Here is a 270230-nt window from a genome sequence, read left to right as displayed (position 1 = left end):
GTGAATAAATCAAATTACTCCTCCCTCAGATTTATGCCTCGTCTGTACACACGCATCAATCAAACTAGAATATAAACGTATAGACAATTTATCTGCTTTAATTACATTAACTTCCCGCTGTTTACAAGCCACGCAGGATCCATTCATTATCAGCTCAGAGAGAAACTCGGGGTGAGTCAGGCCTCAGAGCCTCAGGCTGATCAATGCACCGAGAAACCACAGAAATAATCCTCACCTCCAACCCGACAATTATTAACTGGAAACGTGGACTGACACAAACATTGTATTTACTCTTTGTTTGTTTTTTAGTATATGTTTCTACACTTTTTAATCTGTTTAAACCACAGCGCCCTGATAAGCATTAAGAAATAAAATACCTTAGTGAAAACAGAAAGAAGTCTTCTCAAGCTCAAAGGAGAACCCTAGCAAAGCAAAGACATAATGGCTCCCTAAATTGCAGGGCTACATGACTTTGATAGTTCACTCACTTTGATCTTTTAATGAGTGTTTCGAAGCTCTCCATGATGCTTTTTTTTAAAAAGCTCGAATGGGCTCCTTTAATTTGTTTGCTGCACAGCTTTCAAAACCCTGAGTGACCGTGCATGTGCAGCAGCAGCAGAGTTTCTGATGCTTCAGAAACCTACACTTCTTTTTTATAATCTCTTTTTTTGCACACTGTTGGGGTTTTTTTCTGGAGTTTCTGTGAAATCCTGCCTCCTGCTTGAGGGTTTGAGGGCAGATCACTTTCATCGTCCAGTCCGGACTCTGACCGTTCCTGGATCAGCTTATTGAAGGTTTGCACATCGGTCACTTCTGTAATTGAATCTGTCTTTGCTGAGTCTTTGCAGTTTTTCAGCAGCTCAAAAATGTACATTTTTACACTCACATACGAAATAAAGTTTAGTGAGCTGTCATAAAATAACAATAATGAGACATTAGGTTGAGGGCCCCACAGGCCTGAGGGCCCCTGAATGTTAAAATAACAAGTGCTTTGATTTCATTTTTTTTTTCTAAATTTTAATTACAAATTTCTCCCTTTACTTACTTTAATTTGAATATATTTTACATGCATTATTTACATGCAATACATTCCTGCCATACCATTTATTTTATAGATACATAGTCAGCATAATGAGCTAACACACCCTTCTGCACTCAGTCACATTTCTGTTTTTATGTGCCTGAGCGACATGAGCCGTCTTCCTGAGACAGACAAAAAATGATACTGCAAGATAATCCCAACTCCCCTGGGATTAGGCTAAAGTATAATACAGCACTGTCGACCCATGCTGAGATTTGTTTATGTTATGATTTATTGGATTCAGCTTTTTTTCTTTTTTTCTTTCACTGACAAATTTATTGAGTTCCTGACAGATGGTGTGACAGAGTCTGTGTGTGACAGAGCTGACAGACACAACTGAAGAGTGTTTACCTGCAGCTGTGCACTTTGTTAAAACACTGACTGAAACTGAGCCGTGATTAAATAATGAAGACCTCTAACACACCGATGAAAGACTTTATCAAAATACAAGTGAAAATATACTGATAATAAAGCTTGTACTGCTACTATTGTTTTAGCCACACTGACGATTTCTGAACAATGCTTACAATTTATCACAATATTTTATATTTAGAGTTATAAATTATGACTGTAATTGTCAGAGATAGATAGATAGATAGATAGATAGATAGATAGATAGATAGATAGATAGATAGATAGATAGATAGATAGATAGAAAACTTAAAATCATTAAATAATTTAAAACTTAAAATTGACTTGTGTTTCCAACCGCTTATAAGTAGCCTAAATTAAGGGCTACAATCAGGAGTTACATTTGAATTATGATATTGCATGGAAGTTAACACATTGTAGAACCCAAAACACTATGGTCACAGATTTAAATAAAACATCACAAGTCCTCAATCTACATTTTTAAAGCTCTTTGTACATTTATGTTACTTTCCATAACTTTCAGTCTAAAATCAAAGTGGTATAATTGTCCTATGATTCACACAAAAGTAAAATGATCATAATTATTATCATTCAATCAGAGCCCTTTCTAAAGTGAGCCTTTTATGAGTCTTTCTGTTAAATGTATTTCTTCCATAGTGATGTATATCATGTCTCCACGTCAATCAAAGCTGCAGACTTCACGTCCTCACAGAAACTCAGAGCTGTGTTTAAAGTGAAGGCTCATGTGGTGACAGCGATCCAGGATGCAGTCAGAGTTATGCTCCATGTCCCCTGACTCAGACTGAACACACATTATCTCACTGTTGTGTTCTGATACCATCTATTATACAGTCTATGGATACCATGTGAACCCTTTATCTGAATTACAATATCACCCCCTGCTGGACGAAACCAGGCAGTACAACTCACTATGTTCCCTACAAAAAACAATACAAAACAAACCAATGAACAAAAAACCTAATGTGTCATTACTCAGTTATATACCATGGTGATATAAAATTATTGTAAGGAAGCTGCAGGTTATAAAGTAACATGACAAAATAAAAATGTCTAAAACAAACAGAAAGAATATAATTTTTCATGTCACATTAATACTGTGACATTATCGTCTTGCAAACTTGTAGTACTTAAGACTGGATTTGTCTTTAGTTCAATTTTGTTCAAAAGTCTGTTTAATTGTTTTGATATCATACTTCATTAAGTTTTTATTTATTTAATATTTGCAAGTAGAAATACATTCTCTGAACACTTACTATATCTAAAATGTGTTTCAACGCAGTTTTTTTGACTCACTTGTCGAATAATTTTCCCAATTAGTTCGACTGTTAACTCTGCCTGATCAGAATGATGTTGCCTTTAAGTACACTACTTAAAAATATATTCCAATAACTATAAAAGATTGTGATGTTAAAATAATTTGACGTTATTGCGTTAAAAAAGTCCTGTCAAAAAAGTAAAAGAAATGAGAACATTAACCTTACCTGTAAACTGCTATGCAACAAAACAACACTTCTTTACCACAGTGTGTTATATCAAAGTACATTGTACTATTTATATATTCTATAAATATAAACAATATAAAATCCTATCGTTATTATCTTAACTATTTAAAGTGTGAATTAAAGTATTTTATATATATGTTCCTCATCATCAATGCATCTGTGTTTTTACTTCTAAATGTTGCGTCCAGTTAGTGTGTTACACTGGAAATGCTTAGCTATCCCATTCTGTCCAAGGACTATTGCTGTGACGTGTTTTACTAAGTTTTAGTAAAATTGAAAGGAAAATGTTAAAATGTATTAAAGTTTTTCGTTTGCAATCAATAATTTAAAAAAAAGAGCTGCACAGATATATATTTAAAGTTTGTAGTTTAAAAGATATCTTTAAGCGTATTTGATGTTGTTTTGTAGCAGAAATTTGTTTCATGTTTTGTATCTGAAATGGTAAACATCTCAAATAAAGGCTGTAAGATAAACAATCACAAAAAATTTACATTTTTCATTCTTCCCATCACTTACAATTTTTCATGTTGTTGTTATGGTTGATGGCTCTTGATACTTCCTTTTCATTTGACCAAGAACAGAAACACCAATTTATTTTATGGCTATATGATTATTAGTGTATTGTTGTTTCTCCACACAGTTTGTTGTTGTTGTCATTAAAACTACACTGTCAGTCTGATGGAATATTGTTTGTATTTAACCCCACATTAATAATGATGATCAAAAACAAAAAAGAGTTGCAAATTGTTGAAACCAACTTTTCTTCTTCCAAAGGATTATCTTCAAAACATTCAACAAAGTGTTTCAAAGTTGACTCACAGATGGTAACAGATGAAACATTATGAAACGCAGCAATAACTAAATCTCTTTATCCTGTGATGTGGGGATCCCCCCTTCCCTTCTGTTTCACTTCACACACAGGCCACAGCCAAACATCTTCATGTGAGCTTAAGCTGTGCAGACACATGAGGAACAACTTAAACTGCTCGGTCATTTCAAACTAAATTAAACTTTGGGCTCCAAATGTCCCAGAGAGAAACGCACCCACAAGTATCTGTGACCTTCTCTGACTGCTGATGAGCGCCTGAGAAATCTTAAATCTCTCTCCAGTCCAGCACCATTTCATCTCCCACCCAGAGGTGCTGAGTGGAGCAGCGACACAGAAACAAAACAACGCTTTGGCCTTTGAGATCACTTGAAAATCTTTGGCTCATGTGCATACATACTGATACTGATATTGTACAGTCCGTATTGCCTCAGTGGGATACGTGGAATTTGTTGTTACGTGACTGTTTTCATCATTAGCAAAAATCTCGGAGCTCAGGGAAGATTTGCAGCACCTTTCATCAGACGATCATGTTATTCAGTGGATTTGTCTCCGCAGAAATAATGTTTCCTCTGACACAGGAGAGGGGAGGCTGCAGGAGGCCAGGAGCATGAGTTTAGGATGTGTGCCATTAACAGCAAGCGTACCCGCTCCTCGTGGAATGCATAAATTCTGTTTCTGCTAAATATAAAGTGTATGTGCTCACAGACATTGTGGCTCAAGTAGTGAGTGATATTCAAAATAAATCTAGAAAAATTTAAATAAATCAGTTTTACCTTAAAAACATGGTTAAAGCTTCAATCTGCATGCCCTTTGCTCTGCATGAATAAAAAACAGAAAGGACAAATAAGAAAATAATCATTCCAATAGAAGCAAAATATGCAGAAAATGTGACTTTGTAGCCCAACAGCAATAAAAAAATCCTCACAATCACACATCTGCATATGTAAGATTATTTTCTGTCTCCATAAAATACAACTAAATGCGTCTTGTGTGTACTTAAGGTCGTGTATGTCCACATGTTTGATTGCGGGTGTGTCATTAATAGGCTGCACTTCAGAGGAAAAGGTAGAAATCCTCCAGATGTTTTGCAGCTGGGTGGATCTGGTAGTGAAGATCTAGACAGCATCTGTCACAGGCGAACATTTCTAATCTGTCCTGAACATTAGGCAGAGAGCACTAAAAACCCATCACCGGCCGCATGTGCTAACCACGGGCTCTGCAGACAAAGTTCAAAATTAAAGCAGAAAGAAGACATTTTGATCAAGCTGAGCTCTAAAAGAGAGGGATTTTAACCACATTGGTTCATTATAATTTAAATAAAGTCATCTTCTTTGAGCAGAGAGTGGCTGCTTAACTTTTGGAAGGAAAAAAAAAAGGGCTAACTGAAGTTATTAGAGCAGAGCGCCTGAGGCTAAAGACCAGCGCTTTGAACTCAAGGTCCAGCAGAGCTTAGTCAGGTCAAGATCTGTCAAACAGTGAGCAGAGCCAACATCACAATGATCTGGATGAACATTTTCTGAAAGAAAGTTCAGCTGTATTTAAAAGAGAGACAGAATTAAAGCACTGAAGCTAGCGTGCACTGCTGTGTACGTTTTAGTCTGTTAAAATCAATTCAATTAAAAGTGTAGAGGCTTGCTGTGAAGGGATATTTTGAGAAGTTAAACAACAGACAAAACAAATGTCTCTTTTTTACGATCATACGTTTTTTTATCAGATCAAATTGTGCATTTGGGAGCTAACTGTATCTTTAGCTAACATTCTAAGTTTGGGAACTGTGGGAATTGCTTGGAGCTGACCTTGATGGTCTCTAGATATTTCCCTTCCTGGGTTCATGTGCCTAGTTACCAGTTGGTCAACCTTGTGCCCTGTGAACTGACCCTGTCCTCCCTCCGAGGTTTGAAAGAAAAAGAAACCCAATCCTCCGGGGAGCGCTCCGACTAACAAGAAAACTGCTGGCCCGAATCTCTCAGAAGTGCTGTGTTTTCCCACTGGACCACTTTCAGCTTAATAAACATCTTAACTAGCCAGAGGTCCCACGGGGGCTGCTGGGAAATCCTCTGGGCAGCCAGAGCTCAGGAGCTGGCCCTTTATTGCATCCAGGTGGCTGTTAAAAAATGTTGGCTGGCCCTAAATGTCCAATAAAATGCAAGTGGCACCTTCAGGGGTGGACAGGGTCAGTGCACCTGTCTGTGGACGAAAGCTCCACTTAGTTTAAAGTCACACTTCTTAGTTGTGCCACCGCTGTGCCCATCCAAGCATTAGTGAACGGGTGGACCTTAGGCAGGACCAGATACTCAATGGATTAGGGTGCTGAACTGAGAAAGCCGTAATGAACTCAGAGAGACACAAAAAGATTGAAATAAAAAAGCTATTAAGACAAACAAAGAAATATAAAAAGAAACCAAAAAACAACTACAGAGACTAAGCATGACCATGATATCAGAAAGGAAACTACAAGAGAAGCCAACAGTTTTAGAATATATGCAAAAAAATCACAATATAACAGGAGAACAAAAACAAAGAAGTCACAGATTGACTACAAAACCATTAAAATGTGCATGAAGACACTAAAAAGGACTCATTAGGAACATAAAACTACCATTAAGAGATGTAAAAGACAACATTGAGACAGGAGAAGACTGCAAACACTTTCAAAAAGACACTATAAACAAACGCAAACAACTACAAAGATACAAATATTGAGCACTTAAGACACAAAACATAAAAAACAATATGAAAATTCTTCAAAGACAGTAAGTAAATACAGTTATAAGTCAAAAAGACTTTAAAACAATGTAAAATTTAACTACAAAGAAAAAGAAACGCAACAGAAAGAAGAAACAAAATTACTAAGAAAAACATCAAGACTGCAGAGTCAAAAGTCACCCAAAAAAATACAACAAGCAAGTAAAAAAGAAACTAAAAAGAAACAAATTACAACAACAAAACATGGACATGAAGTTGGCAGATGGAAAAGACAAAAACCTTAAACAGAAACAGGAAACTTCAATTAAAAAGAACAATGAGAAACAAACAGACAAAAAAATAAACATTTAAAAAGTGACCACAAAGAAATGAAGAACACCCAGAAAGAAAAACAAACAGCCTGCAACTAATACAAGGACACAACAAAGACACACTTAAAGACAACTTTTGCTCCTTTGTATGTGAGGTAGTCGACATTAACATGTCTATGCTATAAGCTAGCATCAGGCTGGACAGCTATGGATAGATAAAGGGACAAAGGGCAACCTAAAATGAATCATATATATACCCCAGTACCCCGAAGTATAAGTCTCTTTTCCCTTTCCTCAGGATGTCCTGGGTTTCATCCTCCTGAATGAATGGACGAGTAACTGCTAATTTAATAGTGATGCCAGTTGAAGTTCAGTCTGATCAACTCCTGTTTGTTTACGACTACTTCACACATATGTGCACAGTGGTAACAGCCTCCCTTCGTCTGTCCGGTCTGGTCGCTGTCCAGAGGGAGAGCTAATTGTCCCACAGGTTTGTGGACAGACCTGGACGGTGTATTGGGCCTTTGATCTGACTTGAAAGGAGTTAATTGATCTGTGTGTTTCAGGCAGTGTGAGAGGGAAGAGAAAAAAAAAGAGATGCTTGCTGGTCATTCCACAACATGTGCAGGAATATCTGAGAGAGAAAACGAGAGAGAAAACTACAGAGAGAGAGAGAGAGAGAGAGAGAGAGAGAGAGAGAGAGAGAGAGAGAGAGAGAGAGAGAGAGAGAGAGAGAGAGAGAGAGAGAGAGGGGATGAAGAGAGAGAGAGAGAGAGAGAGAGAGGGGATGAAGAGAGAGATCACATCACACCCAGCTCCATCCCTGCTCAATTACAGTAATTTGACTCACATGGGCCGGCTGCCGTGGCAGAGAGAGAGGGAGGAGGGAGGAGAGCCGCTGTGTGGGGGAGGAGAGGGGATCCCTGCTCTGGGAGATCACTCATCCTACCTCAGGCTGAGGTACCCAGAGACAGATTTGATGTGCAGCTCCCCTCGGAGGGCAGCCAGGGGGCTTGTTAAGGTGGCTGTAAGGAGAAGACCACACGTCCGACCTCAGACTTTAAATCTCAGCGGGCTCTTCAAGGTTTCATGACGTCAGTGTGGGAGAGAGAGACGAGAGGCTGCTGGAGGTAACAGGTAAAATATTGAATAAGAGATTTACTGTCTAAATTATATGTGAATAATAAAATATTTCCACTTTCTTTGAAATAATTTTGCTACAAATGCTTGTCTTTTCTCAGGTCATCAAAGGTTTAGCCTGTCCCAGAATGCACGGGGTGAAGGAATCACATTAGGAAACACAATTTCTGTTTCCTGTTTGTACTTCGGGAAAATATAAATCCAGCGAAAATTAGATGCTGCTTTACATCTTCTGTCAGTGTGATTTGCTGCATCACCTGCCTGCGAGTCTGTTTAAGTCCAGGTCTGGTCTGGACCCACTTTGACAGGCTTCCTGCCTTCACTCCCTCACCTCTCTGAGTCTCTGGTCACCCCAGCTCAGGGGGAAACAGGGCTGTCAGGGGGAGAGTGGCAGGCTAAGCCTGTCTTAACACAGCACCTCAAACCACCTCATAAATACAGGCTTCCTTTTCCAATTTCCAAGCAGCCCATCCACCTCTGTCTACATGCTTACACACTGCTCCATGTCATGTGCCGGGGTGTGAGTTTAAAAATGACCACGGGACATCTGGCAGACTCGCAGAGGGTGGGGCTTTGATGTGCTGCTCTGCAGTTCAGCTCAACATAGATGGACAAAAAAAACTCTTCCTAGCAACGCAACAGGGGAGACTGAGGAGTCTCAAGCGGGCCTGATAGGTGAAAGATAACAGAGAAGTCAAATGAAACAGATTTACCACATATGACGAGCTTTGAGAAACACGGCAGCCCCTCAACAACTCCTATAGCCTTCAAACAGCTGCTCACAAGAGGTTGTTTCCCTTTTAATTATAAAATGTGGTTTCTGAAAATCCTCATTATTTTCCATATCATGAAGCAGAGTGAAAGGAAAAGTGAAACCACATGATGCAGTTATTTGATGGGTGCTGCTGGGCGAAATGTGGTTTTGAAAGCTTGATTTCTCCTTACCATCTGAAGTTTTGAAACACTCTATTCTGACCATGAACACAAAAGCACTGATAAACTTACCCAAACTCACACATCTGACACGCAGAGGTCACATCAGCCTCTACCTGCTGTCTATCTCAGATTACAGATAAAGCTTGTATACTGTTTACACTAAGGATAAAGACACTTCAAAATCTGTACCAGTTTTATCAGAAATACTGAAGTTTTATTGTGTCATTTGAAAAAAGGAAGATATTTTAAACGAGTAAGCCTTGAAATACTTGAATACTTTTAAATACTTCATGTGAAAAGACCAAACTCACCAATGAGTATTGTGCTGCTATTTTGATAACATTCAACCCCATCTTAGCAGTGGCACCCAGCCCCAAGCCTATTTATTCCTTCTGACTATGTCAATATTTTTAAACAGACTAATAATAAACACTTTAATTTCTAACTTTCTTAGACTGCTGGGAAATGTAGTTTTAGGCAAAACATACTCAAACAAGATGTGCACATATTTACTTTTAGCTGAAGTTTTGTGCGTTTACAGCAGCAGGGCTAAATTAGTACTTTGAATCAAAACAGACACAGTGTCTATCTTAGGATAAATGAACTTAAAGCAGTATGGTAGTGAGACTCATTGTGATAGTAATACAAGTGTTTGGACTACAAAGAAGCCTATAGCATTGAGGAAAAAGCTAGAATGGACTATAAATAAAGTAGGATTTTGGTCTTTTTATGGGACTTGTATTGTTGTGCATTTCCCCTAAATATTGTTTGCATTTTATAAACTCATAATATTGCTACTTAAAGCATAAAAATACATCCAGTCTAATGATAGGAGATATGAAAACTTTTCCAAAAATTTAAACCAGTCAGCAGATTTATAGTGATATGATTAGTTGTCAAGTTTCTCAAACGTGAGTCTTAAGTTATTACATCTCCTCCTTTCGCTCGTGCAGTGAGTGTGTGTGCATCTACTGTATGTACATATGTCACACTGTACATGCACACTTTCCTCACAGCAGGGAGGAGGGCTGTGAAAGCCTGTCACTGCGCTCCAGGGCAGCACTGACATGAGTGTCACCTTCATGAAGGAGCGTTAAAGCTGCTCCCTCTGCACACCGTGCTTCAGACCGTCGCTCTGATTCCAGCGGCAGAACAGAGGAGTTAGCGCAAACGCTCGCAGAGGGTTGTCATTTGTTGTTCGCTTCATTAAACACCTGTGAACACCAGGAGCCATTAAAGAACTTTGGTTAGGAGAAAAGATAAATACCTGCACTGTTAGCACAATCCACAAGTTCACAAACTTAGCAGGAGGATGGTCTAATTAACAACAGGCACATTAATCCATTAATGAGTTTCTAATACTAATTACACCATAAAAAATGTGCAAATGGATTCTGACAATTTAATTAGCTGCAAATGACACGTGAGCAGGAGTGAGGAGACAGTTGGTATCAAAGTGTAAATTCAGCTTCTGGATTCAGCGAAGTGGCAGCAGAGTGCTGTTTGGTCTGCTAGCGAGAAAATCAACACTTATTCTGCCTTTTTAAAAAAACTATACCACTGTATATGGGAGCAATATATATTTAAAAAGATAAGATACAGCATTGTGCTCTGTTTCTGTGGCCCTGACGTGGGTGGGCGTCTGGGGTAAAGGCCTCCAGAGTCTCTGCTTGTTCTTGCTGCACGCTGCTCATGATGAACTCTGTGATGGAACGATGCTTCTGCAGGAAAATAAATGTCAGAAAAGCATGTTTGTCCTCCCTGACTGCTACTCACTGTCAGCACGGACATGTTGCTCTGATGAGCTCAGTAAGTTCAACTTGTTGAGGGTGACAGCATTTTTAAACGCTACTTATTCGAAGCTCTGAGTAAAATGAAACAAAAAAGAGAAGTTACTTTTAAAAGGTATGATTTAAAAATGTTATGTGCAAAGTTGTACATTGTTAAAAATAGTTAATAAATCATTCAAATAAAATTTGTAAAAGTTAAACATTTTTTCATTTAAATTACATAATTATCTGTATTCATTAAAAATGCTTCAAACATTTCCTCCATTCATTATTTTACAAGAAATCCCTGGAGTCTGTCTGCAGTGTTTCAGGCCTCGTGGTTCTGTGTTTCCTGTCATGGCAGCTGGGTTCAAAGTTAAACAGCAATACTTCGCTCTGTGGTGAAGTTGTAGTAAAACTGCAAGGAGGAAAAAAAAGGGAGCACAGATTAAAATAGAGATTTTTTTTGACACAACAAGTAGAACAAATCTTTACTGATCTAACTTTGAATAAATAAAGTGATAAAATATAAACATGTATAAAATACTGCAGTGGCATACAGACTGTCCCAAACTGAGCACTACTACAGTTATTTAAATACATTTATGAGTGTTTTAAAATATATTTAATTTAATTCAACATCAACATTTTGTTAAGATGTTACTGTCCTGATTCAAAACTTAAGGCCTTTAGTGTCACTGCAGAGCAATTAGATGGTCAACTAGTGTGAGATAAAGTAATACAAAACAAACACCTCCACCTTGTGGAAGGTTAGGGACATGACACCTTAAAAAGCATGATTGCTTCAATGGTTCTTGTTTTGTGTGACATTCAAATAAAATAAAAGTGTGATATACATTAAGGCAGATTACTTATTATTGCTTAGTAGACAATTTAAGTCATAATGTGAGATGTTTACACAGCAGAAAGTCAAAAGTGACCCCAGATTACATTTAGACCTGATGCAGACTTTTAGAGGACATAATGCGAGACTAATATATTTATTATCTCTTATGAAAAAAAGTGATTCCACCCTCAGCTACACTGACAGCAACTTTATCGGTGCACAGCCATCTCAGAAAGTTTCTTTACACAAAGGCGATCCATTCATTCCATTCAGGGAAGTTTCAGATGTGTTATTTTGGAAAAAGAAAGTGCTGACATTGAATTGTGATTTCTGTTTTGGCCAATGCCCCCTGTTGTTAGTTTCTAATCTTCATAAAAAGAAAAAAAGTTGGATCAATAAATCAAAGAAAATTGCAGTTAAAGAGAGCACTGAGATACGAAAGCCCTAAGTGGACATATATGCATTGACATCCATGCATTTTATTCTTCGTCTGTCTTTTTCTCAACTTATCTTTCTCGTTAACTGGCAATAACAATGCTGGTTTTGTAACTATGACAGATTTCCCTAAAATGTTGAATATAAATTGCATTGCTGCATAAAAAAACGCAGTCTGCTTTACGGGTGCCTCACTGAAGGAAAAAAGCTTTCAATTGTGTTCCTACTTGAAGACTTCCTTTGCCTTCATCAATGCACACTTTCTATCCAACGTGTAACTCTTTCTAGTAACAGGTGTTTCTGCCATCAAGAACAATTTGCAGAGACTCTCTGAGCTCTCCGCTGGTCACTTGTTGTCTTAAATTTAAGTATCTTTAGTAAAACAAGCAGTCCACCAGGATTATGTACTTCATAGTGAACCACTGTTTTTTTAAAGTGCATGGTTATGACATAATGAGCTGTTAAAATGTGGCACTGTCAGCCTAGTCCGCCTAGCATTGTATCTGGCATGCTTTTCACACTAAAGCGGTCACTTGCATCTTTCAGCATCATTTTATACCACAACACAACAAAATATCCTCTCTCTGGTGTATGCTCACTTTTATAGATTATAAAACATGGTCTTAAAAGGGCATAATACAATGAATTTTACAGTATTTTATCTCATCATCTCCAGATAAAAAGCTTTCTTTCTCTGACTAAAAAGATTCTCTGACCATCTAGAACACTCAGCGATAGTCTGATCACTGTGATTGGCCACACTGTAACATGTCATGCTGTCTCTGCCCACACTTATGAGGTACTAGAAGTTAAAGCTGTTTCTATGTTTGGTATGAGCTTTTGAAACTCTGTGGACTCCACTTACGATCATCTGACGTTAAGCTGAGGCCTTTTGAAAACTACCGGCATTAACTTGTTGCCACAGGAAAAAAAATCAATAAAATATATGAATGTATGTCCACTTAAGGCTTCCATATTGGGGTCTATAATTTACTCCAATCCATTTCACAAATTCTATTCAATGAATCTGAATGATTAATAAATAAATAAATAACAAAAACAAATATTTTAAAACAGTTAAATCGACAATCACAATCAGCATCAACAGTCATTTGTTTGTTGTTAAAATTGCTTAAATAATGCATTATGTATGATATTTTTTTAGGTCAAGGTTCTGTTGAATGAACAGTGAACTGCGTGTCATTAAGTGGGGCTCATATCATGACATGAGACCGTTGTATTACTTCAGCATGGCACTAGGTGATGCTGTATGATCACTGAAACAAGTTTCCAAATCGCCTCCAGAAGCCACAGAGCCACAATGGCTCCAACCAGCTTCCCTCGATCAAAATACCACCTTCCCTGATTCTCATCTGCTGCTGGGGAAGCTGCAAGTTACCCAAAAACCTGTCACATATCACAAGCCTGTTAGTTGTGAAGAAATCCAGCCCCCCAACACACAAAAATTCACTCTCAACATCTGGCACAGTAAATAAATAATCCTGTGTGTACGTGGGGTGTGTATACGTGAGTGTGTGTGTGTGTGTGTGTGGATGATGGATGGGGGAATGGGGTGTTATCAGGGAGAGCATGTATCAATGTCTGCCAGTTTTACACACAGGCTGACAGGACAGTGACACACTGGAACATGGGCGGCAGTCACCTAGACGAGCCCGGCTTCATTTCCTGTCCCTGCTGCACTGCCAAAAATATGTGACATGTTGTCTTCATTAATTCCACCTCTATTTGGAGCTCTCCCTCTCACACCTCGCACATACGCTACTGTCCTTCCATACATTCCCATAAGCAGGCACAGAAACAGACACACGCACAGATAACTTCCTGCAAACACTGAAAGCCCATCATACATAGGTGCTAATGAAAATCTTGTCATGTGTGCACACACACTTCTCTCCACCCTAACACACTCCCTCTGAAAATCATTAGCCAGCCGCCAACAACATTTCTCAGCAGAGTAAACTACATAAAGACGTCACTTTAAATCGCTTACTAATTAACACTTAAAAAGACACAAATTAGATATGCGTGGCTAAAAGCAATTATAATATCCGCAAGTTTTGTGAGTCATTTGGGAAATGAAAAGAATGCCTAATTGCTGGAACCAACATCATCCCAGACACGGCTTAAGTGATGCCTGTTAGGAAATGGTCTTATCTACAACTGTGGTGGTGATTACAACAGTTTTCCTCAATTACATGTGCATATGTATAATACTGTAAAGTACATCTCTTTCATGAATCTATATTTTTAATGGGTTTAGGAAGGAGGCAATTAGACAGTGAGCAGAAAGAGCCTCGAGTTTTTGAAGAGGAGACATAAAAAAGCTCCACAGAAGAGCACGGACAGTGACCTCTTCTGGACAAAGGAGGAGGGAGTGTAAGAAAATCAGCATTCCAAAAACTGGTGTACTGTTTCATCTTGAGAGAGCTTCTTTTATGAATTTAAATTTCACGACTCTGTTGCAAATCACCAAGAATGAGTTGCAACTCCTGATGAATCCTCAACTGCACACAACAAAGTGGACTCTGTCTGTAAAGTGAAATAGTCACATAAAAAGCAGCTGCTTCTGGGTTTAAACTTTTTGATTTTTCTATGTTTTATACAACCAAGAATGAGCCTCCGCTTCTGGAGAAAGCTTGACTGCAAAAACTGCATTTATAGTGTTCAAGTCACTGTTTAAAAAGGAGCGAAAGTAGACAAATAAAAGAAAAATACAATTCAGACAAGCATCACTTTCTAAAAGAAACACTTCTGCCGTCCAAAGTGTTTGCAAGAACATCTCTAACAATATTTCCCCCTCTTGTTCGGCAGATATCATTGTGCCATAATAATAAGAGGAGAGAAGTAAAAATAACACAATGGTGAGGGATGTTTCCACTTGGAAACTAATTATCAAGCTAAGCTGTGACTTCATCCTCATCAGCCTGGCCCCACCATTAATCTTGTGCTGTCGTCCACTTCACTAAATCCTGTGTGTTACACTATCTCACATTTACTTCATCAGCTCCAGCGCGGCTGTAATTAATGATTTCTCATGCCCCCTCTCCTTCCCTTCCCTTCCCCAGCTCAGCTCACCATGTGTCCTGCTGCTAATCACACTCTCGGAGAAGAAAGGGAAGGAGGAGAGGAGAAAGGAGGAGGAAAAAAAAAAAAAAGACAGGAGCATATAGGATGAGGAGCCCAGCCTGTCTCCCACCCTGGAAAAAACACACACATACACGTACACGCCATTAATACCTGCGCTTGACAATGAGCTTCATTCAGATGACCATATGACAAGATGGCGACTGGGTGTGATTTGGATAGTATGTGACAGAAGACAGAGGCAGAGTGCAGAACAGACACCCGGTTTGATGAGGGAGTGTTTGCTCTGTAACACATCTCAAACCCAACAGCACCTGTTCTTTTACAGTGGTCTGTCACTTCCTGGCAGTTCTGATACCGAGATACCGTGCTAATGAGAGAGAAGGGGGGTTGTCACTCTCTTTAAAGCGCACGCACACACACTCACACACACACACACAGAAACACACTGACTTTTTCTTTCCCTCACAAACACATGGGCTCTGAAGACGGGCTCCACACATGATTTTCTTCCTGCCTGCAGGCTACAGTGTTTCATCAGGAATGAGGATGACTTTGTAGTGCTTTTATTTGCTCTTATGATCTCTTAACTTTTTCCCTACTGAAGATGAAGCTGTTTGAAAAAGTTAAACATGCAGAATGTGACCAGGGAAGCTCTACAGCACGGCCTTGTAGATGCTAGATTGAGCTGTTTGAGAGAAGTATTGGGGAATAAAAGTCAAGTGTTTTGGAACCGGAGACGAAGCTTTTAAAAGAGAATGGCTGCCTCGCCTGGCCATGCTTTTATTCAATTGGGGCTTAGTGGAGCCAACAGGGCCTCGCTGTCTCAGACACTTAATTACAACCCCAAGACCGTTTGCTTTGCATTCTGGGCCAGCGGCGTCAGCGGCAGCCGAGCGTTGCAGCCTCTACTCACTTCCTCCTCGATCTCTGCCAGGGATTTGATCGTAATGCCCATTAAATTGACTTGCTGCATCTGAAATCAAAAGCACGGAGAGGAGGGGGGAGGAGGGAAAGGAGGAAGGAAGGAAAAACACACACAAGAAACATGGCGGTTAGGCTCATGGCTAAGTAAGCATGCTTAAAATCTTTAATCCTCTCCCTCTTGGTGTCAATACAAACGGGGCTATAGTGACAACCGCCGCCAGCCAGCCAAATGGACTGCATTGAGCCAGCTCTGCCTGGCTGCACGCATTCATCACTCAGTCTGGAGGAAAGGAGAGAAAGGAAAGGAAAGAAAAGAGAAGAAAGGAAAGCACAGAAGGAGACAAGGGGAGATGGAAGGAGTGGAAGAAGAAACTAAAGGCTGTACACTTTGAAAAAGAAACCAGTTTGAGGATATGAATGTGGCCTATGTTACACCACAGGTTGCAGACCAGGCAGCCGTACAGTAGCTATCTTAACCTCTCTCATATTATTTGTAATACAGCAATTATTTGGCATTTTGCTGCAAGTCCCTGACAGAGATTTACCTCTTTGAATCGTCTTTCACCAAACTTCTCAGAGATCACAAAGGGCACGTCATCCAGAGCTGAAAAAAGTGAGAAAAAAAACAAAGTTTAAGAGTCACTTTCACACAACAACAAAGACAAATATAAGAAATATTACTCCCTATTCTTGATCCTGGGTATACCCACAAGAATAAACGTGGGTTTATAATACAGCAAAGCTATCAACATCCCCAGCCTCCCTGACACCTCCCCTCCCTCCGTCTATGGAGGGAAGATGAAAGGCTTTTTTATTCTCTGCTGTATTTGAGCACCTCCACTCTCTCCTCCAGCCCAGCCCTTTCCCAACCCTCCCTCCAGTTTAATTACTCTTGATTATTCCCGATTCCGTCTTGTCTGGGAGATGTTCACCTCTGAAACAAAGACACACTCACACTAGGCACAGAAAAGCGGAAAGAAGAGAGACAAAACATTCACCAGATATCAAATTTGCATGAAAATAAGCCACACTGTTCAGCGGGCAAAAAGTGGATTGAAATGAGGACTTGCCAAGAGCGTGGTGGTATAATTAGCATTTGACCAAACAAACGAGCTTCAACAGAGCTATAATTAAGCAGGCCTGTAATTAAGTGTATGCCCTTTATCATAATGATCGTGGTTAAAATGGTGTGATGGCTGCCAGTTGATTATTAATGGTGTAACCCCGTACTGCATGCATCCTGCACTGGAATCAAGGTGTCACGACTGTCAGGCTAGAGAGCAGCCCTTTGTTTATAAAATACATTAGGGCCCAAATTAACACAGGGTGACAAGGGACACAAAGCCTCTCGTTTCCTGACTGAAGGGAAAACTGCAGCTGCTCGGCTTCATTATAAAACTCCCAAATCTGGAGGCACAAAACTTGCCGCCGCTGGCTTCAACAGGAGCACCAAATATCAAGAGGCCAAGCTTCCAACTGGTGTTTTTAACCCACAGTCCATCAGGCCGCTGGCACAGGAAGAGGAACTCATAAACCTAAGCTGAAGCTGTTCATGAGTCATCATTTTGGAGCTGACACCCCTTTTGGTCTTTCCTGTTCACAGCAATATTTAAAAGTATGAAATTCTAAAACATCCCACACTTCGACGCTTCTGTGACTTGCTTTACTCCCTCGGTTATTACACAGATCCATGGTTTGGCTCTTTTCACCCGAGTGCAGAACAATGTGATCTCTGTAACCAAAGCATGACCCTCACCCTCATGGCCACAGGAGAGCAAAGTTGGAATCTTGGCTTTGATTCATCTCCCGCAGTGAAAGACATTACAAGAGTCTAACTATGCTAGCAGCTCTGGGAGGCTTACTATGAATGAGATGCTAAGGTTAGCATGCTGACATGCTCACAACAGGAGGCTCATGTGGTGCAAATGTTAACCATGCCTCCCACATCCATTAAGTGTGTTTGTAGGCCTATTTGGTAAGAAGCACTAAAATTACAGCTGAATTGATGATAGCACTAGCAAAGTATTTAGGTAAGCACTTAAGTGACAAGTCATCCTGACTATTGCTAATCACAGGAAGGCTTACTAAGTATTTGGATTACTTTATCTCCCACCAAAATAAAGCAGACAACAGTTACAGCTACGCAAGCAGTGGCTTTATCCTGAGGTCAATGCTAATGTCAGCTTGCTAACATGCTCAAAATATCAATACTACCAGGATCATGCTAAAATACATAAAGAGCCGCAAATTAGCTCTCAAGTTTTCCCTTGTAAAGGCAAGGCAAGGTAACTTTATTTGTATAGCGCATTTCATACACGAGGGCAACTCAATGGGCTTTGCATTAAAACATTAAAAGCATTGGAAATATTCAGGCAAGCATAAAAGAGAACAAATATAATAAAACAGAAAAGAAAAGGAAAATTAGAAATACATTAAAAGTAAATTTAAAATTTGCATTTAAAGCAAGTTAAAATAAGCTACAACTAGAAGGCAGTGGCAAATAAAAAAGTCTTAGTCTTTGATTTAAAAGAGGTGAGAGTTGGAGCAGACCTACAGCTTTCAGGGAGTGTGTTCCAGACATAGACTGTAAATAAAAATGGACAGCGTTGCTCCGCCTCTTCCCGTTGTACAGTTCTGAAGCCAAAAAATCCCTCTCCTGGGCGCAGCCATTGTGCAGCCAGAGCCTGTGAAGCCTTTGTAATAAGCTCCGCCCTACAGCGTAACGTCACAAGATGCTGTGTGCCCTTTGAAGCTTCTCTCTACAGCGGCTGTGAATCAAAGGAAACCCGGAAGTAAAACCTCGTTTTTTAACCTCTAATAACTAACGAAAAAGAAACTTTTCAGAAAAAAGAGGCCTTGGACACAAAACAGTCAAATACTAACTACATATAACCGCAGCATACGGATGTGAGAAACATTCGTACGACGTGTATTTATTTTTTAAAGTTTGACTGCTCCCCCATTCAAATGAATGGGGGAGACGGATTTTTTTACCTATACTGCAGCCAGCCACCAGGGGGCAGTCACACTGCTGAAAGCCTCACCACCAGGGCCGTATCCGGCACGCTTGGTTCCAGATATGTGGTGCATAACGACTAAACGCTGCTTCACCATGTTTTGTTCTGACTCTCGGGACTTAAAGCAGACCAGTACCTGATGACCTCAGAGGTCCCGATGGTTCATACAGTAGCAGCAGATCAGCAATGTATTTTGGGCTTAAACCATTCAGTGCTTTATAAACCATTAGCATGATTGTAAAGTCTATTCTCTAACAGACAGGAAGCCAGTGTTTAGATCTAAGAACTGGAGTGATGTGATCTTTTTTGGTCCTTGTTAGGACTCGAGCAGCAGCATTCTGTATGAGCTGCAGTCGTCTGATGGACTTTTTAGGGAGTCCTGTAAAACAAAACTTATTGAGTTACTTGGCTTCCCATCATCTCTCACAGTAAAAATGTATCTGTATCTGAGTTTACAGCAACATTACCAGCTCAAAGAGTTCGACTTTTAACTCAGCCATAATGTCAATACGCTTACATGCTCACAGCAGCAATGCTAGCAGGTCCATGCTACACAGAGTTACACTGTTCTTGCTTATTAGCACTTTTTACAAAAATAAAGCAATGCTGATGGGAATGTTATTTGCTTTGACTAGTTTTTAAGTGTGAACAGGGATATTAAGGTAACTGAAAATTAGAGTAGTAATGGTGCTAGAGCCAACCTATGGTGTTGAAAGAAGGGGCAGATGCAGAAGCGCAAAAAACTGCTGTTTCTTGAGAGTCCACTTGAGGCAGGATGCAAAAGCAAGCAAGATCCCATTAATACCCGCCTTCATATGTCCATTTAAACAGCAGCAGCATATTTCTCTATTCATACACTATTTAATTTGGAGGCAATTTATGTATGCATTTGCTCTGAAGATATTCATGTTAAAAGTTTTGCATAATTTGGCATAATTAGAGGTGTGATTGACTTGACTGACAGGTTGGTGCATGGTAGCTAATGTCATACGGGAAGGCTACGGTCTCAACTCCACTACTTTGCCTTTTTCTAGGTTGACCAAATTAGATTGAGTCAGCATTTCCAACCTAACTCATTGTTTTGGTTGTAAATCCACTGGAGGGGACAACTTTTTCGCCAGTCGACATTTGGGTGCTCGAGATCTTCTGGGATACCAATTCCCATTCTGTGTACTGGTCATCTTTATATCCCTGATATTTTGGATTGAAGAGCAGTACTGGAACTGAGAGACAAATTTTACAAACTGATCTCACCTTGCATTCATTTGAAGTAATATGAGTTTAATAGAAAGCTACATTGTTTTCTGATGAAAGCTGACTGCATTACAGCAAATGTGTTCTGCCACTCATGCTCTCCACACAAACATGATTGGACTGCACTATTGAGACTACAAAATACAAATACAAACCAGAATACTTAGACCATCAAAAACCCGGTCCCCATCAATAAGGTTATTTGCAGATATCTGTTAATATAGATGATCCTGAAGGGAACACAAGTGTGTACCAGATCCAATAGGAATCCATCAAATAGTTGTTGAGATATGTTAATCTGAACCACAAACGTCAACCTCATTGTAGGCTGGAAGATAACCAACTTATGCATTACTATCCCCTGGGAACCATGCTTGTGTTATATGGAAATATATACAAAAGCTGTTGGCATAAAGTAATTTATACCCAAGTGTTGGACTCATCAACCAAAAGATAAACTGACCTAAAGACCGCAATATTAATCCCTCAAGCGCTGCCAATGGTTGCGGCTAAAAATGTTCAGGGAGTGAGATGCTAAACCCCAGCTTCTTTTGCAATCATCTAAGAGATGAGTTGCTATCTGGAGCAGCAAGCAAACCAAGGCTACGGGTGGTAACATTGACTTGTGTAAGCTCCTAAAAACAGTGCATAAACATGCACTCCTGTGTCGCTGGGAGCACCAACACCAGGCGGAGATAGGCAGAGAGAATACATTAGAATCACGAGCTGGCTACTGGAAGCTGAGATTGTAGCTGCTGATGGATCTGCGTGGCACGGACAGATGAATGCACAGTGCTGAAGGCCAGAGAGTTTCTTTATTGCTCAAGGATTACATTTAAAACCAGATCTTACTTTGTATTCCACCACCATCTATACTGGAGAGGCTATCTCACATCCAGACAAATGGAGAGGCGCAGGAGATGACTTGGTGGTAAGAAATGGATACCATGGAGAAATACAGAAGGTGTAAAGGGCAGAAATAATGTAAATCCAATCTTCTGACCAGGAATCTCGCAATGAAGCATGTTCTGGCCGCTCAAATGGCCCGGCTTCAGTCCATTAACTCCTGACTCTACTGCAGTGCAGGGAATTGGGTTCTGATTTGGCTTTGGAGTCTGCAAGCGCAGTCAATATGAAAACATCTGGCAGGAATTTTGGTACAGCGACTATGATGCTTATGATGATGATGATGACGGTGAACGCAGAGGTGGCGTTAAGTAAGGAGGACCCTGTGGCTTGAGTGATTGTAGTGTAAAGAACGGAGTCAGCACAGGGCCCGTGTGGATCATTGCCTTATTAATGGCTCCGTCAGGTGCGATGAGCAATGGCTGCATTGTCATCTGCAGCCCCTGGGCACAGATGAATGGCTGTTTCAGGGCGGGAAGGGCTCCCTCGTACGCTGGGCTGAGCACTAATCCCTCACTCTTCCATTGTTGGATGCACTGTCACCCAGGACTTCGGCGGCGCCATACATTGCATTTTCCAGGGTGCTAACAGACGTGGCCGTGCACACAGGCGTACAAACACACACACATAAACTACACCGAGTTTTGCTCCGACACTGACTGATGGAAAAATATGCGTGGGTGATCGAGCATACCACATATTACCTGAACCACAACTCAAGAGTAACACTTTAAAATGTTGATGAACTTTTATTTTACACTTCACTAATTCAGCAGAATTGCATTGATCTCTGTCTGGCACGATTACTCGGTTGAATCTGTCTCGCACCTGAATTAAGTGAGAAAGTCACAGCTGGGCAATAATCTGTAAGTGCAAACGAGAATCTATTACAACTTTTACTCATGATTGAGCGAACTTCTATTGTTATGTACCATAAAATAATAAGAAATAATGAGCAAAGCAGCTAAAAAAAAAACAGGTTAGCGCTCAATCTGAATCCTGCTGTATCTCATATTCCAAACAATTGGATGTTGCCTTTTCCTCTTTGTGTAGCCAGGCTAGACAGTGCAATACCTTTCCTGTCGGAGTGACTCTCAATTTGAGGCGGATTCTTTATGCAGACCATGGAGATGCTATTCTAGTTGCAGACCCCGCTCTCTGTCACCTCTGCAGATAATGGTGAGTAGATGAACAGAGAGCTGGAGGAGGACCCCCTATGCCCACTCAGCCCTTAGCCCCACTCTGACATGAAGAATAGTGCCCAGCCCTGACAGCATCTCGGAGACATATTGTAGTTTATTTTGTCGCCCGGGCATGCCATCTGTGCCATTCCAATAGAGGGTGTGTGTGTTCAGGCGGCTGCAAGAGAGAGGGCGCGAGGCTCTGGGTCCCTCAGTAGCTCTGCAGCCGCGGCAGGTCATTAGTCAAATTGCCTAATGAGAGAGAATACAAATGGCCCCCTACCCTGACAGGAGGAATTTTGGAGGTGTCAGAGCTCCTGACCCGTGCTATGAGAACAGATGATAGCGAGTTGCTATTTTCAGATTCTTTTAATGACTATGGCTCTATGAAACCCATTCTTTTTCTTTTATCTTTTCCCACTTTTTCAAGCCCTCTCGACACGAGCGAAAAAAAGGAAAAACTTTTCAATGTATTAAAAATCTCACTTGCAAAAGTGGAAGTGTAACTTTTGAATTATTTAAATGTTTACTGCAGAGTTAATTAACATTCTGAAAAAACACATAACACTGATACCAAAATATGACTCTCTGAAATGATGCTGAGTATCTCTGATTATCTATTGCTTATTTCCACATCCTCAGTGTACTGTGTTCAACCTTCTGTTGCAATTCTCCCGACAGAGTCAGCTAGTTTACACTTAAATATTAATCATATCCCATCCAAATGTTCAAAAAGTAAACAAATTTAAATGTTTCTTGATGCTTCGAGAAGTATGCAAGACATCCAGTGAATTAATGTGCTTATAGTTACATACTGGAGTCTGGGGCTGCTAAACACTCAGGCTTGTGGAGATGGTTTATGAAAAGAGGCTGTGGAGGGAAAACAGAAGAGAAGCACCCAGGGAGTGGAAAGAAGCGGAATTATTTTACATAAGCTTGCTGCTTGTCCACTTTGATGAATATTTTTAGGAAGAAATATCACCATATTGGCCAGAAATTGTGCTGTTTTTAAATGATTTTAAGATGATCGGTTAAATGTAGTCACTTAACCAACAAACCCAGCTTAACTCTACAGCTGTATTCACAATAAAACTGAGTTCGATCGTTTTTTATTTAGCAAATTTCCAATTTAAAAAACCTACAATGTCAAAAAAAGTGGAAACAGTCATTGGTTTGTGTACAGAAATGATAAAAACGTACCTTTTTTGTTACCAACAGGGTGCAAAACAGCAAGCTTACGCAGAATGACCCACTTACTTTTCCATCTGTGACAAGCACTCCTTGAAATCTGGTTGTGGGTCGGGAGCCAGGAGGCAGTCCCAGTCGGGAGCTGGTCCATCAGTCTTCCAGAAAGTGGGCAGAGCCAGAAACACCAACGGTGAGTTGGCCACAAACACCTCTGCATAACACTGACTGTACATGTGTGGTTACCTCTCCAAACCAGCCACACTGTATATATCACACAATCACAGTATGGATGTAAAAGCTTGTTAGTATGTGTACCACATTTATGATATGGTGTCATTACAAAACCCTGTAACCGTTTTTAAAAGCAGTACTGGAGAATTACTGGGAAAGCCCCATTTTCTGGCTCGCTATTGAGAGCTCTCATGAAATTAAATGGACAATCAGACTTTAATCAGCAGCACAGAGTCTTTTAAGACATTGCCATGGCACTGGCATCGATCCCCAGCTGTGGCTGCTGGTAAATGTGCAGCAGAATGTGTGTATAAATGGGGTACGCCTCTCTGGACAAGTGTAAGAGCTGGCAGAGGGCTGACAGTAAATTGCATGTGCCGGATGGGACACAGCAGAAGGCACAATTACACAAATCCCCTCTTAATTAGCGGTTCTGTGGGCAAACTAACCCGTAATGATGCGAGGGATGTGGCGAGCCCCAGAAATCCTAACAAGAAACACTCACTAGCACTGGAGACCGAGTCGTATGGCCCCGGCTCCCCTAAAGTAATGACTGATACACGATCTGTTTTGATCAGTGCTGCTGCAGAAGACGATTCCCGGGTCGTCATGCTCCCCACAAACCCCTCATCCTGGCTGAGTTGCTTGCCCTTTGGACTGGGGGTGAAGCAGCAAGTCCTGTGTGGTTTTGGGTGGCGTTATTAAGTTCTCCATGCTCACAGTACCAGGCAATGTAAAGTGGCATCTCACACGGTGAGTAATGAACTGTGCCAGAGTGGAAGCAGGAGGGATGACAGCCAAAGAGGCCTCCTTGGCAGCCACTAACCTGGGCATCCACCGATTCATCATCCCCTAGAACCAATCCACCAATGCTGCACTGCCATTCGTCATTAATTATGCTAATAAGGACGCCATTACTCTCCTGATGAAACGGCCCGCTGTTATTAGTATAATGCATTTATAGTTTGATACATATGCATTTGCTCATTAGTTTTACTACATTTATAAATGTGGACTTTGAAAAAAAAATTTCACAACTCTAATAAAACTATTGTATGTTGCACTTTAAAGATTCACAGCTAAAGAGGAGCGCGGGACTTTTCTGTACTCACTAATTGACCATTATAAAATGACAAAGCAACTGCTCCATAATCATGTGCTGTTTCTTGCACCCTAACATTAAAACAAGCCTCATCTGTGTGAAGACGCTGATGTGCTTGAACTTTTTCACAGCAGACTTCATGGCTCTAAGAAAACCAGTCTGAGCAGAACTATTTAATACAGCTTCTGGGAGCCCCAGATGCCCTTTTCCAAAACGACTTCATTCCCAGAATCTCATTGTGCTTTCTAAATCACACCACAGTATGTATTAGAAGATCATTAATTACAAACTTAACAAGTCAGCAGAGCCATTAAAAGATCTTTAAGGCATAATCCACCATAAATCTCCTTAAACTATATTTAATGACTGGATTTTTTGTGAAATATTTTTTATCAAGTTCTAATTAGATGTGTGATAACAAACCCTGCTGTACACGGGGCAAATGAGAGAGCAGTGACAGGCCCATCCATTGAGGCTGTCCACGTCTGGACACTGAAACTAATGGAGCACTGCCTCTATCTCAGGGATGGATAGAAAGCAATGAGGGATGAGACTCCAGAGTCCAGTCTGGCCTGCAAATGCAAAGCCATTTAAAGTCTCTCATTTGACTGTAATAAAGGTCCAAAAATGCCCCAGGGCCTCCAGGCCCCAGTCAAAAATCCCATTACGATTCACTCAGGATTGATCCTCAAATACTTACCGGCACGGCCACAGGATGGATCGTGTTTAGAAAATATCTCACATATTCCAGTAGAATCTTGAAGTATCAGCGTATTGAATGTGGACAGGACTGTCTTTTAAGTGTGTTTAAAGTATTTTTGACAGAGGAGGAGTGCTCCCTATATGCTGATTAAAACCTCAGATTTTTATATGAGGTCTGGCTTGGCCCCAGTTTGAAAGTGCTTCAGTCATAAATTAGAGCACGGCATAACAGCTGTTTTGCTATTGTTGCCCTTTTAGATTAAAAGAAAGACTTTAATCTGCAGAAACCACTTGGGTTAAGATGTTTGTTTCCAATGTTTTGTTTTCTCAAACCACAAACACAAACTCACAAAGTAAGAGTCAAATGTTCCATTAGTCTGAATTAACTCACTCCATGATCTGCAAACAAACAAATGACCAAAATCTAGCTTGTCATGAGATCAAACACTCTTAGTTCTTAGTCAGTTTCTCTTTCTAATCAACTTAAAATTAAACAGCACGAACAACGCTGATGTTCTCAGCTATTTCTGATTAAATGTCACGTGGGGCAGCGAACAATAACTCTCTTAACACTACTCTATCTTTCTTGTTTTTGTCTGTATACCCTACATTTATATGCCAGGCCTGCTGGCATGGTTTTAGCTTGTTGTTTAATTTCACTCTGCAGTCTTCATTACAAAACACTTGTGCAATATCAGTGTAGAAAATGCATGAGCAGCTCTAACTTAAATATAAATAAAGGAGAATTTAAACACTGTGTAATTTGCCAGCCATTAAATTGCAAAGAAGGAATTCAGCCTTCCTTTATATCATTAGATGCTTGGTGCAGTAAACGTTTTGAGGTCTAGTGTGTGTGTGTGTGTGTGTGTGTGTGTGTGTGTGTGTGTGTGTGTGTGTGTGTGTGTGTGTGTGTGTGTGTGTGTGTGTGCGTGTGAGAGAATACATTAGGTGTAAATACTATTCTCCTGCTGAACCCCCCCCCCCCCTCTCCCTCTGTTCGCCTTTTGCTGACCAGGGGAATTAAGAAGCAAAACGTGGGTTTTAAGAGCGCTCCTTTCATGTCTTGATGTAAGCTTTGGCATTACTTCAGACATCAAGATCGGCCTCATAGAAATCCCATTCCATCTAAAGTAAAAGCTCGGCAGTAAATCTGCCCCATACTCCCCCATAACACTTCCATAAATGATTCATTCAGCTCAGTTTAGCTGATGCAAAACAGAATGTTAGTGAGTTGTGGACGGAGACCGAGCTGCAATGGAGGACCAACCCTGCTGCTTAGTAATTTCATCAATCTCTGCGAGAGAAAGAGAGGAGAACAGAGAAAGAGGAGGAGAGCGTACACTAATAATAACTTTTTTTGTGGCAATCCAGAGGTCGTGTTTTTTAATCCCTCAGCCTAAAGAATTGTGTTATTCTAAAATATAACCCCGGCGGTGCAGAAGCGGTTGAGATCCATCACATTTTAAGATAAGAGCGAGCTGATCTCCTCCCTCCGCACAGCCTCGCCCAGAACTACACGGGGAGATAAGATGGAACTTTTGTTTGAAACCTGATGAGAACCCTCTTAATGAAAGTGCTGCGCCAAAAATAATCTTTTTTCTCCATGTTAGTCAATCAAAAAATGGTGTAGTTGGGGGAAAAAGAGGAGAAAGAAAGTAATTTTGCATAATCAGTGAGCACCATCTGGAACAATTAACCAAATTCCACAGAACTCAGAGGATCAGTCATATTGGCTTATTAAAGATCCAGAATTATACAAGTAATAAATCCTTGGAAAAACGAAGCGTACCCCTGCCTGTCACGACTATTTTAACTTCAAATACAGTGGAATACTTGATAAGGCTGAAAAGAGGAGATTAATATATGCAAATTATGTCGAGCATTTAAAAGCCCCCCAACAACTGTCTCGTCTTTTTTTTTCTGTCTCTTATTACGGGGCTTTATGTTTTATTCATACACCAACTCACCTGTCATTTCATAAGCTATAATATTATGAGGGTATTATTAAACAGCATAAAGTGGAGCTTTAATTGGAAAGCTCCATTGCATTTTCCAATTATTTGCAGCAAATTAAAAGCAGATGCACATAGTTTAATAAGAATTCTAATATTGTTTCCTGAAAATCAAAAATCACTGTCATCCTGCCAAGATATTTTGCAAACCCAAGTTAATTTTGAGCCTCCTATTTTTTCCCTCCTCCTCTGAAGGATGAACTGTCTCGCGTCTGTTAATTGAAGTTCGTCTAATGGATAGGGAAATAATTGCTCTCCATATTACGTTAGATCAGGGCCAATGTCAGGATTTATTTTTGATTAATGTGATAGATATGTAAATGTATTACTTTTTATTACGTTTACCTTTTTATCAGGCGGATGTCTGCTGAATACTATATGTTGTTCTGTAGGTAATGAAGGGCGACTGCACTGCACACCACACAGGTCTATTTTAGACCTTTTTTTCCCACAGACTTTTTGCATTTATTTTTATCAAACATATGCTTTTTAGACACATTTCATGCATGCAAACGTAATTACCTTTAAAATACCCTGCTTTCCTGTCAATGCACAAATAACACACCTAATTGGCAAAGGGACTTGGCGTGGATCAAAGAAACGTGGGGAAGAAAAGCAAAAAGGTTTGGAGCTGCGATGAAAACTTGATAACTTTTCCAATGAGCTTGAACTGTCAAGTGAAGGAGGGCTGCAAAATAAATGTGGATTAGTTTTTAATATTCTGGTAATAAATGTCAAAGCGCCTGCACATCACATCTGTACATGATGTGACTGCAGATGACAGATTTCCCAGACATGTTACCTCTCCTCCCCTCAACTCGCACTCTTTTTTTGGTGTGTGTGTGTGTGTGTGTATGTGTGTTGGGGTTTTTGTTTTGTTGGGAAGTGACGGAGGGTTTAATCAAGAAAGCAGGCAATTCATCAATCCTAAAGAAGGCGCCTGTACAACCCTGACAGAGCGCACATGGTTTTAGACCAACTCGAACCTGGCCAGCTGTCAGCCCACACACACATGTGGGCACATGCAACCACCCACGCACCCACACACACACACACACCAGAGCTACCAGCGCTAACAATTAACACAAATAGGCTGTCGGCTACGACCTCACACTTGGTCTGCAGGCTATCACATTGTTAATGAAGGGAAGTTGCGTTCTCTCACATGCACAGCGTGGTGCTGCACAGCTGACAAGTACACAAGAAATAAAGCCAAGAGGCGTCTCAGGCTAACTCCATTATCTCCCTTTTTCTTTAAAACCTCATGAAGGGACACATGAAGGTAAAGGAGAGGAGTCTGTGCGCCTGCAAAGGACAGTTTTCTGCAGATAAATGATGACTGCTGGCAGCGTCCTGTACAGTATGTGCATGTTCTTCACTGTCACTCAAGCACTGTCCCAGCGGAGGAATCGCAAACCCAGTGCCACAAAGCACTCAGCTGTGTGTTAATGTCGGCTCCTTCAGGGCCACACTCTACACAGTTGTCTTGACTAACTTATAACATGACTGTCACACCAACACAGTGATGTATTAATCAGTTTTTTGGCAATTAGGGAAGGAAAAAAATATTTTGCCGGTTCAAGAAAGATGGGGAAAAGCATAAACCTAAAATATTTACTTTTTAGCGATTTATGTTGTTACTTTTTATTCTCTTTGTGTATCAAAAGAACAAAAAAACAGGTTCATATTTCTACTTCATCACTTTCACCTCAGCATTGTTTAAAAGCTCTACTGTACTGAAAAGGCAGGCTGCTGTAACATGGCCATAGCCTGGGTGTGCCTCAGCTTCCAGCAGCAGGAGGAATCCTCACCACATGGTGTCTCTCTCCAGCTGGATAAAAACCTGCCTCCCTCCTTCACCTCATGTGGATCACACACTCTGTAAGACTCGAGCGTCTCAGGCTCGGCTCTGCCTCCGTGTCTCTGAGGCTGTCACTGCTAAGCTCTGCTTCCTAAAGAATTAGCCTTTCTTCTGTTTCAGTCCTGGAGCATTGTGCTATTAGTCGAGTTTCTCCCTGACAAAAGAGAGGGGAATTCGTCCAGTGCATGCAGGGTACATATGTAAGTATGGCATGTGATGGATCATCTTTGGCAGCTGTTAAATGTTCTCTTGAGTGTAATGCGTCGCTCCTCTGGGAAGTCACGTTCGCTCTGATAAGCGAAGCTCTGTACAGTATCCATCAGTGAGGAGATCTAGACGTAGAGCGTTTGGAGATCAAGTACCACAGGAGCTGCCTTTATATACAGACAGAGCTGATGCAAAGACTCCAGTTTACATGGAAGGCACAAGCACTGAACCTTCTCTCTGCACAAACAGAGATCTTCTGTTTCAGCCTTTGAAACCAATCATTTAAATGATCCTGTTAAAATCACTTCAAAATGAAACTATAATCACCACAGCCTGCGGTCTATCTGCAGCCAGACATCAACAACGTGTGTAGCGCCATCACAGTGTTGATGACTGTAAAGTTTCATCGTTTAAAGTCACTTAAAATAAAAAAAATAAGAGTTACAAAACTTATATAACTACTTGTTGGACGGCTTGCAGGAATATGAGGAATTTGTAGATACACCGACAAAATAGAGGCCCCGCAAAAAGCAAAAACTACAATGTATGCAGTGTTTTGTTTTGCATATGAAGTAATCAAAGTCATTTTAACACTATTCATTAAAAAAAGAATTACTTTTTTTTGCAAATGTACAGATTTAAAATGAGTTTTGATAATATTAGAAATTATCTTTAATGTTTCTATTTTTAGATTTTTTTTGGATCAAAATAATCTTAAAAAAATATATATTATAAAGTATAAATATTAAAATCTGATGCGAATACAAGTATGATTTTATATTTTGCTCTCCTTGACACTACTCGTTATGGATGCATTGCTTTCATAATGTATTATGCTTTATTTAAGTCTGTAACCTTTCAGCTTTGGTTTTAGAGATTGGAGGGATTGGAGGATTTGAAGATACTCCAGGAAGTGACATCACAGTAAGTCAAAATCCAAATGTATGCACTGTAGGACTGTTTTCTGAAGCATGGTTCGAAAGGTTGTACATGTTTACGTATCATCTGTTAAGTTACTCAGTTTTCAGATACCATTTACCTGTCATGGTGTAAGTCCCGCTGCCCTGGTGCTCATAGGTCGGCCTGTTTGTCGTCCTCCTGCTGGAAGAAAGAAAGTAAAAAACGATAAATGTGTTTTTTTATTGCACATTCTGTTAAAAACATATACAAATGTTGTTTACTGTGTATTAGACAAGGACCACCATGTTCCAAGGCGCTTTTCTCAGACATGAAAATATTATGCCAGAGATTTTGTTTTAGCGCTAAAGCAAGGAAACTCCCTCAATAAAAGAAGACTTCTTTAATCTGTCCAAAGGCAAAACAGAGAGCTGAAATAACAAGATGAATGTGAAGAGGAGGAATATGGTAAAAGTTAAACCGTGCCTTGGCTGCCCAGGGGCTCGAACAGACCTTTAACAGGGGGTTCAGAGCAGGATCTTGTTAATTCTGGAGGAACTGAGAGATTCCATTATTCAAGGGAAGTCTGTTTTTTTCCCCTCCGTTTCATGGCCTTGTATTACAGAAAACAGCACAGAATGCACTTTGTGGGCAGTTGAAGTTAACAAACCATATAAGATTGAAATCCTCATCAATCAAGCTATCATGAATCACACCCTGTGACTCACCCCTACGGATCGATAAATCCACAGCAAGCAGAGGGAAAAAATGCACGGCTTGGAGAGAGCTGCATAACATGACATGCTCTGGAGGTAAAATGAGCTCCGGGATGGCATTTTAAAATAAATGATCTTATAATGACAATGCAAAGTAGTCAGGGATATCATTAAAAAGAGGACTACTTGATTGGAGGACACGCAGGCGTCAAAGTTTGCAGATAAGACAAAGAAGAAAGAAGAGAAGAAGAAGAAGACAGTGCTGAACTGCAGAAAGACAAGAGAAAGTGGGGGCTGAGCAGATGTAAAGCTGCAAATAATGAAGTGTGTTTTGTGCATCATGTTTTGTATTTTCCTGTTTATGGATCAAATAATAATTCTTCACTTGTTTGAAGGCGTGTTAAATCAAAACTCCTAAAATTTAAGACTAAATGCAGATCTGCATATCCCAGGTTTGCTGCGGTGCATGAGTTGTAGCGTTGGAAGCCTTATCTCTTCGCATGAGATAAATAAAAGCAATAATTTCCATCAAGAGCAATAAAACAAGACTTCTGACAGGCTGTGGTATTTATGAGCTGAAGCCTGCAACTCAGATTTATTTGCAATGAAAGGGTCGACTTTTCCCCTCCTCATTTACATCAGCATTTGGCCATGTTAAATCCAGGCCAATGGTGAATTTTTAAAAGGTTGGCATCAATCTTGTGGGAACGATTGCCATATTCAACGCAGACTTCTTTTACCTTTCAAAGGTTGATTCCACTGCTGAGGAGGACCGCTGCACATCTCTCAGAGCGTGGATACGTCCCAGGGACTGATAAAGTGCAGGAAACGCTTTGAATGTCTTTTTATGGCGTCTGTGTTTGCCTTGTTAAATTAGTACTTACAAGAAACAAAGAAAACAGGGGTATTTATCTATGGATGTGTAAAAGTGAAAGTGCTACTTGGCGCTAAAGGAGGAAAATGTGCTCATGAAATGTTTTTCTACAGGCAACCTCCAGGGCTGTTTTCCCATCTGTTTGAAGCACAAACTGTCTCAATCCAAATTGGTGATTTCTAAATACAATTTTAGCTGCATTGTAGAGGGTAACATATGGCAAATCAATTAGACAACTAATTCTTAAAACAAAAACATGGCAAGTGCATTTGCTAATCAACGGCAGTGTTGGGGGCTTGTATTATGTCGGCCACTGGAGTTTTGACAACAATTAATCCTCATTTCAGGCAAGGAGAGCCATATTGACACATATTCCTAATTTGAATATTCAATTATAGTGCAGTTCCTCATCAAATTATGGTAAAACTGGGAACACGGCCTGGTAGATTTACGCAATTACGACGCAGATCAAGAGTCTTGTGTTCCCAGGAAATCTGGGAAGTTAAAATGATATTAGAGCAGCAAAGCAAACCACGGCTCTGAAGGTTTATTGACAACATAAGTGGAAGTTCAACAGATTTTTTTTTTGTGTGTGTTCTTTTTGTTGGATAGGAAATCCTTGTCTTTGTTTTAAAAAAAGAGAGAGTGGGAAAGACAGTGGGGACAGACGTGCAGTAGTCAGGGAAGAGGTAAAGATGAGAATGAGAGTAATATCGCTGAAGAGCCCGAGCTGCGATACAGAGCGCTGGAAGCTCTTGTTTTGACACACATCTAGCCTTCCCCGTGACAACATCTCCACACCTTCCTCTATGTGCCGCCAGTGCTGCTTTGTGGGAGCTGCTTTCCTCACCCATCATTATCCTCCTTTAAGCTCGGTGTCAGGTATTGAAAAGGAGGATCTTTCTCTCTGAATATGGCGTTGAAATCACTGAGCAGTCGGCGCCCATCAGATCTCGGCTGATCACTCGATCATTCCTGGCAGCGCCGCGCTGCGTCTTTGCTTGATCTCTGCTACTTTTGGCAACTTTTCTGAACACAACAAAGTAATGGGGAAGATTGAGCAGGGAGTGATTGTTCTTCAGCGACACACTGACAGTCATGGTGTCTTTCCCTTTCTCAGGAGTCGTGTGCTACGGGAAGTCTTGGTTAACCAGAGAGCAATGAAAGCTGCTACAATGCTCCTGCAGAGTGTCACAGGTAGAATCCGCAATGTATCTATATGCACGCCAATTCTGACACTGATGACTCTCTAGGCTGCACGTGTTCCTGTAAAAAAGCTAACTATGCTATGCAATGAGGGAAAAAAAGGACACTTGGCGATGACATTTTTATCGCTGCACAGTTTGATTTAAAAAGTGCCAGTGTGTACAATGGCCTATTATTCTAAGAGAAATGTCAAAAACCTTGATTCTGAGTGAAAGCGAAAGAAATTGCAATATTAGGACAAGGCTAATTTATGCTAGCAGTCAGTGTAGAGGTCAGATATCAGCCTCAGCAATGACAGTTTTATCAGGAGAAAAATGGCAGCGTTGGCCTGGAGAAGGAAGGAGGGGGATACTTTACTGGACACATTAAAAGGCTGACCGGATGGCGCATGTTTTCCACATTATGAAGTCAGGGAGCGGCTGATACGGTCCGTCTTGACAGAGAACAAGCCAACGTGGTTGACATCAAGCTGCAGCTATGAATCAAAACAGAACGCTGCGGCTGGTTGAAGCTCTTTAGACAAAGCTGATAAAGAGACATTAAACACACACGGTTGAAATGCATTTGCACGGCAGGCTGCGTAAGAGGTCTGCACCCTAACAGTTTTAGTGGCTCAATATGGTGTGACAGCCTGAGCCAATAAGAAATAACTATCTTACATTCAGTGTTTATCCTTGATCCTGCTTCAACTAAAAGTGAGGAAATAATACTCCCTTACTTAAACCTTTTAACAGAGTTTCTGCAGGGCACACCAAGAATACTAAAAGACTTACTGAGATTTTCTTACACCTCCATAAAGTTTGGAATCTTACACCTGCTTCAAAATCTGGCCTGCTAAAGCATGGAAGTTTGATGGAAGACCAGTGGGGTCAACATTACTCAGAATTCTGTATTGTTAAATAACTGTTTTTCAGCCCTTTCAAGCTGAATGTGGCCATAACTCCTCTATGATTTTAATAAATAGTGCTTGGAACAGGAAAAATTACAGAAAATGGATGGATAGATTTAACAATGGTTTATTTTATTAGAGCTGTTAATAAATCAGCAAATCAAAAGAAAGTGAACTGTCCACTGTGTGGTATTTAGCAAAACAGGCTGGATTTAGCTGCTCAAACTGGAGTATTTACTGTTTCTGTTGATAATTAATACAAAGCATTGAGTTTTTGATTTGTGGAAGTTGCACTGAAAGCAATTTGAAGGCATCACCTTCAGCTATGGGAGGTTTTTGTGGACATTTGTCATACATTTTGGACTTCTAATACACTTAAAAATTACTCAGAGAATCCACAGATGAACGGCAAAACGGAAGAAATTTTGTAGAAATCATAACTCTTTGTTTTTGCTAGAATCATGGTTCGCCGGGCGCTGGATTAGCTGAGCGGTTAAATTGTGTGCTCAGTGGAAAAGCTACAGTTTTTAGCCCTTTTCATACTGCTAGTTAAAGGCGCGATATTTAAGCCCCTGTAATGTCTCAGCTTCAGAAGTGACGGAGGCGGTACAGGGGCGAGATAGCAGCACTGTGAATTGTTGGAGCCAGCCGGGTGGAACAGCTGGTGTGTGTGCATATGTACCTACGGGCTATTGCAAGGCTGTACCCCAACACTGGGAAACCACTACTTGCAACACTGGATCAATATCAATGATTAGATGCTTTAACTTATTTTAATCACACATATTTAATTGTTGTTGTTGAGCATTAGTCTCTATTTTAAAATCCATTTTTTGTTTTTTAATATGTGATGCGTTATTTTATTTCTGCTTCTTTCTTGTTTTCAATCGCTGTAAAGCACTTTGGGTTGCATTTGATTTGTATGAATGTTGCTATATGAATAGAGCTTGATTGATTGATTGATTGATTGATTGATTGATGATTGATTGATTGATTGATTGATTGATTGATTGATTGATTGATTGATTGATTGATTGATTGATTGATTGATTGATTGATTGATTGAATATTAAAGTACTAGGATGTGATGATAGCGGAGCAGCGTTGCAGCACTGCTGTTGATTTGCTATAAGACAAGGGCCAGGGAAGCAGCGGTCACAGGTTGGATTACAACCCTCGGTCCCTTGCAGCATGTCACTCCCCACTCTCTCTATCCACTGTCCTGTCCTCCCAATAAAGGCATTAAAAAGCCAAAACTAATCTTAGAGATGAGCCTCATGGCGACTGTAGGTAGAAGTACTTAGAGTGCTTGTTATACGTCTCATGGTGTGGTGTAAAACTATAAGAAAAAAAGGATTGAGCAGCCTATTAGCTCGTCTGAAGGCTGCAACAATCCAACTTTAAGTTCTTAAGTTTGCACTCTTCAAACTGCAATCACACACACACAAACATTTTATAAGTAACATTACAGCTTAAGGCAGGGAGAAGTCGATATATCTGTCTTTGGTGAATAAAATTGAAGACTTCTTCCATAATACCTACAGGGGGTCTGTTTTTGAGGAAACTGAATTCAGAGTTTGAAAACTTTTTAAGACCTGCAGATGCCCTGTTTTTAGCTGACAAAACAATACACAAACAATTCAAACACAGCACCTCAGCCTTGATGTGGTAACTGTGTGCGTCCCATAATGATGCAACACCCTGCAGTTACTGTGTACTGCAGCTCCACGCTGCTGAGGAGAAAAAAAAAACCTAACTGATTTGCAGTTTAGGTTTGTACACAACTCTAACAAGCTCTCGCTGCCTGAGGCAACTCAACGTTTGAGAGGGATCACTGCAGCTTTCAAAATTATAAGGGTCATTAAAAATTTACACATTATTGACTGTATTTAAAACATCTTTTCCACTGACTGTAAAGAGCACTTAAATTTAAGAGGTGCTATTCTCCAAAGGCCATAAAGTTGTTATAGATAGCCCGAAGGAGGCATGGAGGAGAGGGTTTTCTCTCCTGAATATGAATAAAGTATAGTGAGGTGATACTACACACTCGGTTAGACTGGAGTACTGTGCTTAAGCAATCAGTGAGTTGTTTATATATCACTGTGTCAAACCATCTAATCTGTGACTTTAAATAAATACTTATGAGTGTATGTATGGCTGTCTGCAGCGCGTGTAACTACACAAAAAGGATGCCAGATAAATAGTCAAAGACCTGCCGCTGTCTAAATTGCCCACAGTGTCGTCCTTATGTGTCAGAGCATTATGGATGGAAATACTCTGAAAAGAAGCCTCTCTGACTGTGGAATGAATTTTAATGTTAATACAAAAACAGCAGCCTGTGATCTCAGCAGGCATCAAGAGGGGGTGTGAGTCGCTCCGAGGTGCAATTTATTCCAACCTCTGAGCCTCTCCGACTTGAAAGTGGGCTTCAAAAGAACCGAGGATTACCGGTAAGAGTTTGGAAGGCGTACACATGAGCCCGAGCGCCCACCATCGCTTCAAACCATCAAACATTATTGACCATCGACTGGCAATAATACGGACAATTCACAAAACCCGACCTGGTTTGAACTGCAGTTTGGAATTCAGGCCTTGTCCGTGGTATTGTTCTCGCCCCGCTGAGTGGCCATGAGAACAGAAGCTCTGTTTTGAATCTGCCTGCTGGCTCCATTGCTCTGGCCTGTTGCGGCTTTTAAGTGGCTTTTACTCAGCCCAGCACTGGATGGCAGAGCATAGCACTTCAAGCTGGCAAACACATCAGCACCCAGTGCCAAAGCTCCCCTCTCCACACCTAAGGAGTCTCAGTTGTTTATTTACAATTTGCTGTGGAAATCCCTCAGTTCTTCAGCACGATAAATAATTGAGCTGTTTGATCTGGACACAGTACAAAGGGCTGCTCCGTTCACGCTGAGGCCTGGGGCGGAGGAAGCCCAGGCAGAGGAGGGGGACGTACACACTCTGCAGGATGGCGGAGATCTTGGAGCTCTCCTCCCTTCCTCCGCAGCTGTCGTTCGCTCTCCGGGCTACATCTCCTCCTCTTTGTCTGCAGAGTACAACGCTCCTGTCAGCACACAGTCAGAGCAGAGACCTGCCTGCTTCTGCCTCCTGGGACACACCGCAAATAGCAGGAGTTTAGCCCTCATTGAACTCATGTTCTTGTTCAGGAGATCCTGTCTAGTTAGCCTGTCTCTCCAGTTCAACCTCGCTGCCTCGATGTCCGGCCACAACCTTTACGGCAGAGTGCCCGGGAATGATCAATGGCTGGTGTCTTCATTGGTACATATAGTAAAGAAGCGTACAAAAAACCCAAGAGTATGCAGGGTATAAAGCAAAAATGGACAGGAACGAGAGGAAAGTCAAACTTCAAGAAGTACTTCTAATTATTGTGGAGTGACATGAGACTGTAAAGGAAAGATTTACTCCACGGTGACATCCCCTTTAATATCCTACAGCACGCTGTTTCAACATTCAATAACCAGGCTGTATCTTAATACAAGATACGAGTAATTCAATTCTTCCTCATCAAAATAAGTATGTCAGATACCTACAATGACATTCATACTCACACGTCTGTCATGTCTAATAATTATAAAGACACTTGGCCTCAGTCACAAACATCCTCTTAAGATTTAAAGTTATTCTCAAGAAAAGTTCTAAGAGAAGTCTCAGGCAGATTCCTGAAGCTGTTCTCAAACTGCAGAATGGTTCTCACCTGTGTTCTTAATCGATGAATGCCACATCTTCCTACGTTTGAGGCTCATGCTCGATGTTCCCAATTAGCACAGGTATACGCCCCTTTACTGCCCATATAAGGGCATGAGACAGCAGTGTTATGTGCACACACATAAATTACGCAGGATTAAACTACTTTAGTAGCTATGAAACAGAGGTAGTGCTGCTGGAAGTCAAACACCAACAGGCCGATTTGTTTTTTGGTTGACATAAAAACAGATGCAAGAGGTGATATAATTAATTCAAAAAAGGCTGGCATCAGTAAATGCAGCGCTGTGGTCAGAGAAGGATGCCCACTAGATAAAGTGAAATAAAAATAAGTCTGGTCCAAAATCCAAGGGGACAAGAGCCTAAGACAGGAGAGAGATGCTGACCATAATCAACATTATTTTATAATTTATACAGTTTGATACTACATTTGTTCTAAAAGCTGTTGCTCTGAACACGTGACAGATTGGTCATTAAATACCTGAATGTAAAGTCGGATTATTATTATTTTTTATTTTTTTAATTGTAGACCATATTATTGTTTTTTGTAATTGTGTTCATATTAGTTTAATATTCATTATTTCATGCATGTAGGTCTACATACCTGGCTAATAAAGCTGATTTTGATTACCATAGTTTTAACAGGTCAGTGTTTAGTTTATATTCATAATCTAAAATGTTCCTATTTAGACCAAACCTTTTATGACTGAAATAAAAGCTGAAAATAGTTAAAACATGTATCAATAAATGTTTTTCATAATATCAAAGTGCTAAATGAAACAAAACACAATATCCAATATTTTTGCCTTGGCATATCCAATCTCAAATGTGGTTAACAGCGCTCTTAGATTTTGTTCACAGCTTACAAATCCCAGTTAGGGAAAACTTCAGTGAATGTCAGAATCTTCTTAAAAAGCAGAGTTAGAGGTTGGGTTTTTTTTGAGAGAAGAAGACAGGGACAAGCTCGGGTAATAACCTCTGAGACTTGACTCAGTCAGCAAAGACTTGAATTAAGACTCGATTTGGATTCTCTTTGGTGACTTGAACACTGACTCGAGACTCGACTGGTACTTAAGCCATACTGACTCAACTACAGCACTGAATGTATGGCAAATGTGTCATCAGTTGTCTGAGGGAGAATGACGCTGTGGTTATCTAGAATGCTTTTTTAACTTGAAATAATTGAAGTACACAATCTGTACTGTAAATAAGTCCAGCTATTCAATGTCTCAACAGATAGTTATTCTTTAAAGTGAATTCAAGATAACTTAAACTGAATTTTAAAAAGAAGGAGTAAAGCTTCAGATATCTAATAAAAAACAAGCACCTTTAATTACATTACTTGCCAGTAAGGTGTGATTTGGAAAAATTCCATAATGGATCCTTAATAATAATAATAATAATAATAATAATAATAATAATAATAATAATAATAATAATAATAATAATAATAATAATCCCTGATTGGAGTGGGTTTGGATTAAAATGTTAAAAAGGCTTACCATAACAGTCTTAAGCATTTAAGCTCTCCCGGTCTTAATGTTTTGGGGTCAGAAGAGTCCATATTTGAACAACAGGTTGCATCGTCACATCTTTTACCATGTGGCAGCAGCTTATCAATTAAAGGTGACCAGACCCCTAAGAAATACCAGATTTGTAATTACAAAGTTATCATCCTAATGGTTGAAGAGGACATTAGTGACTAAGGTCAAAAACTCAGTGGGTCAAAGGTTTGTTGAGGTTGCAAATAAGGTGAGAAGTAGGTTCACTTTCTCCTCTGACTAATGGAATCAGACTTCTTATGCAATTGGTTGAGACGCCCCCTGCTGGCTGTATAAATGTAGTTCTAAAGCACTTTCAAATTGGTCTTACTTTCAGAACTTTTAGAACTAGAGTCATACATTTCCTATATACAGACTATAAGCATGTTGTTACCTTATTGTGCCGGGTGGAGCATCACTGTTCGCTCTGCTGGACGTTTGCTGGGTTGATTGTTGTTGGGAAGCCACTCCTACTCCATACCAGAGCCCCATGTTGTTTATATCTCTGGAATAAAACACACAGAGTGTTGAAATTTAACATTTAGTAATCCTTTGTGCAATTAAATGTCTTCTATCCTAATAGAGTAGACTGGCAGAAGATAAAAAAGCATCATGAATTAATTTATTCCAGGTGCCAAAGAGCTCACCCCATGCAGGTGTAGTTAACAAGGTGGTTTTTGGACTTCGCAGTGATCTTGATGTCATTTACAGCCTTCTCTGCAGCAGCACGAGGACTCATTTTCACACACATCCTCCTCTTCCTCATGGCAGTCTCCTCTGATGATTCAGGTTACACATGAGGGTGTCAGGCAGGAATTCTCTGTCGTCTCTCCAATTCTGTCATCCCTGAGTTTGGAGCTAAAAAAATCTATAGAAGCTCCAGGATAAATATATATTCACAGAGCCCTCTTTGCCTTTGCTATTTAGTCATTACTGGACTCAGGATAAGAGATGAGCTAATATCAGTCTCTGCTTGTGCTCAAAGGGAAATAACTGGACAGCAGAAAGCCACAAAATCAACATGCGTTATTATCATTTTTATCATTTTAGTAGGTAAAATGACAGAAGCAAGTGCATCCTCCATCAGCTTTAGTGCACAGCGGGGATTTAAACTGCATATTCTAGATAGGAGCTCATACATAATGTCACATGTATACATTAAACATGGACTCACATAAAGTAATAAAACATTAAATTACACCATAGCCAAACAAAACATAATCTGTTTTCTTTATTCGGGAAAAAAGGAAAAAGCCTTGCCATGCCTTCTTATATTGCATCTGTGCCCCGCTCATTTATTTCCCCTGCAACACTAGAAAGTGCAGTGTAAATGCAATGATAATAAAAATAATAAACAAGCTGTCCTCACTCCCCACACCAAAATATTATTACATTTCCAAGGCATGGATAGTGAGGTGGAAATACATAGCACTCAAAAAGCACTAAAGCATGTGGGAATGCATTTCATTAATATTAGATAACCCCCATCCACTCGTCCTCTCCCCAAATAAATACATAAATAAATAAGCCGCTCATAAAGGAAAGCACAGCTCCAGCTGAGATAAACAATGACTCATGATTCTCTCCTCTTGTACCTCCGGGGCAAAATGTTTATTTTATTCCCAGACTCTGCCATAAATTAAGCTAACCTGCACCCATAAAACATTCACTATCTCAGGCAAAGCTGCCCCCGAGGACCTCCTGCATAAGCTGGTCGGAGAGGGGGGGAAAAAAACAGAGGAGAGAAGTCAGTATTAACTGTTTACTTACTTGTGTCCATTGTTTCCTCCACAGGTGTGAAGCCCTCTGGCAACACGTCCTTAATGTCAATCAGCTTCATGTCCACAACAACCTCAGGCCCCTTAAAGATAAAGCAAAGGCAGGGCGCCTAAAGTCATGTATGCAAATGTGACTCTTAAAAAGGACAGAGTGCAGGAAAAAGAAAAGGTTAGTCATTTTTTTGGAGGGCTCGGGAAAGAAAATGTGGAGATAATAAGAGTCAATGATTTACTAAAAGCTCGGGGAGTCTCTAAAGAGAAGGGTTGACAAAATAGCTGAAGTAATTACTCTCTAATAGCTTTTTTTTTTACAATGAGAGGACGCATCTGTGAACTTGTAATCATTCTCAACCTTTTGGTGAGAAGCTGTGGGATGATGGGAGACAGAGGAGGCAGTCTAATCAACAGAATGGGACTGGTTAAAAACAATCAGGGACTGTGTAGTTGACATTTTCAAGCATGACTCTTCCCTGCCTCCCATTACATTTTCATTTTTTGCCATAATAAATTGCAATAATACATAGCGGCGGTAGAGAGTGGGGCGAGCCAGGCGTGACTCGATGCGTCCGAAGAGCCTGAATTTCACTGCTACTGTTGCCCGACAGTCATTACCATTAGATACATTTTTTATTCATAGTTTTTATACCGACTTAAGGAGGAATATGGATGAATGTTATTACTATGCATGGAACCTTTTTTAGTGTTTTCCCCTTTTTTGCTGGAGAGATTTCTTCCATCAGTGCCTGACAAAAGGGGCTTTCTACCTCCAACCTAGAGTATGATAAATCACAAACTATTTACTTCCCCCCACGTAATTCAGGGGCTAATTTTACAGAATCTGTTTTTGTCATAGACAATTACAGTGGGAGCTCCATTGACTGGCAGACAAAATAGCCTTTGTTGATGGCTCTGTCATGTTTTATTTGTGTCAAAGTCTTTAGAACAATGTGGACACACATTTTAAGATGATATACAGGAACTAGGGGAAGGCTATTTGTATGCGATATACTGAACTGAAGACTAGATTGAGCTTAGGTGCAGAGCAGACACTGCAGGTTGTAAGAGGATATACTGCAAAATACACATAAACATAAATAAAAGCAACTACTTTAGGTATTCAAATTGAGCTGATGCAAAATATTAACAAGAAATGCAGCTTTTGTTTACAACACTGTCTGCATTATGTGCCTGCAGCTGGCACATGGAAACAAATGAAGAGACAGCCACCAGTAAGCTGTGAGCTGAGGTTAGACAGGTTGATAATGCTGGAGATGTAAGCAAGTGTATTTATGGCCACATAGCTGCTGACAGCCATGCAGCTGGAGGCTGGAGGCAGGAGATGAGTTCAAAAATGACCCAACAGCATTGTGGGAAACACTTATTAGAGCCACAGAAGAGTCAATGCTGCACAAATTAGGAGCTTATCAGCTCTGCATATGCAGCAGTGTAACTATACTTGTTCTGATGGAGAGATTCATTACGTAAAGCTAAGTATTTTCATATTCACATTTATATGTGCATCAGCTTTCAGGAATCACTGGTTGGTTACAGCTTTCTCTACAGGGACGCTGTTGATTGAATAAATTGGAATAGTTAAAATACAGCTCATTGTTGTTTCATGAATAAACATAAATAATATCCTCGGGAGGACGTGCTACATGAAAAATATCTCGCGAGGTATTATTCATCTGGAATATGCATGCAAATTCATTATATGTAAAAGTTCAAAACTGAACTGCCAACACCGGCCTGTTTTAAGAGGGACTTTCACTGATCAAAGTGCAAAGTTCACAAAGATATTCTGGCAGCAGAAAAGTGAGTTAATAACAACTGAAAAGCAACAAAAGGTGCTGCAGATGAGGTGCTGGAGAAGAATGCATAGGGAGAGGCAGAAGTTTACGTTCGCACTTACAGTTTTTCTGGTGAAACAGAGGTAGCGGGTGACCTTGGATTTGAATAAGCCGTCCTTCCACAGGTCGGCGTCAGAGCCATCTGTTGTTTGTGCAACCTACGTGTGGAAAAAAAGAGAGGAAAAAAACAAGGGAGGAAAAAAACATGCAGGAGGTGGGATAAAGTTAATGTATGTATGCCATGAGCGTGTTGCTTTTGCCTCTTCCCTTGCATACTAGCCTTAATTAACGCTTGCCAACACTAGCGCTCCATCTCATTAGTGCTCGGCGTGGGTAAAGGAGTCTTAGCCTCCAAAAAGGTGGCTAAAAATATCATCCCTCGGGACCCGGCTGATTAAAGATGCCCTGACAAGGATCTGCTCTAATAAGGAAACCAAACTTGAGTGTGTTTCTGTGGGAAAGCAGGGATTACATTTGGGGAAATTATGGAAGTATCTTTTTTAAAAAACAAACATAGCATCCCATGAGCAAGGCAATCACATGCACCTTAAATCCTTTACTGCTCCACTCTTCCATGTGTGGATCTTTCTATTATTTTGTGCATCAACTTCTCTAAGAATAAATTACTGAAGATTTAAACCTTTCTCATGTGTATGCATAAATAATTCTAAAGCCAAAACCTAAGCAGCTCGTCCTTGTACAATGGGCTCATTCTCAGTTGTAAATGATCAGTGGAGTCTGTAAAAATAATGAAGTGCACCATATTGACAGCATGTAGGCACCACAAGTCATGCTCAAGGTCCAACACTACATTGCTATGTAAATGTAGGTGTGCAGGGCAGAATGATAAAGCAAAACACACCCTGAAGTCTGCATCCCAGAGACTCCTCCATCGTTCCAGCAAATACACTCGGCTGAAGCGTCATGTTCCATTGGCTATCATGTGAGAATCACCTAAATAACTGCCAGAGTTATTTTCTAAAGGGATCCTTTACAAAGAAGAGTCAATCTAATGAGGTTCATTCAAATGAAGAAGTCATAGATCTCTGCACCCACCCACACACATTACCCCCTTGACAATAATGATGAATGACCTCGGTGACTGGGTGGGGGGAGACATGGCATGGGGAGATTCATGAAAAACCACCACTGACTAGATGGGATGAGAGCAGAGAGTAGACTGGGGAACAGAGATAGATAGCAGGATGAGAGAGAGAGAAAGAGCAGGAGATGAGGGGAGAGAGGGATTGTGGGGCGTCTCCAGCAGCAGTTCCATGAAAGGTCCCAGAAGGAGCCTATACATCACCAGCCTCCCTCTTCCTTACAAGACAACCCGTCTTGGCCACTTTTTCCAGGTCAGTAGCCAGCGCATCCTGTCAGCGTAAACAAAGGGCTCGCTTTGTGAAACCCAAAGTCAAGTTGAGGAGTAACGAGGGCACGGTCCTCCTCCGAGGCACCTCAGGCATCATCCTGCCACAGACGCCGGTAGCAAGGCTGCGACGCACCCTGAATGCGAAACGCAGACTGCTGAGCCACAGCAGGAGAGGCATGTGTAAAGTTGCGATGGCTCTTCTCTCATACTTTCAAGTCTGCCTCTGAACGGCTCTGTCATTACGCCGACTTCAATGAGAAGAATGCCACATGTCTGATAAGAGACGTCAGGCTCTGATATTGAAATATGCTTGTATCATTTGATTCAAAATGCAATGACAGATTCAACTGCCACTTCCTAAAATCTGGAGCTTACAGTGATCTGAAGGCCCACCTATGAAACAAGTCTTTAGAGGGTGCTGGATTTTTACTGCGAAGGATCTCCGGAGACAGACGCCACCAGCAAGTTCTCTATGAAGCAACGAGAGGCACAGCTGTGAATAAAACGATCTGAAAGCACACAATCAGAAATCTCAGGGGAGTGAAACCAGGTGGAGAAGACATGAGAGAGGTACAGAGAACAAACCAGTCCCTTCAATGACGAAAAAAGAGACTGAAAATAGAAAAAAGGTTCAGATTATTTCTCTTTAACTGAAATGGCTGCTGACTACAAAGGGCTTCATCAACCACTATGACGGAAAAATGTCTTTGACTTTCAGTTAAAGTTTGACATTGTATTCTTATTGGCTAACATTACTCACAAGTCTGTGTGTAACACTAGTGTTAGTGTAAGAGCTTAAGTTTCTTTAGCTTGGCTTAGCTGAGCTGAAGACAAGACCCAGGAAAAAGCAGCCAGCCTGGCTCTCCTCCAAGTAAAAAATCTACACCAAACAACTAACATTCAGTCATTTGTATACATGTATGCAAAATAAAAGGTGAGTCAGAGCACCTGGAGTGAATCAGGTTGAGACACTAGCTGTTTTCGAAATGGCCTGCGATTGCAGTATGCAGTAAGTACTGCATACTGCATACTGCATACTGCATACTGCATACTGCATACTGCATACTGCATACTGCGTTTGAATTTAGTATGTAATATGACTGTTCTGTTGGATCTGGTCTGCAGGATGCTGAGCTTGATTTCCGGTTTCTGAAAGCAGAAGTGAACAACGGCCAAGCTGATAGCAAAACCGCTTCTTTGGCATCACTTATCACTTAAAAAGTTGAGAAGTGGTTTAAATGGAATTCAATCATTTTCATAGCATCTAAACACAGAGTGCCCCCCTTCGAAAAATAATAAAAAAAGAAGAAGAAGAAGAAGAAGAACGTTAGTGTTTTGCATTGTGGGAAACAGTACATGGTCCGATGCATACTGAGGAGTTTTCCCGAATCAGCACGACATACGGGAAGTTTTGGCATACTGCAGATTTTGCTCTTGTTCACATACTACTTACTACATACTGAATTTTGGCCAAATCAGTATGTACTATTAATATAGTAGGCGGTTCTGAAAACAGCCACTGTGTCCTATGATGCAGTGCACTTGCTGTAGTAGGGTAGTCAATTCACACTCAAACACAGTAGGTGGCGCTACTGCATCTGCATCCTCACCTGTCATGAAATGACAAATTTAATGACAAATTTCAGACTTTCGGTTCTAAATTGTGATTGCTTTTTGTATGAATTAACAAACAAGAGGCCTCATAATATATGTCCGTGTATGGGTGCTATTTCGCATATATTAGATAGAAAGCTAGCTAGTCCCAGACTTAGCCAGTGGATATAGGCTTGTGTCTATATTAACTTCTCACTCTGCTGCAAAGTGAATAAGCTTATTCAGATGTCAAACTATAGCTTTAGCTTATAGTTTTAAATAGCTAAAAAGGTCAGGCAGCTATAGGGACTGTAAGGTATCCTCCTTCATACGTGAGTAAGAAGCTTCTTCAACTAAAGTAATGGGTTTATGAGCAAAAGATTTCAGACTCTCAGGTGAATCTGAAATACACGCCTTTCCACTCTGCAGCCCGTGCACAGAGGCAGCGTGTGCGTGAGTCTACTCTTGGCGTTTGATGTTGGGTGGCTGCTGGTGCTTCAGCAAAGCTCCTGATCCCAGCGGAGCGGTGTTTGATCTGGGCCTGTGCTCTCTAGTGTTGGAACAACCTGCTCAAGTTCAGAGATGTGAGCGCCTTGAATCAGAGAGCAAAAGAGTTAATCAGGCTTTTGATCTGCGGTATAAAAAAGTATGGTAAGTATGGTAAGCAGTCAGTATTAAGGAGGAATTCTTAAAGAAGTCTGGTATGAAAGGAGAAAAAAATCAATACATCGTAATATCCTGAGACTTCCCCTTCTCAGAGCTGCATTAGTGCTCTGGTATTTTTGTTTGTCTGCACATGAAAGATCTGATCGGGATGTTCAAAAGACGTTCTTGAAGATGGAACAAATGCATTTGAAATCGTGTTCTGAGTCTAAGGGCCTCAAATGTTTTCTCGAGGCTAACTTGTACTTGATTTTATTTTTTGTAGACTTGATTCTGATATTTCATTGCTTTGAGGATTTTATATTATTTTTTTTCTACCGAGGAAAACAAACTCAGACTGAAACACTGACTGAAATTCTTTACCATGTTTACTGACTTTGTATAGTATATAACCAAGTTAACATGTGTTAAGTAACACAAACAGGAAGTGCAGCTAACGTTGATAGTTATATATCATTACTCTTTGAGGTTATTAGGCTTCTTTATACATCTATGCACGATCAATATCTGCACCAAAATTCCTGACAATCTGTCCAATGGTTTATCTTATTAAGACATTTTAAAAATAACCTCATGGTAGCACCAAAAGAGAGCTTATGGAAACAATTACGTACAAATTTAGTGCATAATCATATTTCAGTCTGGGCTGAGCAGACACCTCTGGTTTCGACTAGAGGCTTGTTCCAAAAGCCCAGAATCCCCCCTTAAAACCTATATCAAAATGTGAACATTCATGGTTTAAAATGCTGGTTCAAAAAACAGTTTTGGTATGTATAGCTCATTTCATGGGTTAGGGTTGTGGGGTGGGGGTTGTTATAACACATTTATTAAGATGTTATACATGTTGAAAGTTAGCAATAAATCTGCATAATTAGTGGCTCGGCTGAATTGACGAACAGGTGGGTGTATTGTAACTGTTAGCAGCCAGGAGGCTGAAAGCTCACCTCAGGTCCACCTCCATACCTCTTTTTAGGTTAATTGAAAGTTAGGTTGAGACAGCATTTCCAATAAGGCTCCCGCCGTCATTGGGCTTCAAAATATCTTTCCAGAAACCAAAGAGTGATGTCACAGAGACTGCGTCAATGTTTCTATACAGTCTGTGGTCAGGGATAAGGCAATGGACTGGTTTTCAACAGTAAAACTGACATCCTTGAAGCTCACTGCTAGCTTGGGTGTAAAAAAGACAACACAAATTTAGTAGTAAACTACACTGTTTATAACTGTGTTTACTGTATATAGCATAAAAGTATTTCTTGTAATGTTTCTGAGAAAATTTGGATTTATTTACACTTGTTTAAACTAAGTCCTACTTGTTTATGTTGCGGTACCATTTCGGAAATCAGAATTCGTATTCTAAATCGTGATCCCAAAATTGTGTCTGTAGGAACAGTTTCAAGATGTACATTAATACAGCTTAAATTGTCTTAAGTCTGAAGTATTTTTTAATCTAAATAATTGTTGTACTTATTCCAGGTTTCCAAAAATGGGATAGAACAACTTACAGAGTATCTAGAGCTGAGGCAAAATGGTGACGTTACCTTTTAGCCCTACAGGAAACACGCAGTAGTTGCATATCATCTGAAATGTATTGGCACAGAGGAGCAACAGAGGAGGAAGTCTAAAGGGGTTTCTCCCTCTTTGTCACCACCATGTGCTAGACACACAGCTTTCCTGCCAGTGGCTCCATTCTGATGCCAACCCACCATCATCTGCCAGAGATTAGAACAAGCTGGGTGTGCAGGGTGGAGCAGGAAGAGATAAAAAAAAACTCAGGCAACGAGGGGGGTTGGGGGTGTCGGGTGAGAGCGAGAAGAAGAAGTCTGAAAAGGAAGAGAGATGGAGGAAGAGAGATCTGCCCTTGAGCTTGCTTCGTGCTTTGTCTAACTCACACACACTCTTTTCTTTTTAACTCCCTCCAAGCCTTACAACACAAAGAGAGGTTCACATAAATCAACTGATTCCTGCACTACATCCTCACACGTTCACTCTATCCGTGAAGTTGTTGTGACTTAAAAGTAAGAAATACATGGGGGTAAACTTAAAAGACTCTGGTGGGCATCAAGCAAACATCATTAAACCATCGCCTCTGGTCTGTCTGTAATTCTGGTGGCAACCAATAACAATGTCAGGAAGGGAATCTTCCTAATCATCAAAGTAAACTTTATGAATAAGTCATCTAACAGCTTCAACCAAAAAACATCCTGGAAGACTGCCAACATCCTGCCTGTAAATTATGCTACACCGTGAGTTACAACAATTACAAATACCACCAACAGCAGAGGACCAGAGCAAAAAAGTAACCAAAACAGCATCCTATTTCAGATCAGACATTCGCTTTGTGATGTTTTGACTCCGTAATAGTACTCACATTAAATACAAGGATAAATAAATAAGTAAATATATAAATATCTAACACGGGTGTCAGAATTTGTTTTGACTTGTAATTTCAGGGTCACCATTTGATACCAGTTTTGCTTTCTGGTTCAAACTTTTTAAAGTACAATCAGTGATCATTGTGAATAAATGTAATTGCCTCCTTATTTTGCAGTCAGCTCTTTGTGTCGTGAACAAAAACATCCATGTACATGTACAAAGCTGCATTTTAAAGGCAGAATGCACAGCTGCATTAAAAAAAGAAGACTAATGATAAATTAAATGTTTTGTGTTAGGTTAATGCACACTGGACTTGAGTAGTGTCTGTCCATGATGCACACGTCTCTTAATTTTACACTTAGAAATGTTTGCATTCCCAACTGTTCCACTCCTCCATTACCTCCATATCTTTTTATTGTATTGTTCTTTTATATTTTTATTTATAACCTGATTCTGATCTGTGTACAAAGCTTAGTGGGAACTAGGGATGTTTCAAAGCGACTAATTTACTTAATTCCCTTAACATACGTTTTAAGTCTGACTGACTGACTGACTTGTCCAAAGGTATAAAAACACTCAGATAACAGTCAGAAATTAGCACAATTTATGTAACACAGCTTAACACAGGAACACAGACTCTGTGGGTCAACAATGTCAACTTGGTTTGCTGAGAGAGCCTACAGTTAGCAGGGGTAGCACCATCGGCCTTCAGTCCTTTTTGCAGGTTAACATCCACATGCCTGTGCTGGTTAAACACTAGATCACCTTTATCTACTTTCAGGATCAAAAAACTCTCACACAGGATGCAGATTTAGCCTAATGAACAAGTCACGTGGGCATATAGCTGACAGCCTGCCGCCCCTCTCCGACATGTCATCCCCACACTCTCTCTCTCTCTCACGTTATCCTGCTCTATAAGTGTCCACTGTCCACTCCTCTCTACATAAAGGTGTAAAAGACCCAAAATATAACTTAAGAAAATACTCCCAAACAGCGCCAGGCAATGAGGTGCCATCTGTCATCTGTGCTTGGTTATATCCAGGCCTTGCCTTGCCATTTAGTGGTGGGGTGACTGCACTACAGCCCAAACCCAACATATGACCACCATTTCAGGTATACAGTAATACAAATGTGAATAGTTTGTTTAACCAATCAGTAATTCAGCTGCCGTCTTTCAAGGGAGACAACATTAAATCATTTAGTCGACTAAACAGGAACATCCCTTGTAGGCACTTTTTCCATAGCGCAATAAGGGCCCAAAACTGAAATCATTTTTCATGTAAAAGTAATCATTATAAAGTTTTTGTCTCACGGTGAAGTAATTATGTTGGCACACCTGTGACTTCAGGAAAGCAGGATGATTTTAGCACGTCTATTAAACTTGTTGCCGTCACCAACTTTAATTGCGACCATGCTGTCTCCACAAATGAAGCTGCAGGCTACCCAATACTACATTATGTTGTCTAAAACATGTGTTTGTCTTCTTCAGACACATGCAACATTTCTGTTAGAGAATCTGTGATAATGCTTTTGATGTTGGTTGGTGGATACTGAATACTCATTGGTATCAATGTTTTATACATCTACCTTAATGCAAACATATGAAATGAAATATGAAATATGTTTATGAAAATATATTCCCTTACAGTTTGAAATGAATACTCACAACATAGTAGTCATCAGGAGCCTTATTAGGAGAACAGATTACTCCAACTGCAGTGATGGGCTCTGTGAAGTACTGGTCGGTCACCTCAGACATGTTGAAGCTGAGAAAGAGAACAGAATAGCCCCATCACTCTGAGTTTCAACAGAGAAAATATATTATGAGAAAGATCCACATTTTGTTTGCCTCTGAAAATAAACCATTAGTACAAAATTAAGTTCAATATAAAACCTTTAAATACACTGCATCCGCACACAAGAGGGATTATTTTCAATCTGAAAACCTAAAATAAATGCCCCAAAATACACATAATGAAACAAAATAAAGATTACTCCCTTCAGGGTCACTGGATGGAGAATGGACAAGGCTTTTCTTGTCTAAATTGGCCACATTATTGACTTCTTCCTAAGGTTTATTAGGATCAAGAAGAAAAATTGGCCACCTAATCCAAGCTCAAATGACAAGTGAGACCAACCACCAAACAGCATTTGGAGACCACAAAATGACTTCACCAAATCACAAATTAGGGGGGAGTGATCACATATTTTCAAGGAAGTCCCAATCAATTGCTATCTATTCCTGTCTAAGGGAATTTTTCCCTAATGGGTATGCAAGCCTTTTACAGTCTAAGTGGCTTTGCAATGGTTCCCTTACGCAATTTGATTAGATTACTTTTAAAGCATTCTTGTACCAACTGACAAAGTTGCAGCATTCAATCTTGATGTTTAGGAAATCTATTGCAATTAAGCTGATCAAATTAGGGGATTTGCTCCAGAAACAGCTGTCTCCTTAACAAATGTTAGCTAGCTGTACTTATTCAAATGAAACAGGATAGCAAATGACCTAATAGAATGAAGGATCTATTTGTAACATGAATTTGTTAAAAATGAGCGTTGTTTACCAGCAAAACATCAGGGCTTACAGACAGACAGACAGACAGACAGACAGACAGACAGACAGACAGGCAGGCAGGCAGACAGGCAGGCAGGCAGGGAGACAGGCAGACAGGCAGGCAGGCAGGCAGGCAGGCAGGCAGGCAGGCAGTCAGACAGACAGACAGACAGACAGACAGTCAGGCAGGCAGACAGGCAGGCAGCTAGACAGACAGACAGACAGACAGACAGACAGACAGACGGACAGTCAGACAGACAGACAGACAGACAGACAGACAGACAGTCAGGCAGGCAGACAGACAGACAGACAGACAGTTAGATCCATCTAAATTGAGTCACAGCTCTTATATGAAGATGTGTTGCTTGACACACAAACTTAAAAACTATACCCTTATTTACAAAATAAACTGTAGATGACTATGGCATTTTTTTCTAATATGAACAGGGCATACAAATATGAATAGGCCATTCATAGAAGTTTTCTGATATTCTGATGATAACTTGATTTTCATCATATTACGTCACAAAGATACTATTGATACCGTTTTTTGTTTTTTTTCAAAAACCATGAGCACTTTAATGTAACAGATAGCAGCGTACCATTAATGGAACACACTATAAAAAATAGAAAGGGTACCTAAATGCAAATACCACTAACAGCAAATTAAATACAATGTTGATTTCTGTGAACACATTCATTGTTCCTCAAATCCAAAATATTGAAATTATTTGACCTTGTTGATTTTAAAACTGATCAAATTGTGTATAAGGCAAGGAAAAATCTGCTGCCAGGAAATATTCAAAGATTGTTCTTTGAAAGAAAGGAGGGGTTATAACTTAAGAGGGAATTTAAGATTAAAGACGGTGAGTGTTCGGACCACAAGGAAAAGCTTTTGTATTTCAATCTGTGGTGTAAAACTGTGGAACAGACTCAACATGGTGCTACAGCAATGCCATAACATAATTAAGTTCAAGAAGAAGTACAAATAAATGATCTTCATGAGGTACAAGGAGGAAGAAGAGTGTTGAGAATATGAGGGGTTTGCTTTTGATTGTAGGTGTAAGTATGAAGATAGGTTATGAAGATTTGTATTGTGGGAATGCACAAGTATAATGCCAGAAAATAGTGAATAAAGGGGTAGGATAAAATAAGTTTTAACTTCTTCCTACTCCTTTTGACACATGTAAAGTAAAATGTTTCAGTTCTTGCTAATGGAACTGATTGATTTTGGGTTTTTGTATAACTACTTATTTTTTTCTTGTATGGTTCTATTTTTTCTATTTTACTTTTACATGTTCTAAATAAAGAAATCAAATCAAATCAAATCAAATTAAATGGGCTATCAAACAGGACCCACTATGGTCTTGTGGATTTGTTGAACAGGGGTTATAAACCTTTAGAACGACTAACTTAAATGCACGTTGCCTCTTGCTAACCTCCAGGCACGTTTTGTTGACATTAGCTTGAATGGTGACTACCCTATAATTACTAGTCTGCCATTATTACTATCAATAAATCATGCCAATAATGCTTTGTAACAAAAAAAAAACAACATGTCTTTATTATGATACGATAGCAAGATGACGTTCCGATATCACAGAGGTAGATTTATATTATTCATACAGTCTATGAGGTAGACTCACACCAGGTGTAACGAACATAAATGTTACCTTACTTTGACCTGCCGACTAGCAGCGTTATACATTGATTAAAGTGCTACATAAATTATCTGCACAGTCAGAGAGCGAAACTTAAATCCTCCACAGCTGTCATTTCTTTTAGTTTACCTGGTTAAAAGTGTGGGTCTCCGGAGTGATATTATCTTTCCAACTTTGGACTTTACCCCGATGGCGTGCAACGACCTGCCGGTGATAATTACTTCCGGGTACATCCGGGATCAGTATACCTGTGGCTAATGAATAACCAAATCCAAATATTTACAAAACAACGATCTCCCTCTTGTATTCAATTTGCTGATATGTTTTTTTTTCTGTAATACGTATTAAAAAGACAACCACACAAATATCATGGTCATTCAGAATTCTGTTCGATTATTTTATTGCAACCTCCCACTTCACCCTATCACAAGTTATCTTTATTGGAGCAATGCAACATCTGTTAGGGCTACATTTAGGGCTGCACCAGAAAGTGTTAATTATTTCTATCATAAATTATTAAAATCAGGATGCTGTGGATAAGTGCAATACAGTATAATTCAATTCTCCAAAATTAATGCATTATAAAAACACGCTTATAGACAGCACCAACATAGAGCAAGCTTATATGCAGGGGCAGATCTACAGGGCAAGTGCCACCCTAAAACACAGCCTTGCCACCCCTGTTTCCACCCCAGTTGGAAGGATTTAATTCAAAGAAAAGTTACGCCTCATCGGACACTTATGTGAATTACTGACTGCAGTGAATAAGTGATGCGAAGTTGGGCTCTTTTCAGAGGCTCTTTCGACTCCCTAACGGCTCTTAATTAAGGATCTTTTGTAACTGTATATATTTGACCTTAACTTTGCAAAAATTAATGGTTTGTGTGGTGAAAACCCTTTTACGTACACTGTTTTTATGAGAAGCCTTATAATTGCCTAGTTTGTGCATTTATTCTGTTACAAAACCATTCTTACTTTTGTTTTGTATTTTAATCAAACTTTTTTAATTGCACAAATTAACAAAAAACTGCAAAGATATCCACAGAACAGAACCAGAACAGAACTCAAGCAAACAGAACCAGAACCAAGTCAAGCAAACAGAATCAGAACCAAACTCAAGCAAGCAGAACCAAAACCAAACTCAAGCAAGCAGAACCAGAACCAACTCAAGCAACCAGAACCAGAACCAACTCAAGCAAACAGAACCAGAACCAGAATCAAACTCAAGCAAACAGAACCAACTTAAGCAAACAGAACCAGAACCAAACTCAAGCAAGCAGAACCAGAACCGGAGTCAAACAAACAGAACCAAAACCAAACTCAAACAAACAGAACCAGAACCAGAACCAAATCAATAAAACAGAACCAGAACCAAACTCAAGCAAACAGAACCAGAACCAAACTCAAGCAAACAGAACCAAAACCAAACTAAAGCAAACCAAACCAGAACCAACTCAATCAAACACAACCAGAACCAAACTCAAGCAAGCAGAACCAGAACCAACTCAAGCAAGCAGAACCAGAACCAACTCAAGCAAACAGAACCAGAACCAACTCAAGCAAACAGAACCAAACTCAAGCAAACTGAACCAGAACCAAACTCAAATACACAGAACCAGAACCAACACAAGCAAACAGAACCAAAACCAAACTCAAGCAAACCGAACCCGAACCAAACTCAAGCAAACAGAACCAGAACCAACTCAATCAAACAGAACCAGAACCAAACTCAAGCACACAGAACCAGAACCCATATAAAATATAGATGTTTTGGCATTTCTTAAAACTGATAACTAGATTTTGATAACTAGAGTTTTAGGGAGGGGGGGTTGTCCTGTTGAGGGGTTGGAGCGCCCCCTTATCAAAGCAGGAATACACCCTCATTTTATATGTGGACAAATCAACTCAAAAGACATCCAGAAAACAGAACAACCATTGTAAAAAAAAATAGATATCAAGCTTTGACCAAAGTATACGTTTTTAAATTAATTCAGCACATAGACGTCTGCCATGTTGCCACCACTCAAAATGTAATGCCCCCCTCTTGCCACCCCATGAATATTTTTCTAGATCTGCCCCTGCTTATATGGATGTGAGAAGTGCCACTCTTTGTTGTCAGTGTGATTTGAGCATGTGCTAGACAAGACAAAGGGCGATGGCCAGCACTGCCACATTGACTTGTGGGTGTATTTCTTTGCAATAACTTGAGATCCAATTTGGCTTTGGTAACTGAATTAAGGCTGTGCTTCACCAGATGACTATCATTACATGGATGTATCTAAGGGTCAAGACTTCTGCCGGTTGGTTGTCTCTCTAATCATCACATGTCATTACTATAATCAAATAAAAGCAAGATAAAGAGCAATGTACTAGCTCCACGGTAACACTAGGATGTACATCTTTCTCAGTAACCCCAAAGCCTCTTTGTAGACTGTTCAAGACACTACAGGGTGACAGATGCTTTCCTATTCCCAAGTTTATTATATCCTCACACCACATCACACCAATGAAATGAGTAATTTCACTGTGAAACCAAATTTATTCAAATCAAAGACTTGTTGCTCTCTTTTGTGACATGGTGCCATATGCCAGCATGGTGTCTTCATAGGAGCCACACACTGTGAAATGTGTTTATAGGCTTACATGGCTGCACATGGTGAAATCTGTTTTTGCTCCTTTTTTAATTTTCATAATACTTATCATAATTAGATTGTCCAGGAGAAAAATACCACATTGTAGGACCGGTTACTGTCACCACCTCTACCTTTTGAACTGAAGTAGTAAAATTTTGCCTGTGTTTGGTAAAAAGTGTCATGGTTAGTTTCTCTTTTAAAAAAATAAAAAAATATTTTAACCACATGGCACTACCTGCACCCAACTTTTGAATTTATACTGCTAACAGATACTGCATGTCACTGCATTTATATCTTGCAAAGCAGTTCTTCCTTATAAAGTTAGATTAGCAATTTGATCAAATGTTGAATAACCTAATTCTTAATTTCCCCTGAGTTTTTTTTTTTGGATGAAGAATATCGAAAACGTAAAAGGGATAATGTGATACCCATACTGCGAACTGGCGTTTTTTTTTTTTCCAACTGCGGACTGGTAGAACTACAAGTTTTACGTTTACATGTTTTCTTCTCATGCCAAACTGTGAAAACCTTCTGGACTGATATCCATGAATGGTTAAAAGTAAAAATTCAATCTATTCCAATTTCCTTTTCAATAAATGACATAACTTTTGGTTTGATATTAAAAAATAAAAGTGATGAAGTCTGCTGTAACATAATCCTGTGCCTCTCAAAATTCTTTATTCATAAAAACAGGACTATGAAATCTCCCCCCAAATTAGTTGTTTTTCTAAATTAATTCCAAATATACCTAAAATCCTTGAAAATAATGAAAGAAACAAGAGCACTTAAAATATACGACTTCCTAAAAGAATTCCTCACTGAATTGTAAAAGTATCCCCTTTCATTACTCAACTTAATTTATTATTTATTTTCTATTCACCTTAAATTACCAACTGAGGCTGTATTGTTTCTGTATTCTTTAATGATTGTTTATGTATGATGCTCCTTCTGAATGTACCCATTGTTTGTTACGTACATCTATGATAAAGTTGAAAAATAAATAAATAAAAAAAAACAGAAAAAAATAAAGTTTTATTTTCCTGTGACGTCAGTGATGGTAACCCTTGAACTTTCATTCTGGCCTCTGATTGGCTGTTTCGATCAGTCTATGTTAGGAAGCCAAACTAATCTGTGGTGAAACTGTCTCTACCGAAGTTAAGTCTGACAGATGTTCAAAGTCCAGGATTTACTGTCTCGAAGTGATACTGTACAGTACCGGCCTTCTGTTGTATTAACTTCCATACTAGTTCTGCGCTATGATTTTCTTACCATCCCCACCCCCATTAAAAAAAGTGCGCTAACGGCGCTAGCTTGGACTGCTCGGTGATAATTACTGATTCCAGCCAAAGAGTGTTAATGTTAACATGATAAAGAACAAGGCGAGCTGTAACTGTGGAACTGTAAGGAGCTGAAATCATCAGGAGGATTACTGAGACGATTAGGAGGACATCCACCACTATGGTAAGTTTGCTTTGAGCGCTTACACGCATTTATTTCAACTGTTTGGCTAATGTTAGCCACAGCTGGCAGGTAGCAGCTAAACAAATCTGCCTGTATTTGCTACGAAGAGACCTTTTCTGACTGCTTTTTGTGGAGGCTAAGATTTGGATTGCGACTTTCTTACATGCTATGAAGTTGTTCATTCTGTGAACGAAGTTACATTCATGCTGTGATTGTGAATTGCTTTGCATTAAGGACTTGAAATATGGATATCAGTTTACCTTGGTTGGTTGAGTGATTGAGTCTCGTTTTACTGCAGTAATAATACATGCAAATGTTTCTTCCATTGAAATTATTAGCACTGGTTTTATATCCTTGCTCCCATTTTAAGCCTTGCATAGCCCAAAGACTGAAAACAAGGAATATCTGCAAGTCTGTGGGTTACCTGTTTGTAGTTGCTGGTGTATTTAGAATTAAAAGTAAAATTAAGACTTACCTTTTTAACCTAGCTTTTAATTTGGAGTAATTTACTTTTAGCCCTGGACTGCATTATTATTTTTTACTATTTTAATTATTATTTTAATCATTACTATTTGAATCATTGCTTTAACATTTATTTACCTTATTTAATTATTTATTTATCTATGTATTTCTTGTATTCATCTGAACTTGTCAACGCTACCTTATTTTTAACTTTTCTTTCCACTATTATTTTATTAATTTTACTGTATTGATTTTATTTTATTTTTAAGTATTTTATTTATAATCATACCTTTTATAATTTTACCATTGCTGTTGTTTTCTGTCTCTCTGTTATTCTGTGAATAACTCTGCACTTTGGGCTGCATGTTTTTATGTATGAAAGGTGCTATATAGATAAAGTTAAGTTGAGTTGAGAATAAGCCAAGCTAACATGCAGTTGAAGATAGCTGCATGTTTATTGTACAGACCAAGCGGCAAACTCCGGTCTCAAACGATGAAGCCAATGCGGAAGTGATATAAACTGCAATACATCGAAAATCCACTTGAGGCTGGCTGCAGAAACACCGGAAACCACATAGATATGAATGGGAAAAAGACGATCTTTGCAGCATTAATAAACATGTTTACAGCCTGGTTCAAAAAACGTCTTGGCCCTACAAAGCTAATCTCTCTAATGGCACACACTGTACGGGGGGTGAATTTTTTTCTAACATGACGGTTAAGAAGATATTAAGATTATGAGTTTTGCCCAAATAAGGACATGACTGACGTGACTCCCGGTCGGGAACACACAGCCATTGGCTAGGAGGCTCACACTACGTCACACTCTGCCTAGTTGAGTTCCGCATTACCAATATGGCTGCTGCCGTCGATTTGCTTCAAAACAGCTCTCAGGAACAGATGGGTGACGTCACGGATACTACGTCCATATTTTTTACAGTCTATGGTACAGACAAGACAGCAAGGTACTTTCATTAAGAGCTAAAATAAGTAATTTCTTTCTAAAAAAAAAAAAACTACACATTGGGTTAGTCTTGTAGTGTAATTCAAATTTATGTTAAACTTTTCCATTATCTGCAGATGAATTGTGGATACCTTTTTTAGTTTTTATTGAACTAAGTTCTTAAAGTTTTTGCTAGTTTCTTCTTTATTCTTGTGAAACAACTGCTGTAAATCATAAGGGCAGAAATGTATTTGGCATTTAGGTCAATGATAAGTGAAAGAGAGAGTTCATTGAAACTGTGAATAGTTATTTATGATTTCAGAATGACAAATTGGATTTTTGTAGTTTACTATTGTTCGATATCATTGACAAACAGCTGTAGTGAACAAAAGAAATGACACGTGTTAGAGATTTTTTTTCCTTCCTCAGCAACCGGAACAGCTAACATCATCATCACAACCGTCCACTACACACACACACACACACACACACACACACACACACACACACACATATCCACGCTCACACAAAATCTTACTAACACATGCTTCCACATCAAGGTGTTGACAAGCTACTAAAACAGGCATGCTCATTTTATGTTGAATATGTGGCAGCGCTGGAGTTGATAAGATAAAATCTCAGGTGTCAGTGGAAAAAAAAAAGATGAAAAAGAAAAAAAAACAACAACACATGCTCTGGCGGAGAAGAGGTACACCTGCTAAAGTAATGGTCTAATTATGGAGTAGGTGATGAAACACTCGTCAGGAGTCTGGAGATATCAGCAACACATGCTAACTGTGAAAGCCATCAGCTATTACAGTGTTTTAATGTGCGCCACATCGCACGCTGAGGACTGTGCGCGAAGATGAATGATGGCTGTGGCAGGTTTCTGTGGGGGAGCAGTCAGAGTAGGATGCATAGCATTACAGCTGGCATTTTGAAAAGGTTCATTAAAACTGTGATTCCTTTGTTCACGCTTTGTTTCATGTATACTTTATGACACATCTCAGTTCAAGTCGACCCCATAAACCTGGGATCATCCTATCGTGTGCAAAATATCATACCCTGGTATGTCTTAACAATGTTGTAGTAGTGATGGGTAATCAGCGGATGACAGAAGAGCCCCTAGACCAAAATTATACCTCAGTGAGCGACTTTGCACCCAAATGATAAAAAACAGCAAAGGTTTTCTTTTCATGTGTAAAGGTCATTCCCTGTGTTGTGTAATTTGCTGACACTAGTCTGGGGACTGAAGATGGAGATTTCTGTGTTGCCACCCCGAGAGTAATAATATCCCTATCTCAACTTGGGAAATCTACTGCGCCCCAACGTCCCCGTCACCCGAGTGAACCCATTATAGGCCGTGTAGAAATCTGCAGGTCTCATTTCATATATGACCCTCACCCCCTCCTCCTCTGGTTTCTGTCCCTGTGTCTCCTGAATAGCTTATAATAACAAGCTTTAAGAAGCCTACCCTTAGTGCCCCCCATAGGATACCGCCTTGCAAGGCTCTATAATATCATGCTTTTTTTCTAATTAAAGGTCAGTTTGGTGCAGTCTCATTGTTGCTCTGGCTGAAAAATCTCCTGAAGCATCATAGCTTTGCCAAATGTGATTTAATTTTCCATTTATGCCATCTGTTTTCTTGGCTAAGGCACTGAATTGCACAAGTTGAAAATGTTGGAACCGTCAGATTCATTTTGTAATTCTTCATATTTGGAGTTTAGAGTAAATCAGATCCAAAAAAGAAGAGGTTCCTTACATGTTTAACCTCCCAAGATCAAACAGCAGCTTCTCCCCAGACCTGTAGTTGGCATTTTTGATAGTTTTGTCCCTATTGTGCATCTGGAGGTGGTCAGAGTAGCTTAAGTAATTGCTGTGGGTAGTATTCTACATACGCTTATCTTTTACCAGCTTATACTTTATTGCTTAACTTATTAAACACACACCCGTACACCCACATGCATCCGTGCATGCACACCGCACACACACATGCACCCTGCACATGCATACATACACACATATACTTTCCTCCGTCTGGTGGGGAGTCTGGACTGCTCCGACTGACTGCGCCTCACTGCCCTTGTGCAGTGGTGTGCCAGTTGTGCCTTCCCCCATCGCTGTGAATGCCACCATCTGGTGTGCCACGTGGACATCATAATCTCCCCTTAATTACATTAGCAGTGCAATCAGTTACTGCATTACAAGGCCGGGCGAAGAGCTTTTAAATCTTGGAGGAAATCATAAATAATTGCACTAAGTACCCAGCGCCAGATGTGCGTGCCAACTTGGCTGGCATGAGATAAATAGTAACCTCAACAACGGTGTTCAATATCCACTTTGCAAACATTTTTGGGCAGTATGATCCCCTTGTCTTTCACACTTGTCCCTGTCCTTGTCCTTTACCCTCCAGATTCTTTCACTCGGTGTGTTAAAGCACACTGAGGTCGGGGTCCAGTGACTGTGTGGACAGCTACCTGTTGCTGCAGTGCTTCTCAGCTGCAGAGTGACTGATGGCCTCCAGGAAACAGTTTGTAACAAGGTGCTTCACAGCGTCACCATTCAGTCCATTACTACAGCCTTCAATCATGCCTCAGTCGTGTAATTAGATGTTTCTCAGGCTCCTTGTGTTCGAAATTGAAATCCGTGATGGATTCTGAATAGTTGGGTTAAGGTGTGGGAGTGTGTGTTAGCAGGCTAACATGACATTACACATTATGAGTCACCATCACAGCTTTTCTCCTCAGAGGGGATGTTGCATTGTGTTGCATGGTGCTTTTCACTCATCTTCCTGTCATGTTCTTAGTTCCCAGGGCTGCTTGTACTGACACACGTCTCAGTCAGTTCACTGCCAGCTCAGAGCACTTCCTCTTAACCTTCTGGCTACAGAGAACCACTATCTGTTACCAATACACTGTGGTCATTGAAGTTATGGAAAAGCTCCAGTTTGTAATAGGAGACATTAATAGAATAGATTAGGGATGTACATTTTAAGTATTTTCCGTGATCGGTTTTTGGAAATGTTAACGATCAATTATCGATTAATTGATAAAAAAAATATTATAATTTTTACGTCAAAAACAAGGCCATATACGTTGTTTTCCCCCTACATTTTATTTTCTACAGCAACAAAATGCATATAACTGACGGGATTGAATACAGGCACACGTTTGACACGCAGAATATCAACGATCAGGCTCATTAAAATATTCTCAGCGGACATAATCTTATAAAGTGAAGGCTCATAATACTAACAGAAAAGTACTTCAGACTCACAGTGTCCAGTTTTCTGTCTCCTCGTTCTTATTGAGAAAAATAAAACATGTGTATTCGGTCAGGTGTCAGCCAGGAGCGCAACCGGGTCATAATCAGTCCAGCGGCAGAAAAGCCCAGACGGCTCTGATGTTGCTGGTCTGTAAACGTAGCGTACCAGAATTTCCCACCTGTCTGTTGCCTTCGTATCCAAAAGTGGGAAATATCCTGTTTAAAGCTGTCAACCTTTGTGTCCGTGTTGTTGTTGGCAGCAGTTTTGTATTGATCCTCTTTTAAAAAGCGCACGTCGAGACTTGACGCACAGCCGCAGCCGCCAGCTGAGCGTCTCCGCTGTGCGCAACACCTTTAACACCTTTAACATGCTTTAAACTTAAAACACCTCCCTGATAGATGAGTGTAATATGAGACCACATGATGTTTGTTCCACATGACGGAAAATTGATAACAAAAATGTGTGTTTCGAGTAATTTCTTAACAATCAATTAATCGATAATCGATTAATTGTGGTCATCCCTAGAATAGACACATTGAAAATCCTCATAGTTAAAGGAGAGCAGCTATAAATAATGATACTGTCGAAATGATACTACTTAACCTGATGTCTAGGGATGCACCGAAATTAAAATTCTTGGCCGAAAACCGAAACACTGAAATAAATTATTATGCCAATTATTAGTAGGGAGACCGGGGTCAGTTGTAAAACTTGCACTTGCTCCAATCAGGAACAAGTTAGGAATCACCTGATTCACTCTGCACATGCTCAGATTAGTTGCAGCTAGTTTGTATAGCAGTTGCAACACACTTGGTTAAAAGAGCTCAAAGTTATAGACAGAAATGTCAAAAATGTTACAACTGTCCCTGGTCTCCCCTACTATTGCATGACTAACCTCACTAAAATCAAGGATCTCATTGAACATATAAGACAACGAGGCTGCATGCCCCTCATCTGGCACGAGTTCTTTTTTCTGCGCTCTGTTCTACGTCTCCAAGCGGGTTCTCCGCATCCATCGTGGTCTGAATCATTTCTTGTGCGCGCTGCTTTATTCACACATCCAAGTAATGATCTTTTTAACGTGGATCAAGTACAGTCGCGATGAAGTGCAGAGGATCCAAATAGATCTCAGTGAAACGTGTGCTGACAGACTCGTAAGAGTGTACTTTTCATTGTTTCATCACAAAATTATTTTTCGGCCGCGTTGTTTCGGTGATAAAAGTCCGACGAAAATGCACTTTTGGGCCATTTTCGGACGAAAATTTTCTGTGGCCAAATTTTTGTTGCATCCCTACTTTCCATTTATAACCCTATGAAGTAGGGCTCAGGATTTAACTTATACCTCAGAGGTGTCAGTTATATCGTGTGAACATAGTTTCCGCCATGTTGTATGTGAATGAGAAATTCTTGCTTTCACTGAAACATGTCTGGCCTGAACAGAGAAGAAAACATTAAAATTTTCCCAAAATCTTAATAATTAATTATTTTTAAATCCCTTGTAATGTTACGTTTTTCATGATCCATTTGTTTAAGATGCGGGTGTTTGTTTGCTGAAATTCCATTCCATTTCTGTCCTACCTTTACCTTTTATTTCATAGACCCTGACTGTCTTCGTTTTGATACTCATGTGTTCAGATGATTGAACTCGTACAGTTCTATCCCCATCAAGTCTTTTTTAGAACTCCCAGTGAAACAAATTAATGTTCTCTATCACTGGATACCGGAACAAAATGCAAATACTGTCTTTATATAATCTTGTGTTACATTTCACAACTACAAAGAAACATGCAGAGATAATTGGATCCATATTCTTTATTCAGTGATCCTTTAAAGCATTCTTCATAGTGCATAGACATTCTTTAGTGTCTTGATAATTACTGGTTTGGTGTTTTTGTGTTGCATTGCTTAATATATGCACAATGTTAATTGAATGAAATGGTGAAGCTTCTTTCATGTGCTTGAATATCAAACAACAGTTTGGTGTTCCATCTTTGTGCTCTCTTGAGAGCAGGGTTAAAAGACACACCTCCAGATTTATTCCCCTCACTGTTTGAATAAGATATAAAATCACAAAAAGGCCTGTTGACAATCCATCTCCTGGGTGGAGATATTGATATTAACATGTACTATGCCCATTTCAATTTGATCACAATCTGGCCTTCAAAGTGCTATTTAAATGAACGGGTGTCTTTCCAACTACACAATGTGCGGTGAGAAACACGGCAGAGTGAAGAAAGAGAATTACAGATATTGACTAAATACGTCTTATCATTTATCATAATTTCTCCATCCACTTTGTCACGGCTTCAGCGTTTAAGGAAGATAGATGATACAAGATGTTGTCCTCTCTTTCATACTTTCCGTGCTCTGGGAAGTGTGTCCAATATGGACTTACTTTACCTCTTTGCAATTCAGTTGGCATGCGTTTGTCACCGTCCTGACATAGCTTGCATTTCTTGCATGTTTTTTATCCTTGCTGTGTTATTATGGGACATCTGGCATTTACACCTTTAACCTGTTTGATGAAGGATGCATTTCATGAGCAGCAATATATCTTACTGATAGCAAATATTTAGAGGGCAGGGTGTCAAATTACTACACGGGAGTTTTAGTGGACTAAGCGGTGGAGATTTTATTTCAGGGAGTTTTTGAACCACAATGTCAGTGTAGTGTCATTAAGAAAGCAAGGCTCCTAAAAAGATGTAGGGTTTGCTTTCCTTGCGTCCCGGTGGGCTTTATGCTGAGGTGGTCGCCTCGGCAAGGGCGACCATTAATATCTGAGAAGGAATATTCCCAGGGTGAGGTGACTGGATGGAGAAGGTCCTGCTCTGAGCAGACACCTACAACATGAAAGTTCAAAAAAGTGCTGAGCCTGAGCACAGCTAGCACTGCAGCCATCTGCTCCCCTGCTAACTAATGCAAAATATCCACCCTGAGCAAATGTCCAAGAAGGGGAGGGATCCACTGTCTTATTTCCCTTACAATACAAATACATGCAAACTTAACTACTTAACACTATAACTACTCTGCAGCAGAAAACAGTTTGACTATTCATCATATGCAAAAATAGTTGTCTTATTGTATGCAATAACACATTTCTATTTAATGTGCAATAATGCTTTCATATCATATGCAATACTTATTTATATCGTGTCATAATGCTTTATGCTTCATGTACATCTACTTTTAATATAATGGAAAGTACTCATCATACCTTGCGCAGTAATTTTCATATGATGTAGTTCATGTTGATTAATTTAAGTGTGTTTCATAACGGGCTGAAAACTCAACACAGTACAGTAAAAGTAAAGTAAAAGTTAATTAAAACTTATTTAATTTTTTTATTTACATAAATCAATCAGTTTGATAAGTTGTCTTTTAATATCTCTTCAGGAAAAAAACATTATTTGATACATTTTCATAATGCAACACTTTCTGTATCATGTGCAATAATACTTTTAATTACATGTGCAACAAAACATTTCAAATCATGTACATCTACCAAATATATCATGTGCAACAATACAATTTAAATCATGCACATCTACCAATTATATCATGTGCAAAAAAACCCTTTCATCACATGTGCAACTTAACATTTTAAATCAAGTACACCTACCGTTCACATCATGTGCAATAATACTTTTCATCATTTGCAACAAAACATTTAAAGTTGCGTACATTTACTGGTTATACCATGTGCAATACTACTTATTATATAATGTGCAGTAATAGTTTTCATGTCATGTTCAGTAATTATCTCCATTTCATGTGCAGCATTGCCTTTCAGTATTGGGCTGTATTTTCCATATTATTATGTGCAATAATACTTTTTATATTGCTTATTAATATTTCTTAACATTTGACCACACTAGGATCACCATCATGTGCAATACTCGTTTTATTATCAACACCCATTTTATCATCAGGGACATGTGCAATAAATCGATCATCCATTACGCTAGCAGTACCATGTATAATATTACTTTTCTGTCACTGCTATGTGCAACAATAATGTTCATATTATCTTTTACTACTATGTCAAATATCATGTTCTTTACCTTTAACATCATGGTGCAATTAGGTTAACTTTTACAATGAAATAAATGAAACAAATGATCATTATTATATATTTTTTCACAGTTTATTGGCGGTTTAACACCATTCCCTTAATGTTTAATCAAACGCATGATATTTTTATTATTCACCTGTATTTGATGCTCTTTTATGCTAGTCTTCTTTAATATTTGAGCAACATAACAGCAACATTTCTTTGGGGATTAATAAAGTTCCATATTATCTTAACAGATTTCTCCCATTAAACATGTATTATATCAAATGCATTAAGTATCAGATGCAGGTTGAAAAAAAAAACAGGAAACACATGAGTTATAAGTTTAATAAGATGTGGTGATATGCCTAAGCAATCACAAATGTTCCTTTATTTCTTCTTCACACGGTGATTTCTACATCTATTACACTCACAGGACTGTCACTCAACCCTCTCATGGATTTGAATGTGTTGTTTGCCCCGCTGTGATTTAAAGGGAACATTTTATCAAGGCTAGCCAAGCAAGCCCTGTCCACCAGGGAGCAGGGGCATTTTATAAGGGTATAAATAATCAATGACACTGCATCTGTAATGGCCTGTAATGCAGTTTGTTAACTCCTCCACTTCACCCCGCCCCCCCCCCCCCATTCCCCCCCCGCGCAGGAAGATGCTTTTGTTGCTCAGACAATAGAAACGGATTGCTGCAGCTAATTGACAAAGCAGGGGATCTCTCTTTAGCTGTCTTTCTGTTCCTCTGCGTGACTTCAGAGACCTTTTTTTGTTTGTTTTCCATCAGTCTGAAGGCTGTTGTATAAGCCAATAAAAGCAGACGAATAGAAATGACACTCATTGGGTGTAAACATATGCATGCGATGCAGTTTGATTTAGATCATGTGATGTCTTATGCTTCATTTCATCTGTTGTTTTTCACAAGCACCTAACTCAAATGAACTTTCATTGATCAGTAACATGCCAAACTCTTAAGAGGCTCAAAACATTTGCCAAAAAGTTCAACTTTATGACCTGAAACACCATAACACTAGATCACATGTGCGCTTTTTGTTATAATTGAGGTGAGAGACTGTTTCTAAAAGGTCAGAGGAGGGATTTAGTGCCAGGATTTAAAGACAAACACACTTAGGCACCTCCATCACATCCATGTCTAATATTTCATTCAGCTCTAGAGGATAAAAAAACAAACAGTACTCAACCACCTACCCACACACACACACACCCACAGCCAACCAAATGCGATACATATTTTGAGTTTCACCCCTCCCCCCCGGTCTCACCCGTGAGCCTCTGATTTCCATTATTATTAATATCTGCCTGTTTAATTTTCAGCTCTGTCATAATGTGTCGACCTAAACTACAAGAGACAATCCCTTATTGATTACTTTCCCAGCAGCCCCGGCGCATGCCCCAGCTGATCACGCCTCTCATGCACAGACATCTCATGCATTTCAGATAATAAGCTGCTGCTCCGGAGTTGAAACAAATTGGATGTGCAGTCAGTCACTGTCCAAGTGAATCATGTTGCAGTCTGTCAGTGGACTAGGCTTGGATTATCATCTTACCCAAGCGAGGCAAAGAAAAAGAGAGAAAAAATGGCATGAGCACCTGCCATGATGGCAGGGGTGGTATTTGTGTGCATTACTGCCACAGCATTGCAGAGTTGTTTATTGCGAGTATTGATCACCCTGTGTTCTGTTATACATTCATCTACATGTTCATTATCACAAAATAATGCACTAACTTGAGAGAGATTCACTTTTTCTTGAAATATTTACAAAACAGTGACAAAGGAAGACATAATGTGATTCAGGCGAAATATTTTCAGTATATTTGACATGTGTGTCATTAGTGTAGTGATCTTGATAAAAAGAACTCATCCAATGTCGACGAGACAATCTGTCATATAGAAATCTGTTGTTGAGTGATTCTATTCGAATGGCGTCGCTCTTTTTCTTTATTTTGACAAAGCTTGAAGCTTCAAACAAACATGATTTCCTTCATCTTTCACAGGAGATCTATGCTTTCGGGTATTGTGGAAGCAAAGTGTTGGCTTTTAGCATCACAGCAGATGGCATTTAAAAAAGTTCCCATGAGAAACATTTGACAAGATATGAATGAAACAAGTCATTAGCCCTCTGAAATCGATTAGGCCTTATTAGAAGCAAACTTTTCTTTAGATGACAAATTAATTGAAAACTGGAAACTCTCGACACGAGCAGAAGGATCAGCTACAGTACTTCTTGTTTTGAGCGATATTTTCCAACCTGTCACAGCTGTCTCTGTAGCATGACAGCACTGTTCAGCTTACAATAGTAAATGCTGGAAACAGCATGCTCCATGCACATGTTATACTATACACAGACAAGGCTTACACTGTGCCAAATACTACCTCTCACAGCAAACAATGCTGCCATTGTGTTTCCCCCCGCGTTGGATTCTTCAACAGGAAGAAAATAAAGCATCCTGTCACCCTGGACTTGGCTCCGTTTCAAATTTAGTACGCTTTCACGTTAAAAAATCAAAAAGGGAAGTTTTTTTTCCAAGTTGCAATGGAAGACATGATTAATAATACATCAGGATTATAGAGCACAGACTGTGCTGCGCTGACTTTAATAAGTCCATGGAGGGAAAACAAACCCCGACTATGAAAACAACCACACTTGCTGGCTGAAAAACATCTGCATTTAAACACCAATAAATCTACATTTTCCCTCCTCAGCTTTAAGTACATTGTGCTTGATGATTCAAATCTACCTAAATGTAAATGATAGCTATCATATTTTGTTTCTTATCCCATATTCTTCTCAGACCATATGAAATAATGGTTTGATTTTGGAGTTACACCTGAGCTTTTGTGGTTTGCAGCAAAAACCCTGAGAAGTAGAATAATTGGCACCCTAGTGTAAGGCTCCCTCAGCTTGGTGCCAGCTGTTTAAAATATGGATGATATTGTTTTCATTGCAGGGCTTTTATTGAGTTCTACTTGGTCCGTGCAGTATAATCCTCAGACTCTGACCTTTTCTGGCATGTGGGAAAAGTAAATAAACAAGGCACTGATGTATTCCCAGCCTTACCAGAGGAGCTGAGCAGCAGCTTTTCAGATGATCATATTCAGGTGTCTGGATTCAGAAAGCTGTCTGTGGGCGCCAAAGAAAGAGCTGCACGATGGCTTTTTCTGTGCAACGGGCAGAGAGAATAATAGATGATGGGGTGGAGGAGAGAAGATTATTGACGACTGTAATCGCTGTACAGCCTTTGCAATGTATTGGCATATTCCCCCTGCTAGTGAAACTACAGGCTGTTGGCCATGAGATGCTGGAGTCTGAGCTTTCTTTTAACATGTATCTCTTTGTGGAGGTCACAACAAAGGAAAAATAAAGTTCAATTCAAGTTTCACTGCAATTTAAGAACACATTTCTGACACACTGAAGTGAATTAAGCATTCACTGCGCAAAACAATGCACAAACAAGATGCTTCCAAAACAAAGAGCCCAATTTTGGCACAGGTTGTCGGCAGCATTACATTTCCCTCCTGCCTCAGATATGACACGTCCTGCACAGCAGCCATACTCTACGTGCATATCACACTAATCCCAGTCTCATTGCATTATTCCACTCATGGCCCTCCATTGTTAACTCTTGCATAAATACATAGATAAGAAAATGATTAAATTTAAGTCAAGTCTTCCTCGTTCTACACTGTCGCCTTAAATCATGCATAAATGTGATAATTACCCACACTGGGGCAAAAGGGCCCATCACTGCCACTTTAAATCCAATAAACGACACGACCTGATCATTATAATTGACCATCTATCAGGGTCATTGAGGAGTCCAATGTTGTTAGCCGCCGCTTATAATTCCTCTTGATCATTGCTAATTACAGAAAGTGGGAGAAACCAATATTCCAGATAGTTAGAGAGCAGCTGCCAACCATTTCAGGGAGGTAGGACGGGGTCAGTTAGTTTGAAAAATGACACGCGTTGTGTTTAAGATGCACACTCATAAACCTTAATGAGCCTTAAGACCTAGTTTATCAGTCTGCTTCCTATAACAATAGCTAGGGTCCTATGTTACATTCAAAGAAATCTGCAAGCGTTATCATACATCATGTTACTTTGGAGGATTTCTGTGTTTTTAATTCTTCTTTCTATATGAAGTAAACATGGCTAAACAGGTTTCATGCACCAATTAAGATTAAAGAACACTTTCAATCTAATCTGGAGGAAAGGCACAAAAACGTACATTTGATGTTGGTAACTGGTCAGTGAGTTTCGCAAAGTATTATAATAGGGACGTAAGAGTGCATCAACTAATCCCAGTTATTTAAACAGGAATTTAAATTGCGACTAACGGACTTGTCTGAAAGTAAAGAAGCTCTCAGAATACAGCCACAATTTAGCACTGTTTATTTAACACAGTCAAACATGGAATCACAGTGTCTGTGTAAAATATGTCAAAATTGTGTTACAGAGTGTGCCTAACATTAGCAGAGCTTGCACCACCAGCCTTTGATCCTCCTTGCAGATTAATGTCTGCATGCCTATGCTGGTCATTTGCTTCTCTGATCAGGTGAGTTTGATATGCCAGTTTAACCCAAGCAGCAACCTCCGGTTTAAAAATATGAGTCCAATGTGGAAGTGCTAAAACCTTCATCGAGGATCCGCTTGAGGCTGGCTGTGGAAGTACCAGAAACCACATACACACCAATTCAAAAAAGCCGATCTTTAGAGCAGAAATAAACATGTTTACAGCCTGGTACAAAAGACGAGTGTAGTCTGGATAGCTCATTTCTTGATCGGCACACTGTACGGGGGGGTTTCTAGCGCGGCAATTTCGAAAATATTGAGATTACGAGTCTTCCAATGAGAGACACAGCTGACTTGATTGACAGGCGGGAACACTGCAGCTGTTGGCTAGGAGGCTCAAAGCCCACCTCTTTACGTCACAATCGCTCAACAGAAGCAATATGGCTCCTGCTGACGATTGGACTTCAGAAACAGATGGGTGACGTCATGGATACTACGTTCATATTTTATACAGTCTATGGTTTAACCAGATACAGCCTAGCTACAACTTTAGCTCCATATTGCACGTCCATATTTGCGAAATAGTGCCACACTACGAGATACCATCTTTAACTGTGCTTATTTACATCCTGGTGGTAGAGCATTAAAGCATTTACCGGAGCTACAGCCTCGGCTAGTGGTGGGTGGCTTTGATACATCTTAGACACAACATATAGCCAACTTTTTGGGCCTACAACAATAAAAACATGAACAACTTGTTGAACAGACTGATAATTCTGGTGCCCACTTGTGAGGGCACTGATGATTAATCATTTAGTCGACTAAAACTGCACATCCCTTGTTATTTGAAACTCACCTTTACTTGAAAAATGTGATTGATCTTAATGTTGTGAGTCAAATGAGAAAGATTAAACTACAAATGTGTTATATTGTAACACAGTTAACTCTGTGTTAAAGCAGGTTAACTAAGAAAGGCTTTTGATTGACTCAGGGGAGATCAGCCGTCTGCTCATGAATTTCATTTAGCCCTGTAATGTTCTGTGAGTATATGAGGCGCACTTAGCACTCAATTTTTACACAGATGTCACGTATGCAGACGACCTCTAATGACATTTAAATAAGCTTAAATATGCACATACAATAAAAGCATATTGCTACCTTTTTAACATTTCACATTTTAAAATTGCACAGCCTCTGCCAGCATTTGCACCCCATCTCTCCAAGTCCTGTATTCTAACAGATCTGTTGAGTGGGGCAACAAGTCATCGAGAGAATGCACAGTTTATTGAAATTTTATGGAAACACTCGTACCCCCTTTCACCACTGCACAATTTCGTAAAAGCCATCCAGCCCTTGTGTAACCCTTTTTATAGTAATTCATTTATGACTCTGGTCACAAAGGGGGGGTGCCTGTCCTCCCACAAACACCCTCAAACATGTGTGGATGGCATGAAGATGAAACCCACAATGCACACAAGGGCACAGCTCTCATCAAGACATTCCTCTTTTCTTCATAAGCACGCCATAAAATATTTCATTCCGCCTTTTACAATCGACTTGTTTCATTACAAAGTTGTACGTTTTATTTCCACGGGGTAGGAATGACATAAGCAAGGCTCATTTGGGTATTTCAAAACGCCTCCCCTTGATAGAAAACAGAGAGCATTAGAGGATGGACAAACTTAGAGAAGCCACAAAACGCTGCTAGAGACAGAGGAATAAAAACAAAATGAACCAAAGAGTGAGTGAGTGAGTGAGTGGTGGAGAGGCTGCTGGAGTCTCTCCTGAGATGAGTATGATGATTGCAGCCACATTCCTCTGCAGATCTAAAACCCTTGGAGGCTTTTGGAACGTGAAAACCTACTTCTTCTCTCTTTATAGTACAACACTTAGGCAGCGTACCACTTTCTTTTTTTCTTTTTTTTTTTCTCCACGCTGAACATTGCTCACATCGCTGTTCCCTGAAGCTTGAAAGCACAACATTTCTCAGCCAGCAAACTCCCACTGGGACCAAAGCCCAGAGATGGAAAAGCAAAGGATATGTTTTATTGGACAGTTGCAGACAAATAAATCTAAATATGTATTTTGGTCATGTTTGTATGCAGGCTTGGTCCTGAGGGAGCTGAAATGATTAGATGACATAAATAACAGTGCTGTAGCATGATATTAGGTCACATGTTTACATACTGGGACCTAAGGTCAGGGGAGGAAATAATTCAAACACTATTTCACTGCTTTTGAAGTGAACATTGTTTGGGTAGTACATACATGGTGCTTGGAGCATCGCTTTGCAGTGTGCACAGACTATTAATGAGAGATGGAACCATACAGTCAGGTGAAATGTACATACTTAAGTGGATAAAAGTCCGAGCTGGTGGAGGAGCCTGAGAGGCACAAATCAACCTGTCCAGTGTGTGGGCTTCTCTGTGCGTGTGTGTGTGTGAGGGGGTGGGCGGTGGGTCACCCTGAATGAAATGGTTTAGGCTCACTGATCTGCGTGAAGGAAAGTCAATGGGAGGTGTCAATGAGAGGGCAGGCGGGGACTGGAGCAATCACGTCCTGTGATTGACATGGCCTAACCTGGGGGGCTGCGGGAGATGTCAGCACAGGGCAGCCTCCCTATATGGCCTCAGCCGACATCGCCTGGTAGGAGCACAGTGAATTATGGGCCAGGAGTGTACTGTGGGTCATGTGACCCAACCTCTTTTACTATGTACTTTAGCACGGCAATCATATGCTTTCATTTGAAATGTGTGGGCTTGTTTTGAAATATCATTCAGCGTTGAACTGTAAGAAGGTGTTACATATGGTGAATAAGTGAACAATTTAAAAGCTGTATTTAGTGCTAAAGAGTAGATTACAAATGAAGAAGCACATTGCAAAAGTGTGCATGAAAAAAAAAAACCCAAAAAACAATAGTTTCTCATTTAATATTGACATTAAATAAAGGCCTGGCCTCTTTTATAAAACCATTTGGATGCAGTCTGTTGAAGCTCAAGTGATCAGCTACTCACAGAATAATTGGGGCCAATTAAGCAAAAAGAGGCTTTTTTTTTATTTGTTTGGATTTAGGGAGGGCATGTTGCAAACTCAAAAGTGATAAAAACATGAAGAACAGCTGGTAGACATTGCTAACATGCATTCTTTTCTATTGTTTTTTTTAAATGTATCACACTGCATATTGTAATTACAGTAGTGAATAATGTTACAGACTAGGCCTCGTCTTGTTGGAGTTTAAGTGGGAGGTAAATGATACATTTTTCCCAGCCTCCCTATAAAACCACTGCAGACTAGTACAAGTTCTGGTTATTTTGTACCCATCCTTTCTGATTGATGATCTACTTGTTCCCACTTTAAAGGTGAAGTTTATATACTGTCATCTTAAGTACCTCTGTACAATGGGATCTTATGTTTAAATACGTTTTTACTGCATGTTGATTGTACTTTAAAACATTATCTCTGATTTAATAGCCTTTAAAATCACCAAAAGTCATCATAGTTAATCTATTTAGGGGGTATTGCACATATTGCATACTCTACCTGATAAATAACAGTTCCTCAGGTCTTCATGTAATTTAAGTTTTGAATCCTAATATTCAAATAAAATGCTAGTATTTGCTAAATTTCCCCCCTCCCTTACTTCCCAAGGCTCCTCTAAAATAACAAAATAAATACCCATACGCTGAAACTTCCCAAACCAGCTTTGTGTCTTTGAAGGAAAAGCAAACTTGGGAAATAAAAGTGGCGGCCTGTGGCAAACTGCACTTCAGAGAATTCAGCCTCCTTTTTCTATCTGCCACTTGTGACAAGTGAGCCATGCAGCTTTGCAGAATTATATAGCTGTGTGTCTAATTATTTCTTTTCAAGTCCATACAATAAAAGACTGCATGCCTTTTTTCTCCTCCCGGGGCTAGGACAGCAGGAGGAGTGCCCTCCAAAATATTCCCTCTCATGCCTCTGACATGCACATCTGTCTGCACGTCAGCATCGCAACTTTCTCGACATCTTTGGTTTTAATGAAAGAGATGTGGAAGGTACAAATGCAGAAGGTGCTGTGGTGACACATTTCAATTTCATTGTGCAAATAGAATCTCTGAGACTTTCTTTTAATCTTTATTATTCACAGTTCAGACTACAGTGAAGACATCTTACAATATCTCTTTAAAGCAGGCTCACCACAGACTGTACTGTAATAAAGGAGAGTAACATAGGAATTATGGTACAGAATAATGCACATAGTTGTTGCAGAGATGTTTACATTATATAAGTCCTTAAAGATGTTTAATAAAAGTTAAATTGAGCAGCTTGTTTGTGTTTTTTGTTGTTTCAGAGGGCTGTTTCTCCAGTATTTCCTGCATTGAACGATAGCTGTTAGAAAAAGCTCCTGCCGCAGTGCGGTCACAAGGGGGTAGCATTGACACAGTTGTTTAAGCCCTTCAGCCGGCAGCCCAGCAGCAGGACAAACTGCCTTTGATGTAATTGAGGTCTTAGACCTCTTAGAAAAGCATATATTGGTTTGTATGTGGAAATGTTCAAGGAACAATGGATTTCCATAAGTGGATGTAAAATCGTATTTGGAGCATCCCCGGCATGCTAACCGCTCTCTAAACAATAGGAAAAAGGACTCCTTCAGGATGGGATGTGTAATTCTAAGGCACTTACAGGCTGGAAATGTAATGGAATGTAGCATTAGGATTAAATGTGTGACTAAAAGATACAGGCTTGACTAGTTTTGGGCCCTTTCCTGGCTGATTCATTCAAATACATGTGCAGAAATTCCAGCTCCAGCAGCACTATGCATCCTAATAGAAGTCAGCGTGCAGCATAAAAGCACATCTTTTTGTCCCTCTATCAGAGGAAGTATTAAAGGAATTTCATAACATTGTGTAGAATTACAAATATATATATTCAGTGTATGTAATATCATTTATTTATTCAGCCCTGAGAAAAAAACTATTGAGAGGAAAGCCTGAGGATCCAGCATGTTTAGATGAAGCTGTTAATTATCAATCATTCCACAGCCACACAAGTATTCCCCTAACTAACATTTTTGTCCATCCATCTTATCATCCAAAGTAATACTTAAGAGCACGAGTCTGGCAGGGACTCATAAATAAAGGTTACCTATTTACATATTCAGTTTATCATGAATATTGCATACTCTGTACATAAAAATTCAAATGCAGTGTTTATGAAATATGATCATGCAGCAAATGTGAGAAGACACAGAGCACAGCCCATTCATACACAGGGGGGATTTAGAGCACTCCTCTGTGATTAATAAAGGATGAGATCGACATTAGACCTGCAGGAATTAAGACTTTGGGTTTTTCTTTGAGCTGCTCAGGCTGCTTTTTTCAACAGAAACTAAACATACAATTCTAAAATCACTGGAAATGTTCTATTATTTATCTACACATCAGGGTTGTAGATGGATTAATGTCCCATTAAATCAGCAACATGTTAGCCCTTACCTGTCTATACGTAACTCACACACAGCAGACATGAATGACAGCTGTAAAATAACCTGTGGTCATCTTCTCACACAGTCAGCTGTTTTAGAAAAATTGAACCGTCATTTGACAATATTAAGGGAACACACTATTTTAGTATTCAAATTAAACTTGTAATGAAGGGATATTTAGAAAGGTAGTGAAAGTTTGGTGTGTACTGACTGATCAGCTTTATTTGATGCAGGTAGACCCAAACATAACATGCATTGTTTTCACTGTATGGGCTTCTTTTTGCAATTAAGTGTTTTTTTTCTTATGCAATGATCAATAATTATTATTTAGTGCAAAAAAACAAACAAAAAAAAGTTAATTTGCAAAAACAAATAACGCTGTTTTTATAATAAAGTTGCATTTTCAAGATATCTCTGATTAGTAAAGACATTTCGACTTACTCACAGCCACCCAAACTCAGTTGATTGATCATACCAAAGCCTAGGATTGGAAAAAATATGTTTTTAAATTTTTTTTAAAATGTTTCTAAAGTGAGTTAACTGTTTTTGCTAATTAACTCTTCAAACAATGCTTCTTCACTTAGAATGCATACATTGTATCATTTGAATGCATTTTGATGCAGTCTGGTGAAGTTAAAGCCACCTAAAAGCTACACTCGGTTTAATTTGCGCCACTTTAGTGATAAAAAAAATAACCTTTTGTGATATATTTTGTATTCAGGAGGGACATGCTGCACACACAGGTATCATGTAAAACATTAAGAACAACAGATAGACTTCTAATCTGTGTTACAGCCGATGTGCTCACTGTAATGATTGTCTGTTTATCCCACTGCAAGACATTGAACAGTGTATTGCACATTGTACATTTTAACATTCCATGCAGGTTTAGAAAGGATGTCTGTACAGTGCAAAGATGTGATAAGATAAACCTCTAAAGGTCTACATATATGCATTCACCTCCACACAGACCCACGCAACAAAAGCTGTTTGGTTTGCACATAAAACAGCTGAGGGGAATAATGGCATAAAGAAGCAAACAGTGTGCAGCAAGTGTCTCATCTCCTCCAATGAACTAGTTAACCCGAAAGAATACGATCTACAAATGTGTTTCAGCAAAAGCAAATTACCTGGGTTTTGTGGAGGGGAACTAATCTCTCCAAGCATGACACTGGACAGGAAAGGCCTCTTACTGTTATTATGATGTGTCGGCTTGTGTTAGATGGAGGGCCTTGATGGCCGCATCAGGAAGCAGCGTTGAAGCCCCTCTGCCATGACAGCGCTCTGATGGATGTACAGGTGGTGGAGGGGCAGAGAAGATGGAGGTTAGAACGCAGGAGATGAGGAGGAGAAGGAGGGTGATATGAGGTGCGGCGGGGGTTATATACTATAGTAAATACCTACAAATGCAGCACATTAGTAGTAGGTGCAGAGCCTGAGATAGCATTAGCATGCACAATAAAGCATCCGATTGGACAGGCCATCTCTGAAACAAAATAAAAGCCCTGTGTGGTGAATTTTCAAAGGCTGCTTCTTATGACCCGTGATGATTTGTTCTCTATATGAAACAGACTGATGATTATAGGCAATTTGAAAGTCATTGAGCTAATCAGAATATCTGTACATCAACATTTGACACATGATGTAATGCCATATGGAAGAAACCAACACAATGCAGAGACTTGGAGAATCAGTGAGGCCATCTCTGTTCTCCTGTGTTGCTCATATCGTTTAATGACAGTTTAATGATCAGCTTTTCTTACACCTGAAAATCAGACTGATTTAGTTTAACCTCCTTAAGTAAGTCAGTAAAACTACTTGGCCACTTCCTGCAGAAACATGTAGGCTAACACCAAAATCTAACTTTTCAGAGCTGAGACAAATAGCCTTGTTTTCAGCTTTGTGACAAATCATCCTCCAGCTAATCCACCGGGATTAAAATGGTTTATTAAGCTTTACAAGCAGGAATACTTTCTCAACGCATTGTGGAAAATATAATCACTTTTTAAAAAAAATGACGTCCCCAAATTTAGAGAAAGATGTTTTGCCTTGGACGGTGCCATAAGTTATTACAATAACTGGCTTTCCCTCCCTCAGCAGCATCTCTACATGTAACCCTGTTGACTCCATGTGTGCATCATTAGTCTGCCTGTGTTTTTGCTAACACATAAGTCGTTTTGTTAGATTATGCTGGTGTGGTAGAAACACTGTAGACACACTTGTTGGTGCATCAGGATGTTTTTTTCCCTCCTTCGCACAGCTGGGGGTGTCTCGCTCACAGTATCCATACTAAAATATTTATAGCCGCTTTTTCTCTACGTCAGCAGGTTGTGATTTGATTTCTGGTTAAGCAATGCAGTTTTGGGCGGCGGATCTCCCAGTCATCACCCCGGTCCCCAGATTCCTCCTCATCCTGCTCCTTTGGGCTCCCAGGAGACTTTAGGTCTGGGAAAGTGTTATGGAGAGAGATGGTGCTCCTCCTTGGCCTGGTAAAGATTGGGGGTGCCGGCTCACAGCGGGACAGGTGTTCTGAGCCGCACACAGGGGAGCCTCACCGGGCTGCAGTGCCTGGCCTACATCCATCTCTGTACCTGGGGAGATAAATGGGAAAATGTGACCCAAACAGTCCAACATCACACCAAGGGCAGGAGCGAGCTGTAACAATGGGGAGCAGGGAGGGTTCCCCATATCATTACTAAAAACGAGACACTGCAATTAATTCCATGCCTAAATGAATGTCTGCTGCTTGCAGCACACCTCTCTGTGGCAATAGAAGCAGATTAATAATGCAGAATAGAGGGAGTAATCTTAATCAGAATCAGGCTGCACTGATATAAAATGGCCTTCAATGCTTGGCTCATTTCTTGATCAACATTTTTGTCATCTTGCAAACCCGACTTTTTGCAGCCTTTATTGTATAAAATGGTGTGATCTTTCCACTGCCCTTTGTCTTGGAAGAAAAATTAATTCTCATTTGCATTACCACGTCTAAATGTCAGCCACCGATATTTTGTTAGACATTAGTAAAGCTGGCAGCGAGAGGCGCTGGATAATTGCACTCAGCCTAGCAGAGGGATTTACATAATTTCAGATAGCAATTAAAGAATCCTTGGGAATTTTCTTCCTGGCCTCTCTCTCTTTCTCTCTCTCCCTCTCTCCGGCTCACTTCCACGGCGGCACAAAAGAAGCATTCGTTTACATTAAGCTCCATGCTCCTTGCTGTTCATTTGCATGAAATTAAAGGTTTTCATGATCTTGAACAGCAGGGTAACATTTAAAATGCTGTTTTAAAGCCCTCACCTTGGAATAATGAAAAGCTTCATTTTTTTTTTTTTTGAGAAGGCAGTGGGAGTTCATTGACTGCCTGTCCACAGCAAAACTTTTCCATTTCCCCTTCACTCACTTAGTATAGTACAATAATACTCTCAAATAATTAAAAGTTTTTCTTTCTGGGGCTTTCTGAGGTCTCCGTTCTTTATGCTCTGACCATGTATGTTAGTATAAACCTCACCTCACACCATGCCCTTTACATAAGGGCCTTCCAAATACACACATATTTGGTAATGATTATTATCACAATACATCAGGGATATGACTTTTGGAGATTTATTTGGACTTTGACATTTTCTGTCCTGAAGAGGTGACCAACGTTACAACATACCTTCAGGTAAGATTATTCGAATAATCATTGCATACATCGCATAGAAGCCAATGATTATCGAATAGTACTTTGGCTTGAAATGCCCATCCCTAATTTAAAGTGGTTTAAGAGAGCTAAATGTTATTAAAAACATACATTATATGCTAAACATAGAATTTGTGTGTGTGAGTGAGAAAGAGAGAAAGAAAGAAACCTCCTCCACTGTTGCCATGCTACACAGTCTCTATTTTAAATGACAAATTATGAAAAAATGGCCACATGTTTTGGACCACAAATCTGACCTGGCAAGTTTGGAAAGGGACAAAAAAAAAATCAATAAACAAAGCTGGACGTTTCTGTTTATTACCTGCTTTTTATACCCTTTTTAAGAAGATTCACCAATCAGTGATGTCACAAATTGAGCAAATCTTGTGTCCATGTTGCGTAATACTGTGTTTTGAATGAACCCTTCAGAGCTTGTTGCCATTACTCCAATACGCCTTTACCTCACAATTATCAACTTTTCCCATGTTTAGTATTGACAGCCAAAATTTTAACTTGATATTTGCTTGCAAAATATGGAAAAGCCCAATACCACCCCTGAAATCAATGATTACAGTATGTGGTGATTAGTTTTCTTTCAAACAGTTGTTTGCTCATCCTTGCAGTGCTGCTTTAAGTATGAAATTTGGGAGAAGAATTGCTATAAAATAACATAAAAAAAGATATTCTGATATCTGCTTCCTGCCAGAATGAAATGATGTGAGGACTTCTACCAGAGCTGCGAAGATAAACCTCTCACATACAGTATATTTAATTAGGTCCCTCTGGGTCCCAGTGTTATCTGCCATGCTGATTAGATTGAACATTAACTTGCTTTAGCCTTCAGTCTGATACCATGCGTCTCTGTGTGGTGACAAGAGTGCTAAAATCAAACTGGACATCTTTTTTTGTATCCTCTTCTTGAGCATTTATATTTCTTTGAGCTGTAGCAGAAGGCAGAAGCACATTGCTTTAAATCCCTCATGCTTTCTCGGTGTGGCCTGGATGACACATTTGATACGGTTATGGATCAGGATTAGTTAAACCACATCCTTCTCTTGGGAGGTCCATGGCTAAGAAGTCCAATGTGCAGAATATAACTGTACTTAACATTAGTGTGAGTTTGCAGCTCTCACTTCTGTGTTAAATCAGACAACTCTCCAATAAAAAAACACCAATGCCGGCTTTATGATCTAAAAAAAAAACAGTCGTGATGAATAGCAGCTCTTTGTTAAGACAATAAAGCTTTGTCACAGAGCTCCAAAATAAACACAAAGCCTCATCTGAACAATACCCTTCACACTTCTTCCTTGATTCCCCCTCCGTCCTTAAAGGCATCACAGAACATTTTCACACTAGTCGTCCTGCCGCTGTGAAATAAATTGTGACAGTAACTCAATATGAAGTGAAATAGCTGAGAAAGCCTTGAGTTCACTTGCGCTGACAGTGCTGTTTAATTCCATCTTGTGCCAGCCTGACATTTCTGCTGCCACTAAATATTAAACATGTGTACCCGTTTCATTTGCATCTGGTAATGAGGTGGGAGACAGCGCCCAACTGGTCAAGCCTCTCCCTCTCTCCTGTGCTCGTACCTCCAACACAGTCGCATGGACAAGGGTAAACCAACAGAAATATTTAGAGTGGGGCTGAGACAGAGAAGGAATAGGGGAAAAGAGGGGGAGGGGGGACGTGAAGGATAGAGCACCCTTGTTGTGTGTCTGTGCGTGTTTGTGTGTGCTCTCCAGAATTCAGAAACCGGTCTGAAATGACCCCGGCTCTCAAGCAGCGTCTGCTTTGGCTGACATTTCTCCCTGAATCTTTTAAGATGCATCCCTTGCTGCAAAATGCATTAGTGGAGAGAGGAGAAACAGAGGCACAAGAGGAGAGGGTTAAATGTGATTGCTCTAAATGTCATCACATCTTCATAATGCAATATATATTCATGATCTGGCAGTCCAGGAGGGCAGACATCACAGTTGTGTTCTGTAATTCAAATGTTTTATCCCAATTTTGATTCACCGTACAATTCTGGGAAGACATTTTGAACCAAGGTATGCATCCGTTTCTTTTTTAGGCATTATTTATGTGGATGGAGCGGTGGTGTCTGAGGTGAAAGCTGTGTGATGTGGGTGTTATTGAAAACAGTCTGGGATGCTCACAGAAAAGGAAAGCTTGGTTAAGCGTTAGCCATATGGCACCTGTTCTATCTTCCAAACTAACAGTGGTGAAAACAGTATTCCAAAACTCCACTTATCCAGTTTTCTATTAAATGTAAATCTGCAAATGGAAGCCCTGTGTACATACCCAGATATAGTCTCAACATATTATTAAATATGTCATGGGATTTCTTTCTTGTGGTTCAAATCCAGTCCAAAATGTACAATGGTTCTTCCTCTGCCAAAGTTAAACACTTCCACCTAGTTTCATGAATATCTGGCAAGCTTATTCTCAATAATAAAAAATACATGCAAACAAACAACACCAAAAACACAACCTCTTGGCAGGGGTAATCATCATTTCAAGCACAATGATTGCCAGAGAGTCAGATGTTCTCATCAGGATTTACTGCAAGCTTAGAAAGAGGACCAGTATTGGACTTAGATTCATATGTTGACAAGATAGTTGTTAGGCATATCATCTTTTAAGGTAATTGAACCAGTACTCGTGTTGAAACCATAGACTTTAAATAATCCCATCTGTTTCTGAAGCGCTGTTTTGAAGCCAATTATTGGCAGGAGCCATATTGGAAATGCTGAACTCAATCTAACTGCTGTCCAGCTAGTGTGAGGAAAAGAGGCGGGCCCCCTCGCCAACAGCTACAGTGTTCCTGCCTGTCAATCAAGTCAGCTGTGCCTCTCAATGAAAGACTCGTAATCTTAATATCTTCGAAATTGCTGTGTTAGAAAAAATGTACCCCCCCTACAGTGTGTGCCGATCGAGAAATTAGCTATCCAGACTATGCTCGTCTTTTGTACCAGGTTGTAAACATGTTTATTTCTGCTGTAAAGATCAGCTTTCTTGAATTAGTGTGTATGTGGTTTCCGGTACTTCCGGAGCCAGCCTCAAGCGGATCCTCAATGAACTGCAGTTTTTAGCACTTCTGCATTGGACTCATTTTTAGACCGGAGGTTGCCACTTGAGTAGAACCTATTGTTAGTCATATTAACATCAACTGTGACAACTAACAATACTTCTAAAGCCAACCAAGAAATAATTAAGTGTACTGTCTGTCATTTTTCAATCATAAGAAATTGGCACAATGAAGGAAATATATCTGCATATACTGATGACATTCAGCTTTTACTGCTATTTCATTGATATGGGCTACTTAAAATAGGCTTCTTCTAAAGCATGTATGAATTGGTTCTTCATTGTACTCCTGTGTTTACAATAGAGATGCCAGGTCCTCTGATGTTTCAGAATGAAAGCACAATATTCCCTTTCCTCTGTCAGCCTCTCCTGACAGTGTACAGCCACTTTGAAAAGAAATCAACATCAGTGTGAGGAAACTTTACACATTCATATTACTGCTATGACTTCTTAGACACAGATTTTATTTTATTTTTTATTTTGTTTGAAAGGAGATGTACTTCTGTCATTGCCCTGTTTGGCATCCCACTCTGCAACAGTTAAAGTTTAGAGACACCCTGCCTCTCTGTGAGGGCTTGTATCGCTTTCATTTTATCTATCAGATATGTCAGAGGAAATCAAACCTTGATCAAAACCAAAGCTGACTGTTGAGGAGGAACAGGGAGACATCAAAGAGCTTACAGTAGAAAGGCAGGGCTGGTTGAAGTTGGGTGTGTTTGGTTGTGTTTGAGGTGTGTGTGTGTGTGTGTGTGTGTGTGTGTTGGGGGGGGCTTCATATTTCTTGTTAATTCTCCTCATAAGCCGTGTTCAGCACATTCAGCAGTCATAGAGAATCGTGTCCAGTCGCGGGCCTCCGGTGGGACTGCGTGTCCTGAGGTTTACTGTTGCTAGCTTGTCATGTCCACGTCAACAGCACTTATCGCCTCCCGTCTGAGCGCTGAGACATTTCCCAGGCATTTAGCTGCCTGTTTGTCTTCTCTTGATTTCCCCTCCAAATCTGTCACATATAGTCTTCACCTGACACCTCACAGAGTGTTCCTCTCTCAAACACTGTCAAAACACGCAGATCCAGCAGGAAGAGATAGCAGCAGGGAGCCACAGATTGCCAAATGTTACACACTGATCAGGCGCTGCAAATAATGACCTGCGTGGGCAAAACGGTCTGGGATCATTTGCTTCATCAACACGCAGACTGCTTTCCAAATAAGACAAAAAAAACAACAGTTTATGTTCACAGTTTTGGTGTTGCAGTTCATTTGGACTCTGAGTTATCAAGTGCTGCTTTATTTATTCCGTTCGCACATTGTTCTTGTACGTCAATAACACAGAGTCCAGAGTTTTCACATCACTAAGACTTGCTCTGTCCTTTTCTTTTCTCGGAGTAAAAGCGCTGGCATGAAAACAATGCTCTTCACAGCGAAAAGGCCTGGCATCAAATCAAACGCTCCTCTTTTTTGCTGCATTTTTCTCTCCTTGCCTTTCCACCCTGGCGAAAAGCCCTTCTATTATTTCAATAAGCTCTTGGTTTTAATACATTATTGATCTTAAGGTTGAACTACGGGCCATTGCATTACCAGGATTCCAAAGCCCATCATGGCGTGACACTCATGTAGTCGTGAAAAATTATACCAATTATGAAATCAACCAACAACTAGCTCAAACAGCAATCAATTGTCACATTGGAAAGCATTTTGTCCCACAATGCTATTGGCTTTGTGGTTACACAGAAGGAGTGGGCGTTGGATGTTTAATGACTTCCAAATACTGATTTCTTTCTCTTTTTTTTCAAACGCTTATTACTATTCACTCTGAGATGGTTTTTGCTCTGAAGCAAGCCTTCGATTATGTTTGATGCTCTTTGTTGGGGCCACCGTGTGCCAATAAGACAATAGCATTAGCCATTGATTAGCTGTAATGAGCGCCAAGGACTCAACACCAGCGTGTGCACTTAAAAGCCTGCATTAAGCTTGTGAATTATGATAAGTGTACTATATACCAGTGCATTAGGAAGAGGATGTTTTTATTCTAATTCTGTAAATGCCACAAAGCTGGCTGAGAAAGAGAGAAAGCCATTTCTGGAGACGCTAAAGTGGGTGGTTTAGGAGTGCTGGGGCGTTGGGGGGGCTGAGTGCTGGCGGGGTCAAGTGCGAGCCGTGTCTTTGACAGTGGCTGCCTGCCTGTGTTTCCATATCACAACGTTCAATCATGCAGTGCCCTCATGCAGAAACCTTTAACTCAATGCTCATAAATGCAGGCGAGCAGGCAGAGCTTCCCGTCTGCAACCCCTGCGCCAGTATTTGTTGTGGTCAGTGGGTATTTTTCATGGTTCTGCTTTTCGTGCTTAATGCAAGGGGAGAGTGTTTTTCCATCTGCCGATAAAAGGTCAAGTCAATTTTATTTATATAGCACCAAATCATAACACGGGTGTGGAATAACGGGGTGCACATTAGGAAAATTCAACCCTCATGCTTTCCACAGAGAGACAGATTGGGTATGAAAAAGTACAATTAAGGTCACCTTTATTGTTTCCAATCTAAATCGCAGGTGTGACATCTAAATGACACTTTAATGAAAATTTTAGACAGGTTATTTTGAATAGTTTCCTAAAAGATGCAGGAGGTTGAGCAGTGGTGAATTGCAAGTGTCTTTGGGGGGGATGTGTGTGCCTTGACGGGCGTAGGAAATCTGAGCCAAATAAATGAAGTGGAGATGGTAATACAGTGTGTTATAGCGGAGAGTGACAAGCCCGTTCCTCCCATGAAGCAGCTGAGCTGGCATTAAACAGACAAGACATCCCGTTCAGTCAGTTATCAGCCCAGGAATAATGAAGGAACAGGCCGGCGGACCAGGACGAGTCACCCTAGTCAGCCAAGTGGAGAATTTAATTTCGTGCAGGTTTCTCTGCAACCAAGCGTTTCCCCCCCATCGGAGGTCCGCTGGTGCTTGGGTGAGCGTGGACAACTCAGTGCACCCGACTCGGAGTCTCTGCGGCGCTGACAGAGATGTGTGGTGATGGATTTTTCGAGTGGCTGGGGGAAGAGGGTGGACTTAAGTTTGGGTAGGGCTGTTAAAGAGGAGAGAGAGCGATGACAAGCTAACTTCAGAGAAAAGTAAAAAAGCGATCACTCGTGCTTCTCATTTTCCAGAGAATGGCTGCGTTATTAAATCAAAGACAGTGAAATGAGAAATGGGTCCTGTCTGACCCCGAGATATGTAGGAAGGAAATAATATTGTCTGTGCTTAATGTTACCCCTGCTCCACCAACCACCACTCTACCTGACATGGCCACTTGGCCACTAGATTTAAATATTATACCATAAATCTAAACATTAGGATGTATCAGGCATTTATCTTCATATCTTTCATGTAAAATCTGAATTCAAACATCTTGTGGAGTCCATTTTTTTCTTCTCTGTCTTTTTATGAAATTAAATGTAAAGCAATGGATAGAGTCCATGTTGGCTTGGTGTCTTTATAATGCATCATGGTGTTAATCCTGCACAGGCCTTAGTGCTCACATGTAGGGCTGCAACTAACGGCTGTTTTGGTGGTCGACTAGTCGTTGATTATCAAAACGGTTCTTCGGCTAATCCAATATTGAATTGCACAATAAAAAACGTGCCGATAAAAATCTTTATAAATAATCTTTAGTACAAATGATTTAGTTTTAATGTGTAGCTTGGTTAGAGTTTCTCCTGTTTCATGGTAGGAGAGGAGGAAGAAAAAGAGATGAGCAGGAGAGAGGAAGATGAAGTGTTATAAGGTAAAGATATTAAGGTGAGGTCCTGAAAATGTAAAACTCACACAATGTGGCTCTAACTTTGGACCATTAATTCAAATGTCACCATGCCTTCTCCTCAAACTCTTGTGCATCACCGACGGGCTCCAATGAAAAGCAAGTACTGGTTCACAGATCTTGCAGCCAGTTCTTTTCTTAGCAGCGTGAAGACGTGATGGTGTTGCATTGGTTGGTCGCCATGAGATAGTAAGGATATGAGATGTCTCACTCATCAGCAATTTAAGTTGCTACGTTTTTTTTACTTGTCACTTCCAGATCAAAGTGTCACGTGCAAGCGGCAACCTCCGGCTGTGAGAATTGAAACCAATTTGGAAGTGTTAAAAACAGCAGTTTCTTGAGTGTCCGCTTGACACCCCAGAAGTACCAGAAACCACATACACACGAATTCACAAAAGGCGAAATGAACATGTTTACAGCCTGGTTCAAAAAACGAGTGTAGTATGAATAGCTCACTTCTCGATCGGCACACACTGTACGGGGGGTGAATTTTTTCATAACGTGGCGATTTCTAAGATATTAAGATTACTAGTTTTACATTATGAGAGGCACAGCTGACTTGATTGACAGGCGGGAATACTGTAGCTGTTGGCTTGGAGGCTCAAAGCTCACCTCTTTACCTCACACTAGCTTGACAGACGTTAGGTTGAGTTCAGCATTTCCAATATGGCTCCCGCCGGCGATTGGTTTTAAAACAGCGCTTCAGAAACAGATGGGTGACGTCACGGATTCTACGTCCATTATTTATACGGTCTACGGTTATGTGCCATTCTTAGCAAAGATAGTAAGAATGTAAGACATCTCACTCCTTAACTATCCAACTTAGGAAAACAATCTCATGTCTGGGCACAGCATGAAAACAGGTACGATGTCACTAATGACTTGTTGACTTTTTAATTCGTCAGCTAGTAATTTTGTCAACTCCAATATTGACAAATCGTTGCACCCTTAGTCACATGAGCTTGTAGAAGCTTATGCAAGAAAAACAACTTAAAATAGGCACAAGGGAAGGTGGGACATGTAGTGATGAGGTAGAAATAAAGGAATAGGGCTGAGGTTGAAGTCCCTGCAACATCCCTGACTGAAAAGAAACAAGTCCCAAAGCATTGTATCCTGTATCACAAATAAGGTTCTTATTTTGAAGGAACAGTGAAACATGGAGGGTAAAGTTTTGGACTGGATTTGTTGTGCCATGCATATGCATCTCATATCCCACTTATCTATGAAATGAGTTCTTTGCATAGCTAATTCATGATGGGGAACATTATGAAGAATTTGATTTGCGCCTGTCATTGCATACAAACATTTGTATGCATACAAACATTTGTATGCATACTAACATTTGTATGCAACTTTCTATGACGTTTCTGAATCTGTGTTTTACATTGTGTAAAAGTATAAGCCCAGATGAAAAGACATACAGCAGTGGAACTTCCTTTAGTGCCTCTGAAAAAAATTGAGGTGACTCTCTTTCAAATATTTGATCATGCAAGCTTTCCATCTTTCTAATGTCAGAGGAAATATCATCTCAGACAACAGCTGAATCTTTCACCAGTGATCCCATAATCTGAGCTCGTGCTTGGCTTTAGAAAAGACTCCGGCTAACATTATCACCTCATTCATACATTCAATATTTCATCACACCGTGTGGATAAGAGGACTGATCTGGCAAATATTGATCCTATCAGAGGAAAATATCACAGGATTAGACAAGTTACTCAGATTTGTTCTATTAGTAGTTATTAGATTCTTTTTTTAAACTTGCAGAAGAATAGGACGGAGATAATACATGAAAGGGCCGTCTGTGCTGTGAATCTGTTCACTGCTGCTGCTGCCAGGTTGGAGTCACAGCCAAGCTTTGTGGACAAACTGTGCTGCATAAAGGATTGTGTGCAGTATGTGTGTATAGATGTATTTTATATAAATGTATGTGTGTCTTCATCTTGTCTTGCTGTTTGTTTCCTGTCGCAGATGAAAGGCTGGCTTCACACCAGTGACCACTCATTTGGAAGCAAAGCGATGCCCCTGGCTGTAAAGACCTGCCCAGGGTTCAGGTTCTTAAAGCGTAAATAATTGCAGAGGTGCACGCTCCATTAAAAGCAAGTATTTAATACAATAATCATTCAATTAAAAATCCCTTGTAGCAGCTGCCATGGCTGATTTGGATCAAAGTAACATGTTATTTGTGGTACGAGGCAATTGTTAAACCCAAAGGCCACAATCTGGTCTTTCTGCACAGTAATGCTTTATTGTACCTGCAGACTGCAACATTTCAAAACATGCTCATAACAAATCTTTGCCTTTGTGCTTAGTTATAATCAATATTTTTGGCTAGAGAGTTTATTTGTGGCTGAAGAAACTGTTAAGGATACTATATTTTGAATGAATGCACTGAACCGCTTCAGCCCTACTCCAAAGCAGCCTTCCAAAACACATGGACATGCCCTGCCTGACCCTTTGTCAGAGGGGTGAGAGGCCTAGTTGTCATAGATTTTTTAAAATCATGACTACTTTTGCTAGTCTTGTGAAAACTCAGTAGCTTGCCAGTTTTATGTACAGGCAGGTAGGCCATCCAGTTTTATACCAGACCAATGTAATGATTGAGCAGCCTTATCATAGGCCTGGAATAGCCCCAGGTACTATTGTTTTTTAAATTTTGTAACCAAGTTTATGGACAAGCTTTGAAAAAGAGATTTCCTCATAAAGCTGTGATGCTTTTATTACTTACTGCTTTTTAAGCCGAAGCTACTTGACAAGTATACTTTTATTTTGAAAGGATGCAAAAGGGTACTGCGCAAATGTATAATTTTTTGTTATTAGTCTTTTTTTAAGTTATATTTTTTGGCATTTTTGCCTTTTAATGGATAGGAAGCTGAAGAGAGACAGGAAATGAGGGGAGCAGAGAGTGGGTGAAGACATGCAGCAAATGGTCGAGGCCGGGAGGCGGACCTGCGACCGCTGCAACGAGGCCTAAATCCTCTGTATATGGGACGCACACTTAGACCACGAGGCCAATGGTGCCCACAAATGTATAAAGTTAAAGGAATAAATGGAAACAGGTAAAAGGAAAACAAGCTGTAGAAGAAGTTCAATGTATTAGCACCATTTGAGAGACCTGAGCTCTTTGATATTGTAAAGTTGTCCAAGACATCCTGTGGTGAAAAAAACTGCAGTTCCTGAAGTGTCGACTCAAGGCTGGTTTCAAAAGACAAAGAAACCCCAATTAGAGCCCACATTAATGTGACTTTTTTTTTACAACAGAATCAAACATGTTCACAGCCGGTGCAAAATGGTTAAGGTCACTTTACCTCGTGTCTTTAGTTGTTTTTGTTCCAGATTAGCAAAGACTCAGTTGGTACCAGAATTTCCCACAATACTTTGCAGCAACTCTTACGTGTATATTTAACAAGTAGAGCTAGAAAGGGATTGTCCACTATATAATCTATAGCGAATGGCAATCATGACAGTCATATGTGGATAAGAAAAGAAAAATTGGCGAGCCATCCAGGGATTGTCTTTGTGTGTGAAACACTGAAACTATGCTGTGCACTTCTATTGGACTACTGACAAATGAGTCCTAAGAAGTGTAATAATGTTAAGAAAGAGTGGTCACACTCAGATAGTGCCTTCTGCCTACTTTAGAAATTAAATTATATTTACCTATTCTTTAACATTTTAGCATCATGTTTCTTTGTATTTTCAGTTCATTGAAAATGACTGATATAGTTGGTTGCTTGAACTCACTTCTATGAATAAAATGGAAAAGTCAGGTGTATCAGGAACAAGGCAAGTTTATTTATAAAGCACCATTCATACAAAGAGCAATTCAAAGTGCGTTACAGAGTTAAAAACAAAACAATAACCAGAACAGTTACAATCAACAAAAACATAAAACAAACACTTAAAACATTTTATAAGTGTTACATTTTTTTATGCGGCCAGTAATGTTTGATTTACTTTCTATCTATGTACTTATGTAACTTAACGTACATAGTACACAGTGTTGGGTCTTATTATTTATTTAAATTAGGAGGGATTATTACAAATGAATGAATGAATTGTTTTGGTCAACATACCTCATGTCTTTAGTCATTATTTTTACAGATTAGCAAAAAGTCAGTTGGAGACAGAATATCCCATACTGCTTTGCCACAACTCTTACACATGTTTTTAACAAGTAGAGCTAGAAAGGGATTGTCTACTATATAATCTACAGGGGATGGCAATCATGGCAGGAACAATGGTTACAGCCTCTAGTCAAAGTTTCTGTACATTATTGGTGGATAAACACTTCAATACAACTTACCAACTCTGCCCCCTGATCTCTCATATAATCATTAGATGTGTCCAGTTTCATGTAGCCAGCTGGCTTTCGTCCAATCATTATGTCTATATAAATACAGAGAAATGTGCATCCAATACAAAGACTATATAGTCATACAGAAATCATATTTTTTCGACTATCAATATGATGCATGCCAGAGTTTTATCAGTATATAATGCATTATTTCACACATTTAGAGGGTAAATTGAGGAAAAGTATTTGAATAATTTGGAAAATTACATTACAAATTGTATTTTTTTACAGTAACCCACCAAACATCCTTTGAGACTGGAAACGTCAGACATTACAGTGCTGGTTTGCATGCTAGCCCACTCTTCATTACAGAGGGACGTCTTTGTGTTTTATCTTGTTGGGTGCCTTTTGAGCAAAGGAGCACATTACAGCGAGTCTTTGTTTTATTGTGTTCAGCAAATTAATAAATGGGAAGCACAGAGGGAAAAAATAGATATGAAAATGTGTACTTTGCATTATTGAAAAGGCTTTCCACTAAAGGTTACCAGCAGCTATTGTGGTACAATCTGTGAAATGTAATTAGAGTGTGTGAGAGAGAGAGCTGTGCAGATAAAGCTGCCTCTGCCATTATGGACTCTCTCATAACATTTTTGCTTCCCCCTGAAACTTATTCTCTCTGAACTAATTTCGCATGACATATTGTATTTCTGCTTCAGCTATCATGAGGCTACCTGTGAATTAAACCCAGGCTGCAACACAGCACATTTCCACATTACATTTTTGTTCATGCAGATATTACATATTTTCTATGATTTATTAATTCAAGCCAGACAAAACTCACAATACTACTTACAGATGGTGTCGCAGAGGTTTTGTGTAAGACAGTATGTTGAATATCAGGCAGATGGGGAGTTGGAAGACAGGTTGGGTTGATGGATACGTAATGGAGATTTCTCTACAAGGGAATTTTCTTAAAACAGGAAATATTTAAGCTCAGGATAATAAAGAAGAGATAACATAACTACAGAAGTTGAGTTTTGTCAGGAAACAATGCTGAAGGGACTGTTTCTTGGCAGCGTTTTTCCTTAAATAGGCATGTGTATGTACACCATATGAAGCATTCCAATCTGTAGGGACATGCGTGGCCTTCAATGTGTATGACTCTGACACCAGAGTCCCAAGATCACAACAATGACTGTATATAAATATGGACGGTCCTCCTCCATCTACTCCCATTGTGTAAAAGTGAAGCCAAAACCCTGTCTTGATGGACAATGACATGCTGCACTGGTGACAACATTTGGAGCCAAGGCATACTGTATGAGCCATTTTACCTATGTTGTTTTTGTTTTTTGTTTTGTTACTCGCACAATCACCACAAGGGGCACTTAAGGTAAACGGACAGGTAAATGCTACAAAAGGGGCGCAGGTGAAGCAGTGATCTTGGGAACGGGAAGAGCACATGGTTTTTACAGCTCGTCTTAGACCGCACTGTTATCCTCATCACGTATTTCACCGTCAAAGTAAGTTGTCGGTACCTGTTTATCATTTGAATCATTAAATGTCAAGAAGTAACGCAACGATAAGACCAGACATTGGACTCTTTTAGAAGCGCGTCAAAAACAACTCACTCCCGCACCCAGACAGTGACTAAAATCAGGTCTGAATAGTCACTACACAAACGCATAATCTATCTGGCTGGTGGAGGCTGGACTGACATCACACTGCTTCTGTTAGCCAAAGCGCAAATTTAACTTACCCAGAAAATGTCTGAGCTCCTTCAGGCTGGTACAGTCCGAAACAGAACAGATTCTAGTGTTGATTTGAAGCAGACAAACAGTTAACGAGAGTTTGAAATCTCTGGTGTTAGTGTTTTTACATTTTCTCTCTCCGTAATCGGGTAAAAAAGGCAGCAGGAGCCCGTATTTTTCCACAGAGCTGTCAAACATGACGTCACACACACCCCCCCCTCTTTTTTAGCATCAAATTACTAATTAAACCTCAACTGAACACTTCGACATAAATAAGCCCGAAAATAACTAACTGCTACGGCAGAAAGCATGTTTCAGAAAATGTGTCTGAGGTCTCTTTGAAAGGCACTGTGAGGAGTATTCATGTTGATTTGATTCTGGTGACCCTTCAGGAAGAAGCCTGTGGTATTCTTCTGGGATTAAGACTGCATTTCCCATGAGCATTACCACCCACTGTCTTAAAGATGCGGCTTTTACCAATGTTTTATTTGTTGCAGAAGCAAATTCATGTAAACATAGATTTTATTTTTAAAGCTTATTTTCTTTGTTCAAGACAACTTTTTTTTGATGAGGTAATGTATCACATAGCACGTAGCTATGTAAGATTATTTACTGTAATCTAAAATTGAAAAAACTTTGTGAACTCCGATAGTTTACCGTTAGTTAGCTTACAAAAGGTGACAAGACATTTTGCTTTAACATAGCCCTGGTGTCCTGATGTCCTGATGTGTGCTCCAGTGTTCAAATAAATGTCAGAATAATGTTAAATTATTGTCTAAAACAACACTTTGTCAGAAAATGTGTGGGTTTTTGTTTTGCTAATCCTGCTTCAGGAAAAAACACCCTCTGCTTGCTTACTTACTTCTGCCAAACTTTACCAGTAGAGTTCTTAACATAGACACTTTTTACTGAGCGCTGAAAATTGACCACTTTTTTTTTTCCGCAAAAATCCGACCCGAATGCAAACACTTATATTGAGTTTAAAAAAACAGCAATTTGTGTTGTTAGTAATTTAACTTGACTTTATGTATGTCATGAAGAGGTATCAGCATAAAATTGACACTATGTCAAAACAAGGTTGAACTTCTTATTGTGCCTTTATTTCGTACGTTGACCCATGTTCCATTGGTTTTAATGGAGAAGGCTTTAAGTTTCTGCTTTGAGTCATTTCTTTTTCTAAATTTCAATCAGCAACAACATTGTCTACCCTTACCTCACTGACCAGGACCAGGGTAACCATTGATCATTTCTTAAAACCTCCTAATTCCTCAATGAAGTTCACACCACAACCACATCCTGTGTTTACATTTTGCAGCATTGGATACATGTTACTTGTTCAATTCAATTCAACCTTTCATACTAATGTAAGAGACCATTATCTGCGGGGGAACATTTTTTCTTTCAAAGTAAATTTGCTGTTGCATAAAGTAAGTATAAACAGGGTCTTTGATGGTGTTTACTTTAAAACACTGAAAGTATAGTTTAGTCTACGCCCATGCACATGCTGTTAACACACATTTATCCATTTTCTTTGAAGTTTTGTCAGCTTCTTGATCCTGGTGTAAAAACCCAGATATTTAAATACTGACCTTTAAGCTAACAATGAGGGATCCAACGAACAATCTCACATATTTAGCGCATGTGTTTAATTTGACTATAAGTATTTTAACGCGAGTGATTCATTTGTTGGGAGACAATGATGTATTGATGTGTGTTATTTTATTTTTGCTTATGTGCTCATGTCATTGTGTAGAAATACTCCAAATATAACTGAACTCTGATTGAGGATAAAGAGATGATCCTCCCTAGTTTACAGATTTGAAATAATATCCATATATTTGTTCAACTGTTACCAATAAGAAATCTCAGAAAGTCAAAGGCAGATATAATAAAACATAAGAATTCATGTACGGGTAGGTTGGAGGGAGTCGTGAAATTTCTTTCACATAATGACCCATTGAGTTTCTACTCCAGTCCTGCTGTTCTCAGATAAGCCAGCTCTTCTTTTAATGGCCCCTCACCATGAAAAGAGTGATAATAGCAGCCAAGCGGGCCAAAAGTTGAGCAGAAAGAAGAAATGATTAAGGAACCTTATTAAAAGCAACCTTGTAGATGCAGACGCGTGATGGAGAGCACATTATGAGGCCTGATCCTTTTCAAATGACACCACGGTTTCCCGAACACGCCGAAAAACCTGATTAGGGTGACAAGCACTGAGTGATACTGCAAACCTGTTAATAACATGAAAATTAGAAGGGGCTCATGCAAAAAAAGGAGATTAATTTAGCTGGAGTCCATCTTGCGCAAATTGCGAAGTTGTGAATATGTTTTCAGATAATGAGCCTTCCTGCTTGTCAGCTCACTTGTCATTTTCTGTAATTAATGTTAAGGAAGACTCCTTCCTGATGGTTCATATTACTCATGTAGCAGGGAAATTTCTCCCCAGAAATAATTTACATTTATTATCATCAGTCTGTTTGTGTGGTTTATTTCACAGTGGAGTAATTTATTGCAGCACCATTTCGCTCGCCTTGATTAGTCACTCGTCAGACTGAGATGTAATTTTTTTTTCTTGGTATGTCTGCGACATGGAAATTGAAAGTGTTTGTGGCTCAGCGTGGCACCTTCACAGCTCTACCTTTTACTCCCTTTTTTCTTTTTTTTTCTGTGCTCGCCTGTTTCCATCTTCAGTTCTCGGGAAGCCTTTCCTCGCCTTCAACTTACAAACATATGAAGATTTTCTGCCTTATATTATCTCAAATACGCCAGATGTAACACTTTATTAAAAACCTCAAAGTCTGGGGACTTCCTGGATGAATTGTGAATTAAATTAAAGACTGTACTTTGTTGAAAATATAAATGTATAGATGAGAATACCTCACCAAAAAATCTTCAGAATTAAAGGAGTTCTATTAGTACATCTACAAACTATATTTTAATGCATCCTACAGCTCTGACTGTACACACAACATTGGGAATAATGAGATTACGCATTTGATTTCTCCACACAGTGAAGTTTATTCCCCTGTGTCCCCACAGATAGCGAGCAAACAGATTTACCCCTGTGTGCTGTGACCATAACTCAAAGAAATATTCATTTAAGACACATATTTAAATCAGCCTTTCTTAGCTACTAAGCTTTGCTTTGCTTTGTGCCAGTAAATTTATAAGCCCACTTCTTAAATGTATTATTCATCCGAGCATGTAAATAATGCATGCCTGCTTCCACAGTAAATTAACCCTTTACCTTACGAGGGATACAGGAGTCATTGTTTTGAAAGGCAATTATGTCATTTAATTAATGTTGTAATTAATACTGTAATTAGCTTAAACACCCTGCAACCGGGTGCCACTACTAAGCTGTCTTAATTAAAGAGATTGAACGGTTTCATATCTTTTTTTGCACTGTCACGTTGCAGGGTGCAGAGGAATATGCCATCTTATCTGCATGATTTCAACTTTTAAACACAAAGAAAGCGAGAGCTTGTTCACAGATAATGTGTGTGATAAAAGGAGGGACTGCTCTCTGTTTTTAAAGCTTTTCCACATAAAGAAAATCCCTTCTTTAGGCCGGGAATGTCTAAACTACCGCTGTAAATCCTCTGCACGTCTGTGTAACCTGCTTGGTCACAATTTGATACTCGATCACAGAGGGAGTCATTGTCTGCTAAAATTATGAAACAAAATAAATCCAATTCCCAATCCAGCTTTCAAACTAAAGGTAAGGGAGCCGTGCAAGAAGCCTGTGTTTTATTGCTGCGCTACAGCGACGAGAGCAGGCAGACAGCTAATCTGCTCGTAGAGAGTTTTTATCCTTGCCCAAGCTGACAGTGATAGAAAGTGTTTTCCCCAAACTAGAAAAATAGTTGAGAGAGGATGAAAAAGCAAAGAGGTCAGTGAATACTGAAGGGTTTCCACCGGCGCTCAGCTCCACACACTAGCTGCGGGTCCGGCTCTGTATTCATGTGCTGTGAGCATCCGTACAGCTCATCTATTGTGCATGTGCGTCAGGATCATTTCTGAAGCCAGACGCTTTGGCACTAGCAGGAAGCAATAAGGAGGAACTCCCTGCTTGTAAAATTAATTCCCCTTAGTATGTCAGAGTGTGGCTGAAGATCCTTGGAGTTAGGGGGTGTGGGTGGTGGTGGTGGTGGGGGGGGGGTGTATATAAGCTGCTTTAATGCACATCCCTGCTCCAGTGGGGGTTGCGTTGGCCTTACATTTCCTCCTCACATGTAAATATTGTGTAAAAATTTGGAAAGCATGAATAATTGTCGACATTTTAAGTGAATTTGCGCTGCGTATCATGTGTGCATCAGTGGATTAGGTTGCCTTTCTGTTTGGTTGCGAGTGATTTTATCAACGTCATTAGACCATTCATTGAACTAAGTGAGGAATCCATCACAAGCTGACAGGAAGCTGCAGACTAATGGCTGTTAGGCTGTAATATTCTTTAATATGATTTTTATTTGCCTTAATTTCATCTTCTTTACACAGGTCCCAAATCGTGAGAGAGCTGCCGAACACCTGAGCACATTTCCACAGTGCACAGAGAATCCTTCTTCTCTGTCCTCCTGAGGATTCGTTCTGCAGATATCTACAGCTCTTGATAAAACGGAATAAGACTCACATTTTCTGACGGTTGCGTTTTGCTGCGAGGACAAACAAATCAGAAGTTTATATTACGTCAGTAGAAAGAGGGACAGCAATTTGTGCACATGCAGAGCATCTGCACCCTGTTTTTATCTCTTCATACTCCTCTGCATCTGCAGCCACCTTCATCATACACTCCAACACTCTAAATTAAAAATAGCTCAGCGGGTTTCAATTTTGTGCTGACACAAACCTAATTTTACACCTCCTTTCGGTAGTTTCCCCTGTTCTTACACTTCATATCCTCCGAAACAATCAAGCGCAGCCCTGAAATTGCCTCAAACATAACAAAACAAATGAAATGGAAATTAATTTTTTGCAACAGGATTATCTACCCATGTGACTATTATCTGTGCCTGCTGTTTATCTGCAGCAAAAGGAGGAGATAATTTTACAATTAATGGCAGAGGATTCAGAACCCTAGTGTAATCATTAGATGACACATCCTGAAGAAATAGCCCTTCATATTGCCTTACCCTGGGCTTCAATAATCTTGACCCTGGGTATTAATGGATGAGTTAATGGCCTGCAGAAATCCTTTAATTTATGCCAGGGTGAATTAAGAAGAAGTAATGGATTCTGCTTTTCAAAATGTCCAGACAAGGCATTTCCGTTCAGCCTATCTGAGAAATCAAATTATCATATTATCTCTCTAAATGGCTCTTCTGAACCCATATTTCACAATATCTGATAGAAATTGTTTTGACATTCATTACATGACTATTGCTTCATTGTGGCTTGCTAGTACATGCTTTGACAAAAGGAGGATAATGATTTTTGTGCCAGTGATGAAGAGAATGGAAAAAAAAAGTGTATCAGAAATGACAAATCAACTTTCATCGTCGCCAATGTAAATACAAATGTAATTATGGAAGTGTAAATTGGTTTGACTCTCTAGAGAGAGGCCACTGCACTTTGTCCCTTTCTTTTCCATAAATTTACAGAACATGCAACATTTACAGAAAAAAATCCTCACAGGAGAATTTTCATCAAGGGATTCATTTCTGTTTTTAAAGATACACATTTTCTATTTTCACTGATCTTTCCCCTTTGTTTCATCACCTCCTCTTGGAACCACACATGATGAGAAATATTTCTTACTTTTGCTCTTCAACACTTCTTCACTGTGTTTGAACCTGAGCTGAGCTACACAAGTACATTTATTAGCTAAGTGGTGAGAAATTCTAAAGTGATGAAAATTGAATTCAAACTCTTAACCTGGTAATGAAATAAGTGTTTTGAAGGTGAATAAGATAAACACTGAAATAGGCTAATCCTACCTATCGCCTAAGAATCTGCATCTCTTAGGTTCTGACATGCCTTATTTGTGCATACATTTTTCACATTTAGCCTCTGGTCCTGCACATTCGCATTCATCATCAAGAATCACCCTCAAACAAGTATGCCAAAGTACTGACTAACATAAACAAGTATACCCCGACTTAAATGTGTAACAAGGTATATGTTAACTTTCAGTACAGTTCAGATCTGCATATATGCGGAACAAGAAATCCTTCAAGTCTAAGTTCTGACAGAGCTGAAAACAGGAGTGCACCACACACGGTATGCTTCCCAAGTCATGAAGAGCCCATCCCATCATTAAGATTTCCTGTTTGAGCACACTACAAAACAAAACATTAGTAGCGTGCCGACATTGTTCTTTTAACACATTTGAATCGCCACCACAAGAACATGAATATCAACCAGGAAGCAAATCACTAGTGCAAACGCAGCGCTCTTTGGCATTTAAACAGCCTCATGCCAGTAATTCTGAGCAGGCTAACGTATTACCAAGTGATGTTTTTTTTTAGCAGTGGATATACAACCACGCTCAGTTGTTGAGAACACAGATTTTATTCATTAAAGGTAATTGAGCTGCGATAAAAAAAAAAGTCCTTTTTGTTTGCAATTCAGCAATTAAGTCACACTGGCCCTTTAAGAACAAGCAAAAGCTTTTGTTGTGCACAATGTGTCTGAGGCATCTGCAGTAGCGCTCACTACTGATGCATGGACATTCATAGCTACCTTTGTTCATTCTTATTTAATTTTTTTCCTTTACATGTATATTTTTATTTTGGACCATTAAAGAATTAGGAACATAAATCTGATCAGGCCTACAAGCCTGAACTGTTCATGCTGCACTTTAGACCATGTGTAAGAGGAAAGTTCTTTAAGTTCCTCATAAAAGAAAATAAACTTTGTGTTGTTTGTTTCAGTCACTGTACTGAAAAAATACCAAACTGTGACTTGAAAATTAAGTTACATGCCGAATGCTGATCTTTGTGTACAGTTACACCCCTCGTGATTTGTCATGTTGACACTGAGGGCAACTTACATCATTTTTAAATCCAAATGCTTAATTCCTTTACAATTATATTTTACACAACATTCAATGAGTGAAAATATACAGTGTCAGAAATTGGACCAACATTCATCCAATTCCCAAAACCTAATCTCTTTCCATGATCTTTTAAAAACTGTATTATTAATGAAGTTGTATGAATATTTGAATGTGTAAGAAATTAGCTTTAGCATACGCTCACATATCCCCAGGTTTAAGCAGTCTTTATAGTATTTCTGTATAGGTTAGTATACCAGTTTACAAATGTATCTGTACAGAACATTGTAAATGTTAATGCACCAACCGTACACTAAACTGCACATATGCTGAAACCAATATTTATAAAGCACAAAACTCCTCTGCTATAAATGATAATGTAATAAAGTATACTCATGCAATTATTTCTCTCCAGAGTTTCCAAATATAATTTAAACTGTGATTAAAAACTTAATTCTAAACTCTATCAGCAGTTAAAGATGCACTTGTAAAGCAATAAGATACTCGTAACAGCCTAACGTCAGTGAGGATGAACTCAGAATTGGACTTTAAAGTCAAACACAAAGACAACATGAATGCATTACAAACAAAAGTAGACTGACGCTGTTTCAACAAGCAACAGCAGCATCAGCATTATAAGGACACAGTGGGATTTATGGCAGGGCACTTATCATGGATCGCATTAAGTTGTACAGGTAGTCCTAATATACTGAGAGCTCAGTGTGCATTAATATACTTTAACTTTCACAGACACAGAGGCACACCTCTGCACTTCTCCTCCATTACACCAGGCCTGCTGGGCCCTGTGGATTGAAGACCCTCTTGGGGGCTTCACATGCAGCCTTTGCTTACAGCCAGTCCTGCATTTTTATTGGATGATGTCATACATGTGTCACAGGGAAGGAGAAGTTTGATGCGAGCTGTAACACTGTCGGGGAGTAGTCCTGCGACGATGAAGTCATACGTACACTCGGGTGAGACACTTATTTTCCTTTAACATATCACTTTACTCCTCAGGTTGTACAGCATCCTGTAAGTGAACCTGATCCTCTGTGACCCCCCAAACCCTCAACACACACGCACACACACACAAACAGACACAAACACCAAACTCACACATACTCTGCTGTCAAACAGCAACACCACTCTGGCAGTTATTTGGGGTTTGTTTGTAATCTTTTCGGGCGCTTTGTCAGGCAGACGCAGTGATATTAGTGTGAGTGCACAAAAGCCCCCGAGTGGTGTCACGCACAATTAATGTCCCCAGGTAGCAACTCCATTAGTCTTATGAACTCAAGTCGCAGCGGGGAATGCTAATGGTGGAGGTGCCGTAGGGCATTAGGGAAGGAGTGCAGCCAAAGCTACCACTTTAGCCTTCGATTTGACCAGCATGCACCTCCATCTCACTTTAGAGCCCCACAACCGACACCCCCCAACCTCGACACTTTAGCGAGAAGCACTGTCAGGTAGCAAGCAGCCTCTGAAGAGTCCACTGGCAGTGTGTGCCACTCACTCACACAGCTGTGTGCCATTTCCCTTTAATGATCTTTTATACGTCCCAGGCATCGTACCCAAATGTCTCCAATTACATAACAGCGCCATGTATTGTGTCACTTCAGTGGAGCCTTTTGAAAGTCCATATTTTCTCTTCTATGTGACAACACCCCTGTGTGGTTAATCATTGTCAGCTCTCATAAATGTTGACTTCCATCTCAGCAGCCTCAAATCCCACATGGTCACGTGACCCCCTCCACTTCAGGTCCTCGGCCTGACCTTGCTGGTGTAGAAGCATGGAGCGGTTCATTTGATCTAACAGGCCTTCAGCTGAGCTAAAACCCAGCGCTGAGGCCTGCCTGCTCCCTGTGCTGCATGCCCACTCTAGCATGGATGTATTTAGGAAGCCTGGTAGCTACCTTTACATCACAGCTCAATAGCATCATGTTGCCTGCGAACCTACATGTCAATTCCGTGTCACACAGTCCACGGAGCGAAAAAAGAGGTAGAGGTGGACGGTGATAAAGAGCGAGCTGGCAGAAAGCAGAGCAATGGAGAGGATGGAGAGAAGCACTGGTAATTTTTTGGAGAATAAACCCAAATCACCAAGCAACCTCCACCAGGGCATGAAAAACACAAGCTCCGCCATGACAGTGACTGCAACAGAGGGAAGTCACTCTAAGCCTATTCACAGCTTTTATTACATTATCAATTACACATTATAAATGTACTCCACACGGCCTGCTTCTCCGTGCCTTACTCCATCATGTTGGGCCGTCATCACTCAAAGTGAGGCCCACACGGGAAGGCCAGCGGAGCTCTCAGGTTCCTGGGCGAGCTCTCACCGTTGCTATGGAATGCAGTGGCTGTTTTATTGCTTGTGGCAGTAATTGCACTTACATTTGATGGTCTTTTGTTGGGATAAACCCCACAGCTGGCTCTCTGTTAGCCGTAGCTACAAGCCAGTGGAGTCACATTGCTCTGAGACATTTGATAACTTACGAACATAGAGTTAAATGCAGATCTTCTACCTGCTTTGTCAAATAATAATTACACATTTCTTGCATGATTATTTAAGCATTCCAAGTGTTTAACTATTATATGAAGAGTCTTCTGCGCCCTTTACTTGAAGTGTCTACAGCTCTTTGAAGTCCATATCTTTGACTTTACAGCCTTCCTTTGAATGAGCCAAGCAAGTGTTCCTATTGATTTGCCCATTAAATATATAAGTAATAAAACAACATCCTGCTGCAAACCAATTGTAAAATCAATAGTAATTGGAACCAAAATATTATGAGTTCTTGGTCTGCAGTCTTATTGTCTCTGTAACTGACCAGTGAGATCCTGTATGTTTGTGTGATAAATGTGATAAATATTGATAACAATGTCAAATTAATGTATGGGTGTAATTCTGAGAGCCTAAATATAAATTGAATAAACTCTATACAGACCGTCTGTGATGGAAAAACAGGAGGTTAACAAACCAAACTGGAGCAGAACACAATGAACTTGTACAGAAACTCGTATTGATCCACAGTAAATGAGAAAATGTGAGAGGCACATGCAGTTTTGAAATCGAATGAGATCAGGCTTTGTGTGAACCCGTGCCACACAGCGTCACTACCAGATCGTCAAATCATCAAATCTGCTGATATGGACTCCCTGGTTTGGATTTGGCTGGAGTCCCTAGTTTGTAATCAGGGAGAAGAAATTGGAAAGATTTTGTTCCAATCCCCTTGGCAGGAAATAATAAATATATAATAAACATCTGACAGAACTAATCCTCAAACCTGCCACAACTAACAACACTGACATGTCACTACCTTAATCAAAGAGCAATCCTACGTTTGGAGTTCTGTCTCAGGCCACCTACCAAATGGAAGCTACTCAGTCTGTTAAGCTTCCACCTTGGTCTTTACCAACTATCATATGACATGATGCAACACGACACAAAATCACATGACACAACATGACAGGATACAATATTATGCCTTACTTTTTGACACAATACAATATGAGTGATGCAATAGGACACAACACAACAGGATACGATACGAAACAGTACAATGGGATAAAGATTTGATAAGTTACAACCAAACATGATACAATATGATACAACACGTTGAGATACTGTGCAATACAGTATTGAACAGTATGGAATTGAACGATTGAATTTCCCAACCCTGTATATGTCTTCTTCTACTTTATATGATACAGTATGATACAATTTGCAATGCTGAGTACAAATTTTCACAACTTTTCTGAGGGTGCAGATTACCCATGTTGTTTCATTTTAGCAAAGAGATTGTCTCATAAAACTATCATGTGTGATACTTCTATTTCTCTTTTGTCTTGGTTACTTTATTTCCTGTATTGAAATCAAGCGTGCGTTAATTCTGGAAAGATGCGATAGCAAAAAGAGGGATCAACAACAAGAAGTGTCAGAGTTCCCAAAAAAGGTTGAGGTTATTGTGTTTTAATAGTATTTTCTACACAACTGTATTTCCTGCGGGGCAAGTAGAGACACACTACTTGCAACAGAGTAGAGATTGAGACAGAGACAGAGATGGAACAATTGTCCACTAGTTTATCGATAGTGAAGGGCAATCTTAAAAGGACAACCAGAAACCAATGGGTGACGACTAGAGACTACGGCTGTTTTCGAAACGGCCTGCTACATACTACCTACTAATGTAGTAGTCAGTAGGTACTGTATACTACAGTACATACTGCGTTTGAATTTAGTATGTAGTATGACTGTTCTGTTCGAACTGTGTTGCAGTACGCTGGGCCAGATGTCACTGAACTTCCGGTTTCAGAAAGCAGAAGTAAACAACGGCCAAGCTGATAGCGAAACTGCTTCTTTAGCATCACTTATGATTTAAAAAGTTAGGAAGTGGTTTATATGGAAAACTGAGTTCCCTACGTCAAAAAAAGAAGAGAAAAGAAAAAGCGGACGAGCGCTGTGCATTATGGGAAACAGTACGCAAGGGAGACTGGCCGATGCATACTGTGACATTTTCCCGAATGAGTAGACATCCAGGGAGTTTTGGCATACTGCAGATTTTGCTCTTGTTCACATACCACATACTATATACGGAATTTTGGCCAAATCAGTACGTACTGCTAGTATAGTAAGCAGTTTCAAAAACAGGCTACATCCATGTTTTGTACCGCCTATGATGGGAAACCGTGTCAGTTCAATCTCGGCGAAAAATGTATGTGCACCTCTATTCAGCTGCAGACGTAAGAGCGTCAGTAGAAGTCAAAAGGGTATGAGCAAAAAGGTACCCCATTCATTTTTCATCTCACCCATTGGAATCATCTTGAATGTACGGTGTCTTAACTGTATCATGAGGGACCTCTATATCCCTTCTACCAGCTCCTGTGGAAATAACTGACTCTTAAGCCACCACCTGCTCCTCTATGTTCACCAACGTGCCACTAACTGTGTCTGTTGCTGCTCAGCTACAATATCAGGTGTTTGAGTTTGTTCAGACATTTCTGGCTCTTTCATCAGACGTCACTCAAATGTCCTTTGCCATGAGGTGGGATAGCAACTTTACCCTCTGCTGTTTTTAAGTAGGTCCATCTTGAACAAGCAGCCTTAGCTTGGCTTAGTCAGGCGAGCAAAGTTTGAAATAAGCTAATAAGTGTCAGAAGTGCTTGTAGCCTTTATGCTAACTGGCTACTGGATGTGCTCGTACTCATTAAAAAAAAAGATCTCACCCATCTAGTGTATTCCAAATGATAAAGTATACCCTCAGTGTTCAAATATGACTGATATTGACTATGAAACACTTTTCATTCTTTACTATCTGCCTGTCTTGGTTCTCTGAGATAAATCTAAATCTTGCACAAACGTATAAGTTGTAGCCAGTAAAGGTCAATCTAACGCTACGGGGTGACCACTGAGAATGATCCTTTGTGTTTTAATGTTACAAACATTTCTGTAAACTGTGAAGTTGTATATGATTCCACTCATCTGAAACCGTGCATACAAAGGAAGTGGTGTCTTGACCTGAGAGAGAGTGTAAGCAGAGATGTACTTTTAATAGAAAGACCTGGGCCTCTGTTCCTTTTATACTCTGTCCTCCTCTGGTGTGGGATCCCGTGGAGCAGGAAAACAAAGCATGAGGTGTGTCTTATTCTCCACAGAGTGCCCTGGGGCCAAGGAGTGAGCTTGCTGCCATCCTGGAGGCTTTGAGTGCTTTATAACAGTGTACACAAAGGACTCGCTTCCCACAGCCCGGTCATTAACAAGTGGGCAGCAGTGAAGGCAAAGCCGGAGAGGGGCCTTCCACTGTCCTGCCACCACACCTGCTTCCCCGTTCACAGAGCCAGACCAGCCCGGCATGAAGGATGACTTGTAGTGAGCTGAACTCCAGGGAAAGGCAGCCACTTCCCTGTCTTGTTTGTTTGAAAATTGGAGAGTTTCTGACAACGGTGTACAGCTCAGGACCACAAAAACAGCTGAATTCTGCAGCTTTGTCTTCATCAGTCCATCACTACAGAAAACATAGGGCTTTAACATTGAGGTCTGTTGTGTTTCAGATAATTATTTTTTTTGCTAATTCAGCTTTAGGAAGTCTATTACCCTGTACATTTACCAAATAAGAAGAAACACATTTTCTAAAACATATAATAGTTGATTGTTTTACATTTCTTGATAGTGTAGAGGAATGTACACCCTAGCTTTTTAGCCTTATAGCCTTGAATGAGATAAACACACATGAAGAACATATATGTATGATGTCAACATTCAGTTAATTCAAAACTCAGGATTGAAAATGAAATGGAAACTTGAAATAGCCTGGATTAAGTGATTAGTCCCACACCATTTAAAAAGTAGACTCCACATTACTGCAGTCCGAGATCAAATGCCAGCTTCATGTCCAACATGGCAAATAAACATTAACCTTAAATGGTTGTGGAGGCTCTGGACTCTTTAATAACCAACACAATTTTATATTGTAAAATCAAATTTATAATTTTGATTTTTTCACCAATATTTGGAAGAATATGGATTCTGATAGACATTGTTTTAATCATGAGTTGATTAGGGAAGTTCTGCCTAAGCTAAATATTTTCCAGTTGTTTAAAAGGAAATCAAAATTCCTAATATCCTAGTCCAAAGATAAGAAAACACTCAGAAAAAAACGTCAAAATTGAGCACAACTTATTTAACACGGCCAAACACTGGTTCACAGAGTCTGTCTGTTAACATGTCTGATTTAGTTTAAGTGTGGCAAACATTAGCAGAGCTAGCCCCACCCCCCTTTTGGTCTTGCATGTCAACGTCCACATGCCTGTGCTTGTTAAACATTGCTTCAGCTGCTTGGTTATGTCGGTTTAACCAGACACAGCCTTCAAAATACTTTACAACAACAACTGCATTTTCTAGATCAAAACCCTGCTAAACCCCACCACACCACGCCACAATATGCCATCTGTCAGCTGTGCTGTTTACATCAGGGTAGTAGAGCATTATTACATTATGACAGTAGCCCTTAACTGGAGCTGCAACCCTTGCCAGTGGCAGGCAGCTGCGCTCCATACAACATTTGAGCAGGATTTTGGTCTGAAATTACAGAATATTAATAAGAACCCAAATATATGTTCGATTTGGTTACATAAAATGTGTTTCATGTGGTCTTTAATTGTGGTTAGTGCTGATGGTACTAGTTAAACAGCATTGTCCTCCAAAATCACAGATAAGTGCAGTTTTATAGGAGTTTTTTTTTAAGGAGACCTACATAGAGGTAGACATGCCTGGAGTCTTATTAACCCACATAATGTCAATATAAGAGAATAACATACTGGAGATTGCTTATTTTGTAAACCTAAGGCAAAAAAGTAATTGTTAATACAGCTTTTAAAACAAAGCAAAACATGTTTCAGGATGTATTGTGATTAAATTGGTTTATGGACATTTCTATATCATGTGGTACTCATCAAATATGAAGGCCCTTTGCATAGTAAATAGAAGGTTAGCACTTTTCAAAGTATTATTGAAAAGGTAAAAAGAAAAATTTCTTAGAGAGAACTGTAAGTCTAATAAGTCTCTTCTGGTGGCTCTGCACTGTATTGTTCTGAGTGGCATCATGGTAAACAGTATATGAGGTCTTACATATAACAACACCATAAACAATGAATATAGTGCAGATTCTCTGACACAGACCTCCCTGCTTATTGAAAGAATAAATCCAGGGTCTTGTTCAGAATGACACTTGTGAATATGAGAGGCAACATTTACTTCTGACCATTTTGGATCAAATACCAAACCTGCTATTTACTCAGTGAACAATGTCAGCGGCCGCAGACATATCACAGACCGGACTGGACTAAATTTTGATGGATGTCAGCTGGGACTGCTAGACTTCAGCTCAAAGCTGATATGTGACATTTACTTACAGAGAATGCTTGCTGGCCAGTCACAGTGTTATGTAAATAGCACACCTGTCCGCTCGTTGACGGGCCTGGCTTATGGAAAATCTGTCTTTTGGGGGTGAAAAATTGTATAAGCAGAGCATCTGTGTGAGTATTTGGTTAGGTACTATATGAAATTTATTAGGGCAAGGGGGACGAACTTTATGTTTCATGTTTTAAGAATGCAGGCCACCCTCAGCATAACTAATTCAGTCTCATAAATCCTTATCAGAACTTAGACGATTAACAAATAATTTCATTATCTAAGTTAATCAGAAAAAAAATCCTTAAAGCAACAGAATAATGTTCCCTCTACTTCAACCAATGTATGCATTTTAGGTGAAGCAGATTTGTATGCTTTCAACAAACAAAACAATGTGTGACATTATTACCACTATTCTGTCCCCAGTGTGTGTCTGTATACAAATCGACAGATAGCTGACAGATTTCAAGAGAAAGTCGGCGGCTGGGGTAAAGTTAGATATTCTTTAGTGTTGCTCTCATTCTCTTAAAGTAGTTCTTTTTGTAAAACTATATTGACACAGAGGGAAAGCACCCATTATTGGGTGCCATTAAAATAACATCAAACATCCACATACATTAAACAATGGAAATGGCAGTTGCAAAATGTTGGCGTACAAAAATCTCATTCTGATGTTGTGTTAATGGCTGGGCATAACTTGTAAACATTGTAGATGATTAACATGAACATGACCAGCTTAATATAAACTGTTGTGGTATATATGCAGCAATAAAGCTGTCAAAACTTCTACAGTGGACATGGTGTTAGCTCATAAATAAGTGCAGTAGATAAAAATTACAGGACAGACAATAAAGGCATTTGTGTACTGATATAATGAGCTGTGAATGCAACTCCACCTACAAGCAAAGCTCAAACAAAGGAAGGGAACAGATAGACCACACGCCTTTCTCAAACCACTCCCCACTCACACATCAACCCTGTTGCAATTTCATTGAAGATCCACCACATTAAGTGCCATACAAAACCTTGCAGTGTGAAGTGGGAGTGAGTTGTTAGACCTTCCAACAGTGAGTCTGTCATGGAAGACGCTTTGTAAATTTAAGTTGTGTGTTTAACCTCCACAGATGTAAACTACTAATCAAGAAAACAACACAATCATACACATGTACAAATCGAAAATTTTGCATTACTGTATTCTTGATCTCATTAACCTCTATAGTCTTAAAATGACATGTTTGTTTGATTGTGAAGTGTTTCAGATTCACAGGAACTGAAAAATAAGCGGATTATAAATAGATTGAAAATGTCTGTATAAAAGACGTCGCACCGGAGAAGACGGGGTGTTTTTCTCATGTTGTGGAGCGATATATGTGAGTCTGGAGAATGGTTATTTATGGTAGCAGCTTATTGTTTGTGTGACACGAAACCATGGTTACAGAAAGCTCCTGTTTTCTCACAGCTGCATCTGATCCCTCAGACTTTTTGAAAGATGCCTCTTTCAGCTGTTGGCGTGACGGCGAACTGACTTTACTCTGTAGCAGAGTGGAAGCAGGAGAAAGCCCCCCCCCCATTAGAGTCTTTAAAATTTGACCTGGCCTGGTCACATGACCAAACTGACCAATGAAGAATTGATAGCAAGACTGCAATCATGTTTTGTTTTGAAAAGACTGCCAAGAACAATAAAATATCCTCCCGTCAGGTAACTTAATAAACAAATGACTAAACTTTTCCAAACAAACACCCTTATTGACTCCTAGTGGTGCAACGGATCATCGTTGATCCGTGATCCGTACGGATAGCTCTCCACGGATCGGCACGGACGTGGTCCGCGGATCGGTTGATGAAAAAAAGTTGCGCGTGTTACAGTGAATGCTGAATGTGCTTTAGCCACGTTATGAAATTCCGTTGTGCACCCATTAGACCAGAGGCCGTCAATACACAGCCCACGGACCACATCCGGCCGCCTATTTGTGGCCCCCGAACTGTTATTCCTTCACTCTGTGTTTTGGTCGGGTCACCTCGTGTTTACTGGGACTTGTGTCCATGTCAACGATACGCAGACAGACTGTTACTGGGTCACTTAGAGTCCACTGCTGCGAGTGCAATTTTTAACTTTCACTTTCGTTTATGGAGCAGTTCGCATATTGGCACTTAGCCAGCTGTAGGACACAGAATGCACCAAAACTGTGTGTTCCAAGTTTGTATCTCAAAGAAAAGTGGACGGTGAAAATCAGCAATTAAAAGAAGAATGGAGTGAAACTTTTGAAGTTCCTCTGCTCCTTCACGTCCCATGCCATGAAATGTGAATGAGGCATGACTGGGCCCACAGTAAATTTTGAGTTGAATGTTGTTTTTATTTAATGGGCAAAAGTTTACAAGTGTTTTACAAAATAAATGGAGGACAAAGTTATATTTGTCTTCTTTTTTTTTTAAATGTATGCTGATCCAAAAAATGATCCCATCCGTGACTCAAAACCGTGAGTTTTTTGATCCGTTGCACCCCTATTGACTCCTGATAATTTCCCCGCAGGCCCAAAATCGAATCACTATTTTTTTCACTATCAATTGATATATAAAATAACTTTCTTTGTCTTTTTGTCTCATAACATTTACTCAGTATGTCAGCTCTTTCAACTCCTCCATTATCAATTATAGCACATATGAATGACATATAATGACCCGCCACGTCTAGAGTCACTGCGTGAATTCATCCCTGCTCCGTACAGCTTGTAGTAATCTCTATTAGCATTCCACTATGACTTTAACAAAGACAAATGCTGTCATCCTCCATCACAGTCCAGGTTTGATTCTAAACTACAATCACTCTCACTTCCTTTTCAAGGTTCATCCTCTCTTTCAGGAACAGTGGAACATGAAAAGAGCTGACAGGATGGTGATAGATCACAATACCATCAATTTCACCACGAGTCTCCTCAAAGGCAGGCCAGAGAGAGAAATTTACATTGTTAATATTGTGTAATAATCTACAGCACAGGCATGGGATAGCAGATAAAACAAGAATGGACTTTTTACTTTTCTAACCGGTATTGGCTTTCCTCCATAAACAATGAGCTGTCTTTGCTGTAATGGCTCCTAGGTGCCCCACTTGTGTCGATCTAATTACTTTGGTTTCATCAGGTCCTACAGAAATCTGGTGAAGAGGAAAATCCATACTCGATAACAATGAAAAATTCATATTGTTGTTTTTTTTTCCCATCCCTCTCTGTCTCCCTTTCCTTCTCCCTCCTCTCACTCACTCACTCACTCACTCGCACCCTGCTCTCTCTTATTCTGTGATATATTTAAATGTTAATAACCATTCATTCCTGACACCCTATCTACCAAGCCCCAAGTTTAACAGGAAATCTATTTAATCTGAAGAATCTCATTACACGATCATGGCAGCAGCTAAAGCCCCGACTATTGTCGATAGATGGGAGGTAGGGGGGGATGTCGGGGTGGGGGGAGAACGAAAGGGAAGGGGGTTTGCAGAGAAGGGAAGATGATGCACGGAGAAAAAAAATGAATCCAGGGATGGATATTTAATTTAATCACTGTGCGTGAAGCAACATAAAGGAGGCATAAAGAGTCTTGCTTCTTCCTTCATTTGAGAAGATAATGATTAAATGTTTTCTATTGTGCAGTACAGCTGAAAGCTTTAATCATTCCCACAGCCGTACAGAGCAGAGAGGAGCAGAAAGAGAAAAACATTGCTGCCTTTTAGTGTGTTTGACAGTATTCTGAATATGAACTTCTTTTAAGGCCATTAAAAGATTATCACTGATTTAACAGGATGCCCGTTTGGAGCATTACCCACAGACGGTTCCCCAAACCCTCTGAACACCATTCTCCCAGCTTCTATTATCTCATCCACACAGCACTATTTAATTTCATTTCCATGAATATGCAATGAATTTAATTTTGAACACTATTTTCATCTGCTCCTGTAATCACAAAAAATGCCAGTGTAATTAGTTTCTAATTACTTGGTGTAATTGTTGTAGTAATCATTTTAATTACCCAAATGCAGAGACATTAGATGCTAAAAGGAAAATAATCTGCTTGTACCTCCTACTGTGTCTCTCTTTCTCCTCAGTTTGATATCTAGATTGTGACATGGGCTGCTTCACAGTCAAAGACAGACGCAGTACAGGGCTGTTGCATGTGGATGTTTTATAGCACATGATACGCAGAGGCATGTACTGTATAGGAGGGAGTGTGGGGAAGAGAGGGAGGGAGGGGGAGGCAGACAGACGGGACCAGACTTACATTGTAGCATCTCTGCAATCTGCTCGGTGGAAATTTGCATGCCCCGAAAAGCCATTAAGTTAAAATATACAGTTATTGTACCTTTCTGGGACCGGCGCCATACAAATGCTTATTGCATGTGCTTATAGCTCAGTCTACCAGATGGTAAATCATGAAATTTTATGAAATTATTGCACCAGTGAGGTGTTTTGAAAAGGAGCAGCTGTGAGGGAGATGGGACATTATAAACACTCACAGGTGTTCTGTCTTTCCCCACCGCCAGCCACAACATAAAAAATTAAATTATAAACAAACCGGCAAATGTTGTAATCTCCTTCACAGATACTCTACTTACAGGAGAAATTGCTTCAACTAAGCAAAGAATTTAATTTTAATTTGCATAAAATATTTATTGTGGCTAAGAAATTTCATCGCAGGGCCCCGCACGTCTGCCAAGTTTGGAAATTGCCGAAATGTACATTCCACCAGCATCTCGGTGCCACGGATGAAGATCCATTAGGGAAGGCTCTAATGGGCACTTCACCCGAGCACATATGGGCAAGTACACGTAATAAGAGGGAGCTGGTCAGTGCCAAACACCACAACAAGCTTGTGTTTCTCATTAAGATTTTATTCCTTCCTTAGTATTTAATTAGCCGTTCTAGCAAAGGGACCGAGGAAGATAACTGCACATCCACCATGTTGCCACCTTCCAAGTCTCCAACATGTAAACTGAAGGTCTCCTGCTGCCTGGCTTGCAACTTGTGTATAATAGAGTGTGATAACTTGTTGCTTGGTGTGGAGTGTGATTGTCTGCAGATACTCTGTGGCTCTGAGGTGCAGTATGAAGACTTGGCTTCTCTCAGATGAGCTCAAAGCTAACATGAGAATACATCTTAACCCTGTGTTCAAAAGGGCTTTGATGCAATGGCCGAGCTGACATACTTTTTAGACATGTTTAGAATAAATTATAATACTGAGAACTGGTTAAGCTTATAGCACTTAAAGCATGTGTTCCATATGCACAGACTGTAGTCCTTGTTGCGGCACCACTGATTTTGAGTTCCAGTCATGGCCTGTACATCAATAATTCCTCAAAAATATACGTTTAGGCAAAACATTTTGTAACATACATGGCTCTTGGCTCATGCTGAAAGTGAATGAAGCAACCTCCTGCGTTTGTAAAGGCATCAAATCCTTAGCATTCAAAACAGTAGGATATTTCTCTTTCTTGCTAGGAGTTAGACAACAGACTGAGATTGCCCCGGTCACTTGCTCCAGGATTCTGTTGGCTTTTCCTGCTTTGAGAGATTTTTTTCATGAAACACACATCAAAAGTGTGCGACTGGGATGAATGCTCCAATAAAGCCATGTATTGGCAGAGCAGCTGTTTATTTTCTGACATCACCTCTGACTGTTTCTGTGTCAAGATGCCGAATAAGATGTGTAAACACTGAATGAAAGTTCGGTTAACTTCCATCACATTTTTATTTACAGCTTGTTCCCAAATCAAAGCTATCCATATGCCCAACAGATAATAAATGATGCACTAGATTTATGCAGTTTTACTGGTTAATTTATGGTGCTGTCATACAATCATTAATAAGGGACAGCGTGGCAACCATATGTGATATAAGCTCAACTTTTTGAGATTGGCACTGATTCACATTTGTAGCAGAGCCCATGGTTGGTGGAAAGTTTTGAACATTGCCTCTAATTGGTCTATAGACTCGGAAGAGTAGAATTGCAGGATTGATAAAAATTGTGGAAATATTGTTAAGACTACAGGATTGCAAGAAGTTGTGTTGATTGTTTGAATTCAATTGAATTCCCTGAATTGAACATTGCATCGCCTTGGGGTGGATGCCTCACGTCTGTGAGTAAGATAAAAGCTACTGCCCACAGTCAGTGAGGTTAACTTAGCCTAGCTGAACTTTAAAACCAAAAAAGGAGGAAGAAACCAACTAGGATCTCTAAATGTGTCCTTGTTACATGTTACCTATGATAAGGTGCTATTAAAATATTTAAACACCAACAACCGTTTTTATTTAAAAGATGAAACATTGACATTGTGTGAAAAATAAGCTCATGATAATACTGTGTAACTAATTGGTTCATAGTATTGGTCAGTAGTGGTTCTGTACCCTGGTTGTTACCTGTCCTACACAAAGAAAGATGCAGAAAAGTAGCAGCAGCAGAAGAAGAAGACTCAGTAACCAGCTAGTCAGTAACTAGGGTTGCAAAGTGGTGGAAATTTTTCAGAAAGTTTCCGGTACATTTCCATGGGAAGTTAATCTGGGGAATTTGGGAAATATTCCAAATTTGAAACTTTCCATGGGAATTTATGGGAATTGAGGGTAATTTAATGAAAAGGTATCATATCCAGGCATAAATATTTGTTTTGTTATAAGCAGACATCCATCCAAAGTAGAAATCATGTGTGCATGTGATGGAGGAATGCACAGTGCATGTAGGGGGCCTGGTCTCAGTAGCCCTGCAGTAAGCAGTGTGCTATGTGCATGTGATTGAGGAATAGCATAGATATTAAACTGTACTTGCATGAAATCTGGTAGTTTTAGTCAGGATTATGCTAAAAATCTATCTTCCCCAACTATATATAAGTTCTCTTTTTAAGAGCCAACCTTCAATTTAGTAAACTCCTGGTATATTCCCGTTTATTCCCATGGAAAGTTTCCAACTTTGAAAATTCCTGGAATTTTGCAACCCTACGAGTAACCTTGACTGCAGTGTGTGGCTTCCACTGCAGTACAAATTGTCAAAGGGAATGACAAATGAAAGTGAGGTACTATACCCACACCCAAAACAGTTTCCTTGCCAGTTTGGGAGTTAATTAGGTTTCATAAAAGATATGTTTTTTGTTGACAACATGTAATTCAAAATTATACCCAAAAGAGGATGGTGAGTTTCCATTTAAAAAAAAAAAGATTTTGTTACGGGGCAGTGATGTAAATCAAACATAATTCTGAGCATCACTAGAAATGGATAATATGTAAAGAAGTATATTGTGCTATTTCTGTTTTCTAAAATTGTTGCAACAATGTCATCTGTTATTTCTCCCTGAATAGTATCAGTGAGAATCTTGCGAAAGCCCCAATACTGAGCAAGAAAGAAGGCAAAAAACATTTTTATTTAAAGCTGAAAAATTAAAATCAAAGACAGTGATCCACTTATATGCTGTAAATATTTAGTATCACTGAGTTTTTTTTTGTTTGTTTGTTCTTTTGGGGTGAGAGTGGGGGGATGGGGGGAGCTTCACCCTAATTTACCCAATAAAAAAAATTTCACAGACATGTATTTATTGTGTATGACAGGGCCTGTAACATATTCAAATGTGATGCATGTGTATTCTTTCTGTGAAAAGGCTGGTGCCTGGACACAGAGCAGTGCTGCGAGGGTAGCTGGGATCGTCATGCATATTCAAATCCACTGCTGGACATGGCTGCCCTAAATAGGCGGAGAGCGTGCAGCACTCAAGGGTGGTTTGTTTTCCATGTGTTTTTTTCTTCTTCTTCTTCTTTCAAGCACCTCCAGCACATACTGATCAGGGCCCTTCCAGGCATTTATTTCACAGTAGCTGGAGGCTCCACATGCCACCAGTACCATCAGCATCACAGCTGAGTGGAGAGCAGAAAATCAAAGAAGTCAAGTGATTACAAGCAACCAAGGCCTCAAATGAAGAGGATGCTTGACTCTGTCTTTATACCTTATAATCGATAAAACATGTACTAATATTAATACATTTTTGATGAGACTTTACCACCAGGGTTATGATGTATTAGATTGAATCACAAAAACATTGTTCGCAACCTGCTAACTGTCTTTGCAGTACTTATATGATCTCCAATAGTTGAGATATGCTACCATTGTTTTAAGAACAATATAATCGACATACAATGATCAAATTACTCTGATATCTTTTCAACAGCATTTGAAAAGTGACGTGGTCCGTATTTTTTGTATACACAGTGCGTGCAGAAACTGCTGATAGTGAAAGCCACAAGTCTGTCTGCCATGTCATGCAATGATGCAGATCTTCCTAATGTAAACAAACAAGCTTTTAGCCAGAATCAGATTCAGGTTCATTAATCACATATGTGTGCACATTCTATGTGCGTGACTCCAAGTGGCAACCTCCGGTCTAAAAATATGAGTCCAAATCGGAAGTGCTAAAAACTGCAGTTCATCGAGGATTTGCTTAAGGCTGGCTCCGGAAGTACCAGAAACCACATACACACCAATTCAAAAAAGCAGATCGCCACAGCAGAAATAAACACGTTTACAGCCTGGTACAAAAGACGAGTGTAGTTTGGATAGCTCATTTCTCGATCGGCACACACACTTTTTTTTCAAACGAAGCGAAGGTATTGAGATTACGAGTCTTCCAATGAGAGGCACAGCTGACTTGATTGGCAGGCGGGAACACTGTAGCTGTTGGCTAGGAGGCTCAAAGCCCGCCTCTTTACTTCATAATCGTTCAACAGCAGCAATATGGCTGCCGCCGCCGACTGAAACAGCGCTTCAGAAACAGATGGGTGACGTCACGGATCCTACGTCCATATTTATACAGTCTATGCTTGACTCTGGTTGTATATTATTCTCTATGGTTCAATGTGGAGCTGGCAATATGATGAGTTTGTATCAGCTTTAGTTTTCTGATGAGAGTATTTGTTGGGCTTCGAGCATTGCACTTAAGATATATCTACAACCAGATTGTTTTATGCACTTCTTGTCAGGTATCTGTTTGTGGAGATTATCAAAAGCCACCCAGTCCCTGTACAGTTTTCCATAAATCAAGCTCTTGTTCTCTTCAGGTCACTCTAATCAAACCTGATTACCTTCTGGACCTCGTGTTGTGCACACAACGTCAAAGTTATTAAGAAATTGTGTAGTAAATCCTCCAAAATCTGAATTCCACTTTCCCACAAACTCTATTTATAGATTCTAAAAAATACAGCATCTGTAGTGTTCACCAGATTATGCTATCAGAAGTGTTCTGTTTTTTATTTAAGATTCAGGTAGTGTCATCTATCAAAATTTCACTCAGCATTGGCAAACACAGGGAAACAGTCCTGTGCAAAAGGTTCAGAACCTGATGCATTGTAATGTTGTACCAAGGTGTTGACAAGAATTTAGCTTAGGGAAGCATTCAGGAGCAGCTCACAATACACCTGTGAGGTTCATTTACGCTTCCTTACCATATGAAAATAGATATATATGTTTTAACAATATGGCAGTCACTACTCACAGACTCAATTTGTCCTTTGCATTGGGATGGACACTACACAATGCATCCTCTAGAGGGCACTTAAAGAGATCTCGCATGGACCTCCAATTCTTCTCCGATATCCGAGACACAGCTGTTCTGTTATAGTTTTCTGTCCATGTTTGCGAGCGAGGTAACATCATATATCTTTATAGTTTCTAAACAACTCGCACAATCTTTCCTCTAGCAGTTACACCATTTTCCAGAGTATTCCTCTTTGTCGTGTTTTGCTATGTGTTTTGGTTACCACTGCGGATGTGATGTCAGTCCCGTGACACATCCAGCTAGGTGGCTTGTTTGCATGTGTCTGCTTCAACATCAGGATTGTCCAGCAATCTTTGGGCTTTTAAGCTGGTAATGGGCGGAAACGAAGTGACGCTGTCCATTCAGTATATAGTCAATGGTCAAGACTAGATGTAGCCTGTAACATTTTGCCATATGGAACATAGTAATACGTTAAACATTACTTAATAGGCATAATGTTTTCTTCTTGGGAAATAACCTTTAACATTTCCGTAGGACAGAAGGCAGCAGTATTTCTTTTTCCCACTGGGACATTTGACATCTCGACTGTTACCAGATTAAAACAGAAGATTGAAATAAAAAACATGAACCATGTTAAGGCTGTCAGTAAAGGAGTTTTATACATTCTTACATCCATTGATTACTCCACACAAGTACAAACTAACTTTAGACTCATTGCTAATCCACTTGCATCCACATTGTTTTACTCCGGAGAGGAGAATCAAGGACGCTCGTATTCTCTGAACAAACACATTGAAATGATGTATAGAATAAAAGAGTGTAGAGCTGAATCTATAGTAAGGGACGGCACATTGTGGCATTTTGTTTATGAGGTTTTAAAAATGGAGCAGCTTCTCACACCACCTAACAGAGCCCCTCTCTGCAGGAGAATCTCATTATGACTCGTAATGACAAATTCTCCCTTTCAATTATTTGCTGCCATTTCAAAGCTCTATCTTATGTGGAGAGGACTCAGCTTGTGCACGGTCGGCCATAAACCTGGTGAGGTATAGCACACCAGGCAGGACAGTGATGTACTCTCAAACAACAGCAGAGACATGAGTGCTGTCTTTGTTTTGAGTGTGTAAACCTCTTTCTAACATGCACTGAGTTTTAAAGACAGGTTTTTACACTCACATAAAGTGATGACGTATTTTTTTTTTCCACAAATATATAAAAAAAGGTGAAACATGTTAATGGCAAATGCACAATCTGATAATCAAATGTGCTTGCAAATGACCTGAAACTCATCAACAAGAGCTTTTAATGAAATAACACCCTTAAATGAACACTGGGAGAGAGTGAAAAGTGAGCAATGGCTTTTCAGGCTAGTTTGAATTTTTAATTGCCTGTCGGGAGAATATTAGATAAAGCTTGATTAGAAATAAATTGAAAATCTCTGCTGAACGCGTTTACTGATAGACACACTAAAGGAGACAGGCAAGGAAGGCAGGACATCCAGAAGTTGATTGATTTACTATCTATTAGTGTTTTCCTCCATCAGTATCTTAATAACCGGCTTTCATGTATGCACATCACACTGTAGATTTGGTCTTTTATAGAACACTCTTTACATGTTAAAAGAATTCAAGTGATGGCCTCCAAATGTCAAGTGTCTATAGTCCGTTTTCATGCAGTAATATTATTGCAATTTACAGCCATTTAGAAGCGTGCAGTGTCTGAACGTCTGATTTTGTTGTAATCTGTAGATTTTCTGGACATTGATGTCAGCCTCACTGGTCCTCTGCTCTCCTCTCCCCCCGTACATATGTCTCTCTCATGCAGGTTCCTGACCTGTGACTTCTCCCTCTGATTTATCCAGCATGTCTGTACTCATCATCGCTTCCCGGTTCCAGGTAATACCCAATTAAACCTAAAGGTCCATTGGATGAATCAGACAGAGGATAAAGATGATTTGAACTCCAGTTATGTCATTTCCACCTCTGCCTCACATGAATCCAATACATTTATTTAATAGCCAGTATCAATACTTGAATACTCTACTTGTACATCAGACCTAAAAGCAGCAATTCACACCACAAAGAAGTGATAAATTATGTTGGTGTTCATCATGTTTACTTTCACTGTTCCTTCTCTACTTTGGTAATACACTGTAGGATCCTAAATTTGTCAATATAGCTGTCAATCAATCATCTTTTCAACATCAACTAACAAACTAAAACTAAACTTCTCTGAAAAATGAGCACTTGGAAATAATCAACATGATAAATAACTGCTATGACAGTACTTGTGTTCAAGAATAATGTATTTGGCATGTATTTTAATGTTATAGTTTGATCCATGTTCCAACTGTTTATATGGAGGAGGTGGGCTTTAGGACCTATACTTCTGCCAGTCACCGAGGAGAGCTGTAAAAGTAATGGCTTCACTCTGGATAGCTGTTATTCTGCCCATTATTTATAGAACCTATGGTCTGCTTGTAAAACAATGTGAAATTGGTTTGCAGAGTGTGGCGAACATTAGCAGAGCTAGCACCACCAGCCTTCAGTCCTTCTTTGCAGGTTAATGTCCACATGACTGTGCTGATTATGCATTTCTCTGGCTGAGTAGTTCTTCCAGTTTAACTTGACACAGCCTACATACAACTTGATCTATATTTTCTAGATCGAAATGCTGCAAAACCACAAAGCATGCCATGATACAAGATATTATCTGGAATTCCCAACCCCAAATTCCAGCCTCTCTCAAGCTGTCCTGTCAAAAAAAAGGAAAAAAGCCCCCAAAATAACAAAAAATAATAGTTTATTCACACACACAGTTGGTGGCAGTAATTCACCTTTCATCAGATGACCAATTCCAGAAATTTGAGGCTCAGTTATTATTCAAGAGGTGGTGGTTGGTCTTGAGGCTCATCCAGTTGAGAACCACTGGTCTATAACAATCATACGTCAACAAACAGGTACTACATTGTTCCAAAAGAGATTCTGGGCACTTTAACTAATATCCAGAACCGCAAAAATTAGGCATAGGGGCTAAGTGAAACACCTCTAAAAAACACAAAAAATATATAATCAGGATTGTTCATTGCATCAGATATGAAAATAATATATCAGTAGAAGAGCAAAAATATAGATTGATTATGTTGAACAGAAATATTAGCTTTCCATCAGCCCCTCAACATCCTTCATTTACAGAGCCTCAATAAACAAATGGCCAAAATAGAGATTAATGAAGAAACACGTTATTTAATTGTAAAGTGTGGCTCAAATAAGAGTAGGAATGTCTATCCCAACTTGGGGAAAAATTAAGGTCATTGCACACAGTTTAATTTTTTCATCTTCAGTGATAATATCCTGTTAATAGATTTATAAGTGTGTTTAGATGATCCATAATTGAGATAATATCTATATAATGTACAATATTGCTTTAAACTCCATTGCTCAAACTCCTCCTGGGGTAATCTCTCTAATGATTATTTTCAATAAAAGCGCAGCAGTGAGGGAGACCATCTATATGAAATAACTACTTCCAGATAACAGAGGCCATCACAGTGACAGGCGGGTCAAGAGGTCGGCAGACTGCAGAGCATGTGCAGCGGGCTGTGTGAAATAAAGGACACAGGGGACAGAGAGCCCGGCTCATCTGAGCAGACTCAAATATGGGCTGTTCTTTACTCACAGCACAGGAAACACTCAAACAAACCTGAGAGGAAAATATCTACACACTGTATTGCACTGGGTACAACAAAGCACGGACCCTTTGGTTAGATGGTAAAAGATATGCAACACTTACTGCTATGTGAGGGTAGTGCTTTTACAGTTTTATAAGAACAGTCTCAAGGATTTCGTAGGCTTTGACCGTGATTTTTGCATCATTGTGTTGGTCATTTTGTGTGTGTAACACATTATTTGTCCACTGTAAAGGACTGGTACAAATACTCCAATAAAACATATCTAGTGGCTGAGCAAGCTGTTCCCTTCTCAAAATCACTTCTGGTCAGGTTCTATGTTAAGTGATAAATAAAATGTGTAAAAGCTGAATTAAACTTGTCCAAATAGCCCTGATAGGCTCATTTTGCCCTGCACTCATGCATTTTATTGCAATCCGTGCACGCACATGCGTCACCTATTGCATGTAAGTGGTTCTACTTGTTAATCAGGGTAGTGTGTTAGTATAAAACCATTGACAAGAGACTGGGGGATTACTATCTAATTTAACAATAACTCTTTGAGATCAATGCAGACACACACAGCTCTGGGAAAAATCTAAATACCTCTCAAATTTTTCCCCTAAATCAGCATCTCTACACGCACCGAAACAATTCTATTCCAGTGCCTGTGAATTTCAACACAGACACCTCATGCAGCCATTCAACAAAGCTGAGCTGCTTCAATTATTCTGTAAGGCGTGACATAAAGTCACAGAACAGCAATGTGAAAGACCAGAAGTGAGCATGCCAAGACACATGAAAGCTGTAATTATAACCTAGCACCATGAATGTTGATGCCAGACTCTTCCTAATTTAAAACATTAGCATTCTGTTGTTTAATGAATTTGAAGTTTTTGTTTCTTTGCATTATTCCTGGTCTAAAAATGATACAACTTTTTATTGGTTAGATGAGAATATGTTATTGTAAGTTTGGAGAAATGTTAACAAAACTTTTTTTTTTTTTTTTTTTTTTTTACACAAACACAAACCTATAAAAAGTAAAGGCCGGGATTTTATACAGGGATGTTCCAAAGCGAATGATTTCCTAATCATTCAATCAGACATTTCTATTAACAGAGTAGTCTAAAGGTAAGAACACAGTCAGCATTGAACACAGCCTATTTAACACCAGTGTCAAATTGGTTTGGCGAATGTCTAACATTAGCAGAGCTAGCACCTCCTTGGAAGTTAACGTCCACATACCTCTGCTGGTTACACATTGCTCCGGCCAAGTGGTTATATTCCAGTTTAACCTGACTCAGCCTACATTAAACTTTATCTCCATTTTCTAGATCAAAATACTGCCACACGATGGTGCACTATGAGATGCCATCTGTCATCTGTGCTTGTTTACATTCAGGTAATAGACTATTTTAGCATTATGTTTTGTAGCATTAACCAGAGCTACAGCCCTTGCTAATTGTAGACAAGCGGCAACCTCCGGCTGTGAGAATTAAAACCAATGTGGAAGGGTTAAAAACTGCAGTTTCTCGAGTGTCTGCTTGAGGCTGGCTCAGGAAGTACCAGAAACCACATACACACCAATTCAAAAAAGCTGATCTTTACAGCAGAAATAAACATGTTTACAGCCTGGTACAAAAAACAAGTGTAGTCTGGATAGCTCTCGATCGGCACACACTGTATGGGGGTTGATTTTTTTCATAACACAGCAATTTCGAAGATATTAAGATTACAAGTTTTCCATTACGAGAGGAACAGCTAACTTGATTGACAGGCGGGAACACTGTAGCTGTTGGCTAGGAGGCTCAAAGCATGCCTCTTTATGTCACACTCGCTCGACAGCAGTTATGTTGAGTTCAACATTTCCAATACGGATACTATGTCTATTATTTATACAGTCTATGATTGTAGATGATAGCACTACAGCTTAGCCACGACATATGAGTGGCAACTCTGGCTTACAATAATAGAAATAGTAATAATTTATGTAACTGACTACGTAGTCTGGTGCTAGCTAGCAAGTGTGACGAGGTTTGATTAAGTTGACTAAAAGCTCACATTCCTGATTTTGAATAAAGACAACATACGTTTTATGTCATTACTCAAGACACATTTTTACAGGACAGCTTTTATTGTGTGATTTTATTTAATTTAGCTCTGATTTTAAGGGTCTCTTTTATAAGTTTGTAGGGTTTTAAGCTTTTATTTCATTTTGTTTTTAATTGCTTCCTTTTGCTTTGCACTTGTTTTTATTGCCCACTGTAAAGCACTTTGTTACTTGTATTGAAAATTGCTATATAAATAAAGTAATATTATTATTATTATTATTATTATTATTATTATTATTATTATTATAAGGAGATTGATATTTTTAATCAAAAAGAAAGCGATGGACATAATTAGGTTTGAGGATAAAATGTTAAATGTTACCTTGATTGGATAGACTCTCACAGAATGTGGATTGATTGAATTTGCCACAAATCTTTGGGTTGCGTCAACTCAGCTACCAGGAGGGATTTAAAACAGTGATTTATTTATTGCTTATCTTTCATTTGCTTCAAAGAAGGCATTGAAAAAGCTGCGAAAATCAAAGTTAAAATCTTATCACAGCCAGGGGTGAGCAGAAACGGCACTGATCTCTGCTATGTGTAGAGAAAAGAAAAAAAAAAGATCTATTGTTGAAATGTGTCCGTGTAGTTTCATATATCATTGATTAGACAAAATAAAAAAGCCATAACATTGGGTCAGGAGAACACAGGGCACGGCTGCTGACATTCTATCACAGCAGACACATATTGACTGGCGCTCTGAAAGTAGTCACTCACTCATCAGTGTGAGGCAGGCTGATTGAGTTGCCAGCAGCCACTAAATGAGGCCTCCATCCAGTGTGGGTCGAAATGAACTGCAATCTTTTCAGACCTTGTTGCAGCTAAGAGACCAACTGAGAGAAAGAGAGAGAGAGAAGAAAAAAAAAGAGAGAGAGAGAGGTTTAAAGCCCAGGAGGATTTCAAATAAGTTTACTGAAAAAAAAAGAGAAAGAAAGAAGAAAGCCATGAAAACAAAGCAAGCAGAACTATGAGTCAAGATGCTCTTATTTCAACCACAGTGTGCTCTCTTTGTAATCTCAGAGATAATCCTTTAGTCCGCTCAGAGAATTACTATGTCCCACATTAATTTACTTAAATTCGGCCAGCCCATGTGCATTCTTTGCTGTTTTGTCCAAATTCATCAACACTTCCACAAATTCGTACATTTACTCCATTACCCTGGTGCATATTGTCTTGAACATCACCAAACTCTACTCTTTTAAAGCTAAAACATTAAAACCCCTTGCCTGTGATGTTGTGTTTAATTCCTTGTGCTAGATGCTACAAACATGCCTTGTTATGCGATATCATTGTTACAAGAGCTCTGTTAAGAATGCTTTCCAGTCTAACCTTGAACTACAGCATTTCATAGAGCCTTCACACTAATCCAACAAAAATAATACCTGATCTCTTGTGATTATTATTAATATTTTCTTCCATGTTGAAAAAGGTTAGCTATCCACTCTGCCATCACATTTTGCCTTGGATTCAGTCTGACAGCCAATCAGAGGCAGTTTTTCCTGACTTTCCACCAACCAGAGGTTCTGTTACTGATGTGTGTTTCAGTTGAACACACTGAAACTTAAGAGTGTTTGTACATCGAGATAGCATCCCCATGTGCTTAAAAGGACTGGTGTGCTCTGATAGCAGGACCACCACTTAACCCCTACCTAACCCTTCAACTTTATTGGTGTACTGGGACTTGCCAGCTACCAGTACCCTTTTATGTCCTCTCCATATTACAGTTTCTCTTGGCGATATATAACAGCACCTTAAATACATACACAAAATCTGAGTTAAAAAAAAGATGACGGCATTGTTGAGCTGGCTCCAAAAGGGCATAAAATAATTGGGGAGCAGTATGGTGATGCAGCGATGTGGGGGTTCTTTGTTTCTGTGACACTGAAGTAGTTTCTTCAGTAAATTTATGATGGAAATCAGCATTATCTCCTCGTTACTTTTATTAACTGTTGAAATTGAGAAAGTAATATCAACAATTTACTGATACTGCCTGAATGATTGGCACTTGTTTTTTTCCACATAAAGCTGGGGTTGGTAGTCAGATTTAGATACACTTTTTGTTATACTGGTTAAAATTATCTTTATGTCCCGATGGCAATCAATACATAATGTGTTCTTAAAAAAGAGTGAAAAAGAGCAGCTATGTACCGCCGGAGTAAACCTAGGAAAACACCAACCAATCCCTGCCTTTGGGAGCCAAAATATGAAACCAATCAAATCAAAGCCAAGAAAAATCAAACCAACCCGTCCTGCCATTCTGCCCGCCTCCTGCACATACGTTTCATGTTTGTTTGTGTTTTTAACTTTCACTATGATAATGTTTTGGTGTTTTCTTACAGCTGAGTGAGACATGAGTTGAAGTAGTGCAAAACACAAACAATGTGCTGAGGACCGGTTTTGAATCAGTCACCATCATATCCTGCATGTGAGCGGGGACGTCATTTTGGAGGAGCTCTGAGGGGAGGTACATTCAAATTCATGCTAGTTTTCCGTGACTACCAACCCTAGTTTAAAGCACTAGTACTCTCTCTGTTTTTAAACAGTGGGTTTCCACCAAACGGCTAACTCTAGCGTTGAAAACTAAAGCCAATGCTTAAGAGCAATACAATTGCAGTTCATCAAGTGTCCACTAGTGGCTGGCCTCAAAAGCCAAGGGATTCCTGTTAGAGCCCATATGATAAAAAAATTTTTTACGCCATAGTTAAACATGTTAACAGCCTGATTAGGGGTGTGGGAAATGATATTAAGTCGTGAAGCATAAGAATGTGTCAATACTTCAACATGCAGAGGGATCGTTGTATTGGCACATTCTTTACGTTTTTAATGCACAGACGCATCCAGAGATGCAGCCCACTTGCTAAAAAAACGTCCCTTCCTCATCAAGTGAATCCACGGCATAATTAAGCTTCACATATTGGGTGCGACAACACTTAAAAAAAAATGTCCTGAGTTCTCAGTGTTCAGTGTTAAGTAGTGTATCTAGTGTATCTGCTCATAGTAACAGCAGTGGACCCTGTGTCTCTCAGTTTAGTCTTTATCCATGTCCATTGAACATGGCTCAAGTTGTCAAAGATCACTTGCAAATTAAAATGTCTTCATAAAGCCACTTTGACCTAAAATGTTTATTATTCTTTTTCCTATTTTTTCAAATATAGCAATTGGTTTGGTTGCACTGGTCAGTAACTTACAGAATAATCTAAAAAACAACAATGGTGATAAAATCATGATCCCACCTTAAAATACCTTGACACATATTTTTGCCATACTACCCACCCCTAAACGACATGTTGATTTTTTCCTTTGCATACCTAGATAGCACTGAAATGCATCAAACAGGTCATATTGTTAGCTAATTTAGCTACTTTAGTTTCGTTTAGTTTTTTCAGCATCTTGACCTGAAACTTGACCGGACACATCATAAACCAAACAGCTCACCAGCCAATAGGTGGCTTCACCAGAGTGCTTTTGTCCCATCTGCAAACACTGGATTTAAGATGTTGAACATCAAAGCATAACTACTTGCGTTGCTATTTCTGCAGAAAGCTACCACAAGATCAGGCTTTTCAGGCTAAAACCACCACAGAGAACAGAACCGTGAAATGCATCTTTATCTCACTTAGCTTTACAAAGTCTGAGGAGTAAAATAGGTTTGTGTGACTGCACACTTTTGCATCTCTCCTCCACATCCTTACCCTCGGTCTCAACTTGAACTCTCTTGGTATAGCGAAGACAGAAAGCATGCAGTTAATTACGGCTAATGAAAGCTTGTTTGAGCAGAAGAGGAGGGGTGTACATTAGGGAAGAGGGAGTCAAGCGGCTTGAACCAGAGGGTTCCACGCACAATTTGTTTGAACCTGGGTCCTCCTCACTCTCTGCATGCTAATTTACCTTGGGGCTGCACCGCCTGTTTTTAAATATCGTTAATTGACTTAAGAGCTCATCAACGTGCTTCGTCTTCATTAGGTTAATGAAAAGGCCCAGTGTTTATTTTTCGTAACAGATTGTGGCAATGACATAATCTAATCGGTTACTTCCACTTCCTGAAGGATTGAGTCCTTCTGATGTGAGCTGTTGGAGCCGCTCAGATGTTCTGTGTTTGTGGGTGTCTGTCTCTGACAAAGCAGAGACGGGGGAGGAATTAGAATAAACACATTTAGCCCTTGGCATGAATCTATGTTGCCCTTCTCTAATCGACAGTGTGAACTAACAAGAACGTAATGGTACTTTTGATGTGTGACTTGTCGGGAGAGGCTGGGTGAAAAAACGGGGACGGCGTCTGAAAATGGGAGGATTGCAGATTTGTCTCTGTAATCCTAATGGGCTGAAATAAATCAAGCATGCTGGAATGTCCATGACCCATGTCATGAACCTGAGGGGCCTTGTAAGATCCTGAGCAGGAAAAGAAAATATTTCCTGCACTTCTGGATGAACTCTGACTGTAGGCAGCTGTGAGAGGAAAACTCAACATTGTAGATAAATAATCTCAGCGTGTACCTGCTGTTCACTCATAAATGTAATATATAAAACCAGATCTTTGATTTACCATAATATTCCAAAGATTCATTCCTAGAACATCTGTGTTAATGCACTGAAGTTCAGTTTTTTCACCACTTAATGCTCATACTTTACAGCACTTTTCACTCACTGTACTTTCTTATAAAAGTAACTCCTCTATAGGGCATTTTTTATTGCTTTGTTCTTACTCACCAGATTAGAATAGTTCACCTAAGGATACAGGATTCACAGAAACATTTATGCATCCAGCTCCGCTCTTTACTGTCCGAGCTCCTGCAGCTCTGCAGGATCTGTATCAAGTTACTGCTAATGGAAAGTGGGAATTTCCCACAGTTAGTGCTTCACATTAAAAGTCTTTAACAGGCTGAGCATGGTGGATTTCATCGAGAGGTATTTACAGGGTGTGGTGTATTTGACATCAAAGTTGGCTCTGGCTGAGTTTTACATACAATAATTGTTTAAAATCAGAGGACAAGGTTACTTTTTTTTTTTTTTTTTTTCAATTATATTTTTGGGCTTTTTCGCCTTTATTGACAGGACAGCTGAAGAGAGACGGGAAACGTGGGGAGAGGACTATAGCCTCGATATGTGGGGCGCTTAGACCGCTAGGCCACCAGTGCCCGACAAGGTTACTTTTTAACAATTCTGATAGCTGATCACTTTCTAATGTTACAGGTAGTGAGAGCTGCAGCAACAGTTAGATGCAGAGTTTCAGGTAGCATGCTGTATAACTAAAACTCTGTAGTTCTAGTATAACCAGCTTATTTTGACACACAGTTGTATTGAAAACTACTTGAAAACTACTATTTGAGCATTACACAATCAGATTAAAACATAGCTGCACTGTGCAAGGATACATCATCATGACTGTGGAACAAAACCACACTGGTTAAATCATGGGTTAATCCACAATACTTTTTTAAAGTCAGCAATGCATTGATACAAAAAAGCCACCCTGTGTCCTCCTTTGGATCTGCTCTTAAGCAAACAAAATAAGACATTCATAAAGAAAGAGTGACTTTGTTTGCATGGAACATTAATGTTCAGAGTATTGTAGCCTGAATGTAATGTAACCATTTGTAATAGGACTACCTTAATTCCTTTTGTTGTTCCACTTTTGCTCAGCTGCCCTTACATGTTTAACCGTGTCTGACACAAACACACAAAGCCAAGAGGAGCACATGTGAAGAGTGTGTGTGTGTGTGTGTGTGTGTGTGTGTGTGTGTGTGTGTGTGTGTGTGTGTGTGTGTGTGTGTGTGTGTGTGTGTGTGTGTGTGTGTGTGTGTGTGTGTGTGTGTGTGTGTGTGTGTGTGTGTGTGTGAACTGCTGTAACACTTAGGCAAAGCGTGCTGATCTTCCTCCAGAGGACAGTAACATTTGAGGCCATCTCTAGTGGTGTGGCCCATAAAGAGTGACATGGTGGTAAAATAAATCACTCCTCCCTGGACCTCAGACCCCCCCCCCTCTCACTGCAACCCCCCCCACACACACACGCACACACACACACACACACACACACACACACACACACACACTCCTCTCCGCTCCTTACTGTCTGAGCTGTGTGGCCATCAGGGGGCTGCAAAAGCTCATCAGTGAGAAGTTGAGAATCCTCTGTGGAGCTGTTCTGGGGTCAGCTTGGCCTCTCCAATGCCATAAACAGCTCTCAGTCAGGTTCATCACTAACTGTTTCACCCCCCCACACTTTTTTCTCCTCACTGTCCATCCCTGCACTCCCTTTTTTGCAGCAGACGTTTCCAATAAATCATTTGACCCCCTCCTCTCGCCTCTTGTCTGGGAGCCCCTGTCTGTCCCCGACTTGGCCTGAGATGATGCGTTCTGCTGAAGTCACTTAAATAAAAAGATCGCAGTGGGAGACATAATGTGTTAAAGTAATAAGATGGTCTCGGGCAGGTCACGGCCCCTTTCCCTGCTCCAGTGCTCCTGCGGAGGCTCTTTGAGTTAATGGGCTGTGGTCAGTGCACTGGTGAGCCATAAAGGCTGCCCTCCCAAACTCCAGCCTCCGTTCTGAACAGGGGATCCTCCAAAAGCCACTAACCGACCCATCTCGATAACAGCACAGCCAGCACTATTTCCACAGTGCATCTGACACTCCCCGGACCTGTAAATCTCCTGTATTTATCATCTCCTCTTGTACCTCTCCCCCCTGACTGCCGCCCTTACACAACTGTCCTTCAGTGTCAGCTGTTAGCCGGATTTCACTGTGTGTCTGCTGAAATACTGGGACACCAGTTTCTTTCCCAACACTCATCTGAATGTGCTCGTTCTGAACTGACCTGGATCCCAGCCATGCATAATACCCTCTTCCATTTAAATCTTCTAATAATGAATAAAGTAACAGTGAGTACTAATTAATTAAAATGGAAGTATAAAGATTGGAAAGCTGTAACAAATTATCTCATTGCATTTCAACAGCAGGTTATTTTTGTGATGGCTAGTGTGACTTCAGCGGGGTGTGCGTTCTCACAGAGTGGAGGGAGTGACCGTTAATGAATGTAGCTTAGGGGATTAATGAGAAGAAGCAGGGGACGTGTCATGGAGAAGTGTCCTGGCATCGTGACGACGACACTGCGGCCCCCATCCTCGTCCCCACTTACAGTGATTACATGTGAGCCCCTGTCATGTGCTATAAGTGCTTTTATGAAATCGTATTAAATGCCATTGTTTATGCCTCACTTTTCACTTCCTCATTGGTCTTAGACTGTGTGTTTTTTCCTTGCCTGCCCTTAGCACGCTTCATTTAAGTCTCACTTCAGGTTTCATCACTAAGGCGCTAGCATGTTAAGTCAAATTAAGCAATTTTTCCTCATGCCACATGTGTGCAACCTCAAGTTCTCTTTGCCTATGCTGAATCCTTTTACTTGTGCGTGATTAATTTGTAGGTTCTCTATCAGTAAAAGCAGAGCACAAGTACTTCCAGTAAACTGTGCGCTGAGGCAGGTGGAATTACCACAGCAAAAACTCGTACTTTAAAGTTCTCTGCGTTTAAGCCTGCAGAACAATCCAATTGTTCGCTTGCTGATGACAAGCTTCAGAGCAGAGAGAAAATGAGGACTTAAACTCTATATTTTATATGTGGTTCAAGGCAGCCTCAGTGGTGGGCTGATAAAGAGGAGTTATATTTTCTTAGGACTGAATCAAACTAACATTAAAAGCTTTCTTCCATTTCAGGTTTGGCCCCTTTAGAAATACCATTTCAAATTTACCAGATAATGTCAAACATCATCAGTATAATCTATTCCAACAGTAAATGGCTGACAAAAGTATGCTTCATTAAAGCAGCTCGTATTGGATTAACCATGTGCAGGGGGCTGGTTGGGTTCAAAGCCTAACAATACTGAAGTCAGGAGAAAGATAATGACGAACAAAGCCATTGTCCACAAACCAGGGAAACCTGAAAGGAGGACCAAGAGTTGCTTGCTCTGCTAATGTAAGCCACACTTGGTAAACAATCTGACATTGTTGACAGGTAGACTCTGGGATGTTGTGTTAAGCTATGTCATATAAACTGTACTTTTGACCATGAGTGAGAGAGGTAGTATTTTCTTGCCTTTAGACCACTCCATTAGTTGGAATTTGAATTTATATTAACCCTCCTGTTATTTTACGCGTCAAATTGACCCATTTTAAAGTTAAAAAAAAAAAGTGAACAGTATTGTAACTTCTTCTGCTTGGATTAATTAGCCTAAACAACATATACAATGAAGAATGAAGTTAACACATTTGCATTGCACATCTATGAGAATTAAAGAACACCAATGCACTAGTGATTTTAATGGTTAGTAATGGAGTTAATAATGAGAGTATAACAATGTTTATTGGTTTTTTTTGGGGTTCAGACACTTTTGGATCATTAAATATGCCCTGAGTCAAGTTGACCCAGGAACATTATTGCTGTCCCCAAGAAACAAACATAACAGGAGGGTTAAAATGACTGGAAAATAAGTCGTTTCAGAACATCCCTTACACAGACAAGCTAATTAGCTGATTTCTCCTTCCTACCCTTTTACTTAACTGTGTTGATTCCTTCTGACCATTCTCAAAGATTTTTTTTTTAACACAAAAAAAACTGTAAATCTGACTGTTTGCTACCTGGCTAATAGATAACAACAAACACTTACAGTCAGAAACTAGCTGGTAAACACAATGTACTATAGAGCCACGCAAAAGATGTGATCTGCTTAAGACTTGGTGAAAACCATAAACTGATCTCAAGGTGAGAAAGTTAATATATTTTCATGGTACACTTGATCTACCTTATTACACATTAAAACAAATGATTGATATTTCTGTTTTCTTATTTTAAATTTAAATCAATTTGTTTGTATTAAAAAAGGCCAACCGGGGCTATGACTCCCACAAACCCTTTTTTTGAACTGCAAATACTCTTTTCTCCTTAATATGTAGTGGTGCTATACCATTTGTTTCTCAAACATTTTTCTTTTATTATCTTCCTCTCTCTCTGTGATATAGAGAGAAAGAGAGAGCAGCAGCAACACAGTAGACAGACGGACTGCCTCCCCCCAGCATGGCTATAATAACCTCCTGGTGTTGGAGCAGACTCTCTGAGAGATATCCTTGAGCCTCACCTCCATCTCTCTAACAGGTCACGCCGAGATCCAGGAGATAGTGAGCTATAGTTAAGGTCCAGATCTGCTATCTGGACTTGAGTGATGGAGGAAACCATGTGGCGACATGTTTATTGTCACCCAGATGGTCCACAATGCAGTGGCTTGGCGAGCCACATCCGTCCCTAATATAATTCATGGGGTGGCACCATTGTGGGGTGACTGATAAGGCCTTCACTTAGCCCTGCACTGGTCACTTGTCTCAAGGAGACTCCAAAGAAACTTCACTCTGTACAAATGGTGGCCAAAATATCCAATCCCACCAAGGGCTGCACTTTAGAGCTAAAACTTGGAGCGAGGTTACAGGGCTGAGAAAGGCCATTTATAAAAGGAGGATTCTCTCTTTGCCATTTGGCTTCGTGGAAGAATTCTTATTTAGAGGAGAAAAGCAATTTCTTGTGAGAAAACAGAGCTGAAAATGTAGAGTAGATGAGGGAGACTAGAATAACTCTGTGAAGCCCACCCAGAGTGGGACTCATAGGCCGGCATGGCTGTCCAAACAAAATTAGGTCTCCAGGGCTTTTGGCCTTGACGTGTCAAAACATTTTGGCACCTTCAACTTCGAGAATTTCACTCGGCAGAACAAAGCTGAGAAAATGTTATTCTTAGAAATGACTAAATTGTGCTGTGTTTGGTGGCATTTTGATGGCGAAGGACACCGTCCAACAAGCACTTAAGCAGGGAAGGTTAAATGGAACCAAATGTACCAGCGTCCCAGACGAGAGCGATGTGGTCACTGATGAGAGAGATCAGAGGAGACTCCTCAAATCTGTTTCCCATCAAACCATTGTGCTTCAGAATCTCCAGAGACATTTTCACTGACAAGGAAAATGTGCATAACTGCAGAAAGATATTTAGAAATCTGCTCACCATTATCAAAGCGTGAAATCACTGTGGGACCTAACTCATGAATGTGTCATAGTTTATGCGAAGCACTGTAATTTTCACACAATTATCAATCCATTAAAAAGAGCCGAATTTCTTTCTCTGGTGCAAAGATGATGACAATAAAATAAGCATTGCCTTTCAATGAAAAGTAGACTCAGTTGCCAACAAGTCAGCAGGATTTTACCATATGTCATGACGCTGTTTCTAAAACAACATTGACTTTTTTAGAACTTAGGCACAACAGCAATGTAGCTATTTAGTGATGTGACTTCTATGAACTATTCTAATAGGGAAACTTTTATAATAGTTCAAGTACATATGAAAAACAACTACTAAAATATTCAAGCACATATATCAAATATAAGTATACATACGTTTTAGAAATACCAGAAGCCTAGAGAGAGAAGAAATAATAGTTTGCAACAGTTATGTCCATGTGTGTTTCCTCAAAGCCCTTCACTGCCTAATCAAATATTTCACCTCATAAATATTAATATTCTTCTTCTCTGGCTTTATCACCTTTCCTCCTTTCAGCATCACCTTTAGATTGTGTCCTAGCTACTGCTGCATTAAGAAAACACACAGATACAGCAACAAAACACACAGAGCCAAAAAAAAACAGAAACACCTGTTATGATGCAACGCAGTGCAATACAGAAGTCCTGCAGTGAATACTTCCACACTTTAATAGAGTGTGTAAGGACTCTACTCTACTCTGGCTAGATTATGTGATGGCATTATTTAGACTTCTTTTATTTTTTCCATGTGTTTGTAATGTTTCATTGTTATTATTTAGCTTGCTTTTTTGCTTTATTGGATAGGTTATCTGAAGACAGAAGATCTGTGGGTAGTACAGAGAGTAGGGGGGGCATGCAGCTTAGGTGCGGGCCAGGAGTCAACACGACCATGGTGACGAGGACTATAGCTTCTGTGCATGGTCCACATGCTTTAAAGGGATACTTTGAATCTTTTAAATGAAATTGTATATGGCACTTGACAATAGTAAGTATGTTACCCACAGTGGATGCCAGTCAGCTCGGGTCCTTCTCCGACCAAACTGCTAAAGTGAAAGCTTGGCTACCCAACCACTATAGATGGGCTCAACTCCAACATGTCATTTGGCTAATTTTAACAAACTCTGACCCAAACACGGATGTTAGTGTATCCTTTATTTTTTGTACATGTTTCCCTGTCAGCAGCAGTTTTCAGGACATTACAGGCCTGAACCGCCTCCTGTATGAGCCTCTACAATGTTGGAGTCATTGAGATGAGGCAGCTGTGAGGATCTGGCAGGATGTGCTGATTTTGGCGCCCCCTCTGGACATTTGGATTTGGATTTGGATTTGGAAAATCTTTATTGTTCCCAAAGGGCAATTTGGTTTGAAACAGAAGTCCCCACAAGCATCATATACACACAAGCAATATACATAATAAACAAACATAAGTTCACACATTTAATTTAAATACATAACTATATGACTCCTGTGGATGACACCATTGTTCTGCATATGAGACCAAAGGTGCCACAGTCCTATGTGAAATAGGACCCTACAGTTTGTTTAAAAACCCAACAGCTGAGGGCACAAATGAAGATATCAGTTTGATCTGGCCCTGCTAGCATGAGTGAACCTCCTCCCTGTTGGCAAAAGTCTAAACTCTGAATGAAGGGGGTTGGTGAGGGTCTTCAAGGATGGCCTTTGCGTTCTGGGTGGCTCTTACTTGATAAAGATGGTCGAGATCATAAAGATTAACACCAACAATCTTTCAGCAGACTATGATAATGTTACCCAGTCTGTTTTTGTTAACAAGGCTGAGGTTACCAAACCAACAGATCATCGCAAAAGTTAAAATAGACTCAATAAAAGATGAATAAAATATGGTAAAAAGTGATCTATCAACATTAAAATCCCTCGGCTTCCTCAAAGAAAAAAGTCTATGATTGACCTTTTTGCAAATGGTGTTAGCTTTAAAGGTCAGTTTGTCATCAAGGTTTGTGTTTAAGTATTTACAAACTAATAGGCTATGTCTTACTTGATTATTTTGAATTTTTAACATAAAAATGATATCATAAAATACGGAAAGAAAGCCACCAGTAGCCTATGCACTGTAAATAGCTTCACTTCACACCTATAGTAGTGAAAAAATGGAGAAAAATTGAAGTAATTCCTGATAGTGTGGAGATAAACTTACTGATTTCAGTCTGTTTTATAACCAGTCAAAACATCCCCACAGTAGGTTTCTGAAACAAGTTTTTATGGGTGAATATCTTTGTGTTACATCACTGTGAAGAAACGTAAAAAAAAAAAACCAGACCGATAGACCTCCCTGCCTCTCTCTTTGTTTGCAGTGTGGGTGTTAATACTACGAGTCAGAAGACAACACAAAGGCACCGAGACAAACAAAAACCCTGGTTCATACACTAAAAATTCAAAAGGCATTCATAAGTGGACTCCCAATCTCCATCAGCAGCCGGGGCTTATTTTTCAGCGAGACCAATAGTTGGAGTTGTGCCTATCGAAGCAGCATCTTTATTCGGATGGAAAATGAATCCTCAAGGAACATGGCCAGGCGCTTTATTGTGTATGCAGTGTGTGGCCAGGTTCAAATTGGCAATCAATTATCCAATTAAGACTGACAGAAATGCACATCAGGAATTCCAGCCCATCAGTCCAAGCTTCTGATTGGAACACGATTAGAGGGACTTAATTAAACCCTAGGTGCTGGGTGTTTAAACATCATTTGTGCGGCGTCGGAGGGCTTGGAAAATATAAATCTGGACCCTGGATTCTCCACACTTATCCCACTCATAGAGCAGAAAAGACATGGAAACCTTGTAAAATGTCCCTTTGATTCCCTCCTATATGCGGCCATGTTGGTTATTCAAAGAGGTACAAAGAACATAGAATCGTAGCATTAAAACACATGCCCTTGGGAAGATCAGAAGAAAGAGATAAATATTTGTGAGAATTGCACAGTACAATGCAATAACAATAGCCACCATGATATTGTGCTACATTAGTCTTAAAACCATTCCCACGCTTTAGCAGCTTCTGAATAATTCAAGGACACACCACACCATGGAGAGCTGTATAAGTGTGATGTGTAGAATGAAATGCAGCTTTCTTCTTTGGAGATTCTTGGGGGGGAATTTCCTTTCGTGTCCAACCTCTCCTTCTCCTGTGCGGTTGTTTAGTGCCTGTATTGATTTCTGAGCTGTTTCTTCCTCCTATGTCAGACAGTGTGAAATGGTAGGCACTGCATTTTAATATTGGGTTGTGAATTAATCATTTTTTCCTGATAGCGAAGCTCAGCTCTGTCCCTGTAGGAGAACACCTTATCACAGCAAATAGGATTCAAAGGGAGAGGAGCTGTATAATCCACAGCTAATTGGATGAAATGGCTGTGCTCTCTCCCTCCTTCCAGGGCCCGGCGTCCATGCAGCCCCCTCCACAGGGAGCTCAGAGCCACCGAAGAGGTTATTACAGTTTGTCCTTAGGGAGCATTAATACCTTAGCCCTTGTTCAGACATGCAAATAATCTAATTCAAGGTCTAGCTAATTAACAACTTAGCTACAGTAAAGATAAAGAGGCTCAATAATAAGCCTGAGCTTTTGGTAGGAGGGCAATGTACCACCTACCAAAGATACACCAATGTCACTAAAAACAGGGGGTGGACTTAGGAATTAACAAACAACCTTGTATTTTAATGAAAAAGAAGGGCTTTAAGCAAAATAGAGAACAATTAATACCAACATGGCTGATGTGAAACCTGTTACTAAAGAGACGGAGTGAGAAGTATTACAGGAGGGTAATCTTGTTTTTGGGGGGGGGTGGGGGAAGGTCTGATTGAACACAATCTTTCCAGAATCTACGTCATTTGTAACTCCCCTTTAGCTGAGTCCACCACTACTTAATTCTGCATCTCAACAGGGTGCAGAAGGCTAATGCGGAATACAAGTCAAATGTGTCATCTTAATTGTATACAATTTTCCATCACTTGACTGTTGCTTCAACAATGCGTTTCAATGATTAATCCATTGACAAGCTCCTGTGAGGAACTTCCAGGTTGTGGTGATTTTGGAGCCCCCTCTGGACAAAGTGGAACGATTAATGTCTTTGCTGATCCTGTCCTGTGAATATGAGGTGTTGTCTGACAGAGATCTCATCCTCCTTTGCTTTAAAGGTCTAAAGAGTAACTTGAATTGAATCTTTGGTGTGAGACATTTTTTTAAAAAGCTCTTTCTGCATCGCCTGGTACTTACCTTACAACAGTGTTAAAATACCTATTAAATAAGGGTGTACAAATAAGTCTCTATGATGCTCTGCTTTACTCTTGTAGATAATCAAGTGGCATTAGTTTTGAATTTGGTTCATTTCATAGTAGGGCTTCGCAAAAACATTGATACAATGATGTATTGTGGTATTCATTTTCACAATAGTAAATTGTCCTTCCCAACCCTCATTGATACATTTTGTGCATTCAGAATGTTTTTTTTTTCCCCCATAAATGCATGTTATCACAATGAACTCCACGCCTGTAGATCTAGCTGTTCCACCTCCTTGAGCCCAAAGTGGACCCGAGCAAGAGAGAGCTGCTGTTAACTAATTAAAACATCCTCGTCTCTCCACAAACCAGCAAGAAGGAGCGAAATTTGTTTGCGTGCTGCTGCTCTTCATACAGCTAGCTGTGTGTGTCTCTGCTCATCTCTCTGTCAGATCTACAGCTCTCACACAGCAATGACACATTCACTTCAAATTCACAGGCGATACGATAATTTTGTGAAGTCAAATTGGCTTCTCACTGAGATACACAAGTTATCCCGCCCTATTGCATAGCCATCTAACCCTTACAGTAGCTCCATGTCATCATTGGCAAATTTAAGAGAACAAATCAAAAGTGAAGTTGTGTTCAGGTGAGTTTATTTATTTCACATGATATAAAGAATGTAAATGAGGTATATAAAATCTATTTTCTGGGCATGGTAGGAACCTATAAATTGCTTGGATGAAAGACATGTACAATGTGATATATACAAAACTCCTAAAGCAACATTAAAGCTCCTGTGAGGAGTTTTTAGCTGGTTATAAATAAAGACTGGAATTAATACTGATCCCTCAACATGACCCCTAAAAACAAACAAGACCATCAGAAATTAGACTAAGACTTTAAATATTTATTTAAGTTATTTGTAATATCTGCTACTGCAACAGGGTAGGTCTCAGATGCTGGTATTAATGGCATGCTGCAGAAACAGCCTTCCATTACATTTTCCACAGTGATATGTTTGACTGTTGAAAATATCAATAGAGGATTTACATGAAAAAATGCTATAAACACATGTGATGGACAAAGAGATAAGAAATATGGATTTGTCCAACAGGGCGCAAAGCTCACCACAAACCAAAAGTTGCTTACAGGACCTTTAATAACAGTATTGTTATTTTTTTTTTTTCTTTAAAACAGTGATATTGCCAATCCCCCCTCCCCACAACAATATTTTTCATGCATTCCCTTTTTTGAGATATGATTAAAGGAAAAGTGTGTCTTAAAACCTGCAGCAAGAAGGAAAACAATCAGTGTTTATCTGTCATGCTCTGTATTGACGTCATGTTTAAACTGTGTATTGGTCCCGCACGTTAACCCTTGTAACTCATGTGCTCACAATATGTAAAGTGATCTGCATGTGATGTTTTCAGTGAGTGATCAGATGGATATGTCAACATTTTTTTGACACTTAGCATGCTTAAGTCTAATAAGAGTTTCTCCTTGAGTGCCCATGCAGTGCACTGTGGGCACTTATTTGAATAGCCTCTGTGGGCTGTTGTCTCATAATAAGCAGCAGGAAAAAAAAAATGGAACATGTTTTAAGGCATCTCTGGCTTTTCCAGGCTAAAATGTTAATCCCGCTTTAGCAAGGTTACATGGTCAAGGTTGCCAAATTACCAACGAGCACTAATCACCCCTGCCTCGGAGCGAGTCTGGCTCAGAAGCAAACACTGTGGAACATCGCTCCCAGCCCCCGCTGAACGCCTCACCACACACACACACGCACACATACACATACACTCTGCGCCTTTCCTGTGTATGAAATTGTGATTTACAACGTCAATTTTCATCTGCCAATATGGAATAACTTTTCCTTAAATACATCAAATTTCCACTCCAGAGGGTCTGTGCTTTCTGTCTGAGGTTAGATGAAACCTTATATAGCATATACTATACATATATATTAGAACATTTAGATCACTGACCTTTATAAACTGCAGCATTACCCTCATATGAGGATCACTGTAAACTAAATCTGAACCATCTCAGACAGGGCAGTGTGCTCAGATCTGTTACTGTGTTCTGATTCATTGCAAATGGACAGTGAAAAAAATAAGTAAAACTGTTGTCATCCACAATGAAAGGATTGACATTTGGGAAAGAAAAAATAATTGACTCAGTTGTACTAACTTTGACAGGTTCAAGGGAGAGCAGTAACAATATATAGTAATCTGCCATATATTCTGAGATGTATAATGTGCGTACATCTAAATATGTGCACATGCAGACAATTTTACACTGTGTGTTGAGTGTCCATGTGTGAAGTATTAAGTTGTTCTCTAATCTGTGAGACAACCACAAGGAAAGTATTACAGTGACGTTAATTTGATCACTCAATAGCTGTGTTCCTGCAAATGATCAAGTTTGTAATGTGTTCAATATGTTGTGAAGCAACAAAGAAATTCATACCTGATATACCTAAGCTTCTTTTTTTTGTAACTTTTGTATCAACAGAATCCATGAAAGACAAACTCTAATAATTGAATAGTTATAGTCTACAATGTGCATAATGACAACACAGAGAGTGGTGTGTATTTTTGAGATCTGAAGCATTGAAGCCTTACAATTATGGATAGGTATTTCGACTATTCAGAATTGGTAACACTTATCTGTCGTATATTGTAAAATTTGGAGATTGACAGATACAATACGATTTGCGATGCTGACTCCATAATGCAACTTTCTAAATTTGTGTTTGGGGGTGTAAGTAACCCAGTTTATGTTTGACCTTTAGAGAAGAGATAGCTTCACACAACAGTTACTTGTCATGCTTTTATTTGTACTTTTCATTAACTGCCTAACACCTATGTTACTTTATTTCCAGTAGAGAAACTTTAATTTTGAAAGGATTCAAACAGATTTACTGGACTTAATGAAAACAGTTTAAAGGGTGATCATGAGTGATAACTCATCCTCGGGAGAGACTTCAGCTCTGATGTTGTCGTTAACTTATCTGTGTCGTCTCTTTCTCCTGTTAGGTGTGGGGACACTTCACAAAACACACATGAGTAGCAGAGAGTAAGAGATCGTCTACTAGTTCATTGGTAGAGGATTGCAAACGTGTAGGGAGTAGCAAAATATAAAAATAGTCACAAATAAACTTTGGAATGCCGCCCAGTTATTGCCTCTATAAGGGAAACACTGGCGGTGCATCCTTGGCTCCAAAATCTTCATCTGTTGCCGCCATGCCTGTACGCCTGTGTTCAGCTACAGACGTAAGAGACGTATTGACCTGAAATAAGAGAAGTCAAAAGCAAATGGTGCTCTCTGCTGTTTATAAAGGATATCTCCAGTTCTTTTTCATCTCACTGATTAAAATCATGCTGTATGTGTACTGGTTTTCTACTGCCCAGAGAGGTACGTTCACATCACCTGTACTTCATATTATCCAATGACCTCATAGATAAACTTTTAAACCAATTTCCACATTGCTGTATCGCTAAGACCCAAACTTAAAGCAGACTGATCCTACTTTGAAGAAGTGTAACGTTTTCCATTCTATGCAACAGAGCTCTACCGTATCAGAAACTGCACAAGCATGCTCTCTCATCACTGAAAACACACATCACTAGTTTAGTTTCACCTCCCATCATTCCATTTTGGCACAACAATCCCTGACAAATGCACTATTATGTTCTCTAGTTTGAGTAGCTGATAGCTAAAGTAAACCACAGCGCCTTAGTGTTTTTGGATTTACAGCCTTTCATGAAAGTGAAACTTTATATTTGTGACCCCTCTTCTTCTGAAAGATGTACATCTTCCGTGGTGACCAGCGAGCTTGGTGGTCAGTCGTGAGTCCAAAAGACACGACGTACTGCTCCTGTTGCGATATATTCTCCAAGCTTTTCTAACGATCAATGTGGAAATGAATCATGTAGACATGTTATTTAAAAGTAAAATATGACACAAGAAGTGATCATTTGGAGCTCTGTCACAGTCATCAGTTGTTCTCATGACATGATGCATTTACAGACAAGGCAATATACATAATCTCCTCATATTAAGCATGCTATAGTGTGCTTAGTAGTATGTTTTGTAGTTCCTCTTATTAAAAAGAGTATTATTACAAAGGGTTAATGAAAGTATAGCATAAAATATTGTAAAGCAAGTGTTAGAGTCCAATCACTCTTTTTAATAGCTTTGTAGCGGCCAGAAAATCAAGTATTCATGAAGATTGAGGAAGATGATCCAGTGAACTTCAATTTAATTGGTGCAAATTAAAACAATCCATCTTTCGTAGCTGTCTATCTATCTGCTATCACCACTTCATTGCTCGTCTTGCACCTTGATTACAATTATCTTTTAATAGCAAAACTTGTCAGCAATTTCTCTCCCTTCTGATTTACGTGGCGGCCCAACACAGCGTTGTTCCACTCGTATAACTCATGTTTTAGTGTAATGCAGAGTGAGCCTCCACTGGGCAGACGCAAGATGTATTGACACCATCACCTCATATCTGCTGGGTGCTATGACATATGGCAAACTGTCTCTCTGCAGTACGCACTGCAATCCTTCCCCCATTCATACGAAAAGAGCATGTTTGCATGCTGGGGCTTCTGGCCCCCATAGACCACCATTGGAGTGAAGTACATCAATGGATTACAAAATAAATGCATATGCAGACACTATTTTTTGCAGTGTCCAATAATGGTTCCAGGCAATTAGATGGAGAGATGACACTCTGACTTTTAATTTGGGACAAAGTGATCTCTCTCTCCCCTTTTCATCCTCCCCTGCCTCTCACCTGATGTGCTGAGCTAAGGCCTTTCCAAAGATACATGGCTGTACTCTTATTTTATCATAAAATGGGATCTTGCCATTTCAAAGCAATGACTGGATGTTTGAATGCTCGTCTTAAGTGACTTAAGATTTCATAGATGACACCAGCGGTGAAGCTATGGGAATGGAAGGCATCAATAGGTGTTGAGCTAAGCAGAATATGTGGTATTGTGTAAGATGCAAGTAAAACAACAGCTGAAAACACTCTCAAACAATGAGAGGGGGAGAAGCTGCTTTGTATTCATTGTACTCTTTTGGTTCTCTGAAGCCAAACATTGCTCTGATTTAAAAAAACAAAAACAAACCTAAGTACACTTCTGCATTCGATTGTAACATCCAAGTGAGGCCAGTGCGAGTGTCAGAACAGCTTTTATTAGAAAAAACAAATATTTGGTTTGATTCTTCCTTCCAAAGTATCAGCAGCAGACTCATTGTTACAGCAATAAAATATCAAGAGTCTGAGAGTTTCAGCATTTGGAATTGCTGGACATTACAACAAACGAGCCATGCATGGGCAATAATCGACAGAGAGACGGATAAAAACAAAGCAAACGTTCATATTTTATGAAACTTCATATCAAGGAATGTGATCAATGGGAGAAAAAGCTTTGCTCTCCACTATTTTATTGCCAATAATGATTCACTTACCAGACATTATAGATGCATTATGCTCTTATGATTCCTTATAAACTGAACAATTAAAAAGGTGCTTTAGGAAGGGAGACAATAAATGGAATACAAATGATATATATTGTATAAATGTGGATGATTCTTTGGTTACTCTCTTTGTCAGTGTAAGAGTTCCGCTCTCTTAAAAAAAGAGAAGAGAAATCTCTGAATGCTTAGGGGGATTGTTTGGCCATTTCCACTATGCCCCAAATAAACTTGGATGTTCTCCATCCATCAGTTGACTACATGGAGAGCTGACCTGTCATAAATTCACTCTGTGGGGATGATGACAGGGCCAGAGCCAATCTTCATGAAAGAATAAAAAAAATTGCACCAGGTTCCCATCCCCCCCACACTCTCTGAGCCCCCTTCCAACCCCAACTCACCCTTTACCCTCAGTCCTGGAGCACCCTCGCTCCCTATCTTCCTGCCTATCTCTCTCCCTCTCTGCTCCAACCAGGCTCTCTCCCTCTCTCCCTCCCCCTTTTCTCTCCATGGGTAAGCAGGTAATCATGAGCTGTCACAGAAAGGTGACCCATTAATGTGATGGATACGGTGTGAAAAACAAATGGTGTGAAACGTGTGGATTGCTGTCCTTACTGCACCTTGGCCTTTTGTTCTGTCATATCAATATCCACACAGGGCCTCATTACACCGCTGCACTACACAATGAGTGGAGCGCCAGGGTCAAGACTGCGCCACGCTCCCTTTGACTGGCTGCGACTGGGCTTTTCAGCTCAAGCCTCACCCCAAAGGACTCCCAGGTAAACAGGAAGAGGGCGGCCTCTGGAGCCACAGACAACACGCATCATCCCAGACAAAATAGGCAAGCCCCTCCACAGTCCTGAATCCATCAGGGGCCCTGACTGTGCTGCCTGAATATGTCTGCAGACATTACTGACAGATACATGGAGAAATGATTTAGTCTAGGTGAAACACAAACAGGTCTTTGAAACTATTTTATTTTGAATTTTGCTTTGCTTCAAAGAGTTGAGGCTTCAGACAAAGTGGAGCATGGGCATTATTTATTTGTTAAGAAAATGAGCCTGCTAGTTAGGCGAGTTAGCTATTTTTATTCCAATTATTTGAAAAGGAAGAGTAACCAGCCACCATGGTGCAACCACATTGTTTGTGAACCCCCAAGTTTGACATTCATTGACACCATCTTGAAGTTTTCGGGACCAGAAGTGACCATATTTGGACGACATGATTGATACCCATTGTTACATCTCTAATAGGCTGCCATGATAGCTGCCTCTCAATGGCAGCTCTCCACGCCCTGAAGCATACCCTGCTATTTCTGTTGATTTCACTTTAAAGGGGACCACAATTAACAAAATTGACATTATGCTGTAGTGAAGAAGACCTAGAACTAGCCATTAAGACCATACACTCATTGATTAAATCCTTACCTAGATAAAAAACTGGGAAACAGGGTCAATTTTTGGGAACCCAAAGGACCCCAACAGAACCCACTGACTACAATTGATTTCCGCAAGAATCAGTTTTTAATTTCTACAATTTCGGATTGATTAGAAATATTAGCGAGCTAGCTCCTGGTGTTGCTGATTTAAGCTAGCATTTGGGTGCACTTAGGACACATTTATAGGGGTATAATGGAGCTTGACATGACATGTGCCATATGCAAAAGAATATAAAGATCCATTAACTGTTTCATTTCAATGGAAAGTCTCCAGTGAATACAGAAGCAGCTGGCCTCAGCCTACCATCTTATATATGTTAGAGTATTTTCTCATTTTCTTGAACTTAAACTTCTTGTTCTTCCATATTTTAGCTTAAGACGTTGAACATTGCGATGTACCAAAATGCTTCATTTTGCGAATTAAGCATGAAATACTCTAAATAATGCTTTGTTTTTGTTTGCCTCTCTGTACAGTATTGAAGTCAAGTAAAAACGTTTTACAGTATAGAAGCTGCTTAATCTTAATATATTTTACTTTAATGTCAGTTAAAAAAAATTATCACAAAATACAGAAATATGACCTGAAATAAGAACCCCATATACTAACAAAGGAATTATGAAATGGTTTGAATTGAAAATTTGTTTTAAATTGTGCCCATAAGAAACAAAAATGAATTGAATTATGAGATATTGAAAGATTCACACCTCTACCACTGACTATGGAACATCAACTTTTTAACCTCTGGGAAGAACCTTTTGGGGATTTTGGGTTCTGAAAGTATGGGTTCTCAGGCCTAGACCTTTTCCATGACCTCCCTTTTCAGGATATTGTTAAATCCTGACCAGCACATTATGCACGGTTGAGATAAAACATGGATGTAGTCTCAATGATCTCACTCATTGGTTTCTGATGAGGTGTTTTAAGGCACAGTGAAGGCGGGTTCCCATATCCTAACCGTTGACTCAACCTCAACTCTCAGTCAACACAGGAAAAGGCAGAGGTGGAGCTGAGGCGGGCCTTTAACCTCCACACAAACAGCTACCACGTGCTGTCAGCCAAGTCAGCCACGCCCCTAATTATGCCTAACTATGCAAAACTTGTAACTACTATGTCTTCAAAACAAATGAGATATGTTAAAATGTTTCACCTGTACAGTAAATATTGACCATGTTAATTTCAGCTATAGAAGTGGACATTAAGATATGGGTGTTAATGGGGTATCCTTGGCTCTTGAAGCCACCCCCAAGTGGACACTTGAGGAACTGCAGCTTTTTATACTTCCTCAGTGGCTTCATTTTTTAACACCAACATTTTCTGCTCAATCAATCATCAATCAAGCTTTATATATATAGCACCTTTCATACAAATCAAATGCAACCCAAAGTGCTTTACAGCGATTGAAAACAAGAAAGAAGCAGAAATGAAACAATGGCAAGACATATTAGGGGAAGATAATAATAATGATAATAATAAAAATAATAAGAATACAAATTAAAAATAAGAACAACACAAAATAAAATAGAGACTAATGCACACCAAAATAAAATGTGTAATTAAAATAAGTTAAAGCATCAAAATTAAGAATAAAAATAGTAAAAATGTTCTGCTTGGTCCCCGCATACAGCTTATTCCGACAGAGATCTTAGTGCACACATCTACTACCACAAAGGAACTTGTCAGTTGTGTGACAAATTTTGTATTTGTATGAAAAATCTCAAGAAAATCTAGTTTAGTGCAATCATACTTGTTTATGTAGCCTGGGGAGTCCCTCCTGCAAGCGGTTTGATAGAATGCACATTTGAAGCTCCTCCTCAGTGGCTTTACTTGTTAAACCTGAGACGAGGTCTATAGTTTTACATTGTATATACAAGATAAAAGATGTCTATCTGTTGAACACATGCTGGGGCTTTTGATGCTATAGAAATCCTTTTTTTCTGCAGACTTCCACATCCCCTGCCTATAGATCACATTTTCCCAGACAATGGCAGGTCACATCCTGATAATTGAAACTCTACATTGCCAGACTGTGTGTGAACAGCAGCAAAAGAATCAATAAATGGGACTTATATGAATGTGTATGGACTCTTAAATTGCTTCAGGCATACTGTAAGATGGGCACTTAGATTTTCAAAGAGCTATACTGCCAGTCAAGGTCAGAGGGGGAAGCAGTGAGGAGCTACTGTATCACCGTCCTGGTCTAACCCTACACTGTCCATTATACTCCCCCATCAGCTGGTCAAGCACATATTAAAGACCAAGGCTAATTCCACTGCCGGGACCTGTGGTCCACCAAGTAACAGCTAATCACCAATTAAGAAATATTATGGATCACAATCAATGGATTTTATGTGCAGGGTATGGACTGTGGAGAATTGTTCGTTAGGCTACAGAGTTGAAATATAGTCTGCTGTATGCAGGTCAGTTTTGATATGATCCATTAAAATCCTCATACAAAGAATTAGATTCTTTTAATGGCAGACTGAAAATGGAACCCTTCTATCCAGTTATCCACTAGAAGTGAAAAAAACTGCAACGGTCTCTACATGTAAGCCAGAACAAGGGATGTCGATACAGCCTCTGTGTTCCCCCTGAGGTCTACAGTGGTGGTCTAGTGGACACCTCAGATGAAACGCTGGAGACTCTATTAAGGACAGTGGTTACGGGCCACAGACTAATCTACTATGACAAACTGGAGGTGTCCTGTTATTTCCAGACCCTGTGATGAATCGCGGGCTGGAGTCCCCCATGCTGTCATGTCAGAGTGGAGCTGAAACAGATTGAGAGGGAGCTGACAGCAGATTGATGTTGCAGGCTTCTTGTCTCTCCTCTAAAACCCACAGAATCAGTCCATTAGCCCTCCTCCTATTTGACTATCATTTTACAGCAGCTGCCCCCACGTTCAAATCTGAAACTCATTTAAGGGCTCAACCAAAACATAAACTGGACCAGTTAAGTACTATTTATAAGCCTCATTATTATTATTATTATTATCATTATTATTATTATATATTTTTTTATTTTCACAAAAAAAAAGTGTTTTTTTGCTACTGCAACCTGGGATTGTGTCACCTTTAGCTTCTTTTAACAATATATTTAAACTGTGTTTTTCTAAATATGATTTACCAGGTATTTCTTGAATATAATAACATGCTATCGTAACTGGCACTTTAAACAAGAAGACAAGAAATGGTGAAAGTTCAAACTTTATATAAATGGTTTTCACTGTTTGAGAGTTTTAGATGTCACCATTTTATGAACTTATCCACATTTAATATTAATGCACAGCTAGCTATATGTAAGCTTATCTTGAAGCTGCTGTTGGTAGTCAGTAAACATCAGTTCAGAGAGATGTTTTGTCTGTCAACACTACCCCTCCCCTCTCTGCTCCCGTAACTCCGCCCACAAAAGATTGTTGCGCGTGTTCTATCAGGAAGTAGTGGCTTCCAATCTAATCAGGGCGACGTAGTTGGGCTGCCACTGGACTAATCAGGACGGAGGATTAGAGATTAGCTATGATTGGTCCGTCATAACGGGAACGAGGGGAATAATAACATTGCTTTATACAAAGGCATTGGAAAACGCAGAGATTTCGGGATAGTCTCAAATCACTTCACTTACTGATGAGTACAGATCAGTATTATTACCTTTTCTCCAAACACAGCAGAAAAAAGTAACGTTTTTGACACCATTGCTACCAACAGCAGCTTTAAAGAGTGACTAGAACTAGCTAAACATGGTCTGGCATACTGTGAAAAACAAAACACAATGTTTTTACCCTTTTATTTTTGCATGGACTGCACAAAAATATAATAGTACCACGTTTTAGTGCTCATAGTTGTTGTTTTAACTATCGGCAGGGCCAGGCAAGCTGTTTCCATCTGTTTATAGTTTGTTTTACTTATGTAGCCAACTGTTAGCTGTAGCGCTGATATTAGCATACTGGTGTGAGTAGTATTCACTGTTCTATTTAATTTGCGCGAATTTAATCAAAATGCAAGTTTGTCTTTCATTATATCATTCCTGTTTATTAAATTGCATCAACAGACAAAACATTGTTCTTTGTGTCTTAAATCAAACTTTTTTTTTTACACTTTGGTGCCAAGAAGAAAGCTCCCAAAAGGTAACACTCATACACTGAATTAAAAAGTGTGGTTGAATAAAGACCATCTAATTCATACTGTATACTACATCTCAGGATAGGGATCATGTTGTTAACTGTCCATTCTACATGTATGGCACATATCCTGATAATGTTAGGAGGCTATAAGTCTAAATTATTTACAATGATAATAGTGGGCATCTTCAGCCAGGAGTTAACGTTAATGGACGACTGACAGTGCTCCATAGTTGGTCCTGTTGTGTCTATCTATACCCCCCTCACCCTCCCCACCCCCCTCTCCCTGCGATGACCGCATCCCCGCCGTAATGTACCTGTGTGTGTGAAGGACACCCCGACCGGCAGGGCTATCACAGACACAATCTCACAGCACTTTAATAACTTTGAGAGCGGTCAGCACCCTGCGCTTTAATAACACTCCCTGTCAGCTCACCCCACACTGCGCAAAATTGTCTCGTTGGAATTCTTTATGGTGGAGGCCAAAGAACTCTGGTGATGGGGATGGAATATAGCCACGATCACGCCGCTTCTACCTCTAAATGGCTTTCCAAGAGTATGTTTTTATCTTTGGCTCAAAACAAACAGGAGAGCAGACAGGCGCTTGCTTTATGACGCAGCAATAAGCTTTTAAAATCAGCACTGTCGTTTTTTGGAGAAAAAAAAACAGTAGGTGTTTTTGAAGCGCTCGCCAAAAGTTCACACACTGACTCACACACAAACTATAAGAGCTGTTGAGTGCATGCAGAACATTTTACTGCAGAAACCTCCCTTCAGTAGTAATTGGTTGGTTGAAGAACAAAGGTGTATAATGCATATAATGAGTGTATTTGCTCCCTAAAATTTGTGGTGAGGTACACATATTGACATGATTTAACCAAAATTACTTTATATGTACATTATAGATTTTTCACATGTTATAGCCTTCGTTTTTGCGGTGTCTTTGGTTTAATCTGGCTTCAAAATTTGCTGTTAATATAAACTTGCAGTCACATGACATGATATCCAGGCAGTGAAACATTTTCAGTTATTTTTTTATCCGACATGCAGAGTCTCCTGGTGTTGCTTCACTGTCCTTATCATTATGCAAATATTTGATTATCTGTTAAGGAACATCACAGCTAGTAGCTTCACAAATGCAGCATGTTTATCTCCAGTATACATATTAAAGGAAAATTCAAGCTGAGCATGTGAAGTGTAAATCACCCCGTGCTGCACACAGTATGCAGCGGCTGTGTTTCTGAGCTAATGATGGGCTCGGGCTCTGTTTTTGTGATGCGTCTCAGATTATAGCTCTCTCCTGCAGCAGTGCTGCTGCGTTCCTGGTCATCACTGCCTAGTACTGCTGATTAACATAATCAGCCTACATTAGTTATTCATGTGATGTGCAGAAGCGCTCGGGGTCAAATCTTTGCCCTGTCTAATAACCTATGTTAAATATTAAAGAAGTACATGGGCTGCCTGATTTACATGCCTCTCATCCTGCCTTTAGATGCACAAGTAGCAAGAAAAAAAAGCACTCCAGGCCTGTGGTCCATTACTTGGACCGAGGAACTACACACAGTCTGCTTTAAATTCTTTGCTTTGAAGATCTGAGGACACACTGTTGTTATCTCACAATGTACAACTGTTACCAGTATTTGAAAGAGCTAACGTTCATTAATACTGAGCATGTGATAATCCACCCATTGGAAGCCATCATTTCCTTTAGCAATCCCTCTGTATGTGTATGTTTGAGCAGTTTAAGAGTTTTTTCTGCTCTGCTTCATCTGACCATCTGACAGAGATGACCCCACTGGGCATGCACGGACTGACTTTCTGCGTCTTTATGCCTCACATTTCTTGATTAAGAACAATGAGCAGGAAGGCTAGCCAAGCGTTGAGCTGCCTGTGTTGGGTGAGCTGTGCGCCGGGTGGAGGGGGGAGACCCCATGGGCTGCAGAGAAGGAGGCCGGCGTTGAACCCCGAGGAAGTCATTAGCAGACCAGTGACCTCACTGGTGCAGAGCTCAAAAAAGCTGCCCACTGGCATGATGTCATACTTCACATGTCAACACTCATCACAGCCATGCAGTGAAGGGTCTAAAACTGTAAAAACTACAACGGGTACCTGGCAGCTTTACCTTGTCTGAGCCTCAAATGGATGAGCATCACATATGGTACTGTATCTTAAAACAGTGACAGTCACTGCACTGAGCCAGGGCCAGTATTACAATGTAAAGTGTATTCAGTGTCTGAGGATGTATAAATACAATGCACCAGGTTTTATAGTGATATAAAGAAATTTGCCTGTAACTCAGCTACAAACAGCAGAACCAGAAAAAAAATGTCCCAGTGTTTATAAAACGTACAAAGCTAAATCATTTTAGCTTCAAAATACTTTTAAAGGCTATTACATACCTAGTAGTCTTTATTTCAGAGACTCAGCGGTTCTCTGTGGGAGTTATAAAAGTCTCCAGCCTTACAAAATAAATACAAACACAGCTATAGCAGCAGGTGGATCACAAAGGTGGCACTATACTCCAATTCCAGATTGGGCCTTTAATGACAACTTACACAGTGGAAGTGAATGGATGCACAATTTATCACCCATATTCCCTCACCCTGTAGGACCAGGAGGACCGAGCATGGAGACTAATGAACTGCAAACACTCCTCCAGGCTTCCCTTTGTAATGATGGAACTACTCAGGGTTTTCTCTTTCCTTTCTTTCTTTCTTTCTTTCTTTCTTTCTTTCTTTCTGTCTTTTTTTAATTTGCTCCTTAAGAAAATAACAATCCTCCTCGGCCCTGCTCATTACTGCTGGGCTGTGGTGACCATTAGGAAATTAAAATAACTTTGCTCATTTTGTGGAAAGCAGAGGCCTTTAGGCTGAGGGTCTGTGTAAAGAATTGAATTTCTAAATATAACTTCAGTGCTCACAGGCTGCTTTGCTCCCACAGAAATAACTAGTGTGATGGGCTGGTTTACAAGGGGCCTAAATTGCAAATAGAATAAGTGTTTTGTGCAGAGCAATAAATAAGAGATTTAAATCTAAATAAAAAAACATTAATGCCATCATGGGCAGAACAAGACCTGCTATGCATGACTACCAAAGTGAGAGAGTAATATGAGTGATCTGGAGCCAAAATGGTCCCAGTTGTTTTTAGTCCATTGGATAAAGCTTGTGGATAACTAGAAATTTACAACCTCATTTCAACAAAGTGGGTTGTCCATTTGGAGCAAAGGACACGGCATCCGTGGTTTCCCAAAAAGAATGTCACACTTTGATTCCCCAGACCAAAGGACAACATTCCATTTCACCTTGGTCTATCTTACAATGTTACAATGTTACAATGTCATTTAGCAGACGCTTTTATCCAAAGCGACGTACATACGAGAACAAGAACAACACAAGCAAAAATCTAGACAAGAGGAAACAAGATCAGTACAAGTAACAAAGTGCTTCAAGTCCATTTGGATGCAGGTACTACCAAGAAGTGTAAAGGCTATACACAAAGTAAATAAGGATTTAAAATAAGGAACATCTACAATGAAGCAACCAAACAATTTAAGACCTTCCATTATCATCAACAAATAACTTGTCATCACCACAATAATGACCAAAGTACCAAGTGCTGGGTCACTCCAGAGCTCAACAAAGATTCCCAGAGTAGAGCAGGACAGTGTGAGTCAACTGTAGCTGGAAGACACGATCTGCCACTGGTAACAACAGTGGAGAATAGTTTAGCTAAGTGCATAGTGCTTCCTGAAGAGCTGGGTCTCTATCTTAAAAGGGCTTGGGCCCAGAAAAGTCGCCTGCGTTTCTGGATCATGTTTACATGTGGTATTCTCTTTGCATTGTACAGTTTTAATCTGCAATTGTTAATGCAGCAACGAACTGTGTTCTCAGAATCAGTCATGTCTGTTTTTAATGCAGTGCCACCTAAGGGGTCTTGATAATCATGACCATCCAGTACTAGTTTTGGACCTTGTCCTTTTTTTTTTTTTACAGAGATTTCTCCTGATTGTCTGAATATTTTATTGATACCATCTACTGTAGATGAGGAATATTGTTCTGAATTTGTGAGGTACTGCATGATCACTCTCTGAGATGCCCTTTTTTATACCCAGTCATGTTACTAACATTTTGCAAATTAACCTAATTAGATGAGAGATGCTCCTCCAGGTGTTTTTATTAGCTTTGCATAACGTTTCAGTGTTTTGTTGTGCCTGGCCCAACTTTTTGGAAAAGTTTTGTGAGCAGCAAATTTAAAACGAGCATTTCTTTTTCATAATATAATATAATTTTTCAGTTTCAACATTAGATATGTAGTCTTCTACTATTTTTAGTTAGAAATAGGGTCTAAATGATTTGCAAACCACCAGATATTCAACTACTTCGACATAACAAAGCATCACCTGCTGCTCTGCCTCTGTACTCTGAACTGAACAACAGCGGCATAATAACTTTGCCTGTCTCAGTACCATACTTTTTACACAGACACTGAGGCTTTGCATAGGTAGGGAGGTCTTGCTGGACTCCTTATAATTTCGCACAAGAAAGGAAAGGTGTTTGTTGTTGTGTTTCTATATCTCTAAGTCACTAACAGTTGTCTGAGATGATTCAAGTGGGAAAATAACAATAACACGGTCATTAATATCAAAAATGTTCAGCAACATATCCCTGAGAAGTGTGATGTGTGACATAAGGTTAGAAAGCACAAGATCTGCCATATTGCATGATCCGAAAACTGTCAAAACTAGCTTTTTTCAGCAAACAGGTTTCTAATTAACAAGTTAATGTTCAAGGTAGGGTTGTGGTGATACACTAACCTGACAGATGAGACCATATGTGATGATCAAAAGAGTGAGATGAGACAACATTTTAACACTATTCTTAAAGGTGACATATCATGCAAAATCGACTTTTTAACGGTTCTCTACCTGAAATATGTTTCCCTGGCATGTCTACAAACCCCCCGTGATGAAAAAAATCCATTCTGCCCCTGTTCTGATTTCTGCACCTTTCTGTAAATGTGTGTGAAACGAGCCGTTTCAGACTTCCGTGTTTTTGTTACGTCACAACAATATCCGGTCTGTCACGGAGTCAGAGCTCGGAGCTTGTTCAGACCATAGACTGTATAAAACACAACTCAACCCCTCCTTCGATTTTCATTACCTGCACACGTGTTCTTATAAGGAGCTAAGGAGGGAGGCATGCTAGTTGTAGGCTGTCTTAATAAACACAAAGGTCGGTTTTACTCCCCAGGTCTGCAGATTTGAAGATCTAGTGGATGATTTTTATTTGTCATGGAAAAGTGCTAGCGCTAGTTAGCATAGCCACATAGCTACATGTTCATAGCTGTAGCTGTAGCTGTGTACCAAGACACACGTCAACATACTGACAAATAAAACAACAAGAAACACTAAATCTGTGACCAATCCTTCATAAAAGGTCCCGCCGCCTTTCTGGCAGTGGTCGGTTTTACTCCCCACGTCTGCAGATTTGAAGATCTAGTGGATGATTTTTATTTATCATAGAGAAGTGCTAGTGCTAGTTAGCATAGCCACATAGCTACATGTTCGTAGCTGTGTACCAAGACACACGTCTACATACTGATAAATGAAACAACAAGAAACACTAAATCTGTGACCAATCATTCAGAAAGGTCCTGCTGCAGGCTCCTCTCTGTCAGGCTCAGATTCTGGATCAGATTCAGAGGGTTAAAGTAACGCGGGTCTGTGAGCAGCCGTGTATATTCAGCCAACATGTAAACATTAGATCAACGTGCTGGAGAGCCGAGGCCACATCCACTTTCTGAGGGGGCGTGGTCAGAGAGAAAACAGACCGTTCTGAGGAGGACTGAAGAAGAGGGCTTTTCAGGCATGCAAAAATCTGATTTCAAAGTGGTTTTTTGAGCATAAACTTTAAAGACATGTTTTGGGGACCTCTTAGACCAATATATAGTGATGAAAAAGTGTGATATGTCACTTTTAAGAATACCACCGTGATGAAACAAATAAGCGTAAAATAGTCTTCCATTCTTCTGAAAGTCACAAAATGTTAAACAATTCAGGTCCATTTTTGAAATATGTAATTTAGTCATCTTCTTGTAATGAATGTCACTTCAGTTCTACTGTCTGACTGAGAATGAATTACCAAATGTACTAAAAGACACAAACTATGTGTCAACACTGTGAAAGTGTCGTCATTCAGACGTTATTCTGATTATACTTTCGAAAGACAGGGAAGTTAACTTGTTCAACTAAGCTCTCATCTTACAGAACTATGAAACATCAGATTTATAAATAATAGGAGATTTGTTTTCTGTATTTGGATCAAACCACTCATAAATACAATTATTATTATTACTATTATTATTATTATTATTACTATTATTATTATTATTATTATTATTATTATTATTATTATTATTATTATTATTATTAATATCATTATTATTATTATTATTATTATTATTATTATTTATTTATTTATTTATTTTGTTATTATTAGTATTATTACACCATCTAGTTGGAAACATATAGAGTTTTTCCACTATAGACAGATGCCTTTTTAGAATACCTTTCTCAGGTCTGGGATGCAGTTATTGATATGTCAATTTGTTTATATGACCTGACTGTAGCCTGTTTTTATGAACTCTCACTTCAGTGTCCTGCTCTGCCTCTGTGACTACTTGTGGTAATGACAATTTTATATTTTGTGTATTTCCTTTATTAGGTGTATATTTCCAATGGTGCCCTAGAAAGAGAGAAAATAACAGACGGACAGACAAAGTGAATGTGAATGGACATAAGTGAAGACGTGAAAGGAAAACAGGACATCTGATCATGTAGTCTGGTTTTGCTCTGTATAGCTATGAGGTATGTGTGTATAAAATAAACTGAGGTCTGGAATCTCTGTTAGTAGAGACAAACAGTGACATCTGTCTCATATGAATGATCCCTCTGCAGGTTAAAGAGATCAGTGTATTACATTAAAATTTTGGACACACTCATAGAGAGCATCAAACAAGATGCTCTCTTCAGAAAATGTTTCACTTTTCTTCTTCTTTGGCAGTTATGGCAACGCTGTTTCTTCTACACTGGACTGATTTGGATACAGCGACCACGTCATTGTGAAGCCGTAATTGCTGTTAAAAATGACAAAATTCATAAAGTGCTGTCCTCGGAATACACACTGTACTACATTAAAACACCGACAGATGAGGGCTGGGAGCTGTACTGAGATTACAGGCTGCCTTGTAGTTTAAAGTGCAGGAAAAAACCTGTGTTCTTTGTTCTGATCTGGCAAGACGGCTTATCACCTCACAATATTTCAAAATCACTATATTTATAACCTTGACAAGAAATATTGTCGCGCTTCAGTATTGCAAGATATCATGGCACAAGATCTCATCATGCCCCAGTTTAAGTTGTCCAACCACTGGATAGCTTAAACATGAACATCTGGTGGGTTTTATTAGCAAAATATCTCTGCTTGTGATACGTCGATGGAAAAAAGGATAATTACTTTTCTTGAAATTGGTCTCAAAGGCTAGTAGCCCTTCGTATTTGCTTCCTAATAGCATACTAGGTAGCAGGTTGAAGACAAAAACAGATTTAACACAGTGACACTGCACTGAATCTGCCCTTGTCAATACATGTGCTGAGATTTGTTTCTTGCTGTGTTAAGGGAACATGGCACACAAGCATGGAGTCTCAAGGCGCTCGTACTCCATCGATTCTCTCACTCCAAACACAAATGTGGTGGCAAGCCCGCTGCATTTGGCAGAGACCAATGTCCGGTGGTTACTGGATGAATGGGCCACAATATTGCACTGAGTGAGTGCACTCCCACACCGAGGCTGGACTGCTGTTTAAATCAAGCGGGCGGTCACACTCGATGTGTACATCACCACTGAGGCATGGTGAGCAATGAGACGCCTGTACAAGGCCCCTGCTGGCCTATTGCAGGGCTGGACTGCTGAGGCCCCTGGGCTGCCTAATCAAATCTGAAACCATCACATTCTCTAGGCTCTCAGGCGAGGATGCATGCAAAAAAAAAAAGGGAAAAAGACTACAGCGCCAATCATACCCCTCCCCCGCTGCTCTTAAATACCACCATTAGAAGACATTACAAAGGAATATATAAGTAATGAGAGTATTTCATTTCTTTCTCCTGGTTTCCCACCAGAAAGCAGCTTTGTGGTTAAACAGAGTTTAGAGGAATCTCCGAGTTTACTGCACAGCTTAATCCACTCAGTGAAAAACAGTTGTGATGTACAGTACCATATCTCGATCATCAACCATAAGCAGCTGATAACAACAATCTCTAACTTTCCAGCCCTATGAAATTGATGTGTTTATTTAGCGTGTCCAAGCCCAGGCAGAGCAGTAATAGCCTTGTCGAGGGGGTGAAGATGGAATCCCGTCGCTTTACCATCGATGTAGGATAATGGCTTCCTTTGATGGAGATTTGGGCCATCCAAACATAATTAGGCAAGCGTGAACAATGATCTCCATAAAGTGCAGAGTACTAATTAAAACAGTTCAGCTTTACAGCATTTCAAACATGACAATAAAAATAACAAGAGGACCCAAATGGATTGCACACTGTGCCAATAGTTGCAGGGAAAACACTGTATCAGATATTCAAAGGGCATTGAATTCACTTTAATGAAAATGTGGCTGAGCAGAAAAAAATGCAATTATAAAAAAATAAATGTGTGTAAAATTAAGCTCTTCTAAGTATTTTTCTTTTGTCTTTTTTTCTGGAATGGCGGCCGTAAAATGAAACAAAATGTTAAAATTAATCACAAACTGAGAAAAAATTAAGTGAAGTTATTACATTTGTCTCTTTAAATGCAGAAGTCAAAACTAAATGTATCATGTAACAGTCTGTTTCTATGTTTTATCCCAATTTTATTTTACAGTTTTTTCACTAATTGGCTGTATTAAATACTTGATGCTGATTGGTCAAAACCCCATAATGAGTGTAATTCATTCTAAATAGCAATTTAAAGTCATAGACAACCACCTCACACTCGTCAAATCAAATCAGTCCGTGAAAAAGAGTCAGGCACTTTGATAGAGTTTATGATTTCACCTCTTCCTGTTGACAATGTGGCAAAAATGTTAGATTCCAAGAGCATCAGTAAGCACAATAAGGGATATTTTTGATATTACTATCAATTTATTGGGAGAGTGCAAAACATTATATTGGTGGTCAATGGTTAATAAGTCATCTGCAGAGAAAAAAAGACGAGGGAGAAAACAGCGCAGAAATTAACGATGAGTGAAAGAGACGTCGACCAAATTGAAGAAAACTTACTCAAACAATACACTATGGCTGTGTTACAGGACTGGTTGAGTGGGGGAAAATGCCAACATAGAGGTTATTGGGAAGAGGATGTTATGCAGGTGCTGCTGTTTATTTTGTTCACTTTTTTAGAATGCCAACAGAAAAACTGACTTTACCATTGATGAAAATTTGAAGTTTAAAGTGATTTATAAAAGTAAAGCTGGCTAATTGTTAGGCTTTAATGTGACTAAAAATGTTAAGTTTGATGTTAGTTCAACCTGCAATTGTATCTCACATAACCACCTGCTCACTATTCATTATCTCTTACATTGACAAAATCATCAGACAAAGTCACTGCTATAAATGTGTACAAACTATATATACAGCTGTGAAGTATTGTGTTTTGTTCACTGTTTTGTCCTTATTTTCTTACATTAACATGTGTCATAAGCGTCCACTTAAGCACCATAACATGATCGCTTCCTGATTACCAAGTATCTGCAGTCCATTCATTCTTTTCCTCTAAAAGCATTTAGAGCCCAGAAGATCAGAGTAATAACAAAAAGGTTTGTGTGTGTGTGTGTGTGTGTGTGTGTGTGTGTGTGTGTGTGTGTGTGTGTGTGTGTGTGTGTGTGTGTGTGTGTGTGTGTGTGTGTGTGTGTGTGTGTGTGTGTGTGTCTCTGTGTGTCTCTGTGTGTGTGTCTGAGTGTGTGTGTGATTCAAATAGCCAGTCTCTTGAGAGGCGCATTGATTCCTAAATGAATGCAAGGCTAGAGAAAAATGGATTTCTTCCTTAAGATGTGACTTTATATCTCTTCTTTAAATCCCTGCAGCACTGTGTGCATTTGATTACACAGTGAGAAGGAGGAAATCTTTGCATCTTTATAAAATATTCATTGGAGTGGATGGGTGAGGCAAGGCTCTGTAGATGGTTGCTTGGTGATGGAGGAAATCTTTGGAAGTTCAAGTGGATAGAAAAAGAATTTGTTGTCTGCCGTGTAAATCACATAAGTAGGTCAGACATTTTAAAGCCAAAACTGCTGGAAATCAGATCGACTTTTGTTCTGCCATCAAAGATTTGGAACAAAGTATTTAACAAAGGGCTTTTTTTGTGCTTTAATAAATGGTGTGCATCAAGTAAATGAGCTGATCAAGTGATTTAGTGTTGTGAGATGGCTTTTGTTACGGCATCTTTCATCCATTTCACACTGACAAAAGATTGATTTAAGATATGATCGTGATTAAATTACAGCTGGATCCTTTATTACACACTTGGCAGTCTGTGGTCTGTGTTGCTCGAGTTATTTGGGATTTTCTTTATAAACCCTGACCTTTTTTAGACATTTTGCCACAGTATTACAATAATCAGACATTTACATTCACAACTGACATGTCTTATTCGTCTAACAACTCTGTATTCTTTACTTCCTCCAGCAGCTTTCTATGAGCTTCTCTTGAACCTTTATGACTTGAAAAAAACACCAACAAAAACACATTACCAAATTGGGATCAAAATGGGTTGTTGATCTGATAATTGGCAGACAAAATGAATGGTGAGTAATGAGGTTTTAAAACACAAACGCAAAGGCAATTAGCTAGTGTCCTCTCATGAGTCCATGATGGTAATTGTGTTTTGGCATGGATACACAGGCACAGGATAGCTCTGCTTTAAACTGTAGATATGGACAGCACAGAGTTAGTATCAAATCAAATCAAATCATGGCTGAAGTGATTTTTATCAAAGCATCCAAACCTTTGTGAAACTGACCCACGAATATTCTGCTCTTTTTTTAGTTGTATTTTTGAACTGTTCTCTCAGTCCTGACAACACAAGCCTGAGACATGATGTTTAACTGATGCTAATTGCTAACATCCATTTCATACAGTGTGATCTCCATCGCTTTAATCAGCTGTATGCACATAAAATCAGGTTTCACTGTCGTAAAGCAGATTTTAATTATAAATTGCAAGCAAAAAACAGCAGAATGATATTGTCTCCAGTGAAAAGTCAGTGTTTCCTGAGTTTAACTGAATCAAGTCATGGCCTACTCTTTATAATCACAAACAGAAGCCTGGTCAGGACCTTCATTTTTGCCAGGGATTACAGGGGTTGCACACAAATTATGAAGTTCTCATAAATCTGGCACTTATAATGCAGCAAATGTTTGCACGCTTGTATACAGTGCAGACGTATACATTATTTGAAAAACTTGCACCTCAGCTTGCTTTCTCTCCTCTATACACATTTGGGAAGGTGTGCTGGGAATAAAGGAAGCGACAGTCTCTCAACAAATTACTGTACAGCTTAAGCTCAAACACAACCGTCATAACTCAACGAACATTGCTAAACACTAGATATGTTTGGTTGGAACAACAGTAAGGCAACTTGTGATGTCAGCTTGATCATTCAAGTGTGTCTCCACACAGCGGGGACATGTTTTATCTTAATCTGAGTTTGAGAGCATACCATCATCTGTCAAAAACTTCACCTACTCAGCTGCTCTGTGATTGTATTGACCTGATACTCACGAGAGTTAGGGCTAATGTATGGGCGCTATTGAGCAAGCAATGGTGCAATCTATCTCTAGCATACACTTACGCCAGCAGAAGCAAAACACAATAATTAAGTAAGTTAGAATTTGCTAACTAACTTGCAAGAGAATGATAAAATTAGCAAAACTCAACTATTACTGGAGCTCCAAAGCGTTGAGTGCTGTGGGTTCTTTGTCAGGTGGTTGTTGGTTACAGCGTGTTCACTCAAATTCTAACGACACAGATGGAGGCCGGACATAGATGTAACTTTATCGTTTCTTGTTAGACTGATCCAGTGATGGATGTTAGCTGCTTCCTAAACACACAGAGTGCTGATAAGGGTGCACTGGATTTATTGTTCCCGTTTTGCCTAATATGTTGAAGAAGCTATGCTAGATGTTGTTTTCAAGTAAAAGACTATTTTATAACAAGTATAAAGTTAAACTGTATACTTAATGTTGAATACAATACACTATATATCCTGGTACTACTCTTTATACTAAATATATCAATGATTATGATACCAGTCACATCAATCAAATATTAAAAACAGGTGAATCAGTGAAAAGCAGCACACTGACACAGAATTAACACTGTAGCGTTACCGTTCAGAAAATCTCAGATTCTATTCCACAGAAGAGAGAGAAACTCAACAGAAGGTCAAATTTAGATGAAGTAGTTAATCAGCTACAAAAAAACAAAAAACAACAACCCCTGCTTTCTTTTAGCTGCCAGTCATGCTGCTTGCTGTGAATCTTTTCTGTGGGGGTTGTAAACAAAAGCTCTTCAAGTCTGTTTGCTGTTAAACCCTTGTGGAGCACTGACCTGGGGACAATGGTGACAGGCACTGAAATAAATATACAGAAGAGGTTATCGTCCTGATCGCCAGGTTTGCTTTTATAGGTCATATAGAGGCATCAGTATTAAATTAACTTTGTTTCATAACCAGCTAAATACTTCAACAATACCCTCTCACCAATATTCAAAAAAAAAACAGTGAAATACTTCAGGGTGTATTCCTGCCCCCGTTTAGAAAAATATATTTCAGGCCCTGATGTTATTAACTAGTTGAATTGCCTCCTAAAGATGCAGGTACAGTACTAAGTGCTAAGTATTGCTTTGTCCTTGTAAAGATGCTGCAGATGTGATTATTTTTTCTTGTGCAGATAAAATAGACAGTGACTAAGATTTTTAAATCCAGTCAAACTTGGCCTTTCAAAGTGCCAGAAGGTGTCACTGTTCATGCAACACTTCCTGGAAAGCAGCCTCCTCATACAGTTTGAAAAGACTGTGCATGAATTTGTTTTGATCCATGAGAGTTAAGAATATAATGTGGCAAGTTATACACACTAAGATATAGATCAATTACCAGCTTATTATTATGTTAGTACAAACATATCAAAGGTTTCAAGTTGTAGTAATCAAGCTCATAGACAAAACTCTGAAATAAACAGCAGCTCTATAAGTAAAGAGCAGAAAGAGCACAGGCAGACACAACACAACAGGCTCCTACACACACCTGCACACATACTCAAACTCAGATTGAGTGGAAGGGCTTGTCAAACGACTAATACCCCTTGCTTGGTATCTTCAAAAGTGACTGGATGACAAACATGTCTGTCAGCGCTGTGCCAATATAGTTTAGGGCCTCTCGTGATGGGGCACACACCCAATGACAGAAGCAGGTCATTTCCGCTCGCTGGCATCATAAATCCACCGTCTGGCCCCTGTCCGGCTGCTGATGCTGCAGAACGCCACACACGGTGGACCTGTCGGAGCTCCGTGAGCTACTGTGCTGTCCCTATGGCACACCACACACACATACACACACACACACACACACACACACACACACACACACACACACACACACACACACACACACACACACACACAAAAAAAAAAATCTATCTATCTATCTATCTATCTATCTATCTATCTATCTATCTATCTATCTATCTATCTATCTATCTATGGTGTTCTATCTCTACTTCTCTATCTCTGTTTCTCACTGTCTTTCCTTGTCTGTATTATCTCTCTCTCTCTCTCTCTCTCTTTATCCTTCTATTTATAAAGTCTGTCTGTTTCCCTTCTTATGTCTGTCTTTCTCTTTATCTCTAGGTTACTACTTTCTATCTTTCTGTGTCCAGAAGGTATGTCTGTATTGCTCTCTCTTTCTTTCTATTGTTCACTTTGCATCGCTCTGTCTATTTCCATGTCTTTCTGCATTTAATTTCTAAATCTGTCATTTTGCCTCCTTGTCTCTCTATCTCGTTGACCGTATCTTTATGTATTTCACTCTGTCTCCGTCTGTACTTTCTCTATTTTCTCTTTCTTCCATTTGTTCAAACCTTTCTTAATATTTATCTTTCCTTTCGGTTGATTTCTCACTCCATTGCTTCATCCTTTTCCATCTCCATCTATTTTCACTTCCTTTGTCTCTATAGATATCTATTGTTCTTTCTTTCTTTTTTCTTTCTTTCCTTCTTTCTTTTTCATTTTTTCATTTTCCTTTCTTTATGTCTTTCTTTCTTTTTTCTTTCTTTCTTTCTTTCTGTATTCCTCTCTTTCATTTCTTTCATTTCTTCTTTTGTTCTTTCTTTCCTTCTTTTTTCTTTCTTTCTTTTCTCATTCTTTCTCTTTGTTTCTCAAACTATATCTGTCTCCTTATTTATCTCTTTGTCTATATTTCATAGACATCGTCATCCCTCTTTCTTTATCTTTATTTTTAAACTTACTACTCTGTCTCTCTGTATCAATGTTTATATTTAACTCTATCTATTTTCCCTTTCTAGTTTAATTTCTCTTTCCATCTCATCTTTCTCTTTTCTCTTCTTCTTCAGTCTCTTTATCTCTCTTGCTTTACCTCTCTTTTGTTTTTCTTTCCATATTCAAACTACATCTTTTTTCTGATCTAATGATTACCCTCGTTATCTTTATATATTTCAATATTTATATTTATCTCTCTCTATCACTCTCTTTATCTCTATCTCTATCCATATATATCTCTCTTTTTACCCATCTCTCCATTTCACTCATATCCCCTCTCTCTTTTCATGTACCTCTCCTTCATCTCTCTCTCTTCTATCCCTCTCCATCTCTCTGTTTTAATCTGCCTATCTGTGTCTCTTTATCTCACTCTCACTTTTTCTCTCTATCTCCATCCATCTCTTGCTTTTTATTTATTTTCTATCTCTAACTATCTCTATCCATCTCTATTTCCATCACTTTATTGTAAGTGACCTACCTACTTCTATTTCCTACTTTTCTTTATCCCCCCTCTCTGTTAATCTCTCTCTATATCTCTCTTTATGTTTCTCTACTTTCCTTATAGCTTACAGAACATTTTTCAGGATTATTTTCTCTTGTCAGTGTAGAAAGCAAAGCTGTCATGCTGTGGTTCACCTGTCCTTTGTGCAGCACCTGACACCTCATATTCCTGTCTGCAGTAAAAACTGCTCTTAATATACAGTAGCAGAGCAAGAATACAGTGCGAGCACGTCAGCCGGGGGATGAGGGATACTGCAAGTAATATATTCATGTTTGCTTAAATCAGGCTCAAGGTTAAAACAACACCTATTTCTCTTGGCGTCACATCTCTTTGGCAGAACACAGAGTTTGGACGTGCCAAACATGACACCTCCACTCACTAATACAAGCGAAATAAAGGCTGAATGATAAATAAGTCTGCATTTTTTTTACAGCCTTTCTGCTGTACACCTCACCCTCCTGCTCTCCTCCTCTCCTAGACAGAAATGCAAATAGGTCATTGAGCTTCATCCCCCTTTTGCCCTAACATGCAATGACAGTCTTTAAATTCCCCTTTGAAGCCACTTCCCTGAGAAGAAAAATATAAGGAAAGTCTCCCATTTAGCATGAAAAGGTATTAATGTTCCCCCACGTAAGGCTGGGGATCAAAATGTGTGCTTAAGGGAAGCCGTGACCGCTCTCAGGAAGCCATGACCGGGGTTGAGCGGAATGCTAAATGCCATACATCCTCAAGGTTATCTCCGAAGACAGAGCCCTTTTGGAATCTGCCTCTGCTTTATTTTCTTCAATGCATGCATCAAGTCAGCTGAACGGAAAAGATGAAGGTGACTCTAAGAGCGAGTCGAAATGCTCTCTCTCTCTCTCTTTTTGCACGCCGTACACCTTGCTGTGTCTGCAATGAATGGTCGTAATGTGGCGGGTCCATACCACTCTCCTCTCCCTCTCTCTCCCTCTTTCTCTCTGTGCAGGTTGTGTCTGTGGACTGGGATTAGACAGAGGTACAGTAAAGCCAGGGGCTAATACAAAGCACTTAAATGTGAAAAGTGTCATTTCCATCCCCAAGTCCCTGAATATTGAAATTAGGTCATCAGTGCAGCAGAGGCCAATTTTCACCCTCATACATCATGGCTGGCCCTGCACCCAAGGTCTCATTACGCCATACATGGTCAATAAGCCATTAACATGCAGCAGACAATATAATGTTCACACAAAGACAATGTGTCTACTGTACAGTAACAGCAGTGAGCCATACAGTAATTCACAGCAAAAACACTTGCTTTGTGATAGAGAGAAAAAGAACTATGAGGCATCACTTGGAATATTTTGGATTTTTTTGATGCCAGAATTCATTTGGAAAGAAACGGTGAAGCTTTTGTATGCACAGTCCTTTTTTTCCAACATCAGTTTGCCAGTGTGATATTCATTTGTTGGAAGCTGTGCTGCATAAACAAACAACGCCCAAGGCTACCACTGGCTGGTTAAACAACCACAGGCTGTTTTCTCTTTTCTCCACCAGAGCACATTGTAAATTCCTTGTTGGGCCACAACATGCTCTGCTAGGTTTATTCAACAAATAGCCTACACGGAATGAATATTTCACCTTATAATATTTACCTCAGAAGAGTATTGTGTTTGTTATTATGCTGCAAGCTTTAAATAATTGATCAAAAACTGCAAATAAAAAAACCTGTCAACTCTGATAGTACGATCGTTTGATTGGATGTTTCCTCTCTGAGTTGTGAGGATAGAATCGTTCCTTTGTTTGTCGGCGTCTTACATTTCTTCCTGCCATTTCCCTGCAATAAACCAAAAGCATCAACATCCCTCTAACAAACCAAAGGCAGATTGGGACCCCCGCCACTGCTGTAACAAATGGGGCAAATCATTGTCACAACCCATGTTTCTTTCTGCTTTAACGTGGTTACACGACTGTGCCGGGACATTTATGGACTGCCTGATCCACTGCTGGCAGATTAAAACAAAATCAAGCCAAACCGGTTTAAACCTCTTCTGTGACGAGTCTCGCAGCATATTGTGCACCGAAAAACAAACATTTTATTAACAATAAAACATTGCTTTATTTCATTTTCTCGCTCCGATTCAATCTATTTCCCTCCACATTTTTTCCAGAGTACCTTCTTCCTGCTTGTGAAAATGGGGTTTGTATTGATGAGCTGGGCCCAATATTGATTTCCCATCATTCCTGGTGTGGACATTTTCTGGTCTATTATACTACAGTCGCAGCATATTCCCCTAGCAGCCGTAAAGTGGATATATGGACAACCTGACCTTGGCAATATGGAGATAATGAAATATCCTTAATGACCCTTCCTGAAAGATTTTACAGGCTGGACTATAGACTGCCAACCCATGTACAATAATAGTTAGCGGAGGAGGATTTTAGAGGCCCAGCTAAATCTAAAGCTCACTACACGTATTGGGAGGACTGTTAACTTGTCTGTTTTACTAGGTTAATGTAACCATTAAGGGCACACAGTTATATGATGGCTAATATTACAGACTGGTTTATATCCAAGGGCAGTGTCAGCCATTACTCTCTGGCTTTAAGCGTTATGAGAGAGACGATGGAAACATGAAACTTTCAGCTGTGTGTGACTGTGACAGGATTTGTGATTGTGGAGAATGTTTGTCCTTGATTGGTAGTTTGATTGAAGCTGCAGGTATACTCAGTGTATACACTATAAACATGGTTATGTCTTGGATTATGTCAGCGTAAGCAAATTGAAAGACATGTTAAAGTGTTTGAACAAACAGTGTGATACTGTTGCAATCCAGCAGCATTATAAATGTTATGTTTTTGAGCACATTTAAAACATACCGGCCTGTATCGTAATCACAGTATTTGCCCCATACAAGAGAAAGTTTAACAAAATAGAGTTCCACAATGTTTATAAATGTATGTTTTAATAACTATAACTGTATGCAGCATTCATAACCAGTGTGTACAATTTTAATGTATCATTGATAATGCAGTAGACCAAAACACAATTGAAAATCTGTGCAGTTAGATCCACACTTTTATTTTGTAACTTTTTAAAGTTAGCTCTTTATGGTAGCTAAACTTTTAATTATATCTCAGATGATGAAGTTACATTCAAAAATTATGTGCAAAAACATACATATGTTAAAACTAGAAATACACCTGTGGTTAAAATCTAGGCAGATACCAATGTTAAAAATAACAATAAAGCCAATCACTTATTCTGATACCAATGTTTTTTTCATTACTTATCCGTAATTCTTCATGTCTGTATTTCAAACAAGCTACAAGATTTGATGTATTTAAATTGTTGATAGCCAATCCTTTCCTTCAAATGTCACTTGGGTATATCTTTCTAACTGGTCTTTCTGAAAGACAATTCACTACTATTAAAATAAGTCATAGTTTGTCCAACAGGTGACTTCTTCTATCTCATAAAACCCTCTTCTCTCATTCAGAATACAGGTGAGCTAGATTGCCAGCATTAGGTTGATGAGATAGAGAAGAAGGTAAGATGCAGTAAAATAAAGACAAACATCAATGATCATTTGCTGATGTCTGTCAACGGGACAAATATTGGCTGAAATAGATGTTTAATCAATATATTGGCACACCCGAGACAAGACATAGAACGCTTACTGGTATTTAAAAAAACCAACCTTTTTAAGATTAATGAAGCACCACATGTCTAGTGGTAACCATTAAGAACTAGCTAGTTAAGAATTGCAATGTTTCAGTGCATCTTACACATATATACAGGGTGTATGTATCATAGGTAGATGAATGTGGTTAATCTAACCTGATATTAAAAAGCACTCCTTAGTTCGATCAGTCTTAGTCCATCTTTTGGTTATCTTCATTTCCAGTTAAAGCAGTCACAGTTTGATTTAATTGATATACAATATGTCAATGAAAATGTGAGCTGCCCCGCCCAAATGCCTGGGAAATGGTCTTAATAAGCAAACTAAGCTGTTTTTGAACAATGTTTTCTGATAAATGAAAAGGTTTATCTGAACTTAACGTTTTCCTGGATGCTTACTGCAATAACCAAACAGCAACCAGCAACCACTGTAGCTGTTGGTGGGGAGGCTCAAACCCTGCCTCTTTACGTCACACTAGCTCGACGGCAGTTAGGTTGACTTCAGCATATCGAATATTGCTCCCGCCGACGATCGGCTTCAAAACAGTGCCTCAGAAACAGATGGGTGACGTCATAGATACTACATCCATTATTTATACCAGGGGTGTCAAACATGCGGCCCGCGGGCCAAAACCGGCCCGCCAGAGGTTCCAATCCGGCCCGGCAGGATGACTTTGCAAAGTGAAAAAAATGACAGAGAAGACATTAACTGCAATTTTTCAATAAAAGTAACTTCTATTTTAAATTTGTCCTCTGAGGGTCACATAAAATCAAAGTGCTGACTGAGCACACCTGAACAGCACTTTTTTCCAGGACTTTTTTCCTCAAAGTGAGAAAATAGATGACTTGCTGTTTGCATAATCCAGTTGAGATTCATGCAGACTTTTTAGAGCATTATAAGATGACCCACTAACTACTAACACTAGCACTGCACCCCTGCATACAACACTGGCCAACAAGCAAACTGTTCCTGCTGGAATTGAGGGGTCCATAATAGTCAACTTTACCTTCTTCATTATTATAATCTCTGTTCTTTTGATGTAAACATTACACTCTGTCAGGTGAATGGGTAACCTGTGTGTTTGATGTGTTCGCAGCAGGTTTCAGGGCTTAAAGAGTAAAATATTCGGCCCACTGTGAGACTCATCATTGCAAAAAATACCACAGTTGTTTTTGTAGAAAGAAAGTTCATGAAATGTGAACATTTTCAGAATGTACTTGTACTTTTTCGCACTAAAACGAAAGGGAATACTTTAGAGTTGTTGTTATTTATAGGTTATTATGTTCTGATTTTACTGGTCTGGCCCACTTCAGATCAACTTGGGCTGTATGTGGCCCCTGAACTGAAATTAGTTTGACGCCCCTGATTTATACAGTCTATGTTAATGACATATTACATTTTGATATCACAGATGGATCCGTAATTTTTCAAGTCAAATTTCCAGAGGCTTTCATGATTCCACAGTAAGTGAATGTGCACACGTACAAGTTCTTTATATTTCAGACCATGGCATTTTCTTTATAATGAATAATCGTTATCAGACAGAATATTAACAAATATCAATGCACTAGCTAACGTATTAGTAATGAAATGTTTCATAACTATTTGTACACATGCAGACTTAGAGCTTTTAATAGATGAGCAGCTGAAGATGTTATGATTACAATGACGTTAACTTCTTATCAAGCATTCATTGACTGTTCATGCTCCACTTATAAATATCCTATAAAAGGAATAATAATTGGGACTTCAATAAACACTTGATCATGACTTCATTATGATGTCTATAATAAAATCATTAACTAATTAATCATAAAGTGTCCATGAGCACAAAGCAGGGTGGGGGTAATTTCAGTAATTTTGAAGAGTTGTCTCAAACTGCAGCCAGAGAAAAGAAGAAGAAACAGATGTCTGAACTGAAGTAGTACTGTAGGTATTTGGGTGTCAGAGTCGGTTAGACGTCAGCAGGTGAAAAAAGGAGATCATTATTCACATGTCACGCTGACAGTTGTTTCAGAGATTCGCGCCGATAGCAGCTGATAATCATCCCCGGAGCGAAGCAACAATGAACTTGCCCTACCACTCCACTGTCTTCAGAACACTTCAAACATGCTCCACTTCAAACACAAAAGCAGCCGTCGCCTTTGATGTCATTGTCAAAAAATGAGTTTTGTTCCATTGCGTTTAAACTCCACCCCCTCGGCTGAAACCTAGACGGAGACGTGTGAGAAACAGATTTTTGAACATGAAAAGAGCAGCTGTGTTGTCTGATACGGCCCTTTATCCTCGGGCTGCCGTACTTCTCCCCTCGCCTCAACAGAATAGGAAATACAGTCAGATGAGCATTAGCACTCGTGTTTATGTGAAGAATGTTTACAGAATATAAGGCGTAGCATACATTCTTATTAGTGATTCATTCATATGTTACGCTACAACGAGAAAAGTCTACAGTGAACCCAGAACTGTAGTTGAAATATGGAGTACAACATCCTTTATACAGCTCCTTTACTAAACAGGAGCTGGTTGCAGAGGCAGCTGGCTGAGCATGTCTGCTCCTGATGAAATCTCACCACAGACACGGCCGCTTCATAATGACTATAATCACAGCAGATAAGCAACTAGTGCATGGGAAGGAGGGTGCAGATCAGAGGGTGAAAGAAATAGAAGGAGAGAAAAAGTAATTGAATCTTTTGGAGGCACATTCAGATGAAAGCCATTGGCTGTGTGGGAGATGCTTTTCAGGGAATGACATTTAGATTACAGAGGTGCCCTGTTCACCATCACGGTCAATACCTCCTTCTTCACAATAGCACTCCTAAGTCTCAGCAACACTGCTTTCAGAATAAAGGAGGTGTTTGGGCGTTTTGCAGAGTGGACTCAGTGGAGATTCTCAGGATTTTGGAGCAAGAGTTTCTTTTATCATTCCTACTGTAGCTAATCTGTTTCGATTGTTGATCATAATTATCCTGCTGATTATCATGATACACCACCACCACAAACTGTTCATACTCCTGCTCCTGTAAGGTCAGTTGAAATATTCATTGCATCACCTTATCAGAATGTAACCCACGGCAACTTTCTCCCCACCCGCTTTTATCCTCCCTATCTGCTGTATTGACACAGACCAGCATATTCCAAATATTAGAGGGATCACATATCGCCCCGGTGACACACTTCAAATGTATCCCAGATTAATGATATATCACGGCGAGGGATCTACAAAAACCATTAGTAAGCCTGACACTTTGACATCAGATTTTAAAAAATTTCCAAGTAATCTTTTTGATTTATGAAAGTGTGTCCAGGTTCATCGGGAGTGATTCCAGATTTATCACATCCTGGTTAGAATTATTAATGATTTTCAATTTGTAAATCTGATGCTGCCACGTTCAGAGGAGCTCTGTGGAATCACCAAAGGCTGATATCGGCGTCCGAGCTTTGCTCCTGAAGCGTGATTACTTTATCAAAATATTGCTACCTGTGACTTACATTTCACTTATTTTCCACTCTTGCAGAGCCTTTTCCCCCGTCTCCTTCATTCCTCTCACCTCACGTACGAGCGCCACACACATTTTTCAAAACCAGCTCCTAAACACCAGAGCAGCCACAGCTTATGTCGTTGCTTGGCTAATCTTCTGAAGTTAGACGTTGCACTATTAGTTCCGAGTTCCTGACACATGCACTTTTAAGGACCTACTGTGTCAACATGTCAAATGGATGCAGCGTGCAGACAGCTGTACATTGCAATCTTTCTCAGGGTTGATGAGAGGCACAGCTAAGATCATCATCACTTTCCAAAGATAGCCAGCAATGTGTTGATGTTTGCGTTGATGTCATGTCAATGCATCAGTACGACTTCTTTAGTGCTACTTACAGTGAGCGCCACAGTCACTAGAATCCACTCTGTGTGAGGTGTCCTTTGTGTGGCATATGCCCACTTGACATGAATAAGAATGGCACTTTGCAACTAAGCACTATGACCGCATAACAAGATGTATGAGGTGACACCTTCTGCTGAAACGCACATTTCCGTTGAAGCCCTTCAAACAAACCAGTCAACATGGACAATAAATTCATTAAAACCTCACAGCCTTGTTTTGTGGCCACACCTTACCAATAACTCTAAACACTTTATTTCATAGATAATTACAGGGTGACGATTTTTCAAACATTTCATTGTTGATCTCACTTGATTTGTGAACTATTTTTACTCCCTTTATCTAAGAATTCACATCCATGATTCACTGTTGATAGTGCCAGCATGAGCTTGTTAGCAAAAGTGTCTCTATATTCAGAAGGCCCAGCTGTTTTCTCTACTGAATACTACAGACATTGTGGTAATATTAATGGCATACTTAATAACCATTTTAAATGAAGCACTGGCTTCAAAAATGTCATGCTTCTTTGTGTTCTTGCTGAAAGTGTTTTCAGATCAAACACGAAAAGCAAGATTCCAGAGAAAGTTGATAGCAAGGATCCCGAGTCATCAAAGCATGGGGCCAGAATATGTGATATACAATGTGGATGATGAGATGCGAAGATGCAAAATTCATGCCATATGCATACTCCTGTGGGTTCAAAATTTTCCCCTGGAGTGTCAAATTAGCTGGATGCTGCCAGAAAGCCTGTCAGAGAAAAAAAATGATTAGGATAGATTTCCATTACTTCCTGGATTCATCAAAAATTATCAATCTGACCTCTAATCAAAGTTGTTGTCCTGTCCATAGAGGTTGACTTCTTCATGTTTATAATTCTGTATCATGATGTTATTACTTAAGCGTTGTTTGATCTGTTAATTACAATTAAATTGAATTGCTTTTGTAAGCCAGAGTGCAGCCTCTGTTCGGCTTATTAATTACAGTGAAACTGAGACTCACTGAGAAAAAATGATTGGGAGCCCCTCAGCTCTAATGGAATACTGGTAGTTAGTCTCCACTGTAAATCTCCTCCAGAGAATGTGATGAAACCAGAAATGACAACATTTTATAATGTCATATCTACAGGGGTGAATTTTCTTCTCACTTCTCTCACATCTCTGATCCAAACACAGGCGAATGATCCAACATTCCAGCTCATATCTTTACATTTGGGTGGTACACCGTTAGATGTGAAACCTAAAGCTACATGATGTACTTCTGTTTAACTTAGCGTAGAAACAGGAGGAAACAGCAAGCATTGCTGTGGGGTGACACAATTAGCCCACCACCTCTCTGAGGTTAATCACTGTACCATCAAAAACTTAGAGAATCTCTGCTCCCAGACAACAAATTTTCCAACTCTAAGAAAAACTTCAACATTTTAACTATTTTCACAATGAATTATAAAAGATCTTGAAAAATCAGTGAGCTTTAGAGCTTCTGGTGGGGCAGTTTGTCATCTTTGGACTGCGCCAGATCCTTTTCAGCTTTGTGCTATGTTAAACTGTCCAGCTGCTTGACCAGGCTAAATATTTTTGGAATACATTTTTAACATGGTTTCCATTTCCTTATCTATTTCTGCACAACAAAGAGAGCATTCCCTAAACGTGTTAACAATGCAGTTGCTGGGGTGCTGGTTTGGCTTTGGCAGTTGAATTGTGGGTCCCATCTGCAGAGGCTATAGTCCTCAAAGCAGCCAGGATTTCAGACCCGTGGCCCTTTGCTGCATGTCATTCCCAACTCTCTCTACCCAGTTTCCTCCACTGTCCTATTTCTCTAAATAAAGACATGAAAAGGCATCAAAATAAACTTTAAAAAAAAACAGTAAACAATGCAGTCGCTTTAAAAAAAATATCTTTGGGACAACTGTTGTCCCAAAAAAAGACTGCCACATCTTTGACTATTCAACAACCCTTTCTCAAAGAGTTCCATTGTCATCACAGAGCTGTTATAGGAGGTTATAACCCTTCATGGCTTCAATGTAACCCTGTTTCCACAACTCACCGAAACACAATGATCACGTTTTTTAATGGTGATTAAACTGGATTGAAAGTGTGAGGACGTGGGTGCTCACACTTTCAATTGTAAACAGACAACTTGGCTTCATGTCTCTGCTACTGTGTTACCAAAGCAAACTCAGCCAGATCACTGTGAGCTTCACGGTAAAGTTGGACCAAATTCACTTACTGACCAAAAGTACACAATATTCTCTGTATTAGCCCTCGCACTGCCTGCTGGGCAGCTGGCTGGGTTATGAAATGATAGGAAACAATGAAGAAAATAGACGTTTCTCGAGGTCCTCCTTGTGCTCTCATTGTAGATGGCTGCTTTTCTGCTTCACTTAGAATGTGTACTTGTATTCAAGGGATTCTGCTGTGAAAACAGAGGAAAACTGGATCACTTTGCAGACAGGTAAAACAATGAATTAGCAAATAAATGCACATACTGTAGACTGCATTTTCTTCATTGCTCTAGAAAACATTTAGACTGTAATGTAATAAATGCTTAGTGTGATTTTGCATATTGTAAGTCAGACTGCCAAAAAGTGTTGTGCTCTGTAAAAAATGAATCTCATGTTTTCTTTATTGTTCCTTTATTAAATTACCTAAATCTAAGACAAAACAGAAACCATTATATGTGAAGATACGGAATAATTCAAAACGAGCAGCTGAGGAAACTCTGTATAGAAAACATGATAATTGTCCTCTACAGACTTTAGATTTGGTTACAAGCCAAACAAGCTAACTTCAGACTGCTAATACGCCGCCAAAGGCAAACAGTTACTGCAAGTGAAGAAAGAGCCTTTGATAAACGGTAGAGTTCTCATTCAGATGTCATACTGCAACGTTTGATAAATACAAAACCAAAATGTTGTGCACCTTAAAACTTATTTTCCTCTTGAGCACTAAATGATGAGTGATGCTACACTCATGTTTAAATATAAGGCTACAGTAGTTAGCTTAACTTAAAAACAAGACTGAGTTAGATAACAGGAGAAAACAGCTAACCTGGTTCTGTCTGACTGTAACAGCTACGTTATAGTGTAGTTTTCAAACCTACCATGCAAATGAACAAACTTCATATTCTGTGTTAAATCCATAGACTGTATAAATAATGGACATAGTATCTGTGACGTCACCCGCACTGCTTTGAAGCCAATCAGCGGCGGCAGCCATATTGGAAATGCGGAACTCAACCAGGCAGAGTGTGACGTAAAGAGGGGCGGAGTTTGAGCCTACTAGCCAACAGCTATGTGTTCCCGTCCGGGAGTCAAGTCAGTCATGTCCTTATTTAATAAAAACTTGTAATCTTAATATCTTCTGAACCGTCGCGCTATAAAAAAATTCATCACCCCATACAGTGTGTGCCGATAGAGAAATTAGCTACGTAGGCTCAAGCCGTTTTTTGAACCAGGCTGTAAACATGTTTATTTCTGCTGTAAAGATCATCTTTTTTGAATTGGTGTCTATGTGGTTTCCGGTGTTTCTACAGCCAGCCTCAAGCAGATTCTCAATGAATTGCAGTTTATAACACTTCCACATGGGCTTCATACTTTGAGACCAGAGGCTGCCACTTGGTTAAATCTAGAGAAAAATCTATGGCTAAAAACAAGGAGACGCATTTACTTGTGTTGTGTGAGGCATTGCTCAATAAAGCACAAGTAAAGCCTTATTTAATTAGTATTGGGCATGCTATATTTGTTGAAAATGAGAGCAAGACACAAACTGTCTCATTAGTTGCACATATTATTTTCAACATTTCCATATTCATACAGTAATCTTTTGCACATTTTATTCAAAATGATGCACATTACATCTTCTTAGTTTAAAAATCTATACAGATTACATTAGTATGTACTCTTAATTCCTATTTCATATTGACACCTTAGATATTACATGTATGACTCTTTGAACAACAACACTTGATCCTTGTCTTTCTTTGTTTTGACTAACACAGCATAATGAGAAAATTTACATGTCCATAAACCTGCATCTGATTCTGACTCTGAGAAGTTAACATGTTACCAATCAGGGTGAGTGTCTCTCTGTTTAATTGGTTACTTCTGTTCTCATGTCTGTTGCAGTTGTTTGCCAATTGGTGAACCAGTGTGATCCCCTGTTTATTGCTTTTTGGTAAAGAGCCTGGGGGGTTTTCTGGATTGCTGCGGAAGTAATTAACAGAGATGGAGGAGTGGCAGAAGAAAGATTCCAAGTAAAATGATTACTGACTCCCCAGTATCAGACAGTTTTATTTTCTTCTCTATGGCATCTTTTTTTTGTTTCTTCTTAATCTTATCTTGGAGTACAGAATACCTTTTTAGATCCCATGGGACTCTGCTGTTAGTATTCCCATACACACATTAGTCTGCACTTTGCTCTGAATGCAGAGGGGAATGATTTCTTTTCCCTCTCGGTTTCCAGTGCGCCTGCTTGACTGGGAACATAAGGTTAACCCTGAAGAGCTGCCCACAAAAAGGCGATTATACCTCTGTGTTTGACTGTTTCCTATAAATGATCTATGAGAATCCAGATCTTCCATCTAAATCTAACCCATGTACACCTAGTGTTATTTCTTGGCTCATAGCTTAATCACGGCTCTTTTATTTTCATTTAGCATTCACCTCTTATTCAGTTTTACTTTCTTAGCATCAAAGTTGCATTTAATTTGAACAGTGATGTGTTGCAAAAACCAGATGCTCAGAAAAGAAACAGAGACAGGTTGATTCCTCCAGGGGAGAGAGAAAAAAGGAGAAGAGAAACATGTTCTCACTCTCAGTAAAATCCAGTTTGCAACAGGGTCTTACTAACACAAGAGCTTCATTGTGTAGTTTATTACACATGTTATGAATGGAGACCAATCACAAGTCTTTGGGCTATATTTTACATTTTGGCTCAGAGGAGTGTAGTTGGATTTCTAGGTGGAATCGGAGTGTGAAAATCGTGCCGTTCTCTTTCTGCCAGTCCATGTCGTCCTGACAGGTTTGACAAAGGGAGCTGCTAGCAAACAGACTTGACAACAAGTGCCGATGACGGCCATACAAATTAAAGATGACTTATGATGAAGTATTGTGGTCGGAGAGGCAGGGCAGAAAGTAGCAGGACTTCATTTGTGTCAGAGTTGCAATGATGGTAATGAATTCCTGCGGTTTGGTCGGACTCGGTGCCAAGATCTTGAAATTCATGCAGTGAAGATCCTGCGTGTAGATTCTGAATACACAACTGATGTATTTATTTTTACTTCTTTTTTCCTCTACTTGAATCTTTTTTCGATTTTATGTCCTTGTCAATTTAGTAGATATTGTGCTATATTTGGTCGCAGCTTTGACCACAATTTTCAAGCCCATTCTCCGCAGATAAGGTTCTAAGGCAATGGAGGCTGATCATTTTATCCATACAGTAAATGACCTTTTATTGAGAATGTCAATAGGAGGATCTGGTTACCTATGTTGAGGCAGGGAGAGGAACTTAATTGCTCCCAGCGAGTGCAGTCTGAGGACTTGATTAGACCTTGAACCACTTCTCATGTTTTTCATTTGTGTGGTGACGACCTTCCTCCTGACTGAAATCAGCCCCGGCTCATTCCATGTCCGCCGCTCTCTGGAGATTCATGCCCCAGTGACTCCAACTGACTGCTGACTTCATTCTGGGGAGGGAAAAAAAAAGACTGCTCACTCTTTAGAAAGCAGAGAGTTCATTATATTTAGTCTGAAAAAAACTACTTTATTATTTAGCTCATAACCAGCAGCATACAGATACAATCTAAGTACAATGCAGGGGCTTAAATTACCTAAAACCCTAACCTAATTTAGTACAGCTTGCCTTTTTTTCAACTAAATAAAAATCGCAGTTAATCCAGAAACTGGATCAACCAAACATGCATGGCATCTGTTGACAGTTTATGATTCTTGCTTTTAACTGAAAGCACAATTGAATTTACATATCCTCCTAATGATTTAGTAAAGCGACGGCATCAACATGTTTTTAAAAGCCGGTTCTGCTATTTTTATTAGATCAAGGAACAACAGCCTTCGAAAAGAGAGAGAAAAAAAAAGCGGAAATCACAATTATAGCGCTCAACTGACCCACCTGCCATTAGCAAGATGAATTAGCTGGGTCCATGCTAGTGACAACAGCTACAGAGGGAAAATGATCCTGGTGCCTCACAGACCTGGGCTCCCAGACACCACCAGGAAGCAGACAGGGGCCACACGGACCCCAGAGACCCCGAGTGAGAGAGAGGGAGGGAGAGAAAGAGAGAGGGAAATAAACAAGATAAACACATTTACTAAGGCTGTGATTGTGTGGAAGAGTGATCAGGCTTTACTTCTTGTGCAATAAAATAAATTATGCAGCACGGTGGTAAGGATTGTAGCACAGTTTCCACTCAGGTTAAAATGCTCTCCATGGTGATTCTTTGAGCACTTTGAGGCTTATTGCAGAGGAATGTGGAAATGTATCAGAGGTTTTAGTGCATGTGAATGTACAGCCTGTTTTTATGAGTGTCACTTCTTGGTTTGCTGTAAAGCTTACAATGATGTTTTGCTCTGGATTGATCCCAAAAGCCAATTTTTGACCATGAAAAGGTTGCTTTATTTCAATGTGGTGCTTTTCACAACAGGAAGATGCTATCTGGTTGTGAAACAGCTGATCGGCGTGTATCCGTGCTCATGCAGCGGAAGAACGCCGGTCTGCGAGATGCGTCTGAAAATAGTGCCAAAACAAAGGGGGTTTCTGACGGCAAACTGAATAGCTCCAATTTTTTCTATTGGTTCATGCATTTGCACCATGATGAGTGCCTGGACCATATTTTCTCAACTTTAGCGTAATTACGCAAAATAGGCGGCAAAGAAAATAGCCTAGCTTGCTGGCCGGTCCTCTGGGAATTTTCTCATTAAAGGGAAAGAGCTCACCGGCACGCATTGTGGCTAGCAGGAGCGTACTGTAGTGTACCAGGCATAGTGTACTGTAAGTCATACAACCCCTGTTCAAAAAAACTGAAATATCCCTTTAAGAGGTGTTCTAAAGCCCAAAGATGGCGGTTGCCAAATTGGTCAACTACGACGAAGGCCAAGAGGTGGGTTTTTGGCTTCCTGGCAAACAGCATCCTGCCTGTCAATCAAGTTAGCCACACCTCTAAATATGCCTGTAAGCGTTAAATAAACAAGGCATTAAAAAAATTTGTAATCTTAATATCTTCGAATTGGATATGTTATAAAAGCATTCACCCCATGTACAGCGTGTACAAAGAGAGAAAAGTGCAATTCCAACCAAACCATTTTTTGTACCAGACTGTAAACAATTGACATTTTATTCAATTGACATTTTAGTATGAGCTTCAATGGGCTCTTCTTGGCTTTTGCAGCTAGCCTTAAGTGGACACTTAAGGAATTGCAGTTTTAGTAAAATCACATTGGCTTCATTTTTCAGCATCAAAGGTTGCTGCTTCCCATGATGCAGTTGGATCATACTGTATTCCATTATGCCAGGCAAGTTTGTTGGCTGAACATTTCTGTCTCCCAAACCTATTAGAAACAAATAGCTTCTATGACTATATCAGGATAATCTTTAAACTAAGTCTACAGTGTGTAGATATACAAACATAGAAGCAGACATTTGAAACAAACATAGAGTGGAATCTTGGAAAATGTATAGGGAAATTGAATCTACATCTTTAGTGTTTTATGGCTTTATTGCCCCCCCCCCCAAAAAAAAAACCAATATGTATGCTGGCTTTAAAGTGGGCAGGGCTAATCCATAGACCTCTGCACTGGCTTCATTTTCCAGCACCAGAGGTTGCTGCTTGGTCTAATCACATACCTTTTAGTCACATGCTGTATTAATATGTTCAGAAGTATAAAGCAACATGACTTGAGTTCATAAAATCACTCTGTAAAGTATAAGCAAACACTTATTTAAGGTGTGGTCCACAGTCTTGTATTTATAAAAGCAGTTTGTCATGTCTAAAATCAGTTTACATGCCTGTTACTTGCTGATGTGTGTCAGGGATTGTTATGAAGTTCAGATGTGCACTCTGAAGTGTTGTGGAGGAAGCTGCCTAGGGGTTGTTTTTTTGCACATCACTGCATTAACAGTGACAAGAAGTCTGAAAGTCGTGATCGTAAATCTGTTGTAATGAAACAATAAATGCATTCTCGCCTTAACACGTTTCCTCTTTGTGATCTCAAGTGGTCAATATCTTTATGCTCGTCAGGTTTGATGGCCAGGGGTGCTAGGATGACTGATGGCATGTTAAATATGACATCATGCCAGTGGGCAGCTTTTTCAAGCGCTGCACCAGTGAGGTCACTGGTCTCCTAATGACTTCCTCGGGGTCCGGGGCCGGCCTCTTTTCTCTGCAGCCTGAAGTCTCCCCATCCTCCCTGTACATGGCTGTCAACACTTAGCAATAGCCTTTCTCCTCCTTGTTACTAATCAATACAATTTCAATCGATGGAATGAAAAAATAGAAGTTTGTATTTATGAAGTAATGCTTAGCTTTAAGAGTTTGAGTGTAAAAACAATATATATGCTTTTATTTTGTTAATGGTGCATTGATTATGTATCCTGGTGGCTTCTACAGGATTACCCGTTCAATTCAGGTCCCTGTAGGAGAAAACTGTGATGGTGTTCTGGCTAAAACTGTGGTTGCTGGACAAATATGTCCTCGGTACATGCGCCTCACATCTGTATTTGTTCTGCTCTGAATCATAGGTGGCCCAAAGCTGTCTTGATAAATAGCTACTCCAGGCAAGTATGGTGTATGCTCCCTGACACTATAGGTCACATAACCTTGTTGTCGGGACTAAGACTAATGCAATGTGAAGTGTCAAGTTATTATACTGAAACTAGACTGTGGAGCGGAACCTGAGCCACTGCCGTGATAGCAAGTAGGTGAAACAAGGCAAGGTGAATGTAAAAAGGTCATAAAAGGAGGAGACACTGAGCAAATGAGAGGGTGAGGGAGGGAAAATATGCGACACTAAGTGGCTCTTGTTGGTAGTGAAAAGGGGCACTGAGGTTCTCCTCGGTAGTCGACGTAAATCATAATTGGCTGCTCCGAGCCGGAGCGATGCAACACAACACAATGCTGACGTGGTGTAGTCGCACATGATGCCAGAAAGGGAATGTGTTTGTTTATTTCAGGAGAACTAAATAATGCAGTAATAATCCTCCTCACCGTGTCTCCTGAGCAAATGCCTCAGCACCTGTCAAGAATTTGCAGTATGTTGTCTATTGAGAGAGTAGCAAGGAGAAAACATGTTATTATTACAAAGCCGAGTAAACTAAAGTAATTGTCTGCAGATGGCAAAAACAAGCCACAGCTGTTAATACAGTGTGAAACATAAGATATGAAATATAAATGCAGCAGCGAGGGACTGAGAACAAACTGCATCAGACCAAAAGCTAATGACTTCCCATTACACAATGTAGCCTATAACCACACTGCACAAGACAGTGCACTGAGGAGGGAGGATGTGCTGCAAAAATTTGCCATTATTTTAAGTAATTACCAGAATTAAAGCAGCTGGGTGCTAAATTTTAGGTACGGAGATAATTCAGTAAAATTAACATTTTTACCGTCATGAAATACAGTGAGACGCTGTCGCTGCTTCATCGTGTATATTTATACTATGCTGTGTACCCTGAAAAATAATAATAATAATAAAAACAAGGCTAGTTTTGTTGATACCACTTAAATAACTGTCCTCTAGGTATCTAATAATTCTACCATAGGTTAGCTTAGCTTAGCATGAATATTGTATATGTGACTATTAAAGGATAATACAATTATTGTGCTTTACACATTAAAGATAATAACATATTTGGTGTCTTAACAGATGTTGAATTGAGTCATAAGATTTGATTGGACCCTATGAGGCATCACTACAATCATTGTTAAAGTATAACATGCTAAACATAGTAAAATGTCAGTCTTTTGTATCAGTGTTGACTTAATCTATATTATTAAAACTTAAACTGCAGTAGAGCTGATCAGTAATCTGCAAAAAACCTGATAACCTGAGACAACTTGCCTCAGTGGAAATCATTTTGTTTTCATGATTCAACTTAAGTTGTCACTCAGGAAACACCAACTTCTTTCTCTTGTTATTATTTCTACAAAAACTGTCAGGCAAGTTTTCATTTTACACCGAGTAATTTGGCTGTTTTCACTCAATATGTTTAGAGTGTCTGAATGTGCTTGGATGTCATGTTGAGTAAGTTAAAGTTAAGAAGAGAAGAGTTTTGTTTACGTGTGTGTGTGTGTGTGTGTGTGTGTGTGTGTGTGTGTGTGTGTGTGTACATGTGTGTAGTTGTGTTGAATGCACCCTTGTTTAGTCTGAACTGTGAATTCAAAATGATAAACACAGTTAACTTTACAGTGTGTTGAATGCACTTCAGTGTGTCTGAGTGATTAGTGAGAGTAAGCTTCTTTATGCGTAACAATGATTAAAGAAAGTTAAATTAAAGCTCATGTGAGGAGTTTTTAGCTAGTTATGGAACAGTCTCAAATTAACACTGATGCCTCTACATGTACTAGAAAAGCAAAAGTGACCAGATGCTTGAAGACTTATTATTTCTATATAGTTACATACAGATGAGGCTGTGAATAGCACCCTTTTTAAACAGCCTTTTTTTGTTTTTACATGGTATAGATTCTCAGTGAGACTGTTAAAAGACATCAGGATGTGGCTTTCGTCAGAAAACACTACTTGCACATGTACAGAACAAAATCAGCAGAGTACCCCTTTGTTTACAGGGAGCGCTTAAATCAAAAGAGAGTTCCTCACAGCAGCTTTAAGTGTTGTAGTATTTAAACGTTGTGTGCACTTGCCAAGCTCTACCATCCTTACTCTTCCTTTGTGACTGTAAAATAGACTCAACCTGAGTTGTTCATGATGAAACATACAGTGGGGCAAAAAAGTATTTAGTCAGCCACTGATTTTGCAAGTTCTCCTACTTAGAAAGATGAGAGAGGTCTGTAATTTTCATCAGAGGTACACTTCAACTATGAGAGACAAAATAAGAAAAAAAAATCCAGGTAATCACATTGTAGGATTTTTAAAGAATGTATTTGTAAACTATGGTGGAAAATAAGTATTTGGTCACCCACAAACAAGCAAGATTTCTGGCTCTCACAGACCTGTAACTTCTTCTTTAAGAAGCTCTTCTGTCCTCCACTCGTTACCTGTATTAATGGCACCTGTTTGAACTCGTTCTCTGTATAAAAGACACCTGTCCACAGCCTCAAACAGTCAGACTCCAAACTCAACCATGGCCAAGACCAAAGAGCTGTCGAAGGACACCAAGAAGAAAATTGTGGACCTGCACCAGGCTGGGAAGAGTGAATCTGCAATAGGCAAGCAGGTTGGTGTGAATAAATCAACTGTGGGAGCAATTGTAAGAAAATTGAAGACATACAAGACCATTGATAATCTCCCTTGCTCTGGAGCCCCACGCGAAGTCTCATCCCGTGGGGTCAAAATGATCATGAGAACGGTGAGCAAAATCCCAGAACTACATGGAGGGACCTGATGAATGACCTGCAGAGAGCTGGGACCAAAGTAACAAAGGCTACCATCAGTAACACACTATGCCGAGAGGGACTCAAATCCTGCAACACCAGGCGTGTCCCCCTGCTTAAGCCAGTACATGTCCAGGCCCGTCTGAAGTTTGCCAGTGAGCATATGGATGATCCAGAAGAGGACTGGGAGAATATCATGTGGTCAGATGAAACCAAAATAGAACTTTTTGGTAAAAACTCAACTCGTCGTGTTTGGAGGAAGAAGAATGCTGAGTTACATCCCAAGAACACCATACCTACTGTGAAGCATGGGGGTGGAAACCTCATGCTTTGGGGCTGTTTTTCTGCAAAGGGGACAGGACGACTGATCTGTGTTAAGGGAAGAATGAACGGGGCCATGTATCGTGAGATTTTAGGCCAAAACCTCCTTCCATCAGTGAGAGCATTGAAGATGGAACTTGGCTGGGTCTTCCAGCATGACAATGATACCAAACACACCGCTCGGGCAACAAACGAGTGGCTCCGTAAAAAGCATTTCAAGGTCCTGGAGTGGCCTAGCCAGTCTCCAGACCACAACCCCATAGAAAATTTGTGGAGGGAGTTGAAAGTCCGTGTTGCCCAGCGACAGCCCCAAAACATCACTGCTCTAGATCTGCATGGAGGAATGGGCCAAAATACCAGCTACAGTGTGTGCAAACCTGGTGAAGACTTACAGGAAACGTTTGACCTCTGTCATTGCCAACAAAGGTTATGTTACAAAGCATTGAGTTGATTTTTTGTTATTGACCAAATACTTATTTTCCACCATAATTTACAAATAAATTCTTTAAAAATCCTACAATGTGATTTCCTGGATTTTTTTTTTCTCATTTTGTCTCTCATAGTTGAAGTGTACCTCTGATGAAAATTGCAGACCTCTCTCATCTTTCTAAGTGGGAGAACCTGAAAAATCAGTGGCTGACTAAATACTTTTTTGCCCCACTGTAACAGTATCACTGTCAACATTATTTCCACCCATTTTTCAAAAAGTTAACAAAGAATGAGTCATCATCAAACTGGGAGTTTGGCTGGGCCTACACTCTGCACACTGAGGCCAATTATGACGCAATTTCATAAATCAGCATAATGTAGCATAAATTCTACTTTCACAAAGCTTCTACAGTCTCAGTTTTTGTTGACACTTCAGAAAGGTGAGAACTGTACTTTCATTGTTAGAGCTATAATCCCTAGCTTCATCTTCCATCTGTGGGAGTTTTCAAAGGAGACTATATTGTCAGTGCTCTGTCCTGCTTGACTATCAGACCACTGTGTAAGCTGATATTGCACTACATTTAGACAATCACATAGGTCATGCCAAGCCTAACTTTCACCATGATCAACATTTTGTTAATTCTTCGTTTTATTACAAACTGAATGAAATTGGTCGTACAGAAAAAAGCAGCTTGGAAAATAACAGAAGATATTCTTCCACCACATGTAACACACTGCAACACAAATAACCACACACAGCCAGTAGATGGTTCTCACAGACAAAGAGACAGGCGATCACATATAGAAGCATCTTGTTAGTGTTAGCATGTGTTGCTTGAAGAAGGGCATTAAGTTATAGAATTAAATTCTGAACTCTCTCTATACTCTTAGAGATTTGGAGCTGCTGAAGCAGTAAACATTGATGAGGTTTTACAGTCAGGTTCATTCAGGTTATACACCTCAGATATAACTCTGACTGCAGAGTTTCATCAGTAGCTCTAAACGGCTCTACTTGCAGAAGCTTTTGATAATCTTTCCCAGCATGTTGTCGTCCTTCTTTAAATCCTCCTGCACGAGAGAGTGTAACAAACGATACATAACAAGCCATTTTATGTTTAGTTAGAAGAAAAACATCAGAGGAATGTAGTCACAAACATGTTGTCACTTTAGGTGGACCTGTCACTTTACACCTTTTCTAAAGCCTTTGAATGGATTTCGACTGTTGTCTGGGATACTTATTCAATGACCCATATGCCTAATCTTGGATAACAAATTGGTTCAGCTGCTTTATCTTTTTTCCAGAAGTTGACAACAGGATCATTTGTTTTTGGATGTCAGGATATATATCTTTGAAAGGAGAGAGAGAGAGAGAGAGAGAGAGAGAGAGAGAGAGAGAGAGAGAGAGAGAGAGAGAGAGAGAGAGAGAGAGAGAGAGGAGAGAGAGAGAGGAGAGAGAGAGAGAGAGAAGAAAGCCTGGACAGATTTTTACACAGGACATTTAATTTACATGTTATAGTAAAGATCTGTTAGCCACTTGGAGAATAACATGTAATCACTATGTGTCAGTATGATTGTTTTTCTGATGGATAAATATATAAATTCAAACATTTGTCCTAACATTACACATTTTAGTCTTTAATCCAGGGACAACATCTCACGAAACATGACAGAAGGATCTAGATTCTCTGAGTTTTTTTTTCTGATGTGTGATTTTTTTTTTTTGTCCACTGTAAGCAGTGTGAGCTCGCATGATCATTTTACATGCTAAAGCCAAAAGTTTACAGTTATACCCTTAATTCAGCACTTCTTTTACCTTCACTCTGTCAACCAAATTTTCCCATCAGCTTTTAAAGCTATGCAGTGATCCATGGAGGTGTTCAGTTTTGACCAAACATGACAGAGAAGTGCCCAGCTTGTATTATCCATAACTATTTTTAATTCTTTTTGTGAAAAGAAACCTGTGTTAAATTAATTTAAATCCATTTGACTTCATAGTTTTTGGGATAAACTGGAACAAAGACTTGTCTGTGTTTCCGTTTTCAAGATCTATTGAAAGAAACTTGTTCCATTTGTACAAACTGAACACAGACATGACTGTGGATATGAAGATTCATTTTAGAGGGTTGATTGATGTTTGAATAAAATGTGCCAAAATGTACATGAATGTTTCAAGGCTCAAGGTTCAAGGCAGTCTTTATGATCTGTGAGGGGCGATTTGTTTTGCAGTCACCAATAAAACATCCGACCATCAGGCCAATAATACATTTAACATAAAAGACACTGAAATAGATAAAAGTCCACCTGACAATGAATACAACATGTAAGGAAAAAATGATTAAAAAAAAAAACATAATTAACACCAGAACACAGATTTTCATTTTAAAAGCCAGTGTCAGCCAGCGCAGATGAGTTTTCAATTCTCTCTGTTCTGTATGCTGGCTGGCTGTATCCACAGCTGAGCCAAAAACAAAGCTTCTGAAAGTAAGCAAAAAAAAATAAATCTGTTCTATTTCCTTTTTAAAATGTTACATCACATTTAAATGAATGGTTGCTGTTCTCTAAAGCAGATTTGCCTGATTTGCTGCATTATTGTTAGTACTAAGTTACCCCCCCCCCCCCCCCACATTTTTTTTTTTTTAAACTTAGCTTTTCTTTAATTAAAATCTTTTATCGTAAGCAAGGTACACACTACAAGATAACCCATTCTCCCTTAATGACATTAGTCGTGATTGTCATGCCAGATTTTCCCGTAGTGTGAGTATGTTAAGAATGATTTTACTCTTTATCCACTCAGTATAAAATCATAGCTTCACTGATTTGAAATTGTTAATATCAAACATGTTCAATATTTATGATTAGATATCCTGTTGTGTGTTTGGAACCTCACACACAACCGGGACAGGACAGCTGAGAACTGACTTGTTGGCTTGTCACGTGGAATGAAACGATAGCCAATCAGGAAGCAAGCCGACTGATGAAGGACCCACAACAATTGATGTAACAGCTAGCCAAGCAGCAAACAACATTTAGCTTAAAGCCTACCCTGTTATCCACCATGTTTGGTTTCTCTACTGTCACATTTGACTTTGAGAGATTTTGTGCGATTTCAAGTTTTGCGTTTTGACTGGTTATTAAATGGAATCTGTCAGGGTGTGGTGAGCTGTGTTGGCCATCTTGTTGCACTCCACGCACTCTGGGAACTAAACTGTTAAAATCTGTTTATTACTTCATGTAGGGTCTCTCATATTTTCAACATCTGTTAAGGTTTTAAAAATCCTTTAATGTGGGCCAGACTTTAAATTGAGCACCAAGATGTTAAATGTTAGACAACAGATCATATTTTTAAGTTTTTTCTTAAAATACAAGCAGCATCAGTTTATGGATAAACATGTATGAGAAGTTAAAGTGGTGTATTATAACATACTTAATAGATATTAAGCTGTAAGAAGAATCATTGTAACACTGTGCTGTCAATGAAAACCTCTTTAAGTGGTAAACTTCCCTGTTATTCCCGGCACAGCAGGATGGAAACATTAGTCTGAGTGTTAAAGTGAAACTGGCACATGATCCACTTTCCAGCCCTGTGGCAGATTTTCAGGGTGCCAGGTGCCGTGTTTGCATTGTGTCATTGTTTAATACTCCTGCCTCTAAAACACACCTCCGTTATTAGTATGTTTGTAGGAATGACACACACACACACACACACACACACACACACACACACACACACACACACACACACACACACACACATCAACACATTTATTCCTCCAAAAATGAGCAATAAGTAGGAATGAATCCATTGGGGACCTTGTATGATCTGAAGCAGATGCTACACCTCTATAGACAGACACATATGAGAGCTTTTACCACATCAGTTTGATATAAGGGTACTTTAAACCTTTTGGGGCTTTATGCTGTATACTGTAAGTTGGAGCTTTATTTGCCTTAGTGGCTTATATTATAGTTTGAATTGGCTGTGTTATGAAGTGTGTAAGCTGAATGACAAGGGTCCGTTTCATGAACAAGTGCACTAATGGATTTAATAAAGTGTACTATAGATATTGATATATTTTTGTGCAGTTTTTTAAGCCAGTGATAAAGAGGACAAATATGAAGAGAGAGACATTTACAGCTGCTTTTTTCTGTTTTCTTTTTTTTCCAGATTTGGTGTCAGTGTATTTGAGCAGCACAAAGGCAGCCCTTGCTTGCTGACACGCGTCTGCTAAGAGGTAAGGCAAACATCTGTCTCCTGTCACAAGCCTTCACATGCCTGCTTCTGCCCAACAAGCTATGATAAGCCAGCATCGGTTCAGAGATGAGGCTACAATGTGATCCTAAAGCAATCTCCCGGCGCCAAAATGGGGGGAAATGAAATTGAAAATGAACTTGTAAAGATGTAAGGAGAGCTAGGATCAAATGTTAATTAACTCCACTGTTTTAAGCTCAAAGGCCACTCAGGACTCATCTCTTAATAGAAGTGAGAGCTGCTGCAGAGATCAGTGCAGGAAGTCTCTGCTCCATTATACTGCCGCTCACTAAATCAAACTACTGTAGTGTACGCTCAGGCTCAGGTCTCTGCCTGCATGAGCATCTCATGGAGAGTGCTCTAACAAAGAAAATCTTTATCTGGCATAGATTATGAAGAGGAAACAGAATAGTGTGTTAAACAGATCTATTGAAATGCACTGTTTTAACTGTGTAAATCCTTTACAAAGCACATTAGTCAGCTAAAATGCTCTTTCTTTTTAATTCACAGCCTATAGAAATGCATGTAATCCAAGATTGGCCTCACATTTTAAAAGTACAATTTTCACCTATGACCAGGGGATGTCCAGACTTTTAGAATAGGGTGGCCCAACACTCAAATGACACACATGACTGAATAACATTTATTTATCCTGTCTGCCTCTACTAATGATATCTTCATTAAAGACTAACAATAAAGTGTCACACAGATGATTAATTCCTCTATTTAGTTTTGTGACATTAAAAATAACACAACAGAGCTTCACAAAGAGATAACTTGAAAATTGCAGGCAAACACCTAAACACTATGAAAATGAATGTTTCAAGTATTTCTTCTAAAATGTTTGAGTACTAAAACACAAAGTGTCAATTTCATGGGCTCGCTGCAGCTGGTTTGAACACCAAAATAGTTTGTTTTTTAATGAAGTCACACCTCAGACAAGGCAAATAGCCAATCAGAGTTAAGGACTTGGGGGGTGACCAAGCTTTCCAGGGGGGCCCATACCACCCTTTGCAGTAACCCTGAATAAGCCCCTGCCTAATGCCTTGATTCAGACACTGCATTTTGTAAAGACAATCAGAGGGACATCTTAAAGTTTAAATGAGTCTACTGCAGGCTATATATATTATAAAACATTGTTGTGAATATACAGTGCTGTCAAAAGTAGTATTGCTGCATAATAGTAGTAGTAGTAGTAGTAATAATAATAATAATAATAATAATAATAATAATAATAATAATAATAATAATAATAATATTAATAATAATAATAATAATAATAATAATAATAATAATAATAATAATAATAATAAAAATAATAATAATATTTTTGTTTCAGTATACAACTCTACAAAATATAAAACCAACCTTTTAAAATCCTGACATTATACATCCTCAATAGATGAAATAAAAGTCACATGTAAGCTCTGTTTTAACACCTGTCAGCTAGATCGTGTCTTTTCCAATACACATCATGCACAACAAAAAAAATCCATACATAAAAGCACAATTCTAAAACAATTGCACCAATGTACACGGCCTGTAACGTGGCATAAGCCCATGTCTGTATTTTGTTTCAGTTCGTTGAAATCTCCTGTTGATACGATACAACTACATGATGCCTAAACTGTTATGTTTTGATGGAGCATCTTTTTTTATTCTCCATCTACATGAGTGTCTCCATGGGTCTGGTCTTTTATCTGTCTTCTTCTTCTTTGAAGGTTGGTGTGATTTTTCTGCAGTAAATAAGATTCAATGTGTGTTTTTGAACCAGTATAATACTCCTGATCATGATAGCTGTTTGCTCCGGTAAGTACAAAACATGTTCGGCTGCTGTAAATGAACTGATATCAGCTCTAACAATAGCCTGCTCTCTTGAATATCTCCCAAATCCCTTCTGATAGATTAGAATCTGCTGCTGTACACATATCCAGACTTTTCATCAGTAATTACAAGGTTCTTCATATTTCCTATTGACTCAGACTTCATTCATTCTTTCTTATTTTTATTCTGATGTTACATTACTCTGACTTCTAAAAGCAGCAATAATTTAAAGCATCTGAAGCAAAGAACGTTTCTGTGTGAACCTCCTCACAATTAGTAATTCATTTTGTCTGAGTGCGATGTGGATACAGCTTTGTACATTTAATAAACAACCTCTGTATTAAAATATAGTATAACACGGGTCTGTGAACAATGCACTATATGCTATAAATCACAGTGTGAAAAAAATACATTTTCTATTTAATTCAATATGAACTCTACCTTAATAATACAAATGATATCTTTCTCTAATTTAATTGGCGCTGGCTATGTGCATATTGCTAATATAACTCTGGATTTCCATATTTAATGATGCATGCTTTTCATGGTGAATTTTACTTAGAAAATGTCGTCCTTAATGAACCTTGGAAAAATCTCTAATAGGCATAATCTCAGAAAATGTAACTTCTTCATTTAAAAGGTTCTGAGACCAATTCTGCTGAGTGCAGTTCTTAAAATCCAATAGCTGAAGTCTTTGGGAGGCAAATGTATCTATTTGCAAAGGTAGAGTGAGCAAATAGATTGTAATCCACATGGCAGAGAAGTGCAGGACTGGTCTGCTTTTATAAGTCAGAAGAAAGTGTATGCATAAGCACACTGCATTTCTATTAAATAATAATCTTGTTAAACAATTGCTATGGAGTAAATTAACTTATGCTGATACACTAAATGTTGCATAGAAAAACTTGAAATGTTGCAGAATCACCCTTAATTTAATTATTGTTTACAGCCATTACAGAAAAATGCAGTGTTAGGCTATTATACTCCATAGAAAACAGCATCTCTATGTATGTATGAGACTTTGTGTGTGTGGTATCAGGATAAAGATATGATTTTCAGAAAAAGGTGTTCAGTGAAGTTCTGTACAGGTTGAGTGGACAAATCTACTCTCCTGAGACACCGTCTGTGCTTTGCGCTTGAATCAAACTCATGATCTGCAGTTAAATCTTTTTTTTCTCCTTTTTATCTAAACTTATGTCGACGTCAGAACAAATCACCCCTCAAACATGCACACACACAAGCAAAAGTTTCAAATGATCTTCACATACTGAGTGTTAATATTCTCCATTTGCTACAGAGTAACTGTGATATTTACTGAAGTCCAGGAGGGTGCATCAGTGAGAGACACAAACAGTGGACGTGAGCACAGGAGGAAGACAGGAATGAAGAACTCTCAGCAGAGAAAATGAGGATAAATGGATGTCAATCTCCATGTGGAATTGGTAACCAATGATCCATTAAGGCAGCCTTTCCACAACAGACAGACGAAATAGCCTGAATTAGAAGTGCCTGACATTTCAGTTAATTGCACTAACCATGTCAGCTCGACAGTAGCTGCAAACCAGGTTAAGTCTTTACCTTCAGCACAGTGTGACACAGGAGCTTAAATGTGCAGGGATAACTGCATGTCAATGAACAAGATATATCAAATATGAGGGAATTTGTATTAGATGAACACTTAATATTATGTTAAAAAGTGTTGTTAAAATGCACACGAGAGAATTTATAGGAAGTCCCAGATGTCAAAGCGTAACGTAAAGGAATGTGAAGTTTGTAAAAGAGTCCGAACAAACATAAAGGGCACAACCTGCTGTCATGAAAGCAAAAGGTTTATTCATGTTCGAAATCACACAACTACCACAAGGAAGACTTTTCAGTCCAGGGTGTAGTCTGGTTAGAAAGTAACACTAAACATCTTTAATACATTAGAATCACTGCCACAAATCATTTGTCATGACTTTTCAGTTTCAGAATCACATACAATAGAAAAAAGAGAAAAACAAGTTCTGCACCCTGTTGAACAGAGCTGAAAATGTACAGTTCTGAATACTGAAACCTCTATGCATTACACTTTTTATAGTGATTTTTTCTTTTCCTTTTTTGCATGATTTAGTAACAAGATGAGCAACATTCAAAATGTTTTTTTTCTTCTTCAGTATTTACAACAGTTTCACTGTTTGGTGTTAATTTATCAACAATGTTCATCGCACCCCCCTCGTAAAAGCCACCAACATACAACTTCTTCATCCCCTCCCCTCCCCTCCCCCTCCCCCATCCATTTTTCATGGTATTAATATTATCATTTTCATTTTTTTTATTTTTGTCATTTTAAGTCGCTGTGCAGCCACAGCGTTTTATTAAAAGATTAAAATATACATTAGATTACATAGAGAATGAAGAGTTTACAGTGTTACAAGATGGCGTCAAATGAACTACATAGAAACATTAAATAAGGGCAAAAGAAAGAATGGTGGCCATGTTGTTTAGAGGTAGTAAGTGAGCACTCTAAGCTACAGAAATGTCAGAAATAATTGGTGTATGATTTTGAATGAGGTAATAAAGCTGTGTATTGATTGGTGGGATGTATAATTACTCTTAAGCTATATTATGTACAACTTTTCCTGTGTAACGGGCCGGCTCCTGCACGCTGTGACGGGATGATCTACTGTTGGAGGGGAGGGGGGGATTTGTTTGATAAGCAATACAAAAAAATGTTTACATATGTACATACTAAACATCAAATTATAAAATATGGAATGGTGTCATGTTAAAGTCAAGCAATCAATCACACTCCTTTATGTTGCAGACTTTGAATAGTGATTTCCTTCGACTAATGTATACAGCTGTAAGGCAAAAATAAATCTTGAAAGGAACTACAAAGCTGCCATTGAGCTGTCAGCGGTAGCATTGTTGAGTTGCTGGACAAGATTGCGAGCACATTACAGTCAAAGAAACAGCTGCTTTAATCTATGTATCGTATGAACTGAATGAGAACCCAATTATGGAAGTGGCAAGCGGTAATTAAATCAGAAATCAAACAAATTAAAACGCCATAAAAGAACACTGAACAGAGTGTCATCCAGTATCGAAAGTCCATATCCTGAAAGTTTACCGAGCATCATCTGTTTTCTGTTTGTACATGTGTGTGCTTACCCTACGACAAACAAATAATGATGGTTACAGTTTTTCATGAGGACAGAAAGAAACCACTGAACAATCAGGGAACACTTAATGTCGGATGATGTCAAATTGTCTGTAATTTGGGTGAAATTTTGAAGATACATGGAAACAAATCAGCCTTGAAAAGTCTTTTGTTGTTGTTAAAAGAGTCCATTTTCCCAGCTGGAGGCAAAGATGCATTAATAGCGGATCAATTCGAGGTATCAGAGTGCACACTTCCTGGTCCTCCTGTTGGAGATATTACAGAAGACGGAGTCGTTGCATCTTGCCACCCTCCATTAGCCTGGGACACAAATAGGAAAAGGTTGAGATTACAATCACACTCTCTGCAACACGATCTGCCTGCATTTTCACTCCTAAAATGTAACACAACACTCCAAAAATGGAAACGAGACATGGATGCTGGTTGTGTCAGCTGACATCAAACTGTCCCACACACTCTGCTGCTGTGTGATTAGTCCTTTGCGTTACAGTAGCATCAGCAAAGACACTCTCAGAAACAAATTTGTCTTGTGTCCCGACCAATGGGAGCTCTTCCTGAAATCAGCGTCTAAGCAGATTTCTGCAGCGGCCGACAGCTTGTCGCTACATATTCTGCTGTCAGTCAGGAAGAGGGAGGGCTCGGGCCGGGTGAGGTGGGGAGAGCTGAGTGGAAGTGACAGGGCAGGGCCTCTCCCAGAGAGCCAGTCTTAGCCAGCCTGACTTTGCTTCGCTCCAGGCATGACCTAGCCTTTACTGGATCCCTCTACGTCACCGCCAACAAAGCTAAAGGTTAGGCTATGCTAATTCATCTATAAGGCACATTCAGGACTGTAGCAACAAAACAGGAGCTCTGGGATGATTCAGAATATGTTATTACTGTCTTCGTCTTGTGTTCTGGTTCTCTCTTTTCATGTGTCGAGGCTGTTCAGTGCCGTCAGTTGCTGTTTTAGTGAGGATCATACTGAGCCGTGCTGAGCCAGTGGGTACAGGTCTGCACTGTGCATGGAAGTGAGAAACCTTGTGAGAAAGTGAAAAACACTTGATCCTGGTAGGAGCTGACATGTCTAAAGAGCTTATAGCAACACGGCTTCAGCAAAGCCAAAATGACACCAAAAGCAGTGAACGCTGGCGTCAGCCCCCACCATTTGTTTACATAGAATGTGTTAATTTTTCTCCGCAGAAAAACACTTTCCTTTTCATTTTCAGTAACACTGCTGTGAATGTAACGCCTTATTTCTGATGCTAAAGCTTTAAATAATATTAGGCTGTGAATATGCGCGTATTATACCCAACAGGCATGACAATATGAAGGGAGCAAACACTGAAGCTCTGATATAGTGCAGAGAAAGCTGTCTGATATTATTCCTCTCCCTCCTTCCTCACCCTCTCATCAACCAAATTAATCTTTACCCTGATAGCTGCAGATTATGTGCTGCTTTACAAAAAGGCGCCATATCAAACCTCATCAAGGAAGATGGAATTCATGTCTGGAAAGAGCTGCAGGCGATCACATGTTCATATTTTATCATGGAGATAAGGCTATGGAAAATTCTGTGAAGCATTTCAAAACAGCTAAATGCAACAGATACAGAGCAGGGGAGCTCTGTTTTTTTTTTATTTTCATCTCATTTTCGGTTTGAGTCAGACAAAGTATTAAAAGATGTCTGGAAGTGTAAAGTTGAAGATTTTATCCACGTGTATATTCTAATAAAAATCCATCTTTTATTCATATCAGGTGACTAACTAACTACGCACGCAACGTTATCTGTCTGCATCTACCTGGTAGTGTTTAACAACCTGCCTTCTTGCTTTGACTGAAATGGGGCTCAAAGATCAGAACCTTTATTCTGGAGGTCACTTGGTAGAGGTTTGCGTCTGGTCCTGAGGGAAACATTGGGTTCACCTGGCATTGAGCTCCTGTCCGTATCTTTACAACCTTTAATTGTCTAGGGAATTCCCACAGCTGTTTAATACGTTGGATTATATTCACCAGAGAGCTAATGATGATACTGCAGCTCAGGCAAGGGTGAGAGCAGTGCAGCTGCTTCAGGAGACTGCACTAGACACACCAACTTGTATCCTCCTTGATCACACAATGCAAAATAATGTTTACCCCCTACACCACCACAGTATTATAAAAATAAAGCAGCAGAAACTTAAAATCAAAAAGTACAGTGATTAATTCCACAAAGCCTTTCTTGCAACATATTTCTGATGTAATATATAAACATCTACTTACATTTAAGCCATGTGGACTGTACATGGTGTTCATCCCCAGAGCATCATTGTATCCTGCCGTCTGACTGATAACATGGCGCAGGGTATCCACCTGAGGGGACAAACAAAGGTGGGCAAGCCGGTCAACTCAGAGTCTCCGAGCTGGCCGACACTAACTGTGAACATGCTCTGTGAAGTTACGGAAAGTGACTAGTGTGAAATCACAAAAGGTGTCCTGCAGCAAACGCACTAACACAGCTAATAGATTCAGCAGACTGACTCTACCAGCATGCTTGTGTCTGTGAAATTTCTATGATGGCTATGAAAAGTAACACAAACTGTGTTTTAAGTTGCAGGAATGTGTAGATGTTTTAAAATCTGTAAGTATCTTTTTCTTTGAAGTGACTGAATGTAGTTTTTCCTTGGTGCATGGCAGTGATTGTGCGTCAGTTGTGCAGCTGCGTTGAGCTAACATAATGGAAGACATCAACAACACACAATAGCAAGATGAGACAGGAAGATAGCAATATAAAGTACAGAAAGGAAGGGGAAAACACAGTACCAAAAACCCAATACCAACCCAAGAGTTCAAGTCAAAGCCAAATGCATTCACTACATGTTTACTTTAGGTATTTGGAATAGAAACCAGTGAATTGCTTTGTGGGGTGGGATTATATTTTGGCTGCCAAAATATTCCATCCAAAGCGAAATAGTCGGTAAACACTTGAGCCAATCTGATTTTTTTAGGAGGCCTCAATGTTTATTTTGAACTGCCCTCGCTTTAAGCAGCGTCTTTTTTTCTCATTTGTCTATTTTTGGTTGTGCTTCAGACTGCACTGTGGATGGCTCAGTACACAGGCAAGACAAGGACAGCTCTCTGCACTGCTAAGAGTCAGGAACTGTCCCCCGATTGTGGATCCTACCTGTGACTGTACATTGGCTCCGACTTGTGCCCCTTGGTAAGAATCCCCATTCAGACTCTGCATGCTCAAGAACATGTCCCCAGAGTTTGGGAGGTTAAAAGAACCTGAAGAACCTGGAAAGGGAGGATGTAAGTAGCTGAATACATGAGAAGGCTATAAAGGGAAAGCACAGACACACACACACCACGCACACCAAGAAATACACTAGTCCCATAAAGCAAGCAACTACAGGGGTGGAGGGAAGCAAAGAAACAAACGGAAGAGGAAGAGATGCAGAAAGGATTCAAGAGGATCTATTTTTTTCTACGAATGCGGTGGACACAAATGAAATGAAAATCACATGACACAAGGGGACTGGTCACCTAAGCACCCAATTGTTCCACATCACCTATTTCCAATCTAAGGTTTTGGCAGGGAGGTATCACATGGTAAATGACAAGGACAATAAGAAGCTTATGAAAAGACCAGTACCAGTAAACATGTTGGTTAAAAGAGTGTTTTTGCTCTCGGCAGAATCCAGCTGAAACTCTTCATCTTTCATCTGGAATCCTGGGTGCAAGAAAAAGGGACCACTTCATAAGCTTACCACACCCGACGCAGGTCAACCAAGTCCAAACCCAGCATTACATTACTCATTAAAGAAACATGCCCTTTAAGGCTCCCTATGTCTGTATGACTCTTATTCAATGTGAAATGCATATTTTGATATTCTGTTACTGTAACTAAAATGCTCCCAGCAATCATGTTTCACTTTTATTTTGCAGAAAAACAGCACTACAATTCAGTGGGACTACATACCATTACATTACAAATGACAGGAAGTTGACAGAAAGTCAAGGGGAAAACAAATCCCATGGCATCTTTCTGATTCTTTTCTATTTTTGCCAAAAATACATATGTTCTCGGTTCACAAGACAGGAACGCTCTCTTTATGCATGAGTTTGCTTGGCATCAACTGTCTTATAGACAGGAGACACAGTGATCCCCGAGCTGGGAGCAGAGCCTGTCACTCTTCTCTGTGTGAATGGTGCATGAGAGAGTGAGGCAGGTAGGCAGCAGGTTAACAGCTGAGGTAAAGGGCAGATCTTTTTTGTCTATATGCAGAAAGGCCTACCGGAGTTGGGTGTGGTAGGGGAGTTGGCCTGGCTGTTCTGCACTGCAGCTGCTGCAGCATGCGCTGCGTTTACGGCGGTCTTGGCGGCATACAGGTTGGCTTCTTCCTGAAACTTGCCGATATTTTTCTTGTACCGGATCCTTTTGTTGCCAAACCAGTTGGATACCTGTGTGTGAGAGCAGAGGGAGGAGGAGCAGAGGAGTCAGACGTCAAGCAGCCACAACAGCGTGCACTGAGCAGTGTGATTGTTTCAAGATGTCATGTTTGGGTCCATCAAGTACCCAATTCCCAGCCCCTGCAGTAATGTCCGCCGGGTACACGAGCTAATTAAGCCGTAATCAGGAGCCACTTGTGTCTTCTCATGGATGGGAGCATGACATGCTCTCAGATGTGTCTCCTGACAAAACTAAAACACAAGGGGCTCCTACTGCACACACACTAAAGTCAATGCAATATATACAGTGGATTTCTCATATCAGGGCTGATTGTTAAAGATTCAAATCCCTTAGTGAAATATGTGAATGTTCATATTTCACCCTCTTAGGAATTCTCACTGATTCCAGATCAGTGAGTCTGCATGATTGACACCTTATGTAAATGTAGGATTATGAAATATTGTTGAGGAAAGTAGCAGAAACAGCCTTAAGTTATTCAAAACACAGATATTTGAAATTAAAATTGAAAATAAAAACATCTTAAAACATTATCCTTGTTAAATGTTCATATTTTACTTTTTCAAAGTTAACCTCACCATTTAATAATCAAATACACAGTCAACAGAACACAGCAATAAAACATCTGAATGTGTGTACGCTAAATGACAGTGGAAGCTCCTTTTAGAGTTCCTGCTTACTAAGAAGAAGAGTTTAAAGGTTGAGACCTGCAGACCTATAAAGACTGTAATCACAGTGTAGTCAATGTAAATTGATGGGTTAGAATAAAAAGAAATACAACAGTATATAAATCTTAATGCACTCTAAAGGTAGTACTGTATTCAATTGAATGTCTTGAAGTGGGTATATTCAGATGTCGTGTAGCTGGAAATGCTAATTCTGCTGAATTGAAATGATGACATCCAGCATCAGTCAGACTGGAAAGTTGTACAGGGGTGAACCTTATGTGTGAATGCTGGCTCTGCAATAACCCTGGAATAATAATGAGGTGATGCTTGTTTTTAATGGTTCTATAAATTAGAGTGTCTTGTCACTGCACCGCTGCCCCACTACCCCCCTCCCCTTCTCAGGCCCTGCAGCCCACGGCTGGACCAGCCAAAGAGCAGCTGCCCCTAATGACGCTTTATTTAATTTCCACCCATGTGCTTAAATTTTAATATCCCCAGCAGCCCGCCGATGCTGCGGCGTGAAAACTGACTGGATTTGCAGGACATCAGATCATTTCTATCCTGCACGTCTCTGTGCTCTAAATCTTTAATATCTAGGCAATTAAAATTAATGACCATTCAGGCGAGGCCCACTGTTGGCAGGGTTTCCTTGACATCAATTGTTTGATGGGTTTACCTAGAGGTTAAACTAACAAGCAAGGTTTAATTGGAAGCAATGAAAGCCCTGGCCATCATCCTTTTTACTTAACCTGCTTAGAGTGGATTGTGGAGCCAAAGACCAGGCAATATTCTCCTCTTTTAGACAGCTCACAAAGTGCTGCAAAGAAACCCTGGGAATCATAGAAACTGGCTCCTAAAGCTCATCAGTCTGTTTAATGTATCACAATGTTGTACAAACAGTGTGTTAAACAGAACTGGATTTCTTAAAATGCCAGTTTTGGGTATTTGCACATGAGGACATATTTCAATCATTAAGTCTGAAAGTTGACAGCGGCAGAGTAGTTTACTTCTTGATAAGTCAGAAAATCATTCAGACTCTACACATTTATTTTAAAATTGCTTATTTGATAAGTTATTAGCAGTTAAATCCTTTATGATGAAGAGTGTTATAACTGTTTTCTACCACTACATGGTGTTATGAGTCTGGTCAGACTCTGCTGCCATCACATTCTGGACGTTACACCACCCCTCTTCGTACTATACGAACATTCCTCTCCTGCCCACTGAACTCTGGCTTTAGTGATTCTGGGGTTCAGCTAAATATTGAACAAATGCACTGCTCTGGAAGGTGTGGAGCACAACCCAATCTACAGAACTAATTCCCTTTTATCTTGTGGCAGGCCATGCATTCAATTGACTCCTATGTGTGGTGAGAACCAGGTTGTGAGATTGAATTACCTGACATCAGCAGCCTCAGAGGCAGCGATTGTATAATGACCATGCAGACTCCGTGCAAGAACACGATATCCGCTGCCTACACCCCTGCTGCCCACGAGAGAGGCTGCCGAGCTCTGGTTAATAATTCAAACTATTTCACCCTATTTCAGGTCAATACTGCTCGCTAGTCAATGTAAGGCAATGCATGATCAGTGTTTGATCTCAATATATCCGAGGTTACAATGCCCTGAGCCTTAAACACACATACGAAGGTGGTCTCGCTGGCTGTGATACCATCAATTATACAGGCCGCTTTAATAATGAATAAGAACTCAAGTCTTAGCTTCTCTAAATTCACTATGTTCTGAAATATTGAAAAGTGTCACTCTGGAGAAAAATGTGAGGAATCCTAGCACTGAAACCTGCCTTAAATGTTGAACCTTTCACATAAACTTTAACTAATGTGGCCTCTGTAAATCCTAACACAAACCATCCAATCACAGACCTTAATTCAAGATCTCAACAAAATACATGCAAAGAAGCAAAAACAAATCTTGCATTAAGATAGCCTCTTTGGTTATAATAACTGTCAACATCTCATTGTGCTTAAAGCTAGGGTTGGTAGTCAAGGAAAACTAGCATGAATTTGAATGTAGCTTTTCCTCAGGACTCCATCTAGCCCCTCCCCCCTTCCCCTGGGAGCTCTTCCAAAATGACGGCCGCGCTCACATGCACGAGCTCCACTGATTCGCAACCATGTGATCGTGACTGATTCAAAACCGGTCCTCAACACATCGTTTGTGTTTTTCACTACGTCAACTCATGTCTCACTCAGCGGTAAGAAAACACCAAAACATTATCATAGTGAAAGTTAAAAACACAAACAAACATGAAATGTACGCGCAGGAGGCGGGCAGAATGACAGGACCGGATTTGATTGGTTTCATAATTTGGCTCCTGATGGCAGGGATTGGTTGGTGTTTTCCCAGGTTTACTCCAGCTGTAGATAGCGGCTCTTTTTTTTAGAACACATTATGTATTGATTACCATCGGGACATAAATATCATTTTAACCAGTATAACAAAAAGTGAATCTAAATCTGACTACCAACCCCAGCTTTAAAGCTCCTGTCAGGAATGTTCAATGTGTGTTAATTCTTGCACCCTCTGTGGACAAAATGGTTTTACCAATCTTGTCCTTTGCATGTCGTAGTAATGCTTTTTTTAAATAAAAACTCACATACTGCCGTCTTTTACAGTCAAATGTATCACACATAGAGAAACTTTGCCAAAGAAAATGTAAAACAAAAGACATTTTCGCAGCATTCTTGTAGTTTCTTCTTATGACACCTACCTCGCCACAGCAACTTTGACATTAAATACCATTATTTTGCAATATTCACTCTTCTTTATGATGGCCCTGTTTGCTTCTGTAGGTCATATTAGCAGTAATTTAAGTCTGTTTCATGACCAACTGAAAACTCCTAACAGGAGCTTTAAGCTGTGTAATACACAAGTATAGGGGGTTTATCAGTGTTTAGTTAATGAACAAACCCATTATCAGTCATTTATTTATTTAACAGTAATTTACGTTCATCCCTCAGTTGTTTGAGGCATTGCACAATTTGTATAATGTAAAACCCCTAAAAGGCTACTACACACATCTGCATTCAGTGGAGCTGCACACGTTGACCTCTGTGGGTCTTACGATCACAGCTGGTTGGGTTCATGCAACATTTATGACAGTTTTTTATTACAGGGATAGTCAGTCTGTTTGCTTTACAATCCCATATTGCTGCAATAAAAGTATTAGAGTGAGATGAACTGACTGAAAACGTCATCTTATTAGATAATGAGATGTTGATATTTCCTTTGGGAGAAAAATGTGCAATTAAAAAGGTTTGTAAAAGTTGTTACTAATGTGAACTAGTTTTTCTACTTCAGAAAATCAAAATAATATATTGTGACTGAAGTATTGTGACTGATATGAACTGCAGGGATCTCCTGATGTAGAGAGGCTTTCCTCTCAGGGAAGAACGCTTGTGCATCACTCCTATTTCTAATGACCCCTGCTACTAAAATGATGCAGGGGGTTGCGTCAGTCATGATGTATTGAGCCTAGCTGCAGACAGATATTGGCATACCATTCACTACTGATGGTTTTTTACTTAATGAACTGCTTGTGCAATAAACAAAGCTGGAGAGAAAAAAAAGTATTTTGGGGGTGTGTTTGAAAAATGACTTAACCGAGCCCTCAAAGTAGCATTTGTGAGTCTGAGGGGGCCGGGTTCCGATGAGGGATAACACACTTACGGCACCATGTCGAGCCTCTGACTTTGTTACTCACTTAAAATGAGCCAAGGCACTAAGAATAAGTCAATAAGAATGTCTGCGGCGGCCTCCGCTCATCGTGGAGAATGCCACTAATGGGGCCTGAGATGAGTTCAAGTGAATTTTTAAAAGCCCTCTAATTTCTGCTCAGACTGATTTGTTCTCATGGGAACCGGTACAGTGGCCTTCATATAACAAAGTGGAGCTCCATTTGTGAGGGTTGGTGGCCATGTTTTTTAACCAGTATAAGCACACAGTGGTCACGGGGTTGGGTTGAGGGGGTGTAAATAAACTGGAAGTGCAGTTTGCAGGTTGTAAAGTACCACACAGTTCATTAAAATTCTATAACAAACAAATGTGAACCAAAGCAAACAAAAGGTACAGTTTCACATTAGTACACACATAGTATGGTGATAACATGAGTGTAGTTTAACAGTATGGATCAATCAACAATAGTCTGTGTTCTTGAGTGACTTTAAGGTGGAATGTAAATGCTAAAAATTCTAATCTGCTTTCTTTAAAACGTAAAAAAAAAAACTTGAAATACTGCAGTTTATGATAGCATTAGCATTGTAGCAGTAGTGAGAGGGAGGGAGGTTCTGTGTAGTGCAAAAAACTGTGAGGCTAATACATCATACATAACAAAAAATAAAAAAAAATGAAAACAGTGGATCAGGAGAAGTCATGACATACCTGTGATACTGTGATGGTGCTTCCCACCCCCTGAAGGCAAAAAAGAATGGGCTTTTACAGTATCTGACTCTTCATGACTACACTCAATATACCCCTCTACACCCCCTCCCCACACAGCACAAAAAACACTGCAGATTATTGTATAGATTCATGTTTCTCTCATATCGTGTCTCATGAGGAAAACCATAGAACAATAGAGTATGAAAGTAAAGTCTAGTCACAATCATAGCAAGAGAAAAAGAGAGCACAGGATAATAATGCTTTGGATGTGGGGGTTAGGTGTGAGAGATATTGCCTTCAGGTTTACCCAACAATAAAGCTATTCTATTATATATATATATATATATATATATATATATATATATATATATATATATATATATATATACACATATATAAAGTGGGGAAAGTGGTGTCTTTAACTCTAGAATATAACTGAATTAGCAGAGTCCCTCAAGGTCACTTGAACAGAAAACATCCTAATAAATATCATCCAGTGTTTTTGAAGCAGCTGACTTTAACTGCTTTTCTTAAAGTAATGGATGGTGCCATTTTTCTTCCCGGCTTATGACCTGCGCGACTGGTCAGGCACCACAGAGAGCACACATGGTGGATGGGAATGAGGGGTAAAAATGGCAGGGGACCCCGCGTAAGGAAGGACAGCATAGTGCTTTGATTGAGGCCAAGATGATATAGGCCTCCCCTCCCTGCGGCCCTGCTCTGACTGACTGGGACCAGCCTTGACTGAAGCATCATTAGGCAGCCACAATGTCAAGGTTAGCTAAGGACGGACATTGTGTCTTGTCGATGGTGCGACCTACGTTAACTATCCCTCTGGGCTTTCCCACCCTGATTACCCACCAGCTACTGTACGAGGAGCAACTACCCACCTGGGAAACTGTGATGCTGCACTTCTTCGCCAGCTCTTCTTTGGCCTCCTCACTTGGGTACGGGTTGCTGAGGTGCGAGTAGAAATATTCGTTCAAAATTTCCGTTGCCTGCTTGCTGAAGTTTCTCCTTTTCCGCCTGGGTTGAGAAAAGAAAAAAAACGAGAGACAAGGCCGAGCGAGCCCTATTAGCGAGGACCAGCATTAACTCATCCATTTGGATCGCACAAATTGCACAATCAATCTCACACATAAATGGTGAAAATAATGAGGAATGGGCTGTGAGGGCCCTCAGGAGCTGGATATCGTGTCCTGCTCCAAGAGTCTCGTCAACACACGGAAGACCAACCAGACTTCAGCCAATAACAAGCACACACATCCACTCAAACACACAGTCACAAAACACATACAATGTTTAATTTGGTCTGTTGGTCTGCAATCTCCAGTCCAAGCGTGTAATGTGGAGAGTTTAGTGCAGCGGATGGGTGGGCTTTGTGATGGAGCGCAAAGCCCAGTCGGAGTGCATCTCGGTGCATTATAGAAATCATGGCATGCACAGTTGAGCATTGTTCCTGAAGTGCCACAGCCCCAGGGATCTGCAGCAGAAACAAGCAAACTCTAACTAGATCTGGGTCCCTGTTCCCTCCCAAGGGCACTACTTATCATGTTGTTGAGCATTTGCTTATTTTGCCTTGTTTACCGCGCTTCACACAGGCAGCGGGCAGCAAATGTGCTTCCACTTGGCTTGTTTGGCCTCCAACTTGTGCCCTGTTCTCTGCAGAGCTCCTCACTGCACCATGCTGTTAGTGATTAGATTAATCCAAAACACCTGCTGATGACCTCCCCTCCATCCATTACACAGGACTCAGCCCCCTCTTTCATTTGGTCTTAACTGCTATCAGGTGCTGGGGGCATAATTGTCTCGAAAATGGATAATGCACAGAGCATGAACACAGTAAAAAATCATGCATCTCTGCAGTGCTCATACTGTGTGTTGTGCCAGAAAAGTACGAGCAAAAACAAAGTTCAGACCTGCACACATTCTAAAAATGACCTCGCCCACTGGATTAGCTTATATGGGTCATACAGAAGAAGTAGAAGTTTCTGGATACCAAACACACACCTATATACACTACACACACAATACACTGACCTGGCATCAAGGAATCTGGAGCGCAGGATCATGACAGCCTCACAGGTGCTCTGTTTCAGCTGCATCTGGATAGAGCTGAACTTACGGTGGATGATTCCCACCATACGCTCGATCTCTTTGGGGGAGATGGGCCGTGTGCGAGACTGTTCCCTCAGCAGGTTCATCACGTGGGTAGTGAATTCATTACACGCCTACAAAGAGACAACAGCAGCCAAAGTGAGTTCTATAAATTTCCCAAATCACATCAGAGAGCTCTTTATAACTTAAAAACACTCTTTAACTTGTATGCCAAAGTTCAACACATTTCCTCTATAGGAAGCAAGCTTATACATGCAGGCCTTTTTTTCTACATGCTGTGCTTTTTATGCATTACTTTAATGACATAATCGGTGAAGTCATCTTTGAATATCAATGCAGATTTGCAATTTGGCTGGTCTCCTAATGCAGAGCGAATTTAAACAGCTTTTCGGTAAACCAGTAGTTCATACATGATTAATTAGAATAACTCATTTACGTAGTGCACACTTTAGCTCATTACTCTGAGTAAAATTCGTTAAGTATTTACATTTAGATAATTAAAACCTGGAAACACCCTTAAGAAAGATGCATTTACTCCCGGAGAAGTGTTGTGTGCCCCCACGTCCCCACCTCCTCTCTCAGAGAGCAGCGAGTAAATTAGTCTAATTTACCTCAGCGGCTTGCTGAGGCATCACTGTTACACCTTCTATTTTCACCCATAATGCCTCTGTGTTTAATGGCAGGCTCAAAGTGCTAGGTGAAGGAGCTGATCATACTTTCATTTAACACCCATGACTAAGACGCTGCTTTGGATCTCTATAATCAAGTACAACTCAGTGAATAATACTGCAATTTTTCCTCTAACTGCTAACACATGCATGCCCACTGCAATTTTCTCACTAATGCACTGAATGAGCTATTCGTGGTGTTCATAAGTAATGTGAAGTATGACGTACAACTCGATAGGGACATTTTAACACAAACTGATATCCAAAGTGGCTGGTAGTCACAGGTTTTTTAAACATCTTGATGGTGGAATAAGAACAAAATTTATGTTGTGAGGCTTAACGTGGATGTTGGGATGAAGTGTTTAAAGAGGTGCAGTTTTTCAAGCAAATGACTAAACCCTTTAAAAAAGGAATGCAAGGACTCCCCCTCACCTGTTCGTATTTCTCCAGCTCTGTGTGGTAGATCTGTCTGATCTGGGTGAGTTTGGCTCTGTAGTCGGAATGTTCGATGGAGTTGTCGCCGGCTGCGCCGGAAGCCGCTGCTGCGGCTGCTGCAGCTGCAGATCCGCCACCTTTCTCTGGCCCCGCCACGCCCTCCGCCAGCAGCATGTTGTCTAAGCGCATGAGCTGGGGGTCTGGGGGGTCCTCCTCCTGGGCACCACGGATGCTGAGACCTGCAGAGACACAGAATAAGACAGAGACGATCAGCATATGCCAAACACTACAAACATAAAAGTTCATATCTCATATCCGACCAGACTGACTATTTGGTGCCATTAAACGTATTATGTCTGCATCGTCTGCTGTTGTGTGATGTTTCCCCTGCAGGTAAGAACTGGGTGCCTCTTGTGCATGTGCTGTGTTCCTGTCGCCCCGTGTCTATGCCTGTGCTCTTTTATTTACACACTGCGCTGCACACTGTGTGTACGGGAAGGCTGACATGACAGCAACATCCATAAACTGACAAATGCTCAATGGTGAAGTGGCACTTCTAGTCTGTGAGAGGATGCTAAACAGAAAACTATACCTCGAGTAAGTGTCTCTGTCTTCGACACAGTGAATGCTGCAAGCTCTAAAAAAGTAACAACTGCGTTCCTCTTTTTCATTGGCTTATGAGGTTTGAGTCTTGAATTATTTTACAATCCTGATTTTGGTGTGTTCTAAAAAGTAATAAAAATGTGCTGGAGAAATAAAAAGGCAAATGAGTTCAGAGTCATTTTAATGCGAAGTGCTCATTCATGTAATCAGTTTTTGCTCTCGGTCCCTGCTGTCTTTCTGTCTCGCCAGTCCTTCAGCGGGTTGTAATCACCCTGCAGTTAGCATGCATACACACCTTGTTGCACTGGCAGTGCAAGCATAGAAAAACACACAAACAAAAAACACTGCGGGTCAGAATTACAACAAAAACAAGCCGGAGCAATCCACTCTAATAAGTGGATATAAATGTGGCTCAATGGGCAGTAAATACTGAGTGGCTACTCGAACGTTATGATTACCAGAGTTGTTTCAATTCAATAATCCCTCCCGCAATTCAGGGATTTTCAACAGCTCATTACAGCTTCATTAAGATATGGCCAGCCTCTGGATTCTAAATAAGAAGATTAGTGGCTCTATTGTGTCAGCCAGTAGGCATGCAATCAGAGGAGCCCTTTTAGCACGCTTTGACCGACTGACCCTGCAAACATCCACAGGAGTAAACACCAGAGAGGGAGAAAATACTCCTGAATAAAAACAAATTAGGAAGCACATCATATTGTAGCCGCCCCTCTGATGTTTTCATCTCTGTTGGTGTTTTTGTTCAGCTGCAGAACGGCTGAAAAACAAATTTGACTCTATTTATGGATGGGCTGGCTTTGAGTCTTTTAGGTGTAATGGTGTGAGAGGAGTGGATGAATGTGGCTATTTGTGTTGGAGACATTGAGATGCTGGACAAGGCTCCATCAGGCTTGTAGAGAGCCAAGCCTATCCATGTGGACAATATGCCACTGCTCCACTAACCCTGATCCACATCACACTGCATCTGCACCCTAACTCCACCCAAAGCTCTCGTTCTGGACCGGCTCGACTGTTTCTATTCCAGTTTGTGCAGCAGGAAACAAAATGATTTGAATGTTGGCTGCCCAGACTCCTGGCTACATACCTCAACGTGTTCTAATAGCTGGTGGTTTGTCTGCCACTACAGTTCATTTTTCCCCTAATTCACTGTTTACTCCCACTCTCTGATTCCACGCAGGCTCAGCAGGCTGCACTTTGCTTTGTGCTGCGGGTGGTGGTAAGTAGGTAGGCATGTTTTTCATGTCAGGTATATTAAATATAACTCTGGGACGCAGCGCACATTTCTACACCAAACCCAGTTGTCACTTTCACTCCACTCACTCTGTATCCAGGGGAAATGCAGCTGGGGGAATTTACAGGGCTTTTCAGCTAAATGGGCATAAATCACCGGTTTCATTCAAACTAAATAATCACAGGCCATAAACAGCCACCAGTCTTTTACCATATATTACCGCAAAGTTCCTGTGTGCAATAATGTGTCCATTCACTGCAAAGGAAAACCAGAGCGAGACATTAGAAAGCGACATGTAATCCTGTTAGTCCGGTGACATGTGGAGTGGCCGTGACATTTTTATCATACGTGTCTATTTCTATTTGGGAAATCAGCGGGATAAAAATGATTACTGCGCTGCCCCGAGAAGCAGACGGCCCTGCAGGAGTCCACCAGGGTGTATTTGTGCCACAGCAGCTGCAGCTGGCCATTCATAACGCACATGTTGGGAGGCATGGCATGTCTGTCTCAAGCGGATAAATACTAAGAATTAAAAAAAGAAAAAACAGAGAAGAAAACAGCCAACAGAAGGAAAAAAACAGGTGCTGTATATCTCCGTCTGGCTGTCTGTTTCCCAGCACCTTTGTTAGAGCAGCTAAAGATTGTGGATTCACTGTCTAAGCTCAGAATCATCACACAACTTCCACAAAATAGGCTCAGGCGAGATAATATCTTTAATTTGCTGTGTGGTTGACAAATCTGTATAGTAACTTGCAAAGCCACAGTCACATTCTAGCACTGTGATGCTGCTCGCCTGCTCTCAAATCCTTATCCTGTTTTTGTCTGATGATATGGGTATTAAAACAAGTTTGGGCACCCGAGTTTAGCTCTAATCCACCTCCACAGTCAAAGTGGGATTAATCTCAGTGCAAAGGGAGAGTGCGGGAGTCGTGTCACCTTGGTAAAGCCTGGGAGCGATAGGAACTTAAGAATGAAAAATCTATATGTGGTCTGGTTATTTCACACAGCTCTGATGATGCTGGCTCACTTAATTACCAGAATTTAATGATGTTAAGGGAGGAAAAAAGTGAAATTGTAATAGTAATGTAACATGTCCTTAATCAGGCTCATTTGTCACTCAACAATACAGGTGGAGGAGCTGGGGAGAAAGCACTTGCCTATATGATTGTTCCTCATTTCTCCTGTGTGACTGAGACAAAAGGAGACGCTGTGATTAATCCATCCCTATCAGTCAGGGGTGGTTCTTCTTTTCATTTTTTACAGGTTTCACCGTTGTTATCAGATCCGCGGAAGTAACAAATTTGACAGATAAAGACAATGCAGCCCCTTTTCTCTCATATACTCTCCCCTGTTCTCTGTTTATAATCATTTCCGGTCCTGGGCTGTTGTCTCGTACATCATTCCCTGCTTGAAGCCCTGACAGTGATCTGAGCACCGCCTCGGGCCGCTCTCCTTTTTCTCCCACCTCCTTTCCCCCCTGTGCCCTCTTTTATTCTGTGGGCTTAGCTGACCTTTGGCCCGCTGCTTGTTTACTCTCATCACTGAAGTGTGAGCAGGAGAGCCATAAAGGCAGAGCCCTGCTGGGTTAATGTGGCCTGCTGAAGAGGGAAGGGCTGGCTCTGGGCTTCTCCAGCTCATTCTGCTGCACTGACTGCATCATCAGATACCAGACAATACACTTGAAGAGTTGTGCTTTTTGCAAATAAAGACAGAGTTTTCTTTAAGTTATTCATTTTTTTGCACCAACTCTTCTGCAAAATATCTGCTGCAGAAATTGCAAACAGCAGAGTTAATCTAACTACTTAATTATCTCTCCTTTTACTGATATCTGATACTTAGACTCAGTTAATGGCCAAAACCCTTACATTGAACAAATATACATATTATTGAAGGAAATGACAAACTTCTTCAATTTCGTTGCTTTATCCAGTATAACAATATCTTGTTCACTACTCTTAAGAAATAATCTATTTGAAACAAGTTGATTGATTTATCGGTTGGGCTAATGTATCATTTAACCCACCAACATTTCAGACAATACACAGCACCTTATTTTAGACTGTTTTAGAGTTATTTTTAGATAGATAGATTTCAATATCTGGCAGTGCTGATATCACTGCCAATATTTGCCAATACAGAAACCTGAACCAATATCTTCCATTACTTATTTTAGTACCAATATCTGCCCACATTGATCCAGTAGTGATAACAGCCAATCCAGATCTACTTAAACTGATACCAGTACCGATATCTGCCAATACAGACCCCTGTACCAATATCTAGTACTGCTAATTGTATTCTACTGATACCTGCCTACATTTGATACTGTATCGATATCAGTTGATACTGAAACAGATACCAACACATGCCTTGATTGATATCAGCTGATACTTAGGCGCCTACAGATATGTGCTTATGCTGACTCCAGAATTAATGTTGGCCAGCACTGGTATCGTTTTCAGAACAACTTGAAATTACAGTAAAAGTGTCTGGCCTCTGTGTTTTGGCTGTATTAGATGATACACACTGTGACTCTGTTACTTCCAGAACTGTTTCCAAAACATCCTGTTCATTACGAGTAACCCTGACCTCCTACAGCTCTTCCCATACCTCCAGTGCCTCCAGTGAACAGCCCCGGCCACGTATCGACACTCTGTTCATCTAATTGCATTGATCCGCAAAGGTCTCCCAAAGCTAACCAATCGAAACAGAATTTATTTTATGTCAATATTTGCAAAGGTCATCTCTCTTAAAGTCGCGGTGTAGACGATGTGTGTAAAGAGGAGGAGGCGGAGGAGGAGGCGGAGGAGGAGGAGGAGGAGGAGGAGAACCGTGGCATCTAGCCTGTTACTGAGGCTCGTCCAAGGTGAGCTTTAACTCCGGCTTGGCACTCAGGATCCAAGGCTTCTAATCCACCATGTTATTAAAACCCGCTGCCAAAGCAGCACACTAGAGACTACAGAGGGCTTAGAGTATCCATTTCACAAAGAGGCCAGTGTCACTACAGCCGCGTTCCACGTCTCCTTTGACTTCATATCATCTCCTTTGTCGTGGCGCCTGGATCAGTGACTTTCAGCTGCAGAAGCGGGGGGAGCGGGATCAAATTACCATTGAAAATCTTTTGTTCTGACAAATGAAACATAAGGATCCTCTTTCATCGACGTTCTTAAAGGCTTTTTTAAGCTTGGCCTACATCCACATGGCACAAAGAATCTGAGAGAATGCCTGCAGGCTCTCTCTCTTGCATGTACAGTAATTAACATGCCATTAACACATTAATACACATTAACTATTCCCAATGTTAATGGCAGAGTAATTACCATACCTGATAGTGCACTGTGGGGAAGCCAAAGCACATTTGCTACTTTGTGTTCCACTTTCTTTATTGAGTGAGATGAAGAGAGGAATTTGGGAAGATAGCTCATGCACTTTTCCTCCTCAGACAGATTCAATGTCTGTGCATGTGTTAGCATTTACAGAGAGGGTGTATACATACAATGGATGCAGCCATTGTGGGGTTACCTGTTGGTTATGTAACCCTTGCATTTGGATATTCGGGCATTGGCGTTTTTGGAACCAGTTTTTACAGGGCTGGTTTGCATTGCTATGATTCTATGCATCATGTTAATAGGACTACATGGTAGTAGCTGTCAATCACAGGTACTGCCCTCTGGGGCTACAATTATTAAAAAGGACATCATGTTGCATTGAAGACAACTTGGACCTTAGCAAGACAATAACTGCAGATTCCAATACAGATTTGACTCAAAAGTTCAAAGAAACAGTTCTTATCGTACAGCTTACATAGTTGGCCTTAGTTTTAAATGTGAAATCCTGGAGGGGGCAGAGAGTCTAGTGATTAAACGTGGAGTTAAAGCAGGCAGGGGAATGGGCCCTAAACTAGGGAATCCCTGTCTAAAACGATGATGTATCTCCTCCCAGTGCGGTGAGTGATAAGCTAATCAGCCGCGCTGACAGTGAAGTGTTACAGCCCCTCAGTGCTGGGTCAAGACATCTCCCATCATACACCACCAGCACACACTAAACAGACAGCACATGGAGGTGGTGGTGTGGGGGTGTGGGGGGGCAAAAAGTGTCTCTGGTCAGAAAAGAAGATCTCTGTCAGTTCAGGTAGCCTTTGTCCCTCGATGATGATGATGATGAGCCCCCCCTTTCCCCCACCCTCAAAGGAGGAGGCTGTGACAGCGGGGGTGAGAGGCGTGATGGGAGGAGGAGGGGGGGAGGGCATGCCACTCTCGACCCACGACTTCAAGACATGCGGGGGAGCGGGGTTGTGCAAAGGGGGTGGGAAAAGACACCCCAAACAAACATCTTGAAGACATTTTGCCAAGCACACCAAAATTAATCACTGTCCCATGGTGGCACTGACATTTGTGGGAAGTGACACACAACATGACAGACTAGAGGGAGAGGATGAAAGGCGGGTGAGGTGGGGTGGTGGGGTGGTGGTGGGGGGGCTGGGTAAACAAGGGCCACTGTCACTCGCTGTGATCATGTGTGCGTGAGTGTGTGTTTATATGTGGACTTGTGAGTGCCCGCTTTGTTTCCTGCCCTCTAAGACTGGATATGGGCAAACGGCCAAGTGGTGCAGTGATGGCTGACCAGGCCTGGTGGTGGCGGCCGCACGCAGTGGTTGGGGGAGACCGGCCAAATGAGTGGACAGGACCTCCGCTACAGATCAGCACACTGACTGACCCTACAGGACTCGTACAGCATGGGGCTCCGACGTTAAGGCTCACATGGTTCATATGGTCTGCTGGTCACAGAATGAGCCGCCATCGCTGAGGAACTTGTGTTTTATTGAGGCTGACAACACAAATCTAAAATGAACACAAATGAAAATCTGCTCAATACGAAACACTCAGAATATTTAAACATCTGTGCTGTAGGTAGACTTGGAGTTCAGACTGCCTGAGACATTTATTGTGTTTTGTGTTACAATATTTCATTTCATCCCTCTATATTGTGTTAGCATGTTTTGCTTATTCCCTTTTTTTCACTTTCATTTTATATTTCATGTATTGATGGTCTAGCTGCTAGCCTCAATTTGCTGCAAAGGTAGGCTGATTTGCTATTCAGACCCCAAGCAAATAATGCAAATGTGGCACTGAAAGCCACTTATGAAATACCCAAAGGCAACTAATCACTCCTCCTCTCGTTCCAGCCTTTCTGCAGCCTCCTAATTAGAAGATGGAGATTGCATGAAACCAGGTCACACAGCAGGTCTTGTACACACCGATAACCAGGCAAACACACCGGCAAAAACTTCATCCAGACACAGAGCCAAGCATGCATTATTTTAAAGGCTAGAGGTGAAAAAATAATGCTATTCAGGTTATTAATCCCATATATTTCACTGTATGCTCCAAAAGAAAGGATTTAGGCTTGAAGCATTTTGTGTATGTGCTCTGTATTTGCATGTTTCTCTGTGCCTGGGTGTGTGTGTATGTGTGTATGTGCATACGCTCATGTCTGCATGTGTGCATGTGAAGGCTACACGCTCGCATAAACAAAGAAACGGCATTGGTAGCATACAGCCAACCATGATCCACTGCCAGAGAGATTATTCTTTGCAGTGGCATTTCTGCAAGAGAGTTGACAGTCCATCATTTAGATTTTGCAGTGTATCCACGAAAAGGCTGCATTGCCTGGAGCAGAAGGAGCTGCTCTTTCCTTCAGTGTCTTTTATAGAAGAGAATTCAGCTCCAAATTGTAGAGCCAGAATCCTTTGCTAGCCGTGCTAGCGTGTAAGGACTCTGCTATGAGGCAAGTAAGGTTACGAGACCGGAATAAGACTGCGCTTGACGTACTGATTCTCAGAAACATCTCTGGGTGAGGACTGATAAAGCTCACAAAAAAACACATCCACCTCCAGTGTCTTAGTTTTGCACGCACCTGAACAAGAGTGCTGCCTCTGCAAGCATCCTGCGCCTGATGTTGCAGGTTAGTGCTAGGTCTGCAGAGTGCAGTGCAAGGAGTGGCTGGGCAGATCAGGTCCAGGCCAAACAACAGCTTGTGACAGAAGCAGGCCAAAGAGGATGTTGAGACACGCAGAGACTTAACAGGCAGCCGGCCTGCCATCCACTCTTTTTCAGCTCTCCTTATACTCAACACATCACTTTGGATTCATCGCCAGTATCTCTCAAAGAACGCGGCGGGAGGAAATTCACATCACCCTTAGCAAGGAGTGAACAGAGCACTTTCAAACGCAATAATTGAATATAATTCTCTTTGTTTTATTGTTCACCTTCAGATGATCCTCCACCTTGTCTTTTTGTTGTGTGATACCCCGTGAACACGGTTGCAAAAAAAAAAGGTTATTTGGCGCTAATTATTCCCAGCATGTACTTTACACACCATTTAATGAGTTAGACTAGAGGCATGGCCATTGGCTGTGACTTGCTCGCCCAGTTATCCAAGATGAACCGTGCAATCTCCTTCACGTCACCCCTGTCATGTGCACCAAATCCCCGTCCACACTGTATTCCCTGCTAGGGCTTCACTGGAGCAGAGACAAGGCGCTGCTGAAGCAACACAACAGCTCCCGTAGCGTCTCCACACACCGGCGAGGGAGGGGTTAGAGCTGGGAGCTCGCTCTCATAATTACAATAATTAACAGTTGCAGATTTAATTGGAAGGGAAGGCATTAACAGGAGGAACATTGTGGTGGCACGTGCAGAGGGAACCTTTGCTGCGAGAAGCTTTTGTCTCCTCAGTACCTAATGGTGCCTTGGCTGCGGTTGGCGAGTGCTGACACAACACAACGCGACTGAGCTGAGGGTTCAGACGGAGGGGCTTGTCAGGACTCAGACTGGAGGCAGATAATTAGGTGCCAGGTTAATGAGAGCACGGGCTCTTGATGGCATTTGGTTACTGTATGTGGGCAATTAATGACTTTGTTTTGGTGTTTTTATTGCCCACTTGAGTGGAAAACATAATGCATTATTCACCTCAGGCCTGTGTGTGATGTGGTGTGGTGCTGTGTTTGATTGAGTGGCGGTGACTCTGGCTAAAGAATCAGTTCCATTCACTGTGGTGAATGGTCTACTCAAAACAATGCAGCATGCTATGTGGAGTTAGCAAAATGAAATCTCAGTTCACTCATGGCTGCTGCACCAGGTGACCTTTTCACAGTGTATTGCCTCATGGTGGATGTCAGGCAAACATTCAAGTTTCAGGTCATGCGCAGGACAATGTAACCACAAAAACACAGCAGAACAAAGAAACCGAACCCTGTGGCCATAAGTGTTCACTTAATTCAGCGTATCAGGTTTCATAATGTATTTGTGAAATTCCATACCCTCCCAGAAAAGCCTGGCTTTCATTCCAGGGGATTTATTGGCAATGAATCCACTGAGAGGTCTTTAGACATCCTCTTCTTTAGCCCAACCGCTCGACGCCTCCTATTTTGGACTTAGTTGTTCTCTTGCCTGTGGTGGCCAATTAGAGCGCTATAAGATAAATGGGCACCCACAACTTTGATGTCCATCTTTTAATAAGCTTTGGTTAAGATGACATCTGTGTGAAAGAGTTCAATATCTTCACAGTGGGAGAGAAAAGAGGTTTATTCTAAAATGAAATATCATCTAAATACTGCTGGAGGTTTAGGCTGGGTGGGGGGATCATAGCGTTGGCTTTGACTCGGGTGTTGCATTCATTATCTTCCGCTGCAGTTGTGCAGATTAGTCAGCGAAAGATGATTTTTAGAGCCTTGTGAAATCTGTGCTTTTATACCACTGAATCAGTTTCAGCAAAACAGAAAAAAAAAAAATTTCATGCAGTATTCAAACGCAGAATTTATCAAGCTAGAATAAGAGTGTGATGGTTTTTATTTGTGCTTTAAACATAGAATGCTAATTAATTATCTTAAATACGATCCGAAAAAGCTTTAATGCTTTGAATAGAATAAAACTACAGTGTAACAATATCCAAAATGGTGGGGTCATAAAATGGTGCATGGGTGTGTATGAATACAAGCAAGCGAGAGAGCATATATCTAACCTAGCCCGCGGACGTGCTGCTTTATACGTGTGTGTAACTCAGTCAGGAATAATGTAAATGTCTGGAGAGTCTTAAGACGGAGCAGGCCTCCGTATAAAAGCACCCTGTTTCAGGCTAGTAAAACAAGTCAATAAATACAGAGGAGAAGCCGGTGCTGTCTGCTGCACTCGGCTGAATGAAAACAGAGGTGAACTGCTTATTTTCAGTCTGGCACCAGTGGTTGACAGGAGGCATAATGGGCGCTCATACATTCTGACTATCACTCGTCACGAGCTATATCTGTCAATAACACACTCAGGTGCTTTTAGATGTAAAACAAGGGCTCTCTAGGAAGAGAATTTATGACTTCATGTGGTTAGACGTTGAATAAACCAAACATTTCCCACACTGACCACAGCTATGCTTTTCAAGAGCTTCTCGTTTCCAGTTAGTCTTCTTTTGTTGATCCTCTTGTACAGAACAAACACAGCCTCCGTAAGCCGGCACTTACTGTGTGAAAACCCCGATCTGTCCTGCCCTGGCCTGCGAACGGGAAGCGGATGACACAGCCTCACACAAAATGGAAACACCATTATGTAGGCAAACACTTCACTGTGATAACTGCTACCTGATTACAGCGGGAAAGTGCAGCCGTGCTTCTCTTTTTTTTTATACTGTGTCAACACTTTGGGAAAGCAAATATTTCAGTGACTCCCCTCCTTGCGCTTTAATCCATATGGTGCGTTCTGTTTGTCACCACAGATGTTGCACTTTCATAAAAAAAGGAGGAACTGCTCCTCTACACGCAGTGGGCTCACCTACTCCTCGCCTCACAATGAATACACAGAGGTCACACACAATATCACAGCGGGGCCAGCGTCAATCCTTTATTAAATTACCTAGCTATCTTCTTTTCTGTCACCGCTCTGATATGAGGGTTATCTTTTTCATTTACGTACCGGATTTTCGGGGGATTATGCATGAAAGATTAAGGGTGTGTATACCTAACACCTCAGCACAACAAAATGCAATAGCTGAGACGTGTGCGAGGCAGAGGGGAGGTGCTATAAAACAAATCTTCAGCAGCCAGAAGCGGACAGGGTTTATTCTCCTCAGACAATACAAGCTGTGACTATACAGAATGTTTCAGCCCCTAAAATACTGTGGTAAGCAATACAAATCCCTTGGACAAAATGAAATGTATTAAACATGTGGATTTCATAAATCTCCCTCTCCTCAGGCAGGGTCAGAGGTATATTCACTGTAGAGCTCAGCAGGCACTTTTCCCTCAGCATTGTTACCCCGAGTTGCGAGTGCTCCGAGTGCTTTCAAAATGAATGTCAGCAAAAGCTGCACGTGTTCGGCAAACAGCAGATCCTCAGTAAAATGGTTCAAATCACTTACCCCTGCTTCTTTATAAGAGCATTACAGTGGCGTGAGGATTTAAAGGTCTGCTATAGAAACACTGCAGCTGGAAAATTGACCTCGGAGCTGCATTGTGGATGTAAAACAGGCCCTGAAGATGAACAGTTCTCCAGGTTCACTCTCCGCTGCTCAGATAGTGTCAAAAAAAGGAGGGAAAATGCCGTTCAGACTGTTAAACACCCAACCGGGATCCTTTAACCTTGAGTAGCAAACCAAAGGTAGAGGCAGCCTGGGGCTATGGGGGGACTGGCTACCACAACTCCCAGTGCCATGCTGTTCCACAGTGGGGGCCCAACATGGCCAGATTGCCAGAGAGGCCAGCAGAGGTGCTGCTACAGAGATAGCAGGAGTGGATCATTCATCTGATGCAACATTCATTGAAGTTGCTCTATTATCTATTTACTTTATTTCCAAAATAATTCTCCTCCTGGTCACCAATATTCAGCATGCTGGTGGCTAAATCTCAAGACCTGCTTATTACTTATCTGCTTGATGAAAATTCTGGGGTCATTAAAAATAAGGGAAAGATTGGGAGCAACTATCATTGCATCTTAATGAGTGAGGGGCTTTGCAAGTAGCATAGATGCACAATTAAATTCTCTTTCTTTGAAATACTCTACCAACTGTGCTCTTGTATTTTGATCTCCTTCAAAATAAAAGTGAGTAAACAAAGTATGAATGATGTATGAGTGTTATACATGATTGTGCTTTGTGTGGGGGGCCTGGGAGAAAAGATGAATAAAGACGGAAGATAAATTAGAGTGTGAAAGAATATATTCTTACCCTCAAGCTCACAGTGTGGCTCAGGCAAAACAAATACCGAGGCCTACAACCTACCAGTCACTTCAGTCCGGTAGTGTAATTCAATCAATTCTGTGACAGCTGACGATTACTTCATCATCGCATAAAGACAGATTAAAAAGTTGTCAGATTAAATATTAAAGAGGGACTGCAGGCAGCAGTGAATTTTTAAAGGAATAACACAGATTGGAAATGAAATGAGGCACCTATATGCATATTTTATGCCATAGGGAACGAATGCATATATTTTCCTTCAGGCCACCTACTTTGTAATAAAGAACAGTGAGTGTATGGATGTGGTAATGCAGCACAGCGGAAATGATATGAAAGAGAAATTGGTTTTACATAATGATGTCAAAAGGAATATGGCTCTGCATGGTCATGCAGAATAAAGATAAGATTCTCTTTCTTCGTGTGAGTGAATATTTCGCTAATGGTTTCTTCATTTCCCTTAAAGAATAAAGAAGTCCGCTTTGAATGAACCTTGAATGAGGTTTCCAATGAATGAAGTTAACATTTATCTTTCAATAGCGCGGGAGAGATCTGTTGGAGACACCCATGCGTGGAGCAGAATACTGAATGTAAAAGCTTTGTCATGTGTTGAAATAAAGAGAAAGTGACAAGTGACAGTAATGCTATCACATTTTGAGCCAGAGGAAGGTTTGAAGAGGAGAACAAAGCGACGAGATGTGATGCAAAGAAGAGGGTTAAATCTCTATGAGGAAGAGAGAGGAGGGAGCGTTTCACAAAGTCAGCATCGATTGGAGTAAACAATGACTGATCAATATGCACATAAAAGAATCCCTCTAACAAAGACCTGCATGTAGATTTCATACATCATATCTCACAAACACATCATGTTCCCTTCAGCCTGTTGAATTAGCTGCAGTGCCTCTTTTTCTATTAACACTGTTTGCTGTTTTTCTCTCAGCACAGATACACTGCGGTGTCCATACACACTTACTCATGCAATAAGCATCATTGTCACAGAGGCTTCCTCTCCAAACGGTTCAGCCTCCACCATCTGCAGGCGTTCCCAGACACACCGCTCTGAGTCTGCCATAATGATGCATGACTAAGTACAGTTAAAGTGTTGCAGTCTGTTGGCAAAAAGCAGTCAAGCACTTTGCTATAGTGTCACTCCGGATAAAGCGCACAGCTGAAGGTTGACGATGGATAAAAGGCAGTGACAGGCCTAGTGATGTGACTATGTGTGTATGTATGTGTGTGCGTGTGTGGATTCTCGACTGTGTGTGTCTGTGTGTGTGAGAGAGAGGTTAGAAACCATGGCACAGCAGATTTGTAAAGTGTTCTTAACTAGGATGGGAAATAGGGTTGGACACAGTGACATAAAATTCTGTGCAGGAGTCTGTTGGAACTGGGACACGGTTTCAAAAGTTATTCCCAATGCCAATAAGCAGAAATCTCCCTCTGCTTGTGCCAGTTTAAGGTAACCACAACCCTGTGGATTTGCTTACAACATTGGTCATTCTCATTCTCTAAAAAATGTGAGCAAGCAAAGTAGGAACCCTTCAAATGCTACCTTGCAAAATTGTGGTCTGCATTTGGGTTCTGTCATGTGAAAACTACCTTTGTTTCAGATTCTTGATGTTTGTCACACTCATTGTTGAAATTGTTGGGAAGCAAAATATGAAATTGTCAATTGCAAGCCCCACAAAATTGTGGTTAAGAGACAGTTTTCCTTTTTGTCAGCATTTGGGTCCTGCCTTGAAAACTGCCTTTGTTTTAGAATGTTCATCATTTTTGCAAAACTTCTCTCAAAATCCAGAAGCCAGGTTTTCTTTTTGTTCTGCATTTGGGTTCTACCTTCCAACACTACCCTTATTTTACCCACATTGTATACAGCTATGTTTACTATGTTTGAATACTGCATCTAAGGATTTTAAATTAGGCTTGAATTTTTTGCCGGATCGTTTTTTTGTCAGCATTTGGGTCCTGCCTTGAAAACTGCCATTGTTTTAGATTATTCATCATTTTCATAAAACTCTTTTTTTCTTTCATTTAAGCCAGTAAATAATGAAACCTTCTGTGGACATATTTGTGAGAGGCCAGGGTTTCTTTTCATGCTGCATTTTGGTTCTACCAACCGGCACTACCCTTATTTTAGGCACCTTGTTTACTGCTTTTTTAAAATAATGTTTTAATACTGCATCTAAGGATTTTTAAATCATAGAGTAATTTTTCTATCACTCCAGGATTGACCATTTAATCTATTTGTTTATCAAATCTAAAAAAAAATGGGGAAAAAAGTTGCCTGCAGACTCAAGATGAAATATTATAATTGCTCTTGCAACCAACTGTCCCAAACCCCAAAACTCTTAAAAAAAATCTAAGAAATGACAAATAAAAGATGCAAATCCTCACATTTAAGAAGATGGAATCAACACATGTTGGCGTTGTTTGCAATTAATTGTCCCTTGAGCCACTTATTAACTAAGGGTTGCAGCTGTATACTAAGTATCTCTTCTCTCAGTTCAGCCCTCACAGAGCACTGTTTTTTTTCTTATATGGCCCCAACACCCAGCTCCTTTGCTTGAACTTGAGCAATAAGGGACTCAAGCCTCCCTCCTAGCTCTAACAGCGTCTCTCTCCTCATTTCACTGTCTCCTCCGGTACTCTTCAGGGTAGATTTTCAGCGTACAGTGAATTCAGAGGAGACAAAGAACACTCCATTCTACTGTACTCTGTTTGCCAAAGTCTTTAGTGTCAAAATCACTCTGCAGACTTTGCTGCTGCTTTGTCGAGGTTCACCGCTGCAGCCGCTTTCATGTAAATGATCTTGAGAGTTATTTTTTTTCTAAAGAATGCATTTTAAAGAGAAGTCCTCATTTCTGCCTCTGCATCTTGTCACAAATCCTTTTCTCTCCTATCTCCTCCCCTCCCCTTCCTCCCTCCCAGCCGCAGCCGCAGACTGCATAATTGATGCAAATACTGTCACATGTGTCAGGAGTGGAGGCTCTTCTGGTTTACTTCTGTGCAACACTTTATCGCAGAACATTAAGTGGAGAAAGCAGCCTCATGCCGGGGGTGGAAAATCAGCTTGTCAGTGGTCTCATTCATGCAGCCATTGCTTCAGGATTGTTTCATCAAGGTGATTGAGAACAAAAAGTGCGGCAGCAAATTCCAGCTTATGTTTGGGAGCCCTGGCACATACATTATTTATATTTGTTGCCCACCCTAGTCTCCCCAGTCATCTGAATACATCATTTTCTAATTCCCAAATATTTCTCCAGATTTGCGCCATATTCTTTCCACATCAGCCATGGTAAACCATTAAGGCCTGTAAAGCATGCTTTTTGTGTGTGACACGGACCTAAAATTATAGATAGCTGCTTTCAAAGGGGGGGCTAGGGCATGATGGGAAAGCAGTAACGGCTGTGGGGTGACTGGAGTGCAGTCGCAGACAGAAACAGGATTTCATTTACAACAACGATACAGGAGGAATTATGTAAAATGGTAACATTCCATGCCATTTAATGAGCCATATTCACTAATGTCTAAGTCTAACGGTAATAAAACGCACCGCCTGCTACACTGTTTCTGTCTATTTCCAGCTCTGTATGAAACAATGGTGCATAACAGAACAGGCAGACATTTGCAGTTCTTCACCCTGCGAGTGAACGCTCTGCCCTCAGACAGAGTGAGGCGCTTGTCTGCCTCCCTCCTCTCTCCTCCCTCTCTCCTCTCTTCTCCTTTTTTTCTGGCCTGAGTCTGAGCTACAGATTAAGTGACTTGATCCTGCAAACATCTGAAGAATTCAGCTCCACAAAGGGGTCAGACAAAGGCCAGGGGATAGCCTTACAGGTCCTCCTCCATTAGCAGATCCACAGAGGTGTCATGAGGAGCGCTCGGCCGACAACAAAGACACCTCAAAAAAGAACAAATTGCTTGTTGATGTTTATCTCTGGACTCATTATTAAACCCCTCACAGCCTGCGTTTATATTTGGACACAGAAACTCTGAAATTAAAAGGAAAATTTGATTATTGTGTCGCTGTGTGCACGTCATATGTGATGGTTTTTAGCAGGACAAAAATACCCAGACTGGTAAATTGAATCCTACATATTTGCTGAATTTCAAATCACACTTTTTTGCAAAACTATTTTTTTTTGCACAAACAAGTTCTAGCTTGTGAACCGCAACACTCCAAGCCAAGTAAGCTGCAAATGCTGACTGCCTCTTTGTTCACATGTCTCTTGATATACACAAACAAAAAAAAATACCCCATATTTTCCAGCATTCACAAAGAATATCTGGGGCTCCTAGAAAAACATTTCAACTGTAATAAGCTTTCTCCATGAGAGTCTGAAACATTTCAGAGGGCTTCTTTGAAGCTCTCACTGTGTTGACTCTTCATATATAGACAGTGCTTGGAAAGCCGGAGCGCCATATCGCTGTAACCTCTCAGTGCTTTGGCATTAATAATTAATTGCCAATGTGAGTAAACACCAGTGTAGATACAAGAATGCCCCTAACAACACAAACTCTGCTGCTCCCACTTAAAGCTGTACACTCAACAAATCCATAAGACTTTTCAGGAGGATGCTATTGTTGCACTTCAACTGAATTCTGTCACGGCCATAATAGAAAATTCAAGCTCATCTTTGCATATATTCTAAAATGCATTTCGACTGAGATTTGCATAGTTTTCGTGAAAACGTTCCTCGGAATCTCCACAAAGAAGATGCAGCTCCAGCAGGTGTCTCCATCTTTCATGCTGCAGCCCCTCGCACATGCTCAGGAGGAGATTTGGAGGCGTTGCTCTAGCGCAGTTACCCTTTAGCTTACAGGCAACATGCTGTGAGTTTATGGCTAACACAACCTCATTTATATTACTTATAGTGAGGAATGTATGTGTAGAACATGCTGACCTTGTCACTGTTAGCAGCATCTCCGTGTGCTGGTGAGAAGCCTTGCTGGTGTTCAGGTACTGTTACTTGAACGCTCGCTGCACTCCCTGCTCGTGTTCTACATAAAGGAGAAACTAAGGGCTTATTGGATGTCTGAGCAACATAACATGCCCACTGAGCTCTGATTAAAATATTTTATTACATGAGTGCATATCATAGCAAAAGCAATATCTGCTTTTGAACATATCTGGTTCTTGTTATTGACTCTAATAATAAGAGGCAATGCAATATTTAATATAATGCAAACACTAATCGTATTACTACAGCTCTGTATGCATCACCAATGACTTTTATTTAGCTCTCCATGCTGGAATATGACCGCCTATTCAGAAACTCAACTGCAAGGAGAGCGTCTTTTATCTTACTATAAATCCTCATTATTTCTAATAGCACTTGTGAAGGCTAAAGAGTAGAGCAGAGCATGTTCTCTTTATTCTGCACTCACTGACAGACATGGCCAAGCACTATGGGTTAATGTAATATCACAGTTGGATGCCTCCTCAACTCACTTACATTCCCTGTTAGCTTAAAAGTCCTTCTGTAAGAAAAAAAGAAAAAGTCGGCAACGCATGGAAGGAGGTGACGATTGTGGGAGCGCAGAACAGCCAACCAAAAGTCAAGTTACGTATACACGATATGATTTTTCTGAAAATGAGTGTGATAGATAAAAAAAAAATCTAATGTAAATGTTTTCAGCCTTTAGGATGTAATTATAATACATAAAAAATGAATGCAGACAACAAAGGATTATAAAAAATCACATCTGTGATCTCCATAGTCCCATCTTGTCATGGGGAAACGTTGGTCTAAGAATAGAAAAATGGACTGTAAAAAGTCCATGGTTCATCTACTGAGACTGGCATATCAATTAGGATTGTGAATAAGAGTGTAATTGAAAGCAACAGGAGCAGAAAGAAGCGGAAATTCATCAAGGCAAGCATGGAAAAGCACAAATGAGTTCCAAGCCAGACACAGAGAGCCTCGTCCCCATTCTTCTGCTCGCTCTCTGCGCAGAACAGATCGTCTCTCTGTCCATTACCAAACAATGAACTCAGCCAGCAAACAACTCTGCCCGCTGTAGTTTCCTTCAATAATTCTAAGCAAGGCTAATTGTTTTATTAGAGGTGCAAATAAATATTTCTTGGACTGTCCTCTCCTTGCAGCCAAGGCAGATTCATAAACTTGGTGTTAACAGCACATTGGGTGCTAAAGTGCGCAGCCTTGGGGGCACCAATAAGTGGTAAATCTAGTTTTATAAAAGTGAGAAAAAAGGAGCTTGATGTTTAACCAATTACTGTTAGCTTATCAGTCACAACTTGTTAAAGTGGTTCAGCACCTCTTAGCGTGTAATTTTGAGCAAACTAAGAAATTTAAGTGATTTTAAGGTCAGAGGTCACCATGCTGGGACTTTTATAGGTGTTTTTATTGGGTGTGTGTGCCTGTGATTACTTTCCAGGCCTAGTTTAGCACTCAAACCCTGTCTGGCCAGCAGCATCTGTGTCTTCCTGCACTCTTATCTCTCCTGGCAAGCGAGCGCACCGGTGCAGGCCTGCCACACAATCACAGTAGCACGGCTCCGCTGTCACTAAATGGCACGTTCTCTCAGCCCCAGTCCTCCCTTTCCTCGGCACGGGCTTCTCCAGCTGCAGCCTAATTTCCTGTGACTTGCCTAATTACTGTAATTAAGGATTAATTGCCATTAATTATTCACACATAAGCTCATCGCAAATCATGGGGTAAATGTCTTATGAAAGCTGCCATACAAGCCATGTATAAACACACTAGGATGCTCCAGGCTGCTGAATCGATCACTCAGCCCTCCAGCAAATCTCCACGCCACACTTAGGAAAACAGCGATAACTCTCCCCAAAATCAACAGCCTATCCAGGTGATGGAGGAATCAATTCGCATGCTTTATTCCTCTCAGAAACATTTGGCGCTTCCAGGAGTGCTTCTACAAGAAATGAATCAGACAGAGAAAAATGTTTGTAGAATACGCTGCAAAGTTTTGATAAAAAGGGTGCAATACCTCGAAAAACAAGATAATGGAAGGGATAAGGCAAAGTACATGCTAATTCCACTTTGTTCCTTTAGAGAAAAATGAATCCAATCTATCATTTATAGAAGAAACAAATCGAAGAGCTCATACTCTACTAATATTTGTCGTATTTGTCTTATATTTGTCATCATTTCTTGAAAACAAGCCATGAAACCTATGCACGTATACCATATTTTTTAACTTTTCTCTTGATTGTCCACTTAAACCTGAGATAAAGATAAAGGATGAAGAAGAAATATGTCCCTGGGAAAGCTTTTATCTTATCAAAAGATAAAAAAAAATCCCTGCTGTCTGACTTTGGGTTCTTCCCGCTTTTGGTGGGAGAACATTTCAGATGGACACAGCGTCTGCAAATATTTATTCTTTCCGATGTGATTCCCAGGCATTTTAGGGGAAAAGTTGTTAAGGCTTCAGCATCATAAAACCATAATAATGGTCATAATGTAAATCTGCTGAGTATGAAATGCCTTCCAGGGGGCCCGCACGCAAACAGTATTTAAAACTGAGACATTTTTACAAGGCTGTAAATCAGCAGTGGAGCCATGTGTTGATAGAGAGAAAAAGAAGAAGTAAACTGTCTGCTGGGTCATACCAGGTCTGATGCCACAGACTCTATCACAATATACAACACTGACAATTAATTTCCGAACCCTGGTGGGGTCTGTGGAAGCTGCAGGCTCAGCACTGACCACATATCTGCTTCTCTGTGTTTTCTCTCCCATAAACACTGGTCACTGAGTGAGAGGTGTTTGGGATGGGAGGGGACTAATTGTTGGTGGTGGCAGATTAATGCAGGAAACATCTTCATTTTGGGCGCATAAGTCTGTGTGTCTGATTTAAACATTTATGTAAATGGGCCTTCTGGCAGCTCTTTAATGCTCTACACTCTCTTGTAAACAGCCTCTTTGTAAATCCATCACTGGGCCATCCTGCAAAGAAAAAAACATCCCCGCTGCACAAGGAGAGGGGAACAGATAACACCATTCCACATCAAGACAAGAGGATAACAAGACTTCAGACGTACTGAGAGTCGGCCTGAGCCAATGCTGGCAGAATTTCTCCTGATCAGCATTATTGCAGCCAGAGTTAAATTTATAGAGCTGAGCCAGTCCCATTTTATGTGTTTGTTAGATTAATGTGCAGAGCCATACTTTTTTTACAGCTATAGTCTTTGATCAAGTTCAATTTATTGGGATTAACCTGAGGTTCAAGCATGGTCTACGATCCATTTTAAGTCATTATAAGAAGCCTCTATTTTCTCCAGCTGTGAGTGTGTTTCCACTCCTTATAATTAAAGTTTAAACTGTCAAATCTGTCCTCCAACTATGACTGTTCTTTTCCCTGGAACATATTTATTTCTTCTTATTTTGGACCAACTTTTAATACCTTTTGCCTTCAGTGACGTGCCCCTTAAATTAGCACGTGTTAATTGTTACCTTAGTGCTGTGATAAATGCTACTTTTCACCCAGACACAAGAGAATTGCCTGATTGTTGTGCGGTGTTAATGCCGGAATGTGTTGTACAGTCAGTGTGTTGCCGTGTTGCATGTCAGCTTGTGAGTTACAAGACCCCACAGCCGGTGCAACTTTCCATGGACCCCGCTGCCCCCACGCATTTCACACTCCCACCTCCCTCCGTGTGACACCTCCCTGCACGCACATGCATCATCGCGTCATTGATGCTTAATTGATACTTCCCTATTTATTGTCACCTTCCCTCGCTGTCAGCTGACTCGGTACTCTCTGTCGCTTTGCATTTATGGACTCCCGGCTGCCTTGATCTCGGTAATTAGAGTTTATGTGCTAATTGGTGTAAATACAAAGATGGGAGTTGCAGGCGAACACTTCACACCACGGCTATAAATTGTGGCTCTGATAAGTGTGGGTTGCAGTGCTGAGGGGAGAGCAGGAGTGTCTCCAGGAGATTGATATTTCTGCCACCAGACCTCATTCCTTCTTTACACATTCAGAGCAAAGTACAGCTTGAACAATATTTGGACAGCTTAAGACATCCTTGCATGGTGTGGCTTTGAAAGTCTCATTAACCGTTAGATGTCAAATGTCACAGATACTATTTCCAGACCCAGTTGTCAAAGTTGTTTCCATTCTGGATTAAATGAGAATTCTCTTTATGATTCTGTTCAGATCTTTAGAACACTATTCAAACAGGGTTATTTCTGATTCAATAAATTACATACTTTTAGAAATTCAAAGTATGCTTTTACTTGTAAAAGCCTGCTACCCCTGTAGTGACACCATGAATATAGAACTTTTGTTAAATCTATTCCTCAAAACCACTTGAACACCACTTTTTCTACACTTTCCAAGTCTGAGACTCAATGATTGATACATTCACCTGTCAAAAGAAAGCAGGATACGTTTTTTTTGTTCAAAAGAAACACCAGTTACACAAGAATAGGACAAAAACAGCATAGAGATGAGAGGTTTTACTTTCCCCATAGGGGGAGCCAAAATCAAAGCAAACCAAAAGTTCCTCACCTGAGCCACATATTGAGATAGAGGTTGAATACAGAAGCTGTTTAGGCAAAAACGAGGAGCACAAATCAGATATGATTTTAATGTTCAGAAAACAAAAGAACATGCTCTTCATGTCAAGTGGTTTGATCCTTTAGTAGCTAAATTTACACAAGTCCAACCCTCCAAAAACAGCTTGTCTGAGTCCTCACATTATAAATACATATAACATGTTTTTCAACCATCTGCTTCAATATGCTCCATTTCACAGAAATGTAAGACACAATTACGCAGATATCAAAAAGCAAACTTTAGTACTGATTAAAATCACGCTTCAGCCATGTGCTTTTCACATGCAAACACAGAAGCATGTTCCATTCTCTCCTTTTCATTTTCAACTTGATTCTTTTTAAACTCTGTGTTGTCACCAGATGTCCTTCTGACGGAGACAAAGAAAATGAGAGGGGGCTGGATATCATCAGCATAGAAATGAGCCTCCTCTCCATGCCCCTTCTAAGGCACAGCCACAGCGCCGCTCCAGCCACTGCACTACCTTTTCAACTTGCAAATGACAGTGTCACCAAATGCTATCCTTCCATCAATCAAGTCGAGGGGGTCATGAATATACAAAAGGCAAAGCGGAGACTGGCTGCCTCCCGCAGCTCTACTTGGCCCAATTATACAGGCTCAGCTTTCTCCTGCGAGCTTCCACTTTTTGTTTCAGTCTAAAGGGTACAGTCCTGGGAAGCCCCCGGCTTAATCAAGGTAGGTCACGCATACTGGACCTCTCAAGTGGACTGAAAATGCAAGTTAAATGTGGACACCAAATGTCATCTTTCTTTTACATCATTAGTGCTGGGGGGCAAAGACAGCAGGGGTCAGCTCTGCACCCCTTTTTTTTTCATGCCATATCCCATGTACAGAAGTCCTCCTCTTTACCAAAACACAGGAGCAGACTGGCAGGCCACTGCAGCTCCCTCCTCTCCTCTCTTCTCCTCTCCTCTGCTCTCTCTGCGGCAGCCTGCTTGGCCCTTTCTTTACCCCAGCTGTCAGATCATAGTAGTGAATTAGCATTCTAACGGATACGCCTCAACCCAGGGATGAATTAGCACACAGGAGTAACTAATGACCTCCCTGCTGAAAGTGGACCTTATAATCCATGCCACAGCTGATCAATATCGCCGCCTCAGCTCAGCTTACCCTCGCTTTTCTCTTCCTGAAATCCTTTCACAGCTTTTGGAAATATGTAAAAGACAGTTTAATACAAAGTTAAACCAGATCTCCGTAACAGCCATTTCTATTTAAATAAACAAAGTTGGAACTCATCAATACACCTGGAAGGATACTGCTGAACACAGAGCTCATTGGTCAATAACGTCTCATTGTTACGTATTCATTATGATGGAGAATGTAAACAAGACAAATCCATGTGTTAATGTAAGTAATGTTACCTGATAGCATCCATCACTGCACGCAGCAATTGTGCTGTTGCTCTGTGTTGACAAAGTGTTGCGAGAGCCGACTAATCAATCATCTCATTAAAACTGATGATTCTAATTGTTTTTGATGAGTGAAGCATCGATGCAAAGGTTAAGACCATTTTGTTACATAGAAAGCCGACTGGTTGAACGAAAAGATTATAAATATGTTATGTAAAAGTGTGACACTGATAAAGCAGGACTGGATTTTTCCCACTAAGAATGACTTATTTCTTATAAACCTCACCATGTTTTGGACATTTTCTTCCTCTGACAGTTTATACGGCAAAAAAATGAAAGGATCTCCATGTCAGTTTTTTTAATCAGAATTTAAGACCTTCAGTAAACAAACTTGAATAAAATATGCTCTCAAAACAGATGCGACAAGCTGGTTTGAACATGCTTTGATCAGCTTTTTTGATGTGTTAATGTGTCAACAAAGGCGTAGCTATCGAGCCACAATCAGTCTCAGAGGACTGTGAGAAAGCAGAGGGTTAATGTGGGCCTACGGCTGAGAAAATAAATAACTGTAAATATGTAAGCAGATGCAGGAGTGGGCTCTGTAAGAGCAGAGTGGGTTTGGGTAAACCAACAGTCTGTCTGCAGTAATTTATAGACGGCTATGATAAATACTATTTGTCCATGACAGTCACATGAAATAATAAACCATGGATGGCGATAAACATTACTAAATCCTGACACTATTGATTTATAATGTCTAACAGTGACATCAAACCAAACAACTGACAGAAACAATGCCAGGGCTTTAGGAGCAGTTTGTCAACTATTAATTCTGTCAAAGGGGGTTTCGCTCTAAGCCGAGAGAGCTTGTCTTGCAGTTGTCAATCCCTTTGGCTGGAAGCGACTGCAGCACGTCCGCGGGCAAGGGCCCTAGGCGCTGCTCCGTTAGCCCTAATTACCCCCATCCCCGCTTTGGCAACGACAAGAGCAGCCTCTATTTAAAATGCATGTTAATTATGCAAATTATTAATTGGGCTGGTGCTTGAGGATTTGTGTTTATGCCCGGATTAGAGTTAATAACTGTATCAAGCTACGTTTTAAGCCTGACCTATGACAAGTAATGCTGAGGTGCTGAAAGGGATATTTTCCAATACATTACCCTCTCTTCTCTTCCAAGTCCATTCCCCATTACAGAAGGCTGAATAAATGACACACAGATTCTCCTAGCTGGCTACAACAACCACTCAGTTTGGATCTACACTTTCTGCTGTATTTCATCATACAACCCCACTGCACCACTGTGCTCTATTAAAAGATCTTTTAGAGGTACATCAGTTCTCTATTTGCTATTACTATGCACACATGCACAAAAGCTAACCCTTAACACACCCACACAGAGTCACATAAACAGTTGAGGGTCTTATTTCACGGCAATTCAGGACTTGCTGTCAGGCTAATTGCACACACCTGTGATGGGGACCACACATGCTCCGTCACCACCTGCCATAGAGAACAGTCAACAACAGCGTGCTCTCAGGTCATGCAGTTGACATCAAGTTCAAGACCAAACCAGAGGTTAGGCAAATATCGTGTACTCTGTTCAAGTCATAAAATCCTTTGAGCACACACATGCCTGACATGAATTTAAACATGCTGCAGCAGTACATCTCGTCTTGAGGAACAGTTGCACATTTTGCACCTTTATCATTCCTTTTGCATGGTGCTGTACGTGTCCCATGAAAAAGTGTCTCCTCATTATGGATTAGCCTCAGCTTCACACTGTCCTGCACCTCTTGTCTGAACTTGCCAAACCTTTGGGAGCTGTGGGATGCGCTTCCTTGATAGGGTTTAAGCTTGGGCTTGTGTTTTGACAGTCATGCATGAACGAAGAGCTGTCACACAATACCCAAAAGGTTTGACATGAATATCAACTAAACCTTTGCATTTCAACACTGGATAAACACTTCAATTATCATTGTGTGCCCTGGTTGGAGGTTGGTGAATAAATCCTAGCCTCTGGGTCTCAGCAAGTTTTGTCAAATACTGTAAGCCACACTTTGCCATGAGTATTTCTGTACTATAGTGACTTGTATCTTGTAAGCTTGCTAGCTTGTTTAAAATAGAAAGCTTATAAAAACAGCTTGGTTGAAATGGCTAGCTTACTAAAACACCTAGTTTTGCTGCCATAATCTGAATACTAAAACAGCTAACTTGCAAAAAAACAGCTAGCTTACTGAATTACTAGGTTACTTTAGAAGCTAGCTTGCTAAAACAGCTAATCCTAAAACCCCTTGTTCATTTTATAACCCCCACAACAACGAGCAAAAGCTAGCTTACTAAAAATAAAACAGCTGTCTCATTTCCGTCCACTCTTTAGAAGCACTTGAACTGTTATTGCAGAGCATTTTTCAGGAAATCTGTTTTTGTTATTTAACAAAAAAACAGACTGCAGTGTGTGTCAGCCCCAGTGTCAGCAAGTCAGCAGTCTTTCCACTTCCTGCCACGACTGAAATGGTTAAGGGCGCATTAAGCTGTTTTGCTCAATGGCCCTTGACCAATATAAAGAAGTACTGAGATAGCATGTTCTGATTTATGCCCTGTGAAGACATTATGAATGCATGCTAGCACATGTGCTGGTGGATGAACACCAACACACAGTAACTGAAAATAAGCAAGTGAAGATAGATAGATAGATAGATAGATAGATAGATAGATAGATAGATAGATAGATAGATAGATAGATAGATAGATAGATAGATAGATAGATAGATAGATAGATAGATAGATAGATAGATAGATAGATAGATAGATAGATAGATAGATAGACAGACAGACAGACAAGGGTGATGAACTTGTTAAACTACAAAGTCAGTAAAATTACATCAAGGCATTTAATTTATTTTCAACACAACCTTTTGTTTGCTGAACCTAAATTATAGCTTGATTAAAGCCTTACAGAGAGCTACAGTAAATCCTGTGTGAATGTTTGCTGCAGTTCCTCTAAAATGGGAAATATTGATCAGTGTGATTTCCCTGGGTACTGGGGAGCTGTAGAGGAAGAGTGAGAGACATTATTTAAGGGACATGGAGGCTCTGTTGAAAAAAAAAAACAGGAGGGAGGCGGTGGTAGTAGTGGGGGGAAACGTGACATTATGGTGTATGCCTTGAAACATGACTTAGTCTGAGTGGCCTTTGATGCTAAGGCGAAAAGGTAGTTCATCATTGTCTGCATGGGAACCAGGGGGGTGGTTGTCTTGTGTTGATTTTACATTATTAATTTGAGGCGCACAAGGTCATTGGGGCCGCTATAGTCATGAGAACCAGTTGTTATCTTAACACAGCTGTCGGGCTGAATCTGCATTGACTGATTATAGCATTGATTGGTAACACTGAGAGAAGGAAGCCCTGGACATGGCTAGCCTTTCCAGTGCCACGACTGCATTTTGATACTGAAAACATCTGCTGTAAACAGGCCTTACAGTTTATATTATATTAGCTAGCTCTGCAGCTCTAACAGTATTGTATAACCACTTCTCAGACACCTTCAATCTGCTTAAAGCACATCAAATGTAAATGTCAAATCGTTACAAACATATGTTAATGGAGGGGAAAACCTCATGTGTAAGAGAGGGGGGGTTAATCTAAATAGAAAATAAACATTACAAAAACTGTGAAATCTTAAACAAAGGGGGTTGAATCCTGAGCAGCTGGCATGGAATGAACTCTTCTGGAGAGGGAATGCCAGTTTCAGAGCGCCCCGAGCATCGATTTGGAGCCAAGGCAGTAAACAGCTTTTATCAGCAATAATGATGGCATAATCCCAGCTAAAGAGGAAAGTAGCATATGGTGCAAAGCTTACAACTGCAATCCCAACAAAGTAGGGGGGATTTTCATCACTTTGTCCACTTGAAAGACACTCTGCCAATTTTTTTTTTTTTCTTCTTCCAAGGATCATGATCTACACGGTAAAAATTAACAAGACTTGTGTAAGATACAAGCATGTTTTAATCTTTTGACTCTGCACCAGTATGGTTTCTATATCAATGACATTACAGATCTCCAAAATGTAAAATTGCTCTGTAGACCCTGTGATGATACACTATGAACACATACTAAAACATATAGGCTTTTATAGGTTAACTTATAGCCTACAAGCTACCATGAACTTAATGTAATTCCGTTTTAACTTCTTCCATACATGTATGAACAATAGACAGAAAGTCATCCCACAGAAGCAAATTAAAAATGAAATTCAAACAGTGCATATAGCTGCCACCTACGCTGAAGTCAAACAATGTTTCCCACAATGTCTATATTTCCGTTGTCAGTTTTATCACAGCCCCCTTCATTAAACCCATCAAGTTTTCCTTTTGATCAGACAACCACGGCCAGAAGACAGCTCTTTCCCAGGAAGAGTGTAACGCTGCCAAGTAGCACTCGAGACTGGCTTCAACCTCTGCCATTGATTTTCCTCCAAGCTGTGACCATTCATTGTTTGTGACATTCTCCTGTCGGCTCTTTAACACCATTCAACCAAATCAATTTCATATTTTTGTCAATGCCTCGCAACTGGATGAGCCAGATGGGAAGGGACGTCACATGATTTAGGATGTCGATTTTCTGGCAACAGTTTCATCCGCAGTTTTTACAAGAGTTAGAAAACTGGCACAATGGGGTTTATTTAGAGATATAATGGGGGAGAAGCAAAAACAAACTGCTGTGTGTTATTTGAAGCTTAAACAGGAAGTTCTTATTCAGTTAGCCAATTTACTGAAAATAACGACGTAACTATCTTGTTAAATCGTAAGTTGCTCAAGCCTCCAAACTGTGGATGTGCACCATTGCTTTATCTTATATCTTAATGAAAAATAACATACAGTTGGAAGTAACTTCATTAATAAACTGATAATACTGTGTATTTATTGCATTGAATTAAATATTTGATGCACTTGTTTAAACTCCAAGCAAATTCGCAAAATTGAGGTCCATAATCACCATCAAAGCTTAGAGTAACATGTGTCAAGCATCAATTATCAAGCATGTCACCTGATATCACCTGATCTTGGTTTAATATTTTATAATATATCAAAATCTTTTCATGTTTTCCCAGCTTCAGCTTACATATCGAACCAAAAACAGAAACAGTTGGATGGTGAAACCTGAAACCTTCCAATAACTAGCCAACACAAGGAAACTAGTATGATTGACGTTGGTTTTGATGCTGATTGTTTTCACCCCATATTGTTGTTGGTTGTTATTCATGTGCAGCAGTAACAGTCTAAACGTGTCAAATGGAAACGAAACACAAACCCCTTCTTTCCTGTAATAACAAACGACTGCATTTATTCTTTTCCTCTTCATAAGCTCAGCACACCATCTGGCTTTGCCCTCTATTATACCCTCAATATCACACACTAACAATGACAACAATAATAGCAGGAGTGACCTTGACTTCCCGTCTGGACTCTAAGAATAATATTTGATAGCAATATTAAGTGCAACAATAATGAGATGAATATTCCCCATTTAGTGTGGACAGCTTCAGGACAAATTCTGAAGGGAGAGCTGCCTGCTGCAGCTACATGCTGGTCACTCTTAGTTGTCAAGGCTGATTTATTGCCTCCTAGCTGTTCAATTTCACATTTTGTCCTCGTCATATCCCCGACTCATGATCATTCTGCACTGACCCTTGTAGGGCAGGCAGGGAATATTGATAAAACAATTATCTGCTTGCCGTTCATTTGATTTTCCATTTCAATTACGGATTGGAGGAGGCAAAAAGAAAAGATTGCGCCATTGATTTTCTTCCCCCTACCTTACAACAGGAAGGAGGCAGGCTTTGATGGGATGCTTTGGTGACATGGAATAGAGGCAGGAGGAGTGCGCTTTATAGCTTTAGGCGTATTGCCTCTCTTTGGCTGTGTAGAGGCTTTGCTTTACGGACCGTTTGTGAATTACGTATGATTTAGCTTTGTCAACAAAAAGTATTTTAACATGTAAAAGACACACAGACACTACACCTCTGTTTGGCTCTTATTCCAGACACATGCATCAAGTCAGACTGAATACAATCTGACTGAATATCAATTCTAATGATTCAGATGTGATGAGTATATTGGGCTCTCCTCAGTGGGAGGGACCGGCACGTTCATGCTGCTGCTGACCTGAGGTAAACACTGTATGTGGCGTGCACTCTGGAGGCCAAAGCACCCAAAGGTCATAGCAGTTTGTCAGCGACACCATTCCACTCTCTCCCCCTTTCTGATGGTCTGCCACTGTCTATTTGTCACTCTTAAATGACAACACAGTTGCATCATACTTGTTTTTTCCTGCAGCAGTGACACAATGCTGCACCACCTCTACATTGTACAGTACTGTGCTGTGACGGAGAGCAGAGTGTGAGGGCGATTTGAAGGCACAACTGCAGCTGTAACAGATAAAAATAAACCAAACAGAAAATACAGTAAGAGATTCAAATGGGGCAATGTGCATGTTAACTGCTGAGTTTTTTTTAGAGGAAACCATGTCAAATGAATCCATTACCACATAAAGTAAATAGATTCTTCTGTAAATGATTTGGAACATTGGTAATGGGTAAAGACCTAATGGGAATCCTGGTAAAATAGCCTTTGGGGAGCCTGGGAAAATCTGCCTCAGTGAAGTGGCCGGCTCTTGGCCAAAACCCTGTGTAGAGGGGAAGAGGGGGGAGTGGGCTTCGACTTCACAGAGATGGCAGAAATGGAAGGAGAGAGAGAGAGAGAAAAAAAAAAGACAGACAGACAGAGAAAGGGAAATCAAAATCTGAAGGAATCTCCACCCATGGATGATGTTAAATTCCACTGTTGAGCATAATTGCGAAAAAAATGCTGAAGACTTGAAAGGGCTGATGATAATGCTATTGCTGTCCAGTGATCCAGCGCGGTCACAGGCAGCAGCAGCAGCAAGGCAAGAAGTGCTGTACTACTTCCTATACTGCAGTCCGCTTCGGCGAACACGGCGGCTCCCATGGGATTTCACATGGCTGACCTTAAATAAGTTTGGCTTTGATCAAAGTTTAGCACGAACGCTTTGCTTGTTGCAAGTCAGGGGATCAGGGGGGAGTGGATGAGACCTGGGCAAGGAGGTCCTGGCAAAGACTCCTTCCCAAAGCTCCAGTGCCCCCTTCCAACACCGGATTATGTTGGGCAATTAAGGTAATGAACTGGCTAACGTAACAACACATAATGATCCTTTTTATCCTCGTTCTCCAAGGTGTCTCTTGCAGTCTCTCTGACACATCTTTCTCTGGATCACCTTACTTCCTGTTTAACCTAAAACAAACCAACACCAGGCATGTCTGAGGGGAAAAAAGACGTTTCTGAGGAACAGAACAGAGCAGCTCTTGTTAGGCCAGATAAGTTAGCACATGCTCAGTTTAGGGAGTAAAAAGTAGCACCTGTGCAGACATGCTAACATGCATCTTCCTGCTCTGATGTAGCACTCAGGCCTCACGTCTATCTGTGTGGCAGTGCAAGCCTGAATTCCACTTCCCCCCAATCAACCTCCCACCCCATCAGCGCACAACTTGTCTGCCTGCTCCCCTTTTCATTCGAACACATTTTCTAGCCAAAAATTTCACTTCAATCTCACCTCATCTCTCCATACTACATTAACCCCTGGCAATTGCCTTCCAAATGACCCCATTAAGCTGTAATTGCCTCAGCAGGCCTGCTCCCTCGCTTGTAATTCTGTGCAGCGAACCCACCAGACGTTCCCCCGGCATTGTTTCATGTTCTGGCTCCCATCAGCCAGTTCAGACACTGACCCAACCCCCCCACCTCCCCCTTTCCTCTCTACTCTCCTCTTACTCCCCACCTCCTCTCTTCTGTCGTGGCCGGAGCTGTTGGTGCTCACGGCTAGCAGTGCCACTGGCAGACTCTCCACGGCTCCACAGTGAGCTCACACGGGAGGCGCAGTGCCCTCACTTCCTCCTCGACTGCTGAACTCAGACTCAATAACACAAGCTCATACATTCACCTCAAAAAAGGCCTCAACCTGGCTTCTATCATGTCAGCCTGTATTTCATACATACACCAGTAAGAAAATCAGTCATTTGATTTTTCTATTCAGATTCTCCCTCACATGTCAATACCAGAATAAACTGTGGCATAACACGTGATATTAAACCATCATCTTCCTCTTCAGGTGTCATTAAGATGCTGTTGGGTGCAGGGACTACAGCCAGCAAAGACACCCGCATGGCACCTCCCAGCACAACTTCACCTTTTCTGTTCCCACTGGGGAGCTGGTGTCAAGACTGCTCAACTTTTTGACGAAGGCCTCCACGGATAACTAACGCACAAATGCGGATAGGTGGAGAAAGCGATCCTGACAGTGATGTATTGCAACTAGTTGCAGGTGTCAGGAAGAAGATGCTCTGCCAGCCGGTGGCGTGCATGCACTGTGTATATGCATGCATGCACACGTCTGTGCCCCTGCATGTTTTCCTCAATGTGCACATCATGTATGTGTGTACGTGGGTGTGCGCTTGCAGATGTTTGACATGTGTGTGCGTCCGTGATGCCTCCAAGCCTTTACATGCGACCTGCTACGGGGGACTCGGACTAATAATCCATTCAACACTCCCTCCATCTCAAGCAGCACATCCTCCCTGCCGCCCATAACAGATTGGTTAGCTCATAAAGGCTAAACGCTAGCACATACACAAATATACTTTCTCTGTCTATTAGTCAGTATATAGAACAATCATGCCATCTCTTAACATATACATTCTCACGTTTAAAAAAGCTGCCTGAGAAGAGGGAGCAACATATCGACAGAATACGGTCACATTGATTTTCCCTTTTATGCTGCAGCCATTTACTGTGATTTGAAATGTGGTTTCTAAATTAATTCTAAGCTGGAGATACACAAGCTTTCTCTGAACACACAAACCTTCAGAAATGCTTTAGATCATTGCGTTCTCTCGTCGACCGTTTATTTAAATTTGTTCTTTTTTCCTAAGCAAATGTTCCCAGGAATATCAAGGTGTTTTTGTTGCAAAGCTCTAACTGATCCGGGGGGATTTGCTTCCAACAGCCTGTCTCTCCCTCGCCTTTCAACACAAAACTCTGCGCTCCAATCAAAATGAACCACCAGGGACACCCCCCCTCCCCCTCCCCCCCTGAGCTACGCCTGCTCCGAGTGCTGTGATAGCAGCCTCTCTGCCATTGATCGTGGAGTTTAGCACAGAGCATGCATGCCACCGTTAGCAGAAAACAAAGACCTCTCTCCCTTTAATAGTGGCGCGCGCCGCTAATGCAGCTAACATCTTGTGTCTCCCTCTGCCCTGAAGAATGAATGAAAGAAAGCAGATAGCAATTAAAAAGGTTAACGAGGGTGCACGTCTCGTCACAACTCATCTTTTTCACACAAATCTTTTTAGCTCATAAACAGATTGATATCTTTTGGGGATGCACGTTGGCTTGCCACAAGTGATAAAAACATGCATCCATGTCTTACTTCTAATTGTGTTCCACGTTACAAATCTAATTGTAGACGCTGAATTCAAAAAGGAAACACAGCGTTATTGATCCACCTAACACAGAGCAGGAGGATCTCATGAATTAGGAATGAGATAAATCACCATTAACCCCAGAGAACCCAGCTTGTGGTCGACCACTGACATACCACACTGATCTTTTTTTTTTTTAATACAGCGGATAATTCTTCCTGGCATAGTATAAATATAAGTCTACCATGAATACAGCATGTGTCTGTTTATTTAATCAAGGCCTGATTTACTTGTGACAGAGAATAAATTCTTCTATTTTCTGTGAGCTGCTATAAAATTGCCATCATTTTTAATTAATTCTTAATTAAAATATATTACACCACAGCTTCTACCCATCTCTCTTGATATTCTAACATAATCAATTCAGAACCATTTACATATCATTAATTAAAAGCTTTCCTCTCTCATCCTTAAAATCATAATGAGGGCCGATTCCTCATTAGTAACCTATAAGGGAGAAAATAACAATACAGCAGAGAATGGATGGCGCGTTCCACAGTGAGTCCTTTGTCTCTGAGTTTCTCAAAAGCATTTTTTATGCTCCTCAATTGGATTTAAGAATTACAGAGTCAATTTTGGAGACTCAATGAAAACAAGTGAAGCCATACAGGCTGTCTGAGTATTTATTTGTTCCTGCACGCTACTAAGGAACAAAGTCCATCAGTGTCTCCAGTCATTATGAATGTGAACTTTATTATATTTAAAATGAGAGAGTAGATTTATCAGGATTCTTTTTTTCTTTTTAACTTTTTTTAAGGGGAAAAAATGTATTCGAAAAAACAAAGTACTGCAAAGTTTTTGTGAATATAAATTTTACGGTGTCCTCCAAATAATACACCTGTGAACACCGATGTTGAACCAGAATAAATACTTGTTCTAACCTTGGACTCTGTTTACAACAAGACTGCAGACTTAAAAACATGGCTTTGCTCAGAGTTAATAAACAATTGTGCATGAACATAAAAGCCAGCTCAGTACTTGTTGATATGCCATCAGACAGCATAATTCAATTTCACTGTAAATTTTAAGTGCATCTATGCAAACAACCACCCAGGATCATTTATTATACGCACTTAAACAAAACATGTGCGTCCTATCTCTCCATCTTGAGCTCTCCCTTAAAGAAGAGTAATAATATCAAGTAATGATAGGTATTGTTATGCCGAGGATCAGGCACATCCTGATTTTTATCGCCCGTCTCTCACAGGTGCTCGGGCGCTACTTGTCAGGACTGCATGTCTGGGTCTTCCACATGTCAGATAAAAATCGCTGCACTTGGTGTTTCGGCAGCCTGACAGCAATTTATTTGAATGTTTTGTCACACTGGTGTTGGTGCATTTTGTGTGGGCTGCTCACCGGAATGGCAACAGCTCGTAGCTTCCTGACACGTGTGCACAAACGCACACATGCACGTTTTTGTAACACACACACCAAGGCCAGTACAAAATCACAGATGCACACTGCATGTCTACTTTGTATAATTAAAACCTGTGTAGCTAAAAAGAAAAAAACAGACATAGGTAGAGTGTTGGTAAACTGAATGTGTTCATTAATATTTAACACCCAATAAAGCAGGTGACACTGCATTGTTAACACTTGTTAGGCTTTAAAAATATACATCATTATTTACACCTCCATGACCTCACACACTACTCTATAATGACCAAAATTATAACCTCACACAAGCTCAAAAAAGGCCAGATTAAATTAAAAGTAAATCCATAAATATTTATAAAAATATTTTATTTATAGTTCCATGCAAATCGTATTTTCTTATTTTTTCCTCCAATGTCCGATCAAATAACACACATGATCCACAGAATGTTAAACACAACCCTCAGTGCAATCTTGTGATTCTCCGAGCTGACATGGAATATTGAGTAAGTTAATGAAATCCTCTCAAAGACAGGAACTCTATTTTTACACCATGATAATTAAAGTACGACACAGTTATAATTTACAGCCCTTGCTTAATTGCATAGGAAAAGTAAAATGGGAGAGGTCTATGAGAGGAGATTAAATGTGTGTATGTGTGTGTACCTGCATGCAGAAAGAAAAAAAAAAAATGCGTGTGTGCGTACTTCACTCAAGAAGAGTGAACGCAGAAGAGCTTCCAGTGCATCTAAACAGCAGGATTGTATCTTTTAGCATCGAGGAACGTATCAAAGATTAGGTAATGAAATATGCACCGTCCTATTTTTCTGCTGCCGGGCCCTTTGACAAATCGAGTACAATCCAAAATCTCCATAAATCACTATTAAAGACAAGTATATCATCACCAGCGCATATATCTTCCCCAGCCTGACCTGTAGACTAATGAGAAAAGGCCCAGACTATCTTGTCTGATTAATTAATTCAAAATGTCGGCTGTTATTCAAATGTGAGGCTGGTGTTATTTGAATAACACTTGACAGCGACGCCTGAAGAAATAATTTCTGGTTTGTGAGGCTGCTGCGGCATTACTGATGATGGCTCATGGAAATGTTAGAAGCTGAGGAGTATTTTCTCCCTCTTCGCTTTCCCTCCCTCACCTTCTCCGTCATGATAGCTCCAAGAAGTATTTCATTACTTCAACCAACCCCTCCTCCTCGTCTTTTCTTCTTCTTCTTCTTTACAATTATGGCTCTTACTGGGGTTTTTTTCCACTGTCCATCCTCTCTCTCTTTCTCTCTCTCTGCCTCTCTCTCTCTCTCACTCTGTTTGTATTCCCTCCCACAGACGGCCCAGATCTACGGGGCAGCGCTCTGGCTCTGCGAGAGACATGCTGGCAAAGAGGAAGGTCATGGTTTTTACAACTGCAGCTCCCCAATGCTGACAGGGCCGCGCTGCCAAAGTGACACACTCTGTTTGGCTTTCCCACGTTCATAGAGCTCCACGGCACTTCGTCTTTATCACGGAGTACGCGACACACACACACACACACACACACACACACACACACACACACACACACACACACACACACACACACACACACACACACATACCAACACACGGATAATCAGCCTCAGATCTGTTTCCTTTCAGGAGGCAAAAAAATGATCCTTTAAAATATCCAAATAAAAAAAGTGGAAGTTATCCGGTGTGTACATTTTTCCACATGTCTTTTATGTTTGTAGTTGATTTTGGGGGGTAGGGTGGAAAATCTGCACAAGAGGAGGGAAACCATGAGTGTATGTGTGAGGGCCTAGGGGCAATGCACACCCCGCTATCACTTCCCTCATCAAGCATGGATTCTAATCAGGGCTGGGGAGATATAAGACGCTCAGTCATTAAATAAATTAACTCTGCCACTCCATGCTCTCCTTCAGCACCCGCGAGAGGCCCACCGTGCCCTGCATACTTACAGAGGCTGCGAGCATCATGCAACTCACCTTCACAAACACACACACAAACACACACAAACACACACACACACACACACACACACACACACACACACACACACACACACACACACACACACACACACAAGTTAAGAACAAATCTTTAACATTTAGAGACATGGAAGAACCCACCTCCTGTCTTTCTGAAGTTTTTACATAATTGCCTCAAAACACCAAAAGAAAATGTGTTTTCCTTCAAAGCATACAGGTGTGTCAAGTATTTTACATGAAGAAATCTCTGTTTGTGACTGATGAATAACCTCTGAAGGCCAGTGCTGATTCACAGTGTTGGTGAGACAGCATAGACATGAGTTTTTCTGAGGATCTGTTCAGCCTGCTGCCATTCATCAAGAGGCAGCCGGAGCAGTGACGAACAGTAAGAGAGCTCAGTGTCGGCTCGGATCACTGACACAAACAATCAAAGCTGACACAGTCTCCGTATAGCACCTGCCACTCCGGCAACACAAATAGATCAATATGAGGGGGAACTGGCTCACTGTTTAAAACTCATATCCTCGCACCCACATCATCTTCCAGAGCGGCATGATGTTCAAAAGAGAAAAAAAAACAAAAACGCACGCTTAATACATATCAATCACTCTGACGGAGGAAATGCTTATTTGAGGAGCAAATACGCCATGTCAGCAGAATGTCCGTTGTCAAAACTTGCCATTTGAATTTCGAACCGTATTGTGTGGTAGACAAATGTCCTTAGAAAATCCCTTACATTGCAATTTATATCATTTTAATGCGCGCTTTAATTCTCCATTACTTAGGGAGGAAGTACCTGGGAGGGTGGAAACGCATTAGAGAAAGTAAGAAATGAACAGAAGGGTCTGGGGATCTCTCGAGCAGACACAATTAAATATTCATGCGTCTCCTCCTAGGACACAACAGATACAGATCATTATCATGGCAACAGCACACCACCATTTTGTTCACACGTTTGGCTGGGAATCAATGTGAGAGGAGAAAATTCCATATGAAACTAAGAGAATCCACTATTAGTATCCCTACAAATACGACGGACTGAAAGGCTTTTTGAGCACAAATTCTCACTTAAAATGATCCTGCAAGAATACAATTCAGCAATTACCAGGACAGTATCCATGCTGTTAATAACATGTTTAAATGTTACAGGTAGTGAAGGGATTTATTTGCACAGGTACACAGGTATGTGTCTGCTTGACTGGCTCAAAATCATTTAAAAATGTGCCAAGAGCTTTCTCCTGCTTAAGAAAAAAACAGAAGAATAGCAGTAATGTACTCTGGATGACCTCCACTTTCTAAAGAGAGGAGAAACCAGCCTTTTTTTCTCCTTTCTTTCTTTTTTTTTTGCTTTTCAATCCCCATCAAAGAGGAGCAAAAAAGGAGGGACAGCATTCCCCTGCTCACCATCATTAATCATCGCTTTCTGGGAGCAAGCGCATATTAATTTCTGTCATCCCAAACATCATTTGGTATTGTTAGTCCACGGCTTAGTCCTCATTGAGCAGCAGACGCCGGCCGTTCCTCCTGGTTTGAGGGAAGACAGGGGCCTGTGTGGCTGCGTTTCAGAGCAAGAGGCCTTTATCCCCGGGGCTCTGACACCAATTAAGCCGTTTCACCGGGAGACGAAAACAGGGCCCGCCGTTTCACTGTAACATGAGCCAGCACCTAGCCGCTGGCCCCTCGCCATCATTCCATTACTTCAGGCACAAAAATCAACTTCAAGGACTTAAGAAAACAAAAAGATGGTTTATAGTGAACGGCCATACTTTGGTGAGCGCTCACAAATTTAAAAAAGGGAGGGATCTTTTCGGTATTTTCCACAGCAGAAGCTCCCCAGTTAAAATTCTTTTAAATGTATCTTTTATTTCACGGGAAATCTCGAAACAATGTGATGGTATTTTGCCACAGCTGGAGAGAAAAATGCTCGGTGTGCAGTTCCCTTTATATCTTTTCTGTCCCCATAGTTGCCTCCTGGCAGGCAGCAGAGTGCAGCTTGTCTCAGGGCTAAAGCAGAATAATGCAAGGTTTGTTATGAATTAAATATTAGAAATCTTAACACAGCAGCCAATAAGAATTATTTGCCTTATTAAAGCAGCAGAAGACGCTGATTAAAATTTCATTGCATTGCAGTCTTTTTCCCATTTCTGCCTTCAATACATCATTCTAATGTATGAAACATGTGGAACAATGGCATAAGGAACAATGGAGAGAGAGAGAGAGAGAGAGAGAGAGAGAGAGAGAGAGAGAGAGAGAGAGAGAGAGAGAGAGAGAGAGAAAGGCTTCTTTTCCAAGACTGTGAATGAGGAGGGGAAAAAAAGCACAGATTCCTTTTTCATCTGCTTTTAGATTACAAAAAAAGAAAGGTTTTCCTCAAGTAACAAGCTGCAAACTGCCACCATGTCAAAACATTACAAATCAATTTTAAACCTTGTACATTTACTGACTTCTGCCTCTAATTCCTTCTCCTGTTTTCTACAGAAATCCATCACCTGTAGGAGTAACTCCTGAGAACACAGCAAAAATCACACACGCATATGACTCCAAAAAGCGTAGGTAACAGAATATCTATCATCAAGATTAAACACAGACGAGGTTACTGGAGCAAAAAATAGTGACAGTAGCCGTATTGTTTTCAGTGCTCTTGCTCTCACAAACGACGGGTCATTTAGTTGTCCACATGTAATGTGTACAGAGTAAATGAACATGCTGGTGTCTATTGTCCCAGGAGGAAAACTCTTCCCTGAAACACTAGAGCTAATGAAATAGGGACCTATAAATAGCAGAGTCATTACTGAGAGAGGAGTAGCGTTTGCACCAGTCTTTCACTCCAACCCTTTTTACACTAATAACCGCCTCTATGGCAGAACAGACACTCGGCCAGGGACGCACGCAGAAATGAAGATCGTGATGCAGGAAACTCAGAAAAAAGTGTTTTCTATCTACTGTATACAATTCACAGCTGAGTGTATATGCATGATGCTTAAATGTTTCTGTTATCATAAGCACTTAAGAAATTAACCTCAACTACGTTGATTTATAATTGAACAAATTAATTAATTAGTAATGCACAACTGATTACCTTTTTTGTGGTATTTTTCTGATGCAAAAAGTACCAAAAAAGCATACATTTAATTATTTTTAATCATGCCTAATAAAATTAATTATGAGTATTATTGTTGCAAAAACATTTTTGCTTCTATTTTATTTTAATTATAAACTAATTTAATATAACTTCATTTTTATAATATGTGCTTTGTTAACACAGACTTTTGACTTTTCGATGTGTTTTTTTAATGTTTTAAATCAGATATCTTCCCTAATTCTGCATCATAAGACGATGATTACGAAATATTAAAGTATGTATTGTTTGCGTAAACTTTTTTTTGAAGAATGGACACTCAATATTGCAACAAGCAAAAACAGAAAAATTGGTCGAACTATGTCTGACAGGTCAAAGGTCATTAACTGTTTTGGCAGTCACGGTGCAGCAGAAAAAAAAAGTCTTGCTAACTCACAGTGACAAGACAACAAATAATATCAGTCACGTCTCTGTTTGCATGTTTTCTTATAAGTGTATCTGTTTCCAAAGAGTGTTTAGATTTTAAAGTAGATTCAGGTGAATATTTTCATCTTAAGCAATGGGCAGAAACGTCCAAAAACAAAAGTGGCATTCAGAGAGCCTCCGACAGCCTCACTCCTCCTGCTGTAAACTCATTTCAATCAATCCTTCCTTTTTGCATCCCAAGCAGCCTCTGCTGGCTGCCACCGCCTGAAGATAACTATTTCACCACCTCTGTCATGCCTAATTAACAACTCAGATGTACAATTCAGAAATTTCGCAATTAACCTACTAAAATATTGTTGGAGGATGCTAATTGTTATGCCAGTTGCCATAAAGACTCATTTGCATAACGTATGTGCAAAAAACAATTATGAGCTGTTGATCGCGCAGGAGCCCGCGGAAAACGCTCCGAGCGATGGAGGGGGAGCGAGGGAGATGTTTGCAAGATGGGGGGGCTCGTGTGTGCAGATGGAGGGACAGCACTGAATCACCGTGCAAAGGAAAAAAAAAAGCTGATTTGCGGAACCGTGCGTGCAGATACCAGAGAGCTCTGGAGCAGAGGTATCTATCTGCACAGCACAAAAGCATTTTCCCTTCCAAATGAAACTGATATGTACACTTTTGTTTTTTTCCCCTCTCTCTCTCTCTCTGTCTGGCTCTCCTTCTTTTCATCCTTGCTGATGGGTAAATGGAGGGTATTTGGGAGCTACTTAGATAATAGCCACATCTTCCCCGGTCCCCCTCGTGCTTTAGAGGAGGAAGCACTAGTGGCCCTGCCATTGAGCCAGTCAGGAACCCAGCTGTGCGCAAGCTATTCGGCACAACACTATCTAGTCTCTGCAGCCGCATCACTGGGGCTCTGCGAGACAAAAAGCAGCCAAAGTCAATTGTCTCTCCTGCTGAATGGCTTTCTGTTCTCTGTCAGGCATTTACTGGAGATTTTGCAGCAAAAAAAAGCTCTTAGGTGGACAAATAAAGTCAAACATATTTCTGTTCCCATGCTCTTCCACTTTAACTGCAGCTGCTATACAGATCATAATAATAATAATAACAATGAGTTTGTATTAATAATTATAACCCAATTTGAATTAGAAGGGTCATTTAGTTTGTCAGGAAATATTGAAATTAATGTTCCCTGTAGATTTCAGAAATGCTTACCTCCTCAGTCCTAACTCTATTTACTGCAGGTAATGCTTTTAGTCAGCCTTGCATGTGGTTAATTACAGGCTCATCCTGAACTCTATTTAATTAACACAGGCTCTTCCTACCCCAACATATATCCAAGACAAACCCAAGAAAGCATGTTTAGCTCTTTGCAGAACATGTGAAGCAAACACAGCGACATTGCCTCCGACTCCTTCTCTAATCCACTGCTCTCAACACTGGGTCGGAGCATTTATCAGCCTGAATCTGCCACACTCTCTCTCTCTCTCTCCCTCCCCTACCTCTCCAGACCCCCTGTTTCTGAACCTGACGAGTCAAAGGTCAGCAAAACAACAAGTCAATACGCAGCCAAAAGAAGCGCCGTGCAGCTGAGAGAGCTGTGGAGAGAGGCTAAGCCTCTCTGTGGCACTCCGTGATTTAGCCTGTAATAGTTTTCTGTAATCTCTTTCTATTGATTAAACCTCACATCAAAGAGGAGTCCTGCTACAGAACCTCTCTTTTCCTGGTCAGAAATACCATATGGAGGTAATCTTTCACCTTTGTTATTCTTGCCGCTCCCGCTGCTGCTGCTGGGAGCCTCTCTTCCTTCCAAGCCAAGCATGAGAGCAGGACGAGGGAGCGGGCAGCAGGATAAAACAAACCCAGCACACAGGAATAACTGCAAAACTCATCGGAATCACAGGCAATTTTTACCTCAATGCATTCATTGTTCTCACATGCAGCCTACAGGGGAAAAGGTACAACATGAATGCATCCTTTGTCCTGAAACACGAGGGAATAAACAATTTTAATTCCTTTTTTTTTTTTACATGTGCAACACAAGAAAAACATCTCACACTGAAGGACAAAGAGCAGCACACGCCAGCCGAATCTCACATTCAGCTTATCTAAATGCAAAACCAAGAAAATTTAGGGGAAAAAAACCCTCCTGCTAAAAACACTCAATTTAGTGACAGGCAAATGACTTCATGCTGCCACTTAATCTCATTTCTTGCATAATGCTCTCTAATTAGCATATCAAAGTGAATTAATACTTCTAGGGCATTAGCAATGCAGAAATATGCTGCAGCTCTACAATAACACTCAGAAGAGTACCAGAAACTTCTGAAACTCTTCAAAATGTCTTTCTATTCCAAGAAAAAGCACTTCTCTACCTCTCCACTCTTCAAAAATCCAGACAACAAGAGAGATTTCCCTCCACTTTGATTTTGTCTCTCCACTGATCACAAAATAATTCAACACAAACACTCCTGCAGCTTTGAAGCTGAACCCTGGTCTCGCTTTTCATCCTCACGCCAGACAATAAGGCTCGATAACATGATACATGCGCGCAGTAATTACACCCATGATTCTTGGACTGCTTTCAAATTTATTATTAAAAGCCATTTTCAGCCAAAGCTGGATCCCACGGCTAAAAAAGACAGCAGCCCCCCCTGTGCCATCTGAACGGACATGAAAGGGCCAAGGATGCCCTGAGAACGGTGCTGCAGGAGCCGGTGAAAGGCTCACTGTGTGCAGGAGGAACAGGCCGGTCAACAAGGCCACCAGACCAGCTGAGCTCTGTCAATGACTGAAGGAGGGGGGGGGGGGGGGCGCTGTGACTCTAGACTACAGGTTAACCATGCACACACACACAATAAAACACACGCACACACAGACACACACACACTTGTTCCACCTTTCCTCCTCTGTCTCATCTCTGTCTCACACACACTTATCCTGCTGCATGAAAACTAACACATGCACATCTTCAGATATTAATCTTAAATTTCATGTCATTCAAATCTAGATTTCCTCTCACTTTGAGTCACTTCTTTTAATTTGAGAGCTTATTTCACATCAGAGACAAACCCTGCCAGAGCATCAAAAAAGTTTTTGTTGCTCAAACTGATTTATTGTCTGATTACAGTAACTTCCAGATTAATGTCGGCATGGGAGCAGACATTCTATTTGACTTCAGACTAAAAGTAAAATCACTCATTTAATTTTGTTTCAGTGAGGTCTGCTATCTATCTTCAGGTGCAGCAGTGTCTATGTGCCAGAAAACACTTTCATATTGAATCAACGATTGAACACAAAACATCTATTTCTGTCTTTCATGGTCTAAACTAGACACAAGCACACGCGCACACACACACACACACACACACACACACACACACACACACACACACACACACAGTTGAAGACCTCTACTAGACCGTGGACCCTCTGCCTGCCCCTGTGGACACCACCTGTGTTGAGGAAGTTCATAAACTTTTATGATCTCTCCAGAGCCAGTCTCCTCGTAAAGTGCACAAAGGTCACAAAGCTGGCCTGCTAATTTACACCAAATGCACGACAATATTTTATATTTATATTGTGTTTTTTTTTTTTCTTTGCCTGAGAGATTTACACTTAAGTTTAAAAAAAAAGTGATCTTAAGTGTTGGTGTCAATAACAACCTGGTTTAAATTCCAGTGACAGAACAAAAGGTAAATATAAGGCACAATAAGCATGGTGTGTAAAAAGTGAGGAAAATTATTTTGTCTCCATTTAACAATAAAAAATGTTGCAGCTTATTTGAAGTTTCACACACATCGTGGTAAAGTGTAGAAACAGAAAAGTGTCTGCACAGGAGCTGACTTTTTGAAAAAAATGCTTGAGCAAAGTAAAACAAGAAAAATTTTACAACAAAAAAAACATTTGCAATAATTTCATTTAAGCAGGTCTGATATTTGTGTGAATAAATGCGCTAATAAATAAAAGTTCTGATCATGTTCTTAGAAAGATGTGGACTTGATACCAAAGGTGTGTAGCGTAAAGTATAAAGGTGCAATATTCAGTTAAAATGTTTTCTTCATTTTTCTCTTTTTAGTACTTCTGAAAAACATTTTCTTCTACCTGATGAATTAATTGCTTTTCATCAGGATTGCTGTTTGCATGAAAGGAGTCTATGTCTGACTACAACACAATTATAGATTGCATTTCAGTTGACTTTTTACGTTAAAACATGGTTTTTGCTGTGATATGTTGAACATATGCTGCAGGACTTCTCCATCCTGTTCACTACCAGGGTGGTGAGTGTGAAAGCTCAAGCGCACTTTCTGTTCAAATCTGAGCAACCAGTGCAGGAGGAGATGCTGGTGCAGAAACAAGAGCATCTCCAGCAGAAAAAAAGAAATCTCCCTCCACTGTGACAACATGCTGTTTCTGTTTGACACGATGACATGTTTAAAGAAAGACACTGATTCATTTGGGCAGAGGTAACCTGTAACCTGGATGAAACCAGATCACTAGGAGGTAAACACGCCTGTGTGCTGGTGTCCTGTGGCTCCACTCTGATTTGTCTTATGTTTATAAAATGTTTTAGTGAAAGCTCTTACCTGTCTTTTCTTTGATTTCACAGAGAACGCTGAAGAGTGCTGGTTTCATTCTGTGACAGTTCAGTCCATGTTTCCTGTTTCAGTATAAGACAAGATACAATACTGAAATAAATTCACTGAAAAATCACATGATAGATATTAGCAGGTATAGATAATTTAAGATATTAAATGCACTGTGTCATGTCATAAAATGTCCCAACAAACACGCTTCTTAAAGTCAACATTTACTGCCGAGCAATGTTTGCTGAGGGTTCAAATAATGATGAAAATATCTATGAATTTGGTTGGACAAATATGATTACTTCTTCATAAATCTGATACCCATTGAACATCAATTTTCAGCAACAGTTACAGTTTTAAAGCTGAAAAAAGATTTACTACAGGACATGTGTGCACAAACTTTTTGAACAAGGCAAGCTGGCACACAGGCAGTTTCTCTAAAATGCTCTCGTTCTCGCACTGACAACTTTCTCACGTGTTAAACACACCTCAGTGTAAGATTATCATTAAAGCCACTCCAGCCTATTGTTATGCATGGGGGACTTAAGTTAAGCGGGCCACATCTCAATAATGATGCGTTCAGCGTTTCAGGGAGGGGGGCCAAGTTAATAAAACATATAAATCAACCAACTTTGCTTGCGCCTCGTCCAGACTCTGATCAGTAATGGTCATGATTTGGTGCAGAATGTCACCAATGTCTTGTTTTCTTCCGTCTCCGTCCGTCCCATCGTGTCCATGTGGAGGCGGCAGTGCCATGCCTCCTTGTACCGAGTGGCCGGCCAGACTCACGCCGCCGATCGACTGCATGATCCGGGCTTGATCGTCCATATTAGCCGCTAAAGAGTCTGTGCACTGAGCCACACAAATTGAAAAACTCATATACGAAATGGGCTATAACATGTGCCGCAGGCAGGAATGATACACGGCTGTGGGATTCTTCGGCAACACAGCGCACACACGTTTCGATTCTCTATTTTGACAAAAAAAATACCTAGCAGTGGTGTCTACGCGTAAATCTTGTGTCCAAGTTCTCGCTGTCCTCTCGCTTTTTTACGCGCGGTCCAAAGTGCCAAAACGCGTGGATGTGTCAGTAGAAAAACACATAAATCTTCTTTCTTCTTTTGACACTTCTTTGTCAAAATTGCCGGTCCATCGTTCCCCTCGCGGATCCTCGTGCCAATCTGTCTTTTCTCTGGGATTTGACGGCTGCTAGAGACAGAAACGCTCCTGGTGATCTCTCATTTATTAGCGCTCTTCGTGGGATTCCCGGCGCATTTCCTCTCCAAAATAAAATGTCCAAATCCTCCTCGCGAAGCACCGGCAACAAAAAATATCCAATGTGGAAACGTGTAAACAAATACAAAAATCTTGCAGGTGTTGCCAACTATAAATGTGCAGAAATGATTCCCGCGACAACTGACAGTATTTAAAAAATACACAATCTGCGGCGTAAGGTGTCCAAATGTGACTATAAAAAATATGAAATGTAAAAAAAGTTGTGTTTAGAAAAAGAAGACGAAGAAATTAATGAGGACACAACGCTGTGTAAAGGCGATGCGCAAAAAAATATGTTGCCCTGCTGAAATTTATGAGCTCCAGCCTCTGCCTGTGTGTGTTTTATGTTGTTTGATGGCAGCGGTAGTGAGCGATTGACAGTGTGCCAATGCCACTCACTCAGTGCAGACGTGTCAGAGCAGGGAACAGGGATAGAAAAAAATAAAAAATACAAAATACGGAATGAAAATGCACGCTCCGCCCTGCAGAGGAGGGGTCTATATTCTTGTCACTTCTCGCCTGAACACCGAAAAACAAAATGTTAAGAGCTAGTACTTAGGATGGTGATTATAATGATGAAAGCACGGCACAGTCCCCTCTCTCTCTCTCGCAGCAGCAGCAGCAGCACGATATCCTCGTTTCCTCACGCGTGCACGTGCAGCTATGTGCATATTCTCTAGCAATAATAAAGATTTAGCCCTGCAACCACAGAGGCAAATACATAATGAGAGTTTTTATACAGTTTGATGTAGAACTGCATAGTCCCTTGTAAGCCCTGGTTCAAGCCAGGCAGGCAGTAGACATGTTTATATTATTGGAAAGTAAAGCTCGTCGACCAATCACAGCCCGGAGTGACGAAGACTGACGATCCGCGTGTCCTATTACTGGCAGATGCATGATGCTGAGAGCCCACCCACTCCATCCCTCCATCTTCACACCGCTTGTACAAAAAGATGGGAACTTCTGATTGGTCGTTGCCACGAGTGACATCCATTGCACAAGCAGGCGGCGCTGCTCCGTGCTCCTCCGCAGTTGCTATGGCAGCAGACAAGTTGTTGAGCTGGATGCAAGGCAGCAAATATACTGTGCACCTCTAAAACAAGCAAGTACAGCACGGGTTCATTAAAGAAATGTGAAAAATACGTATTTTTATTCATTTATATGACATTGTGTGAGAATCTAGGGGAAAGCAGAGAGGTGTTATACACAGGTTTGATTTTCCTGCGTTGGAGTTGAGCAGAGAGTCAGCCTGTCTGAAAAGCAGAACTTGGCAAAAAGGCCTTGAAGATGAAGTTTTCACAGAGGAGGTTTGATGTGTGATTAATGATTAATGAGCATGAAATAATTTTACAAAGTTCACATTTAATCTGCTGTTTTATGCCTGATTACTTAAAAATAATATTCTCAAGCATCTAAAATAAACATTGAGGATGTGATTTATTCCAAAAAATAGGCGTCAGAGAATCACAGTTACACAGAGTTAAGTGGTTTGAAATAACCCTCAGTGAGATCTCTTTTACATTATACTTAATGCTAAATATGTATTCAAGGATTCAAGGAAGAAAATTGTCATTCCAAAGCAAAACTACTCCGATCGTGGGTTATAAGTTTATAGAAATCTATAAACTCTTGAGTGCAAAACTTTATTTTTTTCTGTAAAATATACTAAATGATAGAAAAATACTTATCTAACAGAGAGAGAGAAGAAGCATAAAATTCATTATGAAGAAATATGACACGGTTAGATTTATTTCCCTGAAAATTCATGCTCTCTTTCCCCTCTTTCTATTTTCTGTTTTACCTGCAGTCTCATCACACTTTTTAGTTCCAAGTTCCAAGTTGTTATTTTCAACCAAACAGAGACACACCTCGTCCTCGTGGACCCCAGTGTACGCTGAGGATCCTGAACTGCAGGGGAAGAGATGTAACGTCAGTGTTTTTCACTTACTGATCAGGGGCGCTGCGGGAGATTTCGGCCTCTAAGAAAAAAATTATCACATTGGGCCCCGACACTCCACTACAACAAATGCTCTGACGTTTTAGGGCCCCTGTCAGTCATGGACCCTTAGAAGTGTCCTATCTTTCCTCCCATGCACTGCACCCTGTCAGTGATGGAAGTGAACACTCCATCAGTGGAAATGAAAAATCTCCATCTTCCTGAGTTCTTCATCTTACTGATGGTATTTTTAAGCTTGTTAATAATTGTTTTAGAAGATTAAAATGATTTGATGTCAGCATTATAAAATGCATAATAATGTTGTTGTTTGTCAGTGCTTGCTGATTTTTTTTTTTTACACACATTTTATCAACAAACAGACGGTTGTAGTTTTGTGTCACTGGCAGCCTGTTATCGTCTCCATGCTGTATTTAACCCATGGGTGCTTTGGGTTACTGATTGACTGCCCAACAGCTAAATACTAAATACTAAACACAGGTCCAGAAATTCAATAGGATTGTGAAGTCAGAGCAAAATGTGGAAAAGCATGTAACTCTGTGTTTGCAGTGTGACACTGAGATTAAGTGCCAGTAAAGCATCATCTCAATGATGGGGAGTTTCAGGTGTAATGGAAAATATGAGGTACAACACCAACAAAGTGCCATGAAAATTAACAGATCTTGAGATTCCTTCCTTATGCTATTTACTCCATGTTACAGTGTAGAGTTTTGCACACTGGCCGGAGGCAGCCTGAGCTGTACTGCAAATTCTGAAACAGCCCTAGTCCGTTGTCATGTCTGGATATAAAACATTTTTCTTTCGCATGTTTTTTTGTGTTTCTGGATTTGCATCTTTGATTCATTAGCAGATCGTTTGCAGATAATGCTGTGGTTTTTATTTTATTTTGTATGCATTTTTTTTCACTTGCAGCATGTTTCTGTTGTTGCAGTTTTGTTTTGTTTTTTTACTTTTGCGCATGTTTATGAAGTTGCATCGTTCCTGAACTTGCAGCACATTTCTCCTAGTGACGATTGTTTGAGCCGTTGCAGATGGGCTCGTCTTGTTTGCCATAGTAGTTCAACAGTGATGTTCTATACACAGTATTTTGTTCAACTTCTTTTAGATGTAGATTTTAGACTCTCAGATTCAACGTCACTTCCATAATGACACATATGATGCATCTTCGTGAGGCGATACTGAGTGATTGAAAAGAAATTCAAACTTCTGTGGGCAACTTTTACCCACAGAAGTTAAACTGAAGTCATGAGTCAGTCCCTCTGAACAACACAACCGTTCAACCATTCAGTAGTCATCTTTAATGATCAGAGGGATAAAATCACCCTGCTGTGATTTGTCTCATCATTAGTTTTAATAGGAACTATATGAGAACAAATCAAAGATGTCAAAAAAATAAATCAGAAACAATGGCATGTTTGGTTTAAATTAAGATAGTCTTAAATATTTTCTTGTAAATTCTGCTTCATATAAAAAACAAGGTTTTAGTATTTTGCTCAAAGTCAGTTATAAGACATCGCTGATGTTCAAAGTTTGCTCGACTTCATTTGTGCAGAAACCCAAAGTTAAAAATCTTGACATCACGACTTTTCCATCTGTGGTAAAACCTGTCTTTAGCATCCTGTGTGTGTTCTGCTCGTTCATTTGACCTTGATGTCTGGGAGCAGCACACATTTGAGTTTAGCGACTGGGAGTCCCAGGACTACTGCATTTATCACTGAAATACTGAGCTGTCAAGTCACACTGCATACCTGTCAGCCAGGGCTCAAAGGTACAGCTCGGGCTCCTCTCCTCTGTTGCAGTGCATGATTCTTCATTGCATTGCATAGCAGAGCCTATTCACCGCTGTTTTCAGCCATATGTCAACATAATTCATTTCCACATGTGACAGCTCCTTACAGTCAGACACTGTGGCGCTACGAGTTCACAAAACCTTGTTTACGTCACCACCAAGATGTGCTGCTCACTATTTTCTGTGTGCTTCACTTAAAAAACAATATTCCTGTTAAAAAACGTCCTGTAAAAGCTGCAGGTCAGTCTCTTTGAAGAGGGAATAAATTACATGTAACTTGACAAGTTGTTTCTGCATGCTCTGTACATTAGGTTAAATAAAATGACAATATTTTTACAAATGAGCCGAGCCAGGCATAGGAATTAGCACCTACGTGTGCAGAGACAACACTTTGTCATCATGTTTCTCGTTGTGACATCTGAAAAGACCCACAGGTGCTGTAGAAAGTGACTGTGTTGTCATATTTCATTTAGGCATCCTTCTGCAAAGCTGTAATTGCCTAATTAGCTTGTTAATTAGCAGATTAGCATTTACTGATAGAGTGGCTTGCACTGTTGTGATGAGAGTAATACAGATTAAGTGAGAAGTTATGGGTGCATGATTTCACAATTTTGCTGTCCACAAAAGGGTCACAAATCATTCAAAGATTTGTGAAGTCACTGCGTGTTTTACATCTGGAGAGGGGGCTCGTCTTTTACTTGGAGCTTCCTTCCATCAGAGTTGGTGTTGAAGGCGATGATGGCAGCCTGTCACGCAGCAGCGAGAGAGCTCCTGGTTTGAGTGTCGCCTGCTTGGTCCCCTGGTGCTCGGGGAGATTGGAGGAAATGACCGTGCAGACAGTGCCAGAGACATTACTAACCCAATTATGAACAGTCTTTCATTTGCTTTGGATACTTGGTTGTATTTATTTGTTACTGGCATGCGTTCACTTTATCATCATTACTGATGTGCATGAGACAGCAGAAAAAATTTGCATGAATATTTGTTGAATCTGCTCCTTTTTTTTCTATAGTTCAACAATATGCATGTGTTGGCGCCAAAACCATCCTGGTGTGTATTTCAAGACCAATAGATCAATTTTGTTTTGTTTAATTTCTGACAGTGATGCGAGAAAATTTTTATTTTTGAGTTTTCAAGAGAATCAGCACAGTGGACTTAAAATGTAGAGCATAAGTAAAAGTACTCATCATGCTTTCACTTGAAAGAAGCAATAAACTCGTAAAGCTGATAAGGAAAGAGCTAATTTTACTCAGCATTAATTTTATTGGTTTTACTCTTACTATAATCCAAGGACTGAATCAAGATCAGTGTACAAATATGCAATCGCATAGCTGCCCCATCACCCCCCACCCCTCACAAAACCTTCACCATTCCTCCCCCCTCAGGTCCAGACCTTTTTTTTCTTAGCAAGAGTGCCTAATACAGGACAATACATTGAAAACAGGGATTAAGTAAGAACAGTAGAGAGGATCGGAAGCAGTTGTTATTATAAAGAAAATTACAAAAAATAAAATATGGAGAGCTAATTTGGTGATGGAGCAGTTCTAATTAAGTAGCGGCTTCAAAATAAGCTGGACATGACTTGTCCTTATATGAATAAAAAAAGGTGTCTCCCAAACATTAGAATATCATTCCAACCTTTTTAAACTCTCCTGGTTTGCCTTCGATGTTATACTTTATCTTTTTGTTTGGTATGCTTGATGCTAACTCATTAGTCCATCCCGAAGACATTGTTTGTTGTTCCTCCTACAATTGCATGGCTATGCATGATTTGCCCACTGTAATGAGACCAATTCTAATTTAGTTTATTTTTTATTGATATTTAACTTAGATGTGGGCTGCATGGTAGTGCAGAGTTCCTGGTCCCATAGTCCAAAGACTTACTGGTTTGGTTGGTCAGACACTCTAAAATTGTCTGTAGGTGTGACTGTGAGTGCATCTGGTTGTCTGTCTATATGTTATCCCTGGGATAGGCTGGCGACCTGTCCAGGGTGTACACCGCTCCAACCTCCCCTGTGACCCTGAATGGGTTCAACAGTATTGATAATGGATGGATGAATATTAGATGTGTTGCTTATAAGAGTTAGTGTTGACACAGTGGGAATCATTGTAACAGTGATGTCAGTAAGTATATAGTATACAAGTCCAGTATGAATCTATAAGAGAGCAGGCCCAAAACTATCAGTGTTCCTTACTGTTGCTGTCTTACACCTTAGACAGGACCAGGATTATTCAGGCTTTATTCTGCTTATATTCTGTGGATGAGTTTGCATTGTGTTATTTCAATGTCTTGCAACAAAGGAAGAATACTGACTACCAATACAAAGAACTTCTCATTCCTTTTCTGTGAGGTTACACTCCAGGTCCTCTTCCCACTTACTTTTCACTCCAAGTCCTTTCCATATGAGCAAAATTTGAGACCAAATGCAAGATATGAACCCTTTTGTTCCCCAAGTTTATCTAAAGGCAACTCCTCAAATGATTGTAGCTTCTTATTTTGTTCAGTCACAATAAAATGTCTAAGCTGGAGGTGTTTGAAAAAAGTGTATGAGACAGCCTATAATAAGAAGAGAGCTCTTCAAAACTCAGGAAGGTACTATCTTTAAATATATTCCTAAAGGTTTTGATATCTATGTTTGCCACCGGCTGTGCCTCAGTGGTAGAGTGGGTTGTCACTCAATCCTAAGGTTGGTGGTGATCTCAGCTCCTTCTGCCACATTTTGAAGTGTCCGTAAGCAAGACACTGAGCTGAAAATTACTTCCAGCGACAAAGTCAGCGTTGTGAAAATTAGTATGAATTGTTAATACTGATGATCACCTACGTACTATAGCATCCTCTGACATCCGTGTATGAATATGGTGTGAATGGGTGAAGGTGACCAGTATGGAAAAAGCACTAAGACTGGAAAAGGCTGTATAAGTGAAAGTCTGTTTATCATTTACCCTCATTTTGTGATGCTGTCCCAGGCAGTGCTGGATTTATGTGGAAGGGAGACTCAGGATTTGACTGAATACAACCTGTGTTGTTGCCAGATTCTCATACTTTTTGTTGTATTTAAAACAGTAATCCACAGAGAAATAAGGAGTACAGCTGATAGATTTAAAGTAAAAAGCAGCTGAAACAATAGAGTACAAGTACCTTAAAATGAAGCTTCAGTACAGTATTTTCACAGCCCTCCACAGGTTGCACACGCTGCTTGAAAGGTAGATAACGATGTAGGAAATATTGCATCTGCTAATGAGTGCTGTTAACTCCCCTTGTGGTGATTAAATCATTTCAAGTGTTAGTGTGGGAGGGAAACTAATAAACTGTTAAGATTGTTTAATGCACAATTAGAGAGTTGATACGTCTCCAGGATGTTTGTGGGACAGGAGTGAGTCTAGCCAGTGACTTTGAAGATTTTTATCATTATATTATTATTGTAACTTTGTTTTGTTGGTCTGGATAAGCTGGAAAAAATGTTTCACAAGCAATAACCGAACAGAGTGGTCTTCTTTTCTGGGGCTGGTGCCATCTAAATGTCCTTTCACTTCACCTTCTGTAACCTCAGCTTCTCCACTGCGCACTACATCCATGTGTATAAATGAAAATCAGGATTTTCCTCACAAACTTGACCTTTTGACAAAGTTCTAATCCCCAGAGTGAGAAGTATCATATCTAAAGGAATCTGTTTCTTAAAGAAGTCAAGACAGATGTGAGAGACCAGGAGCAGGCAGTAATCGGGGGGGGACGGGGGGGCGAGGTACACAGCTACACTGCTCACCACGATCAATCATACTCTACTTGTCCTCCCTCGACTCTCCCGCTGTTACTGTCTCCACTGAATGCACTTCTCTCTTTGCTTAAAATTATTACACAGGCCATAAACCCAGAGAGGTGAGTGTCCTGCTAATGTGGCTACATGTAGTGGTTGCAGTAACCTTTAAGATGGGCTGGCAGGTGGTGGTGGTGGCTTGGACACGGTCCATATACTGTGGTCAATACCAGAGACATGGATTGACTGGAGGAGGCATTTTAAGACCTTACATTTTAATTGTCATCCAAGCTGCAGCTACAATTGATCCTCAGTTGTGGAACAGAACTGGGCCTTGATGCAGGTCTTTAACTGCAAACTCATATTCATTTGAAAGACTTGTTTGACTTCCTGAAGGACAACAGGATGGAAAAGTTGCTGAAAAGGTACGTCTGGATTTTGCTGGTTGCCGTGCGGTTTAGTGCCTAAAATTAGGACTTGCTGAAGTAGAAATCTTCAGATAAAACTAAAAATTGTAATGGAAATCATATATTATGCAAATTGTTCAATTATATCTCTGAAAGTTACTGTCCTTTTAGCTTTAAAAATAAAACCTGGCCCAAGTGTGTGCCTGCTGGGATTCATCACTCCTCACCTTACTGCAGCAGGCTTCCACAACACAGACTTTAGACTTTATCTCATGTGCTTTATCTCCTTCATATATTTAATTGTAAAGATTTTAACATTAAATTTTACAACTTTTTTCCTCCCTTCAACATCAATTTGTCTGGTAATGAAGAGAAAATCTCAGAAGAGGTCAGGGTGTAGCGTGTCTAAATCACTGCGGCCAGACTGCCCTCAACTCAGCTCGAGTATTGACATTATGCCAGCTGTGACACCATAACTCAGCACACTGCGATGGTCATTTGATAAATGGTATCATAAATTGTTGACAAAACAATTTGTGATGTATTATGTTACCGATGGGTTGTACTGCTTATCAAATCAAGTAATCTGGCAGGGCTCTCCATTCATCAGCAAAAAAGCAAGCGCTGGCTGTAGATAGTGATGACTTTGTTGCTTTGTCGACATGCAGTTCAAATGTAGTGTTGTTGGAAGCAGAGAGAGCAGCTAGCAACAGGGTTTCATTATTTTTATGAGGCTCTTATGGAGGCAAAATGCCGCTATCTTTTTTCTCAATTGAGAGAAAGCATGTAGCATGAGCAGAGTACGGTGCATTGTTCAGAAATAGCCTGTCTTATCTAACAATGTCATTATAACAGAAATCCTTGGTGCATGGAAGAACAGAGGGGGAGCGCACAAAAATCACGCTTAAGATTAAAATCATTGAAACAATGGCAAAAAGAGGCACAAAGGAATTCTTCTGTGATCTGTACAATGTTTTCGACTTTGAAAAAGTACTATGTTCAAGTTTTGACAGCTTTCTCTCTTGCCAAGAGTTAGACATGTTTATCCGTACAACACCTTTCAACCACAAGGTAATGCAAAGGTCTCTTTATAGGACAAAAACCACATTAAGAAAAGACTGTAGCACAAGGCAACATTAAAAGAAAGAAACATTTCATGAAGTCTTTAAAGTGTAATATAAAGTAGAGTAAAACAATTTAAATAATAGAATGGAATACGACATGTAAAAGAAGGTCCAACATTTGAATCGATAAAAGGCAGTGGCAAACAGAAAAGTCTAAATCCCTTATTTGAACAAATTGGGGTGACTTTTTGGGAATATGCTGTGTATTAAAACAGAAAGTTGCTTAGTTTAGTTTTGACCCTTAGGACTTTGACCTGTCCCAAAACATTCAAGAGGACATGGAGTGCTCAGTGTGAAATAACGGCGTCTAAACCTACAAAAATCATAAGTGGAGTTTCCCAAGGCTCCGTGATTGGGCCTCATGTATTCAGTATCTTAACATGTATGTGCTACAATTAGCTCACAATAATGAGCTTTACATTTATTTAATTCAACAATTAGATTTATTTTAAATGGGCCAATGAATGTTTGTCAGTGTTTAGGTTATTTTTTGTTTTTGACGGGTGACTAAATTCCACAAATTGGGGACCTGCAGGAAACAGCCTGAGAATAAAGAGGTGACTATCAGCAGATCATCTGATGAGATCAAGTTATAAACACTTCTGTCAGCAAAATGTTAAGCCAGAAGTGGCAGAACTAAAGTTTTAAGTAAGTTGATGGTATCAAATTGGGTATTTTTCATGGAAATGGCATCATATAGTGCAATGCCTGGGATGTGTTACACCAGAAAAAGGGGAGGAATAATAACAAGAATGATTCAGCGGATGAATCATTGCTCAAAGATGACAGTGAAACATACTTTTAAAGCTGGAGTAGGACATGTTATTTTGATACATTTTTATCAATCACTAGCAAAAAGCAATGTATACATCGATAGGGAGTAATACACAAAGTGATCTAACACTGAGATGAGAAATCTCAGTTGTCTGTGTCAGCAGCTAGGCTGCAATAAGTTCGTCTAATCATTCATTCGCCACCGAGCGCAATGATTGGCTGACCGGCCGGATGACCTGTGACCTGCCGAAAACCACACCTACTGTTTACAGGAGTGCGCGTGACCTGACTGAGATCGTCATCAACAGGCTGTTCACTGCCGCAGAACACCTGATAAACATGTCAGAGAGAGAGAAACCAACGTTTTTAAACCAACTTCTGCCCTCAAGTTCTGCCGCTACGCAGTGCAAGAAGAGGAAGACTGTGATGGAAAAGGAGACGACTTAAAAACACTGGATGAAGATACAAACACAAGTCAATATTCGGGCTGCATTTCTGAGACAGCTGAAGGATTTGAAGGGTCTCTAAAGCGACGCCATGGTTACTGATTTTCTCCTGGACAGGTAATCATGTCATTTCATTTGTCTTTGTGTTCATGGTTTAGTTCATCTATGAGACAGCTAGCGATAACTTCGGCTAATGCTAGCGCCCGGCTAACGGCTTGTAGCTATGTTTATAGAGACCTGTATACAGTCTGTTAGCTGCTAGCTCTTCTGTTGCTCTTTATCAGACCTGTGTACAGTCTGTTAGCTGGTAGCTCTTCTGTTGCTCTGTATCAGCATGAATGGGATGTTGTATAAAGTCTACATGCTGTCTTGTCTGTGTTTTCGTAGCTACGAGAAGGAAACATCGACGTCCACACCGTGAAAAAAAGGGACGCAGAGGCTTGCGTGAGCTGGGGGGGATGCCCAAGAGGAGTACCAGGAGGCCGGATGATTCACGCCAACATGTTTACCTTCAACAGCCATTATTTTCATTTCTGTAATAAATACATTTTCTAGTAAAAGTAAATGTAAAACAACTCTTTGATATTGCAATTATTTGTTTATAATGTTGCATGTTACTTGATATGGATTTAATTATTTTGCAATTTGAAGAGAGAAGGCCAGTGTAAATTTAAAGATTTATTTAACAAATGTATACACAGCACACTCAAGTATTTTTTTTACCTGAAGATAAATATAAAATATATACAAAGGAGCTAAAGGGTCACCATAAAAGTATTGTATGTAATCATGTCATAGTTTAATTCACTCCCAACTGAAACCTTTATACTGTCCATGTGGAAGGGTCACGGATTTTCAAGATACAGTAACAAGGTATTACTCCTCTATGACCTGCACCAAGTGCTCCATGCTGCCAGACAACAACCTGTCAGTGCAGCATGGCGGAACTTTCTTTTGCTATCCCCAGGATCTGGAGCTCGTCCCCGGTCGTTGCTCTCCCTCTGGCTCGTCTGGCTCTGCCTTGCACTCGTCCCCGGCATTGTCCTCTCCGTCCTGAGGTGCTTGGCTCAGGATCGTAATCAGCAGTCATCATGAGAGCTCTAACAAGCACGAATAACAGTCATTATGTTGTAGTTCCAACACGAAAATGAAGACTGTCAACAATGGTGAATGCTAATAAATATATAGGCACTGTAGCCGTCTAGTAACTAAACATCATGAAATGCGATGCTAAATCAAAATAAACATTCAGAACCGACTTTAGTTGTAATGCTGACTATACTGTTTCCACCTTTCTGGCTAGCCAGGAGTTATTAGCCCGGCAGCAACAACTTACTCTAGCTGTATTCAGATGATAAAAACAAATACAAGTAAAGCTAACATGCAGGCTATGCTGTGCATTCTAACTAATTACATTATTTTTGAATGTGGTAATATAAGCGGTTTACTTACATTTGAGATAGACATGTTTTCCTTCCATGAAAATAAAGTAAATCGCTCGCCGCTCCACAGCTAGCTATCGTGACGTCATCCTCCAGCTGTAGTCTGCCACAGCGCGTTCATGTGTTTGGAGGCGTGTCCCTCCCCTCTCCCCACAGGCTGCCCTGAAGGGAGGGGGAGGGCTCTGTTCGGCTGTGTGCTTTCAAAATCAAGCTAACTGCTGCGGCTTTCTCAGGATCTCCTACTCCAGCTTTAACATGTCACTTCATGAATAATGGGCAACACACATTACTGCTATGGGTGTTTCTACAGATGTTAGCAAGGGCTTGCTCACATGCTTTTACAACTTTTACTGGTCACAAAACTTATTTCAGCTTACTGGACTTCACAATAAAAGTTTTAAATGTCTTTATATGAAGAAATAATCACAAGATTGATTCAGTGGTGTTTTCCCATCAAGTGTTGAGTAGTGAGTTCTTCTTCTGTGAAGCACTTTGGGCTGCATGCTTGAATATATGAGAAATTCTATATAAATAAAAATAAGCTTATCTGAGTTGAGTGAAATGATGAAAAATCTGCAACCTCTTTGCGTGGGAAGAGACACAAGCAATTGATCACAGACACATTTGGTTGAGGCTACTTAATAGATCACAGATAAGCATCACTACATCTTACTTTTAAGAGTAAAGAACAAAGTAAAAGGTGCATTTTAACATCTTTACAGTTTGTTTTTAAAAAGTATATCAAATTATTTTATTACATTTAATTTGAGCATTTCTTATGAATTCACAACGTTTTTTTTTTTTTTTTTTTTTTTATCCCAAACAAGTTTGTAATATTAAAGACCATGGGCTCATCTGTAACCATCAGTGCATTACTTTTCAACTTCTCTCATAAGAGATAAGATAAAATAAGATATACTTTATTGGTCCCCCATTGGGGGAAATTATTTTGTTACAGCAGCTTACAACACGAGACAGGGGAAAACAACAGTGTACTAACATAGTTAAAAATATATAATAACAATAAAATAAAATAAAATAAAATAAAATAGAATAAAATGAAATAAAATAAAATAGAATAAAATATGGAACTATTACAGATGTATACACACTATGTACTCATACGCAAGTATGAGCATGTTGAACATGTATAAGCAGCTGTAGTTCAAGCTAGCTTAGCCTAAATTCTTTCAATCATGGGAAGCATCACATTTCAGCCCATTTTTTTCATGTAATTTAAACAAACAAGATACAATACTGTATATTGAGTACTTCTGGGAAAATTGTACAACCTTCTGACATAGGAAGGTGGTGTTTACAAAGCCAAGCCACGTTTTAAGTATAAAGATCAACAATTCAGCAAGTTTTTTTTAAACTGAAATGTTACCTTATTTTGTGTAATTCATGAGATTTTGTTGATATTTCTCCCAAATAATCCATTAAGCCTACAAGAGCCACAGTAGATAAGAAAAACTACTTATTTAAAACTTTGCTCAGTGCTTTAGTACAAACTCATGTTACATTAACATGATTTTTTTTCTTTCACAGTAATAAGGAGGACAACTTTTTAATGTTTCATTCTGGCATGTCGACGCACATGTCAAGCTGAAGTTTAGACAGTTGTTTTTCCTCTTCCCAAACATTTGTCATCCTGTATTTCTCATGAAAACATGCCAGATAGAAAATAATCCTGTTGTAAGCTACCTCACAGCTCAGCAGCGAGTTCATTAACGATGGACTGTGACAAGCAGCGGTGCGAATGTGACCGTACTCACCAATAGCTGTCTTTTTTTCCCTCTTAGGTGTCCGGTATGGAGAGCTCAAAGACGAGACAACTGAAAACAAAAAGAAAGCAAGAGAAAGATCAGGTGTCTCTCGGCAGTCAGCCTGGTTTCTGTAATCAGGAGCATCTTAATAAATGCTAAAAGCAAAAATTCTTTATTTTTAGCCTCTATGAAGTCACTAGATTACACTTTTTATTGTCAGCATGCTTCAAACATCTCCAGGTGAGTATGTCTGTCTGTGTCCCGCTCATCTTGTTAGCAAGGCATTCATGTGAAAACATACACTACAATATTTATGAAGTACACCAGCACACAGCCTCTGCTACAGCCAATTTTCAGCTGAAATATTTGATCTTAAAAGCCAATGCTCAACAGAAGCCTCATGCTCTTGATCAAGAAACAATGTTGTGTCTTTTCATCATCGCTTTCTTTGCTGGAAGTCGCTTGTCCATCCGTTCTCTGACAGTGTGCGACCCCTGGGCTTCAAAGATACATTGAAGTTGTGCAAATAATCTGTCAAGCATTGAGACCAATGACTATAACATCTGTCCAGCACATCTCAACCAACCTATTCATGAATGCAGCGTTTGTTGTCGACATGATGGAAAATGTTTGTTGTCATCAGAGTATTTCAGCACATCGGAGCTCTCAAACTCAGCCGCTGCGTTTCCCTTATCATTGTTTTAATGCGGTTTGTTGAGGAACAGGGATTAGGTGACCCACTGGTTTGTGACATTTAGTATCTGATATCTCACGGAGGAGGCGATGGGATTTATGAAATGGGTCATACACACGCACATGAGTCTTACTTAAGCCTCCCGTTAAAGCCACATGACCTTAAGAAAGAGGGAAACGTACCACTGGAAAATGCTAATGTGGTGCATTTGGTGCACATTAATTCTGGGAGTGAATACGACACATATTTCACTGCAGGAAAAAAAAAAATGGAGCTTTGGAGTGATGCATTCTTTCTCATTTTAAACATTAAGGGAATCCGCTCTTTAGCAATTAGGACTTCATGTAATTTGTTAACCGGTGATATCATCAAGGCTATAATTATTTTTCTTGTGATGATATGCGATTAAGGGAAAAATGCTGATTTAAAGGTTTTTAGTGTGTCAGCGAGAGCATCTTGGCATTCAGTAATGAAATAATGTGTATGTGTAAGTCAAGTCTCTGTAGAGAAGCAAAGAAAAGTTATTAAGAGAGGTGTTGTTTTTACAGCACTTTTACTTATATTATTTATTCACATCAACAGCACTTAACCTGATGAGTTAGATAAAATTTGTTCCACATTTTATCTCAATTTTCTCCCCAACCTGCAGTGCCAATTTCTCCTGAAGTGTTCCACACTAAGATCTCAAGGTTAATGCTTCTCAGAAGCCTTTACCTCTGGCCTTCTGTGCAGATCACAGCAATTAGGCTTTTCACATGTGAATTAAAAGTGTATGAAAGGAAGAGGTCAGCTTTCATCATCTGACCGTGTACCCTTTAGAAAGGGGGAGAACACAGAGTTCAAAGATTTCATATTACAGGGCTCCGGTTAAAGTCTGAGCACTGAATAATTTGACGTGCACACTTTGGGGTTTTGACTGTTTTTCTTGAAAATGTGTGCACAGTTTTGGTGTGTCCTGTGGGCAATCTCATTCTGCATTAATTTGCTGCCTGAAATGCAACCGTTTTCCAGCACCAATTCTGGTTTTCCAGTAATTCTTGCCAGACATATTTATTTATTTATTTTGTGAGGATGTTCCTTTTCTACCAGAATATAATATTTACTCTTGTAAGATGGACTTAGTCTCAGCAATGTCACACATAAGTTACAGAAAAGGCATTATGAAGCCCAATGATGGTGGCTAGCATATTTGTAACGCTGACTCTAACTAACTTTGGACTAATCTAGAAACAAGCACAGAGGTGGAGTTGAGGCTATATCCTATTGGGACAAAAACCATTGTTTGCAACAGGCCGTAATAATGTATAATTCTGTTGTTTATAGATATTTTAATATGGACCCCAAAGGGGATTCCTTAGCTTTGGCACCAGTTTCAAGTGGACGCTTCATGAACTGTAGTTTTTTGTGCTTCTGTATTGACTTTCAACGCTGGAGGTTGCTGTTTGTTATTAGCTAGTTGCTGAAACTCTCTGTTTGCATTTCGGCACTGATCAGGATGTGGACATCGGGTTCATTTGGCCTGAAACAGCTCCCTGGTGAGGCCAACAATAACACTGTTAAAGCTGTGAAAGAGAACCAAATGCAAAATTTGCTAGTTGGAGAGAAAAAATGTGAGCTAATAAAGAAAAATCCATGAGAAATGAAGGGAGTCATGGGATGAATTCAGGAGGTTTTGCCAATGTGAGCCACCATTGTTTTTTAGAATATAAAAAAGTATGATTATCAAAAAAAGTGCTGTGGATGCTGAGACATCCTTTTAAAAAAGTCTGACCCTGAGTTGGGAGTGTAGCGCAGCGCAGAGCAGGCAGGATCAGCTGGGTCCAGCATAGAGAGAACCACATACAAACAACAGGTCACAGAGCCTTTCTGTGGTTGAATTTCTGCTCATTTGGAGAGTATTCCATTACTTTTGTGCTTTAATCGTCACTGAGTATGCTGCAGAACTGTTAAGTTTCGTTTTTGCAGGTTTAGATGAGTTTAATAATAATAATTCTGCTCTATTTTGTTGTCCTGTTACCTTCTGACACAGATATCATCTTAAAGTCCTGTTGTAGTTGACCTAGATCACAGATATGTGGCTGTTTGTAGCTTACATCCATAATCAATGAGTATTTCTGATCTTAACGATCTTTAAACGGTAAGGAGTCCATATATGATGTTTTATTTGAGATTGGCGGATGTTGCATGCGATCCTCGTGCCTGACTTCCTGTCCAGGTCGTTCTTTTCTGTGCATATTGACGCGTGTTGGGCGCAGGCTGCGTCGAAAATAGACTTGAAGCGTATCTCTGGCGGAGCGGCGCGGGGACACGCTCCCGAGACGAAGCCGTAACGTAACGCCACGCATCCTGTGGACCCGAGGCTTTAGACTTTCATACTGTCCTGCAAATACAAGCTGATTTTGTCCTGGAAAAAAGCAGATGGGGAATAGTTTCTTCTTGTTTAATCTTATTCTTCAAATTATAATTATATATCAAGTTATAGAATGTCAAGGCCATTAACCACAAAACCTCTCTAAATGTTTTAGAACAGAAGGTTTGTTATATTTTACTTCTTAAACCAGCCTTTTCCACAGCTGCAGTGTTATTATAATCTAGAATAAGTTAGCTTGTTTGCTATTAGAATGAATAATGCTAACGTCTTTACCTGGAGATTAAATGAAAAGAGCCGTAACTGACTGCAACATAATGTTGGAGAAAGTGATTGATGAGGACAACGTTAATAAGATTTACTTCAATTGCAATTAAGCATTCTAACCATGTGTCTATTGATATTCTGAGAAAACAGTGCACATTGTGATTCAATGTATTGGAAGCTGAAGATGGAGGAATGTGTGAGGAGAGATAGCACAAATAGTTCTGTTGATCAGGAACAATTTTTTGTCGTTTCATTGTACTGTGACATATCTTTCATTAAGGTTTAAGTGTTAGATTAAACCAGATCCAGTATCCAATAGTAATTAACTTGAGTATATCGGGGGGCCATTATTCACATTAAAGTAACCTTTTAATAGCGGAGCCTTTAACTCCACTGCAGGTAATGACTTTAAAGAGTGCTTATTAAAAGAGAAATGGTAATGAGCTTTAATAAAGCAGAACAACTTTGAAATGAAGAGCGCTTTTCAATAGAAAGGGATAGAAGGATTGGACCTGTGATTCCATTAACGAGACTAATGATTCTTTATCAGGCCTCTTATGTGTACATGGAGTTAACATTAACAGTGATTGAGGACGGGTTTCAGTGAAAAGATGGGCCTTTTCATTGCCCTTTAAAAGATCAGATAAGAGAAAAAGAACTTTAGTCATTTAAATCATTGAGAATTGATAACACGAGTCCTACGACCTCAAAGTCAGTGAGCAGAGCCCAAATCTCCTTCAGCACTTATGGACTGTAACAATACAGTACATCTGTAATTATAAAATGAATCTGTCTCATTATGCTCGAAAATGGAGCGAATGAAAGGAAGTAGATTAAGTGATATGAGAGTCAAAATTTGGCTTTGAAAACGTGAGTTATTGAGTGTTTTTCAATTTAACATTCTCTGTTCTGCTTAAAAAATGTGGAGAGCATAGTGCTTCAGATTTGCATGAAGTTAAATGTGTAGATTTGAATATATATCATGTATTGTTTTCAGCACAATAGACCCAGAGGTTCTCATTTCAGCATGGAGAGAAGAGTGAGAGAGAGGCCAAAAGGCAACAAGGTGGAGAAGACAAAGAATTTCAGAAATACAGGGACAGAGGGAATGGAAATAATTAAATCAATCTTTGGCGAGCAGCTGGAGCAGGACTCCAGCTGACAACAGCACCTGGGTGTGCGGCACAGGCTGCCTGGGGGCTGCGCTGCCCCCCACCACCTCCAAACAGCCCCCCTCCCTTCAAAGCCCCCTAACGGCCCCCCGGCCCCTGCTGGAGCTCTGGCTGGTTCCTCCGGCCTCGTCTCTCTGTGTTTTCAGACGGAGGCACCGTCGTCACTCTGACGCTCCCAGACTAATTAAAGAGATGATTTGTGCAGTGCCGTCTTTTTATTCAATTAATCACCAACACAAAGCCGTAAAAGCCATCATCTAAAAATATTCTTGTTGGTTTGCCGTGTTTCTAATAGATTAAGGTACATTAAAGAAGCGACGGGGTGATCTATTTTAAAACATGGCGCCTGAAAAGGTTGCCAGACCTCTGAATATTTTTAAGGCCTGTCAATCCGCTTTGTGTGTTAGCATCAGCGCTAAGATACAAACGACCCGTGCTCGCTATTAGTGACAACAACGTGTTCTGTGTTCGTACATCACTTTGCTTTCTTTAAACAGAAGCCAAACATACGTGTCTGAATGAATGACTGCGCAGTTCTCAAACAAATGCCTCCTTCCTCCATGTTTCTCCTCATCTCAACATGTTTTAATTAGTGGTGAAAAATGAGTTCATTTGGAAGATAAATAACATGAGCCGTGCATGTCTGTTTTAGGTTGGCAGGGCTAAAGATGGCTGTTTTTCAGCCTGTTCACACAGAGAGCGAGAGGGAGACAATTAACATACTTAAAGAGAAGCACTGATGGTTTTTAATCCTTTAAAATAACATATAACATAGAGCAGCGTGTGAGTAAGAGATGTCTTGTTTGAAGAAGGGATTAACTGAGAATATTCTCTAAATATTGACATATGGGCACCGTAACCATTTCCAAGGCTAATTGATATAAAATAAATACATGTCTGTTTATAGTGGCTAAATGTAAACCTGCTAACTTGTTTGACCTGCCTAAACAAGCACAATTTGAAATGAGCTCAAATTTCTAAAGCCCCTTTCACACAAACACTACACTCCTGAAAAATTCCAGAAGCGGTCCAGAAGGAAGCCAACGTGAATACGTGAAAGGGAGAATCTGTTCACCCAATAGACTGTAAACAACATAGGCTGAGTCTTAACCATTGGTTTCTGAAGAGGCGTTATGATTGCAGTCACCATATTGGAATCACTGTCCCACCCTAATTTTTGGTCCACCTTGAAACAGACAGAGAGGTGGAGCTGAAATGGGCTTAAGGCCTGCTGGCAAACAGCCCACTTGTCAATCAACTTAGTCACGCCCCTAATTATGCTTGATTATTGATGCATAACTTCCAGCAGTAGTATCTCAAAAACAGATGAGTTATAAAGAATAACCAAACACTGTATAGTGTGTACGAGTAAAGAAATTAGCTAGTGCAGGTTTTAGTCACGTTGTTCCCCCAGACTATTTTCCACTGACTACCTAGTACACATTAAGAAGAGATCACTTTTTTTAAACTCTCAACTACTCACCTCTGAAGTTGTGTTGCATTGTAGAAACCTCCTTTTAAATGTTATAAAATCAATCAAGGTCACCTCCAGTATTAAAGATTAAGTCCGTGCAGAAGTGCAAAAAACACAGTTCCTTAAGTGTCCACTTAAGGCTTGTTCCGGAAGTGAGTCAATTACTAATAGAACATGTATTAAAAGGCCAATTTCTACATCAAAAATAAATATATTTACAGCCTGTGATAAAAAATCTGTCTTGGCCTATATATGTTTTTCTTTATAAGAGGGATTCATTTTATATTACTAATCAAGCAATCAACTAAGATGTTGTAATATAGCA

At 40.1% G+C, this 270230-nt stretch overlaps 2 protein-coding genes and 1 long non-coding RNA gene across 15 annotated transcripts; 1 reads left to right on the top strand and 2 right to left on the bottom strand.

The window, feature by feature from the left end:
- Positions 1 to 10286: 10286 nt before the first annotated feature.
- Positions 10287 to 53565, bottom strand: mvb12bb (multivesicular body subunit 12Bb). Of its 4 annotated transcripts, XM_034691086.1 has the most exons (12): positions 53459 to 53516; positions 51679 to 51694; positions 50781 to 50880; positions 43176 to 43271; positions 41256 to 41346; positions 40133 to 40262; positions 39880 to 39990; positions 37178 to 37267; positions 30682 to 30743; positions 16527 to 16585; positions 15971 to 16030; positions 10287 to 11085 (listed from the first exon to the last, which is right to left on the bottom strand). In XM_034691086.1, the coding sequence occupies exons 2-12, from the start codon at positions 51687 to 51689 to the stop codon at positions 11044 to 11046; spliced, it is 852 nt and encodes a 283-aa protein (XP_034546977.1). In that variant the 5' UTR covers positions 51690 to 51694; positions 53459 to 53516; the 3' UTR covers positions 10287 to 11043. The 4 variants fall into 4 exon arrangements, with proteins under 4 accessions (XP_034546977.1, XP_034546974.1, XP_034546975.1 ...); XM_034691083.1 differs by lacking the exon at positions 51679 to 51694 and having other exon boundaries at positions 53459 to 53565; XM_034691084.1 differs by lacking the exons at positions 37178 to 37267; positions 51679 to 51694 and having other exon boundaries at positions 53459 to 53565.
- A 3497-nt stretch (positions 53566 to 57062) lies between these two features.
- On the top strand, positions 57063 to 196438 carry LOC117819248. Of its 4 annotated transcripts, none has more exons than XR_004632493.1 (7): positions 57063 to 57423; positions 61242 to 61370; positions 119007 to 119077; positions 187409 to 187475; positions 190614 to 190758; positions 195526 to 195654; positions 196132 to 196438. It is a non-coding gene; the product is annotated as an uncharacterized LOC117819248 (long non-coding RNA). The 4 variants fall into 4 exon arrangements; XR_004632494.1 differs by lacking the exon at positions 190614 to 190758 and adding an exon at positions 100658 to 100733; XR_004632492.1 differs by lacking the exon at positions 190614 to 190758 and having other exon boundaries at positions 196132 to 196434.
- On the bottom strand, positions 191128 to 251395 carry pbx3b (pre-B-cell leukemia homeobox 3b). Of its 7 annotated transcripts, none has more exons than XM_034692516.1 (11): positions 249830 to 251394; positions 249199 to 249272; positions 205192 to 205433; positions 204014 to 204204; positions 202864 to 202999; positions 201974 to 202003; positions 196733 to 196898; positions 196090 to 196167; positions 195619 to 195731; positions 194718 to 194807; positions 191128 to 192779 (listed from the first exon to the last, which is right to left on the bottom strand). In XM_034692516.1, the coding sequence occupies exons 1-11, from the start codon at positions 250075 to 250077 to the stop codon at positions 192687 to 192689; spliced, it is 1461 nt and encodes a 486-aa protein (XP_034548407.1). In that variant the 5' UTR covers positions 250078 to 251394; the 3' UTR covers positions 191128 to 192686. The 7 variants fall into 7 exon arrangements, with proteins under 7 accessions (XP_034548407.1, XP_034548409.1, XP_034548411.1 ...); XM_034692515.1 differs by having other exon boundaries at positions 192262 to 192779; positions 249199 to 249278; XM_034692518.1 differs by lacking the exon at positions 195619 to 195731.
- Positions 251396 to 270230: the final 18835 nt, after the last annotated feature.

Source organism: Notolabrus celidotus, chromosome 9, assembly GCF_009762535.1.
Source record: "Notolabrus celidotus isolate fNotCel1 chromosome 9, fNotCel1.pri, whole genome shotgun sequence".
Taxonomy (NCBI): domain Eukaryota; kingdom Metazoa; phylum Chordata; class Actinopteri; order Labriformes; family Labridae; genus Notolabrus; species Notolabrus celidotus.
The sequence above is the reverse complement of the archived record's forward strand: the minus strand, read 5'-3'. Positions and strand labels throughout refer to the sequence as shown.

What these genes read in the sequence shown, in the direction of transcription:
- pbx3b (XM_034692515.1), bottom strand. Translation starts at nt 250,077, where the DNA reads ATGAGTTTTTCAATTTGTGTGGCTCAGTGCACAGACTCTTTAGCGGCT. An exon ending in AGCTGGAGAAATACGAACAG is followed by an intron (nt 204,205 to 205,191) that starts GTGAGGGGGAGT and finishes GTCTCTTTGTAG; the next exon opens with GCGTGTAATGAATTCACTAC. An exon ending in TCCAGATTCCTTGATGCCAG is followed by an intron (nt 203,000 to 204,013) that starts GTCAGTGTATTG and finishes TTCTCAACCCAG; the next exon opens with GCGGAAAAGGAGAAACTTCA.
- mvb12bb (XM_034691083.1), bottom strand. Translation starts at nt 53,562, where the DNA reads ATGTACCCGGAAGTAATTATCACCGGCAGGTCGTTGCACGCCATCGGG. An exon ending in GCTCCACCCGGCACAATAAG is followed by an intron (nt 37,268 to 39,879) that starts GTAACAACATGC and finishes TGTACTCTGCAG; the next exon opens with ACAAAGAGGAGGAGATGTAG. An exon ending in GTGAAAGACGATTCAAAGAG is followed by an intron (nt 16,031 to 16,526) that starts GTAAATCTCTGT and finishes TTTTGATTTCAG; the next exon opens with ATGCAGCAAGTCAATTTAAT.